The following is a 282,408-nucleotide window of genomic DNA, read 5'->3' as shown; positions in this document are numbered from 1 at the left end:
GAAGTTCTGAGAGAGGGCAGAGTACGGTGAAATGGACAAACTGCTGGACTGTGAGTGAGGTGCAGGGGATATGTTACGGTGGATTGAGAAACATGTGGTATGCTCTGTGAAACAAACACAGCATGCATGTCCGCTTCCGTTACAGCTAACTGGCTCTCGCTCAGCCTGACTGGAGCGGGTAGAGAAGCAGAGGTTCTGCAGTGGTAGACCTGCGTGCCAATATTTGGCATGGTAACAGAGGAGGAGGAAGGAGCAGCGGATGCAGTTGATGGGGCAGCTGATGGTTGTTGATGTCCGCTGGTCCGCATTTTATCACTGTGTGTAGTAGTCAAATTATTGCACTTTTTCCCTCTACTGAGTTTTTTATTGCAAAGTTTGCAGATAACGTGAGCTGGCTCTTTCTTTGCGGTCTCAAAAAAGGCCCAGGCTAGGTAACCCTTGCCGCCCCTGCGAGCTGCAGGCCTTCGACTGCTGCTGGTCACTGCCACAGTTGTGGCTAAGGATGCAGTGCTCCTCGTGCTTGCATCACTTCGTGTCTGCGCCATAGAACGCAACCTAACATCCTTGTCTTCCACCTCCACCTCCTCAGATGAGCTACTCAGCTGCATGCCTCTGGGTTCACACCAAGTTGGATGTGCATCATCATCATCCAACGTGTTATCCCATTCCTCGCCCTCAGAGTCACCCTCTTCTTCTTCTTGCCATGACAGCACAAAACAGTCGAGGGTCAGGAAGCTGCTCGGACGCAACCTTTTTTTTCCCCCTGTGTGGAGAAGAATATCTGACCCAAACAATCTTAAGCTGAGATGCAGTCTGCTTCATACAGTATACCCATTTTGAGTTTATCAGGTCTGTGTACCCCTGTGTGGAGAAGAATATCTGCCCCAAACAATTTTAAGCTGAGATGCAGTCTGCTTTATATACCCATTTTGAGTTTATCAGGTCTGTGAACCCCTGTGTGAAGAGGAATATCTACCCCAAACAATTTTAAGCGGAAATGTAGCCTGCTTTATATACCACGGTAGAAAGAAAACCAATTTCTATTTTATCATGTGTTATCCTGTGAGAACAATATCTGCACCAAACTATTAATTTAAATTGAGTATAAATATTATAATGGGGAAAGATACCTTTTCCACTACAGCCAACCCAGCAGATGGAAACACAATCAGGAGTGTTCACATTTTAAACAAATTAGGGCCTTACAACACCATTTCCGTGGCTAACAGATTGGAGATGATGGAGTTCAACCTCTTAGCTTTGTCATGTGTGGGATGAAACTATCTTTTACATGACCACAAACGCGGGACTGAGGGTTGGTTGCAGTGCTGAGAGAGGGAGGAGTACGGTGAACGGGACAAACAGCTGATCTGTGAGTGAGGTGCAGGGGGACATGTTAGAGTGGATTGAGAAAGAAGTGGTGTGCTCGGTGAAATAAACACAGCATGCATGTCCGCTTCCATTATAGCTGACGGGCTCTCACTCAGCCTGACAGAGCAGGTAGAGAAGCAGAGGTTCTGTAGTGGGAGACCTGCGTGCCAATACTTGGCATGGTAACAGAGGAGGAGGAAGGAGCAGCGGATGTGGTTGATGGGGCAGCTGATGGTTGTTGAGGTCCGCTGGTCCGCATTTTATTGCAGTGAGATTGCCAGAGTAATGCATGTTGATTGCGAATGTGAAGGTTCATGCATGTAGTAGTCAAATTATTGCACTTTTTCCCTCTACTGAGTTTTTTATTGCAAAGTTTGCTGATAACGTGAGTTGGCTCATCCTTTGCGGTCTCAAAAAAGACCCAGGCTAGGCAACCCTTGCCGCCCCTGCGAGCTGCAGTCCTGCGACCGCTGCTGGTCCTTCCACGGTTGTGGCTAAGGATGCAGTGCTCCTCGTGCTTGCATCACTCCATGACTGCGCCATAGGACGCAACCTAACATCCTCGTATTTCACCTCCACCTCCTCAGATGAGCTACTCAGCTGCGTGCCTCTGGGTTCACACTAAGTTGGATGTGCTACCTCATCATCATCCTCGCCCTCAGAGTCATCCTCCTCTTCTTCTTGCCGTGACAGCACAATACAGTCTAGGGTCAGGAAGCTGCTCGGACCCAACCTTTTTTTTCCCCATTGTGTGGAGAAGAATATCTGACCCAAAAAATTATTTTCACTAGAGTATAACTATTGTAAAGGAGACCAAAACCTCTTCCACTGCAGCCAACCCAGCACATGGAGACCCATTCAGGAGTGTTCACATTTCCCTAAATTAGGGCCTAATACCACCGAAGTGGCATCAATTTCAGTGCAGTAGAAATAGTATAATTAGGACCGACCCTTCTCTCTCTACAGCCAACCCAGTAGATGGATACCCAATCAAGAGTGTTCACATTTGAAAATATTTGGGCCTAAAACCATCAAAGTGGCATCAATTTCACTAGAGTATAAGTAGTATAATGGGGACTGACACCTCTTCCACTACAGCCAACCCAATAGAGGGAGACCCAATCAGGATTCCCCCCATTTCCAAAAATTACTGGCAGACACCAACAAAGTGGCATCAATTTCAGTACAGTAGAAATTGTACAATTAGGAACAACACCTCTTCCCATACAGCCAACCCAGTAGATGGAGACCCAATCGGGACTGTTCCCATATGAAAACATTTGGGCCTAAAACCACCAAAGTGGCATCAATTTCACTAGAGTATAAGAAGTATAATGGGGACCGACACCTCTTCCACTACAGCAATCCCAATAGATGGAGACCCAATCAGGATTTCCCACATTTCTGAAAATTACTGGCAGACACCAACAAAGTGGCCTCAATTTCAGTATAGCAGAAATTATACAATTAGGAACGACACCTCTTCCCCTAAACCAGCCCAGTAGATGGAGACCCAATCAGGATTCCCCACATTTCCGAAAATGACTGGCAGACACCACCAAAGTGGTATAAATTTCAGTACAGTAGAAATTGTACAATTAGGAACGACACCTCTTCCCCTACAGCCAACCCAGTATATGGAGACCAAAGCAGGATTGTTCACATTTGAAAACATTTAGGCCTAAAACCACCAAAGTGGCATCAATTTGACTAGAGTATAAGTAGTATAATGGGGACCGACACCTCTTCCACTATAGCCAACCCAATAGATGGAGACCCAATCAGGATTCCCCACATTTCCAAAAATTACTGACAGACACCAACAAAGTGGCATCAATTTCAGTACAGTAGAAATAGTATAATTAGGACCTACACTTCTTCCCCTACAGCCAACCCAGTAGATGGAGACCCAATCAGGAGTGTTCACATTTGAAAACATTTGGGCCTATAACCACCAAAGTGGCATCAATTTCACTAGAGTAAAAGTAGTATAATGGGGACCGAAACCTCTTCCAGTACAGCCAACCCAATAGATGGAGACTCAATCAAAATTCTCCCCATTTCAAAAATTACTGGCAAACACCAACAAAGTGACATCAATTTCAGTACAGTAGAAATAGTATAATTAGGACCGTCACTTCTTCCCCTATAGCCAACCCAGTAGATGGAGATCCAATCAGGAATGTTCACATTTCAAAACATTTGGGCCTAAAACCACCAAAGTGGCATCAATTTCACTAGAGTATAAATAGTATAATGGGGACCGACACCTCTTCCACTATAGCCAACCCAATGGATTGAGAGACCAAATCTGTATTCTCCACATTTCCAAAAATGATGGCCTAAAACCTGCAGCCGCAGCAAGAGCAGGCACACAAGCCATATCACAGACTACAATTTCGCAAGATCAATGCAGCACACTAAAAACTACAACATCGCCTACTCTGTACAATCTGCAGTTGGGGTGCAAAAGTCCTTTGAGATCCATGACTTGTTCATCTTGATGAAAGTTAGGCGGTCAACATTTTCATGGGATAGTTGGGTGCGCTTATCCATCGGGACACCCGCTGGCTGCCGGGCATGATAAAACCTCCAAGGCGTGACAGGCGAGATCAGGCCATTCATCCATTTTTGAAGACCAAAATGCAAAAGGGTCAAAACTCACTGATGGTATTCGTATTGAGCTCTAGATAGTCCTCCACCATCCTCTCCAGTCGTTCTTCACGTGTCAGACTTGTACTCTGTTGTGCTGGTTCACAAGTTGGTCTAAAAAATGTGTGAAAAGACTCACAGACATTGCTTCTGCCATTTACTCTGCTGCTGCTAATTTTTTGGCGTTGACGAACTGACGTCCCGGAGGTTGAAAGACTAAAGCTGCGATGCACACTGTGTGCCTCACTCCTATCTTTGGGAAAAGCTCTATTAAGATTGCTTAAAAGCTTTCTTTGATACTCAAACATTAGCGTGTCCCTTTCCAGGGTGGGAAGCATCTGGCAAAATTGGATCTAACAGAGTGGCAACCCAGTAGTCAGTATTAGTCAGCATTATTTTGAATATTAACTTTACGGGAATCAAAGTGCAGCAAGAAGGCACTCATATATCGGGCTCTTCCATGTGGTCCAAAGCCAGCCTCTATTGTTGGCTGCGTAATACTGATGCATGTTTCCTCCGTCCCCTCCTGCCAACCACGTTCAACAGAGAGGGGATGATTATCCTCTTTATCTTTTGATTGTTGCTCACCCATCACGTCTTCCTCCTCCATTTGTTCCTCGGCTCTTGCACCTTCACTAACAGTATGTCTGGTATCACCAAACTGCCTCGATCGCAGGAAGCCACCGCCACTTGGCATCCGCCTGTGTGACAACAGACTGGACCTTTAAGACATTCTTATCCCTTCCACATCCTCCTCTTCTTCTGGGACAACCACCTCCTGCCACACACTATTCAAAGTCTTCTCCAGCATGTAGATGACCGGAATAGTGATGCTGATGACAGCATTGTCAGCTCTAACTAGTTTAGTAACCATTTCAAAACTGTGCAGAAGGGTGCAGAGGTCCTTAATCTGGTCCCACTCCGTAAACGTGATATGCCCCACGTCCGTACTGCGTTGGCTTATTCTATACGACATGACATCAGGGCTCGTTGCTGCTGCCACAGTGGCTGCAACATGTGCAGAGTGGAATTCCACCGCGTCAGCACATCGCATATAAACCTGTTAACTGGCATGGAGAAAGACCTCTGTATCAATGCAAGTTGATGATATGAGGGATGTGAACGGCGGAAATGAGAACACAGCTTCCGTACTTTCTGAAGCCGCTCATACAGGGATAGTAGTGGAGAAATCAGGTTGAGGATGTGAGCCATGCAAGGCACGTGTGTGAGTTCGCGTCGGCGTAGGGCTGCCAACAGGTTTGCACCGTTATCGCACACGGCCTTCCCTGGCTCCAGGTTCAGAGGAGACAGCCATTGCTGAAACTGAGCCTGGAGAGCTGTCAACAACTCTTCAGCTGTATGACTGCTATCTCCAAGGCATATTAATTTGAAGACTGCCTGATTGCGGTGAGTCCTGGCTGCGCAGTACGGAGGGCTCTGCCCTGTTGGAACATGTGTCTCATTAAGGCAGTCTCATTAAGGCAGAGGTTGATTGTGCAGGTGGAGGTCCTAGAGGAGGAAGTGGAGAAGCAGTGGAGGAAGTGTGAAATACAGAGGTTTGTTCTGCAAACCTTGGGGACTCCAAGATTTGTGGAGCAGCCCCTTCCCCGCCTGTCCCCACAGCCACCAGAGTCATCCAGTGCCAAGTCAGAGAGCTGCAATGTCCTCGTCCAGGGGTCTGTGGTGAAATACACCCTGGCAGATATAGATTTAGTCAAGGAATGGGTGATGTTGTCTGCAACATGCTGGTGTAGTGCAGGCACAGCTTTCTTAGAGAAGTAATGGCGACTGGCAGGGTCGGCTCCAGGTTTTTGTGGGCCCTGGGCGAAAGAGTCTCAGTGGGCCCCTTTGACACATACCACGATTCATGATGCACAGATACCGCAGAGAAATATATATATAGTACAGTGCCAAAGATTTCACTTCATACATTACATGAGCGATATCTATTGTAAATTCCACAATAGCTCAGAAACTGGCGAATCGCTCCATACAGAATACTGGCCCCCATAAAATGCTCCATACAGAATACTGGCCCCCATATAACGCTCCATACAGAATACTGGCCCCCATAAAATGCTCCATACAGAATACTGACCCCCTTATAACGCTCCATACAGGATACTGGCCCCCATATAACGCTCCATACAGAATACTGACCCCCTTATAACGCTCCATACAGAATACTGGCCCCCATAAAATGCTCCATACAGGATACTGGCCCCCATATAACGCTCCATACAGAATACTGACCCCCTTATAACGCTCCATACAGGATACTGGTCCCCATATAACGCTCCATACAGAATACTGGCCCCCTTATAATGTTCCATACAGGATACTGGTCCCCATATAGCGCTACATACAGAATACTGGCCCCCATAAAATGCTCCATACAGGATACTGGCCCCCATATAACGCTCCATACAGAATACTGACCCCCTTATAACGCTCCATACAGAATACTGGCCCCCATATAACGCTCCATGCAGGCTGTTCCCCCCTTATAATGCCCCATGCAGGATGTCACCCCCCCTTATGATGCCCCATGCAGGATGACACTCCCCCTCTTTTAATGCCCTATGCAGGATGTCACCTCTCCCCCTCTTTTAATGCCCCATGCAGGATGTCACCCCCCCTCCCATATAATGCCCCATGCAGTATGTCACACACACCCCTCCTCCCTTATAATGCCCCATGCAGGATGTCACCTCTACCACCCATATAATGCCCCATGCAGGATGTCACTTGTCCCCCCCATATAATGCCCCATGCCTCCATACATTTAAAAAAAAAAATTAAATACACCGCTTTCCTCCGCTCACGGGTCCCATAGCGCGGCAGGGGCCCGACAGTGAGTGGGCCCTTCCGCCTACTCAGGGCCCTGGCACTTGCCTGGGTGTGTCGGGTGCTGACGCCGGCCCTGGTGACTGGGCAACTGGTACTGGGGGACTGCGACGGCCATCAGCTTCCGGAAACCATCTGTATCTAGTAGGTGGAAAGGCAGCATTTCCGTGGCCAACAGATTTGAGATGGTGGAGTTCAACCTCTTAGCTTTGTCATGTGTAGGATGTGTAGGGATTTGCTGTGCTAGGCAGCGGCAGGAACGCAGTAATGAGGCAATACAGAGGCTTAAAGTCCAAACTTCAGTGTTTTATTCACACTTTAAAGAGCAGGTGGCAGAAAGGAAAAAAACAACGTAAATGTACTCCAATTTGGAAAACCACCGGTATCAGACTCACCCTTGCATGGGACGGGCTTAACTAAGCGGCCGTCTGGTCACCACTGGTGATGTGGTTAGTTGTAGGCCACAGGCGAACACCAGGTGCCATTCCCATGGTTGCTTGAATCTTTGTCACAGACCTTTCCAGCATGTATCCAAACAGGAAAACAGATTCAGGTTCACTCCAGCCCAGCTCCTCACACTCTGAGATTTCCCCCCTAACTGGCTTATGCAGGCTTTATTGCTTCAGCTGTGTATGTCAGGTGTTGCGCTGAAAGCCCAGAGAATTAGGAAAAATCCAGGCCACATTTTATGTTGCTGGGAGAAATATACCTTCCATCCAGTACTACACCTTTCACTGCACCACAGATGAAACAATCTTTTACATGACCACAACTGCAGGACCGAGGGCTTGCTGTGGTGCTGAGAGAGGGCGGAGTACGGTGAAATGGACATACTGCTGGATTGTGAGTGAGGTGCAGACGCAGATGGTTTGGTGGATTGAGAAACATGTGGTGTGCTCGGTGAAGCAAACACAGCAGGTATGTCTGCTTCCATTACTGCTGACAGGCTCTCACTCAGCTTGACTGGAGTGGGTAGAGAACCAGAAGTTATGCGGTGGGAGACCTGTGTGCCAATACTTGGCACGGTAACAGAGGAGGAGGAAGAAGCAGTGGATGCGGTTGATGGGACAGCCGATGGTTGTTGAGGTACACTGGTCTGCATTTTAGCGCAGTGAGATTCCCAGCGTAACACTTTTTGTGTGCGCATGTGAAGGTTCATGCATGTAGTAGTCAAATTATTGAACTTTTTCCCTCTACTGAGTTTTTCTTGCAAAGTGTGCAGGTAACGTGAGTTGGCTTATCCTTTGCGGTCTCAAAAAAGGCCCAGGCTAGGCAACCCTTGCCACCCCTGTGTCCAATAAACTCAGCTCACCTCATGCACGTCACTGACAGGGTGGGAGAATTCTCCTGCGCTTGAGCAGGAGAATTCTCCCACGCTGGGATGGCATTGAGATGACAGGCTGGATCGCAGCTGAGCACTGCCATCCAGCTTGTCATCCTTCAGAGACACTGCAGAGCGCAAGCATTTTTAATAAGTCCTTTAACACTAAATGACAAGTACAGTAACCAACACTGTCACTGTACTTCTTATATATGTGACTGACATGTTTCTCTCTATCTAATCTATGTGTGATGCTCTATTCTTTCTGTTCTAAATTGTTGGGTACCGATGTATGCCGCTGCTGAATTGCCGGCTTTTCATGTTTCACTGTGAGCACTGTTCCCATCGATTTGGGCAATCACTGTAATGCCACAACCACCATGGCTGTGGCATTACAGTGAGTGGCAGACAATCCCTCCATGATTGGTGCTCTAAATAGCGCCAAACATGCAGGACGGAGACCCGAGCTCCCGCCTGAGCATCTCGAAAGTACTTGGCGAGCTCCGAGCATCTCGAGTACTGAGATGCTCGGGCGAGTACCGAGCAGTGGCGAGCATGCTCGCTCATCACTAGTTAGGAACCAAAGTATTTTTTTACTGTGGATGAGGCCTGTATAACATAGGAGATATTCTCCAAACTATCTCAAACTGAGATGTCCCTGCTGTATAACGTTAGGAACCAAACAAAGTATTTTTTAACTGTGGATGAGGTCTGTATAACATACGAGATAGTCTCCAAACTATATCAAACTGAGATGTTCCTGCTGTATAGTGTTAGGAACCGAACAAAGTATTTTTTTTACTGGGGATGACGCCTGTATAACATACGAGATATTCTCCAAACAATTTCAAACTGAGATGTCCCTGCTGTATAACGTTAGGAACCAAAGTATTTTTTTTACTGTGGATGAGGCCTGTATAACATAGGAGATATTCTCCAAACTATTTCAAACTCAGATGTCCTTGCTGTATAACGTTAGCAACCGAACAATGTATTTTTTAACTGTGGATGACTCCTGTATAACATAGGAGATACTCTCCAAACTATTTCAAACTCAGATCTAGCCTGCTGTATAATATTAGCAACAGCAAAAAATAGATTTTTTGACTCTGCACAAGCTCAGAATTCAGCTGAATTTCACCACCACTAAAAGGACTAGGTGGCTTATTGCAGAGTGTAACATGTTTGCAACAGAAAAAAATATTTTTTGGACTCTGTCTAGCAACAGAAAAAAAACTTTTTTTTTACTCTGAAAACAGCTGAAGTTCACTGCCACTAAGTAGTAGCTGAGGTATAGCAGAGTGTATGACGTTTGCCACACAAAAAAATCTTTGGTGGACTGTGGCTAGCAACAGAAAAAAAAAACCCAACTTTTTTTTTACTCTGAAAACAGCTGAAGATCACCCACTAAAAAAATGACAAACTGGGCTAACACATCTTGCACTATCACATTAGCAAATGAAAAAAAATGTTTTCTGTGCTCTGCACTGAGAAGCTCTGCACTGACAAGCTCTGCAGATAGCTGAATTTCAACCCCACAAAAACAAAAAGTGACCTACAAGGGCTTGCTTTCTTGCTTGCTTTATCACATTGGCAAGTGCAAAAATAGATTGAAGGTCTGCATGACAGACAGCACAACACTGTTCTATGCCATAGCCCCTTCTCTTTCTGTCAGAATCTCAGTAATTGCACAAAAACAAAAAAAAAGGGATGCAAGGTCGATTGAACAGGTACACAGCACAGTACTTATCTACACTACCTGACTTACACAGAAGCGCCCAGTTATCAAGGTAATATCTCTCATTACACAGGACAGAGCTGACTAAGCAGCGTCTATCTCCTTCAGTGACATGCATGAAATGGCGCTGAGGGAACATGGCCGGTTTTTATATGGAGAGGACATGTGATTTCTGCAACCAATTGCAGAAGCCCTTGTTTCTGGGACATTGTGGATGCTTCTTGCACTCTGATTGGCTAGCCGCGCTTTCCTGACTTAAAGTTACCGCCTACAGGAAAAAAAAAAAGATCTGACCTGTTCTGAGCTATCACCAGCCCCCCCACTCATCTGCCACATCTCCCCGCTCATCATACACAAGCACTATGCTAGCAAAACTGTAAAAAACGCTGTAGTTGGCCTCAATCACATGACGAATGTTACCGATTTTACCGAATTCAACAAATTTTGCTCACCTTTCTGATCACGAATCTGAATGTGCCACATTTATGTCGAACTTAAGTTTGGAGATCGGATCTCGAACATATTCGCTCATCACTACTCATGTCACCTTCACCTCAACAATATCTCTAAAATCCAGTCTTTCCTTACCTTTGACACTGCAACATCTATTAATGCTGCTTTGATTCATTCTCGTCTGGACTACTGCAACTCTTCACTAATCAGTCTCCCTCTTACTAAACTCTCTCCTCTCCAATGTATTCTGAATGTGGCAGCAAGGGTCATATTCCTGTCCAGCTGCTACACTGATGCCTCCACCCTGTGCCAGTCAATGCACTGGTTGCCTATCTGCTGCAGAGCACACTGTAAACTTATTACTCTCACCCGCAAAGTTCTCCACAGTTCTGCACCACCCTACATCTCCTCCCTCACATCTGTCTACCACTTTAAATAATAATTAATTTTCTGACAACATATTCCCATCAAAAGGTTGTTTCATAACGAAAACCTCTATATACAATGAAGACAGTCCAGCAGTTGATCACTACAGATCCTAAAATCATTAGCTAACAGCACAAAAAAGTGAAGACCGCCATACAATTCAATAATATGTAATATGATACATAGACGGACAATAATCCAATAATATTAAAGAATTCTTAAATTTCCAATCTCTCTCTATCTGTACTACTGATGAGCATAATATCCATACACTGCCAGTCTCTCAAAAAGAAATACTATATAAGAGATGAGCGGATCGATCCACGGAGAAACTGCATTTTCCTGAAATTTGCAGTTTCACACAAATCCGAACACTTTAAAATTCCATTTGCGGTTTTCCAAAAAAAAGGCTTGCCTGCCCATTTCCCACCTGGATTCCTCATTGTCACGGCGGTAACTCGCACACATTCTCAATGCCGTGCTACTCACTGTGTTCGCCACTCTGCTCCTCCCCGTGTCAGGCCGCCTCGCTGAGTTACCACTTGCTGCTCTCCCAGCTCTGCTGCATCTTCCTGCTGTCTCCACATGACTATAGGGAGGCAGGCCTGATCCTACAAGAATTTAACCCTGCTGCGTCCTTCAGGTTTTGAATTCCCTAGCCTATTCCCTGCCAGCATATCAGGCAGCTCCTCCCCTTATTTCCTGCCTGAACTTAGGTTCCTGGTTCCTGTCTGCCTCCAGCAATCAGTTTAAGTGCTATTTTGTCTCGTCACTCCTGTTACCAACTCATCTCATTTACCCGTTCTGTCTGATCTCTCCTCTCCTGACCCCGGCTTTGTATTGTTAAACCGTGCTGCCTGCCCTGACCTCAGACCATCTGACTACGCTTCTGTCGCTCCCTCCTGTGTTCTATATTCCTGTTTTGACCCATGGGTCAGCTGCTGCAGGTCCGGGGACTGCCCTAGAGTGGCACCTGCTAACTACATGCGGTCCAAGCTTATCGCCACCAACAGTGGCTCTAGTGTAAACTAGGTGGTCACTTAGTCACACCCGTCCAGGGTAGGCACGGCCTGTGGTACAGTGGGTCCATATCCACTGTCATCACACTCATAATGCCCTGCATCTATGACATTTAGCAAATTATCATACATTGCACGGTGGTGGTCAGTACCTGGGCCATCGTAGATCAGCAGCTCCCAGTGGAATACAGATGTAAAGTCGTTTTCTCAAGAGTCAGTTTGTAAGTCTCTCTCTGTAGAGTGTAGAGTCCTTATGGTCAGCAGGTTCCTCTCTCTCTTTCTTTTTCTTGTAGAATGTAAGCTCTTATCGGGGGGGGGTTAAGAGTAGCCAGTGCCCAGGCAGTTTAGAAGGCGTGGGTCCACCAGCATGTGATGAATCACGTGACATGTCACATGATTTCCTTTGAGAGATAATGTGATACAGCCTTTTTCTTCTTCATCTTGACATAACCTCATGTCGACGTTCTAACGCCATGACTTGGTCAATGCAGAGTTTGCCGCACTGATCACCATGCCCCTGAAAATAAAAAAGTTCATATACAGGTGCATCTCAATAAATTAGAATATCAAAAAGTTAATTTGTTTCAGTTCTTCAATACAAAAAGTGAAACTCATGTATTATATAGAGTCATTACAAACAGAGTGATCTATTACAAGTGTTTATTTATGTTAATGTTGATGATTATGGCTTACAGCCTATAAAAACACAAAAGACATTATCTCAGTAAATTAGAATACTTTAGAAAAACAGCTTGAAATTTTTTTTTAAAATCCAAAATGTTGGCCTACTGAAATGTTTGTACAGTAAATGCACTCAATACTTGGTCGGGGCTCCTTTTGCATCAATTACTGCATCAATGTGGCGTGGCATGGAGGCGATCAGCCTGTGGCACTGCTGAGGTGTTATGGAAGCCCAGGTTGCTTTGATAGCAGCCTTCAGCTGTCTGCATTGTTGGGTCTGGTGTCTATCATCTTCCTCTTGACAATACCCCATAGATTCTCTATGGGGTTAAGGTCAGGCGAGTTTGCTGGCCAATCAAGCACAGTGATACTGTTGTTTGTAAACCAGGTATTGTTACTTTTGGCAGTGTGGACAGGTACCAGGCCCTGCTGGAGAATGAAATTTCCATCTCCAAAAAGCTTGTCGGCAGAGGGAAGCATGAAGTGCTCTAAAATTTCCTGGTAGACGGCTGAGCTGACTTTGGTCTTGATAAAACACAGGGGACCTACACCAGCAGATGACATGGCTCCCCAAACCATCACTGATTGTGGAAACTTCACACTAGACCTCAAGCAGCTTAGATTGTGTGCCTCTCCACTCTTCCTCCAGACTCTGGGACCTTGATTTCCAAATGTAAATTGGAAATCTGGGACCTTGTGGAATGTGTCAATGACTGCCTTCTGGACATCTGTCAAGTCAGCAGTCTTCCCCATGATTGTGGAGCATACTGAAACAGACTAAGGGACCTTTTTAAATGCTTAGGAAGCCTGTGCAGTTGTTTTTTGTTAATTATTTTAATTTACTGAGATAATGACTTTTGTTTTTCCATTGACTGTAAGCCATAATCATCAACATTAACAGAAATAAACACTTGAAATAGATCACTCTGTTTGTACTGACTCTATATATTATATGTGTTTCACTTTTTGTATTGAAGAACTGAAGTAAATTAACTTTTTGATGATGTTCTAATTTTGTGAGATGCACCTGTATATGTACACATTTGTTTCCTGAATAAGAAATCCCCCACCCTGCGCTGCTGAATACAGACATACACCCACCATTAATATATAATTAGCTATTATGCAACCCAGAAATTCAAATATAAATTGTAATCCACCACTGTGTCCCCTGTTAACTATAATTAGCCACTTTCACTGCCCAATAAACATAAAAAATAACCTTTGTCCCCCAATTCATTACCTGTCACTCTCCCGCGTACTCAATGTCTCACCACTGTGAACTTCCCACTCCTCCAATTTATTATATTTACATGCCCCCTCCTCCCAATTCATTGTCATCTCCTCTCTCACCCCCACACCCTTAGTACATTATAATCTCCTCTCTACTAACTGCCACCCTCAATTCATTATAATCTCCTATCTCCCACTCCCCACCCTCAATTCATTAGAATTTCCTACAACCCCCATTTCATTCAATTTATTAAAAAATTTTTTTTAATAATTACCTCGCCATACGATTTATTTCAGTTCCACTTCCTCTTGTGGCTGGCATGTACATACTGTCCTGATGTCGTTATCTGGCTGAGTTACTTCACAGAGAAGGCGACGGGGGCTCACCTGTAGCTTCACTGCCATTCTCTTTTGCCGACAGTGGAGCTTAATGAATGCTCCTTGCCTGGGGATTAGCACCGCTGATGGTGGAGCACAAAATATTTTAATGAGGGCAATCTGGCCATGGGCACTCTCGGAGCCTTGGGATTCAGGCAGTAGCCCAAATTGCCCTCATTATAAACCACCTATCACTATTATCTGGAGTATCCTAAAAGAGAAAAAAAGATGTGGCGCTATCTAAGCATAGTGAGTTAGTCAAGTTGTAAAAGGTGAATTGAATAAGAAAACTTGGTCACCTGATATAGTTGTGCTGCCTAGGACGCAACTCTCATTTTGGTTTGGATTCAAAAGTGATAGACTGCAGCTATTCCTGGAGAGACAGTGGAAACCACTTCCAGGAGTTTCCCACAGTGGAAGAATCAGAAATGGAGACTAGGATCAACGCTGTCTTCTGTTGCCACGATTGAATCAAGGATTGTGTATTTTTTGATTGCTTCTGTGGCACCCTGCTGTTCACAGGTACCACAGGATCCAAAAGGGTGCATGGATGGACTTCTCCACAAGAGTCCCTCGTTACAAACAAACACCTCCATCCTTCCACCTCATACCACCAGAGGGAGCCCGTTAGGGATATATATATGGAGGGTGGAGCCAGGCAGTTGAGTCTCAGTCAGTCAGAGAGTGTGCTGCCACTGAGAGCAGTGAAGATGCAGCACGTCTGCTGCTGTATTGAGGGCCCCGAGTGTGGCCGGAGGCAAAGAGGAGAAGAGAAAGGAGTTGAGGGGGCAGAGGAGCATCATAGGCTCACCCCAAGACATGAACCGGACACCGGGTCCGCGCCTACAGGGTTATTTATACACAGTAGGGATCACCGGCATACCAGGAGGACTACAAGTCCCTGGTCGACCTGAAGCTATACCCTTGACAGGACTAGGAACCACGAAGGCCCCGGCGTCCAGAGATAGTGGTTGCCAGAAAAAGGTCCTACTACCAAGCGACAGGTGAAGGAACAGCATGACACAGAAGCTTAGAGAGAGGGAGACACGGACCAGGAGGCCTTATACCCGCTCACTGGGGAGAAGTCCTGAAGTGCACCCTTGCTACCGATTACTCTGGACCGTACCTGACATCCGCACCAGTAAAGGTACTGAAGTGAATCCCCTGTCTCTGTCAGCTACTCCTGCTGCGCCATCTCTCCTGCACTACAAGCCCCAGCATCACCACCATTTGCACCTACCCTACCCCGCCTGTGGGGAGCAAGAACTCTGCAGCAGCGCCTGTAACCATTACCGGAAAACACAGGTGGCGTCACGAGACAAACTGTATACTAAAACCCCTTTTTAAAGAGAGACCCAGAGTATGGGGCCTGGAGCCGACTGCCGTGATCTCCTAAACAAGGTAAAAGGCCCGGGTACCGAGTCCCCTATATTCCCCCTGGGTGACACACTTCAATGAGCATTTATTTAAAAATAAAAGATTATTAATACACTAGTTTACACAACGCGTTTCGGCTGCTCACAGCCTTCATCAGGTGTATAATAAAAATATGCTTATCCAACTTTATATCCTCCACCACCAGGAAGTGGGACAAATGGATAGGAGAGGGGCACGGGGTGAAGGGGGGTAGGGGAGAGGGCAGGGGAAGGAATGGTTTAATCATGTGCCTATTTAACCCTTGTTCTGTACTTTTGTTTGGAATAGAATATAAAATAACATCAGGGTGTGTCAGAAAAATATTAAGAAAATATTAAAAATTTCTCCCTCCCAGACCCTTCTTCATCATCCCTCCCCTATAGTATTTGTCAAAAGAGAAGAGCTGACAATATGGCCAGTGGCGTCTATGCAAATTAGCCCACACTCCAGAAGTAGCTTGTAAGCAAATGCTAGCACAAAAAGTGCTACTGACCTAATTAACATGCGAGTGCAGTTTCCAGTGACACAGACCTGTGACAATTTACATCTAGCTGAGAAAGATTAATCCCGAGCTTCAAAAGAATTCAACAGAAATCTGCAGCCGGGCCGGCACCAATACGAAATATGGACTATCTAGAGTTCTATACTTCCGATAATAATGGGGCCCATATTTTTAGTGGCAGGGTCAGCTAAGGAACCGGTGAGCTGTGGTGCAAAAGTACCAGAATAACGGACTCCAGGCAGGTCAAGTGTGGTCTCTGGAGAAAGGTAAATTTATAATAAAAAATATGGTACCACTTTCGGGCTTCTGCGATCAATCAGCGATAAGTTATCCCAGAAGTTAGAGATTGTAATAAAAATATGAAGGCACAAGCCTAGCCCACGAGAGGTCATTACAGGGAAGTGGGGGCAGGCCTCTCTTTGGCATAAAAGACACGGCGGAAGAGGGGGTCAGTATACATTGCCGTGGGGTATAGAGACTATAAGCAAAGGATCACATTCGATAACGGTCAAATTGGGGCACCCCCCTTTCAGCTATACTGAGTTGTCTCTGCAAACTTTATAGTAAGTTTCTTCTTTAATCCTGTTTTATTTGTGTAACTGTTTATTCTGTACTGTAAATGTCTATTTGTAAAATCTTTGTATATTTTTCCTAAACACTGCCTCCCTTTTGGATTAAATATAAAATGTAATAGTTCTGTTTCTTTTGTTCTGTAATCATTCCCTTCCCCGAAGCCATATACGCTACCAGAAAGCAGGCGTCCGACCAGGCCTGTATTATATTTCAAACTGGGTCGGTGGTGGCAGCGAATAATATTAATTGGGCTATCGTGAAGCTGGCAGTGACCGTACTGGGTAGTATATACACATATTCCATATATTGGAATCTGGAGGTGTGTACGCCGTATACTTTCTGCTCGCTTGCCGATAGCTACGTAGTGAGTAATCGGGATTGTGTGCACGCGAATCCCTGCTCAATCCTGACAGAGTGATGACAGCAGTGGGATATTGGGTGATCTCCCTGGTGTCGTCCCTGTCGGCCCCTGACAAATTGGCGGCAAGCGGTGGGATATTACAGAACATCAGTGGCTGGATTGCGCAATTATTCCTGTCACTGAAAGCTTGCATGGTTCTTGCGAGAATTCTGTGCAGAGTTTTAATAAATCAGACTCAGTGTTTTAATAATTTTTATTTGGGACATTATTGTATGTGTAGCAGTTGCATCCCCCCTTCTCTTTTTTTTCTGTCCTATCTTTTATTTGGCAATGATGGCTATGCGTGAAGAGCCCTGGTATACCCAGCAGTCGAAGACCACTCTCACTGCCCTCTGTGAGCTGAGACTGATTGACCCCATGGGCAAAAACAAGGCCCAAATGATTTCTGAACTGTTGCAAGGTGCTGCAGAGACCTTCAAACAGCAGAGCCCTGTTAATGGGGCTACCAGCCAAGGCCAAGATAGGGCTGCTGCAGGGGTCCCACCTGTGATTGCCAGCCATACCCGCAGCCAAGGTAGTGTAGACCCCCATCTGCAGATGGCCTTGGAGATACTAGCCGCAGACGATTGTGACAGACGACTGCAGCTGATCCTGAAATTCAAGGAGCGAGCAGAGCAATGGGCTCAAGCTGACCAAGAGGAACAACAGGCCCAGGCTGAGGCTGCTGAGCGACAGGCCCAAGCTGACCGAGATGCTACTGAGCGTCAGGCCTAAGCTGAGAGAGCCGAGCGACAGGCCCAAGCTGACCGAGAGGCTGCTGAGTGAAAGTGGCAAGATGAGCAGTGGTACCAGCTGGAGGTAGCCCAGATTCAGAAGGCGCCATCCTCCACACAGATGCAGGAGTCCACCAGTGCCAACTGCTTTAAACCCTGTCCTGAGCATTTTCCTGTAATGGAGAAAGACGGAGACTTGGACATATTCCTGCGGGGATTTGAAATAGCCTGCAGACAGTACCAGCTGCCTGAAGCCCAGTGGGCCAGGTACTTAACTGCAGGGCTCAGAGGAAAAGCTCTGGAGGTGTTTGTTTCTCTCCCTCGAGACCAAGATGGAGACTATGAGGCCGTCAAGCAGGCCCTGATAAGAAAGTACCAGCTGACTCCAGAGGTTTACTGGAAAAAGTTCCGAGCCCTCCAGCGTGGATCACATAACAGCTACGGCGATGTGAGCTCAGGACCAACTTTGAGCAGTGGATCCAAGGACTGTCAGTTACCACCTTCAAAGACCTGAAGGATCTGATGGTGAAGGACCAGTTTCTTCATCTTTGCCCTGTGGAAGTGAGATAGTTTGTGCTGGACCGGGAGCCAAGGGAGGCCGCCAAAGCAGCCCAGATTGCAAATGCCTATGAGGCCAACCGCACACCAGAGGTGCAGAAGTCGGCTGCCGCCAGCTAGAAAGGGGGTAAGCCTACAACCACCCCCAGTGTTCCAGCCAGCCGGCCCTTGGGGGGTTCTGTCCCATCCTCCAGCACCTGGCCTGCATTTGTCTCCCGTAAGTGTTATATTTGTGACCAAATATGTCACATCAGCATTGTCTGCCCAGAGAGGCAGAAGATGAACACCACACCTGAGGCCCCAGGGCCTACCGCAGACATTATTTTTGTGGGTGGCGCGGTTGACCGATCCCGTGAGAACTTACAACCGTTTACTGTGGCCAACACCATTACTTTTGGCCTTAAGGATACTGGCGACTAACCCTGAGTTTGTGTTACCAAAAGAACTCATCCCTAGGAAGATTGTGACTGTCACCAAGTTTGAGGGTGTTCGCCATCCCATACTGATGGCCCGAGTTTTCCTGGATTAGGGTGAGGGAAGTGGGGGTGTCAGAGAATCATTTTCTGCTCGCTTGCCGATAGCTACGTAGTGAGTAATCGGGATCGTGTGCATGCGAATCCCTGCTTAATCCTGACGGAGTGACGACAGCAGTGGGATATTGGGTGATCTCCCCGGTTGTCGTCCCTGACGGTCCCTGACAGGGTGCCACAGTGTGACTATGGTTCCAAAAGAAAGTACAGACAAGGGTTAAATAGGCACATGATTAAACTATTCCTTCCCCTGCCCTCTCCCCTTCCCCCCTGTACCTCTCCCCTATCCATTCCTCCCACCTCCTGGTGGTGGAGGATATAAAGTTGGATAAGTATATTTTTATTATAGACCTGATGAAGGCTGTAAGCAGCCGAAACACGTTGTGTAAACTAGTTTTTTAATAATCTTTTATTTTTAAATAAATGCTCATTAAAGCAATAAAAAAAGACACCGTCCTTGATTCAATTGTGGAAACCGAAGACAGCGCTGATCCTGGTCTCCATTTCAGATATAAACCACCTATGGCTCTTATGGTTAGCGGGGTGCTCTTTCTCTTTTCTGTAGAGTGTAAGTTGTTATGGCTAGTAGGGTCATCTCTCTGTCTTGTAGAGTGTAATCTTATGGTCAGCAGGGTCTCTCTCTGTTTCTCTTCTTTAGAGTATAAGCTAGTTATTGGGGGTCATCTCTCTCTCCGATAGACTGTAAGGTTTTATGGTTAGCCAGGTTGTCTCTCTTTCTACTCGTCCCCATATGTAATTTCTGAGCAATTAAAAGCTTCCCAGTATGAATTTATTCACTGCGAATTGAATTTCTTGGAAAAATTTGATGAAGCTGGCAAATTTTAATTTCAAAAGATCTGCTCATCTCTATGAGATACCCTAAAATCCATACTCAATGGGAAAATTCATTGTCCAAGTGGCTCACCTGTCATATAATATAAGAAACTTATCACTACTCTGCTTCCCCAACTCATGATTTTTTTAATTCCTTTCTTTGCAGAACTACTCCCCCTAAAACAGACCTTAGAAACTTTCATTCAGTTATTGCAAAAGAGGGAAAAAACACATTACTGTACTTAGTAGCAGTTATCATCCTTCTCAATGCAGACATAAAGTTGTGGGCTAAGCTTCTGGTGACAAGGATGTCATGCAACCCGTATTATTCAATCTAATCAAACCGATTTTGTTAAGCATAGGGAGGGGAAAATCAATTCCTCCAGACTCATTCACACCATCTTTCATGCAATTAAAAAGGGAATTCCCCTGACAGTTTTAACCACTGACGTGATGGGCACCTTAGAGCGATTTGGCTTCCCACCTGCCTTTATAGCTTCAATCTTAACCCTCTACTCCTAATCCTCAGCAAGAGCAAGGGTAAATGGCACATGATCTTGTGGTTTTAATATTCACAATGTGAAGCGTCAAAGGTGTCCTCTTTCCCCTTCCATGGTTATCTTAACGACGGAAACATTAATACAATGAAATAGGCAGGTCCCTGAAATTCAAGGAGTACAAATATATCACTCTGTCAAAATTGCTGCGGCCTTCGCACATGATTTATTTCTCATGCTCTCTAATCCTATCAAAGCCTTTCCTAAACTTATGGAAATCTTTGAACAGATCGGAGTTTTGTCTAATTTTAAAATAAATTATGAAAAATCAGAAATTTTAAATATATCCACTCCCAGAAGAGACATTGCTTTTTATAGACACATAGCCCATTTAAATGTCTTCCATCTTTTATTAAATATCCAGGGTACCTCATTACCAACAATCTAACCTCACTCTGCTGCCATAACTATTCTCCTCTCCTGTTAAAAATTAAATCCCTCTTACAAGCACAAGATATCCCTTTTCTGTCCTGGATGGGTAGGAAGAATATTTTTAAAACTTACCTACTTTCTCCCCAAAATACTTTACATGCTAAATATGGTAGAGATCCCAATTCATTTTTTAACTCCCTTTAAATCCCTTTGAACACTTTTCTCTCAATTTATCTGGAGGTACAAACGCCCTAGACTCCCCTTTAAACTCTTCTCCGTTCCGAAACAATATGTATGTTGTGTGGGGTGGATGCACGCGTCTTCTTCCTCAAAGTGTGTCTTCGTCGCCAAGTGTGGCCATTTACTTCAGAGGCAGTTAGTCAGGGCAGGAGTCAGGTAACTCACACTTTGCTTACTCTCTTTTAGCCATGTTTTTGTTCGTTTTCACTCTCTCCCCTAGAGTCCTTCACTTTCTACTAACCCCTCTAATCCCTAATCCAAGTAAGGATCCTCGGTATTATTCCTAAACATTCAATCCTGTGTCTCTAAGCACAGACAGCCAACTCATGCTGTCTCCTGCTCCCACCTACTAACACTTTCTCTGCTCCTCCTCACTGCTGGCGATATGTGTCCAAATCCTGGTCCTCCTTACTGCATCCCCACAGTCACTTCAGCCTCCTATACCAAATGCCACTACCGTCCTCCATTACTCTCCCCTCTTTTGAGGTGCACTGTGTGCACATCTACTCTCCCTCCAACCTCCAACTGGCTGTCATTTACCATCCCCAGGGCCAGCCACCACTTTCCTCGACCACTTCACCACCTGGCTTCTTCACTTCCTTTCCACTGACATCCCCACTATCATCATGGGTGACTTCAACATCCCCATTGACACTTCCCACTCATCTGTCTCTAAGCTTCTATCCCTCACTTCCTCCTTTAGCATTACTCAGTGGTCTTCCACAGCCACTCACACAGATGGCCACACACTGGACCTCATCTTCACCCGCCTCTGCTCCCTATCTAACCTCTCTAACTCACCTCTCCCTCTACCTGACCACAACCTACTTACATTCTCTTCCCTCTCCTCTCCAGGTCCACACTCCCCACTCCACAAACTTACACATCCTCGCAGAAATCTCAAACACCTTGACCTACACTCAATCTCTGAATCCCTTCTCCCTCTTACAGACATATGTTCCTTACACGATGCAGACATTGCTGCTGCTTTATATAACACCACAACAGCTGCAGCTCTCGATTCGGTCGCCCCTCTCACACACACCAAAGCTCACACAGTCAATAGGCAACCCTGGCACATCAACCTGACTAAAGAACTGCGACGGGCCTCCAGGGTTGCTGAGCGGAGATGGAAAAAGTCCCGCTCCAACGAGCACTTCATCACATTCAAACAATCCTTCACTATCTTCAAGTCCACACTCACAAAAGCAAAACAAACTTACTTCTTATCTCTCATATCCTCCTTGTCTCACAACCCCAAACAGCTATTCAACACTTTCAATTCTCTCCTCTGCCCCCCAGCGCCTCCTCCCTTTCCTCTCATCTCAGCCGAAGACTTTGCTTCATTCTCCAAGTAGAAGATTGACAGAATCACACAAACCTTTTGCCTTAAGTCAAAATAAATAAAGTCCAATTTATCTGGACGATATTCACTTAGGTGGTCATCACCAATTACCTGACTATTAGAAAATAGGAAGGGTACTGGAGGAGGGAAAGAATGTGAATAAAATTTAACTTTTAATAATTAGGCTAAAACTATTAGTAATACAAGAAATCATACATCCGTAGAGGATGTATATTGGGCCACTGCTGTAATGAAGTACAGACAGCTGTGACCCACAAGGTCCTGAATTTAATGTGACAGCACTAAGAACTGGTGTCTTCCCCTCATGTTTCAAATATGCTTCAATCACACCCATCCTCAAAAAGCCCTCCCTTGACCCATACTCTCTGTCTAGCTATTGCCCCATATCACTCCTCCCCTATGCCTCAAAACTACTGGAACAACACGTCCTCCTTGAACTGTCCTCCCACCTCTCCTTTTGGTCCCTCTTTGACTGCTTACAATCAGGCTTCCGACCGCACTACTCCCCTGAAACTGCCCTGACTAAAGTCACCAATGACCTACTAACTGCCAAATCTAAGCGCCACTACTCTGTCCTCCTCCTCCTGGACCTGTCATCTGCCTTCAACACAGTGGACCATTCCCTCTTACTAGAGACTCTCTCTTCTCTTGGCATCACAGACTTGGCCCTATCTTGGATCTCTTCATACCTAACAGACCGGACATTCAGCGTCTCCCACTCACACACCACCTCATCTCACCCCCTATCAGTTGGTGTTCCCCAAGGTTCAGTCCTAGGGCCCCTGCTCTTCTCTATCTACACCTTTGGCCTGGGACAGCTCATAGAGTCTCACGGCTTTCAGTATCACCTCTATGCTGATTACACAAAGATCTACCTCTCTGGACCCGATATCCCCTCCTTACTAACCAGAATCCCACAATGTCTGTCCACTATTTCATCCTTCTCTGCCAGATTTCTAAAGCTTAACATGGATAAAACTGAATTCATCATCTTTCCCCCACCTCACTAACCCCCCCCATCTGACCTATCCATCAAAGTTAATGACTGCTCACTCTCCCCTGTAACACAAGCTCGCTGCCTCGGTGTAACCCTGGACTCTGATCTCTCCTTCAAACCACATATCCATGCCCTCTCCACTTCCTGCCGACTCCCACTCAGAAATATTTCCCAGATCTGCACATTCCTCAGCAAAGACTCTGCAAAAACACTAGTGCATGCCCTCATCATCTCTCGCCTCGACTAGTGCAACCTCCTGGTCTGTGGCCTCTTCTAACACTCTCGCAACCCTCTAATCTATCCTAAACTCTGCTGCCCGACTAATCCACCTGTCCCTCCGCAAACTCCCTGGCCTACCCCCTCTGTCAATTCCTTCTCTGGCTCCCATTACCCAGAGACTCAAGTTCAAGACTAGTGTTGAGCCACCCCCGTAGTGTTCGAGTTCGGTTCGGTTCGTCGAACACCCGTGTGTTCGCCGAACTGTTCGTCGAACTGTTCGTCGAACACCTTCAAACACCGTTAAAACCAATGGCAGGCAAACAAAAACACATAGAAACACATAGAAAACACCTTCAAAGGTGTCCAAAAGCTGACAAACTGCTCAGAAGACACAACTAACACATGGAAAAGTGACAAGTACATATAGTCATGCGAAAAGAAAAGAGGTGGAGGAGTAAAAGGAGGGGGAGACACAGATATAGGCATGTCATGCCCTTCTAAAATCCAAAAAGTGAGAAGCCGAGACGGCCAGTCCGCTCCTGCCCGTGCCACCTCCGTGTCGCCGGGTTTGTGCCAGAGCCGCGGTGAACCCTGACGGCCAGCCCCCCTCTCCCAATACTGGTGCCTGTGCGCTGGTGGGTCGAGAGAGCCCCGCTGTGGTGGAGGCAGCTCTAAGCTTTTTAATTTAAATTGTCCCTCTAATTTGAATGAATACACTTTAAATCCATTTACAAGGATCTATTGGAGGGCAAGTCTCATGCCAGCAGCCGCGTAATTCCAGCTCCAGTAGCGTCCACTAAAGCTGCTGCAGTTAAAAAGCTTTTATAAGGATCGAGCTCGGCTGTCCACCGCAAGGCATCCTAGTGCCAGTCCCAGCCCCTATGCCTTGGGGTGCCTCCTGATGCTCTTCACTAAGTATCCCGTGGTCCCGAAGCATTTCCTTTGAAAAAATTAAGTGTCCAAACTACAGGTGGTGTAGCTTGCTTAACAGCCGGGATAATCCGCTGACTAGCAGACACTGCTACTAGGCACAAAGTATTTCCTGGGCTAGATGCAGTTAAAAATTTGTAAGTAGATACTCTCGTTGGATGCTGAGAAAGCATTCCATAGAGTCTCCTGGCACGCCATATATGATTCTCTTAAAAAGCTTGGGGTAGGGGTCTAGGGGACCCTTTTATAGCCAAAATCACGGCCCTGTATCACAATACGTCACCTAGGCTGAAGATAAATGGAACTGTAGCACCGAGGGCTCGGTTGCTACAGACGTATTGCACCTCACCCAGAGGTGTGATATCTCACTCTCAGATAAGGATGGAGTGTGGATCAGGACCCGACACCTGCATGCATTACACCACATTGCCGTGGGGCAGGGCGACCAATATGCCCCTGAGATGGGCACGACAGTCCCTGTCCCTGGCTGGAGTGGGGGGAGGGAACACTGAGGAAGGGGAACCCTGCAGTGCAGGAGCAGGGAGGAAGCAGTTCCTGGGTGCATTGAGAAGGGAGTATAAAAGGTGGGCACCATCTTAGTTCAGTGCAGAGAAGTCTGAGCAGAAGTGGCAGGGAGCAGGGGCTCTGCATGAGCTCTGCTCCGGAGGCGGGCCTAGTAACAGAGGCCCAGGCCTGCAAGAGGGAGAAGGAAGGAAGAGGAGCGGAGAAGGCTCCAGGAACGAGGAATGAAGGGATCCCAGGGGTGCGGACGGGCGAGTCGCCACCGCACGCCCGAATCCACCTGCGTGAAGGGGTCAGGCCAAAGGGGGAGACCGGTCCCCGAACTAGTGGAGGCAGGAAACGACCCTCAGCTAGAAACCGGAGGCTCTGACATTTTATGTGGCGCAGCCCCTTGCTCCACCCGCTAGGAAGGCACCACATAGGGTCAGGGAAACTGGCGCCAAGTTTACCAAGAGGAGGCCCGAGGCAGCCGGACAGAAGTGTTGGTAAGAAAGGCCAGACAAAGGACACACAAAGGGGGTCCTGTGAAGCGCTCCAAAGTTATCTGGGAGTTGTCTGAGCCCCTCACCTGGTGAGCACAGTACGACGTGGGCAGCCGTTACCTGCAGACGTGGTCTGGATAATAAGAACTGTGAGTAAAGGCCCTGAACTGCATCACTGACTCCGTGTCATTACTGCTGCTGCCCTGCACCATCACCCCCATCCTCCGCATACACTGCCCTGAGGCTATACTCCTCCCGTGGGGAGTTATGCTACGCTCTGCTGCACCCACAACACCAGCCTTAGCGGTCTGCCCTGTAGCGGCGGTTCACTCTGACCGCAATCCACGGGTGGCGTAGTCGGACATTTAAACATCAAAACCACATAAATAGTTCCGCCACTGGTTTGACCGCCCTGAGCCACGGAACCGGATCGCCACCACGAAGACTACAACCACCAGCATCCACCAAAAAGGGTCCGGCTCCGGGTGTCCCAAGGCCCAGGGGGTGCGTCAGAACATTTTCATCACCTTTCACAATCACCAATGGGACAAGGCAGGGATGTCCTCTGTCCCCTCTCTTATACATCCTAGTGACGGAGCACCTGCTCTCATCAATTCGCCATAACCCCAATATTAGGTGGATTGAGGTGGGAGGCACCGAGTACAAGTGCTCTCTATTTGCTGATGATGTCCTAGTATATATCACTCAATCACATATATCCATCCCTGCTGTTATGGCTGAAATAGATCACTTTGTTACATGGTAAAATTTTAAAATCAATGCAGCGAAGTCTGAGGCCCTCGATGTCTCCCTCCCTAAATCCATATAGGATTCCATCCAGTCCAACTTTCCCTTTGCCTGGCCCTCACAGGGTATCAAATACTTAGGAATTCCTATTCATAGAGACCTCTCCCATCTATGTTATCTTAATTTTGGGCCCTTTATTGAACAATTCCATACAGACCACGGTTGGCAAGTTAGAACTGTAAGATTCACTACGTGAACCACTGGTATTTTGTGGAAAAGCACATGTAAGATTCTGCAACAGTCTCTGCTGATACTCCTGCATGCGTGCATCCCTTTCTATGGCAGGAATAATTTCTGCAAATTTACTTTTGTACCGGGGATCTAACAGTGTGGCAACCCAGTAGTCAGGATTATTTCTAATTCTCACAATTCGAGGGTCATGTTGCAGGTAGTGCAGCAAGAAGGCACTCATGTGTGTTGCGCATCCAGGAGCACCAAGTCCCTGTTGTGTTGGTGGCGAGGTAACAATCATGCTTCCTTCCTCTGTCCTCTCCCCCCAACCTCGCACAACAGAAATGTGATCAAGGTCTCCCTCATCTGATGAGTCTTCCATCAGTTCGTCCTCCACTTCTTCCTGGGCTCCTGCACCTTCCTCACTAGTTTGGCTGCTACCATGCGCCCTGGTAAAATCATCTCCCCCACCCTCACATGCCTGCCGCCCTGGTGCTGCCGACCGTCTGGACCTTGCAGATGTTAGCCCTTCCGCATACAACTCCTCCTCCTCTACTCCCTCCACCTCCTCTTGTGCCACCACCTGACTCCGAATTCTGTTTAACATGTGCTCCAGCATGTAAATCACCGGAATAGTCATGCTGATAATGGCATCGTCAGCACTAAACATCTTCGTCGCCATTTCAAAACTGTGCAGAAGGGTGCATAGGTCCCTGATCTGAGACCACTCCTCCAGCGTGATGTGCCCCACCTCTGAATCTCGTTGGCCCAGGCTATACGTCAGAACGTATTGCACCAGGGCTTGTCGGTGCTGCCACAGTCGCTGCAACATGTGCAGAGTTGAATACCACCGGGTAGGCACATCGCATTTTAGCCGGTGAAGTGGCAGGCCCAACGACTTCTGTAGAGATGTAAGTCGCTGAGCTGCGGGATGCGAACGGCGGAAGTCAGCACACAGCGACCGTGCCCTCTGCAGAAGGCCATCTAGTCTGGGATAGTGGGCTAAAAATTGCTGGACAACCAGGTTCAACACGTGAGCCATACAAGGCACGTGTGTGACATTGCCCCGGCGAAGGGCCGCACCCAGGTTTGCAGCATTGTCGCACACGGCCTTCCCTGGTTTCAGGTCCAGTGGAGACAACCATTCATGAAATTGGTTCTCCAGAGCTGACCACAACTCCTCAGCTGTGTGACTCACATTTCCCAGACATTTCAATGTAAAAACCGCCTGATGACGTTGAGCCCTACTGCCAGCATAGTAAGGAGGTGTGCAGGATCCCTTCTGCGCAGTTAGAAAGCTTGTGGCATGACCAGACAGGCTTTGGGTGCAGGTGGAAGACCGAGAGGAGGTTGAGGAGGCAGAAGCAGTGGAGGAAAAATGACATAAAGAGGATTGACGCACAACTCGTGGGGACGGCAAGACTTGGACAGCAGCCCCTTGTCCTGCTGTCACCATAGTTACCCAGTGCCCAGTCAGCGACATGTAACGCCCCTGTCCATGCCTACTCGTCCAAGTGTCTGTGGTGAAATGCACCCTGTCACACACAGAGTTTCTCAAAGAAGCGGTGATGTTGTGTGCGACATGCTGGTGGAGCGCAGGCACACCTTTCTTTGAGAAGTAGTGCCGACTGGGCATCTGGTACTGGGGCACTGCGACGGACATAAGGTCTCGAAAATCCTCTGTGTCCACCAGGCGGAAAGGCAGCATTTCTGTAGCCAAGAGCTTGCAGATGGTGAAATTCAACCTCTTAGCTTTCTCATGGCTAGGAGGAAATGGTCTTTTACTTGTCCACATCTGAGGGACCGAGGGCTGGCTATTGTGCTTAGACGGGGTTGATAAGGGTGTCCCCGGCAAACTGCCGGTCTGTGAGGAAGATGCAGGCGGACATGTTAGGTTGCCTTGATCCAAAGGTGGTGCTATCGATGTCGGACAGCGCTCAAGACCAGCTGGTGTTACCACCTCCAAAGAAAATGATGACCTGCCAATCACGCTGGCTGTTGCGGGTAAAGAGGTGGCAGGTCTGCGCCCCAAAACAGGTGTGACTGCTGTCCCCCCAGTCACAGAGGATGAAGAGGCCGCGGATGCACAAGATATGGCAGACGGTGGTTGGCCCGGCCGGCTAGACCGCATTGTAGCACACTGAGCTTCCCACTGCAACTTATGCTTCATGTCCATGTGCCGGTTCATGCATGAAGTACTCAAACTATGTATTTTTTGGCCTCTACTTAGCTTTTGCTGACAAATGTTACAGATAACACGAGTTGGGTCATCTTTATCGATCTGAAAAAATGCCCAGGCTATGCAAGGCTTAGCACCCATGCGACCTGAAGAGCCACCACGACTTGTGGTGAGAGGCAGAGTTGTGTTTGAGGATGCAGTTGTTGACGTGCTTCCAGTACTACGTCTCTGTCCAGGAAGGCGCAACCTGACCTCGTCGTCACTAGCATCTTCCTCCACCTCCTCTGCTGACCTCATCTCTTGGCTGACTGTGGGTTGACAGTAAGTGGGATCTCCAACCTCATCATCATCACCCTGTGCGTTATCACACCCGTCGTCCTCAGAGCCAACCTGTTCCTGCCCTGACAAAAAACTAAAGTTGTCGCTCCAATCAGGTATTTGAGTCTTATCATCGTCTTCCTCATTGTCTCCACCAACAGGAGTTACAGTTTGGGAATGAGGGTCTACATTATGGTCAGAACCTTCTGCGTCTGGTCCTGGATCCGACTCATAAAGATTCTGGGCATCAGTGCAGATCATTTCCTCGTCTGGATTCACAGAAGCGCTGGAGTCGACCTCTGATTCCCAGGCTATAGTATGAGTAAACAGCTCTGCAGACTCAACCATCTGTTCTACCTCATACTCAGACGGGCAGCTGGAGATTTGGGAGCTGTGAGGAAGCAAGTGCGATTTGGGTGACACCTTTGAGGACTGGAGTATTTGTGATGTTGAAGTTGATGTGGAGGAGAGCCCACTTAAAGGAGCACTTGATATCCGTTGAAGCACCTGTTGTTTTTGTGCCTCATCTGGAATTTGTAGCGATTGGCGTGGCCGTAAGAAAGGGATCTTATCACATTGTCCGCTAAAAGAAGTAGACATTTTAGTTTGGCTGGAAGATGGTCTTTCTTCTGCACCTACCCCACGGACACAACCTTTTTTCCCCTTCCCAACACGCCTATTCCCCTTTCCACCAGCAGCAGGCCTTTTTCCACTCATTTTGGTGGTTAACTAATTCACAACTCTGGAGTTGTTTGCACAAAAAAACAATGGATGGTAACCGAGCAGAGCTGAGTGGCCAAACTGTGGTATTAGGCCAAAACTATTGGCTGGGTTAGATGCAGAAAAAAATTATTTTTAATTTGCAACCTGATGGAGGTCAGTATAGAAGGACTAATAGAACAAGTCCCACACACTGCTAGAAGCCCAAATATTTTTTCAGAGCTAAATGAAGAAAAAAATTATTTTTAATTTGCAACCTGATGGAGGTCAGTATAGATGGACTAATAGACCAAGTCCCACACACTGCTAGAAGCCCAAATATTTTTTCAGAGCTAGATGCAGAAAAAAAATATTTTTAATTTGCAACCTGATGGAGGTCAGTATAGATGGACTAATAGACCAAGTCCCACACACCGCTAGAAGCCCAAATATTTTTTCAGAGCTAGATGCAGAAATTTTTTTTATTCAATTTGCAACCTGATGGAGGTCAGTATAGATGGACTAATAGACCAAGTCCCACACACTGCTAGAAGCCCAAATATTTTTTCAGAGCTAGATGCAGAAAAAAATTATTTTTAATTTGCAACCTGATGGAGGTCAGTATAGATGGACTAATAGACCAAGTCCCACACACCGCTAGAAGCCCAAATATTTTTTCAGAGCTAGATGCAGAAAAAAATTATATTCAATTTGCAACCTGCTGGAGGTCAGTATAGAAGGACTAATAGAACAAGTCCCACACACTGCTAGAAGCCCAAATATTTTTTCAGAGCTAAATGAAGAAAAAAATTATTTTTAATTTGCAACCTGATGGAGGTCAGTATAGATGGACTAATAGACCAAGTCTCACACACTGCTAGAAGCCCAAATATTTTTTCAGAGCTAGATGCAGAAAAAAATTATTTTTAATTTGCAACCTGATGGAGGTCAGTATAGATGGACTAATAGACCAAGTCCCACACACCGCTAGAAGCCCAAATATTTTTTCAGAGCTAGATGCAGAAAAAAATTATTTTTAATTTGCAACCTGATGGAGGTCAGTATAGATGGACTAATAGACCAAGTCCCACACACCGCTAGAAGCCCAAATATTTTTTCAGAGCTAGATGCAGAAATTTTTTTTATTCAATTTGCAACCTGATGGAGGTCAGTATAGATGGACTAATAGACCAAGTCCCACACACTGCTAGAAGCCCAAATATTTTTTCAGAGCTAGATGCAGAAAAAAATTATTTTTAATTTGCAACCTGATGGAGGTCAGTATAGATGGACTAATAGAACAAGTCCCACACGCTGCTAGAAGCCCAAATATTTTTTCAGAGATAAATGAAGAAAAAAATTATTTTTAATTTGCAACCTGATGGAGGTCAGTATAGATGGACTAATAGACCAAGTCCCACACACTGCTAGAAGCCCAAATATTTTTTCAGAGCTAGATGCAGAAAAAAATTATTTTTAATTTGCAACCTGATGGAGGTCAGTATAGATGGACTAATAGACCAAGTCCCACACACCGCTAGAAGCCCAAATATTTTTTCAGAGCTAGATGCAGAAAAAAATTATATTCAATTTGCAACCTGCTGGAGGTCAGTATAGAAGGACTAATAGAACAAGTCCCACACACTGCTAGAAGCCCAAATATTTTTTCAGAGCTAAATGAAGAAAAAAATTATTTTTAATTTGCAACCTGATGGAGGTCAGTATAGATGGACTAATAGACCAAGTCCCACACACTGCTAGAAGCCCAAATATTTTTTCAGAGCTAGATGCAGAAAAAAATTATATTCAGTTTGCAACCTGATGGAGGTCAGTATAGATGGACTAATAGAATGATGCTATGCCCAAAAGATTTTACTTCACTAGGTGAAGTAAAAAAATTGGTATTCTATACACAGGTGGTATATCTTGCAACACAGATAGGCTACTCCACTGACTAACACACTCTGCAATAGGCCAAAAAGGATTAGCTTTGCTAGATTCAGCCAAATGCTGTGAAAAAAACTTGCACAGCACTGGCACAGACCTGCCTGGCAAAAACTGATAGGAACTGATGTAACCTAGTCCTGAAAAGGACTCCAATTACAATTAGTCTTTACTCCCACAATCTATCTATTTAAGAGCACAGACCTGCCTGATAAAAGTCGTAGGAAATGCTGTAACCTAGTCCTTAAAAGGACTGCAATCACAACTATTCCCTACTCCCAAGCTATCTGTATATTTGTGCGAAAATTGGCTTGAAATTAACAAGGTATAGCGCACACAGCAGCAGCGGTGCCGTCTAACACGCAGCTGCAGCAGTGAGAAAATGGTGGCGACGGGGAAAATGGCTTGGTCTTATAGGGCAAGGACATGTGACATACACTGCCAATCACACATGCCCTTGCTTGTGTGAAAAAAAGCACTTCGCTCCGTGTGTGCGCTGCTGATAGGCTGACAGATTGCACCTCCCCACTGCAAATGCGGGAAAGAGAAAAAAAAATGGAGATCTTCATTGTTCCTGCAGAGATCCATCCCCTGCCCCTCCCCCCGCCCCGCTGTACACTCAAACTGCGTATTAACATTAATTTTCATCATTACTGAGAAAAAATCCAGTTATGATTTTGGTGCACGAACAGTTATCGAACATAACCTCGAACAGCCGAATTTTTCTCAAATTGTTCGTGTTCGCCGACCGGCTCGAACACCGCCCAAAACAGCTCGAATTTGAGATTGGCGAACAGTTCGAGTAGAACAACGCTCATCTCTATTCAAGACCCTAACCTTGGCATACAAAGCCATCCACAACCAGTCTCCTCCATACATCTGTGACCTAGTCTCCAGGTACTTACCTGCGCTCAACCTCAGATCCTCACAAGATCTCCTTCTCTACTCCCCCTTATCTCCTCCTCCCACAATCGCATACAAGATTTCTCCCGTGCACCCCCCCCTACTCTGGAATTCTTTACCCCAACATAGCAGACTCTCGCCTACCGTGGAAACCTTCAAAAGGAACCTGAAGACCCACCTCTTCCAACAAGCCTACAACCTGCAGTAACCACCGCTCCACCATACTGCTGCACGACCAGCTCTACCCCCACCGTCTGTACCCTCACCCCTCCTTTGTAGATTGTGAGCCCTCGCGGGCAGGGTCCCCTCTCCTCTTGTACCAGTTACTGACTCATTTTGTTCAAGATTATTGTTAGTGTATTTGCTAGGTATAGCCTAGACCATGGTTGGCACTGAAGGGTCGCATTTAAGGGTCTTATCTAAAATATGCCAAAATAGGCCAGAAGTGGCCAGAAGGTAGGAGTAAGTATTTACTAATTGTGCTTAGTTTCGCTTTCTCATTCACACTTAAACCTTCATTACACTTACATATGCCCTTACAGTCTTTACTCCAATAATCCTTACTCTCCTTCGCTATTCCCAAACCCCAGCACCCTCTAACCAAATCACCATCTCTCCTTCCCTTTTACCTCCCCACCTGACCTCATCTGCAGACCTGCTCCTCAACTCAGATCGATCCTACCAAAACATAAAACAAGCCGGACACTCTCCTTCTCCCACCTGCTCTCCCTCTCTCTGCTTCTCCTCACTGCTGGTGACATATCTCCCAATCCTGGACTCCCACAACTCACACCTCCCACCAATTCCTCCTCCTATTGCTTCCAACCAACTACAAACTACCGCAACCTCTCCTACATAAAACCCATGCCCCTGACACCCACCGCCCTGCTCCCTCTCTCTGGAGCATGTTACGCTCACAACTGGACTGACTGGCAGTGATCCCACTGTACCATGAACCGAGGAGTGCCTGGAGGGGCGTAATTAAGTATCAACCCGATTCGACCAAGGTCGCACGGCGGCTCAGTCGACTCCGTGAACCAAGGAAGAACCGAGCAGAGGGACCAGGTGCTACTCCAGGTCAGACCCCGGTCACAGCTGTTGACCCACACCGGGGAATGCAGAAACAGGCAGGTTAGACTGGCATGTAGACAGGTGGGTACTGGCAAACATGGCTGGTATGCAGACAGGTGGATATTGACAGGCACAGCTGGTATGCAGACAGGTGGGCACTGGCAGGCACGGCTGGTGTGCAGACAGGTGGGCACAGGCAGGCATGGCTGATATGCAGAGAGGTGGGTACTGGCAGGTAGAAACGCAGGCAGGATAGGGACCTGTACAGACTGGGACACAGGAACGGAGCCGCAGGTGCGGTAGACGAGCAGAGCAGAGCAAAACCCGCAGATGTGGTAGACAAGCTGAGCAGATCAAAACCCGCAAATGCGGTAGACAAGCTGAGCAGAGCAAAACCCGCAGATGCGGTAGACAAGCAGAGCAGAGCAAAACCCGCAGATGCGGTAGACAAGCTGAGCAGAGCAAAACCCACAAATGCGGTACACAAGCTGAGCAGAGCAAAACCCGCAGATGCAGTAGACAAGCTGAGCAGAGCAAAACCCGCAGATGCAGTAGACAAGCTGAGCAGAGCAAAACCCACAAGTGCGGTAGACAAGCTGAGCAGAGCAAAACCCGCAGGTGCGGTAGACAAGCTGAGCAGAGCAAAACCCGCAGATGCGGTAGATAAGCTGAGCAGAGCAAAGCCCACAGATGCAGTAGACAAGCTGAGCAGAGCAAAACCCGCAGATGCGGTAGACAAGCTGAGCAGAGCAAAACCCCCAGGTGCGGTAGACAAGCTGAGCAGAGCAAAACCCCCAGGTGCGGTAGACAAGCTGAGCAGAGCAAAACCCGCAGATGCGGTAGACAAGCTGAGCAGAGCAAAACCCGCAGATGCGGTAGACAAGCTGAGCAGAGCAAAACGCGCAGATACGGTAGACAAGCTGAGCAGAGTAAAACCCGCAGATGCGGTAGACAAGCTGAGCAGAGCAAAACCCGCAGATGGGGTAGACAAGCTGAGCAGAGCAAAACCCGCAGATGCGGTAGACAAGCTGAGCAGAGCAAAACCCGCAGATGCGGTAGACAAGCTGAGCAGAGCAAAACCCGCAGATGGGGTAGACAAGCTGAGCAGAGCAAAACCCGCAGGTGCGGTAGACAAGCTGAGCAGAGCAAAACCCGCAGGTGCTGTAGACAAGCTGAGCAGAGCAAAACCCGCAGGTGCGGTAGACAAAGCAGTGCGGAGCAAAACCGCAGGTGCGGCAAACAAGCGAAGCCTCCAACTCAAAAATATTTCCAGAATCTGTCCTTTCCTCAACCCTCAATCTACTTAACTGCTTGTGCATGCCCTCATCATCTCCTGCTTCGACTACTGCAACATCCTCCTTAACTCTGCTGCCCGACTGGTTCATCTCTCGCCTCGCTACTCCTCCACTACCACCCTTTGCAAATCCCTTAACTGGCTCCCAATTGTCCAGCGTATCCAGTTCAAACTACAAATACTGACCTACAAAGCCATCCATAACCTTTCCCCTCCGTACATCTCTGAACTAATCTCCAGATATGTTCCCACACGTAATCTCCGGTCCTCCCAAGACCTTCTTCTCTCCTCCACACTTATTCCTTCCTCACCCAATCGCCTCCAAGACTTCTCCCGAATATCCCCCATCCTATGGAATTCTGTGCCTCAACACGTCCGATTATCCGCCACATTTGGATCCTTCAGACGGAACCTGAAAACCCATCTCTTCAAACAAACCTACAGCCTGCCATGACCTTGCTTGCTGCCACCTCAACACCGAAGCTACTGCAACCCCCCAACCTACTGTCTCCTTCCCTGTTCCTGTAGAGTGTAAGCCCGCAAGGACAGGGTCCTCTTCCCTCTGTATCAGTCTATCATTGTTAGTTTTGTTTACTGTAAGTGATTTCTGTATCTGCTATGTAGCCCCTTCTTAAGTACAGCACCATGGAATCAATGGCGCTATAATAATAAATAATAATAATGTCTTGGTCTTCCTGACATTCATTCCTGCTATAAATCCATTCACTTAGGTGGATGGTTGAGACTTGCACACCTATTGAAACAAAACTGTGATACAGAAGTAGAATGCCTTCTATCGAGCAACAATATCCTTGGATACCTCTAGACCAACTCCCCTCTTATACCCGAAACATTTATTACTGATATAACCTTAACTACTTTAACTATTAAATGTAAAGTAGAAAAGGGATTTTGTCTACTCCCTCTGCCTTATCTCCAATAAGTACTATTCCCTATTTTTTAAGCTTTATGTTGATGTCTATACCCTGTGGTCTTCTTTACCTAGTATAAGTATATCTCAATTCCTGTATAATAATAATCCAAAGGCTTGCTATTGGCCAGCAATCTTCACATCACCCCGCAACTTCTTACAAACACTTCATCATCACTGACTTTTATTCAGAGTTCCCACATCCTAGAATCCTGGTCTTGGATTTACCGTAATTTTCGGACAATAAGGCTGTGTGCCCACTATGCATTTTTTAAACGTTTCCGCAGCAGCAATTCCGCTGCAGAAACGCTTAAAAAATGCTTGGTAGAAGGTCTGCGGAAAAATCCACAGCGCTACCAATTATTTTGCGGAAGTGCAGCGTTTTTGTCGCCATTGACTTGCATTGGAACGCATGGAATCCGCATCACTGCATCAGTACATGCGGATTCCATGCGTTTCAATGTGCGGATGGTACCCGGGTTTGGAAGAGAGGAGACTCTCCTCCGGACCCGGGTACCAAAGTACCTGTAAAAAAAAGAATAAAATAAAAAATAAATATTATACTTACCTTCTGATGGCCCCGGTGTCCTTGTCTCAGCTTGCCGGCAGCTCGCCGTGGACTCAAGGACCTGCGGTGATGTCATTTAGTCATGTGACGGGTCACGTGACCGCTGACGTCGGCAGGTCCTTTAGTCTACCGCGAGCTGCCGGCAAGCCAAGACAAGGACACCGGGGGCCATCAGAAGGTAAGTATAATATTTATTTTTTATTTTTTACCATTCTTTCGGTCACACTATATAAATCCATGCCGTTTGCATGGATTTATATAGTGTGACCAAGTTGTCAAGCACTTTCCAAGTGATGCTAAAATCGCTTGGAAAGCGCTTGAAAACTCGCATGCGGAAATGCAAGTGAAGAACGCTTCACTTCCGCTTGTCCCTGGCAGGAAAAACGCATGTACAATCCGCATGTACAATCCGCATGCGTTTTTTCTGCCAGGGAGATGCAGAAACGCTAAGGAAAAATCCGGAGCATTTCTGCATCGTGGGCACATAGCCTAAGACGCACTTTTTTCCCCCCAAATTTGGGAGGAAAATGGGGGGTGCGTCTTATGGTCCGAACGTAACTTACCGGTGGTGCGGTGGTGGTGGATCGCAGGGCCCGCCGTTCCCTCCCTCTGTAGCAGTGTCCAAATAACACCGCAAGGCAGGTCTCAAATTCGGTACAGTAGACGAGGAGACAGAAACAAAACACTGCTTTATTGAGAGACAGAGGATTATATGCCGGAAAATAAGACTAACAGTTGTAATGATAAATTCAATAGTGGTTACAAGAAGAGATAGCTTGAACGCGTCACACAAGCCGTGCTCCAGCTATGGCAATGCAAATTACAATACAAACAGTAAAAACAATTTCTATAAACTACTCTCTGCTAATTTCCTATCTGGCTTCCGATAATCGGGTCGCGCTGCTACAGCGCCCTAATTAGAGAAACCTGCTCTAAACCCTAAGTCAGTTTGACACCGGCGTCACTCACAGCTTTGTAGTCTTAGAAGAAGGTCTTATAACTGCTATTTGGTCTTGATGCGATGAAGCAGAGTTTGTTGTGTTGAGCTCTTCCTTCAGGTTAATAGATCCGTCCTCTTCCAGATCCGGGCACGTTTCGTTCCTACTTCAATGTTGAAGGATTACTGGTACCACAGAGTTGTTTTCCTCCATCAGATTGCAGGCACTTCGGGAGAATTACCCTGGATATGCAATCGGCCTTTCTCCTTCTGACACGGTCCTGGAGATCGATCCTGTGGTAAACGGGCACTATCTTTTCTCTTATTAGGACAGACTTAATGTCTTGCCTGTCTCTTTGTCAGGGCAGCAGTCGGCTCACCATGGCAAAAGTCTCGCACAGCATCCACGAGTCCCCCTCGTCCATTGTTCAACCGAACTGCCCCATGTCCCAACCAACACACCACAGGCTGCAGGGGGGGAAAGGACTAGTTCACATACACCCAAATCAGAGGGGAGTATTGTCTCTCAAAGTAGCAGTGTAATTCAGTTGGTAGGCCGACTAGGGGCCAACTCCCTACACCTCCATCAGGAAGGCAGCGGTGGGGGCAGCAGAAGAAGAGGTGAGGTGGGCCAGTATCTGGCTGGGAGCTGGGGCCTGGCCGGGTACCGGGGCCTGTGTCTGGCTGTGAGGCAGAGCTGCGTGAGCAGCTTCCGGTGCCCGCAGCCATCTTCCTGAAGCTGTGAGGTAAATGGCCGCATGCGCTCTGCCACGCCGGTGGCCATTTTCCTGTACATCACTGCTTTAGGAAGATGGCCGCAGGGACTGTAAGCCGCTCCAACCGCTCTGCCATGTCGCTCACAGCAAGACACCGACCCCGGTACCAGGCCCCGGCCCCCAGCACGAGGCCTCCAGCGCCAGGCCCCAGCACCAGGCCCCAGGCCTCCAGCACCAGGCCCCCAGCACCAGGCATCAGGCCCCCAGGCACCAGACCCCCAGGCACCAGGCCGCCAGCCCCAGGCACCAGGCTTGCAGGCACCAGGTCCCCAGCCCCTGACCCTCAGGCCCTCAGACCCAGGCACCAGGCCCCCAACCGGGACCCAGCCAACAGCCAGACACCGGCCCCCGGCCAGGCACCGGCCCCACGGCATCTCACCTCTTCTGCTGCAGCCGCCGGGTTCCTGAGGGAGGGAACTGAGGGCCCTGAGATCCAGCTTCACCACCACCGCAACTCCCCATTGCTGGAGCACCGGCTTCTTGCATCCAGGGTCCGCAGCATTCCTCCACTTCCGCTGGCTTCCTGAAGGACCCTGCCTCCTGTGATCCCCCCTCCAATGTCCCACCCCCAGGTAAGACACCTATTCAGACTATAAGATGGACCCCTATCTTATAAAAAATATTTTTTTTCCTATTCTCCACCCCAAAATTTGGGGTGCATCTTATGGTCCGGTGCATCTTATAGTCCAAAAAATATGGTACTTATAAAAATTAAAATACCTCTCTAGGTTGATTTCTAAAACCTATGACCACCTAATTTCCCCTGCCTAGTTTAAACAAACTAGTTTATTTACTTTCCGGGAAAAAAAGGCAAAAGAGTAACCTTTTCTGAAAATGAAAAAAGCTACTTTACTAAACTGTTATGGTTTTTCCAGATGTACACTCCTACAAGAAAACTTATGAAATCACTTCTCATTAGTATAAAACACCTGAATTCTTGCACCATTTAGGGTTAGCGGAATCAACCATTTATTGGAGATGCTCTTCACACCTAGGAACTAGAGATGAGCGAACCCGAACTGTAAAATTTGGGGTTCGTACCAGACACTGCACACGGACTTCTCTTGAAAGTCCATTTTACAGTTCGAGAAGGAAAGAGACAGATTTTCCAGCTGCAAAGTTCGGGTCCCCATTGATTTCTATAGGGTGGGTTCAGGTTCAAGTTTGGGTACAGTTCTGGTATCCGAAGCGAACTTTGGACTAAAGTTCAGTCGAACCTGATGAACCCAAACTTCCACAGGTCTGTTCTTCCCTACTCGGAACACTTTCGCACATTTTTTCAAAGTTGGTCTGGTCAGAAATAGAAACTACCTTACATGACCTAGGTATCCTTTCACACTCTCTATCTCCTGATGATGTGATATTGTCTAAACCTTCCAAGAATCATAAACTGTTCAAACATAACCTACTTGCACTTTTTTTGGCAACTTCTAAACACTTAATTCCTCTATACTGGAAACAATCCACTCCTGTGAATTGCTATCAAAGCTCCACTTAATCTTCCGTCCCAAAGAACTTTCCAGTTGGGAAACACATACTCCCGATTTGTCAACATTTGGCTTCCTCGGTGAAACAATGCTCCCAACCTATTAGCTAAAAATGCTACTTCCTACTCTCATTAATAACTATTATGATCATCTTCCATTCAAAGCCTTCTATTTGTCACCAAGACACGATGATTTTCACACTTCTTGCACTTCCCCTTTACTAACCCCTAAATTAAGTATTATCTTCACTCAATATAATCAAGAATTTTTATGGTACATCCAATGTTTTGTTTTATGGTAATGATTTCTTTTCTGTTTCACTAGTTTCACTTTTTATAAAAAGTGGTACATGTATTAGCTTTCTCCTGATTGCTTTTTCATGTACCCTCCATTATATTACTGTTTTGATTATTCATTATATACATAATTAAAAAAAAAATAGGTTGGGTCCTATCTATATCCTATCTATTCTGTAAATAAATACATTTTGTATTATTCTATTGTATTCTTCCTGGATCATCAGTTTTATCACAGATCACAGGGCAATGGCAGCTAATGTGCCTTCTTTAGGAGCCTGGAAATAGGCGGAGGTCGTACCCCAGAGAGAGTAATATTTAATCTGAGTGGTGCTGATAAGTGTTTGGCTTTGTTAAAAAGACAATGAACTACAGGTTTGGCAGAGATACTTTATTCAAACTCCCCAGAGTGCAATAAACATCTTGCTCCACTGTTTTAACATTCTTAAATCATACAGATATGAGGTTGAGATGCAAATCAGTCATGACAGCTGCAATGGTTAAAAATTCATGTTTTTTTATATATTTTGAGTCGAGAATAAATGCTTGTTTGACGCAGCCAGGTAGATGGGCAAGGTGTCATAGCCCTGCATGTGGATACTCCATTAGACAAAAATTAAAATATCACACTGTTGAATTTTTGACAGAAGGGCCCTCCCAATGTTGGACCGGAGGACACTGGGTTTACCATCATATCATTTTGGGGGCTCACCATGCGGCAATATAGAAATAAGACAGGAAAAAGTCTGAAAAAAAGGACCGCACTCGGTACGTGAAGACAAAGCATGTGATGCTCAGAGATTTCTTTCCTTTTTTTTAGTGTTTTTTGTAGTGTCACTGGTTTCCTTATTTGGAATACATTGGATTTGGTGGACTAAATTGGACCAGCATGGGATCTAATTCCTTAAAAAATGGATAAAGCGGGATGGTGTAGAGTAATGTTTTTTTGTTTTTTTTTTTTAAAAAATTATTTTTTAATACTTTATTATAGCATTAATAACATAAACACGTGTATAGCACTACAGGTAATAATAGGTGAAAAAAATGGATACCACACTGACGTGTGAAAGAGGCATTGGATTGAAAACATAACTAGGGGCTCCAGCAGTAAAAAAAATAACTATTTCTAATTAAAAGAAACAGAAATAAATGTCTCCAGTATAGTGGAATACGTACAACTTTTCTATTTTGCATAAATCAATAGTTAAATATGAAAAATAACAAGGGCTCCTCTCCTTCTACATAACCAACCAAGGTAAAAATGACAACAGCAAGCTGATATTATCAGGATGAGAAGGTCCATGGATATTGGACCATTCACACCCTAAAAACTCCTGCCAGCAGTTACCCCAGAGGTGGTCTGTCACACTGAATGGTCCAATTCTGAGGGTAACCGGCTCTTCCCAATACCCCTAGTGTGTTGGGTAATAAACAGTGAGAGGGATAGGGAACAGCCCTTGGGCAACAAAAACACTTGCTGATGCCAAGTCCCAGCAATAGCAGTATAAAGTTGTCTATCAGATACATCACTAATGCTGTAATAAAATGATAAACAAATAAAAAAACTTTATTTAAAAATAAAAATTCCCTCCGCCATCTCTTTTTTGGCACCTTTTTTAAGGGTAAAAGATGCTGCACTTTATAGTTCCAGCAAAGTGAATAAGATTTCTGAAATCTCGTACACATGCTGCTTATTTTTTTCTTCCGGATTTCTTTCATATCTGCAGCTTGTCAATTCTTTCAGTGTTTTCACAATGTTTTTCACCCGTTCAAATGAATAAGGAAAAACATGGAAGTAAAAACGCATAAAAAACGCACTTAAAAATGCCTCAAAAAGCACATATTTTACAAAGAGTTTTTCTGCCAACACTCTGGTTTATGGTGGAAAAAAATCTGCTCAAAGTACTCAACGTGTGTACATGCCTTAAGCGGAATAAAAGAAATCTCTTCTATTTACTTTTACATGCTTTGTCCTAACACGTAAACTGCAGCACTAAAAAGGTTAAACGTGCATCGTGCCATCATTAATGTAATTGCTAGAAGTGTACTTCACTCCTCAAAACACAACAAACAAGAATTATGAGGGAATCATTATAAAATGCAATCTCCATAATATCTCTCCAAAATGTATTAGTACATATTAGAAAAGGATAAGGCACAATTAAAACCTATGTACAGCACAAAGTTGGCATCTAATAGATGTAAGTAGGCCCACAATCCCCTACTTACCCAATAATGCAACAGAGTGACCAGTATAATAATAAAATACTAGGTCATTATACAGATAAGTGCAAAGGCAATAAATAAACTTGTATGGGTAATTTTGATCCATGACTCCGATCAAAAAAGGACATATATCCCTAAGGCTGAGTTCACACGATGCGTATTTAATGCGTTTCCGCGGCGTTTTTGCAGTTGCGTAAACGCCGCGGAAACGCATTAAAAACGCATGGTAGAAGGGCAGCAATGTTCCCCAATTGAAATCCGCATGTGCTGTGCCCATGATGCGGATTTTTCCGCAGCGTAAATGCTGCGCTCAAAAATCCGCAGCATGTCAATTAATTTTGCGTAAACGCGGCGTTTTTGCCGCTATTGACTTGCATTAGAACGCGCCAATTCCGCAAGACTGCATCTGTACTAGCGTTATTGGCGCGTTCTAATGTGCGGATGGTACCCGAGTGTGGAGAAGAGGAGAGTCTCCTCCACACCCAGGTACCATTAAAAAAGCTGTAAAACAAGAATAAAATAAAAAATATATATATACTTACCATCTGTCGGCCCGCGCAGCGCTCCTGCTTGGTTCCCGGCACTTGCAGTGAGTTGAAGGACCTGCGCTGACGTCAGTCATGTGACGGGTCACGTGACGCTGACGTCGGCAGGTCTTTCAATTCAAAGTTGCCGGCAGCCGGGAGAACGGAGTGTAAAGCAGGACAGAGCGGGCCATCGGAGGTAAGTATATACACTCTCTCGGGTCACACTATATAAATCTATGCTGTTTGCATGGATTTATATAGTGTGACCTAGTTGTCAAGCACTTTCCAGGTGATGCTAAAATCGCCTGGAAAGCGCTTGTCAATCCACATGCGGAAACGCATGTGGAAACGCATGTGAATCCGCATGTAATCCGCAGGAAAAACGTATGCACAATCTGCATGCGTTTTTTCTGCCAGGAAGATGCAGAAATGATGCAGCAATTTTCTGCTTCATTTCTGCATCGTGTGCACATACCCTAATTATTTTGTGGTGCCGATACACAGTTTCCAAAAAAACATAGAGATGTCAACTAGCTCGAAAGACTATAATGAATTCTTGTTCTAGCCATGAAAAACACAGATAGAATATGTATACGAAATTGGACTGTCCCTGTTTCCTCCGGGGTAGTGATGAGCGAACATGCTCACCACTGCTCGGTACTCATCCCTGCCCTGCATGTTTGGCGCTCTTTAGAAAGCCAATGAACATGCAGGGATTGCCTGCCACCAGGGCCGACGTCAGCACCCGGCGCACCCGGGCAAGTGCCGGGGTCCTGAGCAGGTGGGGGGACCCACTCGCCGTCAGGCACCCCGCCGCGCTATGGGACCCATGAGCGGAGGAGAGCGGTGTCAGCGCCCACTCACCCCACTTGCTCAGAGCCCCGGCAGCCGGCAGCACAATACTTACCTCTCCCCGTGACTCCGCAGCAGCTCTGGTGTCTTCCGTGTCCTCTGACTGTGACATCTTAGGTCAGAGGGCACGGTGACGTCTTTCCACCGCGCTCTCTCCTGAGCAGTCACAGCGCAGAGCAGGAAGACGCCGGCGACGGTGAGGAGTCCGGAGCAGCAGCAGCAGGTGAGAAGTGAGGTGAGTATTTGATTTTTTTTTTAATGTATGGAGGCATGGGGCATTATAAGGGGAGGAAGTGACATCCTGCATGGGGCATTATAAGGGAGGGGGGGTGACATCCTGCATGGGGCATTTAAAGGGGGAGGAGTGACATACTGCATGGGGCATTACAAGGGAGGGGGTGTGACATCCTGCATGGGGCATTATATGGGGGGGAAGTGACATCCTGCATAGGGCATTATAAGGGAGGGGGTGTGTGACATCCTGCATGGGGCATTATAAAGGGGGGTGACATAATGCATGGGGCATTATAAGGGGGGTGACATCCTGCATGGGGCATTATAAGGGGGTGACATCCTGCATGGGGCATTATAAGGGGGGAACAGCCTGCATGGGGCATTATGTGGGGGAACTGCCTGCATGAGGCATTATGTGGGGGGAACAGCCTGCATGGGGCATTATATGGGGGCCAGTATTCTGTATGGAGTGTTATATGGGGGACAGTATCCTGTATGGAGCATTATATGGGGGCCAGTATCCTATATGGAGTGTTATATGGGGGTCAGTATCCTGTATGGAGCATTTTATGGGGGCCAGTATTCTGTATGGAGCGATTCACCGGTTTCTGAGCTATTGTGGAATTTACAATAGATATCGCTCATTTAACCGGTTCAAGACCGCCCACTGTACATAAACGTCGGCGCTGCCTAGGCTCTGTGCAGCGCTGACGTTTAAAAACGGTGGGTGGTCCCTGAGCGCTCAGGATCCCCAGGGACCTGCATGCCCTGCGTTTCCGGTGCAGAGCAATAGCTCTGACAGGGGACATCATCGGGACCTGATTGGATCAGGTCCCAATGATGTTAACCCTTTGCTATCTTCTATATGCCGCGATCTATAGTGATCGCGGCATATAGAAGATAGTGAGAGGAGAGGGGGTCATCCACTTACCTCTCCGACGGCCACCTGATATCTTCCAGGACCTGCCGTTGTTATGGCAGCTGGAGGTCACATGACCTCCTCCAGATCTGCCATATATGGCGTCCTGGTGAGCTCAGCCTGCAGCTGAGTCCAACAGGAGACACTGACTGTGAAACAGTCAGCAAAGATGTCATGCAATGTAATACATGTCTTTTACATTGCATGAGATCAGTGATTAGAAAAATAAAAATTAATGTCCCATACAGGACTAAGTAAAAATGTAAAAAAAAAGTCTAAAAAATGTTTTCAAACTGTTAAAAAAAATCACAAAATAAATAAAAATAAATAAATAAAATATTAAACCAATAAATCCGTATATTTATGCAAAAACAAAAAAAGTACACATATTTTGTATCGCCGCGTCCGAAACAACCTGATCTCTAAAACTGTCACACTAATTAACTCCTTCTGTGCACACCGTAATAAAAATAAATAAAAAACGGAGCAAAAAACTATGCTTTTTCATCATATCGCCAAACAAAAAGTGGAAAAAAATGAGATCAAAAAGCAAAATGGAAATAAAAATGGTACCGCTGAAAACGTCATCTTGTTCCGCAAAAAAAAAAGCCACCATACAGCTCCATCAGCGGAAAAATGAAAAAGTTATAGCTCTCAGAATAAAGCGATGCAAAAAAAATATTTTTTCTATAAAATTGTTTTATTATGTAAAAGCGCCAAAACATGAAAAAAATATACAGTAAGTGTAGTATCGCTGTAAACGTACTGACCCGAAGAATATTGCTGCTTTATCACTATTACCACACGCAGAACGGCATAAAAAAAAACCTCAAAAAACAATTCCTGAATTGTTGGTTTTTGTTAATTTTACCTCCCAAAAACGGAATAGAAAGTGATCAAAAGATGTCACGTACCTAAAAATGGTACCAATAAAAATGTCAACTCGTCCCGCAAAAAACAAGCCGTCACATGACTCTGTCGGTCAAAATATGGAAAAATTATAGCTCTCAAAATATGGCGATGCAAAAACTAGATTTTGCAAAAAAAAGCGTCTCTTAGCGTGACAGCTGTCAATCATAAAAACCCGATATAAATCCGGTATCTCTGTAATCGCACCGACCCGAAGAATAAAGTAATCTCATCACTTATACCGCACGAGGAACGGCGTAAAAAATAAATAAAACCAATTCTTCACCTGCTACTGATTTGTTTATTATGTCTCCCAAAGATCGCAGTAAGGCTCTGCTCACATTTATCCTGCGCTCTGCGCTGAGCACTTACACCTGAGTTTCCGTGTAAATCTCTGAAATACGTGATTCAGACGGAACCCATGATGGAAGATTCCCTGTAATGAGGCAGATATAGGCCACTGTGGATGCCATCTGGACTGTGATCCCACGGTGTCAGTTTTTTTAGGCGTGCATAAAAGTGCGGTTGGCCACAGTTTTGTGCACTTCTGAAAAAAAGGACACCGCTAAACAGAGGCCAGACGGAGTCCAGAGTAACTCTGCTGCCTCATTACAGTGAATGGATCCCGCAGGGGTTTCATCGGAATTACATCACTTGGAAATTTAGATGGAAACCCCGATGTAAGTGCTCAGCCTCGAGCGCCGGATAAATGTTACGTAAAATGTTCCCAATAAAAGCTTCAACTCAGTCCTCAAAAAAAGCTAGTCCCCACTCAGGTCCGTCATCTGTTAAAAATATTCCAAGTTACTGGTAGCAGAAAGGCTCTGAAAAAGCGAAATGGCCCTTGCCCCCCAAAAGAAATTCAGAAAATTTTGTGCTCCCATATCCAAATGCCTATTCTACAATAATTTGTTCTCCAATTGTCAAATAGCGCTCCGTTCCTCCCAGATCTCGCTGTATGGCTAAGCGGTACGATACAGTCTCATATGGGGTATTGCCACTTTTAGATGAAATTGTGTGACACATTTCGGCACCAATTTTACCCATTGCCCTGTGTGAAAATGTAAAATCTGAGGGTAAAACATTTTTTTGTGGTAAAAATATAATTAAGTTTTTTTCACTGCCCAATGGTATAAATTAAAAAATTAAAAAATACTCACTACTTCCCTAGATGAATTCCTTGAGAGGTGTAGTTTACAAAATGAGGTCACTTCTGGGGGTCTCTGCTGTTTCGGCATGTCAGCGACTCTTCAAATGTGACATGGTGTCTGCAACCTATCCCAGCCAACATAGCGCTCCTTTCTCTTCCGAACCCTGCCGTACACCAAAGCAGTGGTTTTCCCCCACATGTGGGGTATCGGCGTACTCAGGAGAAATTGCACAACAAATTTCATGGTGCAATTTCTCCTGTTATCCTTATGATAATGCAAAATTAGGGAATGAAAAACATTTTTTGTGGGAAAAATGTGAAAATTTTATTTTTACGGCTCAATATTATAAACTACTGTGAAGCACCTGGGGGTGCAAGGTGCTCACCACACATCTAGATAAGTTCCCTAAGGGGTCTAGTTTCCAAAATGGTGTCACTTGTGGGGGGTTTCCACTGTTTAGGCACATCAGGGGTTCCCCAAATGCAACATGGCGTCCGCTAATTATTCAAGCAAATTTTACATTCAAAAAGTCAAATGGCGCTCCTTTCCTTCCAAACCCTGACGTGCGCCCAAACAGTGGTTTGCCTCCACATATCGGGTATCGGCATGTTCAGGAGAAATTGCACAACAAATTTCATGGTGCAGTTTATCCTATTACCCTTATGATAATGCAAAATTAAGGGATGAAAAACGTTTTTGTGGGAAAAATTTGAAAATTTTATTTTTACAGCTCAATATTATAAACTTCTGTGAAGCACCTTGGGGTTCAAGGTGCTCACCACACATCTAGATAAGTTCCCTAAGGGGTCTAGTTTCCAAAATGGTGTCCCTTGTGGGGTGGTTTCTACTGTTTAGGCACATCAGGCGCTCTCCAAATGCAACATGGCGTCTGCTAATTATTCAAACAAATTTTACATTCAAAAAGTCTAATGGCGCTCCTTCCCTTCCGAACCCTGCAGTGCACCCAAACAGTGGTTTTCCCTCACATATGGGGTATCAGCGTGCTCATGAGAAATTGCACTACAAATTGTATATTCCATTTTTTCCTGTTACCCTTGTGAAAATAAAAAAATTGGGTCTGAAGTAACATTTTTGTGAAAAAAAAGTTAAATGTTCATTGTTTTCTTCCACATTCCAAAAATTCCTGTGAAACACCTGAAGGGTTAATAAACTTCTTGAATGTGGTTTTGAGCACCTTGAGGGGTGCAGTTTTTAGAATGGTGTCACTTTGGGGTATTTTCTGTCATAAAGGCCCCTCAAAGTCACTTCAAATAAGATGTGGTCCCTAAAAAAATGTTTTTGTAAATTTTGTTGGAAAAATGAGAAATCGCTGGTCAACTTTTAACTTTTAAGCTTCCTAACAAAAAAAAATTATGGTTCCAAAATTGTGCTGATGTAAAGTAGACATGTGGGAAATGTTATTTATTAACTATTTTTGTGACATATCTCTCTGATTTAAGGACATGACAATTCAAAGTTTGAAAATTGCAAAATTTTCAAAATTTTCGCCAAATTTCTGATTTTTTCACAAATAAACGCAAGTGATATCGAAGAAATTTTACCACTATCATGAAGTACAATATGTCACGAAAAAACAGTCTCAGAATCAGGGGAATCCGTTGAAGCGTTCCAGAGTAATTACTTCATAAAGTGACAGTGGTCAGAATTGAAAAAATTGGCCCGGTCACGAAGGCAAAAACAGGCTCTGGCGCGAAGTGGTTAATGTAAAAAGTGAAATCTTTGGCATTGTACTATATATATATTTCTCTGTGGTATCTGTGCATCATGAATCGTGGTATGTGCTAAAGGGGCCCACTGAGACTCTTTCGCCCAGGGCCCAGAAAAACCTGGAGCCGGCCCTGCCTGCCACGCACTGTAATGCTGTAGCCATGTTGGTTGTGGCATTACAGTGATTGGCTGGCCACACAGCGTTATCAGGTCTATATAAGACCTGGCGCCGCTATGCTCGTCACAGTCTACCCCGGAAAACAGGCACAGTAGGGAGAGGTGCTGCTGAATCAGGGAGAGATTTGCTTGTTTACAGTTAGTATAGGTATTCCACAACATATACAGTACAGACCTTTTGGACACACCTTCTCATTTAAAGATTTTTCTGTATTATCATGACTATGAAAATTGTACATTCACACTGAAGGCATCAAAACTATGAATTACCACATGTGGAATTATATACTTAACAAAAAAGTGTGAAACAACTGAAAATATGTCTTATATTCTAGGTTCTTCAAAGTAGTCACCTTTTGCTTTGATGACTGCTTTGCACACTCTTCAGTGTGAATGTACAATTTTCATAGTCAAGAAAATACAGAAAAATCTTTAAATGAGAAGGTGTGTCCAAACTTTTGGTCTGTACTGTATATATCCATCTGAACTAACTGTCCTTCTGAGGACTAATCCAGCTGCATATATTCAGTGGTGATGGCAGGAGTTAGGCAGGCAGGCACGGTATGTGGCAGGCTGCAGTGCATATATTGCAAGGGGATCCATTGCATGTCCTGTTAGTATAGGTATTCCACATCACATATATATATATATATATATATATATATATATATATATATATATATATATATATCCATCTGAACTAACAGTCCTTCTGAGGACTAATCCAGCTCCATATAATCAGTGTTTGGCAGGCAGGCAGTGTATGTGGCAGACTGCAGTGCATATAGCGCAAGAGGGTCCATTGAACGTCCTGTCTGCTGCTGCTGTAATAATTATAGATATTTGTAGACATAGCCCAAGATATCAGGGGCCAGGACAATTTTTTTTTTATCTTAATCCTGGCTATTTGCTTAAAAAGCTATCCAGAGTACACATTTTTCTGCTCTATTTGCTTGTTAGCACTGCAAAATACAGGTAGATCTGTTCCATATTTCAGTGATAAAAATCCAGAAATTTGAACTGAACGTGGAAAATATTGGCCTCCTTTTCCATTCTGTTGCAGTGTGTCGGTCAAGCTATTCACATTAGGTCTCTGTGTAGAATAATATTAGTAAATTACAGGCCTGCTATTCAAAACCGTGGTTCTCTGTCAGACGTATCACATATAACTGCGTTCCAAAATCAGCCATTTCTTGTAAACGTGGAAAATATTTAAAATGGGCAAGGTGCATGGCAAGGGATGGGGAAGTGGACGTGATGGAGATGGTGCATGCAGAGGCCAAGGCCAAGGACGTGGCCATGGGCAAGCTGAAATTGTGCCACAACAAACACCCACATCTTGTCACTCGACCTTCTTGTCCCAATAACTAGGGGACCGCAGTACACCACTATTGAACCCAGAGCAGTGTCAAAAGGTTGTTGGTTGGATAACAGATAATGCTTCCAGTCACTTTGCCACCACCACCACCCTGTCTTCCACACGGTCAAGTCTAAGTAGCCGTGAGTCTGGACCACATATTCCTCACCCTGAACCTCCTTTCTCCCACCATACCGAGTGCCCAGAGACAACTGATCCCACACTTGGACACTCAGAAGAGCTGTTCACTTTTCCATTTGTAGATTCAGGCCTCTGGCTCGGCCAGCTTCAAGCGAGTCAAGAGGAGAACGTGTGTAGCGATGCCCAAATATTGGAGCAGCCACGGTCACATGAAGGCAACGGTGGGAAAGTGCAATTAATATCGCAAGAGGTGGATGATGATGATGAGACACAATTACCAGAAAGTCAGGAGTAGGACCAGGGTGCGGAAGTGGAAGACGAGGTGGTGGATGATATAGTAACTGACCCAACCTGGCAGGGGGACATACAGAGCGAGGACAGCAGCACACAGGGGGTGGGAGGCGTAGCACCACAACAGGCAGGAAGAAGCAGTGTGGTGGCTGCAGACACAAGGCGGGAAAGCGTTCCTCGTAACGCCAACAAGACGGAACTTGCCAGTACAACTGTTAGGTCTTCCTGAGTCTTGTTGTTTTTTTAAAGACTCTGCAGATAACCCCAAAAAGGCTATTTGCACCACCTGCCTGGCCAGCATCAGCAGGGGTAGCAAAACTAGCACCCTGACCACCACCAGCATGATCAGGCACATGGCAGCAAAGCACCTGACTAAGTGGGCTGAACCCCAGGGTCCAGAAACAGTGACTGCGAGTGACACCACTGCTTCTTCTGCTGTTGTGCGTGCACGCCAACCCCCTGTCCATGGCGCATGCCAAGATGCCTCTCGCCCTGCACGTGCTTGTCGTTGCACACTCTCAACTAGCACCATCAGCAAGCACGTCCATGTCTTTGTCCCAGCGCAGCGTTCAGTTGTGCCTACCCCAGTCCTTGGAACGCAAGGGCAAATACGCAGCCAATGCCCCACAGGCCACACTACTAAATTCATACATTTTACGAATGCTTGCGCTCAAAATGTTGCCTTTTAGGCTCGTGGAGATAGAAGCTTTCCGCAATCTGATGGCAGCGGCCATCCCTCGGTACTCGGTCCCCAGCTGCCACTATTTCTCCCCACATTACAGGAGCACGTGTCCCACAACATTAGCCGTGCCCTCAACAACACAGTTACTGGGAAAGTCCACCTAACCACGGACACATGGACAAGTGCTTGTGGGCAGGGACGGTACACATCACTGACAGCACACTGGGTTAATATAGTGGAAGCCGGGATCCAGTCGGACCTTGGGACGGAACACGTCCTCCTGGCACTGAGGATTGCGGGCCCTGGGTCAATCAGGGTTGCCCCCACATTCTACAGCTCCTGCACCTCCTCCTCCTCTTCAGCCTCCAACAGCTCTATATATAACAAGAGAGGATGCTACATAATAAGAGATGCATAACAATATAAAATGCTATGTAAAAAGGGACAGCACAATACATAACAGAGAGGACACTATATACTAAGGGAGGGCGCTATACATAAGAGAGGACACTATGTAATAATAAAAATGGACATGATGACACCAAATATGTTTATTTTTTATTTTATTTCTTTATTTTTAATGGATCAAAAGGGGGGTGATTTAAATGTTTAGATTTTTTATTAATTTTTCTTTACATTCACAGGAGGACCAAGATGGTCGATACAGGGGCCATCGGATGTATTGTGGGGGCCAGTGGGAGCTGGTGCGAACTTTGATGTGCGCAAATGTCATGTATATCCGCTGTCACAGATTGACAGCAGCATTTAAGTGTTAAAAGTGCAGCAATTGGTGCTAGCTCCTGCCACTGCAGTTACAGACAAATGCATGGTAACACAGTCGGGATCTGCCTGCTGTGATGGAAGCTCAACTCCTGATCCAGCTTCATACATACCTCATCAACCTATGATGAAAATGTACGTTATAAGTGGCTGAGAAATCGTAAACTATGGACAGCACATGTGTGTATTATCTGGTTTCTTGCGTTTTTTTCAAGGGGCGATTGACTTGCATTTGGCGAGTTTGATCACCAACACGGATCAAAGTAGGAAATGTTTTTGTTTATTTTCTTCTTTTGGACAAAGACACGTGAAAAAGCATATTTACTATATTGGGTCTGTTATCTGTCTGCAAAAATGCTGGATAGCACACACAGCAAAAAAATCTCATGTGTGAAAGAGCCCTGATGGTGGTGGGGATGGGAGGGGGCCAGTGTCAGACTGGGGTGCCAAGGGCCCGCCAGTAACCAACTCCAAGGCCCCACTTTTCAACTACATGCAAATGTGACATTATTCTAAATCATAAATTTATATAGCAGTAACCTGGGTAGATTGTTAAATGAATTAGATTCAGCCTTTGTCTGTACATAGTGATTCAAGTATATTGTGCCTAGTTCAGCTCAAATAAGAAGGTGGTGGCCCGCTCCTGTATAGGGGCCCACCAGAGGGTTCTCCTGTTCTTCTGTGGGCTAATCCAAGCCTGGAGGGGGCCCTTAACCAGTTACAGCTTTATTAATATACAAAGAGAACTTTCTCAAAGTCTCCACACTCACCTATATTATTCTTCTTATTATTATTTATTATTATAGCGCCATTTATTCCATGGCGCTTTACATGTGAAAAAGGGGGTATACATAGCAAAAACACTTACAATAATCTTAACAAAATGAGTCAGTGACTGGTACAGGAGAGAGGACCCTGCCCGCGAGGGCTCACAATCTACGGGGAATGGGTAAAGATACTGTAGGTGAGGGTAGAGCTGGTCATGCAGCAATGTCGTGGAGCGGTGGTTACTGCAGGTTGTAGGCTTGTCGGAAGAGGTGGGTCTTCATGTTTCTTTTGAAGGTTTCCATGGTAGTCTGATATGTTGGGGTAGAGAGTTCCACAGTAGGGGGGATACACGGGAAAAATCTTGTATGCGATTGTGGGAAGAGGAGATAAGAGGGGAGTAGAGCAGGAGATCTTGTGAGGATCGACGGTTGCGTACAGGTTAGTACCTGGAGACTAGGTCACAGATGTATGGAGGAGACAGGTTGTGGATGGCTTTATATGCCATAGTAAGTGTTTTGAACTGGATTCTCTGGGCAATGGGGAGCCATTGAAGGGATTGACAGAGGGGAGAGGCCGGGGAATAGCGGGGGGACAGGTGGATTAGTCGGGCAGCAGAGTTTAGGATAGATTGGAGGGGGACGGGAATGTTGGAAGGGAGGCCACAGAGCAGGAGGTTGCAGTAGTCGAGGCGGGAGATGATGAGGGCGTGCACTAGTGTTTTTGCAGAGTCTATGCTGAGGAATGCGTGGATGTGGGAGTTGTTTTTGAGTTGGAGTCGGCAGGAAGAGGAAAGGGCTTGGATATGTGGTTTGAAGGAGAGTCCAGGGTTACCCCGAGGCAGTGAGCTTGCGGAACTATGGAGAGTGAGCAGCCATTGACGTTGATGGATAGGTCAGATGGGGGGATGAATGAGAAGGTGGAAAGATGATGAATTCTGTTTTATCCATGTTAAGTTTCAGAAATCTGGCAGAGAAGAAGGATGAGATAGCGAACAGATATTGTGGGATTAAACCTATATATACACTTACTATAGAAAGTTCTGTTTCTATATCACCTATAAGTAGAGAGGAACGAATAAATTTGAGTGGAATTCAATTCTACTCAAATTTTATAAACAATTGCATTCGCTAAAATGCAGATTTTTTTGTAATTCAATTCCTCGTCAATTTAGCAAAATGGCGGCCACTGACCGCCTTTTTTCTGAACTGAAATGGGCCATCAGGAGGTTAAAAAATAAAAATTAATACTCATACTCAACTTACTGCTCACCTCTCCATCACCTCACTGTTACCTGTTTGGTCCTCCCCATCACCTCTCTGGTCCTCATCACATCTTATCACCGCCACTGGTGCTGAAATTCCCAGGATGGTTTGGCACATGCACATGTAAGGTCACGGTGCACATCATGACGTTCTGACCTTCTGTGCACTTGCGCAGAGCCCTCCTCATAAAAGCTGGAAGTCTCAGAGTGAAAGGCCAGGGAATTTTGGTGTAAGAGCCTGTGATTAGAAGATGTGTCGAGAACCAGATTGGTGATGGTGAAGAACAGCGAGGTCAGAAAGGTGAGCGGTGAGCATAATGATTTTTTTTCTATTTTCTACATGTGTGTTATGTTCTGGGGTCTGGAGAGACCCAATAACATAATAAGGGACACTACTTTTACAGAGAATAACGTATACACATGCAGTGTACACAATAAACTCATATACCCAATAAATACTGTATATACTCTTTACAGACAAATAATATTACTTTATAGCTGAGTTGCTGAGGGCAGGGAAAAATGTCTGCACCACTGCACCCAGTGTAGTTGCAGCCTGCGGATACCCTCCCACTCCCTGTAGTCACAGCAAGGTAGACAGAAACTTCATATGTGTGTGAGGGGAAAGGAGGGGTGTGTTAATGTGTTACTGGGAGTACTACTATTGAAGATCCTACAAAGACGGCTAGAGCCTTACTTTGACAAAGAGCTGGCAGAGGAACAATCGGGATTCACAAAAAGAAGAGGAACAAGAGATGTAATTGCTAACATTAGATGGATAATGGAAAAGGCCAAATAATACAACAAGGAGATCTATTTTTGCTTCATCGACGACAGCAAAGCCTTCAACTGTGTTGATTACCAGAAGCTTTGGAATACCATGAAAGATATGGATGTGCCGACCATCTGATCAGCCTCATTAGAAACCTTTAAATCGACCAAGAAACAGACAAGGCTGCATCCTGTCACCATTTCTCTTCAATTTATAAGCAGAAGCTATTGTCAGGAAGGCTGGACTTGCCGAAAAGGAAGAAGGAATCAAAATTGCTGGACGAATAATCAACAATTTTAAATACGCAGACAATACAACATTGATAGCAACAAGCATAGAAGTAATAAAGGACTTAGTACGGAGTGTCAAGATGGAAAACTCTGTAACAGGGGGCAGGGTGGTTGTCATGGGCGAGTGTTGCAGTGTTTTCTTCATCACCCCGGCCCGCTTCAGAAATATGGGGACGTGCTTGTCCCTTGGTGTGTGTGGTGTGCTGTACTTTAGGTGTGGCGCCCCTGAGGGTTCGACCGCCACAGGGATGCTGGACTTCTTTAATGGAGTGTAGTGTTCCTCCTCTGAGGTAAGAACGGTGTGATAGTCCTGACCCAGCCTTTGCATCCAACACCACATTTCTCCACCAGAGGGGGCTAGTATGCACTAGGTGCTGCCTTCCTGGTTACAGGGAGACTGGGGAACCAAGAGTTAGGAGAACCAGTTAGTGGGTGACGGTGGAGGACCTACAAGTTAGTTACACTTTAAATTTCATATTTAATAAAAAACCATCTTTGATTTTGGTCTTTTGTCTGTTCTTCTGACTGTCAAGTACTGTGATCTCCCACCCTGATAGTGGATCCTGTGTGGACCTGCAGGCGAGGGAGACACGGCCCTCGTACCCCGGCCTTGGGACGAGGTGCAGGTTGCAGACGGGGAATGTCTCAACCCGGCCAATGACCAGGACCAAGAAAGCCCGGAGCTTAAGAATGTGGCTCCATAGCAAATGGATCCCAGGCAGGATGCAGACGGAGCGGTGTACGCCACCTGTCCTCGCCATGCTGATATATTCATAGGGAGTCCGGCTGCAAGAGGGGTACTGGCCCCCGACACCTGACCTTGCTACTCCATGTCCTGGTCGGGAAAGCCCGGTAGGCCCAGAGGATCCCACCGGGTATAGGAAGGAGCGGAGCTGCCACCCGTGCCCTTGTTCTGAGAGGAGCTCAGAGGGAGACCCGGCCTATTTGCACACACACGGACAGGATAGGATTCGGTCTGTAGTTCAGGAACACTCTGGTGTAGGGTCCCGACTGAACGCTGGACTTACTCGGAGGTTGTCGGACCCCCGTCCCTTTTGACCGCAGGATTCAGCGGGGAGCAGGGAGTCGCCTTCCTTCTGCCATCTCTAAAGTGAGTAAAGCCTTGGAAGTTCACCCCTAAGGCCTCCGGACTGTTTATTCTGCGCCACACCGCACGACGCGATATCCGTTCTCCTCTACTACTACTACCCCCCTCCATCCTGTCCCTCTGCCCTGAGGCCTTGCTCCGCCTGTGGGGAGTAGTAATAACTTTGGCCGCCATAACACCATGCCTCAGCGGACTGCAGCGGCGCTGGTGGCCTTCACCAGGTGCCACAGGTGGCGTAGTCGTAAATCTGCCACTCAACCCGGATAAGCCCACACCATCTCCTTTTTAATGTGACGGCCCTGAGCACGGGTCGGGTCCGGGCCACGGCTGCACCCCATCTCTCCATCACAGGACCCGACTCCGAGTCCCCCATCATCCAGGGTAACCTAAAGGGCTTTTTCGAGTAAGAGGCGTCACAACCTGGCGTAGTCGGCAGGATAGCGTGCCCGCAGCAAAGGAAGAAAGTACCCATTGCTGCCAGGTACTGTGTGCCTTACACCTTGAACTGTTGTTTTACACTTAAAATGGCGCCCGCCCAAGAAGAACAGGCGCCATAATGCTGTGAAAAGACTGTCTTTGAACGCCTCCCATCGTGGGCTAGGCTCCCGTTTGGCGCCAAAAATGTGGACTGCCCCTACCATCAGAGACTGTCTGAACGAAGGCGGGCCTGTCAGCATTCCGCCCAGGAACTGCCCCGAAAGAGGAGGAAGAAGAAAAGCAACAAGGTGCGGCCATGACAGTCGGAGCTTGGCATTCGTCAGAGGCAGACATGGACGCTTCTGGAGAGCAAACCAACGCACCTTCTGAACCCGGTTCAGGCCCTTCACCCGGCAGAGAGCGAGGCAGCAGTATTCTCACATCGGGAGATTTTGAATTTCTCCGGCAGGAAGCTCCGGGTCTCTTGCGAAGACAGAGAGAGGCCCAGGAGGCGGCGACGGCTGCGTGGCGGGAGGAGATGCTGCTGCGCATCCGGGACCGCCGCCAAGGAGTTGAGGACCCAGGACAGGGCGACGCGGAGACAGAGGTCGTGAGCGGCCCAGCGGCGGGTGAGTGTGCTACACCTGCCCCGGCTGCAGAGCCTACCGTGACAATCCTGGACCTCATGACAGAGTATTTAATACCCCATGCGGCCACCTGGGAGCAGGCTTTGGCTCCGGAGCTGCAAGCGGCAGCTATGGGTGGGGACCTGCGATGCCGCCCTAACCCTGGAACGGAGGTGCCTGAAACTGCGGAGGAATCCACCGGCTCCAACCAGGACTGGTCCGCGCCTGTAGAGGACCCGCAGCAACCTGTCTTGACCCCGCTACCCGCACCAGCAGTAACCTGGCCCGAGGCTGAGGAGTGGGCCTGGGACAACCAGGGGGGGACTTAATGGGCTTACCCCGGGAGTCCCGGGCTGAAGCGCGGAGGAGGAGCCAGTGGTGCAGCGACTGGATCTTCCAGCTCGCTCGGGAGCAGTGTCAACGGGAGCTCCGCTGTGAACGCCTCGAGGTACGGGCCAAAGCTGCCAAATCCTGGGCTCGTCAGGAAGAGGACACCCGTCCCAGTCCCCGAGTGGAAGGGCAAGTCGTCCGCTTCCACCATGAGGCGGGGTGGGGGTTCATTAGAAGTTCCCAGTACCAGGACGATGTCTTTGTCAGCCGGCGGGACGTCAAGCCGCGTCTAAAGAAGGGACACCCTGGCCGGAACCTCTTCCCGGGCAATACAGTGACCTTTTCTCGCCACCAGGGGGTGCGAGGGTGGTGCGCCCTGGACGTACACAAAGTGTCCGGGAGCGACGCCACCCTGCGCTCAGCCTCAGGGGACCGGTTAGCCTCCGTCTGGAGGAACGAGCCTTTTCCCAGGAGGGAACCCGAGGTTTAAAGAAGCCCCCCGGCTGTTGCAGTTTTTGTTTACAAGTTGATGTGTGTTGACTTTTCTATTTTTGCTTTATAACCCCCGGTTTCTAGAGACATGTGTCCCTGCGGACTGGCAGCAGACAGACTCTTTCTATTGTATATAGTTTGCATCTTTTTAGGTGCTCCATATTGGTTTTATACAAAAAAAACCGCGGATAATTTCTACCTCATGAAAACCTGTCAGGGTGGCTCTCCAGGAGGTCCAACTCGGGATCTTCATGCCCTGCAGCCACCCCAGGGCCCACGTTGAGGATTTAGGACAGGTCCCTCGCACTTATGAACTGACTCTGCATATTTGCACCTTAACCCGTCTGTTTGAACCAAAATGTCTCTGGAAAAATGCTAGCACTTTTATAATTTTATACTTTTGTACTTTTATACTGTATACCCTGTTATGCAACGTTTAAGAAGATGTGCCTCATATAAAGGGAAGATAGTTCATGTTATATTAAAAAGAAAATCTCCTGGGTGTTACTTCTTTTGCAGCCCGCGGACGTGCTGTGTTTTACCAGGGGGGAATGTGGCGCCCCTGAGGGTTCGACCGCCACAGGGATGCTGCACTTCTTTAATGGAGTGTAGTGTTCCTCCTCTGAGGTAAGAACGGTGTGATAGTCGTGACCCAGCCTTTGCATCCAACACCACATTTCTCCACTAGAGGGGGCTAGTATGCACTAGGTGCTGCCTTCCTGGTTACAGGGAGACTGGGGAACCAAGAGTTAGGGGAACCAGTTAGTGGGTGACGGTGGAGGACCTACAAGTTAGTTACACTTTACATTTCTAAAAAGACATCTTTGGTTTTGGTCTTTTGTCTGTTCTTCTGACTGTCAAGTACTGTGATCTCCCACCCTGATAGTGGATCCTGTGTGGACCTGCAGGGTAGGGAGACACGGCCCTCGTACCCCGGCCTTGGGACGAGGTGCAGGTTGCAGACGGGGAATGTCTCAACCCGGCCAATGACCAGGACCAAGAAGGCCCAGACCTTAAGAGTGTGGCTCCATAGCAAATGGATCCCAGGCAGGATGCAGACGGAGCGGTGTACGCCACCTTTCCTTGCCATGCTGATATATTCAGAGGGAGTCCGGCTGCAAGAGGGGTACCGGCCCCCGACACCCGACCTTGCTACTCCATGTCCTGGTCGGGAAAGCCCGGTAGGTCCTGAGGATCCCACCGGGTATCGGAAGGAGCGGAGCTGCCACCCGTGTCCTTGTTCTGAGAGGAGCTCAGAGGGAGACCCGGCCTACTTGCACACACACGGACAGGAAAGGATTCGGTCTGTAGTTCAGGAACACTCTGGTGTAGGGTCCCGACTGAACGCTGGACTTACTCGGAGGTTGTCGGACCCCCGTCCCTGGTGACCGCAGGACTCCGCGGGGAGTAGGGAGTCGCCTTCCTTCTGCCATCTCTAAAGTGAGTAAAGCCTTGGAAGTTCACCCCTAAGGCCTCCGGACTGTTTATTCTGCGCCACACCGTGCGATGCGATATTCGTTCTCCTCTACTACTACTACCCCCCTCCATCCTGTCTCTCTGCCCTGAGGCCTTGCTCCACCTGTGGGGAGTAGTAATAACTTTGGCCGCCATAACACCATGCCTCAGCGGACTGCAGCGGCGCTGGTGGCCTTCACCAGGTGCCACAGGTGGCGTAGTCGTAAATCTGCCACTCAACCCGGATAAGCCCACACCATCTCCTTTTTAATGTGACGGCCCTGAGCACGGGTCGGGTCCGGGCCACGGCTGCACCCCATCTCTCTATCACAGGACCCGACTCCGAGTCCCCCATCACCCAGAGTAAACTAAAGGGCTTTTTCGAGTAAGAGGCATCACATAGGCTGTTTGCTGTGGGAGTCTTTACTCACTTTCATCCTCGGTTCAGACAGGTGCAGATCTTCTGTGGTTTGAATGAAAGACGTCACAGTTCTTTAAAAACACAACAGTCCAGTTTACTTGTTCAGCACGGCCTTAGAAACAGGGGATTACAGATACAACACTTGTTGCAAAACACGGCATTCACAGATGGTAAAACACAGTCTCAATCCCCACACGGTGCTAATCACGGTGTGACTTGGACCTAGAGGAAACTGCCTCTGGACTTTCTCATGGGTAAGCTCCTGCTTCCACCCACAGCTCCCAATACCTGACTCTAGCAGGGACTACCTCACTTCTGAGGCTCCCTAGTCCAAGCTGGAAGAGGACAGGATCCACAAATTGACCTTTAGAGTATAGATTAGGCTGTGATGTGCCTGTTGCTGTTAATCCTCCTGGTTTCTCCTACACTCACCCATCTCTCTTCTTCCCTGTGATCTCAGCACATCTGTCCTTACTCACTATTATTTCTTAACTAACAAAGATGGCCGAATCTCCTCTACCAGAGATCCCTCAGTCCCTCACTCTCACCAAGGGCGGCCCTCAAACTAGTTAACCCTGTGTCCCACTGACATAAGGGTAATGTAATATCAAACAGTATCTCTGCTGCCATCTAATGGCCGTACCTGAAAACAACAGATTTTCAGATGACTAAAACATACATAGAATTACTAAAACATTACAGTTCTATAGTGGAGTGGAGTAGACATTCTCCACACACCCCTCACAGCTCGAAAATGGGACTACTCAATACGAAGAAGTCAAAAATATTGACTACTACCAGGTACGACCAGGACACATGAGATGGATAGCAACGAACTGGGAGTTGTAAAGGACTTCAACCTACGCGGACCAATGATCACTCCTGATGCAGTGACGACACCGGAAGTCAATAGGAGAACAGCTATGGGCAAATCAACAATCAAGTCACTGGACAAGGTCTTCAAATCGAGTAACATTTCACTGGCAAAGACACTGCTCATACATAGTCTGGTCTTTTCTGTAGTAACATCAAAGTGAATCCTGGACAATAAAGAAACAAGACAGAAGAAGAATCAACGCTTTCAAAATGTGGTGCTGGTGAAAGATGTTATCCATACCATGGATGGAAAGAAGAACAAACAAAGCAATTTTGGAACAAATCAAGCCAGACATGTCACTGGAATCAAGGGTCACCTTGCCTACATTGGACACATCAAACGAAGAGAGCAATCACTGGAGAAGGTGTTCCAGAAAGAAATCAATCCATCTATAGTGCAGTGGGCAACCCCTCATCTGTTCTAGATCATTAGATCTTGGCAGTTATTGTGGGAGTCAGTCTTTTGCTTCCAGCATTGTGTATTATGACAAGGTAAATGTGCTTTACTGCTTCCTCTACCCCTTGATTGTTTTCAATTGTTTTTATTATGCATTTTTTGTGTGTTTTTGGTATCAGTAAAAATCTTGGTTGTTTACATATTTTGTATTGTTGGATATTTGGTGCCTGATATACACCCTATTTTTTAATTTTGGTTCAATTCATATATCGTTTGGGTGTATGGCACATTATCCTGAATCATTATTATTGTGGTGCCAGTTCACTCTTGTTTTAAATCACTAGAGAAGGACATCATGGCTGGAATAGAAGGAACAAGACGAAGAGGAAGACCAGCAACCCGATGGCTTGATACAATCAAGATAATGGCTTAGCAGACCCTGGTGGACCTATCTAGGCTTGCACAAGATCGATCTTCCTACAGAGCGTTCATCCATCAAGTCGCCATGTCTCGAGATCGAGTGGAAGGCCGTTAATAATAATAATAGCGCTGCATAACTCAATGTAGACACCAGTACTACCTTAAATGGCGCTTCAGACTTCAGCTGATGTGTCTCTGCTCCAAATTTACAGAAATAGGGGGGAGGGCCCACTGGAGGTTTGTCCGGGCCTCTGATGGGTCAGTCCTGCACTGGTTCCCCTAATCATCACAGTATGTTACACTGCTCGGACCTGAAAGGCTTAGGTGTAATCAGTGGAGGAATCCAGCAGTAAGTGTTCAATTTCTGTGTAGCGCATCTGCAGGAGAAATGTACTTTAAATGTACTCTTAGACATTTTCCATTACAATCAAAAGGTGTCTGACGCACCCCTGGGCCTGTGTCGCGCAGCGTTGCGCACGCGGGAGCTTACCCGGAGCCGGATCTGTTGAGGGTTGTAGTCTCGTGGCGGTGATCCGGTCCGTGCCCAGGGAGTCAGACTAAGTGGCGCTGTATCAGCGGTAGATGTTGGACGACTACGCCACCCGTTGAGTACAGCTAAGGAGCTGCTGCTGCAGGGCAGACCGCTGAGGCCGGTGGTAGGATTGTGCAGCGTGATAGTATAACCCCCAACGGGAGGGGTATGGCCTCAGGGCAGCCGACGTGGATGATGGGGGTAGCAGGAACCACTCGGAGACGGTACGGTGTAGTTCAGGGTCTTTACTGGTGACAAAGATAGACCCTCCCGGAGTACTGGCTAGCGATTGGGGCCTGGTCAGTCCTTGAGCAGATGGGATCTCCCCTGGCCAGGCGGAGTTGTAGGCCTCCCAAACTAACAATACTCTTCTGGCTACCTTGCTAGAGGCGGGTATAAGTAGCCCACGTCCCTGAGTGTACCGTGTGGTGCTCACCCGTATGGCCGGTGACTCGGGGCCTTCTAGTAGCTTCCGCTCCACGACGGCGGTGCTGGTCCCACGCGTGTGACCGTGCCTTCGGGTTTCTGGGCCAGAGGACCTGCAATCCCCTGCCGGTCGGTTTCTGCTGCTGGATAGGAGTTAGTCCCCACAGCCTCGGACTCCGGGTCCGGTGATAACTTCTCAGTCAGGGCGAGCTCTGCAGCTGCCAGCCCCTGACTCCTTGTAGCACTGCTCCCACAGAGCTCCTGTTGTTTCTTCCTATGCTGCTTCTCTTCTCTACTTCTTCTCTACTCACTAACCCTGCCTCAGCCCTAGGTTTATATAGGGAAAGTTCTTCCCCTCCCAGGACTGGGCAGGAGGTGTGGCATGCATAGGATCCCTGACCAGGAGACCTCCCACCTGCTCTCAGACATAACATTGCTGTTACTGTGGAAACCAGACCCCTGGGGTGCCACATTCCCCCCTAGTGAAATTTAGTACTCCGGGACTAAACATATTTTTAGAAAAACATAACAAGGTATAAACAATAATAATACAATAAGAAAAACACATAAAGATGGTTACGGCGTGTCCGCAACCGGGTGCAGTTTTGAAGAAAAGCAAGGTGTCCATTTCACCAAAACAGGGAGACGTAACCAGGTAGGGGTCTGTCCTGCCCCGAGTCCTTAACAGTCTTTAGTCCATTCCTAGGTTACGCTCCAACCAATTGTACAAGGATTCCCGGTAAATCCACCAAGGACTCCTAAAAATAACTAGAAACACATAATTATTTACAAGTAACAAGAAAAACAGGTAACCATAAATAAAACAACTTATACACTTCAAATCCTCCAACGTGCGGGTAACTGGCCTCTAGTGGCCCTAGTGGACCTACGGAGCTGACTGTCTAGCCCCGAACTACAGGGTGTAGGAACTGTCAAGGGTAAACTGGGCAGCTGTCCACGGGCCCTTTGGCTCACTAGAGGCATGGCAGGTTCACTATAAGCAGAGGGTTGATCCTCCTGGTCTGCTGGTGTGTGGTCTTCTGCCTCCTGGACCGGCTGTTCTTCCAGCTCTACCTGTTGCTCCGTAGGTGCTTGGGATGCTGGTTGGAGGAAGGTGAGTACGGGTACCACAACTGCGCCATTGACTTGAGTCCAAGACCGAGGGAAGTCTCCGAGCACAGTACTAACCATATCTTCCCTTTCCTCTACGGGTCGAGGGTCTTCTTGTTCCTCTTCAGGGTTCCGTAGCTGTTCGGGACACTTCTTCAGGTGATCCCGGGATACAATGGTTGTGGTTTCCCCTCCGTCTTTACTGATGGTACAGACCTTTGGGTTGTCGTGGCTTGAGGGCAGTACGATGTACGGGTCCTTCTCCCACTGGTCGTCCAACTTGTGGAGCCGCCTTTTCCTCTTCAAGACCTGCTCTCCGGGTACCAGGGGAACAGCGGGAGCATACTGGTTGTAAGTTTTCTCTTGTCTTTCCCTAGCTTGACAGAGACTTCGCTCCACGCTCTCCTGTACTTTCCGGTACTGCTGCTGCCTCTCTGTGTCCCAGTCTGCTTCTGGTGAAGTGTCCTCGGGTGTCAGGACTCCCATCTCCAGGTCAACAGGTAGCTTACCAGGTCTTGCCCTCATCAGGTAAGCCGGGGTACAGTTGGTGGAACCTACCGGGATGTGGTTGTATAGGTCCACCAGATCGGGCAGCTTCTCAGGCCACAGACTGCGTTCTTCCAGGAGCAACGTTTTCAGAAGATCCATTACCACCTGGTTCATTTTCTCACAAAGTCCATTAGTTTGCGGATGATAGGGTGTCGTCCTTATCTTCCGGCAGCCATACAGATTGCAGAATTCCTGGAAGACCTCCGCTTCAAAGGCAGGTCCCTGGTCCGTCAGCACTTGGTCCGGGTACCCGTGTGGACGGCAGAAGTGCTGCTGGAAGGCTCTAGCTGCTGTTCGAGCTGTTAAGTCCTTGACGGGGACGACAACCAAGAACCGGGAGTAGTGATCCACGATGGTTAGTGCGTAAACGTAGCCACTTCTGCTTGGGGTCAGTTTTACATGATCCAAGGCTACCAGTTCCAACGGCTGCCGGGTGACGATGGACTGCAGGGGAGTCTTCTGGCTGGCACGGTCCTTCCTTCTTAGGTTGCACAGGCCACAGTCTCTGCACCACCTCTCGATGGTTCCCCTCATGCCTACCCAGTGGAACCGCCCGCGCAGCAGGAACTCCAGCTTCTTCCATCCGAAGTGTCCAGCCCCGTCGTGGTATGCCTCCATCACCATGGCTGCGTCTCTCCGTGGCACCACTACTTGCCAGATTAGTTCATGCGTCCGGGAGTTAACCATTCTGCGGCACAACTTCCCCTTGTAAAGGAACAGTCGACTCTTCTCAGCCCACAGTTGCTTGGCTTCCTCCGGAGCGTCTGGGTCAAGGCGAGCCTCTGGCCGAGTCAGCATCTCCTTCACCAGTCGGACGGCAGGGTCACTGTCTTGCGTTTCCTCCCAAGTTGTAGTGAGGCAAGGGGTTAAACGTAGCGGCTTGCTTACTCCTTACCCGATGGGAATACTGGATAGTCCCATGACGGTGGAACGCGGGGAGTTCAACTTCTTCTAGTCCCTCTGGATCTTCTCCTACGTCCGGTAGGTTTGGCATCCTGGACAGGGCGTCCGCGTTGGTATTGGAGCGTCCTGCCCGGTATTTGATTGTAAACTCGTAGTTGGACAGACGGGCCATCCATCTCTGCTCTAGGGCACCGAGTCTTGCCGTGTCCAGGTGTGTCAACGGGTTGTTATCCGTGTACACGGTGAACCGGGAAGAAGCGAGGTAGTGCTTAAAGCGTTCGGTGACTGCCCACACCACTGCCAGGAACTCTAGCTTAAATGAGCTGTAATTCTCAGGGTTTCTCTCGGCGGGTCGCAGTTTTCGGCTGGCGTAAGCGATTACTCGTTCTTTCCCCTGCTGGATCTGGGACAGCACGGCTCCTAGCCCGATGTTACTTGCGTCGGTGTAGAGGATAAAGGGCTGGCTGTAATCAGGGTACGCCAGGATTTCATCCCCCGTGAGGGCCATCTTCAGCTGGCGGAAGGACTCTTCTTCTAACTTCTCCCATCTGAAGGGTGGCTTCTGGTTCTTGGCCTTCCGGGACTGGCCTATCAGGAGGTCCTGCATAGGAGCTGCCTTTTTGGTGAAACCGGGGATGAATCTGCGGTAATAGCCTACCAACCCGAGGAACTGCCGCACTTCCTTTACACTGGAGGGACTTGGCCATTCCTTAATTGCGGTGATCTTATCAGGGTAGGGAGCCACTCCATCAGCGCTCACCACGTGTCCCAGGTACTGCACCTTTGGTTTCAGGAGGTGACACTTGGAGGGTTTCACCTTTAGGCCGTAGCTTGCCAGAGCTTCGAACACTTCCGTCAGGTGTTTCAGGTGGTCCTCATACGTCTTGGAATATACGATGACATCGTCCAGGTACAACAAGACCGTCTCGAAGTTTCTGTGGCCCAGACAGCACTCCATTAATCGTTGGAAGGTTCCTGGTGCGTTGCAGAGTCCGAACGGCATGCAGGTAAACTCGCTAAGTCCCATCGGGGTGGTGAATGCGGTCTTCTCCCGGTCCGCCTCTGCTACAGGAACCTGCCAGTACCCACTAGTGAGATCCAAGGTAGAGAAGAAGTTAGCAGATCTTAAAGCAGCCAAAGACTCCTCTATCCTTGGTAAGGGGTACGCATCCTTGTGTGTGATACGGTTGATTTTCCGGTAATCTACACACATCCTCATGGTGTTGTCTTTCTTTTTGACTAAGACTAGTGGAGCTGCCCAGGGGCTACAGCTATCCCTGATCACCCCAGCCTCCTTCATGTCTCTAAGCATCCCCTTGGCGTGTTGGTAGTGTGCAGGGGGTACGGGTCGATACCTCTCTTTTATGGGAGGATGGTCTCCCGTGGGGATGTGGTGTTCTACCCCCTTGACTCGCCCGAAGTCTAACGGGTGTTTACTAAACACTCTCTCGTACTCTTGAACCACCCGATAGACTCCCTGTTTCTGGTGTGAGGGAGTGGAGTCAGTACCCAAATGTAGTTGCTGACACCAGTCCTCCATTGTTTTCTTAGAGCCGTTACCTTCCTCCGGGGAAGATGGAGGCAAGTGTTCTACGGACTGTATGGAATCTTGATTGATGGTATACAATTTGGCTAGCGTGGCATACCGGGGCAGGTACACTTCTCTCTTCCCGATATTTATTATGCGAACGGGCACCCTCCCATGGCGTACATTGACCACCCCCCGTGCTGTCAAAATGGTGGGCCTACTGTCTGAGTAAACTGGTTCTACCATTGCCTGGTAATCTCTACTCTCAGACCAATAGCTGCCTGGCACCAAATCATCATTTCACTTTTCGGGGGCATGGCAATAGGGAAAGGGTCACACATTCGCACGCTACCAATCTCACCACCGGAGAGTTCTAGCTGTTGCCGTCGCATCAGTGCCCGGATCTCTTTCTGGAGCACTCGCTGCTGGCCGGAGCTGGCGTTCTTGGCAACCTGCTGTAAAAGGAAAATCACCTCTGCAAGACAATTTTCAATTACATTAGTTCCTAGAGTTATCTTTGGGTGACTCTCGTGTTTGTCAATGTCTACAATGATCAGTCCCTGTGCTGCCAATTCGACTCTACCGATTTTAATGGTCACCTCTTTAAATCCAATCTGTGGCACGGGCTGACCATTGCTGGCGATGATACTCAAGTCGTCGTCAGGGTAGCGGGTGATATCCGAGTCATTCCAGTACTGCTTGAAGAGCACGTACGGGATGGTGGTGACCTGTGACCCGGTGTCCAGTAGGGCACTCATAGGAATGCCATCCAGTACCACGGGTAAGACTGGACGTCCTCCCACATATTTGTCGCGCCAGTTCGATGGGCCTGGTGATCTTTTTCCTGGGGGTTGGCCCTCCACCCCAGGTTGTGCCAGTTTAAAGGACAGTACCTTGCTATATGTCCGGGTTGATTGCAGCGGCGGCAGATGGGTCGTCCGTCCTCGTTGTATCGGTCGCTGGGTCTTCCTCTGGCCGGTGGGGTCCTCCTTGGTCGACGCCACGGGATGTCCTCCGGTCCGGATGCCAGCTGGATCTTCCCTGGAGTGGAAACCTGTAAAGACTGCACAGTTCGGGTTAGCGCAGCAACGCTTTTAGCTAGCTCTTGGACCTGATGGTGCAGGTCTGGAGCCGGGTCATTGTTCAAAGCCTGCGCATCAGCTCCCACAGGCCCTGCCGACAAGGGCGCCGCCTCCTGGTGGTAAGTGGTAGTGGGGCGTCTGTGGGTCACAACGCCACCTGGTGCCGGTTCTCGGAGCACCCGGATGGCTCTGTCCTTGAACTGTGCAAATCCCAGATGAGGGTCCTGTAAGGCCATTGCCCGCAACTGGGTTCGGTGGGCATTGCAATATAAACCCTCTATAAATTGTTCAGTCAACAGCCTGTCCTCGTCTCCCACGCCGTCAGGGTCGGTCTGCTTAATGGCTCTCAGGGCCTCTTGTAGGTTCAGGGCATAGTCCCTTATACTCTCATGTGCCCGCTGTTTGCACCCATAGAATCTAAGCTTGATCTCGGCTGAGGTGCGGGTATCAAAGGTGTCCCTCAGCCGGGTTAGTATCCCTGCGACAGTCCTCCCCCCAGGTGGCCAGGACTTTACCTCCCTTTGGGCTGCCCCGGTTAATTGGGCCACCAGGATGCTCACTTTTTGCTCCTCTGTGAGGGGGTACACCTGGAAGAGGCTATCCAGCTTTTCTCTAAAGTCATGCAGGGTATGTGACTCCCCTGAGTACTGGGGTAGCCAGGCTGCCCCCGGGATATAGGGCATGGTGAAAGGCATGACCGCAACAGCGGTGGCGCTGGCGGGGGTTGAAGCGGTGAAGCTCTCCTCCGTATCCGACATCCTTCTCCCCCCTAGTGGACCGTGGCCTACCTTGCGATGATCCTCTTCCGTAGGCCGCGGCTCCGCAGTGGATCGTCAGGGTTGAGGACCTTCCGTCGCGCTCCTGTGACGTCGGCGTCTGCTGGGCTCCTTCCAGGACCTTACGCAACGTCCGGACGTGAGGCGGGGCTTCAGTTCTCGCGTGCTTTCGGAGTCCACGCCCCTCTTCTTCCCGCGCGGCATCCTCAAGATGGCGTCCAATGGCGGGAAAACTCCACGTGTGGCGGGAAGGAAGCGGAAGATGGCGCCGGATGGCGGGAAAACTCCACCGATGGCGGGAAGGAAGCGGAAGATGGCGCCGGATGGCGGGAATCTTCACCACAGGTAAGTTTGAACAGTCTTTTTCAGGCACGCAGTACCCGGTGGTTGCGGGCACGAAATCCTGCCGACTACGCCAAAGGTTGACGCGCCCCTGGGCCTGTGTCGCGCAGCGTTGCGCACGCGGGAGCTTACCCGGAGCCGGATCTGTTGAGGGTTGTAGTCTCGTGGCGGTGATCCGGTCCGTGCCCAGGGAGTCAGACTAAGTGGCGCTGTATCAGCGGTAGATGTTGGACGACTACGCCACCCGTTGAGTACAGCTAAGGAGCTGCTGCTGCAGGGCAGACCGCTGAGGCCGGTGGTAGGATCGTGCAGCGTGATAGTATAACCCCCAACGGGAGGGGTATGGCCTCAGGGCAGCCGACGTGGATGATGGGGGTAGCAGGAACCACTCGGAGACGGTACGGTGTAGTTCAGGGTCTTTACTGGTGACAAAGATAGACCCTCCCGGAGTACTGGCTAGCGATTGGGGCCTGGTCAGTCCTTGAGCAGATGGGATCTCCCCTGGCCAGGCGGAGTTGTAGGCCTCCCAAACTAACGATACTCTTCTGGCTACCTTGCTAGAGGCGGGTATAAGTAGCCCACGTCCCTGAGTGTACCGTGTGGTGCTCACCCGTATGGCCAGTGACTCGGGGCCTTCTAGTAGCTTCCGCTCCACGACGGCGGTGCTGGTCCCACGCGTGTGACCGTGCCTTCGGGTTTCTGGGCCAGAGGACCTGCAATCCCCTGCCGGTCGGTTTCTGCTGCTGGATAGGAGTTAGTCCCCACAGCCTCGGACTCCGGGTCCGGTGATAACTTCTCAGTCAGGGCGAGCTCTGCAGCTGCCAGCCCCTGACTCCTTGTAGCACTGCTCCCACAGAGCTCCTGTTGTTTCTTCCTATGCTGCTTCTCTTCTCTACTTCTTCTCTACTCACTAACCCTGCCTCAGCCCCGGGTTTATATAGGGGAAGTTCTTCCCCTCCCAGGACTGGGCAGGAGGTGTGGCATGCATAGGATCCCTGACCAGGAGACCTCCCACCTGCTCTCAGACATAACATTGCTGTTACTGTGGAAACCAGACCCCTGGGGTGCCACATGTCCATGTAGTACTCAGAGTAAGAGCTTTTTTTGTAGCTACTGTTATAGATGAGGGCCCTGAACATAAGTTGCTCCGTTACTAACTCCAGCTTTCTAATTTGGTATTTTAAAAATAATAGGGATTTCTCTGTTAAGCTTTAAAATAGCATTGGGTGTTCATTTTGCAATCAAATGCTTCCAGGATATTTCTAGAGTCTCTGCCTGATTTTCTGATCTGCCAAGATCATGCTGTTAATAGTTTCTACATTTTCATGCACTGTGATCACAAATAGACTTTCTGGATGATCTTCAGCTTCAGTGCTGAAATGTACTGTCTTAAATTCAGCAACCCAGTCTGTGACTGTCATGTAGAAATGACCTTTTTACACCTATAGTACTGATATGACAGGACTGCATTGTTTTGTTCTTAAATCTTCATCAGAGGGCCACTGACCTCCGTCTAGATCCAAAAAGAAAAAGCCATAACTAATTTTCATAAAAAAATGTGCACCATAGCAAAAGCTAACCCTCTATCTAAATATCCTCGCTAAGGCAGACTGGCTTATTAGTATCCCTGCATGTCCTGCCAGCCCCCACTAAGTCCGTTAGTGTGAACCTAATATAACTATGTGGTTTGATGCTACCGATCCAAAATATGGTTAACGAGTGCATTCGTGACCATATCATGCCTGAATCACTGCATTTACACTTGATATTACAGGCACATTAAGTACAAAACTTTTTATTTTAGGAAAGTTTTTGTATAGATACAGTATATAAAGTATACTGCTCAAGCAACTAATCACACATCGGGTGAATGAAACACATCTTGATGAATGAAAGATTCAAGTTGATAACTTTTTCTGTTAACTGTGTAATTCCTTCAGAACAAAGTGATATACCAATAGAAAACAAAATCATCAATCAATTGAAGTCTGAAGTACAATCAATCCCCCCAAAATTGAAATGACAGTTGGATCCAATTTTGTGTTAATTTCCTCATGGCAACTCATAATGTAACTCAGTAGTGTGCATGGTCTCTGATAATGTCTAGGCATGCTGCTGATGAGATGGCAGATGGCGTCCTGGGCATTTCCACTCAGACCTGGATCAAGACATCAGAGACTTCCCTGGCTGTCTGTGACACTGTTTGGTGGCATTGAACGTCCCAGAGGTTCTCAAATGGAATCAGGACTGGGAAAGGTGAAAGTGAGTAAATATCATCAATGCATTTGTCATCCTGGAACTGCATACACAATCTGCCAATTCTGGTGTTCTCTGGCAAATACCAATAAGGCTGAATAGTGCTAGGTAGTAGAATTAAGTCCCAATACTGGATGTCAGACTTTTATTCCACTCTCATAAAGTCTGTTTCTGACAGCTTGGTCAGTAACATGCACACCAGTGTCTTACTGGATGTAATTTTGTATGACTCTGGTAGTGCTCAATCTGTTCCTCCTTGTACAGGGGCAGATACTAGTCATGTTGCTGGGTTGCTGGGTTGATTCCCTCTTGTGGCTGGTTCTCTTCAGGTAACGCTGGTATCTGCTCTATGCTTTTGAGACTCAAGATACCAATAGTGAGAAAGATAGTAGCAAAATACAAAACTAGAGAAGAATCAGTCTAGAAGGATAAGAAGGGATAAATTATCTTGCCTGTGTTCAACCGCTGCAAAACCATTCCCTTTTGGGTAGGTCTAATGCTGTTGCCTCTCCACCAGGGGCGTAATGATCCTGGTCACTGAGGATGTGCGACTGCGACCAGGCCCCTGCTGGAGAGGGACCCACTGACACCAGTGCATATTTCAGCTGGATGTGCATCCGAGGACACATATTCAGCTGAAGTGCATTGTGATGTTGGTTTCCTGCACCACTATACACACCGCCGGCCACTGGTGGCGCATGGCAGTGACATCATGTGCTGCCCGTTGCTTGCATGCTGAAATCAGCTGCCAGGTTCTGCGCCGGCTACAGAAGAAGACGTCAGGCACCGTGGGAGGTGGTGAAGGTGAGTAGAATGGTTTATTTTTTTATGTGTTAAAGAACAGCAGCAGAACCTTATATCAGGATGGGCCCAGGATGAGGGACATATATACCAGGATGGGAGTCATATATACCAGGATGGGCCGAGGATGAGGGACATATATACCAGGATGGGGGTCATATATACCAGGATGGGCAGAGGATGGGTGACATATATACCAGGATGGGGGTCATATATACCAGGATGGGCGAGGATGGGTAACATATATACCAGGATGGGGGTCTTATATACCAGGATGGGCCCAGCATGGGGGACATATATACCAGGATGGGCCCAGGATGGGAGACATACAGCAGGTGAAATAACTATTGAACACATCCCAAATTTTCTAAGCAAATACAGTATATTTCTGAAGGTGCTATTGACATGAAATTCTCACCAGATGTCAGGAACAAAACATCCGATCCACACAGGCAAAGAAATCAAACCTTAGATGTCCATGAATTATGTTTTGTGTACTAATGAGAAATGACACAGGGAAAAAGTATTGAACACATTCACTGAAATGTATTTAATACTTTGTACAAAAGCCTTTGTTGGTGATGACAGCTTCAAGACACCTCTTTTATAGGGAACCTAGTCGCATCCATTGCTCAGGTGTGATTTTAGCCCATTCTTCCACACAAACATTCTTCAAATCCTGAAGGTTCCGTGGGTAGTGATGTGCGAGCGTGATCGGTTAACCCTTTCACCGAGAACGCTCGGGTGCTACCTGAGTATTTTTGGCGTGCTCAACAACTATGTTCAAGTCGCAAACAAACAGGCTATCCCTGCAGGCTTGTCTAAATGCTGTTAAACAAATTTTAAATGTGCTCGAATATGCTTTTTGTTCAGCAATGGAGTCTTGCTCGGCGAGTGTGCATACAGGCCATGGAGGTTGAGTGCATTACTTATAGTTTTCTTTGAAACAGTTGTACTTGATGATTCCAGGTCTTTCTGTAGCTCTCCACAGATGGACCTTGGTTCTTTGACAACTCTTCTGAAAATTCTTTTCATTGTTCTATCTGAAATCTTGCGGGCAACATCTGGTCTTGGTCGGTGTATGGTGAAATGATGTTCTTTCCATTTCTGGATCATGGTCCCAACAGTGCTAACTGGAACCTTCAGTATTTTAGAATTTATTCTCTAACCAATGCCATCAGTATAGTTTGCAACAATAAGGTTGTGAAGGTTTGAGACAACTCACTGGTTTTACCCATCATAAGATATTTCTTGTATGTGACCTTGGTAATGAGACACCTTTCTATTGGCCATCACTTGAACCAGCTGATATTATTTTTCACCAAGTGGCAAGATTGTTTTCTAATTAATGATAGATTTCACTTTCCATGACACCTCTCTTTCTTCATGTGTTCAATACTTTTTCCTTGTGTTATTTCTCTTTATTAAACATAACTTAATTTATGGACATCTATTGTTTGATTTCTTTGCCTATGAGGATTGGATGGGTTGCTATCTACATCTGGTGAGAATTTCATGTCAATAACAACATTAAAAATATATTTACTTAGAAAATTGGTGATGTGTTCAATACTTATTTCACCGGCTGTACAGTTATATGAAAAAGTTTGGGCACCCCTATTAATCTTAAGCTTAATGTTTTATAAAAATTGGTGTTTTTGCAACAGCTATTTGATATATGTAATAACTGTTGGACACAGTAATGTTTCTGCCTTGAAATGAGGTTTATTGTACTAACAGAAAATGTGCAATCTGCATTCAAACAAAATTTGACAGGTGCATAAGTATGGGCACCCTTATCATTTTCTTGTTTTAAATACTCCTACCTACTTTTTACTGACTTACTAAAGCACTTTTTTTGGTTTTGTAACCTCACTGAGCTTTGAACTTCATAGCCAGGTGTATGCAATCATGAGAAAAGCTACTTAAAGTGGCCACTTGCAAGTTGTTCTCCTGTTTGAATCTCCTCTGAAGAGTGGCATCATGGGCTCCTCAAAACAACTGTCAAATGATCTGAAAACAAAGATTATTCAACATAGTTGTTCAGGGGAAGGATACAAAAAGCTGTCTCAGCGATTTAACCTGTCAGTTTCCACTGTGAGGAACATAGTAAGGAAATGGAAGAACACAGGGACAGTTCTTGTTAAGGCCAGAAGTGGCAGGCCAAGAAAAACATCAGAAAGGCAGAGAAGAAGAATGGTGAGATCAGTCAAGGACAATCCTCAGACCACCTCCAGAGAGCTGCAGCATCAACTTGCTGCAGATGGTGTCACTGTGCATCGGTCAACTATACAACGCACTTTGCACAAGGAGAAGCTGTATGGGAGAGTGATGCGAAAGAAGCCTTTTCTGCAAGCATGCCACAAACAGAGTCGGCTGAGGTATGCAAAAGCACATTTGGAGAAGCCAATTTCATTTTGGAAGAAGGTCCTGTGGGCTGATGAAACCAAGATTGAGTTGTTTGGTCATACAAAAAGGCGTTCCAAGAAAAACACTTGCTACCCACAGTAAAATTTGGTGGAGTTTCCATCATGCTTTGGGGCTGTGTGGCCAATGCTGGCACCGGGAATCTTGTTAAAGTTGAGGGACGCATGGATTCCACTCAGTATCAGCAGATTCTTGACAATAATGTTCAAGAATCAGTGACAAAGTTGAAGTTACGCAGGGGATGGATCTTTCAGCAAGACAATGATCCAAAACAGCACTCCAAATCTACTCAGGCATTCATGCAGAGGAACAATTACAATGTTCTGGAATGGCCATCCCAGTCCCCAGACCTGAATATCATTGAACATCTGTGGGATCATTTGAAGAGGGCTGTCCATGCTCGGCGACCATCAAACTTAACTGAACTGGAATTGTTTTGTAAAGAGGAATGGTCAAAATACCTTCATCCAGGATCCAGGAAATCATTAAAAGCTACAGGAAGCGACTAGAGGCTGTTATTTTTGCAGAAGGAGGATCTACTAAATATTAATGTCACTTTTCTGGTGAGGTGCCCATACTTATGCACCTGTCAAATTTTGTTTGAATGCAGATTGCACATTTTCTGTTAGTACAATAAACCTCATTTCAAGGCAGAAACATTACTGTGTCCAACAGTTATTACATATATCAAACTGAAATAGCTGTTGCAAAAACACCAATTTTTATAAAACATTAAGCTTAAGATTAATAGGGGTGCCAAAACTTTTTCATATAACTGTATGTGTGTGTGTAAAGTGCTGCAGAGTGGTAGTCATGACCGAGCTGCTGTCCGGTTACGCTCTGGCACTTTACAGACAAACGGTGTCCCCGTGCTGTCAGGTGTAGGGTCCATCACTCTCACTTGTAGGCCGCAGGTCTCCGCTGCCTACAGACTTCCATCCTCAGGACTCATAACAGGGCTGGTCATGGGATCTGGCTTCAGTTTCAGAAAATTATGATATTCCCACCATTCACGAAATCTTCACTCCTAACGATCACAGACGATCCATATCAATGTCATATTTTTTATCGTGATTTTACCTTTTCATAGATAGGAAACATGGTATGGCTGCTGTCAGCTATCTGGTCACTATTGATTTGGGGCTGATTGACACGTCTCAGTTATGAAAAAAATATGCATATTCTTCACCTATTAGTCCATATATTGAAAATGTATGTCCCATCAATATTGGATTTATACAAACCCCAATATTCATAATTTTCCACCAGTGCCCAAATGTCTAGTTGCAGATGTCCAATTTTCTCCAAAGAAAACAATAGTTACCTCTAAAGTTGTTAGATTTTCCACTTTTCTGCCTCTTCCCCACAATAGATATCCTGCTTTGCACTGCAGGGGTCCTCTGCTTCAAAATAAGTTTGAGGCTGGAGCTTCTTAGCTTCCTGCATTTTAATTATGATTCCTCACTACACCATATGTTAACTGTGTAATTCTACTTCAAGGACTCTAAGCTGTTTCTCCTACTGGAGATTCTGTGTGAGAGAGGGGGGTGAATGCCACCCTGACTGGAGAGGCCTTATAGATCTTCATTTTACTATGACAGGGGAAAATATGAAAATGTAGCCATCCCGGACAAAATCTGGAGGTTCCTGGTCAATTCTGGGCCTCCTGCCCTCTGTAACGCAGAACAGCTCCTCGAGTCGCTCTCTTTCCATGCAACAGGCAATACTGAACCTTCAGGGCTGCCTTTTTCACTTACGGCCGTCATTTTGGGTACTGCGGCCGTCCCCAGACCAATGTTTCGCTTGCTCCAGATCGCCCAATGTAGGTGGTTGCGTGGAGGCCCTGTGGCACGATTACCGTTGGAGTCCTTTGCACTGGCAGTGGAGGATGCAGTGCTGGATACCATTTCTCCACTATTTTTCCAAGCCCGTTCCATGAAATTGGAAAGTGCAGGATTGGGAAGTGTTGGGGCCCTGACCGTGTGTACCTCAGGCTGTGGGCGTATGGCGGCATGGGGGATCACCTTTCCCGGTTGTGTGGCTTAGGGTTCTCCCTCTAGAAATAGGGCCACCACCACCGCATACCACCTATGCGGTCAGCCTCTCTTACAAAGTGGACACGGTCCCATTCCTGGAGAGTGGGCCTGTACCGTAGTGACCTGGAAATTCAGGTAAACCTGGTCACCTCCCAGATGAAGCCATTACTCTTCTTGCCATTAAAGTATTTTACGACCCCATTTGTTATCTGATCGCCGACTGCTCCACCCCCAGGAAGACTCAGCTGGGCCCGCACCCACTTTTCCCACGCCTTCTTGCACTGAATCAGTTTTGACATCTATCAGGCCTTTTCAGGGTCTGGGGATTGGTTCTCTTCACCGTGGCAGGTGAATAGGGGCTGTTTCCCGGGCTGAGACCTCTTTAGGTAGTCGAGGTGCACTCGCCACCTTTGTTGCCACCAGGGCTTTCAGCCGCGCTGCCCTGCTGCAGTGTAATTAAATGTAAAGTGCTGCAGAGCGGTAGTCATGACCGACCTGCGGTCCGTTTACGGTCTGGCACTTTACAGACAAACAGTATCCCAGTCCCAGTGTGCTGTCAGGTGTGGGGTGCATCACACTCACTTGTACACCGCAGGTCTCCCCTGCTTCCAGGCTTACATTCTCAGGAGCCGCCGCACACAATTCAGGGGACACCAAGCTCTTTACAACAGGCAAACGTTTACTAGTCAGTTCAAGATCACTATGTGATGACATGAGGGATAGGGCACAGAATTTCACATTTCTTCCTTCCTTAGTACAATACCTGTTCAGCCCTGCTATTCATTCTTTCTGGACTGCCCCTAAGTCCGCTGACCCCATGATCCTAAGGGATCTCCTGTCCACTTCAACCGTGCACCAGGGACCGGCCACCTGTTCCCCACATAATTCCACATCCACCGACCTCAAGATGTCAGAAGACTAGGCCCGTTTCTTGGTACCTGGCCCAGCCCTAGGCTCCAGACGTTACCGGAATTTCCATCAGGGATCTCAGTACGGCCTCCCTCTGCCTCAAACGATTGACCCATGCTGCCTCTAGCAGCCCTCTGCACCTGAACTTGACCTTGACACTGCACTTCTCTAACCACACACTATCAGGAACACTAGTTCCCACCAACCGAGTTAGTTCTATGATTAACTATTTCCTATCCTATAGACTAAACCTATTGTTCTTATCCCATGTCCTATAAACCAGTGGTCCCCAACCTTTTTTGCACCAGGGACCGGCTTGAAGCAAGATCATTTTTCCATGGCCCAGCAAGGAGGGGGTGGGGTGGGCGGGGCTTTGGTCATATGGGGGCGGGGTAATGGAGGGATTTGGAGTTTAGTGCATACTTATCATATAGTGTAGACCAGGTCCCCGCCAGGAGCTATGCCAGGAGCCCCACATAATGTGCTGTGCCAGGAGCCGCATCACTGAGGCCCCATCACGCCCTGCAGCAGGACAGGGCAGCTGTCCTGACAGCTGCTGTTCAGCTGCATTTACTTCATCCCAGGGGCGGACACAGACTGTAGTGGGCCCCTGTGCAAGAAATTTTTGGGGGCCCCCCCCCGCCCTTCATAAGGCAACAAAGTTATGTAAACATAACCCCCCCATGTGCATCTCTCACCCCCCCATGTGCATCTCTCATCCACCCCCGTGCATCTCTCATCCCCTCCGTGCATCTCTCATCCCCTCCGTGCATCTCTCATCCCCCCCGTGCATCTCTCACCCCCCCGTGCATCTCTCACCCCCCGTGCATCTCTCATCCACCCCCGTGCATCTCTCATCCCCCCCGTGCATCTCTCACCCCCCCGTGCATCTCTCATCTCTCCCCTCCCTCCCATGTGCATCTCTCATCTCTCCCCTCCCCCCATGTGCATCTCTCATCTCTCCCCTCCCTCCCATGTGCATCTCTCATCTCTCCCCTCCCCCCCATGTGGATCTCTCATCTCTCCCCTCCCACATGTGCATCTCTCATCTCTCCCCTCCCCCTCATGTGGATCTCTCATCTCTCCCCTCCCCCATGTGCATCTCTCATCTCTCCCCTCCCCCCCATGTGGATCTCTCATCTCTCTCCTCCCCCATGTGCATCTCTCATCTCTCCCCTCCCCCCATGTGCATCTCCCATTCCCCCCACTCCTAGTTAATTGTATTTAAAAAAAAATAAAACTTGTTATACTTACCCCCATGCGATCCCTGCAGAATCCTGGCGCTCGTCCAAATCGCTGACACCAGGTTCTCCTGACTTCCGGCCATGTGACGGCGCCGTCACATGACCGGAAGTCAGGGGAATCATGAAGGTGCTGCCGCAGCAGCGCAGCGCTGAGATGTCCCGGACCCGGCGCTTAGCATGCGGCCGGGGGCCCCATGAGGAGAGAGACGCACAAGAGGGGGGCTCCGAGGGGGCTCCTACCGGCCGGGCCCCATACTGGAGTCAGGGCAGTCATGCCCTGATGGCGGCCCTGCTGGAGGCTGGAGGGGCCCACTCTCCCCGCGGACCTGCTAAAAAACCCCAACGGCCCGGTCCTGGTCCGCGGACCGGCGGTTGGGGACCTCTGCTATAAACCACTTAGTATATAAACCGTACTTATGCTATCTCAAAGCTAATCCTATGCTTAATCTACACTATACACTACTCACATTATACATAAACACTTTATATGACTTTTATGCTGTACATTATCATAACACATAAGACTCACATCACTATTACATGTAAAACCGCATGACACTATTCACACAGTGCGATTGTTTTCTTCAGGAGCAGGAGCAGGGTAAGACAGTCGACATCCCTATATGTCCGATTTTACATATTTCTCTATCATGATGATTATGTCAGCGACTATAATTATGATTAATACTCTAGTTATATACCGCAATCATCCAGCAAATTTCTGCTGTAGTAGTCTTCTGGTGAATATGACTTTTAAATGTTTGGAGCTCAAAGATCACTATCAGAATTTGGCTCTAGCTCCCATATATTTCTAGTTACGCCTTTATTATCAAGCATTTATCTTGTACAAGAATTTTATTCATTTGCTTCAGACAGTTGTTTAAAATTATTTTTGTTGGCAATTGACAGAATCTTAAGAAACAAACCATAAGGATGTTGTTCTTTCATGAAATGTTTATTAGGAAAATATCGAACAGTCTGGGGTCACTTACAAATTGTACAAATTGTAAAAATATGTTAGTTTCTTAAAGAATTATTATGATTGGCTCCAAAGAATGTTGATTGTTCACGTTTGCACCAACTTGGAGGGGAAGGAAAACATTATTGTTTTTACTACTTTAATTACTAATGCCACTGTATAAAACCTTATATAAAAAACAATGAATAGATACCCTGCAGTAAGTAAATATATAGTACTAGTGCATGGAAATAATATAAGATTCTTAGTTGACACTATTTTGATCAAAAGAGCATAAAATCCATCTCATCGCAACAAAGTGCACCCAATCAGGATGGTACCTAATTCTACTGTCTCATCTCATTATGTGCCAACAGGCCTCAAAGTAGACAGGGGACAGAGCTAAATAGCCTGTTGAAAGCTAAATAGACAAGATGCACAGCCCAAAGGGGAGTAGCTCTATGTCACTGCACTGTAAGCAGCTGCACGACTTCCCATAGAGAAGAAGGCATAGATGGTTTATTACGACTCTGCCTTTTCGATCTCTGTATATGTAGCACTGGACAACCACTCTATATACAGAAAACAAAATGATGACCGCTCTTCCACCTCCATACCCAATGATCATATGATGATCTGAGTGTAGGAAGAGAGCAGGAACTGCTGGGTCCTAGGAGAACAAGTCAGCTTTGCTATGCAGCCAGGAGGTTGCTAATATACCGGCCCCAGTTTCAAAGGACACCAGATTTAAAAAAAAGTATTTAAATGTTGAAATCCCCCCCCCCAAGGGTATCTGTGACCTTATGGGGAGCACAGTGTGTGAATAAATGAGAAATAAACAAATTATTAAAAAAAATAAAAAGGAGGAAAGAATAAATAAAATAAAAAGCCAAGGCCAATCCAAATTGCTGGTATAATACTTGCACCAGTCACAAAAAAAGTGTGACCAATATATAAAAATAATTATTACTGAAAAGGTAACAAATTCTAAAATGTATTTTCGTGGTCGTTTGTGATCATAGAAAAAATTAAAACAGATGCAAAAATTATTTGAGTATCGAAACCAATTTTTTTTTTACAACTCTTTAAATCACATGTATTAAATAAACCCCAAAACATCCCTAGTCAGGCATGGTGGTAAATAGCCTGGTCTTGACCTGATTAATGGTGTTGTCTGCTTTAGAAGACAAAATTTTAAATGCTTTATTAGGGAATTCTCAGGTAATAGAAGGGTCTCCGTTAACTAAGCCTGAGCAAGGCCTACTTAATGGTTAAAAATAGACTCTTGCTTTGGAAGACCTGTCTGTCTATGCATTACATGGAGAGTCAATTGACTTCAATAACATTGATGTAATGCTTAATTTAACCACTGCTGGTGCTGCAGTGAAATGTAAGACTTGTTTCCAGCACATCAGTGGTGGTTCCAGCCATGAGCACTCAATGATCAGCTTATCAACAGAGGACTACTCCCTCAAAAATAAATTCCTAAGTTAAATAATACTGTGCAGCGGTTGAACATGACGTGCCATACCATTACATTATTCAGCGGGAGCAGAGCAGGCTCAGGAACTGTGTTATACAGCTGGCATCTGCTTCTAACAGCAGCGACTGGAGCTAATTGTCATTGCAGATGTTTAACCTCTTAAACACCAAATCCACATTGATATTACGCGATGCTGATGGGTTGCGATTAGAGATGAGCGAACCTGAACTTTAAAGTTCAAGGTTCGTACCGGACAGTTAGTGTCCGATGCTGAACGCCAAACATGGACTTCTCCCGGAAGTTAATGTTCGGAGTTCCGGGGAAGTCTGAGAGTAAAGAGTAAGAGATTCCAGCTCCAAAGTTCGGGTCCCCATACATTTCAATAGGGTTCGGGTGAAATTCTGGTACCCGAATTGAACTTTAGACTAAAGTTCGGGTTGGGTACCAGAACCTGAACTTCCACGGGTCCGCTCATCCCTAGTTGCGATGGCAGCCGGGACATGCAAAGTAGAAATTGGTGTACGGCACTCTGGTAGGTGGTGCTCGAGTAAGGGTTCCAACCCATAACTGTAATATTTATCAGGATACTCGGCACTCAATTGAAAGTTCAAAAATATTTTTTTATTTCAGCTCATTCTTTCATATGCAATCCACAAAATAATGTAACGTTTCGACCTGTGTATTGGTCATTTTCAAACACTGCATATATATATATATATATATATATATATATATATATATATATATATATATATATATAATAAAAAAAAAGAAAAAAGTCATTAACATCAAAATTGAAAATTAATTTTAACATAATCCATCTGTTATCTTGCTGACATGATGTGGACAATGTATAACAACCAGGTTTAACACTTCCTATGAGAGTTTAATTCAAACAATCTCAAAATATATACATATAGAGTGGAACTTCATCATATATACGGTAAGTAGAAAAAATAGAAACATTATAATTATAAATTTATTGATGTCCAATGTGGTGTTGAGCCACCCCCGTAGTGTTCGAGTTCGGTTCGGTTCGTCGAACACCCGTGTGTTCGCCGAACTGTTCGTCGAACTGTTCGTCGAACACCTTCGAACACCGTTAAAACCAATGGCAGGCAAACAAAAACACATAGAAACACATAGAAAACACCTTCAAAGGTGTCCAAAAGCTGACAAACTGCTCAGAAGACACAACTAACACATGGAAAAGTGACAAGTACATATAGTCATGAGAAAAGAAAAGAGGTGGAGGAGTAAAAGGAGGGGGAGACACAGATATAGGCATGTCATGCCCTTCTAAAATCCAAAAAGTGAGAAGCCGACACGTTCAGTCCGCTCCTGCCCGTGCCACCTCCGTGTCGCCGGGTTTGTGCCAGAGCCGCGGTGAACCCTGACGGCCAGCCCCCCTCTCCCAATACTGGTGCCTGTCCGCTGGTGGGTCGAGCGAGCCCCCCTGTGGTGGAGGCAGCTCTAAGCTTTTTAATTTAAATTGTCTCTCTAATTTGAATGAATACACTTTAAATCCATTTACAAGGATCTATTGGAGGGCAAGTCTCATGCCAGCAGCCGCGTAATTCCAGCTCCAGTAGCGTCCACTAAAGCTGCTGCAGTTAAAAAGCTTTTATAAGGATCGAGCTCGGCTGTCCACCGCAAGGCATCCTACTGCCAGTCCCAGCCCCTATGCCTTGGGGTGCCTCCTGATGCTCTTCACTGAGTATCCCGTGGTCCCGAAGCATTTCCTTTGAAAAAATTAAGTGTCCAAACTACAGGTGGTGTAGCTTGCTTAACAGCCGGGATAATCCGCTGACTAGCAGACACTGCTACTAGGCACAAAGTATTTCCTGGGCTAGATGCAGTTAAAAATTTGTAATTAGATACTCTCGTTGGATGCTGAGAAAGCATTCCATAGAGTCTCCTGGCACGCCATATATGATTCTCTTAAAAAGCTTGGGGTAGGGGTCTAGGGGACCCTTTTATAGCCAAAATCACGGCCCTGTATCACAATACGTCACCTAGGCTGAAGATAAATGGAACTGTAGCACCCTGAGGGCTCGGTTGCTACAGAGGTATTGCACCTCACCAAGAGGTGTGATATCTCACTCTCAGGTAAGGATGGAGTGTGGATCAGGACCCGACACCTGCATACATTACACCACATTGCCGTGGGGCAGGGCGACCAATATGCCTCTGAGATGGGCACGACAGTCCCTGTCCCTGGCTGGAGTGGGGGGAGGGAACACTGAGGAAGGGGAACCCTGTAGTGCAGGAGCAGGGAGGAAGCAGTTCCTGGGTGCATTGAGAAGGGAGTATAAAAGGTGGGCACCATCTTAGTTCAGTGCAGAGAAGTCTGAGCAGAAGTGGCAGGAAGCATGGGCTCTGCATGAGCTCTAATCCGGAGGCGGGCCTAGTAACAGAGGCCCAGGCCTGCAAGAGGGAGAAGGAAGGAAGAGGAGCGGAGAAGGCTCCAGGAACAAGGAATGAAGGGATCCCAGGGGTGCGGACGGGCGAGTCGCCACCGCACGCCCGAATCCACCTGCGTGGAGGGGTCAGGCCAAAGGGGGAGACCGGTCCCCGAAACTAGTGGAGGCAGGAAACGACCCTCAGCTAGAAACCGGAGGCTGTGACATTTTATGTGGCGCAGCCCCTCGCTACACCCGCTAGGAAGGCACCACATAGGGTCAGGGAAACTGGCGCCAAGTTTACCAAGAGGAGGCCCGAGGCAGCCGGACAGAAGGGTTGCTAAGAAAGGCCAGACAAAGGACACACAAAGGGGGTCCTGTGAAGCGCTCCAAAGTTATCTGGGAGTTGTCTGAGCCCCTCACCTGGTGAGCACAGTACGACGTGGGCAGCCGTTACCTGCAGACGTGGTCTGGATAATAAGAACTGTGAGTAAAGGCCCTGGACTGCATCACTGACTCCGTGTCGTTACTGCTGCTGCCCTGCACCATCACCCCCATCCGCAATCCACGGGTGGCGTAGTCGGACATTTAAACATCAAAACCACATAAATAGTTCCGCCACTGGTTTGACCACCCTGAGCCACAGAACCGGGTCACCGCCACGAAGACTACAACCACCAGCATCCACCAAAAAGGGTTCGGCTCCGGGTGTCCCAAGGCCCAGGGGGTGCATCAGAACATTTTCATCACCTTTCACAATCACCAATGGGACAAGGCAGGGATGTCCTCTGTCCCCTCTCTTATACATCCTAGTGACGGAGCACCTGCTCTCATCAATTCGCCATAACCCCAATATTAGGTGGATTGAGGTGGGAGGCACCGAGTACAAGTGCTCTCTATTTGCTGATGATGTACTAGTATATATCACTCAATCACATATATCCATCCATGCTGTTATGGCTGAAATAGATCACTTTGTTACATGGTCAAATTTTAAAATCAATGCAGCGAAGTCTGAGGCCCTCGATGTCTCCCTCCCCAAATCCATATAGGATTCCATCCAGTCCAACTTTCCCTTTGCCTGGCCCTCACAGGGTATCAAATACTTAGGAATTCCTATTCATAGAGACCTCTCCCATCTATGTTATCTTAATTTTGGGCCCTTTATTGAACAACTCCATACAGACCACGGTTGGCAAGTTAGAACTGTAAGATTAACTACGTGAACCACTGGTGTTTTTTGGAAAAGCACATGTACACTGTGTTCCAAATTATTATGCAAAAAGTGTTTCGGAGTGATAAGGGAAGAATTTGTTTGTTTGTCAGTTAAACTCATTGATGGTGATGTGTGTCAGGGCTCTTTATATCACTGTAAGCAATTGTAGACACCTGTGCTAATTAGTTTGGCAGGTGTGTCCAATGAAAGGCAAGACTACTTAAGAAGGCTATCTCACATTATTAAGCAGCCTACATTTTCTGCCAAAATGGGAAAGAAAAAGGATGTGTCGGCTGCTGAGAAGCAACAAATTGTGGAGTGTTTAGGTCAAGGCATGACTACAATCAACATTGTGCGATGATCAGGATGAAGTGTCTTGGCAATCAAGAAGTATGTAGCTGATTCACAGTACACACGTGTGCGTGCTGATAAGGGCAAATTGAGGACTCTTTCCTACAGGCAATTATGTCAGGTTAAAAGAGCAGTGGCAAAAAAGCCTTGTCATAGCAGCAGACAAGTTTTTGAAGCTGCTGGTGCCTCCAACGTCCCCCGAACAACAAGATGCAGGGTCCTTCAGAGGTTTGCAGCTGTGCATACGCCATCCTGTCGACCTCCTCTATCCACTTCACACAAGCAGAAACGGCTCCAGTGGGCCAAACATTACATGAAGACTGATTTCAAAACTGTTTTGTTCACGGATGAGTGCCGTGCAGCGCTCGATGGTCCAGATGGATGGAGTGGAGGATAGCTGGTTGATGGACACCCCACGCAAACACGGCTACAGCGCCAACAAGGAGGAGGTGGAGTAATGTTTTGGGCTGGAATCATGGGGAGAGAGATTGTCGGCCCCTTTAGGATCCCTGAAGGCGCTAAAGATGAACTCCATAATGTATGTGGATTTTCTCAAACAGCACTTCCTGCCATGGTTCAAGAAGAAGAACCGTGTATTTCACAGCAAGATCATTTTTTTGCATGATAATGCACCATCTCATGCTGCACATAAAACATCTGCATCTCTGGCTGATATGGGCATAAAAGGGGACAAACTTATGGTGTGACCCCCATGCTCCCCTGACTTCTACCCCATTCAGAACCTCTGGAGCATCATCAAAAGGAGTGTCTATGATGGCGGGAGGCAGTTCACATCTAAGCAACAGCTCTGGGAGGGTATTCTGTCCTCATGCAAAACAATTGAAGCAGAAACCATCCAAAACCTGACAAATTCAATGGACGAGAGAGTTCAGAAGCTCCTTTCGAACAAGGGGTCCTATGTGAAAATGTAACATCACCTAGAATAAAGTTTTGAGTTGAAAACTGTTTGATTTCAGTTTTTAATAACCTGCTAATGCTTATAATTTCAAAAATGACCATTTTTTTGGTCTTTATTAAAATGAAAAGGTTGATCGAAAAGTTTGGGGGATCTAAGAGTGTGGCAACCCAGTAGTCATGATTACTTCGAATTCTGACAATATGAGGGTCATGTTGCAGGTAGTGCAGCAAGAAGGCACTTATGTGTCTTGCGCATCTCGGAGCCCCAAAATTATTTTCCGGGCTAGATGCAGCTAAAAATTATTATTAATTTTAAATCTGGTGGAGCTTAGTATAGATGGCCTAATAGGATCAGTGCTGCACACTGCTACAAAGCCCAAATTATTTTCCAGTCAAGATACAGATAAACATGATTAGTAATTTTAAATCTGGTGGAGCTTATTATAGATGGCCTAATAGAATCAGTGCTGCACACTGCTACAAAGCCCAAATTATTTTCCAGCCAAGATACAGTAAACATGATTAGTAATTTGAAAGCTTAAAACGGTTGGTAGGGTGATTTTAACCAATCATCAAGCTTTTACTCTCCCCAGGATGACACAGGGGTAGAAAAGTCGTTTCGGATCCATGATTTGTTCATCTTTATGAACGTGAGTCTGTCTACATTATCAGTGGAGAGCCGCGTGCGCTTATCTGTCAGCACACCACCAGCAGCGCTGAACACACGTTCAGACAGAACGCTGGCTGCGGGGCATGACAAGATCTCCAAGGCGTAAGTGGCTAGCTCCGGCCATTTATCCAGATTGGAAGCCCAAAAAGAGCAAGGGTCCAGTGACACAGTCATGGCTTCAATGTTTACTTGGAGATACTCCTGTACCATCGTCTCTAGGCGTTGACTATGTGTCAGACTTCTTGTCTCCTGTGGCCTTGCAAAGGATGGGCTAAAAAAGTGGTGAAATGATTCCGCAAAATTGATGTTACCAGCAGATACTGTGATTCTGTTACGGTTTGAGTGCTGAACACTTGACGGTCCCACGGTTGGAAAGTTGGAACTGTGAGATTAACTACGTGCACCACTGGTGTTTTGTGGAAAAGCACATGTAAGATTCTGCAACAGTCTCTGCTGATACTCCTGCATGCGTGCATCCCTTTCTATGGCAGGAATAATTTCTGCAAATTTACTTTTGTACCGGGGATCTAACAGTGTGGCAACCCAGTAGTCAGGATTATTTCTAATTCTCACAATTCGAGGGTCATGTTGCAGGTAGTGCAGCAAGAAGGCACTCATGTGTGTTGCGCATCCAGGAGCACCAAGTCCCTGTTGTGTTGGTGGCGAGGTAACAATCATGCTTCCTTCCTCTGTCCTCTTCCCCCAACCTCGCACAACAGAAATGTGATCAAGGTCTCCCTCATCTGATGAGTCTTCCATCAGTTCGTCCTCCACTTCTTCCTGGGCTCCTGCACCTTCCTCACTAGTTTGGCTGCTACCATGCGACCTGGTAAAACCATATCCCCCACCATCACATGCCTGCCGCCTTGGTGCTGCCGACCGTCTGGACCTTGCAGATGTTAGTGACGCACCCCCTGGGCCATGTGCAAGGGATACCCGGAGCCGGATCTGGATAGGGGTAGTAGTCCTTGTGGCGGTGACCCGGTCCGTGCCCAGGGTGTCAAACTAAGTGGCAGTCTATGGCAGTAGATGTTAACTTGATTGTCGACTACGCCACCCGTTGAGTGCGGCTTTGACGCCGCCGCTGCAGAGCAGTCCGCTGAGGCCGGTGGTATATGTGCAGCAGTGATGGTATAACCCCCAACGGGAGGGGTATGGCCTCAGGGCAGCAGGTGTGGATGATGGGGGTTGTGATGATGCAGAAAGAAGACTCAGAGTCAGGAGATGCAGTTCAGGGTTTTTACTTACTGGTGTTCTTTTGGTCACTCTGGCCTTGAGTGACCACCCGAGCCTTGCTGCGTCCACCAGGTCCTGGACTCGGCTAACCCCCAGGCAGTTCTGAAGCGTGGTCCTGAGCTCCTTTCTGACTCTCCCTTCCTCTGGCCGTTCCCACCAGGGATCCACTTTTGGCCGGCTCCCTCGGGTCTCTTGGTGGTCAAGCCTCCTCTGGGCTCCCTGACCCTATACTCGGTGTGCCTTTCTAGTGGATTTGGTGAGGGTCGTGGCAGATCCTGACCACGACCTCCGGTTCCTGGCTAAGGTTCGTTTTGGGCCTCCGCCAGCTTGGGATCCGGTACCCTTGTCCGCCAACCCTTCACCCTTCTGTCCTTATTCTGGGATCTTGGGGTTCCTTCTTGTTTCCTCTCTGGATCCTTCTCACTCCTCTCTCTCTCTTCAATGCAGGCTTGGCCCTGGAGCTGGGCCCAGCCGGAGCCACAGCTCCCTGTCAGCCCTCCTGGCTGAGCTCCTCTGCTCTGCTCCTCAGGCTAAACTCTGACCCTGTTCTAAGATGGTGCCCACCTTATATACTCCCTCTATGTGTGAGCTCAGGTGACCAGCACCCAATGAGCTCCTATCTTTACCCAGACTACTCCCCCTATCTGCCCCTACACTACTGGGATGTTCCACCCCCCTCCCACTCCAGCCAGGGACAGACGCTGTCGTACCTGCACATATACTGGTGGGAGTACCGTTGATCTGTCCCCCGGAAATGGGATGTATGTAGTGCATGCAGCCTACTGAGCTCAGTTCCACACTCCATCCTTACCCGGGAGTGGAATACCACACCTCTGGCTTGAGGTGTAATACCTGTGTAGCAGCCGAATCCTCAGGGTGCTACATTCCCCCCTGGTAAATCACAGCACGTCCTCGGGCTGTAAAAGAATAAAAACATCACAAACATACAAATTTTTTCAAAAACATCATAAACATATAAAACATTATATATATCATCAGCATAAAACTTTTCATAGTAAACATTCTTGTTCCTCCGGCCACGGTGCAACTTGTGACCGGGTAAAGTGCAACAGTCTCTTCAAGAAAAACAGTTTCCTATAAAACCGGTAGGGGGCGCTTTAGAAAGCGCAACTATATACAAGGAGAGGTATGGCCGCTCTCAGTCCTCGACCAGTGGGGGAAAAGGGAAGGAATGACCGCTCTCAGTCCTCGGTCAGTGGGAAGAAGGGACACACTGGAACAGTTCACTGGTCCCAACGGGGAACATATTTAAATTAGCAGCATGGCATATACCCTTACGGGTAACTATATACAGTTTCAGTTCACCTCTTAATGGTGACGATGCCCTCCTGCTCCTTCCTGAGGGTAGGCTTCAGACCCGTCCGGGTCCTCTTGACCTTCCTCACACCGCAACTCCTCTTCCGTCAGGCGATGTACATGAAGTGCATAGGGTCCTTTGGCACACTGGTGCCGGGTAAAGGTGACCTCATCACCCAGGTAAAGGTCACGACCTCTGTGTCCCTCCGGTAGGTGGGACTCGACATCTCTTCTGGTCACAAAGACGTCGCCGGGGGTGTGATGATCTCGAATGAAGCCCCAACCGTGCTGCAACTGGAATTTAATTACAGTCCCGGTGGCACGGGGACCGTGGGCTGCACGGGGGTTCCTCCTGGTCCGGCTCTTCTGTTCTGCACTTTTTATTTGCAGCCGCTGCTCGCGGACCCGCCTCTCTCTTCTTTCTCGGTCAAAGGCTTCCAACTGCTGGCGGCAGCACTCTGCACGCTCCGCTGCAGCCGCCCGGGTTTCTTGAGTGAACCCGATGAGGTCTCCTCCTGCGGGGTCCCACTCAAACTGCGCCTCCTCTAACGAGAGCGGGGTCATCTTGACGGGCGTCGGAGCCGGGATCAGGGGCTCATCCAGAGGTCTTTCTTTCCGGAGTCGGGGATGGTGGAACTCCGGTGGCCACACAAAGGGCTGCCCATCCGGGCATGTGTGCTGGGCAAATAGGTCTTCACCCAGGTGTGGCGCTGTGGACGTTGAGGGCGCTGTTGTGGTGGTGGCGCCCGGGTTCACCAGGCCTTGCGACCAGGCTTGGGGCACCCTGAATGTAAAGGGCACCGTGAAGACGGCGGCGCCCGGGGTTACTTGGCCCAGCGACCAGGCCGGTGGCGTCTCCTGCTTGGTCGCACTCTGATTTGAGGCGCGTGACGTCACGGGGAGCGCGGCCGCGGCTTCTGTTTGAGGCCTAGTCGGGAGCGGTGATGGTGCAACGACGGGCACGGCAGGGGAAATTTCGGGCTCTGCGACGGGGAGCTGGGGCAGGCTCACGGCTTCTCGGCTCGGGGTAGTGACGTCCCCTTTACCTGCCTCCGTTTCTTTAGCTCCTTCCTCGGCGTCGTCTCCGGCCTTGATTCCTCCTGCGCCATCCTCAGAGGCGGTCTGACTCCTCGTCTCGGGTGGCGTGCTTCGCTGGCGGGTTCCAGCCTGCTGGGCCATCTCTCTGCTCCATGCGGCCAGTACGTCCAGCTGCACTCGGGCCATCCTCTGAGCCAAGCCCTCCAGTGCGGTCCGTGCATGCTCCCGATCTCTGGGGAGCTGTGCCAGGATCTCCACCAGGCCTTCTGGGGTTGTCGCTTGCAACAGGCTCCTGACCACTGGGTCGGTGCTGCCTGACTCTCCCTCCATCTCCGGGTACGGCTCCTCCAGACTCCTCCAGGCTGCTCCCATCTTCTCTCTTTTGTTTTGTATACCCCCATACTGAGGGCGGTCCTGGGGTAACTTGATGATTGTCAGTTCCAGGGGCAGTCCCCTCACGCTGATGGACATCTCTAACATCACAGTCTCTGCTGGTGGGGGCGGTTTCCGCTTTTGGCGCCATTCCTTGACCTGGCCCACGATGGGAGGTGGCCTCTTGCCACCCTCCGGCACGCCCATAATGGTGTCCGCTCTGCCAGGGCGGGAAATCTTCTGAAATGGCGGGAATCGTCTCCCAGTGGCGGGAAACTCCGTGGATGGCGGGAAAAGACTGCAGATGGCGCCGGATGGCGGGAAAACTTCACGGATGGTAAGTTTTAAAAGTCTCTTTTTCAGGCACGCAGTACCCGGTGGTTGCGGGCACGTTATCCTGCCGACTACACCAAAAGTTGACGCACCCCCTGGGCCATATGCAAGGGATACCCGGAGCCGGATCTGGATAGGGGTAGTAGTCCTTGTGGCGGTGACCCGGTCCGTGCCCAGGGTGTCAAACTAAGTGGCAGTCTATGGCAGTAGATGTTAACTTGATTGTCGACTACGCCACCCGTTGAGTTCGGCTTTGACACCGCCGCTGCAGAGCAGTCCGCTGAGGCCGGTGGTATATGTGCAGCAGTGATGGTATAACCCCCAACGGGAGGGGTATGGCCTCAGGGCAGCAGGTGTGGATGATGGGGGTTGTGATGATGCAGAAAGAAAACTCAGAGTCAGGAGATGCAGTTCAGGGTTTTTACTTACTGGTGTTCTTTTGGTCACTCTGGCCTTGAGTGACCACCCGAGCCGTGCTGCGTCCACCAGGTCCTGGACTCGGCTAACCCCCAGGCAGTTTTGAAGCGTGGTCCTGAGCTCCTTTCTGACTCTCCCTTCCTCTGGCCGTTCCCACCAGGGATCCACTTTTGGCCGGCTCCCTCGGGTCTCTTGGTGGTCAAGCCTCCTCTGGGCTCCCTGACCCTATACTCGGTGTGCCTTTCTAGTGGATTTGGTGAGGGTCGTGGCAGATCCTGACCACGACCTCCGGTTCCTGGCTAAGGTTCGTTTTGGGCCTCCGCCAGCTTGGGATCCGGTACCCTTGTCCGCCAACCCTTCACCCTTCTGTCCTTATTCTGGGATCTTGGGGTTCCTTCTTGTTTCCTCTCTGGATCCTTCTCACTCCTGTCTCTCTCTTCAATGCAGGCTTGGCCCTGGAGCTGGGCCCAGCCGGAGCCACAGCTCCCTGTCAGCCCTCCTGGCTGAGCTCCTCTGCTCTGCTCCTCAGGCTAAACTCTGACCCTGTTCTAAGATGGTGCCCACCTTATATACTCCCTCTATGTGTGAGCTCAGGTGACCAGCACCCAATGAGCTCCTATCTTTACCCAGACTACTCCCCCTATCTGCCCCTACACTACTGGGATGTTCCACCCCCCTCCCACTCCAGCCAGGGACAGACGCTGTCGTACCTGCACATATACTGGTGGGAGTACCGTTGATCTGTCCCCCAGAAATGGGATGTATGTAGTGCATGCAGCCTACTGAGCTCAGTTCCACACTCCATCCTTACCCGGGAGTGGAATACCACACCTCTGGCTTGAGGTGTAATACCTGTGTAGCAGCCGAATCCTCAGGGTGCTACATTAGCCCTTCCGCATACAACTCCTCCTCCTCTACTTCCTCCACCTCCTCTTGTGCCACCACCTGACTCCGAATTCTGTTTAACATGTGCTCCAGCATGTAAATCACCGGAATAGTCATGCTGATAATGGCATCATCAGCACTAAACATCTTCGTCGCCATTTCAAAACTGTGCAGAAGGGTGCATAGGTCCCTGATCTGAGACCACTCCTCCAGCGTGATTTGCCCCACCTCCGGATCTCATTGGCCCAGGCTATACGTCAGAACGTATTGCACCAGGGCTTGTCGGTGCTGCCACAGTCGCTGCAACATGTGCAGAGTTGAATTCCACCGGGTAGGCACATCGCATTTTAGCCGGTGAAGTGGCAGGCCCAACGACTTCTGTAGAGATGTAAGTCGCTGAGCTGCGGGATGCGAACGGCGGAAGTGAGCACACAGCGACCGTGCCCTCTGCAGAAGGCCATCTAGTCTGGGATAGTGGGCTAAAAATTGCTGGACAACCAGGTTCAACACGTGAGCCATACAAGGCACGTGTGTGACATTGCCCCGGCGAAGGGCCGCACCCAGCTTTGCAGCATTGTCGCACACGGCCTTCCCTGGTTTCAGGTCCAGTGGAGACAACCATTCATGAAATTGGTTCTCCAGAGCTGACCACAACTCCTCAGCTGTGTGACTCACATTTCCCAGACATTTCAAAGTAAAAACCACCTGATGACGTTGAGCCCTACTGCCAGCATAGTAAGGAGGTGTGCAGGATCCCTTCTGCGCAGTTAGAAAGCTTGTGGCATGACCAGACAGGCTTTGGGTGCAGGTGGAAGACCGAGAGGAGGTTGAGGAGGCAGAAGCAGTGGAGGAACTTTGACATAAAGAGGATTGACGTACAACTCGTGGGGATGGCAAGACTTGGACAGCAGCCCCTTGTCCTGCTGTCACCATAGTTACCCAGTGCCCAGTCAGCGACATGTAACGCCCCTGTCCATGCCTACTCGTCCAAGTGTCTGTGGTGAAATGCACCCTGTCACACACAGAGTTTCTCAAAGAAGTGGTGATGTTGTGTGCGACATGCTGGTGGAGCGCAGGCACACCTTTCTTTGAGAAGTAGTGCCGACTGGGCATCTGGTACTGGGGCACTGCGACGGACATAAGGTCTCGAAAATCCTCTGTGTCCACCAGGCGGAAAGGCAGCATTTCTGTAGCCAAGAGCTTGCAGATGGTGAAATTCAACCTTTTAGCTTTCTCATGGCTAGGAGGAAATGGTCTTTTACTTGTCCACATCTGAGGGACCGAGGGCTGGCTATTGTGCTTAGACGGGGTTGATAAGGGTGTCCCCGGCAAACTGCCGGTCTGTGAGGAAGATGCAGGCGGACATGTTAGGTTGCCTTGATCCAAAGGTGGTGCTATCGATGTTGGACAGCGCTCAACACCAGCTGGTGTTACCACCTCCAAAGAAAATGATGACCTGCCAATCACGCTGGCTGTTGCGGGTAAAGAGGTGGCAGGTCTGCGCCCCAAAACAGGTGTGACTGCTGTCCCCCCAGTCACAGAGGATGAAGAGGCCGCGGATGCACAAGATATGGCAGACGGTGGTTGGCCCGGCCGGCTAGGCCGCATTGTAGCACACTGAGCTTCCCACTGCAACTTATGCTTCATGTCCATGTGCCGGTTCATGCATGAAGTACTCAAACTATGCATTTTTTGGCCTCTTCTTAGCTTTTGCTGACAAATGTTACAGATAACACGAGTTGGGTCATCTTTATCGATCTGAAAAAATGCCCAGGCTATGCAAGGCTTAGCACCCATGCGACCTGAAGAGCCACCACGACTTGTGGTGAGAGGCAGAGTTGTGTTTGAGGATGCAGTTGTTGACGTGCTTCCAGTACTACGTCTCTGTCCAGGAAGGCACAACCTGACCTCGTCGTCACTAGCATCTTCCTCCACCTCCTCTGCTGACCTCATCTCTTGGCTGACTGTGGGTTGACAGTAAGTGGGATCTCCAACCTCATCATCATCACCCTGTGCGTTATCACACCCGTCGTCCTCAGAGCCAACCTGTTCCTGCCCTGACAAAAAACTAAAGTTGTCGCTCCAATCAGGTATTTGAGTCTCATCATCGTCTTCCTCATTGTCTCCACCAACAGGAGTTACAGTTTGGGAATGAGGGTCTACATTATGGTCAGAACCTTCTGCGTCTGGTCCTGGATCCGACTCATAAAGATTCTGGGCATCAGTGCAGATCATTTCCTCGTCTGGATTCACAGAAGCGCTGGAGTCGACCTCTGATTCCCAGGCTATAGTATGAGTAAACAGCTCTGCAGACTCAACCATCTGTTCTACCTCATACTCAGACGGGCAGCTGGAGATTTGGGAGCTGTGAGGAAGCAAGTGCGATTGGGGTGACACCTTTGAGGACTGGAGTATTTGTGATGTTGAAGTTGATGTAGAGGAGAGCCCACTTAAAGGAGCACTTGATATCCGTTGAAGCACCTGCTGTTTTTGTGCCTCATCTGGAATTTGTAGCGATTGGCGTGGCCGTAAGAAAGGGATCTTATCACATTGTCCGCTAAAAGAAGTAGACATTTTAGTTTGGCTGGAAGATGGTCTTTCTTCTGCAGATGTTACTGTTGCTTTAACACCTACCCCACGGACACAACCTTTTTTCCCCTTCCCAACACGCCTATTCCCCTTTCCACCAGCAGCAGGCCTTTTTCCACTCATTTTGGTGGTTAACTAATTCACATCTCTGGAGTTGTTTGCACAAAAAAACAATGGATGGGAACCGAGCAGAGCTGAGTGGCCAAACTGTGGTATTAGACCAAAACTATTGGCTGGGTTAGATGCAGAAAAAAATTATATTCAATTTGCAACCTGATGGAGGTCAGTATAGATGGACTAATAGAGAAAGTCCCACACACAGCTAGAAGCCCAAATATTTTTTCAGAGGTAGATGCAGAAAAAAAATATATTCAGTTTGCAACCTGATGGAGGTCAGTATAGATGGACTAATAGAGAAAGTCCCACACACTGCTAGAAGGCCAAATATTTTTTCAGAGGTAGATGCAGAAAAAAATTATATTCAGTTTGCAACCTGATGGAGGTCAGTATAGATGGACTAATAGAGAAAGTCCCACACACTGATAGAAGGCCAAATATTTTTTCAGAGCTAGATGCAGACAAAAAATTATTTTCAGTTTGCAACCTGATGGAGGTCAGTATAGATGGACTAATAGAACAAGTCCCACACACAGCTAGAAGCCCAAATATTTTTTCAGAGGTAGATGCAGAAAAAAATTATATTCAGCTTGCAACCTGATGGAGGTCTGTATAGATGGATTAATAGAACAAGTCCCACACACAGGTAGAAGCCCAATATTTTTTCAGAGGTAGATGCAGAAAAAAAATATATTCAGTTTGCAATCTGATGGAGGTCAGTATAGATGGACTAATAGAGAAAGTCCCACACACAGCCAGAAGGCCAAATTTTTTTTCAGAGCTAGATGCAGAAAAGAATTATATTCAGTTTGCAACCTGATGGAGGTCAGTATAGATGGACTAATAGAACAAGTCCCACACACAGCTAGAAGCCCAAATATTTTTTCAGAGGTAGATGCAGATAAAAATTATTTTTAATTTGCAACCTGATGGAGGTCAGTATAGATGGACTAATAGAGAAAGTCCCACACACTGCTAGAAGGCCAAATATTTTTTCAGAGCTAGATGCAGACAAAAAATTATTTTCAGTTTGCAACCTGATGGAGGTCAGTATAGATGGACTAATAGAACAAGTCCCACACACAGCTAGAAGCCCAAATATTTTTTCAGAGGTAGATGCAGAAAAAAATTATATTCAGTTTGCAACCTGATGGAGGTCTGTATAGATGGATTAATAGAACAAGTCCCACACACAGCTAGAAGCCCAATATTTTTTCAGAGGTAGATGCAGAAAAAAAATATATTCAGTTTGCAACCTGATGGAGGTCAGTATAGATGGACTAATAGAGAAAGTCCCACACACTGCTAGAAGGCCAAATATTTTTTCAGAGCTGGATACAGATAAAAATTATTTTTAATTTGCAACCTGATGGAGGTCAGTATAGATGGACTAATAGAGAAAGTCCCACACACTGCTAGAAGGCCAAATATTTTTTCAGAGCTAGATGCAGAAAAAAATTATATTCAGTTTGCAACCTGATGGAGGTCAGTATAGATGGACTAATAGAACAAGTCCCACACACAGCTAGAAGCCCAAATATTTTTTCAGAGGTAGATGCAGATAAAAATTATTTTTAATTTGCAACCTGATGGAGGTCAGTATAGATGGACTAATAGAGAAAGTCCCACACACTGCTAGAAGGCCAAATATTTTTTCAGAGCTAGATGCAGACAAAAACTTATTTTCAGTTTGCAACCTGATGGAGGTCAGTATAGATGGACTAATAGAACAAGTCCCACACACAGCTAGAAGCCCAAATATTTTTTCAGAGGTAGATGCAGAAAAAAATTATATTCAGTTTGCAACCTGATGGAGGTCTGTATAGATGGATTAATAGAACAAGTCCCACACACAGCTAGAAGCCCAATATTTTTTCAGAGGTAGATGCAGAAAAACATATATTCAGTTTGCAACCTGATGGAGGTCAGTATAGATGGACTAATAGAGAAAGTCCCACACACTGCTAGAAGGCCAAATATTTTTTCAGAGCTAGATGCAGACAAAAAATTATTTTTAATTTGCAACCTGATGGAGGTCAGTATAGATGGACTAATAGAGAAAGTCCCACACACAGCTAGAAGCCCAAATATTTTTTCAGAGCTAGATGCAGAAAAAAATTATATTCAGTTTGCAACCTGATGGAGGTCAGTATAGATGGACTAATAGAACAAGTCCCACACACAGCTAGAAGCCCAAATATTTTTTCAGAGGTAGATGCAGAAAAAAATTATATTCAGTTTGCAACCTGATGGAGGTCTGTATAGATGGATTAATAGAACAAGTCCCACACACAGCTAGAAGCCCAATATTTTTTCAGAGGTAGATGCAGAAAAAAAATATATTCAGTTTGCAACCTGATGGAGGTCAGTATAGATGGACTAATAGAGAAAGTCCCACACACTGCTAGAAGGCCAAATATTTTTTCAGAGCTAGATGCAGACAAAAAATTATTTTTAATTTGCAACCTGATGGAGGTCAGTATAGATGGACTAATAGAGAAAGTCCCACACACTGCTAGAAGGCCAAATATTTTTTCAGAGTTGGATGCAGATAAAAATTATTTTTAATTTGCAACCTGATGGAGGTCAGTATAGATGGACTAATAGAGAAAGTCCCACACACTGCTATAAGGCCAAATATTTTTTCAGAGCTAGATGCAGAAAAAAATTATATTCAGTTTGCAACCTGATGGAGGTCAGTTTAGATGGACTAATAGAACAAGTCCCACACACAGCTAGAAGCCCAAATATTTTTTCAGAGGTAGATGCAGATAAAAATTATTTTTAATTTGCAACCTGATGGAGGTCAGTATAGATGGACTAATAGAACAAGTCCCACACACAGCTAGAAGCCCAAATATTTTTTCAGAGGTAGATGCAGAAAAAAAATATATTCAGTTTGCAACCTGATGGAGGTCAGTATAGATGGACTAATAGAGAAAGTCCCACACACTGCTAGAAGGCCAAATATTTTTTCAGAGGTAGATGCAGATAAAAATTATTTTTAATTTGCAACCTGATGGAGGTCAGTATAGATGGACTAATAGAACAAGTCCCACACACTGCTAGAAGCCCAAATATTTTTTCAGAGCTAGATGCAGAAAAAAATTATATTCAATTTGCAACCTGATGGAGGTCAGTATAGATGGACTAATAGAATGATGCTATGCCCAAAAGATTTTACTTCACTAGGTGCAGTAAAAAAATTGGCATTCTATACACAGGTGGTATATCTTGCAACACAGATAGGCTACTCCACTGACTAACACACTCTGCAATAGGCCAAAAAGGATTAGCTTTGCTAGATTCAGCCAAATGCTGTGAAAAAAACTTGCACAGCACTGGCACAGACCTGCCTGGCAACAACTGATAGGAACTGATGTAACCTAGTCCTGAAAAGGACTGCAATTACAATTAGTCTTTACTCCCACAATCTATCTATTTAAGAGCACAGACCTGCCTGATAAAAGTCATAGGAAATGCTGTAACCTAGTCCTTAAAAGGACTGCAATCACAACTATTCCCTACTCCCAAGCTATCTGTAGATTTGTGCGAAAATTGGCTTGAAATTAACAAGGTATAGCGCACACAGCAACAGCGGTGCCGTCTAACACGCAGCTGCAGCAGTGAGAAAATGGTGGCGACGGGGAAAATGGCTTGGTCTTATAGGGCAAGGACATGTGACATACACTGCCAATGACACATGCCCTTGCTTGTGTGAAAAAAGCACTTCGCTCCGTGTGTGCGCTGCTGATAGGCTGACAGATTGCACCTCCCCACTGTAAATGCGGGAAAGAGAAAAAAAAATGGAGATCTTCATTATTCCTGCAGAGATCCATCCCCTGCCCCTCCCCCCACACCGCTGTACACTCAAACTGCGTATTAACATTAATTTTCATCATTACTGAGAAAAAATCCAGTTATGATTTTGGTGCACGAACAGTTATCGAACATAACCTCAAATAGCCGAATTTTTCTCAAATCGTTCGTGTTCGCCGAACGGCTCGAACACCGCCCAAAACAGCTCGAATTTGAGATTGGCGAACAGTTCGAGTAGAACAACGCTCATCTCTAGTCCAATGTCCATAAATACTGTGATTCACAAATATAAGTTGTAAAAAAAACACTTTGCCATTATCATATCATTTCGTTGAAGCGAAACATACTATAGTGACTCGCCCCCTGGGCCGTGGGGCACCCGGAACCGGGCTTTTGTGCGATGATGGGGGTAGTAGTTGCAACCTGATCCCGTGGCTCAGGGTGGTCAGACCAAATGCTGTGGCAGTCTATTTGTAGAGTTATGAATGTCCGACTACGCCACCCGTGGATTGCGGTCAGGGATGACCGCCGCTGCAAGGCAGACCGCTGAGGCTGGTGTGCAGCACAGGGATAGGATAACTCCCCACGGGAAGAGTGTAGCCTCAGGGCAATGTAGGTGGATGCTGGGGGTGATGGTGCAGGCACAGCATGAATCACACAAAGTCCAATGGTGCAGTTCAGGCCTTTTACTCACAGTTGTTATCCAAGTCACTTCCGTCGGCAAGGACTGCCAGAGCCATGCTGCGTCCACCAGGTGAGGGGCTTGGTCAACCCCCAGGCAATTCAGGAGTATGGCACAGGACCCCCTTCTATCCTTTCTCTGGCCTCTCGTGCCCCACCAGTGACCACGCTTCTGTCCAGCTGCCTCGGGCCTTCTCTGGTAAAACTTGGCGCCAGTTTCCCTGACCCTATGTGGTGCCTTCCTAGCGGGTGTAGCAAGGGGTCGCACCAATAAATGATCACGACCTCCGGTTCTTGGCTGAGGGATGATTTACCTCCACCAACTTGGGAATCCGGTACCCTTCTGCGGCCTGACCCTTCACCCGATATAACACGGGTTTGCAACGGTTGCTGTCCGGTCTGCTCTCTTAGGGTCCTTTCTACCTTCTTGTTTCTGGAGCCTTTCTACTCCTCTGTCTGTCCTCTTTCCTTCCTTCTCCTTCTTCTCTCTTCCCTCAGGCTCCGGCCTCTGTGCTAGGCCTGCCCAGGGAGCAGAGCCCATGCAGCAGCTCTGCTCCCTGCCTTCTCCTCTCACAGAACTCCCTCCTAAGATGGCCCCCACCTTTTTATCTGCTTCTCAGTGTCTGAGCTCAGGTGACCTGCACCCAATGAGCTCCTTCCTATGCTCCAGAAACCGTCCCCTCTGCTCCTACATCACTGGGTTCTCTCCCCCCTCCCCACTCCAGCCAGGGACATGGTCAGTTGTGCCTGCAATTATATGGGAGCACCGTCGAGCTGTCCCCCGGAAATGGGGAGTGTGTATATGCAGCTAACTGAGCTCTGGTCCACACTCCATCCTTACCTGGGAGTGGAATATCACACCTCTGGTTGAGGTGCAATACCCCTGTAGCAACCGAACCCTCGGGGCACTACATTCCCCCCTGGTAAACCACAGCACGTCCTCGGGCTGGAACAGAGCAAAAGACAATGCAAAAACATGCAATTTTATGTATCCATATACAAAACCATAAACCATTATTATTCATCCCTTTATGGGAGGCAACTTTTCTCTTTTCTTAACACTTTTCTTTACTATGACATTATAAGCATTTTTAATATTACCGGAACTTCTTTTACCAACAAAATTTTCACTATTATGTACCTCTTTTAGCAGCATATAAAACTTTTCAGGTAAAACATTTTAGTAAATTCTCTTCTTAACTGGCCACTGTGCAACTTGCGACCAGGTGTCCATTTTTTTTTTTTTTTAATAAGGTGCAAAACTTCAGCAAACTTTCAAACATGAGGGACTCGCTCGTAAACCCTCAACATAGGCCCTGGGCGTGGCTGCAGGACATAGGTGATCCGGTGATTGTACCACACCTTCGGCCACGCCAAACGAGTTTATGTCCAGAGGTAGACGTTGCAGTACGTTTATAAAACCAATAGGGGGCGTGTTAAGAAGCGCAACTAATTACAGGGTGTTGGCCGCTCCCAGTTCTCGGCCGGATGGGAAAGGGGAATGGCCGCTCCCAGTTCTCGGCCGGATGGGAAAGGGGAATGGCTGCTCTCAGTCCTCAGCCAGGTGGGGAAGAGGGATGGCTGCTCTCAGTCCTCAGCCAGGTGACTTGGGGGTTAACTTTGAATGGGCAACAGTCCCAACGGGGGCAACAAAAACAGTTTCTTGTACCCTGTCGGGTAACTACTCACCCTTGCTCGTTGCCGCTCATCAGCAGCGGTATCCTCCTGATGCTCCTTCTTCCTCCTCGCCATATTCCTCAGACCCGTCTGGGTCCTCTGAAGTGTGACTCTCTGCACCCACCCGGTGGATGTTGAGGGCATACCAGCCCCTTGCGCCACGGTGCAGTGGGCCTTGCGGCGGGGCCTGGAGAGGGCCGCTGTTGATGACGCCCGGGATCGGCGGCTCCACCAGGGGGCCCGGGAGCAGGCTGACGCTGGCAGCATCCGGGACAGGGACACTCCTCTTACCTGCTCCCGCGACCGCTCCTGTGTCACGCATCTTCTCCTGGCGCTGGTCGGGGCCCGCGACGGCTGGGGCACTGCCGATGCTGGGCAGCTTAGTCTGCTGCCGGTCTGCCATCTTGCCCTCCATTCCTGATGTCTTCCTCCCCTCTGGTTAACTGTGGCCTACCTTCCGGCAATCCTCTTCTGTAGGCCGCGGCTCCGCTGGCGATGGTCTGCGTTGAGGACCTAGCGTCGCGCGCTGCTGACGCCAGCGCTCACTGGGCTCCTTCCAGGACCTTGTGCGGCGTCAGCGCGTGGGGCGGGGCTTCGGACTTCACGCGTTTTTGATGTCCACGCCACTCTTCTTCCCGGCCGGCGTCCCAAAGATGGCGCCTGATGGCGGGAAAATGGCCGCGGATGGCGGGAAACGGCTGCGGATGGCGGGAAACTCCACAAGGTAAGGATTACAGTCTTTCTTCAGGCACGCAATACCCGCTGGTGGCGGGTTGGTCACGATCCTGCCGACTACGTCAAAGCTGACTCGCCCCCTGGGCTGTGGGGCACCCGGAACCGGGCTTTAGTGCGATGATGAGGGTAGTAGTGGCAACCCGATCTCATGGCTCAGGGTGGTCAGACCAAATGCTGTGGCAGTCTATTTGTAGAGTTATGAATGTCCGACTACGCCACCCGTGGATTGCGGTCAGGGATGACCGCAACTGCAAGGCAGACCGCTGAGGCTGGTGTTGGTGTGCAGCACAGGGATAGGATAACTCCCCACGGGAAGAGTGTAGCCTCAGGGTAGTGTAGGTGGATGCTGGGGGTGATGGTGCAGGCGCAGCTTAAATGACACAGAGTCCAATGGTGCAGTTCAGGCCTTTTACTCACAGTTGTTATCCAAGTCACTTCCGTCGGCAAGGACTGCCTTAGCCGTGCTGCGTCCACCAGGTGAGGGGCTCGGTCAACCCCCAGGCAATTCAGGAGTATGGCACAGGACCCCCTTCTATCCTTTCTCTGGCCTCTCGTGCCCCACCAGTGACCAAGCTTCTGTCCAGCTGCCTCGGACCTTCTCTGGTAAAACTTGGCGCCAGTTTCCCTGACCCTATGTGGTGCCTTCCTAGCGGGTGTAGCAAGGGGTCGCACCAATAAATGATCACGACCTCCGGTTCTTGGCTGAGGGATGATTTACCTCCACCAACTTGGGAATCCGGTACCCTTCTGCGGCCTGACCCTTCACCCGATATAACGCGGGTTTGCAACGGGGGTTTCTGCTCTCTTAGGGTCCTTTCTACCTTCTTGTTTCTGGAGCCTTTCTACTCCTCTGTCTGTCCTCTTTCCTTCCTTCTCCTTCTTCTCTCTTCCCTCAGGCTCCGGCCTCTGTGCTAGGCCTGCCCAGGGAGCAGAGCCCATGCAGCAGCTCTGCTCCCTGCCTTCTCCTCTCACAGAACTCCCTCCTAAGATGGCCCCCACCTTTTTATCTGCTTCTCTGTGTCTGAGCTCAGGTGACCTGCACCCAATGAGCTCCTTCCTATGCTCCAGAAACCGTCCCCTCTGCTCCTACATCACTGGGTTCTCTCCCCCCTCCCCACTCCAGCCAGGGACATGGTCAGTTGTGCCTGCAATTATATGGGAGCACCGTCGAGCTGTCCCCCGGAAATGGGGAGTGTGTATATGCAGCTAACTGAGCTCTGGTCCACACTCCATCCTTACCTGGGAGTGGAATATCACACCTCTGGTTGAGGTACAATACCCCTGTAGCAACCGAACCCTCGGAGCCCTACATTAGCACAGCTTAGATTTCAAGTTCTAGAACAGATTGTAGCCCCTAGACGAGGGGGCAACCGTGTGAAAATACTAATACAGCGAGAAGCTTTTTGGATTTTTCGTCTCCAAACATTACATCCAAAAGGTCTCAACAGGGAATACGATGTTTTCAGCTATCTATGATTCACATTCTAACTAAATTTTCTTTTTTTTCAGAATCGTTAAAAGTTGGTGGTGGTAACCTTCACATGTGGGTATGAATCTATATCCTATTATATTTAATATAAATTTTCCTCCCCCCATTTTCCCCTTCTCTCCCATAAAAACACCCCCCCTTTTCTTCTTTTCTGTCTTTCTCCCTCCTTTTTTTCCTTCCCTCTTGCCTGTTCTTCTCTAGCTAAATCCCTATGCTATAGAATTAGAGCGTCATATGAAACATACACCAGGCATTGGATAGAGAGCGAGGCAGCATGGAGGATGACGCGAATAGCGTCATATGACACACAAGATGGGTGGTATTTGGGGGAAATGATGTCACACGCCATTACTACTGTATTTCCAGCGGTATGATTTAAAATGCCAGTCTGTGGGGTGTCAGCACTGAACCAAACGAGACATACGTTACTTCCTGAGTGCAGAGCAGACAGTATTTCCACAGAAATCCGGTATGTTTTCATTCAGTTATATTTATGCATTTACATTTTAGTTTGTTCTTTGGTGGAGGCTTCCTGGGATCCGAGCAAGAGATTCTCATAGAGTCCACTACCACCCTGAATCTCATGGAGTTTGAATACTATGTTATCCGTATATAGATTTATCATTAATGACGCTCTCTCCAATATTTTACATATATTGAGAAACACAGTATTTATGGACATTGGACATCCAAAAATGTATAATTATTATTTCTCTATTTTTTCTACTTTTATATGATGAAGTTCCACTCTATATGTATATATTTTGAGATTGTATGCATTAAACTCTCATAGGAGGTGTTAAACCTGGTTATTATACATTGTCCACATCATGTCAGCAAGATAACAGATGGATTATGTTAAAATTAATTTTCAATTTTGATGTTAATGACTTTTTTCTTTTTTGTTTATTATATATATACAGTGTTTGAAAAAGACAAACACACAGGTCGAAACGTTACATTATTTTGTGGATTGCATATGAAAGAATGAGCTGAAATAAAAAATTATTTTTCAACTTTCAATAGAGTGCCGAGTATCCTGATAAATATGGCAGCCAGGACCTGCTAAAGGTCTCCATCCATGTCATCTTAGTACCCTTATCAAGTACATGTCAAATTGTTTCAAGTTCATACATAGGTAAAATTGCAAAGTGCTTGTAAAAATAAGCAACTTTGCATTTTACCTCTTATTAAAAATCATCTCTGTTTTCAAGAACAGGGGGATTTTTAATTTTATAGTTTGCTGCTCATTGCCTAGCTCAATGGCCACCTTACAGTCCCTGGCCGGTTACTTAGGTAAAGAAAGTGTAGCATTACGGGCTTTATGCATTGGATCTGACCAGCTTCAGTCCCCCTGTGCTTCTCCCATGCTACAGAGACAAAGCTGCCTCTGTTAGCAGTCAGGGAGAGAGCACAGCTCGAACCAGTAGCTCAACCATAGTGCTAGTGTCAATCATTAGGAGTGTACAAATCTCTGAAAAAACATGAAGCCAGGGGCCGGGAGTTTAGCATTTCTAAAGATTCATCTTGAAAAAAATCCTTTAAATCCTTTATGAGGACTAAAAAATACAGTGTAAAATAATTTAAAATATGTATATATATATATATATATATATATATATATATATATATATATATTATTTATTTATTTATTTATTTAATAAAAAAATATTTTAAACTGCTATATTTCCCCTATATAAAAATAGTTAAATTCAAAATAGGCATATTTGGTACTGACATGCCTATAAAAGTCTGATAATCTAAAATTATTAAATCCATTAGGTAAATGCCCTAAAAAAAATCAGGAGTTATAAAAGCAATTAGGACTTCGTAAGCACTCCACACTGGTTCCATTAAAAACTAGAGTACAGAGTGTAAAAACATTATAGATTATAGCATAATATATTATAGTATCTACAGTATATGCTTGTATATTCCAGAAAATATCTCAGGGACTGGAGCTACCTAGGCACCAATATATTCAAGCTATAAGAAACCAAACCAATACACATACATGTAAACAAGCAAAACAATCCCCAAATATTTGCTGCTTCTACAGAGGATATCTCAATAATCTTCAATTATAAATCACAAAAAAAAGCCTTGTAAATACACACAACATATGACTAATAAGTAAGCTGTTTAAACTGCTGCCTAAAGGATTTTTACTATTGACTTAGCATTTTGACCACAATTTGTATATTGTTTGCTATGGAATTGTACTTGTCTAGTGCACAATGGTGCTATAGTGAGGGGCAGGGGAGTGTGTGTATATGTAAATGTAATAAAAAAAGGAACAAAAGATCGTTCCACTTCCTAAATTTAAACAATGTAAATCTTTTTTAAGTAACAAACACAAAAATCTAGACCGGACGAATACATTTTTTTTAGAAATGTGCACACTGTACAAGAACCTGTTTCCTAGGCCAAAAATTAACCATAGAAATGTGGTTGATATTTGAGATGTCTGAATGGACAGTACCCCTAACGTAATGTCTAGTAGTATTCAGTAAAGAATAAAGGCGCAATGCACATGTACAGACAATTAATAATGCAGTATAAAAAAAATATAAAAGGTAAGTAATAATTGTGCAATAAAGTGCCGTGTACACAGTCACCCAGGTAAATTGGCTCATAGAAAAAGCATCAGAATGGAATGCTGACCCCACGCGTATCGTATTGTGTAAAAGCACACGTCTAAATATTTGTAAGTGCAGAACCTTCATACCTTGGATTTTTTAGAATTGTTCAGATTCCCTTCCAGCAAGGGAGTACATAAGCTATGTGATACTTTTTACGGCTGTTTCTGCATGTAGATGTGTGTGAGTAATTCCTTTGGATGCTTTAACACATGAAACATAGTGGTGGCTTAGTTGACAACTAGTGATAAAAAAATGTTTCTCCACTTCAATTAGAGCATTTTTTCCAAGAACTACATTTCCATTCAAGTCCTGAGTTGTTGAATTGTTGTTGCTGAAACCAGCAAACTGCATCCAAATGCTCATGATCAAGTAGTTTTTGGCAAGAGGTTAAATAAGATTGCCATCTCTACCTTTACTCTCTCAGCAACACATTTGTTTTTGCACTTTATAACATTACATTATAATTATGATTACTAAAAAGTGACAAGGGAGCAGTTTCCTATTGCCTAGAAGCCTTCCTCTGAGCCATTCAGGAAAAGCCACTGAAAAATAATATACCGTTTTTTTCGGACTGTAAGATGCACCGGACCATAAGACGCAACCCAAATTTTGGGGTGGAGTATAGAAAAAAAATATATTTTTATAAGATGAGGGTCCGTCTTATAGTCTTAATAGGTACAGTATCTTACCTGGGGGGCGGTGGAGCGAGGGTCACAGGAGGCAGGCTCCTTCAGGAATCCGGTGCTCCAGCAGTGGGGAGTTGTGGAGGAGCAGGATTGCAGAGCCCTCCGTTCCCTCCCTCAGGAACTTGGCGGCTGCAGCAGAAGAGATGGCTGGGGCCCGATGCCTGGCTGGGGGCCGGTGCCTGGCTGGGGACCGGTGCCTGGCTGGGGGCCGGGGCCTGACTGAGGCCCAGTGCATGACTGGAGGCCTGGCTGGGGCCCGGTGCATGGCTGGGGGCCGGGCCCTGGGCCTGGCTGAGGGCCAGGGCCAGTGTTTGGCGATAGGGGCCTGCCTGAGGACCGGGACCGGGGCCTGGCTACGTGCCGCTGAGGCCTGCCTGGGGACCAGGGCCGGTGGCGGCTGTGGCGGCTGCGGCAGCAGCAAAGGAGGAGGAAGTGAGATGCTGCGGGTGTCTGGCTGGGTGCTGCAGGTGTCTGACTGGGGGCCGCGGGTGTCTGGCTGGGGTTGGACTGGATGCGGGCAGTGTCTGGCTGCGGGCTGGGGCGGTGAGCGGCGCAGGTTTCTGGTGTGCACGGCCATCTTCATGAAGCTGTGGTCTACAGGAAAATGGCCGCCCGACACCCGCAGCATCTCACCTCCTCCGCCTTTGCTGCCGCCGCCACCGCTACCTTGAATAAGGGAGATCCCGCTCCACCACCACCGCAGGTATGCAACGTTCAGACCATACAACGCACCCTCCATTTTCCTCCCACATTTTGAGGAAAAAAAGTGCGTCTTATGGTCCGAAAAATACGGTACTTTCTACAGTTTTCTGCATTTGGAATAGGAATATTTGAGTCAATGCGTGATTGTTGAGGTCCTTATCATTCAGTCAAGGCTCTGTCTTGGCATCTGACTCGCCCTCTCTGAGCTATGGGGGATACTCGGAGCCGGGCCTTTCGGATGATGTGGGGGAAAGCAGTCGTGGCCTTGACCCGTTCCGTGCCCAGGGCTGTCACATAAAAAAGTTGGGCTATTGAGGATGAGTGGTTATTCGACTACGCCACCTGCGGTTCCTGGGGATGGCCACCAGCGCTGCGACAGTCCTCTGAGGCCGGTGTTCTAGCAGCACAGTTGGTACTACTCCCCACAGGCGGAGTAGGCCTCAGGGCAGTGGGTTGCAGGACTATGTGGAAGTATGGTGGGTGCAGTGCTGCGCAGGAATAAACAAGCGGAGGCGGTGTGTGAAGTCATCTGCGTCTTTACTCACTTCAGATGAACTTTCAGCCGCAAAGCTTCTCTCTGCTACTCACGGCGTACTGCGGCCACCGGGTAGGGGGTTCAGCACTTCCCAGGTAGGTCTGGAGCACCTGTCAAGACCCCGCTGGTGTGTTCCTCTCCTTCTTGTCTCCTCCCGCTTGTGTTGCTCCCTGGGATCCACTAAGCCGCCAGGCTTTTCCAACAGTGACGTGAAGTAAACAGTCAGATATCGGGGGCCGGTCACCCCTCTTGCAGCAGGAATCCCTCTGGCTAAGCCAGAGTGAAGAATACAGGTGGCGGCTCCGCTCCGTCCATATCCCCCTGGGATCCTTTTGCCTGTGGAGCCTATCTCCTCTGCTCCCCTCCAAGGCCTTCTTAGAACAGGACCCTGACCGGGCAGAGACACTGGTTAACTCTGACCCGCTCCTCGTCTCAAGGCCAGAGTACGAGGACCGTGTATCTTCAGCCAGCTGCAGACTCTTGCTGGACCCTGACAGAAGACCACAATCAAAAGACCTTGAACTTAAGATGGCCGTGAATTATATAGATTCTATAAGTGCTTCCTGTAAGTGTGTCCTCCACCCTCACCCACTACTTGGTTCCCCCTATCTTTGGTTCCCCCCCCCATGTCCTCTATGCCGAGCCGGGGCAGCACCCTGGTGCATTTAGGCCCCCTTCAGGACAGGAGTGGTGTAGTGTTGAGTGGTGAAGTGGGGTCCTGTGAGATGCTCCATCCCTACCTGGAAGAGGAGATACCACACCTCTATCTGAGGTGCAGTACCCCTGTGGCGACTGAACCCTCAGGGGCGCCACACATCACACCAATCATACATTCATTGATGTGTAGTTTTGGAAAAACTCTTTAAATCTTTTTAAGTAGCCTAATTAGTGGTGATGATAATAATTATTTTTCTTCTCTGCTACCATTATATCAAGCATATAATTTAATGTCCAGTAATGGCTTTATTTTATATATGCTGCATTCTTGCCTTTGATATCACTATATAAATATTTTTTTCATTTATTTTTGCTTAAACTAGTTAAAAAATAGCTTACTTATCAAGAGTCAATGCAAACACCTTTTTTTAAAAAAGAAAAAAAAATGTAAACCTTTCATGGATATAAAGAATTGTAGCAGCCTCCAGGTTCGACATTAGAAATCTCTTCGTTCCAGTTAACACAGCATGGATTGCTCTTGATGTGGAAAATCGCAATGCTTTGAAAGCAGGAATGTATTTGAGGTTTTCATTTTTTAGATTACTGAGGCAGCAATGGTTTACAGAGATACAGTGAAAACTTGTGTACTGACAGATTGCATTTTTTCATCCCTTACCTTAAATTGAATTCCACCCTTTAATAGGATTTTCTTTTTTAATCTCAAAAGGTCCGAAATTAATTTCCTAATGCATCTTTATACCTGTGAGGTCTCACCCTATGTATTGCAAAGGGTGAAACTTACTGTGAAAATCTACATCATAAATTGAAATGCTGCAGATTTAAAAACCTCACTACAAGTGCATTATTGCTGCTGAAATTTGCTGCAGCATTTACATGATATTTGATAAAAACTTTGCAAAACCAAAAAATGCAGTTTTTCAGCTTCTTTAAAAACGTACAGTTGGCATGAGTATACATGAAATCACACCCACTTTAGGCCAAATTGACACATCTGTTTTACGGCCATGCTTTGTCCACATACAGTGGCTTGCAACAGTATTCACTCCTCTTGGGTTTTTACCTATATTGTTACATTACAACCTGTGTTTAAATATTTTGGTAATCTGATTTGTGTGTGATGCATCAGCACTAAAGAGTCTAAGTTGGTGAAGTTAAATGAGAAAAATATAGGCATAAATAAATTTATGGGATCAAAAAATTGCCATGTGCATATGTATTCACCCCTTTTGCTATGAAGCCCCTAAAAATTTCTGGTGCAAGTGTGGCGACCCTGCGGGTTCAGTCGCCACAGAGGTACTGCATCTCACCTAGAGGTGTGGTACCTCACTCTCAGGTAAGGAGGGAGCACCACCCGGGACCCATACACACGCATCCAACACACTCCACTTCAGTAGGGAAGGGCGAGATTGCTCCTAAGGGAGAGCACAGTTCCTGGTCCCTAGCTGGAGGGTGGAACCATGTAGTGGATGTGGGTGGAGGAAGTAGATCAGGGGAGCACCGTCAGGAAGAGTATAAGAAGAAGGGGAACCATCTAGAAGCAGGTCAGTACAGAGGAGAGACAGTTGGGAGTGGATGCTCAGAAGGAGCTCCGCTCAGGAGAGAGAAGATCCGGGCCTGGTAAGAGAGGCCCAGGAGAGAGAGTAAGAGAGGATGAGAGCAGAGGGAAGGCTCCAGAGACAGAGGTGATCCCAGGGGCACGTTGAGTGCAGAAGCTACCTGTGTGCCCGATTCTACATGGACGAGGAGGGATCAGGCCGCAGAGGGGACCGGCCCCTAACTAGTGGAGAACAACCAGGCTCAGCTAGACAACCAGAGGCTGCTGCATTTGCAAGGTGCTGCAGCCAACAGCCACAATTACATTGCCGAAAAGGTGGCTGCATAGGGTCTAGGGGACTGCACGTCGCCCGACAAGACCCGAGGCTACTGGCTTGGGAGACTGATTGTGAGGCGCAGGGCAGGAGGGCGAGAGCCAGCGCAGGGAAGACGACCAGGAAAGGCACATAGAAAAGGGTCCCGTTTAAGTGCTCCTGAGAGACTTGAGAGTTGCTGAACCCCTTCCCTGGAGGACACAGGACGACGTGGGAGGTTACACACTGGCCCTGGTAACCTGGAGTCTTGAACAACTGTGAGTGAAACCTGAAGACTGCACCCCACTGTGTCCTGGAATTATTGCTGCGCCATCACCAGCCCTGCACTACACAGCACCAGCAACATCTACCTCATAACATCACTATATCCTGCCCTGGAGCTAAGCTCTGACTGTGGAGAGCTGAACCAACTCTGCTGCGTCACCATCAGCTCCAGAGGATCTGCACCGCAGCGGCGGCCCCATATAGCCGCATACCACAGGTGGCGTCACGAACATTATATATAAAAACTTTATTCCCCTTTTAATTTCCCTTTAATTGACCGCCCTGGGTTACGGACCGGGTCACTGCCACCGTGACATCCCCCAGGACCGACCGGCCCGGCTACCGAGTACCCCATGGCCCAGGGGCACGTCCTACAAGCAATTACCTTCATAAGTCACATGCTTAGTGACAGGACGCCCACCTGTGTGCAATCTAAGTGTCACATGGTCTGTCAGTATATACACAACTTTTCTAACTCTTTCCATCTAACTTGAAGGAGCTGGAGCAGTTTTGCTTTGAGGAATGGACACAAATCCCAGTGGCAAGACGTGCAAAACTCATAGAGACATATCCAAAGTGACTTTCAGCTCTAATTGCTGCAAAACGAGGCTCTAATTTTATTGAGGTGAATAGTTATGCACACTGAAGTTTTCAGTTGTTTTGTCCTATTTGTTGTCTGCTTCACAATAAAAAGAAAATCAAATGTTATACAGCTATAGGCATATTCTTTATATGAACTGATGCAAACCCTCAAAATAAACTCTCCAGGCTGTGAGGTAGCAGAACACGAAAAATGCCGAGGGGTGAATACTTTCGCAAGCCACTCTATCGGACCACAAAACACGAATGGGTTTCTAGGTGAAACACTGCTGTGTGGATCTGGCTTAACTTGTACTGTTTATACAGCATATTCCCTCTCAAAAATATGCCTCTGAGAAAATGCAACAATATGCATGCTAATCTTAATAATGATAAGTATTACAATATAATTTATACTGCTTTGGGTTGAACTTTGGGACACTTTAGGCAGGACCAGACTTGGACTGAAACTCAGCCATTGCATTTGAAAGAATAAAGGCTCACACCCACTTCCCCAGATGGGGGACTCTATGACAAATATGACCTTGACTGACATTGGAGGAAATCGAGATTTACTGTAAGATTATCAATAATACCGCTATGTAAGATGTGTTGGATGTTAGCGGCATGCTGGAGGTCATTTTGCAGGGCTCTGGCATTGCTCCTCCTGTTCCTCCTTGCACAAAGGAGGATGTAGCGGCCCTGAGGCTGGGCTGTTGCCCTCCTACGGCCCCCACCATGTCTCCTGGTGTACTGGCCTGTCTCCTGGTACAGTATCTGCTCCATGCTCTGGACACTGTGCTGACAGACACAGCTACCCTTCTTGCCACAGCTCGCATTGATGTGCCATCCTGGATGAGCTGCACTACCTGAGCAACTTTTGTGTGTTGTACTGTAGACACCGCCTCATGCTACTGTACCTACAGGGGTGAGAGCAATGACAAAATGCAAAAGTGACCAAAACAATAGCCAAAAAGGATGAGAACAGAGAAATGGTCTGTGGTCACCACATGCAGAACTGCTCCTTTATAGGGGTTGCCTTGCTAATTGCCTATCATTTCTACCAGTTGTCTGTTCTATTTGCACAACAGCAGGAGAAATTGATTCACAATCAGTGTTGCTTCATAACTGGACGGGTAGATTTCACAGAAGTGTGATTAACTTGGAGTTACATTGTGTTGTTTAAGTGTTCCCTTTATTTTTTTGAGCAGTGTGTATTCCTTTACTTACGGCTACATTTCAACATCCTTGAACCTCATATGCTGTTTTAAAGATTTCACTGATAGTAGATGGGTGATGAATTTCTTCCTCCAAGTTTCCACATGGGTATTTCACAATAAGGCCGCGGCCCCACTATCAGTATTTGGTCAGTATTCGGTCAGTATTTTTTCTCAGGAGTGGGAGCCAAAACCAGGCGAGGAACAATCAGAGAAAAGGTATAAAAGAAACAAGTCACCACTTCTGCATTTATCACCCACTCCTGGTTTCGGCTTACAAACACTGAGGAAAAATACTAACCGAATACTGACCAAATACTGATTGTGGGGCCTTAGCCTAAGCTTGGAAATCTGACAACTACTTCTAACACAAAGAATGTGGCTACTTTAGCATTCTGCCCTCAAAAGCATTCTACACATAATGCTGGTAATACTAAGAGCTTTCCCTGCTATCAAGGCCAAATGCAAGAGGAATCGGCTAAAAAGAAAACTCATTAGTAACATTATTATGTGCAGAGTGAAGGAGGCGGACGGTAAGAGCAGGAAGTCGTTGGGTGCATCTTCAGCCATTCGCTACTGAGCAGGAAGTGATGTCACAGAAGCGTGAAATCATGTAAAGACCCTATAATCTAAAAAATACCTTTTATTGATCAATACTAAAAGGTCAAAAGACCATTAGAAAGACACACAAAAAGACTATCACACACGGAATAAATTAAAAATTGTGATTGTTAAATCTATAGCATAAAGAGAACCACTGAATGATAGGTCCAAAGAGACAAAGTAATTTCTATAAACAACCTTTAATGAGAAGTGATAGATAAATGGCATTACATGCACAAGCATGACCGCACTCAATTGCCAAACATAGTATACAAAGAAGTGTACAATTGAAAAAAGTTATATATTTTATATATCATTGTTATATCTAATCACTTTTGTACTGCAATCACATGCTGGTCTAAATGTCAAAAAAATGTACAGCAGAAGGACCACATGTCAGTAACAGATAGATAGCCAAAATAGTTGAACTATTCATGTATAGGTAGCAGGTATATAAACCAAATAATTAGTCAAAAATAGATATTTAAATAGCCAAGGCATACAATACACCTATATTATAATTAATAAAGCGATCAATTGTTCATGTGTCTCGCATACCTGGGCATAAGTACCCATATGGAATCCATAGCAAACTATCCTATAAAAACAACGGTTCTATACCTACATCAATAGTCCAGCTGACTGGTTGACACGGTGCGGCGCACCCTGGACTATCCCTTCCTTGGGGCGGAGGTTGGCACCCTAGGGGGAACCGTTGTGGCACCCCCGCTCATCGGTGGCTTTCCCTGGGGTCCCTCAATATCCCTCATTATGAATTCAATTGATTATGCAAGGTCTCTAAATCTATACAGAGTCAAAACCTCAACGCTAAGGGAAGTGCAGGTACCTATAATAATCAATTCAATCACAAACTGATAACATATCATGTACCAAAAATGTAAATGTGACCATGTTATTAGATAAGAGGTCACACCTCTCTGGATAATATTTTATTCTATTTTACCCTCTTGGCCCAATATTAGTAATATAGAACAAAGTGCAGAGTGCTCTTAAAGTGCAAAGTGCCCTTTTTAATGCATATCATAATAGGACCACCATTCAATGCATTTAGAGTGAATATCAAATGCATAAACAAAGTGCAATGTGCCTATATATGCTCTAGCAAACTGTCACTCTATCTTACAGCACGCATATGCCTTTAAATTGATCTTACATAATTCAATTGATACATATATATAGAAATTGCCCTGTGCTCAATCAAAAGATATAAATCCAAATATGGTGAACCCAATTGTTGCACAATAAACACTTATAATTTAATCATGATCATGATCCAAACAAATTGGTGATAGGGGCATATCCGTGACCAGGGGCACAACCTCTTTGGATATTTTTCCAATATTTTTGGATCATGATCATGATTCATTTATAAGTGCTTATTGTGCAAAAATTGTGTGATAGTCTTTTTGTGTGTCGTTTTTATGGTCTTTTGTCCTTTTAGTATTGATAAATAAAAGTTATTTTTTGGGTTATAGGGTCTTACTCTTTACATGATTACAGTCTGAATTTTGACCTTAATTATACTGTATCTTTTTCCAAAAACGTCACAGAAGAGTGATAAGATTTTGGCAAGTTCTGCTGTAGTTGTTGCTTTTCCATGTGGTGTTAAAGGGAATCTGTCAGCAGGTTTTTGGTATGTAATCTGAAGACAGCATGCTGTAGGGGTTAATACACAGATTTCAGCGATGCCTCTCTTATCAAGCTTCATAGTTTCATCATTGCTGAGACACAGCAACGCATGCCTCCTGGTCCAGCAATGCCCCCTCCTGTGATAGGCATCTCACTGTTTATAGACATTGCATACAGAGCCTGTTGTGGGTGGGGCTAGATTTCTCAGCTCTGCTTCATGCTAAAGCTAAAAACTCTGATTGTGTGAGAACGGCTGCACCCAGTAATCTAAGTAATACATTGTTGGATTCAGCTTCTATTTGCCTACATTAGGCTACTCTCAGATGAGATAGCAAAAACTTGCTAACAGATTTTCTCTAAGAACCTACTTTGTGAGGATCTTGGAAAACTGCATTGGAAGACTATAGTGAAGGGAGAAACAGATGTGATATGTTAACTGACCTCAGTAGGTCTAATTAGCAAATTCTAAAACTGTGCTTAATTTTCTATACATTGGGTGCGATTAGTGTTGAGCGAGTATGTTCTATTAACCCTTTCGCCGAGTATGCTTGGGCCGAGCTCCGAGTATTTACAGCTGCTCGGTGATAAGGTTAAATCACTCCTGTGTGCATGATTTGCAACTGTTTGACAGCTTTATTACATGTGAGGAATGTCTATTTCTTACACATTCCTCACATGTAATAAAGCTGTCAAATAGTTGCAAATCATGCACACGTGAGCGATTTAACCTTATCACCGAGCAGCTGTAAATACTTGGAGCTCGGCCCGAGCATACTCGGACAGAACGTACTCGCTCAACACAAGGTGTGATTTATCAAACTATAATTCTCCAGAATTCTGGCATAAAACTTTTTGAAATATTGCCAAATTTTTTTTCAACATTTGGCATTTTTGTGCCAGCCTTGGCCAGATCCACCAATTTTTTGAAAAGAGTGTGGAGCTTAGCTAGGAGGAGCGAGGGGTATTGCCAAGTGCAACCTACAAATTCATCATAATGTTGTGTAATTTATGACAGAAATGTACTCCAGTCCTCCAGTCACAGATTGGACTTGCGGTGGTGCATGGCAGCTGAAAGTTGCGTCAAATTCATTAGGAGAGCACACTTAATGAATTTGACTGCATCCTACTCTTGTGCACATTTAATTAAGACTGGAGTACAAAACAAAACACCTGTCTTGATGAATTGGTTCAGTAGTTTGATTCCTCTTCCTTCTGCTTTCCTCCAAGCACAGTTTCTCAGACAGATAGCATGTAGATGCCTGGATGAATTTAGATTTTTTTTGTTATCTATCAATAGCTAACAACACAACTAACCAGAAAATGACACAATATATTACACCAGGTAATTCATTACTCTTCAATATAAAACTCTCTCAAAAGCAATGAAAAACCACTCAATTATTTTAAAAATTATTAATTTAATAAATTTATATAAAAATTACACATATAAATCAAAATACATAATTATAGGAAAACAGACTCAGGGATAAATAGTAAATACCCAATCGTTCATTTGTTGTGAGGCATAGATCAATGTAGGGAAAGATATAAATAGCAAATCCAGACTATGTGTTAAAGTGCATAGTGCAAACAAATACAATATAATAGTAGCCCAGAAATAAATAAATCACAGTGGATATATATGTATATTAAGGTGCTAAAAGATGCATTAAAGGTGCTCAATTAAACACATAGAAGGGAGTAACTTTAATATAAATACCATATAGTTAGGCCCCACCACCTCCAACGCCGTTTCGCCGGATGGCTTTCTCAAGGAGTATATACTATGCACTTTAACACATAGTCTGGATTTGCTATTTATATCTTTCCCTACATTGATCTATGCCTCACAAAAAATGAACTATTGGGTATATACTATATATCCCTTATTCTGTTTTCCTGTAATTATGTCTTTTGATTTATATGTGTAATTTTTATATAAATTTATTAAATGAATAATTTTTAAAATAATTGAGTGGTTTTTCATTGTTTTTGAGAGAGTTTTTTATCAATAGCTTTTAAACAGCAGTGTAAAGATCTGAGGTTGTGGGTTGTAAGTAATCACCTAGGCAGGTTAACAATGCAACAATATTTTATTAATCACATCCATGGTAATGCAGGAATTCCAAGTAAATGGCCAAAATACAGTTCTCTCAGTCCTTAAGTTTTCAATCTGGGATCAGTAGTTCCACTGGCTTTGTATCAGGTGATACTCACTGTCTCCCAACTTTTGGTTGGCCCACAGATTCCGTATCTCCAGCCAGTATAGTCTGTAGCCACTGTCCATGATCCTCCAGGCGACAGATAAAACGATGAAAGTACTGATATCCAGTAGCAGCAGTCCTTCAATAAAGTTTAAATCCAAATGACACATCCACAACAGTAGCACGGTTATCCACTTTAGTTGATAACAGATCTTCAACACTCCGTAAGTCATCTGACGCGCCCCTGGGCCTGTGTCGCGCTGCGTTGCGCACGCGGGAGCTTACCCGGAGCTGGATCTCTTGAGGGTTGTAGTCTCGTGGCGGTGACCCGGTCCGTGCCCAGGGAGTCAAACTGAGCGGCGATGTAACAGCGGTAGATGCAGGACGACTACGCCACCCGTTGAATGCAGCTATGGAGCTGCCGCTGCAGGACAGTCCGCTGAGGCCGGTGGATGGATGGTGCAGCGTAGATGGTATAACCCCCAACGGGAGGGGTATGGCCTCAGGGCAGCAGATGTGGATGATGGGGGTAGCAGGAACCACTCAGAGACGGTGCGGTGTAATTCAGGGTCTTTACTGGTAACAACGATAGACCCTCCCGGAGTACTTGCTAGTGAACGGGGCCTGGTCAGTCCTTGAGCAGATGGGATCTCCCCTGGCCAGGCGGAGTTGTAGGCCTCCCAAACTGACTGTACTCTTCTGGCTACCTTGCTAGAAGCGGATATAAGTAGCCCACGTCCCTGAGTGTACCGTGTGGTGCTCACCCGTATGGCCGGTGACTCGGGGCCTTCTAATGGCTTCCGCTCCACGATGGCGGTGCTGGTCCCACGCGTGTGACCGTGCCTTCGGGTTTCTGGGCCTGAGGACCTGAAATCCCCTGCCGGTCGGCTTCTGCTGCTGGGTAAGAGTTAGTCCCCACAGCCTCGGATGCCGGGTCCGGTAAGAAAGCTCCTCAGTCAGGGCGAGCTCTGCAGCTGCCAGCCCCTGACTTGTAGTAATATTGCTCCCACTGAGCTTCTGCTGTTTCTTCCTGTGACTGTTTCTTGTCTCTACTCTCCTTGACTGACTAACCCTGCCTCAGCCCAGGGTTTATACAGGGGAAGTTCTTCCCCTCCCAAGACTGGGCAGGAGGTGTGGCATGCACAGGATCCCTGACCAAAGGACCTCCCACCTGCTCTCAGACATAACATTACATTACTGTGGAAAACCAGACCCCTGGGGTGCCACATTCCCCCCTAGTGAAATTTAGTACTCCGGGACTAAACATATTTTAGAAAAACATAACAAGATATAACAACAATAACAGTACAATAAGAAGAAACACATAAAGGTGGTCACGGCATGTCCGTAACCGGGTGCAGTCTTTGAAGAAAAGCAAGGTGTCCATTTCACCAAAACAGGGAGACGTAACCAGGTAGGGGTCTGTCCTACCCCGAGTCCTTAACAGTCTCTAGTCCATCCTGGGTTACGCTCCAACTATGTACAAGGATTCCCGGTAAATCCACCAAGGATTCCTAAAAATAACTGGAAACACAAAATTATACACAAGCACCAATACACAGATAAACATAAATAAAACAATTTATACACTTCAAATCCTCCAGCGTGCGGGTAACTGGCCTCTAGTGGCCCTAGTGGACCTACGGAGCTGACTGTCTGGCCCTGAACTACAGGGTGTAGGAGCTGTCAAGGGTAAACTGGGCAGCTGTCTACCGGCTCTTTGTCTCACTAGGGGTACAGCAGGCTCACTATAAGCAGAGGGTTGATCCTCCTGTTCTGCTTGTGTGGAGTCTTCTGCCTCCTGGACCGGCTGTTCTTCCAGCTCTACCTGTTGCTCCGTAGGTGCTTGGGATGCTGGTTGGAGGAAGGTGAGTACGGATACCACAACTGCACCATTGACTTGAGTCCAAGACCGAGGGAAGTCCCCGAGCACAGTACTAACCATATCTTCCCTTTCCTCTACGGGTCGATGGTCTTCTTGTTCCTCTTCAGGGTTCCTCAGTTGTTCGGGACACTTCTTCAGGTGGTCCCGGGATACAATGACTGTGGTTTCCCCTCCGTCTTTACTGATGGTACAAACCTTCGGGTTCTCGTGGCTTGAGGGCAGTACGGTGTACGGGTCCTTCTCCCACTGGTCATCCAACTTGTGGAGCCGTCTCTTCCTCTTCAAGACCTGCTCTCCGGGTACCAGGGGAACAGCGGGAGCATACTGGTTGTAAGTTTTCTCTTGTCTTTCCCTAGCCTGACAGAGACTTCGCTCCACGCTCTCCTGTACTCTCCGGTACTGCTGCTGCCTCTCTGTGTCCCAGTCTGTTTCTGGTGAAGTGTCCTCGGGTGTCAGGACTCCCATTTCCAGGTCAACAGGTAACTTACCAGGTCTTGCCCTCATTAGGTAAGCCGGGGTACAGTTGGTGGAACCTACCGGGATGTGGTTGTATAGGTCCACCAGATCGGGCAACTTCTCAGGCCACAGACTGCGTTCTTCCAGGGGCAACGTTTTTAGAAGATCCATTACCACCTGGTTCATTTTCTCACAAAGTCCATTAGTTTGCGGATGGTAGGGTGTCGTCCTTATCTTCCGGCAGCCATACAGATTGCAGAATTCCTGGAAGACCTCCGCTTCAAAGGCAGGTCCCTGGTCCGTCAGCACTTGGTCCGGGTACCCGTGTGGACGGCAAAAGTGCTGCTGGAAGGCTCTAGCTGCTGTTTGAGCCGTTAAGTCCTTGACGGGGATGACAACCAGAAACCGGGAGTAATGATCCACGATGGTTAACGCGTAGACGTAGCCACTTCTGCTTGGGGTCAGTTTTACATGATCCAAGGCTACCAGTTCCAACGGTTGCCGGGTGACGATGGACTGCAGGGGAGTCTTCTGGCTGGCACGGTCCTTCCTTCTCAGGTTGCACGGGCCACAGTCTCTGCACCACTTCTCGATGGTTCCCCTCATGCCTACCCAGTGGAACCGCTTGCGCAGCAGGAACTCCAGCTTCTTCCACCCGAAGTGTCCAGCTCCGTCGTGGTATGCCTCCATCACCATGGCTGCGTCTCTTCGTGGCACCACTACTTGCCAGAGTAATTCATGCGTCCGGGAGTTAACCATTCTGCGGCACAACTTCCCTTTGTAAAGGAACAGTCGACTCTTCTCTGCCCATAGTTGTTTGGCTTCCTCCGGAGCGTCTGGTTCAAGGCGAGCCTCCGGCCGAGTCAGCATCTCCTTCACCAGTCGGACGGCAGGGTCGCTGTCTTGCGTTTCCGCCCAGTTGTAGTGGGGTAAGGGGTTCAACGTAGCAGCCTGCTTACTCCTTACCCGGTGGGAATACTGGATAGTCCCATGACGGTGGAATGCAGGGAGTTCAACTTCTTCCAGTCCCTCCGGATCTTCTCCTCCGTCCGGCAGGTTGGGCATCCTGGACAGGGCGTCCGCGTTGGTATTGGAGCGTCCTGCCCGGTATTTGATTGTGAACTCGTAGTTGGACAGACGGGCCATCCACCTCTGCTCCAGGGCACCGAGTCTTGCCGTGTCCAGGTGTGTCAACGGGTTGTTATCCGTGTACACGGTGAACCGAGAAGAAGCGAGGTAATGCTTAAAGCGCTCGGTGACTGCCCATACTACGGCCAGGAACTCTAACTTAAATGAGCTGTAATTCTCGGGGTTCCTTTCGGTGGGTCGCAGTTTTCGGCTGGCGTAGGCGATTGCTCGTTCCTTCCCCTGCTGGATCTGGGACAGTACGGCTCCTAGCCCGATGTTACTGGCGTCGGTGTAGAGGATAAAGGGCTGGCTATAATCCGGGTACGCCAGGATTTCGTCCCCCGTGAGGGCCATCTTCAGCTGGCGGAAGGACTCTTCTTCCAGCTCCTCCCATTTGAAGGGCGGCTTCTGGTTCTTGGCCTTCCGGGACTGGCCTATCAGGAGGTCCTGCATAGGTGCTGCCTTTTTGGTGAAACCGGGAATAAACCTTCGGTAGTAGCCTACCAACCCGAGGAACTGCCGCACTTCTTTTACGCTGGAGGGGCTTGGCCATTCCTTAATTGCGGTGATCTTATCAGGGTCGGGAGCCACTCCGTCAGCGCTCACCACGTGTCCCAGGTACTGCACCTTTGGTTTCAGGAGGTGACACTTGGAGGGTTTCACCTTTAGGCCGTAACTTGCCAGAGCTTCGAACACTTCCGCCAGGTGTTTCAGGTGGTCCTCATACGTCTTGGAATATACGATGACATCGTCCAGGTACAACAGGACCGTCTCGAAGTTTCTGTGGCCCAGACAACACTCCATTAGTCGTTGGAAGGTGCCCGGTGCGTTGCAGAGTCCGAACGGCATGCAGGTGAACTCGCTAAGTCCCATCGGGGTGGTGAATGCGGTCTTCTCCCGGTCCGCCTCTGCTACAGGAACCTGCCAGTACCCGCTAGTGAGGTCCAAGGTAGAGAAGAAGTTAGCAGATCTTAAAGCAGCCAATGACTCCTCTATCCTTGGTAAGGGGTACGCATCCTTGTGTGTGATACGATTGATTTTCCGGTAATCTACACACATCCTCATGGTGTTGTCTTTCTTTCGGACTAAGACTAGTGGAGCTACCCAGGGGCTACAGCTATCCCTGATCACCCCAGCCTCCTTCATGTCTCTAAGCATCCCCTTGGCGTGTTGGTAGTGTGCAGGGGGTACGGGTCGATACCTCTCTTTTATGGGAGGATGGTCTCCCGTGGGGATGTGGTGTTCTACCCCCTTGACTCGCCCGAAGTCTAACGGGTGTTTACTAAACACTCTCTCGTACTCTTGAACCACCCGATAGACTCCCTGTTTCTGATGTGAGGGAGTGGAGTCAGTACCCAAATGTAGTTGCTGACACCAGTCCTCCTTTGTTTTCTTAGAGCCGTTACCTTCCTCCGGGTGAGATGGAGGCAAGGGTTCCACAGATTGTATAGCATTTTGGTTAATGGTATATAATTTGGCTAGCGTGGCATACCGGGGCAGGTACACTTCCCTCTCCCCGATATTGATTATGCGAACGGGCACCCTCCCATGGCGTACATTGACCACCCCCCGTGCTGTCAAAATGGTGGGCCTACTGTCTGAGTAAACTGGTTCTACCATTGCCTGGTAATCTCTACCTCTCAGACCAATAGCTGCCCGGCACCAAATCATCATTTCACTTTTTGGGGGCATGGCAATAGGAAAAGGGTCACACATTCTTACGCTACCAATCTCACCGCCGGAGAGTTCCACCTGTTGCCGTCGCATCAGTGCCCGGATCTCTTTCTGGAGCACCCGCTGCTCGCCGGAGCTGGCGTTCTTGGCAACCTGCTGTAAAAGGAAAATCACCTCTGCAAGACAATTTTCAATTACATTAGTTCCTAGAGTTATTTTTGGGTGACTCTCATGTTTGTCAATATCTACAATGATCAGTCCCTGTGCTGCCAGTTCGACTCTACCGATTTTGATGGTCACCTCTTTAAATCCGATCTGTGGCACGGGCTGGCCATTGCTGGCGATGATACTCAAGTCGTCGTCAGGGTAGCGGGTAATATCCGAGTCATTCCAGTACTGCTTAAAGAGCACGTACGGGATGGTGGTGACCTGTGACCCGGTGTCCAGTAGGGCACTCATGGGAATGCCATCCAGTACCACAGGCAAGACTGGACGTCCTCCCACATATCTGTCGCGCCAGTTCGATGGGCCTGGTGATCTTTTTCCTGGGGGTTGGCCCTCTACCCCAGGTTGTGCCCGTTTAAAGAACAGTACCTTGCCATATGTCCAGGTTGATTGCAGCGGCGGCAGATGGGTCGTCCGTCCTCGCTGTATCGGTCACTGGGTCTTCCTCTGGCCGGTGGGGTCCTCCTTGGTCGACGCCACGGGATGTCCTCCAGTCCGGATGCCAGCTGGATCTTCCCTGGGGTGGAAGCCTGTAAAGACTGCACAGTTCGGGTTAGCGCAGCAACGCTCTTAGCTAGCTCTTGGACCTGATGGTGTAGGTCTGGAGCCGGGTCATTGTCCAAAGCCTGCGCATCAGCTCCCACAGGCCCTGCCGACAAGGGCGCCGCCTCCTGGTGGTAAGTGATAGCAGGGCGCTTGTGGGTCACAACGCCACCCGGTGCCGGTTCTCGGAGCACCCGGATGGCTCTGTCCTTGAACTGTGCAAAGCCCAGATGGGGATCCTGTAAGGCCATTGCCCGCAACTGGGTTCGGTGGGTATTACAATACAGTCCCTCTATAAACTGTTCGGTCAACAGCCTGTCCTCGTTTCCCACTCCATCAGGGTCGGTCTGCTTAATGGCCCTCAGGGCCTCTTGTAGGTTTAGTGCATAGTCCCTTATACTCTCATGCGCTCGCTGCTTGCACCCGTAGAATCTAAGCTTAATCTCGGCTGAGGTGCGGGTATCAAAGGTGTCCTTCAGCCGGGTTAGTATCCCTGCGACAGTCTTCCTCCCAGGTGGCCAGGATTTTACTTCCCTTTTGGCTGCCCCGGTTAGTTGGGCCACCAGGATGCTCACTTTTTGCTCTTCTGTGAGGGGGTACACCTGGAAGAGGCTATCCAGCTTTTCTCTAAAGTCATGCAGGGTATGTGACTCCCCTGAGTACTGGGGTAGCCAAGCTGCTCCCGGGATATAGGGCATGGTGAAGGGCATAACTGCAGCAGCGGTAGCGCTGGCGGGGGTTGAGGCAGTGAAGCTCTCCTCCGTATCCGACATCTTCCTCCCCCCTAGTGGACCGTGGCCTACCTTGCGATGATCCTGTTCCGTAGGCCGCGGCTCCGCAGTGGATCGTCAGGGTTGAGGACCTTCCGTCGCGCTCCTGTGACGTCGGCGTCTGCTGGGCTCCTTCCAGGACCTTACGCAACGTTCGGACGTGAGGCGGGGCTTCAGTTCTCGCGCGCTTTCGGAGTCCACGCCCCTCTTCTTCCCGCGCGGCGTCCTCAAGATGGCGTCCAATGGCGGGAAAACTCCACGGATGGCGGGAAGAAGGCAGAAGATGGCGCCGGATGGCGGGAAACTTCACCGATGGCGGGAAGAAGGCTGAAGATGGCGCCGGATGGCGGGAATCTTCACCACAGGTAAGTTTGAAAAGTCTCTTTTTCAGGCACGCAGTACCCGGTGGTTGCGGGCACGAAATCCTGCCGACTACGCCAAAGTTGACGCGCCCCTGGGCCTGTGCCGCGCTGCGTTGCGCACGCGGGAGCTTACCCGGAGCCGGATCTCTTGAGGGTTGTAGTCTCGTGGCGGTGACCCGGTCCGTGCCCAGGGAGTCAAACTGGACGGCAGTAGATGTAGTACGACTACGCCACCCGTTGAATGCAGCTTATGGAGCTGCCGCTGCAGGACAGTCCGCTGAGGCCGGTGGATGGATGGTGCAGCGGGGATGGTATAACCCCCAACGGGAGGGGTATGGCCTCAGGGCAGCCGACGTGGATGATGGGGGTAGCAGGAACCACTCAGAGACGGTGCGGTGTAATTCAGGGTCTTTACTGGTAACAACGATAGACCCTCCCGGAGTACTTGCTAGAGAACGGGGCCTGGTCAGTCCTTGAGCAGATGGGATCTCCCCTGGCCAGGCGGAGTTGTAGGCCTCCCAAACTGACTGTACTCTTCTGGCTACCTTGCTAGAAGCGGATATAAGTAGCCCACGTCCCTGAGTGTACCGTGTGGTGCTCACCCGTATGGCCGGTGACTCGGGGCCTTCTAATGGCTTCCGCTCCACGATGGCGGTGCTGGTCCCACGCGTGTGACCGTGCCTTCGGGCTTCTTGGCCAGAGGACCTGAAATCCCCTGCCTGACGGATTCTGCTGCTGGGTAGGAATTAGTCCCCACAGCCTCGGACTCCGGGTCCGGTAAGAAATCTTCTCAGTCAGGGCGAGCTCTGCAGCTGCCAGCCCCTGACTTGTAGTAGTATTGCTCCCACTGAGCTTCTGCTGTTTCTTCCTATGCTGCTTCTTGTCTCTACTCTCCTTGACTGACTAACCCTGCCTCAGCCCAGGGTTTATACAGGGGAAGTTCTTCCCCTCCCAAGACTGGGCAGGAGGTGTGGCATGCACAGGATCCCTGACCAAAGGACCTCCCACCTGCTCTCAGACATAACATTACATTACTGTGGAAAACCAGACCCCTGGGGTGCCACACATCCATCCAACAGCTCCAGGTCCACAGCCACAGACCCTAACCCTCTGGCATTCTTCCACCCACTCCTAGACTAAAACATGTCTCTCCTCTACTTCCCTGGGGTCAGCCCCCTCCCAGCTCAGAAGTGCTGACACCCTTCCCCTTAAGCATTTACTGGTCGCTAAAACAATGAAGAATATTCTAGAAGCCTTCATCTGAGACTGCATGTAAGACCCCCTGTGGTGACGGCTCCACTGTGTCTACAATCTACACACACATAATGAGATTATTGGCTGTTCGAACAATGGACTCCTGAGATACAGATGAGATTAGTGGAATGCTGGACATTTTACAAGTGAATCTTACATACTGACAAGTAAGCAGCACTATATAAAACATAACAAGTAAATCACTAATAACACACAATAATAATATTGACGAAAATGGTGGTCCGTGCTGGAAAAGTATAGTCTTTAGTAAGTGGGCAGCTCCTCACAAGCAGCTTTTCTTTTTCTGATTGGCTGTTGTGTAAAAGCGTAAGCTCACTCACCATAATCTCCACAATTTACCATTGCAGCAAGTATAAACAATTATAAATCACAACAGAATTAAAGCCGACTACATTATATGGTTTGTCTTTGACGCGCCCCCTGGGCCATATTCTTTAGGGGGAATATCCGGAGCCGGATCAGATGGGAGTTGTAGTCTTCCGAGTGGCTGTGACCCGGTCCGTGCCCAGGGTGTCAAACTCAGTTGTATGTGGCAGTCCTACAGATGTTATTAAGTTCTTTATTGTCGACTACGCCACCCGTTGTATTGCGGTCACTATGGCCGCCGCTGCAGCAGGGTCCGCTGAGGCTGATGGTGTAGGTGCAGCTTTTTGATGGTATAACCCCCAACGGGTGGGGTATAGCCTCAGGGGGTCAGGTGCAGAGGATGGGGGTTGTGGTGGTGCAGCGTAGATGTAAAATGAAGACGGAGTCGGGTTGTGCAGTTTAGGGTATTTACTCACTGCTGATGTTCCGGTCACTCCAGCTTCAAGTGACCACCCGAGCCGTGCTGCGTCCACCAGGTCCTGGATCCAGCCAACCCCCAAGCAAGTCCGGAGCGTGACCCTGAGCTCTCCTTCTGTCCTTTCCTCTGGCCGTCCCCACTAGTGATCCACCTAGGTCCAGCTCCCTCGGGCCTTCTGTTGGGAGACCCTTGGCCTTGGGTTCCCTGACCCTCCACGTGGTATGCCTTCGGGGTGGATGTGGTGGGTGGCCGTGGCAGACGCTGCCCACGGCCTCCGGTCTCTGGCTAGGGTGTGCTTTTGCCCCCACCAGCTTGGGATCCGGTACCCTTTTGCCAACTCTTCACCCGCTGATGGACTTTGGGTTCTCAGAGTTCCTTTTCTGTTTCCCCCTCTGGGTCTTTCTTGCTTTCTCCTCTCTCTCTCTCTGGGGCTGCTCTGCTCTTCTTCCTGACTCTGACAGACTGACTCCTCTGCAAAGACTGACTGACCCTGTTCTTTGATGGTGCCCACCTTATATACACCCTCTATGTGTGAGCTCAGGCGACCAGCACCCAATGAGCTCCTATCTTTACCCAGGCTGCTCCCCCTATCTGCCCCTACACTACTTGGGATGTACCACCCCCCTCCCACTCCAGCCAGGAACAGACTCGGTCGTACCTGCACATTTCTAAGTGGGAGTACCGTCGGTCTGTTCCTCGGAAATGGGATGTGTGTAGTGCATGCAGCCTACCGAGCTCAGTTCCACACTCCATCCTTACCCGGGAGTGGAATATCACACCTCTGGGTTGAGGTGCAATACCCCTGTAGCAGCCGAATCCTCAGGGTGCTACATTCCCCCCTGGTAAATCACAGCACGTCCTCGGGCTGTAAGAACAAAACACCAAAAACATACAAATTTTTGCATATCAACAACATATAAAACATCATATATATATATATTAATAAAACTTTTCATATAAAAATTTCTCGTCGCCTCTGGCTCCTCCTCCGGTCACTGTGCAACTTGTGACCGGGTAAAGTGCGACAGTCTCTCTAGAAAAATGGTTTTCCTATAAAACCGGTAGGGGGCGCTTTAGGACGCGCAACTATATACAGGGGTAGTGGCCGCTCTCAGTCCTCGGCCAGGTATTGGGGAGGAATGACCGCTCTCAGTCCTCGGTCAGTGGGATTTAGGGAATTACGGGTAACAGTTCACACATGCTGGTCCCAACGGGGACTACATTAGCAACAGTAACAGTTTCAGTTCACGGTGCCCCTACGGGCAACTATATACAGCTTCTACTCTGCTGTACTTAACGACGGCGTCCTCCTGCTCTTTCTTTGTGGTTACCTTTGGCTTCAGACCCGTCCGGGTCCTCTTGCTCTTCCTCCTCACACCGCAGCTCTTCCTCCGTCAGACGATGCACATGGAGGGCGTAGGGTCCTTTGGCACACTTGTGCCGGGTGAAGGTGACCTCGTCCCCGATGTAAAGGTCACGACCTCTGTGTCCCTCCGGTAGGTGGGACTCAACGTCTCTCCTGGTCACGAAGACGTCGCCTAGGGTGCGGTGGTCTCGGATGAAGCCCCACCCATGCTGCATGTTAAACTTTATCACAGTCCCGGTGGTGCGGGGACTATGCGCTGCACGGGGGTCTCTCCTGGCCCGGCTCTTCTGCTCCGCGCTCCTTACTTGAGCTTGCTGTTCCCGGACCCGCCTCTCTCTCCGCTCCCTCTCAAAGTCCTCGAGCTGTTGGCGGCAGCACTCAGCACGCTCCGCTGCAGCTGCCCGAGTCTCTTGAGTGAACCCCATGAGATCTTCTCTGGTGGGGTCCCACTCAAACTGCGCTTCTGCTAGCGGGGGCGAGATCCTTTTTACGGGCTTTGGAGCCGGGATCAGGGGTTCACACATGGGCCTTGCCCTCTTTTGGAGCTCTTGTTCGTAGTACTCCCTGGGCCAGACAAAGGGCTGCCCGTCCGGGCACGTATGCTGGGCGTACAGGTCCTCTCCCAGATGCGGCACTCTTGGTCTTATGGGCGCGGTGGTGTTAGCGCCCGGGTTGCCCGGGCCTTGCGGCCAGGCCTGGGGTATCTGGAAGGTAAAGGGCACCGTAAGGACGGCGGCGCCCTGGGCTACTTGGCCCTGCGACCAGGCCGGGGGCTCCGCGGAGGTAGGGGGCGCTGTTGGTATTGCGGCGCCCGGGGGTACTAGGCCTTGCGACCAGGCTGGTGGTACTTCCTGCTTGGTCACGCTCGGGGTCGAGGCGTGTGACGTCACAGGGGTCGCGGCTGCGGTTTGAGGCCTAGTCTGCGGCGGTGACGTTGCAGCGACGGGCACGGCAGGATAGACTTCGGGCTCTGCGACGGGGAGCTGGGGCAGGTACGCGGTTTCCCGGTTTGGGGTATAGACGTCCCCTTTACCTGCCTCCACTCGTTCGGCTCCCTTCTCGGCGCCGTCTCCGGCCTTCAGTCCTCCTGCGCCATCCTCAGAGGCGGTCTGTTTCCTCGTCTCGGGTGGCGTGCTCCGCTGACAGGTCTCGGTCTGCTGGGCCATCTCACGGCTCCACTCCGCCAACGTCTCTCGCTGCACCCGGGCCATCCTCCTTGCGAGGCCCTCCAGAGCGGTCTGTGCACACTCCCGGTCTCGGGGGAGCTGTGCTAGGACCTCCACTAGTCCTAGTGGGGTCGTTGTTTCCAGCAGGCTCCTGACCAACGGGTCGGTGCTGCTCTGCTCTCCTACAGTTGTCTCCAGCAGGCTCCTGGCCAGCGGGCCGGTGCTGCTCTGCTCTCCCTCCTTTGTTTCTAGCAGGCTCCTGGCCAACGGGCCGGTGCTGCTCTGCTTTCTCGCCATCTCCGGGTAAGCTCCTCCGATATTCTTCTCTAGGCTTCTTGCCTCCGGGTGCGCTCGCTCTAGACTCCTCCAGGCGACACCCATCTTTGTTCTCTCCTTTCGTCTCCTCCCCCTTCGAGGGCGGTCCCGGGGCCACTTGGTGACTGTCAGCTCCAGGGGCTGTTCTTTCACGCTGACAGACACCTCTAGCATCACAGTCTCTGTTGGTGGGGGCGGTTTCCACTTTTGGCGCCATTTTCGGTCCTGGCCCACGATGGGAGGTGGCTTCCTGCCACCCTCTGGCACGCCCATAATGGCGTCCGCTCTTCCAAGGCGGGAAACCTTTGGAAATGGCGGGAATCGCTTCCCAGTGGCGGGAAACTCTGCAGATGGCGGGAAAACGCTGTTAATGGCGGACAACCGGCGGGAATCGACCTGTGATGGGGTCCGATGGCGGGGACCCTCCGGAACCGGCAGGAGACTTCTTTTTGAGGTAAACTTGTACTTTTCTTCAGGCACGCAGTACCCGGGTGTTGCGGGCACGTAATCCTGCCGACTACGCCAAAGTTGACGCGCCCCCTGGGCCATATTCTTTAGGGGGAATATCCGGAGCCGGATCAGATGGGAGTTGTAGTCTTCCGAGTGGCTGTGACCCGGTCCGTGCCCAGGGTGTCAAACTCAGTTGTATGTGGCAGTCCTACAGATGTTATTAAGTTCTTTATTGTCGACTACGCCACCCGTTGTATTGCGGTCACTATGGCCGCCGCTGCAGCAGGGTCCGCTGAGGCTGATGGTGTAGGTGCAGCTTTTTGATGGTATAACCCCCAACGGGTGGGGTATAGCCTCAGGGGGTCAGGTGCAGAGGATGGGGGTTGTGGTGGTGCAGCGTAGATGTAAAATGAAGACGGAGTCGGGTTGTGCAGTTTAGGGTATTTACTCACTGCTGATGTTCCGGTCACTCCAGCTTCAAGTGACCACCCGAGCCGTGCTGCGTCCACCAGGTCCTGGATCCAGCCAACCCCCAAGCAAGTCCGGAGCGTGACCCTGAGCTCTCCTTCTGTCCTTTCCTCTGGCCGTCCCCACTAGTGATCCACCTAGGTCCAGCTCCCTCGGGCCTTCTGTTGGGAGACCCTTGGCCTTGGGTTCCCTGACCCTCCACGTGGTATGCCTTCGGGGTGGATGTGGTGGGTGGCCGTGGCAGACGCTGCCCACGGCCTCCGGTCTCTGGCTAGGGTGTGCTTTTGCCCCCACCAGCTTGGGATCCGGTACCCTTTTGCCAACTCTTCACCCGCTGATGGACTTTGGGTTCTCAGAGTTCCTTTTCTGTTTCCCCCTCTGGGTCTTTCTTGCTTTCTCCTCTCTCTCTCTCTGGGGCTGCTCTGCTCTTCTTCCTGACTCTGACAGACTGACTCCTCTGCAAAGACTGACTGACCCTGTTCTTTGATGGTGCCCACCTTATATACACCCTCTATGTGTGAGCTCAGGCGACCAGCACCCAATGAGCTCCTATCTTTACCCAGGCTGCTCCCCCTATCTGCCCCTACACTACTTGGGATGTACCACCCCCCTCCCACTCCAGCCAGGAACAGACTCGGTCGTACCTGCACATTTCTAAGTGGGAGTACCGTCGGTCTGTTCCTCGGAAATGGGATGTGTGTAGTGCATGCAGCCTACCGAGCTCAGTTCCACACTCCATCCTTACCCGGGAGTGGAATATCACACCTCTGGGTTGAGGTGCAATACCCCTGTAGCAGCCGAATCCTCAGGGTGCTACATCTTGAGTTCATAAATTAGTAAATTTGGCAAGTGCTTGTAAAAACAAGCAATTTTGCAATTTGCCCCTTGTAACAAATCCACTCCATTCCCAAGAACAGAGGGATTTATCATTTTATAATGTACAGCTCGTTGGGAGATTACCAGCCACCTTGCAATCTCAGAGTGGCCAGTTACCTAGGCAAAAAGCCCACAGCACAAGCTGGATCTATGCTTTAGGCCACAACCCCACTATCAGTATTTGGTCAGTATTCGGTCAGTATTTTTTCCCAGGAGTGGGAGCCAAAACCAGGAGTGGGTGATTAATGCAGAATTGGTGACTTGTTTCTATTATACCTTTTCTCTGATTGTTCCTCACCTGGTTTTGGCTCCTGCTCCTGAGAAAAAATACTGACCGAATACTGACCAAATACTGATAGTGGGGCTGTGGCCTTAGAATGAGCCTGCACACACTGCTCTGAAGCTAGCCAGATAGTTGGAACCAGCAGTATCAGTACCCTTGAGCTTCTCCCATGCTACAGAGGTAAAGCTGCCTGCTAAGAAGTTTCAGAAAGTGCACAGTTTGGACCAGTGGGCCGCTGGCCCAAACTTTCAATTTTCAGGAGAGTTCTGCTCCCAGCAAACAGGAAGTCAGAGGCCAAGGAGCAGCGCACTTCTGAAAATATATCATGAGAACATCCTTTTAATGGGAAGCAGATAAGCATTAGTGTAAGCCTTATTTTACAAAGAGATTCCTATCAAATTGATTCTTCAGCAGTGTATTTAAATAGCTCAATGGAATGGGGAAGTGACTGGTAAAAATAACACCACAGCTCAATTAACATATTACCCTGTGATGATGAATTCTGATTTCAGCAGCTCTATAAATACTCCCTGAGCTTTCAAAGAATGAGAACACTCTGAAATAAAAATCCTTCATCAGCATAACAATATTGTGGTATATGTGAACCATTACTGTTAATACTATTGTACTGTTATCAGGGCACCAAAATGTACCTAACAATTAGCAAACAAAATATGGAAACAATTATATTAGTCGTGGCAGTAAAGGTACATATTAAAGTGATCCATTATCTGATTTCCATAATACATTGAATGGCTACATTATCAGGCACCCACCTAATAGCACTTTCAATTTTTTTTGGCTTTCAGAACTTCAGCAATTTTCACTGTGTAGATTCTCCATGGTGTCAAAACCATTCTGCAGGAATATTTCCCCATGGGGACAAAATAGCTTCTCGCAGCTACCGCAAATTAAATGGAGATACTGATGTGCTGATTAAAGTGGTTGTCCACCCATTTTTATTTTTTTAATTGACACTTGATCATTTTAAATAAAAAATATACAGTGGAAACCCATAATTCCTTTGTACTACTGCCTATATCCCCGCCAGCACCGCCAGTCTCCTCACTTCCTCTTCTATGGAAGACGAACTTTGTAGCCATTCAGTGGCTGCTAACTAATGTAGTGCCAGTCAAGTACCATCCAAGCTGGATGAGACAGTCTCTTTCCATTCTCTTCCAGCTTGGAATGCAGTGATTGGCTGCAGCAGTCACACATTGGCAGCAGTACAGAGGATTTGCAAGGTCTAGTATGTGAGTATATATACTGTATATATATTTTTATTTTCAAGCCACCATGAGCCAATTTTTAAAATGGAAAAGTGGCGGACATGTCTTTTACTAACAGGGGACAGAGCAGGGAAAACAAGAAAAACTTACTGACATGTTTTTGGAATTGATCCTTGACTCTCTGACCATTGTGGTATGGTTCTTTGTCCTATTGAAAGTGTCATCTTGCTGACGCGCCCCCTGGGCCGTGGGATACTCGGTGCCGTGCCAGTCGTTGCTAGGGGAGTTGTCACAGTAGCGGTAACCCGGTCCGTGACCCAGAGCGGTCAATAAAAAGGGATATTTACAGGGGATTTATAGTTTTTATATAATGTTCATGACGCCACCTGTGGTATGCGACTATATGGAGCCGCCGCTGCGGTGCAGAACCTCTGGAGCCGATGATGACACAGCAGAGTTGGTTCAGCTCTCCACAGGTAGAACTTAGCTCCAGGGCAGGAAATGGTGATGTTATAGATGTTGCTGTGCAGTGTAGTGCAGGGGATGATGGCGCAGTAATAATTTGCAGAGACAGTGGGGTGCAGTCTTCAGGGTTTTACTCACGATTTTTAGACTCCAAGTTACCAGGGCCAGGGTAACTTCCCACGCCGTCCTGTGCTTACTCAGGGAGGGGTTCAGCAAACCCACAGGTACCTCCGGAGTACATAACGGGACCCCCTTCTGTGTGTTCCTTCTAGCCGGCTCCCTGCACCTCACACCCAGTGTCCCAAGCCAGTGACCGCGGACCTTGTCGGGCGACGTCTTCTCTGTCCCCTGGGTCCTCTATGGCCACATTTTTGGTGAGCTAGATGTGGCTTTTGGCTGCAGCACCTGAAATGATGCACCCTCCGGTTACCTAGTTGAATGTTGCAATTTTCACTAGTTAGGGGCCGGTCCCCTCTGCGGCCTGATCCCTCCACGTCCTGGTAGATTCGAGCGTACGGGTGGCCTCCCGCACTGCCCGCACCCCTGGGATCCCTTCTTCACTCCTGGAGCCTTCCCTTTGGTCCAGTTCCTTCCTCCTCTCCTTCTCTTGGGCCTCCTCACTCAGGCCCGCGCTTCCCTGAGCAGAGCTCCTGCAGAGCTCCTGCTCCCAACTCTTCCTCTGACTCAATCTCCTCAGACTCAGACTCCCCCTAGAATGTTCCACCCTCTTTTTTATATTGCTTCTTACTGAGCTCCCCTGAACTACTACCTCCACCCACATCCACTACATGGTTCCCCCTACTTTGGCTCCCCCCACTCCAGCCAGGGACAGGGCTCAGCAGGAGAGCGACACATCTTTCACCTCCTGCTGGTCTGGAGTAGTGTAGTGTTGGATGCAGGTGTTAGGGTCCAGGGCAGTACTCCATCCTTACCTTAGAGTGAGATACCACACCTCTGGGTGAGATGCAGTACCTCTGTGGCGACTGAACCTGCAGGGGCGCCACATTGCCATAAGATAAACTGCCTTCAAGGGATGAACTAGGTGGAACACAATGCTTAGATAAGACCCAATGTCTAAATGTCTAAACATTCCCCATTACTCCACCTCTACTGCCTGACTGGAAGGGTTCATGGATTCATGCTTTTTGTGTCAGTCTCAGAATCGGGCACCAGAAACCTGGACTCGTATGACCATGAAATGTTTGCTCATTTAACCACTAAAGTCTTGCTTTTCTGTTTCCCTTAGACAGCAAACATTTTGTTATCTTCAATATAGCCCATCCGTGCTAAGGAATGAGTCGTGTGTTCAGGCACATTAGTTGAAGGGTCAGCGAATTGAATTCCCAAAGCTAGCCATGACAGTAGCCCGACTTCTATAAGGGGCCACTTGACACTTCACTCTCAGAAGCCCTACTGTCTGATGTCGCTAATGGAATACTCTAACCAGGCGATCCACATGAAGATCCTCCAAATCAACCCAGGAGTTATCTTCAGTATAATAACCTTTCCACTTAATGAGATACTGATATGGGAATTTAGATTATGAGCTCCAATGGGGGCAGTGCCCATAATTTCTGTAAAGCATTGTGGAATTAATGGTGCTATATAACTGAGTGAAATAAATAAAAGAAAAAAAAATAAATACTGCAGGCGGTAACTGAAACCAAGAACTCACTCTACCTCATACTCCTGATCCCCTTCCAAATCCACCTCAATTATGTTTTGAGGACCATGTGTTCCCTCAAATTTTTTTTAAAAGGGAAGAATGGAAAGAATTATTGATCTTCCTGGCAATAGGAAGTTGCAACTTAACTGTCACAGGATTTAAAATTTTAATAATTTTATAAAGACCTACAAATTTAGGTGCAGACCACCGCATAAAATCCCACACCCTAAAGACAGGAGCCATCCTACATCGGCAGTTAGCACCTCTTTTGGCCTGGTCACTAGCTACCAAAAGACATTTTTCGATCTCCTTCCAGACTTTAATTAGTCGGGAAGAAAATCTCTCCTCCTCTAGAACGGAGGACAGGTACCTTGAAAAGTTTTCAAACACTGGATGAAACCCCCCAGCAAAAAAATAATGCGGTCCCAGTAGTTGTAGAGGTACAGTTATTTAGACCATACTCGGCAAGGGGCAGAAACTCCACACAGTTTTCCTGATTAGAGGAAAAAAAATCTTAAATACTGCTCTACCTCTTGGTTCATCCTTTCTGCTTGCCCATTAGTCTCAGGATGATAACCTGAGGAAAAAGACAGCTCGATACGCAATCTGGAGCAAATACTATGTCAAAAGCTAGCCAGAAATTTAGCCCCTCTATCAGAAATAATGTTTTTGGGAACACCATACCATTTAACGATATGAGAAATGTGCAAAGTTGCTAAGCTCTTAGCAGTTGCCAACTTTTGAAGTAGGATTAAATGAACCATTTTGCTAATGGTCCATCACCACCCACACGACTGTATCACTACAAGAGTTAGGCATAGAGAAGTCCATAGAGAAGTTGGTTCAGGGCCGCGACGGAACATCGTTAGGCAAGAGATAACCCACTGGAGCTTGATGAGAGGCTTTAGCCTTGGCACAGACTCTGCAACTACGGACATATTCTTCAATAGCATTCTGTCACCAATAGGACCTAGAAAGAGATCACTAAGTGGCAAAAGAACCTGGATGCCCAATTAAAACAGAATCATGCACTTCATTAAGAAGATCTACGCCTAAAAAGTGCATTACCTAAAGTTTGTTTATAGGTAAATCTTCCGGCGCACCGTCCTGAGCATCCTGAATGCACTGCCTGAGATCTACCCCCAGAGCACCAACCCCCACCTCCTCACTAAGAATCTTTACTGGATTTTCGGCCCTCAACTCTGTGACAAAGCTGCGGGATAAAGCGTCAGACTTGACATTCTTAGATCCGGGAACATAAGTAACGACAAAGCCAAACTGGGCAAATAAAAGGGCCCACCAAACATGTCTGGTGTTTAAACACTTAGCAGTGTCAATATATAACAGGTTCTTATGATCGGTAAAGACAGTCACCTTATGTCTTGCCCCCTCCAACCAATGTCTCCATTCCTCAAAGGCTGTTTTAACCGCCAGATGTTCTTGGTCACCTATATCATGATTAGATTCTGATTGAGTAAACTTCTGGGAGTAAAAAGAACAAGGATGTAGATACCCACTCTTTTTGGTGAAAACACAGCTCCCATCCCAACAGAGGAAGCGTTTACCTTGACAAAGAAAGGCAGATCAACCTTGGGTTGACTGAGAACAGGCACCTTAGAGAAAGCTGTCTTGAGAGCCAAAAAAACATTTATCGGCTGACCAATAAGAAAAATCTGTTCCCTTCTTAGTCATGTCAGTTAAAGGCTTCGCTATGACTGAAAGTTCTTAATAAACTTCCGATAAATATTTGCAATGCCAAGAAATCTCTGCAATGCCTTCAGGTTACTTGGTTGAACCCAATCAAAAACTGCTTGCACCTTAACAGGGTCAATCCGAAACATTGATGCAGAAAACAAATGTCCTAAGAACTGGACCTGCTGTACTTCAAATTGACATTTCTCCAGTTTAGCAAATAAATGGTTGTCACGTAGAACCTGGAGAACCTATCTGACATGCTCACGATGCTCCTCCTGAGTACGCGAGTAAATCAATGTTATCCAGTTAAATTACCACACATCTACCCACCATAGAGCAAAAATATAATTTGTGAAATTTTGAAAGACTGCTGGAGCATTGGTTAACTCGAACGGTATCACCAAATTTTCAAAATGACCTAGAGATGTCTTCCATTCGTCACCTTGACGAACGCATATAAGGTTATTGTCACTCAAGGTGTGGGAAAGACTAAGTGCAACACAAAGGGAAGAGGGGGAGGAAGCTCAAACACTAGGGAAAGGGGGAGTGGAGATCCCTAGACAGATCTAATATCACCCTGTCTACCCTACCATCCCTATATAGGTCTCACACCTATTGCCGAGCAGGACCCTAAACCCTGGATGACCCTAGAGCTTGGCCCTAGATAGGGAGGAGGAGAGGTGAGCACTGGTGAGGCCCCACTACAAACTAAAGACAACAAGGAAGGCAAACAATGGGGAATAACTTAGCTTGAGCAGACACCAGAGGAGTAACGCCAACAGTACTCCAAGGGCACCAGAGAAGACGCTAGACGACTGCTAGTACTCCAAGACTGTACATAGAAGTATCACCTGCAATTGACTGGAGAAAACTGATGGTTTTTAACTCCCATGCAAGGGTGTGTCAATCAGCAACAGGAAGGAGGTCGCTCTTGGGTCTTAAAGGAAGAAGGATTAAGAAGGTGTCTGCAATGCCAAGCGCAATGACTGCCAGATCCAGAGCGACTGTCTATTACACCTGACACACCCGTGACAGTTATATGCCCCTCTCAAGTCAAGTTTGAAAAACCATTTAGCTTCAGATAATTGGTTAAACTTCTTAACTTCTTCTTTTAAAGAAATTTCATAACGAGATCTCTAAATACACCTTTCTCCACAGAGGCGTAACTGGAAGCGCTCCGGATACCAGAGGAATTGCTTTTTGAGCAAGTCGAATCAGCAGAAAGTAAGTTCCCTGTTTTTATAAAGAAAAAGTCTATGAAATTTCCTCCCTTAACACTTAATTCCTCCTTGGAGGTTTTTGTGAGGATGGTGGTTCATGAACTGTACTAACTTTCCATTAAAAGACCATATGACAATCTCACTGTCCCACAATGACGAGCATTGAGGGAATTGGCCAACATGAAACAAGTTGTGATAAAACCTGCCGATAAGGGCGGAAACATCGTTACATGGCCTGTTGAGCCCCATGAGAATGAAGCCTTCAAACAACTTAATGATACTGCATGTTATCAAAGGCTAACTTCTGATCCCACTGTTATCTCTCAGGAACAATTGTTTTCCCTCCTAGATGTGGCCCTTGAACAAGGATGTATTACTATAACTGTATGGGAGGGTCTTTGTACTTTACATCCTATCGTACCAACAATCTATTTCTTACCGAAAGTTCATAAGGACATACGCAACCCACGTGGTAGACCTATTGTGTCTGGTTGTGGTGGATTATGTGAGGCAGTCTGTAGGTTTCTTGATTTTTACTTGAAACCCTGTGTCCTTGAACTCCCCTCATATATAAAGGATTCGGGAAATGTCTTACAACGATTACAGGGAATCACCTTTGAACAGGATATGTATTTGATCAGTGGAGATGTCGAATTCTTATATACATGTACTGATCATCATCAAGATTTATTGGTAGCCAAATTCTTTTGACCAGTAAGGGCATTGATGTCAAATTACAGGAGTTGATTTTGGAATTATTGGAATTCGCACTGACCCATAATTATTTCACCTTTAAAGATCGTTATTATTTACAGCGCAGAGGTGTGGCAATGGGGGCGACTTGTTCGCCCTCATTTGCCAACCTCTTTATGAGTTTATGGGAACGGAACCATATGCTGCCGTACTTATTGGATTTATCTGATCCGTCTGTGATTAGCTGGATGCGTTTCATAGTCGATATCCTATTCATTTGGCAGGGCAATAGGACAGAATTGGATAGTTTTTTGACACACCTAAATACCAACGATTGGAATGTTAAGCTCACATTTAACATCACAAGGGATAAGATTGATTTCTTGGACTTACTAATCACCATTGATCAATGGGGTACTATACATAGTAGTATCTATCGAAAGAATACCAGTACTAATTCGATATTGCATGCCAAATCAGCACGTCCAGGGCATACAATTAGGGCAATCCCTAAGGGACAATTTATCAGAGCTCACCGTATTTGCAACTCTGATGATGAATTTGAGGCCCAAGCCAAAAACTTGGCATCGAGGTTTTGACGCCGAGGCTATGATATAACTGACATTAATCGTGGGTACCAACAGGCTAAAAGCATGGAACGGAGGACGCTTCTTAGCAGAAAGCCTCATAAAAAAGATGATTCTTGATTAAGAATCATTACTAACTATCATAGTAGATGGAAGAATATGTCAGCCATATTTAATCACTATTGGCCAATCCTAAAACGGGATCCAGAACTTACCAAATTGATTGAAAATCAACCTGTAATCACTGCTAGAAGGAGTAGAACCATTGGGGAAACTTTAACCCATAGTCACTATATTCCTCCTAAATCTACCTTCATCTTTAACTCTAAGGGACCAAAATGGGGTTCTCAATCCTGTGGAGACTGCAGTATTTGTAGATACATGACAAAGACTGATAACTTTTTGAACTCTGCTGGTTCCCGTACTTTCAAAATTGTCCATACTATTACTTGTAGGACAGCAGTCGTAGTATATCATCTTACCTGCCCTTCTGGGCTCATCTATATTGGGATTTGGATAATACCCAAAAGGATGAAATTGCGAAATTAAAGACATTACCTGCTCATTATCGTGATTACCATCCAACGGGACCTATTGAAATGCAAGTCCGAGGTATTCATGTAGTTCACTTAGGTGTACGTGGCGGTCACTTGATGAATAGGTTGGCACAAAGGGAGAGTCGTTGGATAACAACACTTAGAACCATGAAACCACATGGCCTCAATGATCAGTGGGGCTTCTCCAGTTATTTATAATGGAGGGATTGGAGCTTGTCTCTGAGTTGCTGCTTGTCTGCATGTACGTTTTCATCTCTATTTATATATCTGCATGTACTTATGTGTATATATGAATTTCTAATTATATATTGTAGTTTTGTTTTTATTTATGGGTAACCTTATTTGTTTATGATCAATTGATATTTGTTTATGGGGAATAAGGTGTGGATTAATATGGCTGTGTATATATCTTTTTTGGTACTGACATATATCTTTTTATACATACCTTTGCAGTTCCGTGGTGGCTGTTTTCTTATTATGTACATTTCCATGGATTTTTAGTCATATCCTTACCTTTCTTCTTGTACAAACTTTCTGTGATGACATCACTTCTTGAAGACCATCTACCTTATTTGATGTTTCTCTGGTCTTGTGCTGCCGCATTATATTATTAATTATGCATCTTTTATATCCTTTTGGATAACCGTATTATATGGATTCGGTATTAATGTGATTGTTTTTTGCATATGTTCTCAATACTTGATTGTTATTTTGCACTGGATTGATTGGCTTTATTGTGCAGTTTGATCACTCTATGCACTGGTATATGACCTGATCATGTTCTTCCATAATTTCAAACTTCTTTGCAGGGTATGGGATTGTGCGTGCATTATGTAGAATTACCTTATATTACTTGTCCCTTCGCTTGCCCTATAGCAACATGGCCTCTTGGATGTGTGCGCAGGTCCTCCCTTCCTCTGTGCCCGCACTTTCTGACGCGTGCCCGGCTTGTGATGTCATGGGCGGCGCGACCGCGTCTCCTTGTGACGTCACCGCTGGGTTCTTGGTGGACGCGCGGTCATGGTGGCGGAAGGTAATTATGCGCCCGATAATGAGCCTCTGACAGTCATTACCTTGCCTATCTATAGGATATATATATACATCACACTCTCCCCATTCATTATTACTCCCTGAGGAAGCGAGGTTGTGAAATGCGCGTTGGAGTGTGGTCATCCTGGCGCACGGTGCCCACGGCATGAATTTGGGGATGTTATGAATCGTCTGCTGTATTACTTTATGAACTGATATTCAATTAATTTTTGCACTATGTCACTTTACGTTTTAGCCACTCTATGTGCACTGCACTTTACTTATAAACTTTTGTGTGACAGGGTCTACCTTTGTGGATAATCTTTGTGGATAATGTGCATTATATCAGTTGATAATATTGGCATCATATCATTGTAGATCTGAATTTATCTGGACATTATACGTCATTTATGTACCATAGATAGTACTCCAGTTTTATAGCTTTTGTCACTTTATAAGTTTAATTATAGGAGGTACCTTCTCCTCATGATTTGGATGGATACTAATTTTCTATTTATCGTGCTGTGTGCGCTGTGCTTCTTTATTTTAATTGTTTGTGTTGTATGTTTTTAAATTGTGTTTTTGGTGTTCTGATTCAATAATTAAATTCATATCTTTTCACCTAAGATTCGACTATGGTTCTTGAGCAGTTTTTTGGTTCTAGGATTAAGAAGGTGTCTGCAATGCCAAGCGCAGTGACCTTCTACAACCAGATCTAGAGCAACTGTCTATTACACCTGACACACCCATGACTGTACCCCCCCTTCCACGAATGGCCTCCGTACACTCAGGACCTACCTCCTGAAAACTTGTCTGGGAGGGCAAACTTGGGTTCAAGCTGTACCGGCCTACCCGTGGAGACCCAACATTAGGGACCTGCAGCCACTGTTGCTTCTGCTGAACCTCATAGCAGAGGTCAGTCACCTCCAGAGAAAGCCTTTGCAGCTGCTCTGCCAGCTCTGCAACAGTATCCATGAACAAAAGGAGAAAGGAAAAAAAAGACACACCCGAAAAAAAAACCACACACAAATAAAACCTATCTTTTTCTATTTATGCATGGTCGGTGATAATGTCACGCAAAGTGTGGGAAAGACTAAGTGCAACACGAAGGGAAGAGGGGGAGGAAGCCCAAACACTAGGGGAGAGGAGGGGTGAGCACTGGTGAGGCCCCACTACAAACTAAAGACAACAAGGAAGACAAAGAAAGGGGATTAACTTAGCTTGAGCAGACACCAGAGGAGTAATGCCAACAGTCCTCCAAGGGCACCAGAGAAGACGCTAGCCGATTGCTAGTGCTCCAAGCCTGTACATAGAAGTATCACTGGCGATTGCCTGGAGAAAACTGAGGGTTTTTAATTCCCATGCAAGGGTGTGTCAATCAGCAGCAGGAAGGAGGTCACCGCTGGGACTTAAAGGAAGAAGGATTAAGAAGGTATCTGCAATGCCAAGCGCAATTACCTTCTACAGCCAGATCCAGAGTGACTGTCTATTACACCTGACACACCCGTGACAGTTATATGCCCCTCTCAAGTCAAGTTTGAAAAGCCATTTAGCTCCAGATAATTGGTTAAAAAGGTCAGGTATAAGGGGCAAAGGGTAAGGATTGAAAACTGTAATTTTATTAATCTCTCTAAAACTCAGGCAGGGATGCAACCCTCCATCTTATTTTTTAACAAAAAAAAACAATAACAGTGACTGGAGAGATGGATGGCTGTATACGACACATAGTCAGACTTTTTTGAATATATTCTTTCAAGGCCTCCCTCTTTGGAAGAGAAAGGTTAAACAAACGAGTTTTAGGCATTTTAGCTCTTGGCATGAAGTTGATAGCACAATCATATGACCTATGTGGCGAATGAACATAACACTCAGTCTCAGAAAAAATGTAACAGAAGTCCAGAATGAATTCTGGAAGGTGAGTCCTCACATTAGCCAAAGATCTTGACAGACAACTGTAAAAGCAAAAGTTACCCCATGACCCCATGATTCCCCCCCACCTCTAATCTCTTGAGTTTCCAAATTGATTACCGGATTGTGCTTAATTAACCATGGCATGCCTAACACTAACTTGACAGGTATAGAAAGAAAAACAATGAATGAAATGGATTCACTATGTAACACTCCTACCCAGGGGCGTACATAGAAATCATGGGGCCCCATAGCAGAAGCTCTAATTGGGCCCCCCCAAATAAATAAATATTTGTCTGTGTCACAGAAAAGCAGATCTCACAACTTTCCAGCCTTTACATAGTAATTTTCCTCCTGCTAAAGTCCTAGATCCCTCTTTCATTTCCCCATAAAGTATGATGCCAACAAAAGTGCCCCCCAAACACAGTATGATACCCCCATCGTGCATTTCTCCACATTAGCCTCCACATGCACAGTATAATGACCCTACAGTACCCCACTTCAACTCCCAAGGCAAAGTATGGTGACACCAACACAGTATGATCCCCCAACTGTGACCCCCACAGAGCCCTCCATACACTATAATGGGCTTACATACAGTATAATGGCCTGCACTAGCCCTCCAAACAGTATAATGGCCCCCCACATAGCCCTCAAAATATTATAATGGCCCCACATAGCCTTCCATATAGTATAATACGCCACTGATAATCCTCCATATAGTATAATGCGCCCCCATAATCCTCCATATAGTATAATGCTCCCCCCATAATCCTCCATATAGTATAATGAACTTCCCATGGTCCTCCATAGAATATAATTCACTCCCCACAGTCCTCCATACAGTACATTACACACCCCATAGGGTAAAATGCAGCCCCCATATAGTATAATGCACCCCACAGTCCTGCAGTATTATGGGCACCACGTACTCACTGATTTTTAAAATACCATATATTTTAAATAAGCCGACCCGAGTATAAGCCGAGGCCCCTAATTTTACTACAAAAAAACTGGAAAAACATATTGACTCGAGTGTAAGCCTAAGGTGGGATATGCAGCAGCTAATAGTAAATTTCCCAATCCTGGTACGTATGGCACCCCTCATTCCCCAATCGTGGTATGTGTGGCCTCCTCAATCCCCCAATCCTGGTATGTGTGGCCTTTTCAATCCCCCAATCCTGGTATGTGTGGCCTCCTCAGTCCCCCAATCCTGGTATGTGTGGCCTCCTCAATCCCCCAATCCTGGTATGTGTGGCCTCCTCAATCCCCCAATCCTGGTATGTGTGGCCTCCTCAATCCCCCAATCGTGGTATGTGTGGTCTCCTCAATCCCCCAATCCTGGTATGTGTGACCTCCTCAATCCCCCAATCCTGGTATGTGTGGCTTCCTCAATCCCCCAATCCTGGTATGCGTGGCCTCCTCAATTCCCCAATCCTGGTATGCGTGGCCTCCTCAATCCCCCAATCCTGGTATATATGGCCCCCGCATCCCCCAATCACTGCACACACAAAAAAAACAAAACACTAATACTCACCTTCCTTCCTCACCTCTCCTCCAGCGCTGCGTCCTGTTCTGCTGCAGCTCATGTCGGCATCTGAGCAATGCACATTCTCAGATCCTGAGGTGAGCTGCTGCTGCCGGCATATTCACTCCTCTCCATGCCAGGACTATGGGCGTGGAGAAGCGTGAATATGCATTCTCTTTAGTAGCAGGCACGGTCAGCAGGAGCTGCGACTCAGCGCTCCTCCGTGCCCACTACTAAAGAGAATGAATATTCCCTCTTCTCCACGCCCATGGGAGTGGAGAAGAGGGAATATTCATGTCCCTTTAGCAGCGGGCACACGTGATGTGCTCCGCTCCACCGCAACCCCTCTCCCCCCACCACTATCCACCCATACTCACCTATACAACTCGTCCCCACGCTGCTTGGGTCCCCCCGCTGCTTGGAGCCCCTCGGCTCACGGGCCCCCCACGGTCACGGGCCCCATAGCAGTGGTGTGCTCTGCCGCCATTGGCGGTACGCCACTGCTCCTACCTTCATACATACATTCTCGACCTTCATAGTAACGTGACTTTGTGAAAGAGGAGAGTTATCAATTGCCAAAACTTGATTGAGAAGGACGAGAGAAGATAAATCATAACCACAGTTTACAGTTAAATCATGATCAATTAGATTCAAAGCAAAACCTGAATCCACAAATGCAGGCATAAAAATAAAACCAGAATTTTGTCTCTCGTACAACCATCCAGTTTTTTCTTACAAGTATCTCTGGAGACTATCTCAGATTCTTGGAACCTGCATGTTTACATTTAAGAGTCTCCTTTTTTTTTAGAAATTCATTATTATATTTGAAACATTGAACCATAAACGTAACCAGAGTGAACACAGTATAGACAAAAAAGAGCAGATGCTCCGAGTTCTGTACCCCCTCTGGGATCTGTGCAAGCACCAATTTGCATGAGTTCACAAGTTTCAACTAATAGTGAGGAAGATGCCACTGAAGCGCCTTTACATGTGTCTCTATCTCATGGACGTCTATCTAAACGAACAACAAGTGTCATAGCTTCCTCCAGGGACTGTGGACAAGAACTGTAGACCAGCATATCCTTAATCTGATCCTAAAGTCCTTGACAGAACTGATTACTAGAGATGAGCGTTGTTCTACTTGAACTGTTCGCTAATCTCAAATTCGAGCTGTTTTGGGCGGTGTTCGAGCCGTTCGGCGAACACGAACGATTTGAGAAAAATTCGGCTGTTCGAGGTTATGTTCGATAACTGTTCGTGCACCAAAATCATAACTGGATTTTTTCTCAGTAATGATGAAAATTAATGTTAATACGCAGTTTGAGTGTACAGCGAGGTGGGGGGAGGGGCAGGGGATGGATCTCTGCAGGAACAATGAAGATCTCCATTTTTTTTTCTCTTTCCCGCATTTGCAGTGGGGAGGTGCAATCTGTCAGCCTATCAGCAGCGCACACACGGAGCGAAGTGCTTTTTTTCACACAAGCAAGGGCATGTGTCATTGGCAGTGTATGTCACATGTCCTTGCCCTATAAGACCAAGCCATTTTCCCCGTCGCCACCATTTTCTCACTGCTGCAGCTGCGTGTTAGACGGCACCGCTGTTGCTGTGTGCGCTATACCTTGTTAATTTCAAGCCAATTTTCGCACAAATCTACAGATAGCTTGGGAGTAGGGAATAGTTGTGATTGCAGTCCTTTTAAGGACTAGGTTACAGCATTTCCTACGACTTTTATCAGGCAGGTCTGTGCTCTTAAATAGATAGATTGTGGGAGTAAAGACTAATTGTAATTGCAGTCCTTTTCAGGACTAGGTTACATCAGTTCCTATCAGTTTTTGCCAGGCAGGTCTGTGCCAGTGCTGTGCAAGTTTTTTTCACAGCATTTGGCTGAATCTAGCAAAGCCAATCCTTTTTGGCCTATTGCAGAGTGTGTTAGTCAGTGGAGTAGCCTATCTGTGTTGCAAGATATACCACCTGTGTATAGAATACCAATTTTTTTACTGCACCTAGTGAAGTAAAATCTTTTGGGCATAGCATCATTCTATTAGTCCATCTATACTGACCTCCATCAGGTTGCAAATTGAATATAATTTTTTTCTCCATCTAGCTCTGAAAAAATATTTGGGCTTCTAGCAGTGTGTGGGACTTGTTCTATTAGTCCATCTATACTGACGTCCATCAGGTTGCAAACTGAATATAATTTTTTTCTGCATCTAGCTCTGAAAAAATATTTGGCCTTCTAGCAGTGTGTGGGACTTTCTCTATTAGTCCATCTATACTGACCTCCATCAGGTTGCAAATTAAAAATAATTTTTATCTGCATCTAGCTCTGAAAAAATATTTGGCCTTCTTGCAGTGTGTGGGACTTTCTCTATTAGTCCATCTATACTGACCTCCATCAGGTTGCAAATTAAAAATAATTTTTATCTGCATCTACCTCTGAAAAAATATTTGGGCTTCTAGCTGTGTGTGGGACTTGTTCTATTAGTCCATCTATACTGACCTCCATCAGGTTGCAAACTGAATATAATTTTTTTCTGCATCTAGCTCTGAAAAAATATTTGGCCTTCTAGCAGTGTGTGGGACTTTCTCTATTAGTCCATCTATACTGACCTCCATCAGGTTGCAAACTGAATATATTTTTTTTCTGCATCTACCTCTGAAAAAATATTGGGCTTCTAGCTGTGTGTGGGACTTGTTCTATTAATCCATCTATACAGACCTCCATCCGGTTGCAAACTGAATATATTTTTTTTCTGCATCTACCTCTGAAAAAATAATGGGCTTCTAGCTGTGTGTGGGACTTGTTCTATTAATCCATCTATACAGACCTCCATCAGGTTGCAAACTGAATATAATTTTTTTCTGCATCTAGCTCTGAAAAAATATTTGGCCTTCTAGCAGTGTGTGGGACTTTCTCTATTAGTCCATCTATACTGACCTCCATCAGGTTGCAAATTAAAAATAATTTTTTTCTGCATCTAGCTCTGAAAAAATATTTCGCCTTCTAGCAGTGTGTGGGACTTTCTCTATTAGTCCATCTATACTGACCTCCATCAGGTTGCAAATTAAAAATAATTTTTATCTGCATCTACCTCTGAAAAAAATATTTGGGCTTCTAGCTGTGTGTGGGACTTGTTCTATTAGTCCATCTATACTGACCTCCATCAGGTTGCAAACTGAATATAATTTTTTTCTGCATCTAGCTCTGAAAAAATATTTGGCCTTCTAGTAGTGTGTGGGACTTTCTCTATTAGTCCATCTATACTGACCTCCATCAGGTTGCAAATTAAAAATAATTTTTATCTGCATCTAGCTCTGAAAAAATATTTGGCCTTCTAGCTGTGTGTGGGACTTTCTCTATTAATCCATCTATACTGACCTCCATCAGGTTGCAAATTAAAAATAATTTTTATCTGCATCTACCTCTGAAAAAATATTTGGGCTAATAGCTGTGTGTGGGACTTGTTCTATTAGTCCATCTATACTGACCTCAATCAGGTTGCAAACTGAATATATTTTTTTTCTGCATCTACCTCTGAAAAAATATCGGGCTTCTAGCTGTGTGTGGGACTTGTTCTATTAATCCATCTATACAGACCTCCATCAGGTTGCAAACTGAATATATTTTTTTTCTGCATCTACCTCTGAAAAAATATTGGGCTTCTAGCTGTGTGTGGGACTTGTTCTATTAATCCATCTATACAGACCTCCATCAGGTTGCAAACTGAATATAATTTTTTTCTGCATCTAGCTCTGAAAAAATATTTGGACTTCTAGCAGTGTGTGGGACTTTCTCTATTAGTCCATCTATACTGACCTCCATCAGGTTGCAAATTAAAAATAATTTTTATCTGCATCTAGCTCTGAAAAAATATTTCGCCTTCTAGCAGTGTGTGGGACTTTCTCTATTAGTCCATCTATACTGACCTCCATCAGGTTGCAAATTAAAAATAATTTTTATCTGCATCTAGCTCTGAAAAAATATTTGGCCTTCCAGCAGTGTGTGGGACTTTCTCTATTAGTCCATCTATACTGACCTCCATCAGGTTGCAAATTAAAAATAATTTTTATCTGCATCTACCTCTGAAAAAATATTTGGGCTTCTAGCTGTGTGTGGGACTTGTTCTATTAGTCCATCTATACTGACCTCCATCAGGTTGCAAACTGAATATAATTTTTTTCTGCATCTAGCTCTGAAAAAATATTTGGCCTTCTAGCAGTGTGTGGGACTTTCTCTATTAGTCCACCTATACTGACCTCCATCAGGTTGCAAACTGAATATATTTTTTTTCTGCATCTACCTCTGAAAAAATATTGGGCTTCTAGCTGTGTGTGGGACTTGTTCTATTAATCCATCTATACAAACCTCCATCAGGTTGCAAACTGAATATATTTTTTTTCTGCATCTACCTCTGAAAAAATATTGGGCTTCTAGCTGTGTGTGGGACTTGTTCTATTAATCCATCTATACAGACCTCCATCAGGTTGCAAACTGAATATAATTTTTTTCTGCATCTAGCTCTGAAAAAATATTTGGCCTTCTAGCAGTGTGTGGGACTTTCTCTATTAGTCCATCTATACTGACCTCCATCAGGTTGCAAATTAAAAATAATTTTTATCTGCATCTAGCTCTGAAAAAATATTTGGCCTTCTAGCAGTGTGTGGGACTTTCTCTATTAGTCCATCTATACTGACCTCCATCAGGTTGCAAATTAAAAATAATTTTTATCTGCATCTACCTCTGAAAAAATATTTGGGCTTCTAGCTGTGTATGGGACTTGTTCTATTAGTCCATCTATACTGAACACCATCAGGTTGCAAACTGAATATAATTTTTTTCTGCATCTAGCTCTGAAAAAATATTTGGGCTTCTAGTAGTGTGTGGGACTTTCTCTATTAGTCCATCTATACTGACCTCCATCAGGTTGCAAATTAAAAATAATTTTTATCTGCATCTAGCTCTGAAAAAATATTTGGCCTTCTAGCAGTGTGTGGGACTTTCTCTATTAGTCCATCTATACTGACCTCCATCAGGTTGCAAATTAAAAATAATTTTTATCTGCATTTACCTCTGAAAAAATATTTGGGCTAATAGCTGTGTGTGGGACTTGTTCTATTAGTCCATCTATACTGACCTCAATCAGGTTGCAAACTGAATATAATTTTTTTCTGCATCTAGCTCTGAAAAAATATTTGGCCTTCTAGTAGTGTGTGGGACTTTCTCTATTAGTCCACCTATACTGACCTCCATCAGGTTGCAAACTGAATATATTTTTTTTCTGCATCTACCTCTGAAAAAATATTGGGCTTCTAGCTGTGTGTGGGACTTGTTCTATTAATCCATCTATACAGACCTCCATCAGGTTGCAAACTGAATATATTTTTTTTCTGCATCTACCTCTGAAAAAATTTTGGGCTTCTAACTGTGCGTGGGACTTGTTCTATTAATCCATCTATACAGACCTCCATCAGGTTGCAAACTGAATATAATTTTTTTCTGCATCTAGCTCTGAAAAAATATTTGGCCTTCTAGCAGTGTGTGGGACTTTCTCTATTAGTCCAACTATACTGACCTCCATCAGGTTGCAAATTAAAAATAATTTTTATCTGCATCTAGCTCTGAAAAAATATTTGGCCTTCTAGCAGTGTGTGGGACTTTCTCTATTAGTCCATCTATACTGACCTCCATCAGGTTGCAAATTAAAAATAATTTTTATCTGCATCTACCTCTGAAAAAATATTTGGGCTTCTAGCTGTGTGTGGGACTTGTTCTATTAGTCCATCTATACTGACCTCCATCAGGTTGCAAACTGAATATAATTTTTTTCTGCATCTAGCTCTGAAAAAATATTTGGCCTTCTAGCAGTGTGTGGGACTTTCTCTATTAGTCCACCTATACTGACCTCCATCAGGTTGCAAACTGAATATATTTTTTTTCTGCATCTACCTCTGAAAAAATATTGGGCTTCTAGCTGTGTGTGGGACTTGTTCTATTAATCCATCTATACAGACCTCCATCAGGTTGCAAACTGATTATATTTTTTTTCTGCATCTACCTCTGAAAAAATATTGGGCTTCTAGCTGTGTGTGGGACTTGTTCTATTAATCCATCTATACAGACCTCCATCAGGTTGCAAACTGAATATAATTTTTTTCTGCATCTAGCTCTGAAAAAATATTTGGCCTTCTAGCAGTGTGTGGGACTTTCTCTATTAGTCCATCTATACTGACCTCCATCAGGTTGCAAATTAAAAATAATTTTCATCTGCATCTAGCTCTGAAAAAATATTTGGCCTTCTAGCAGTGTGTGGGACTTTCTCTATTAGTCCATCTATACTGACCTCCATCAGGTTGCAAATTAAAAATAATTTTTATCTGCATCTACCTCTGAAAAAATATTTGGGCTTCTAGCTGTGTGTGGGACTTGTTCTATTAGTCCATCTATACTGACCTCCATCAGGTTGCAAACTGAATATAATTTTTTTCTGCATCTAGCTCTGAAAAAATATTTGGCCTTCTAGCAGTGTGTGGGACTTTCTCTTTTAGTCCATCTATACTGACCTCCATCAGGTTGCAAATTAAAAATAATTTTTTTTCTGCATCTACCTCTGAAAAAATATTGGGCTTCTAGCTGTGTGTGGGACTTGTTCTATTAATCCATCTAAACAGACCTCCATCAGGTTGCAAACTGAATATAATTTTTTTCTGCATCTACCTCTGAAAAAATATTTGGGCTTCTAGCTGTGTGTGGGACTTGTTCTATTAGTCCATCTATACTGACCTCCATCAGGTTGCAAACTGAATATAATTTTTTTCTGCATCTAGCTCTGAAAAAATATTTGGCCTTCTAGCAGTGTGTGGGACTTGTTCTATTAGTCCACCTATACTGACCTCCATCAGGTTGCAAATTCAAAATAATTTTTTGTCTGCATCTACCTCTGAAAAAATATTTGGCCTTCTAGCAGTGTGTGGGACTTTCTCTATTAGTCCATCTATACTGACCTCCATCAGGTTGCAAACTGAATATATTTTTTTTCTGCATCTACCTCTGAAAAAATATTTGGGCTTCTAGCTGTGTATGGGACTTGTTCTATTAGTCCATCTATACTGACCTCCATCAGGTTGCAAATCGAATATAATTTTTTTCTGCATCTAACCCAGCCAATAGTTTTGGCCTAATACCACAGTTTGGCCACTCAGCTCTGCTCGGTTCCCATCCATTGTTTTTTTGTGCAAACAACTCCAGAGTTGTGAATTAGTTAACCACCAAAATGAGTGGAAAAAGGCCTGCTGCTGGTGGAAAGGGGAATAGGCGTGTTGGGAAGGGGAAAAAAGGTTGTGTCCGTGGGGTAGGTGTTAAAGCAACAGTAACATCTGCAGAAGAAAGACCATCTTCCAGCCAAACTAAAATGTCTACTTCTTTTAGCGGACAATGTGATAAGATCCCTTTCTTACGGCCACGCCAATCGCTACAAATTCCAGATGAGGCACAAAAACAGCAGGTGCTTCAACGGATATCAAGTGCTCCTTTAAGTGGGATCTCCTCCACATCAACTTCAACATCACAAATACTCCAGTCCTCAAAGGTGTCACCCCAATCGCACTTGCTTCCTCACAGCTCCCAAATCTCCAGCTGCCCGTCTGAGTATGAGGTAGAACAGATGGTTGAGTCTGCAGAGCTGTTTACTCATACTATAGCCTGGGAATCAGAGGTTGACTCCAGCGCTTCTGTGAATCCAGACGAGGAAATGATCTGCACTGATGCCCAGAATCTTTATGAGTCGGATCCCGGACCAGACGCAGAAGGTTCTGACCATAATGTAGACCCTCATTCCCAAACTGTAACTCCTGTTGGTGGAGACAATGAGGAAGACGATGATGAGACTCAAATACCTGATTGGAGCGACAACTTTAGTTTTTTGTCAGGGCAGGAACAGGTTGGCTCTGAGGACGACGGGTGTGATAACACACAGGGTGATGATGATGAGGTTGGAGATCCTACTTACTGTCAACCCACAGTCAGCCAAGAGATGAGGTCAGCAGAGGAGGTGGAGGAAGATGCTAGTGACGACGAGGTCAGGTTGCGCCTTCCTGGACAGAGACGTAGTACTGGAAGCACGTCAACAACTGCATCCTCAAACACAACTCTGCATCCTCAAACACAACTCTGCCTCTCACCACAAGTCGTGGTGGCTCTTCAGGTCGCATGGGTGCTAAGCCTTGCATAGCCTGGGAATTTTTTCAGATCGATAAAGATGACCCAACTCGTGTTATCTGTAACATTTGTCAGCAAAAGCTAAGTAGAGGCCAAAAAATACATAGTTTGAGTACTTCATGCATGAACCGGCACATGGACATGAAGCATAAGTTGCAGTGGGAAGCTCAGTGTGCTACAATGCGGCCTAGCCGGCTGGGCCAACCACCGTCTGCCATATCTTGTGCATCCGCGGCCTCTTCATCCTCTGTGACTGGGGGGACAGCAGTCACATCTGTTTTGGGGCGCAGACCTGCCACCTCTTTACCCACAACAGCCAGCGTGATTGGCAGGTCATCATTTTCTTTGGAGGTGGTAACACCAGCTGGTGTTGAGCGCTGTCCGACATCGATAGCACCACCTTTGGATCAAGGCAACCTAACATGTCCGCCTGCATCTTCCTCACAGACCGGCAGTTTGCCGGGGACACCCTTATCAACCCCGTCTAAGCACAATAGCCAGCCCTCGGTCCCTCAGATGTGGACAAGTAAAAGACCATTTCCTCCTAGCCATGAGAAAGCTAAGAGGTTGAATTTCACCATCTGCAAGCTCTTGGCTACAGAAATGCTGCCTTTCCGCCTGGTGGACACAGAGGATTTTCGAGACCTTATGTCCGTCGGAGTGCCCCAGTACCAGATGCCCAGTCGGCACTACTTCTCAAAGAAAGGTGTGCCTGCGCTCCACCAGCATGTCGCACACAACATCACCGCTTCTTTGAGAAACTCTGTGTGTGACAGGGGCGTTACATGTCGCTGACTGGGCACTGGGTAACTATGGTGACAGCAGGACAAGGGGCTGCTGTCCAAGTCTTGCCGTCCCCACGAGTTGTGCGTCAATCCTCTTTATGTCAAAGTTCCTCCACTGCTTCTGCCTCCTCAACCTCCTCTCGGTCTTCCACCTGCACCCAAAGCCTGTCTGGTCATGCCACAAGCTTTCTAACTGCGCAGAAGGGATCCTGCACACCTCCTTACTATGCTGGCAGTAGGGCTCAACGTCATCAGGCGGTTTTTACTTTGAAATGTCTGGGAAATGTGAGTCACACAGCTGAGGAGTTGTGGTCAGCTCTGGAGAACCAATTTCATGAATGGTTGTCTCCACTGGACCTGAAACCAGGGAAGGCCGTGTGCGACAATGCTGCAAACCTGGGTGCGGCCCTTCGCCGGGGCAATGTCACACACGTGCCTTGTATGGCTCACGTGTTGAACCTGGTTGTCCAGCAATTTTTAGCCCACTATCCCAGACTAGATGGCCTTCTGCAGAGGGCACGGTCGCTGTGTGCTCACTTCCGCCGTTCGCATCCCGCAGCTCAGCGACTTACATCTCTACAGAAGTCGTTGGGCCTGCCACTTCACCGGCTAAAATGCGATGTGCCTACCTGGTGGAATTCAACTCTGCACATGTTGCAGCGACTGTGGCAGCACCGACAAGCCCTGGTGCAATACGTTCTGACGTATAGCCTGGGCCAACGAGATCCAGAGGTGGGGCAAATCACGCTGGAGGAGTGGTCTCAGATCAGGGACCTATGCACCCTTCTGCACAGTTTTGAAATGGCGACGAAGATGTTTAGTGCTGACGATGCCATTATCAGCATGACTATTCCGGTGATTTACATGCTGGAGCACATGTTAAACAGAATTCGGAGTCAGGTGGTGGCACAAGAGGAGGTGGAGGAAGTAGAGGAGGAGGAGTTGTATGCGGAAGGGCTAACATCTGCAAGGTCCAGACGGTCGGCAGCACCAAGGCGGCAGGCATGTGAGGGTGGGGGAGATGGTTTTACCAGGGCGCATGGTAGCAGCCAAACTAGTGATGAAGGTGCAGGAGCCCAGGAAGAAGTGGAGGACGAACTGATGGAAGACTCATCAGATGAGGGAGACCTTGATCACATTTCTGTTGTGCGAGGTTGGGGGGAGAGGACAGAGGAAGGAAGCATGATTGTTACCTCGCCACCAACACAACAGGGACTTGGTGCTCCTGGATGCGCAACACACATGAGTGCCTTCTTGCTGCACTACCTGCAACATGACCCTCAAATTGTGAGAATTAGAAATAATCCTGACTACTGGGTTGCCACACTGTTAGATCCCCGGTACAAAAGTAAATTTGCAGAAATTATTCCTGCCATAGAAAGGGATGCACGCATGCAGGAGTATCAGCAGAGACTGTTGCAGAATCTTACATGTGCTTTTCCACAAAACACCAGTGGTGCACGTAGTGAATCTCACAGTTCCAACTTGCCAACCGTGGGACCGTCAAGTGTCAGCACTCAAACCGTAACAGAACCACAGTATCTGCTGGTAACATCAATTTTGCGGAATCATTTCACCACTTTTTTAGCCCATCCTTTGCAAGGCCACAGGAGACAAGAAGTCTGACACATAGTCAACCCCTAGAGACGATGGTACAGGAGTATCTCCAAGTAAACATTGAAGCCATGACTGTGTCACTGGACCCTTGCTCTTTTTGGGCTTCCAATCTGGATAAATGGCCGGAGCTAGCCACTTACGCCTTGGAGATCTTGTCATGCCCCGCAGCCAGCGTTCTGTCTGAACGTGTGTTCAGCGCTGCTGGTGGTGTGCTGACAGATAAGCGCACGCGGCTCTCCACTGATAATGTAGACAGACTCACGTTCATAAAGATGAACAAATCATGGATCCGAAACGACTTTTCTACCCCTGTGTCATCCTGGGGAGAGTAAAAGCTTGATGATTGGTTAAAATCACCCTACCAACCGTTTTAAGCTTTCAAATTACTAATCATGTTTATCTGTATCTTGGCTGGAAAATAATTTGGGCTTTGTAGCAGTGTGCAGCACTGATTCTATTAGGCCATCTATAATAAGCTCCACCAGATTTAAAATTACTAATCATGTTTATCTGTATCTTGGCTGGAAAATAATTTGGGCTTTGTAGCAGTGTGCAGCACTGATCCTATTAGGCCATCTATACTAAGCTCCACCAGATTTAAAATTAATAATAATTTTTAGCTGCATCTAGCGCGGAAAATAATTTTGGGGCTCCGAGATGCGCAAGACACATAAGTGCCTTCTTGCTGCACTACCTGCAACATGACCCTCATATTGTCAGAATTCGAAGTAATCATGACTACTGGGTTGCCACACTCTTATATCCCCCAAACTTTTCGATCAACCTTTTCATTTTAATAAAGACCAAAAAAATTGTCATTTTTGAAATTATAAGCATTAGCAGGTTATTAGAAACTGAAATCAAACAGTTTTCAACTCAAAACTTTATTCTAGGTGATGTTACATTTTCACATAGGACCTCTTGTTCGAAAGGAGCTTCTGAACTCTCTCGTCCATTGAATTTGTCATGTTTTGGATGGTTTCTGCTTTAATTGTTTTGCATGAGGACAGAATACCCTCCCAGAGCTGTTGCTTAGATGTGAACTGCCTCCCGCCATCATAGACACTCCTTTTGATGATGCTCCAGAGGTTCTGAATGGGGTAGAGGTCAGGGGAGCATGGGGGTCACACCATAAGTTTGTCCCCTTTTATGCCCATATCAGCCAGAGATGCAGATGTTTTATGTGCAGCATGAGATGGTGCATTATCATGCAAAAAAATGATCTTGCTGTGAAATACACGGTTCTTCTTCTTGAACCATGGCAGGAAGTGCTGTTTGAGAAAATCCACATACATTATGGAGTTCATCTTTAGCGCCTTCAGGGATCCTAAAGGGGCCGACAATCTCTCTCCCCATGATTCCAGCCCAAAACATTACTCCACCTCCTCCTTGTTGGCGCTGTAGCCGTCTTTACGTGGGGTGTCCATCAACCAGCCATCCTCCACTCCATCCATCTGGACCATCGAGCGCTGCACGGCACTCATCCGTGAACAAAACAGTTTTGAAATCAGTCTTCATGTAATGTTTGGCCCACTGGAGCCGTTTCTGCTTGTGTGAAGTGGATAGAGGAGGTCGACAGGATGGCGTATGCACAGCTGCAAACCTCTGAAGGACCCTGCATCTTATTGTTCGGGGGACGTTGGAGGCACCAGCAGCTTCAAAAACTTGTCTGCTGCTATGACAAGGCTTTTTTGCCGCTGCTCTTTCAACCTGACGTAATTGCCTGTAGGAAAGAGTCCTCAATTTGCCCTTATCAGCACGCACACTTGTGTACTGTGAATCAGCTACATACTTCTTGATTGCCAAGACACTTCATCCTGATCATCGCACAATGTTGATTGTAGTCATGCCTTGACCTAAACACTCCACAATTTGTTGCTTCTCAGCAGCCGACACATCCTTTTTCTTTCCCATTTTGGCAGAAAATGTAGGCTGCTTAATAATGTGAGAGAGCCTTCTTAAGTAGTCTTGCCTTTCATTGGACACACCTGCCAAACTAATTAGCACAGGTGTCTGCAATTGCTTACAGTGATATAAAGAGCCCTGACACACATCACCATCAATGAGTTTAACTGACAAACAAACAAATTCTTCCCTTATCACTCCTAAACACTTTTTGCATAATAATTTGGAACACAGTGTACATGTGCTTTTCCACAAAACACCAGTGGTTCACGTAGTGAATCTTACAGTTCTAACTTGCCAACCGTGGTCTGTATGGAGTTGTTCAATAAAGGGCCCAAAATTAAGATAACATAGATGGGAGAGGTCTCTATGAATAGGAATTCCTAAGTATTTGATACCCTGTGAGGGCCAGGCAAAGGGAAAGTTGGACTGGATGGAATCCTATATGGATTTGGGGAGGGAGACATCGAGGGCCTCAGACTTCGCTGCATTGATTTTAAAATTTGACCATGTAACAAAGTGATCTATTTCAGCCATAACAGCATGGATGGATATATGTGATTGAGTGATATATACTAGGACATCATCAGCAAATAGACAGCACTTGTACTCGTTGCCTCCCACCTCAATCCACCTAATATTGGGGTTATGGCGAATTGATGAGAGCAGGTGCTCCGTCACTAGGATGTATAAGAGAGGGGACAGAGGACATCCCTGCCTTGTCCCATTGGTGATTGTGAAAGGTGATGAAAATGTTCTGATGCACCCCCTGGGCCTTGGGACACCCGGAGCCGGACCCTTTTTGGTGGATGCTGGTGGTTGTAGTCTTCGTGGCGGCGACCCGGTTCCGTGGCTCAGGGTGGTCAAACCAGTGGCGGAACTATTTATGTGGTTTTGATGTTTAAATGTCCGACTACGCCACCCGTGGATTGCGGTCAGAGTGAACCGCCGCTGCAGGGCAGACCGCTGAGGCTGGTGTTGTGGGTGCAGCAGAGCGTAGCATAACTCCCCACGGGAGGAGTATAGCCTCAGGGCAGTGTATGCGGAGGATGGGGGTGATGGTGCAGGGCAGCAGCAGTAACGACACGGAGTCAGTGATGCAGTCCAGGGCCTTTACTCACAGTTCTTATTATCCAGACCACGTCTGCAGGTAACGGCTGCCCACGTCGTACTGTGCTCACCAGGTGAGGGGCTCAGACAACTCCCAGATAACTTTGGAGCGCTTCACAGGACCCCCTTTGTGTGTCCTTTGTCTGGCCTTTCTTACCAACCCTTCTGTCCGGCTGCCTCGGGCCTCCTCTTGGTAAACTTGGTGCCAGTTTCCCTGACCCTATGTGGTGCCTTCCTAGCAGGTGTCGCGAGGGGCAGCGCCACATAAAATGTCACAGCCTCTGGTTTCTAGCTGAGGGTCGTTTCCTGCCTCCACTAGTTTCGGGGACCGGTCTCCCCCTTTGGCCTGACCCCTCCACGCAGGTGGATTCGGGCGTGCGGTGGCGACTCGCCCGTCCGCACCCCTGGGATCCCTTCATTCCTCGTTCCTGGAGCCTTCTCCGCTCCTCTTCCTTCCTTCTCCCTCTTCCAGGCCTGGGCCTCTGTTACTAGGCCCGCCTCCGGAGCAGAGCTCATGCAGAGCCCCTGCTCCCTGCCTCTTCTGTTCAGACTTCTCTGCACTGATCTAAGATGGTGCCCACCTTTTATACTCCCTTCTCAATGCACCCAGGAACTGCTTCCTCCCTGCTCCTGCACTACAGGGCTCCCCTTCCTCAGTGTTCCCTCCCCCCACTCCAGCCAGGGACAGGGACTGTCGTGCCCATCTCAGAGGCATATTGGTCGCCCTGCCCCACGGCAATGTGGTGTAATGCATGCAGGTGTCGGGTCCTGATCCACACTCCATCCTTACCTGAGAGTGAGATATCACACCTCTGGGTGAGGTGCAATACCTCTGTAGCAACTGAGCCCTCAGGGTGCTACAGTTCCATTTATCTTCAGCCTAGGTGACGTATTGTGATACAGGGCCGTGATTTTGGCTATAAAAGGGTCCCCTAGACCCCTACCCCAAGCTTTTTAAGAGAATCATATATGGCGTGCCAGGAGACTCTATGGAATGCTTTCTCAGCATCCAACGAGAGTATCTAATTACAAATTTTTAACTGCATCTAGCCCAGGAAATACTTTGTGCCTAGTAGCAGTGTCTGCTAGTCAGCGGATTATCCCGGCTGTTAAGCAAGCTACACCACCTGTAGTTTGGACACTTAATTTTTTCAAAGGAAATGCTTCGGGACCACGGGATACTCAGTGAAGAGCATCAGGAGGCACCCCAAGGCATAGGGGCTGGGACTGGCAGTAGGATGCCTTGCGGTGAACAGCCGAGCTCGATCCTTATAAAAGCTTTTTAACTGCAGCAGCTTTAGTGGACGCTACTGGAGCTGGAATTACACGGCTGCTGGCATGACACTTGCCCTCCAATAGATCCTTGTAAATGGATTTAAAGTGTATTCATTCAAATTAGAGAGACAATTTAAATTAAAAAGCTTAGAGCTGTCTCCACCACAGGGGGGCTTGCTCGACCCACCAGCGGACAGGCACCAGTATTGGGAGAGGGGGGGCTGGCCGTCAGGGTTCACCGCGGCTCTGGCACAAACCCGGCGACACGGAGGTGGCACGGGCAGGAGCGGACTGAACGTGTCGGCTTCTCACTTTTTGGATTTTAGAAGGGCATGACATGCCTATATCTGTGTCTCCCCCTCCTTTTACTCCTCCACCTCTTTTCTTTTCGCATGACTATATGTACTTGTCACTTTTCCATGTGTTAGTTGTGTCTTCTGAGCAGTTTGTCAGCTTTTGGACACCTTTGAAGGTGTTTTCTATGTGTTTCTATGTGTTTTTGTTTGCCTGCCATTGGTTTTAACGGTGTTCGAAGGTGTTCGACGAACAGTTCGACGAACAGTTCGGCGAACACACGGGTGTTCGACGAACCGAACCGAACTCGAACACTACAGGGGTGGCTCAACACTACTGATTACTAAGAGCGGCATCATTCAGGAGGTCTCTGCTGCTCAGCGTCTAAACTCTGAGCAGTAGTCATCAACTCTCTGGACTCCCTGAACCAACTTATGGATCTTGGACTCAGTCACAGTGACTTTTTCAGGGTCATCATAAATGAGGCCAAAAGCCAAGAAAAATGCCTCAACAGAGGACAATACTGGGGAATCGTCGAGCAAAGAAAATGTCCAAGCCTATGGATCTCCACGGAGCAAAGACAAAACAATGCCCACTTGTTGACTCTTGGACCCAGAGGAGACAGGCCGTAGGTGAAAGTAGAGTTTAAATGAGGCAAAAAAATTGAGAACTTACATCTGTTCCCATCGAAGCACTCCAGCAACTTTACCTTGGGTTCAACAGCGGTGCTCTGTTGGCCTGAGTCATTTGGAGCAGATGAACATGTGAGCTGTTGTTGACGCTTGGTATCTGAAACCTCCAAGGATAAAGTTTGTAATTGTATGGCCAAAGCGTTCACTGGATCTATGCTGACACCCCAGAACACACTACGGCCTGGCTAAAATGTTATGAATGTAACATATACTCACTCACGGGTAACGGAAAAAAGGAAGACCTAGTGCACGGAGACGTCGTATCCACTCCCAACTGGTCACTGTACAGACATGAAAGACCCTAGCCGCACAACTCAAAAACACCTCGGACCTGGCTCCCTTAAAGGCCATCAAGGGGTTTCTCATACCTTCTGACGAGCTAGAGGGGAGGCCGCAACACACTGCCAACAAGAAGAGAGGAAAATGTGCAGGAAAATGGAAAAACCCAGGGTGAAAAAATTAAAACATGTTCATATAAGGAGATGTGCCGCGCCCCCCTGGGCCGTGGGGTACCCGGAGCCGGGCCGGTAGACGCTGGGGGTTGTAGTCACAGTGGTGGTGACCCGGTCCGTGACCCAGGGCGGTCAATCCAAGGCATATTTATGTATATGGGTGTAAATGTCCGACTACGCCACCTGTGGAGTGCGGTTAATAGAGACCGCCGCTGCAGAACAGTCCTCTGAAGCCGGTGGTATAGCAGCAAGGGTAGTATAACTCCCCACAGGAAGAGTGTAGCTTCAGGGCAGTGTGCGTGGATGATGGTGGTTGTGCAGGGCGTTCCAGTGCAGTGAGTGCTGGTGACGCGCCCCCTGGGCCATATTCTTTAGGGGGAATATCCGGAGCCGGATCAGATGGGAGTTGTAGTCTTCCGAGTGGCTGTGACCCGGTCCGTGCCCAGGGTGTCAAACTCAGTTGTATGTGGCAGTCCTACAGATGTTATTAAGTTCTTTATTGTCGACTACGCCACCCGTTGTATTGCGGTCACTATGGCCGCCGCTGCAGCAGGGTCCGCTGAGGCTGATGGTGTTGGTGCAGCTTTTGGTGGTATAACCCCCAACGGGTGGGGTATAGCCTCAGGGGGTCAGGTGCAGAGGATGGGGGTTGTGGTGGTGCAGCATAGATGTTAAAGGAAGACAGAGTCGGGTTATGCAGTTAAGGGTATTTACTCACTGCTGATGTTCCGGTCACTCCAGCTTCAAGTGACCTCCCGAGCCGTGCTGCATCCACCAGGTCCTGGATCCAGCCAACCCCCAAGCGAGTCCGGAGCGTGACCCTGAGCTCTCCTTCTGTCCTTTCTCTGGCCGTCCCCACTAGTGATCCACCCAGGTCCAGCTCCCTCGGGCCTTCTGTTGGGAGACCCTTGGCCTTGGGTTCCCTGACCCTCCACGTGGTATGCCTTCGGGGTGGATGTGGTGGGTGGCCGTGGCAGAAGCTGCCCACGGCCTCCGGTCTCTGGCTGGGGTGTGTTTTTGCCCCCACCAGCTTGGGTTCCGGTACCCTGATGCCGACTCTTCACCCGTGGATTGGATTTGGGGTCTCAGAGTCCTCTCTTCTGTTTCCCCCTCTGGGTCTCTCTTTCTTCTCCTCTCTCACTCTGGCTCAGGCTTCTCTGCTCTGCTCTTCTGCTCTCCAACAGACTCTTTGCAAAAGGCTGACTCACTCCTCCTCTACAGCAGACTGACCCTGATCTTAGATGGTGCCCACCTTAAATACTCCCTCTATGTGTGAGCTCAGGTGACCAGCACCCAATGAGCTCCTATCTTTACCCAGGCTGCTCCCCCTATCTGCCCCTACACTACTTGGGATGTACCACCCCCCTCCCACTCCAGCCAGGAACAGACTCGGTCGTACCTGCACATTTCTAAGTGGGAGTACCGTCGGCCTGTTCCTCGGAAATGGGATGTGTGTAGTGCATGCAGCCTACCGAGCTCAGGTCCACACTCCATCCTTACCCGGGAGTGGAATATCACACCTCTGGGTTGAGGTGCAATACCCCTGTAGCAGCCGAATCCTCAGGGTGCTACATTCCCCCCTGGTAAATCACAGCACGTCCTCGGGCTGTAAGACATAAACAACACCAAAACATACAAAATTTTTTTCATATCAACAACATCGTATAAACATATAAAATAACATACATTAGCAGCAAAACATTCTTATAAAACATTCTCGTCGCCTCTGGCTCCTCCTCCGGTCACTGTGCAACGTGTGACCGGGTAAAGTGCGACAGTCTTTGGAACTCGTGGCTTTCCTATAAAACCGGTAGGGGGCGCTTTAGGACGCGCAACTATTTACAAGGGGTATGGCCGCTCTCAGTCCTCGGCCAGGTATTAGGGAGGAATGACCGCTCTCAGTCCTCGGTCAGTGGGATTTAAGGGTTAAACGGGTAAACAGTTCACACTTGCTGGTCCCAACGGGGACTATGATAGCAGCAGTAACAGTTTCAGTTTCAGTTTCAGTTTCACGGTTTCAGTTTACGGTGCCCCGACGGGCAACTATATACAGCTTCTGCTTCGCTGTCCTTAGCGACGGCGTCCTCCTGCTCTTGCTTTATGGTTACCTTTGGCTTCAGACCCGTCCGGGTCCTCTTGCTCTTCCTCCTCACACCGCAGCTCTTCCTCCGTCAGGCGATGCACATGGAGGGCGTAGGGACCTTTGGCACACTTGTGCCGGGTGAAGGTGACCTCGTCCCCGATGTAAAGGTCACGACCTCTGTGTCCCTCCGGTAGGTGGGACTCAACGTCTCTCCTGGTTACGAAGACGTCGCCTAGGGTGTGGTGGTCTCGGATGAAGCCCCACCCATGCTGCAGGTTAAACTTTATCACAGTCCCGGTGGTGCGGGGACTATGCGCTGCACGGGGGTCTCTCCTGGCCCGGCTCTTCTGCTCCGCGCTCTTTACTTGAGCTTGCTGTTCCCGGACCCGCCTCTCTCTCCGCTCCCTCTCGAAGTCCTCGAGCTGTTGGCGGCAGCACTCAGCACGCTCCGCTGCAGCTGCCCGAGTCTCTTGAGTGAATCCCATAAGATCTTCTCCGGTGGGGTCCCACTCAAACTGTGCTTCCGCTAGCGGGGGCGAGATCCTCTTTACGGGCTTTGGAGCCGGGATCAGGGGTTCATCCAGGGGTCTCTCTCTCCGGAGTCGGGGATGGTGGAACTCCGGTGGCCATATAAATGGCTGCCCATCCGGGCACGTATGCTGGGCGTACAGGTCCTCTCCCAGATGCGGCACTCTTGGTCTTATGGGCGCAGTGGTGTTAGCGCCCAGGTTGCCCGGGCCTTGCGGCCAGGCCTGGGGTATCTGGAAGGTGAAGGGCACCGTAAGGACGGCGGCGCCCTGGGCTACTTGGCCCTGCGACCAGGCCGGGGGCTCCGCGGAGGTAGGGGGCGCTGTTGGTATTGCGGCGCCCGGGGGTACTAGGCCTTGCGACCAGGCTGGTGGTACTTCCTGCTTGGTCACGCTCGGGGTCGAGGCGTGTGACGTCACAGGGGTCGCGGCTCCCGTTTGAGGCCTAGTCTGCGGCGGTGACGTTGCAGCGACGGGCACGGCAGGATAGACTTCGGGCTCTGCGACGGGGAGCTGGGGCAGGTACGCGGTTTCCCGGTCTGGGGTATAGACGTCCCCTTTACCTGCCTCCACTCGTTCGGCTCCCTTCTCGGCGCCGTCTCCGGCCTTCAGTCCTCCTGCGCCATCCTCAGAGGCGGTCTGTCTCCTCGTCTCGGGTGGCGTGCTCCGCTCACAGGTCTCGGTCTGCTGGGCCATCTCACGGCTCCACTCCGCCAACGTCTCTCGCTGCACCCGGGCCATCCTCCTTGCGAGGCCCTCCAGAGCGGTCTGTGCACACTCCCGGTCTCGGGGGAGCTGTGCTAGGACCTCCACTAGGCCTAGTGGGGTCGTTGTTTCCAGCAGGCTCCTGACCAACGGGTCGGTGCTGCTCTGCTCTCCTACAGTCGTCTCCAGCAGGCTCCTGGCCAGCGGGCCGGTGCTGCTCTGCTTTCTCGCCATCTCCGGGTAAGCTCCTCCGATACTCTTCTCCAGGCTTCTTGCCTCCGGGTGCGCTCGCTCTAGACTGCTCCAGGCGGCACCCATCTTTGTTCTCTCCTTTCGTCTCCTCCCACCTCGAGGGCGGTCCCGGGGCCACTTGGTGACTGTCAGCTCCAGGGGCAGTTCTTTCACGCTGACAGACACCTCTAGCATCACAGTCTCTGTTGGTGGGGGCGGTTTCCACTTTTGGCGCCATTTTCGGTCCTGGCCCACGATGGGAGGTGGCCTCTTGCCACCCTCTGGCACGCCCATAATGGCGTCCGCTCTTCCAAGGCGGGAAACCTTTGGAAATGGCGGGAACCGCTTCCCAGTGGCGGGAAACTCTGCAGATGGCGGGAAAACGCTGTTAATGGCGGACAACCGGCAGGAATCGACTGGTGATGGGGTCCGATGGCGGGGACCCTCCGGAACCGGCAGGAGACTTCTTTTTGAGGTAAACTCGTTCTTTTCTTCAGGCACGCAGTACCCGGTTGTTGTGGGCACGTAATCCTGCCGACTACGCCAAAGTTGACGCGCCCCCTGGGCCATATTCTTTAGGGGGAATATCCGGAGCCGGATCAGATGGGAGTTGTAGTCTTCCGAGTGGCTGTGACCCGGTCCGTGCCCAGGGTGTCAAACTCAGTTGTATGTGGCAGTCCTACAGATGTTATTAAGTTCTTTATTGTCGACTACGCCACCCGTTGTATTGCGGTCACTATGGCCGCCGCTGCAGCAGGGTCCGCTGAGGCTGATGGTGTTGGTGCAGCTTTTGGTGGTATAACCCCCAACGGGTGGGGTATAGCCTCAGGGGGTCAGGTGCAGAGGATGGGGGTTGTGGTGGTGCAGCATAGATGTTAAAGGAAGACAGAGTCGGGTTATGCAGTTAAGGGTATTTACTCACTGCTGATGTTCCGGTCACTCCAGCTTCAAGTGACCTCCCGAGCCGTGCTGCATCCACCAGGTCCTGGATCCAGCCAACCCCCAAGCGAGTCCGGAGCGTGACCCTGAGCTCTCCTTCTGTCCTTTCTCTGGCCGTCCCCACTAGTGATCCACCCAGGTCCAGCTCCCTCGGGCCTTCTGTTGGGAGACCCTTGGCCTTGGGTTCCCTGACCCTCCACGTGGTATGCCTTCGGGGTGGATGTGGTGGGTGGCCGTGGCAGAAGCTGCCCACGGCCTCCGGTCTCTGGCTGGGGTGTGTTTTTGCCCCCACCAGCTTGGGTTCCGGTACCCTGATGCCGACTCTTCACCCGTGGATTGGATTTGGGGTCTCAGAGTCCTCTCTTCTGTTTCCCCCTCTGGGTCTCTCTTTCTTCTCCTCTCTCACTCTGGCTCAGGCTTCTCTGCTCTGCTCTTCTGCTCTCCAACAGACTCTTTGCAAAAGGCTGACTCACTCCTCCTCTACAGCAGACTGACCCTGATCTTAGATGGTGCCCACCTTAAATACTCCCTCTATGTGTGAGCTCAGGTGACCAGCACCCAATGAGCTCCTATCTTTACCCAGGCTGCTCCCCCTATCTGCCCCTACACTACTTGGGATGTACCACCCCCCTCCCACTCCAGCCAGGAACAGACTCGGTCGTACCTGCACATTTCTAAGTGGGAGTACCGTCGGCCTGTTCCTCGGAAATGGGATGTGTGTAGTGCATGCAGCCTACCGAGCTCAGGTCCACACTCCATCCTTACCCGGGAGTGGAATATCACACCTCTGGGTTGAGGTGCAATACCCCTGTAGCAGCCGAATCCTCAGGGTGCTACACTGGCGCAGCAAGGAACACAGAGACAAGATAGTGCAGTCCCAGGGTCTTTACTCACGGTTGGTGCAATCCAGATTACAGGTACCAAAGCAATCTCCCCCGTCGTGCTGTGCGTACTCAGTGAGGGGCTCAGTCCACCCTCTGGTATTTCCACAGCACTTAACAGGACCCCTTTCTATGTGTCCTTTCTCTGGCCTTCTCCCTGCACCTCACACCTAGCGACACTTCTATCCGGTACCCTCGGGCCTTGGCGGGCGACGTATGTTCCGTCCCCTGGGTTCTATGTGGCTACCTTCTTAGTGAAGCTGGCGTGGACTTCTGACTTACAGTACATAAAGTGCTGCAGCCTCCGGTTTCTAGTTGAGCCTTAGTAGTTTTCTCCACTAGTTGAGGGACCGGTTCCCCTTATCTGGCCTGACCCCTCTACCTCCTGGTAGCAGCGGGCGTACGGGTGGCTTGCTGCAAGGCCCGTACCCCTAGGGTCCCTTCTCTCCTCATTCCTGGAGCCGTCCTGCTCCCTCTCCTCTCAGGCTTGGGGCTCAGTGCTAGGCCCGCCTCCGGAGCAGAGCTCGTGCAGAGCCTCTGCTCCTGTCACTTCTCCTCCTCTGACTGTCTGCCTGTCCTAAGATGGTGTCCCTATTTTATACCTCCTTGTCATGTGCTCCCAGGATGTACGTCCTCCACCCCATCCACTACATGGTTCCCCCTCTCTAGGTGGTTCCCCCCCACTCCAGCCAGGGACCAGGGACTGTGCTCTCCCGTAGGAGCAATCTCGCCCTGTCCCCCAGAAATGTGGTGTAGTGAATGCAGGTGTTAGGGTCCCGAGCTGTACTCCTTCCTTACCTGAGAGTGAGGTACCACACCTCTGGGTGAGATGCAGTACGTCTGTGGCGACTGAAGCCTCAGGGGCGCCACAGAAGGAACACTAAAGAGAGCCAAAAGTGAATGGAGCAAGTATAATCTCCCAGAAACCTAAAGAGGTGAAAGTAAGAGGAACTAGGAAGGAAAATCAACATACCCACTGCAGGAATTCAACTGGTGTTTACCGTGCAAGATAAAACCACTTAGCTGAAGAGCTGGAACTCCTAAACCCAAGTCCACCTAGAGGTATAGCCAGCAAGGAAGTGCAGTGAAGGGTGGACACATATAAAACCCATCCCAGAATGTAATAGGGCAGATCAAAACGGGAAAAAGGAAAACACCTGGAGAGGAGCAGACCAAGAAGGGGGAACAAAGACAATCAAAACCATCAGTATTTGGAAAGGAAAAAAAAGGCAATAGCTCAGCAGACAGAGGAACTGACCACGGAGCAACAGGTCAGCGAATCAAATCCCCAAACAGAGCCATGACACTAATAAATTCCACCTTAAATACCCACCTTTCATGTCGACCCTATTTCCTCATAGATTGTAAACTTGCGAGCAGTGCCCTCCGTCCTCCTGGTATCTGTTGATTTATGTGATTATTGTTATTCTCTTATGTCTTTTATTGTCTGTACAAGTCCCCTCTAAAAAGTAAAGTGCTGCGGAATATGTTGGCGCAATAGAAATAAAAAGTATTATTATTATTAAAGTGAAAGCAGCAAGGTTAACTAAAACATAACTTTTAATCTAATCACTTAATAAATGGACATACCTTGATAAAAACATACAAAGAGAACAAGGACCTGTATGGTCAATATTGCCTTGCAATAACATCCAAAAGACGTGTATGGTGCCACATCAGGATGTAATATTGCACCAATATATACAAGTAATGGCAGGTGTAAAACTCCACACATAAATGTGTAAGTGTAGAGTTGATGTTAGAAGTGGACCTGTCAATAGAAAAAATAACCAATGTAGACAATCAATGAACTTGATAGTGATGTTATTATCAAATAATATACACCACAATTGAAATGTATCACGTGCAATGCATTTGAAAAATAACCAATACACTACAGACGTCCTTAAAGGCAGTATTTTAGACTGTTAGGTCATAAATATACACCAACAATCACCCCAATGGTGAATTAGACATAGTAAAAACATATGTAAATTGGAACATCCTCACCCATCAATGAATTGAGTTGTCAGTAGTAGGTTCTCATGGATTCCCAGTTGATGGAGCAGGAGTACAATAGAAGGGTCCCAGAGGTAGGTTCAGGAAGACATATGGTTCTGCCCCTATTAAACCCTGACGTGGTACTGCACTACCCTGGTTCCCCTTTTGCTCCTGCCTGACAAGGGCAGTCCACAGCTACCACTGCGATAAGAGGCCCTGCACTTGCCCTTTAAAAATGCCTCACATGCGTACCGATGCGTTTCTTCTTTCCTCAAGATTCCTCAGGGGACATATAAACATGATAAGAAGGTTACTAGGCTATAGTGCTATAATAAGAGCCACATTACACTCCACTATCCTCACAACAAGGGATAGCACTATAGCCTAGTAACCTTCTTATCATGTTTATACGTCCCCTGATCTTTTGGATGTTATTGCAAGGCAATATTGACCATACAGGTCCTTGTTCTCTTTGTATGTTTTTATCAAGGTATGTCCATTCATTAAGCGATTAGATTAAAAGTTATGTTTTAGTTACCCTTGCTGCTCTTACCTTTGTTTGATAGGGTCATGAGACTACTGGGTATTTATTACCCTTGCTGCTTTGTTATTATTAAAGTGAACATTCAGAGTATATTGTGGAAAAACTACATATTGTGACACCTATGATCCCTATATATCTACAGTGGATATAAAACATCTACACACTTGTTAAAATCCCAGGTTTTTGACATGTAAAAAAATCATACTGAGAAATATCATTTCAGAACTTTTTCCACCTTTAGTGTCACCTATATTCTGTACAACTCAATTGAAAAATAACCTGAAAGTTTTTTGTGTGGAAAAAGAAAAAGAAAACCAAAAAATATTGTGGTTGTGTGGCACCCCAGGGGTCTGGTTTCCACAGTAACAGCAATGTTATGTCTGAGAGCAGGTGGGAGGACTCTTGGTCAGGAATCCTATGCATGCCACACCTCCTGCCCAGTCCTGGGAGGGGAAGAACTTCCCCTGTATAAACCTGGGGCTGAGGCAGGGTTAGAGAGTTGAGAGGGAGAGTTCAGCCAGGAGGGCTGACAGGGAGCTGTGGCTCCGGCTGGGCCCAGCTCCTGGGCCATGCCAGAAGTAGAGAAGAGAAGCAGCATAGGAAGAAACAACAGGAGCTCTGTGGGAGCAGTGTTACAAAGAGTCAGGGGCTGGCAGCTGCAGAGCTCGCCCTGACTGAGAAGATTTCTTACCGGACCCGGAGTCCGAGGCTGTGGGGACTAACTCCTACCCAGCAGCAGAATCTGTCAGGCAGGGGATTTCAGGTCCTCTGGCCAAGAAACCCGAAGGCACGGTCACACGCATGGGACCAGCACCGCCGTCGTGGAGCGGAAGCTACTAGAAGGCCCCGAGTCACCGGCCATACGGGTGAGCACCACACGGTACACTCAGGGACGTGGGCTACTTATACTCACTTCTAGCAAGGTAGCCAGAAGAGTATCGTTAGTTTGGGAGGCCTACAACTCCGCCTGGCCAGGGGAGATCCCATCTGCTCAAGGACTGACCAGGCCCCAACCGCTAGCCAGTACTCCGGGAGGGTCTATCTTTGTCACCAGTAAAGACCCTGAACTACACCGCATCGTCTCTGAGTGGTTCCTGCTACCCCCATCATCCACGTCGGCTGCCCTGAGGCCATACCCCTCCCGTTGGGGGTTATACCATCCCCGCTGCACCATCCTTCCACCGGCCTCAGCGGTCTGCCCTGCAGCGGCAGCTCCAAAGCTGCATTCAACGGGTGGCGTAGTCATCCAACATCTACTGCTAATAGACTCGCCACTTAGTTTGACTCCCTGGGCACGGACCGGGTCACCGCCACGAGACTACTACCCCCATCTGATCCGGCTCCGGGTAAGCCCCCGTGCACGCGATGCCGCACGACACAGAAGGCCCAGGGGCGCGTCAGTTGCATAAATCTGAACACCCTTAATCTAATACTTTACTGAAGTACCCTTTGAACTTATTACAGTATTCAGTCTTTTTGTGTAGGAGTCTATCAGTATGGCACATCTAAAACTGATAGTCACTGCCTACTTTTCGTTGCAATAGTGCTTCAAATCTGTGAGATTGCAAGGGCATCTCCTGTGTACAGCACCATCTTCAGGTCAACCCACATATTTTAAGCTGGATTCAGGTCTGGGCTCTGGTTGGACCTTTCCAAAAATTTGCCCTTATTCTGGTGAAGCCATTCTTTTGTTGATTTGAAGGTATGCTTAGGGTCGGTGTCATGCTGAAAGGTGACATTCCTCTTTATCTTCACATTTTGCAAAGGCCTGGAGGTTTTGATGTAAAATTGACTGATAATTGAAAATATTCATAATTCACACCTTTACAAAAGCTCCAGTTCCAGCTGCTGAAAAACAGCTGTGGCACCCCAGGGGTCTGGTTTTCCACAGTAACAGCAATGTTATGTCTGAGAGCAGGTGGGAGGTCTCTTGGTCAGGGATCCTATGCATGCCACACCTCCTGCCCAGTCCTGGGAGGGGAAGAACTTCCCCTATATAAACCTAGGGCTGAGGCAGGGTGAGTGAGTAGAGAAGAAGCAGAGAAAAGAAGCAAATATAGGAAGAAACAACAGGAGCTCTGTGGGAGCAGTGTTACAAGGAGTCAGGGGCTGGCAGCTGCAGAGCTCGCCCTGACTGAGAAGTTATCACCGGACCCGGAGTCCGAGGCTGTGGGGACTAACTCCTATCCAGCAGCAGAAACCGACCGGCAGGGGATTGCAGGTCCTCTGGCCCAGAAACCCGAAGGCCCCGAGTCACCGGCCATACGGGTGAGCACCACACGGTACACTCAGGGATGTGGGCTACTTATACCCGCCTCTAGCAAGGTAGCCAGAAGAGTATCGTTAGTTTGGGAGGCCTACAACTCCGCCTGGCCAGGGGAGATCCCATCTGCTCAAGGACTGACCAGGCCCCAATCGCTAGCCAGTACTCCGGGAGGGTCTATCGTTGTCACCAGTAAAAACCCTGAACTACACCGTACCGTCTCTGAGTGGTTCCTGCTACCCCCATCATCCACGTCGGCTGCCCTGAGGCCATACCCCTCCCGTTGGGGGTTATACTATCACGCTGCACAATCCTACCACCGGCCTCAGCGGTCTGCCCTGCAGCAGCAGCTCCTTAGCTGTACTCAACGGGTGGCGTAGTCGTCCAACATCTACCGCTAATACAGCGCCACTTAGTCTGACTCCCTGGGCACGGACCGGATCACCGCCACGAGACTACAACCCTCAAGAGATCCGGCTCCGGGTAAGCTCCCGCATGCGCAACGCAGCGCGACACAGGCCCAGGGGCGCGTCAACTTTTGGCGTAGTCGGCAGGATTTCGTGCCCGCAACCACCGGGTACTGCGTGCCTGAAAAAGACTGTGAAAACTTACCCGTGGTGAAGATTCCCGCCATCCGGCGCCATCTTCCGCTTTCTTCCCGCCATCGGTGGAGTTTTCCCGCCATCCGGCGCCATCTTCGGCCTTCTTCCCGCCATCCGTGGAGTTTTCCCGCCATTGGACGCCATCTTGAGGACGCCGCGCGGGAAGAAGAGGGGCGTGGACTCTGAAAACGCGCGAGAACTGAAGCCCCGCCTCACGTCCGGACGTTGCGTAAGGTCCTGGAAGGAGCCCAGCAGACGCCGACGTCACAGGAGCGCGACGGAAGGTCCTCAACCCTGACGATCCACTGCGGAGCCGCGGCCTACGGAAGAGGATCATCGCAAGGTAGGCCACGGTCCACTAGGGGGGAGGTGTACCCCCTCACAGAAGAGCAAAAAGTAAGCATCCTGGTGGCCCAATTAACTGGGGCAGCCCAAAGGGAGGTAAAGTCCTGGCCACCTGGGGGGAGGACTGTCGCAGGGATACTAACCCGGCTGAGGGACACCTTTGATACCCGCACCTCAGCCGAGATCAAGCTTAGATTCTACGGGTGCAAACAGTGGGCACATGAGAGTATAAGGGACTATGCCCTGAACCTACAAGAGGCCCTGAGAGCCATTAAGCAGACCGACCCTGACGGCGTGGGAGACGAGGACAGGCTGTTAACTGAACAATTTATAGAGGGTTTATATTGCAATGCCCACCGAACCCAGTTGCGGGCAATGGCCTTACAGGACCCTCATCTGGGATTTGCACAGTTCAAGGACAGAGCCATCCGGGTGCTCCGAGAACCGGCACCAGGTGGCGTTGTGACCCACAGACGCCCCACTACCACCTACCACCAGGAGGCGGCGCCCTTGTCGGCAGGGCCTGTGGGGGCTGATGCGCAGGCTTTGAACAATGACTCGGCTCCAGACCTGCACCATCAGGTCCAAGAGCTAGCTAAAAGCGTTGCTGCGCTAACCCGAACTGTGCAGTCTTTACAGGTTTCCACTCCAGGGAAGATCCAGCTGGCATCCGGACCGGAGGACATCCCGTGGCGTCGACCAAGGAGGACCCCACCGGCCAGAGGAAGACCCAGCGACCGATACAACGAGGACGGACGACCCATCTGCCGCCGCTGTAATCAACCCGGACATATGGCAAGGTACTGTCCTTTAAACTGGCACAACCTAGGGTAGAGGGCCAACCCCTAGGAAAAAGATCATCAGGCCCATCGAACTGGCGCGACAAATATGTGGGAGGACGTCCAGTCTTGCCTGTGGTACTGGATGACATTCCTATGAGTGCCCTACTGGACACCGGGTCACAGGTCACCACCATCCCGTACGTGCTCTTCAAGCAGTACTGGAATGACTCGGATATTACCCGCTACCCTGACGACGACTTGAGTATCATCGCCAGCAATGGTCAGCCCGTGCCACAGATCGGATTTAAAGAGGTGACCATTAAAATTGGTAGAGTTGAACTGGCAGCACAGGGACTGATCATTGTAGACATTGACAAACACGAGAGTCACCCAAAGATAACTCTAGGAACTAATGTAATTGAAAATTGTCTTGCAGAGGTGATTTTCCTTTTACAGCAGGTTGCCAAGAACGCCAGCTCCGGCGAGCAGCGAGTGCTCCAAAAAGAGATCCGGGCACTGATGCGACGGCAACAGGTGGAACTCTCCGGCGGTGAGATTGGTAGCGTGAGAATGTGTGACCCTTTCCCTATTGCCATGCCCCCAAAAAGTGAAATAATGATTTGGTGCCGGGCAGCTATTGGTCTGAGAGGTAGAGATTACCAGGCAATGGTAGAACCAGTTTACTCAGACAGTAGGCCCACCATCTTGACAGCACGGGGGGTGGTTAATGTACGCCATGGGAGGGTGCCCGTTCGCATAATCAATATCGGGAAGAGGGAAGTGTACCTGCCCCGGTATGCCACGCTAGCCAAATTATATACCATTAATCAAAATGCTATACAATCTGTGGAACCCTTGCCTCCATCTCACCCGGAGGAAGGTAACGGCTCTAAGAAAACAATGGAGGACTGGTGTCAGCAACTACATTTGGGTACTGACTCCACTCCCTCACATCAGAAACAGGGAGTCTATCGGGTGGTTCAAGAGTACGAGAGAGTGTTTAGTAAACACCCGTTAGACTTCGGGCGAGTCAAGGGGGTAGAACACCACATCCCCACGGGAGACCATCCTCCCATAAAAGAGAGGTATCGACCCGTACCCCCTGCACACTACCAACACGCCAAGGGGATGCTTAGAGACATGAAGGAGGCTGGGGTGATCAGGGATAGCTGTAGCCCCTGGGCAGCTCCACTAGTCTTAGTCAAAAAGAAAGACAACACCATGAGGATGTGTGTAGATTACCGGAAAATCAACCGTATCACACACAAGGATGCGTACCCCTTACCAAGGATAGAGGAGTCTTTGGCTGCTTTAAGATCTGCTAACTTCTTCTCTACCTTGGATCTCACTAGTGGGTACTGGCAGGTTCCTGTAGCAGAGGCGGACCGGGAGAAGACCGCATTCACCACCCCGATGGGACTTAGCGAGTTTACCTGCATGCCGTTCAGACTCTGCAACGCACCAGGAACCTTCCAACGATTAATGGAGTGCTGTCTGGGCCATAGAAACTTCGAGACGGTCCTGTTGTACCTGGACGATGTCATCGTATATTCTAAGACTTATGAGGACCACCTGAAACACCTGGCGGAAGTGTTCGAAGCTCTGGCAAGCTACGGCCTAAAGGTGAAACCCTCCAAGTGTCACCTCCTGAAACCAAAGGTGCAGTACCTGGGACACGTGGTGAGCGCTGACGGAGTGGCTCCCGACCCTGATAAGATCACCGCAATTAAGGAATGGCCAAGTCCCTCCAGTGTAAAGGAAGTGCGGCAGTTCCTCGGGTTGGTAGGCTACTACCGCAGGTTCATCCCCGGTTTCACCAAAAAGGCAGCTCCTATGCAGGACCTCCTGATAGGCCAGTCCCGGAAGGCCAAGAACCAGAAGCCGCCCTTCAGATGGGAGAAGTTGGAAGAGGAGTCCTTCCGCCAGCTGAAGATGGCCCTCACGGGGGATGAAATCCTGGCGTACCCGGTGTAACGGGTCCGGGAGGCGGAACCTCTGAGCTACTATACAAGGGGGCGGCCCTTGTAAGGGAGCGGGTGGCAGTCTCTGGGTGAACGGACAGGGAGTTACGGCAAGTGATCAGGGCAGTCTCTGGGTAAGGGGTAGGTACGACCTGTGATGGCGGAGCCTCCGGGTAGGCTAGCAGGCAGATGGTAGATGTGTGCTCCCAGGTGAGCAAGCGAGAGTCTCTGGAATAGCAGGTGGTCACGGCACGTGACGGCGGAACCTCCGGGCTGGCAGGCAGGTAGGTAACGGAGAAGCGCTCCCAGGTGAGCGGGCAAGAGTCTCTGGAATAGCTGGTGGTCACCGCACGTGACAACGGGACCTCCGGGCTGGCAAGCAGGCAGGTAACGGAGATGCGCTCCCAGGTGAGCGGGCAAGAGTCTCTGAGATAGCTGGTGGTCACAGCACGTGACAACGGAGCCTCCGGGCTGGCAAGCAGGCAGGTAGCGGAGAAGCGCTCCCAGGTGAGCGGGCAAGCTGGTCCATAGACAGACTGACCGGAGTTGTAAGGCAGACCGTCGGACCTCAGGCAAGCAGGCAGGTAGCTGATGTGCGCTCCCAGGTGAGCGGACAAGTTGGTCCTTAGACAGACTGACCGGAGTTGTAAGGCAGACCGTCGGACCTCAGGCAGGCAGGCAGGTAACAAGTATTCAGGCAGGAATCAGGCAGGTAACTAGCAGGAAACTGGCAGGAAACTGGCAGGTAACTGGCAGGTAACTGGCAACGGGACCTGAGGGCTGAAGCACAGGTGAGACACAGGTGCAAACAACATTGCTCGGGCACCTCCATTTTGGAGGAGGTGCCTTATATATGATGAAGTCCTCCGGCCATTGGCCGGGGACTCCTTAGGACGGCGCGCGCGGCCCCTTTAAGAGGAGGGGAGCGCGCGCGCGCGCGCCCTAAGCACAGGGGCCGGGAAGGAGCGCGCGCTGAGAGCAGAGCGGGAGGAGGACGCCGGGAAGGAGCGCGCGCTGACAGCAGAGCGGGGAGAGGACGCCGGGCACGGAGCAGAGCGGTGAGGGGAGCAGCGTCCCTGCCTAGCAGAGGGCAGGGACGCCAGCGCTACAGTACCCCCCCCTTTAGGCCCCCCCTTTTTTAGGCCAGACAGAAATTTAGCTAGGATGAGAGGGGCATGGATGTTCTCCCGGGGCTCCCACGTTCTCTCCTCAGGACCAAACCCCTTCCAATCTACCAGAAAAAAGGTCTTTCCTCTTACCCTTTTGGTGGCAAGAATGTTCTCTACCTCAAACTCGTCCTCAGCAGAAACCGGAGCAGGAGGCGTACCTGTAGACTTGGAAAAAGAGTTAAGCACCACAGGTTTGAGGAGAGACACATGGAAGGAGTTAGGGATCCGTAAGTTGGCCGGGAGTTTCAATTTATAGGCCACCGAGTTGATCTGACTGATGACCTCCAGTGGGCCGATGAACCGAGGCCCTAACTTATAGGAAGGGATCTTGAGCCGGACATATTTGGACGAGAGCCAGACTTTATCCCCAGGGCGGAATTGAGGAGGGTCCAGACGTTTTTTGTCAGCGTGTCTTTTCATATGCTCGGATGACAGAAGGAGTGCGGACCGGGTACTCTCCCATATGGAGGAAAATTTGTTAACAAGAGATTCCGCAGCCGGATTGTCCGCCGAGGTGGAGACGGGAAACGGGATCCGAGGATGCTGACCGTAGACTACAAAAAACGGGGATTTGGAGGAAGACTCGCTCTCGTGATTGTTGTACGAGAATTCGGCCCATGGCAGGAGATCCACCCAGTCAGAATGGTGGGCATTAACGAAGTGCCGAAGGTAACTGGTCAGGTTCTGATTGATCCGCTCCACTTGACCATTAGACTGTGGGTGGTAAGCGGAGGAGAAGTCCAGGGTGACGTCCAGCAATTTACAAGTGGCTCTCCAGAAACGGGAAGTGAACTGTACCCCACGATCCGACACGATGTGACGGGGCAGGCCATGAAGACGGAAGATGTGGCGGATAAAGTCTTTAGCCAGCTCGGGTGCAGACGGAAGACCTGGCAGTGGAATGAAGTGAGCCATCTTGGAGAAGCGGTCAGCGACCACCCAAATGACCGTACAACCGGCAGAGACGGGTAGATCAGTAATGAAGTCCATCGCTATATGCTGCCAGGGGGCAGCAGGTACTGGCAGAGGTAGGAGGCGACCGGCTGGCAGGTGTCTCGGGACTTTGTTGCGGGCGCAGGACACACAGGCAGAAACAAAGTCTATTACATCCTTGTGCAGGTTAGGCCACCAGTAGTGCCGGGTAATAAGCTGGAGGGTCTTTTTCTGACCGGCGTGGCCAGCTAGTTTAGACGAATGACCCCAGTGTAGGATCTTCTCCCGATCAGGTACTGGTACGAACGTCTTACCAGGAGGAAGACGATTTAGACTCACGGGAGCCACCTGCATTACTCTGGCGGGATCGATGATATGTTTCGGATCCTCCTCGAGATCAGACACCAGAAAGGACCGAGACAAGGCGTCCGCCTTGACGTTTTTGTCAGCCGGGCGAAAATGAAGGACAAAATCAAAACGAGCAAAAAACAAGGACCACCGGGCTTGGCGCGGGTTAAGTCTCTGGGCATGCTGGAGGTAAGCCAAGTTCTTGTGGTCAGTGTAAATTATTACTGGGTGAAGAGCCCCCTCGAGCAGGTAACGCCACTCCTCCAATGCCAGTTTGATGGCCAATAACTCTCGGTCTCCTATGGAATAGTTGCGCTCAGAGGAGGAGAAGAGTTTAGAGAAGAAGCCACAAGTTACCATCCTCCCGGAAGATGATTTTTGAGTAAGTACCGCTCCGGCTCCAGAGGAGGAGGCGTCAACTTCCAGGAAGAACTGTTTGTTGCCATCTGGGCGATGCAGCACCGGGGCGGAAGAGAAGGCCTGTTTAAGGGAAAGAAAGGCCTCCTCTCCTTCGGGTGGCCACTCTTTGGGATTTGTACCTTTACGGGTGAGCGCAGAAATTGGGGCCGTCCGGGAAGAGAAGTGTGGTATGAAGAGGCGGTAGTAGTTGGCGAAGCCCAGGAATCGCTGAATGGCCTTCAACCCCTCCGGTCGGGGCCATTTCTCGATGGCAGACAGTTTCTCAGGATCCATTTGTAGGCCGGTCTGAGAGATAATGTAGCCCAGAAACGGAAGCGAGGTCTGCTCAAAGAGGCACTTCTCAAATTTAGCGTAGAGATGGTTCTGCCTTAGCCTGAGCAGGACCTGACGAACGTCCCTCCGGTGAGTCTGGAGATCCGGAGAGAAGACCAAGATGTCGTCCAGGTACACCACTACGCAGGAGTAGAGAAGGTCCCGGAAGATGTCATTGACCAACTCTTGAAAGACGGCAGGAGCGTTACAGAGACCAAAGGGCATTACCAGGTATTCATAGTGGCCGTCCCGGGTGTTGAATGCCGTCTTCCATTCATCCCCCTGACGAATACGAACCAGGTTGTACGCCCCACGAAGGTCCAGTTTGGTGAAGATCCTAGCCCCCCTCAGGCGATCAAATAATTCTGGAATGAGCGGAAGGGGGTACTTATTCTTCACCGTGATCAGGTTTAGGCCTCTATAGTCTATACAGGGACGGAGAGAGCCGTCCTTCTTTTTGACGAAAAAGAAGCCTGCTCCCGCCGGGGAGGTAGATTTCCGGATGAATCCTCTGGCCAGATTCTCCTCAATATATTCGGACATTGACCGGGTCTCAGCAGCGGATAAAGGATAGATACGCCCACGGGGAGGAGTAGTACCGGGTAGCAGATCGATGGGACAGTCGTATGGTCTATGTGGTGGTAATGTCTCTGCCTCCTTTTTATTAAAGACATCTGCATAAGACCAATAAGGAATCGGAAGTCCAGGTAGATTAGCTGGGGTAGGAGAGGGACGGACGGGATGGACGGGAACCAGGCAGGTTTTATGACAGTCTTGTCCCCAGCGAAGGACCTCTCCGGTTTGCCAGTCTAGCACGGGTGCATGTCTCTGGAGCCAGGGCAGACCTAGCAAGAGGGCGTGAGAGAGTCCAGGCAGAACATGAAAGGAGATACTTTCAGAATGCAGCATTCCCACCTGCAGGGTAATGGATTCGGTGATGAGTTGAATGGGGCGAGGTAAGAGGCCCCCATCCACGGCAGCGACAGACAAGGGTACAGCCAGAGGTTTGGTGGGGATGCGGTATTTCTCAACCAGGGACTGTGAAATAAGGTTCCCGGCTGCTCCAGAGTCAAGTTGGGCTAGTTCGAAATAACGGTTCTCCCCGTAGATGATCGAAACTGACAACAGCAGGGATGGAGAGGATTTATTCTTGTCTAGGTGGACCTCTCTGAGCGAACCTAGACACAGGCGTTTCCCGACCTCTCCGGGCAGGCACGGATCCGGTGCTCCTTACTGCCACAGTAGAAGCAGCTCCCCTCGGCACGGCGTGAGTCCTGACGGGTTTTGACCATCTTGGTCTGGTCGACCTGCATAGGCTCAGGAGAGTGTACCTGGGGAGAGATGGAGGGAATGACGGGTTTCTGGAAAGTAGGAGCTAAACGTGGAATCCTTCTCTCACGGGTGACCTCTTTGGCACGCTCCTGGAACCGTAGGTCAATCCGGGTGGCAAGGGTTATTAGATCATCGAGAGAGGTAGGAATGTCCCGACCAGCAAGTTCATCTTTAATACGACCGGACAGACCCTCCCAGAAGACGGATACCAGAGCGTCGTTATCCCAGGCCAGCTCCGAGGCAAGGGTGCGGAACCGTATGGCATATTGGCCCACGGTGAGACCCTCCTGACGGAGGCGTAGCAGAGAGGATGCGGATGAGGTCTTCCGTCCGGGTTCGTCGAAGACTTTCCGGAAAGCCGAGAGAAAAGCAGGCAAGTTGGACACCAGGGGGTCTCCTCTCTCCCATAGAGGATTTAGCCAGGCCAGGGCCTCCCCGGTGAGATGGGACATGATAAAGGCAATTTTGGCCCGGTCGGAATTAAACTGATGGGACAAAAGTTCAAAGTGCAGGGTGCACTGATTTATGAAGCCCCGAGCCTGGACGGGGTCGCCTCCGAAGCGAGGAGGTGCAGAGAGCCGGGGTCCGGGGTAGGATACCATAGTATTAGTGGGCAGCGGAGCTGCCGGATTGCAAGATATGGCACTGGCGGAGGTTGTTGGTGGATCAGACAGAGTGTTCAGGCGAGTATTAACATTCCGCAGGTGACCCAGGATGGCCTCCTGTTGGGACCTCTGACGGGATAGTTCAAGACAGAGGTCCGAGAGCGAGGGAGCTTGGGTGCCACCGGGTTCCATGGCCCGAGCAAACTGTAACGGGTCCGGGAGGCGGAACCTCTGAGCTACTATACAAGGGGGCGGCCCTTGTAAGGGAGCGGGTGGCAGTCTCTGGGTGAACGGACAGGGAGTTACGGCAAGTGATCAGGGCAGTCTCTGGGTAAGGGGTAGGTACGACCTGTGATGGCGGAGCCTCCGGGTAGGCTAGCAGGCAGATGGTAGATGTGTGCTCCCAGGTGAGCAAGCGAGAGTCTCTGGAATAGCAGGTGGTCATGGCACGTGACGGCGGAACCTCCGGGCTGGCAGGCAGGTAGGTAACGGAGAAGCGCTCCCAGGTGAGCGGGCAAGAGTCTCTGGAATAGCTGGTGGTCACCGCACGTGACAACGGGACCTCCGGGCTGGCAAGCAGGCAGGTAACGGAGATGCGCTCCCAGGTGAGCGGGCAAGAGTCTCTGAGATAGCTGGTGGTCACAGCACGTGACAACGGAGCCTCCGGGCTGGCAAGCAGGCAGGTAGCGGAGAAGCGCTCCCAGGTGTGCGGGCAAGCTGGTCCATAGACAGACTGACCGGAGTTGTAAGGCAGACCGTCGGACCTCAGGCAAGCAGGCAGGTAGCTGATGTGCGCTCCCAGGTGAGCGGACAAGTTGGTCCTTAGACAGACTGACCGGAGTTGTAAGGCAGACCGTCGGACCTCAGGCAGGCAGGCAGGTAACAAGTATTCAGGCAGGAATCAGGCAGGTAACTAGCAGGAAACTGGCAGGAAACTGGCAGGTAACTGGCAGGTAACTGGCAACGGGACCTGAGGGCTGAAGCACAGGTGAGACACAGGTGCAAACAACATTGCTCGGGCACCTCCATTTTGGAGGAGGTGCCTTATATATGATGAAGTCCTCCGGCCATTGGCCGGGGACTCCTTAGGACGGCGCGCGCGGCCCCTTTAAGAGGAGGGGAGCGCGCGCGCCCTAAGCACAGGGGCCGGGAAGGAGCGCGCGCTGAGAGCAGAGCGGGAGGAGGACGCCGGGAAGGAGCGCGCGCTGACAGCAGAGCGGGGAGAGGACGCCGGGCACGGAGCAGAGCGGTGAGGGGAGCAGCGTCCCTGCCTAGCAGAGGGCAGGGACGCCAGCGCTACACCCGGATTACAGCCAGCCCTTTATCCTCTACACCGACGCAAGTAACATCGGACTAGGAGCCGTGCTGTCCCAGATCCAGCAGGGGAAAGAACGAGTAATCGCTTACTCCAGCCGAAAACTGCGACCCACCGAGAGAAACCCTGAGAACTACAGTTCATTTAAGCTAGAGTTCCTGGCAGTGGTGTGGGCAGTCACCGAACGCTTTAAGCACTACCTCGCTTCTTCCCGGTTCGTCGTGTACACGGATAGCAACCCGTTGACACACCTGGACACGGCAAGACTCGGTGCCCTAGAGCAGAGATGGATGGCCCGCCTGTCCAACTACGAGTTCACCATCAAATACCGGGCAGGACGCTCCAATATCAACGCGGACGCCCTGTCCAAGATGCCAAACCTACCGGACGTAGGAGAAGATCCAGAGGGACTGGAAGAAGTCGAACTCCCCGCGTTTCACCGGCATGGGACTATCCAGTATTCCCACCGGGTAAGGAGTAAGCAAGCCGCTACGTTTAACCCCTTGCCTCACTACAACTGGGAGGAAACGCAAGACAGTGACCCTGCCGTCCGACTGGTGAAGGAGATGCTGACTCGGCCAGAGGCTCGCCTTGACCCAGACGCTCCGGAGGAAGCCAAGCAACTGTGGGCTGAGAAGAGTCGACTGTTCCTTTACAAGGGGAAGTTGTGCCGCAGAATGGTTAACTCCCGGACGCATGAACTAATCTGGCAAGTAGTGGTGCCACGAAGAGACGCAGCCATGGTGATGGAGGCATACCACGACGGGGCTGGACACTTCGGATGGAAGAAGCTGGAGTTCCTGCTGCGCGAGCGGTTCCACTGGGTAGGCATGAGGGGAATCATCGAGAGGTGGTGCAGAGACTGTGGCCCGTGCAACCTAAGAAGGAAGGACCGTGCCAGCCAGAAGACTCCCCTGCAGTCCATCGTCACCCGGCAGCCGTTGGAACTGGTAGCCTTGGATCATGTAAAACTGACCCCAAGCAGAAGTGGCTACGTCTACGCACTAACCATCGTGGATCACTACTCCCGGTTCTTGGTTGTCGTCCCCGTCAAGGACTTAACAGCTCGAACAGCAGCTAGAGCCTTCCAGCAGCATTTCTGCCGTCCACACGGGTACCCGGACCAAGTGTTGACAGACCAGGGACCTGCCTTTGAAGCGGAGGTCTTCCAAGAATTCTGCACTCTGTATGGCTGCCGGAAGATAAGGACGACACCCTATCATCCACAAACTAATGGACTTTGTGAGAAAATGAACCAGGTGGTAATGGATCTTCTGAAAACGTTGCCCCTGGAAGAACGCAGTCTGTGGCCTGAGAAGCTGCCCGATCTGGTGGACCTATACAACCACATCCCGGTAGGTTCCACCAACTGTACCCCGGCTTACCTAATGAGGGCGAGACCTGGTAAGTTACCTGTTGACCTGGAAATGGGAGTCCTGACACCCGAGGACACTTCACCAGAAGCAGACTGGGACACAGAGAGGCAGCAGCAGTACCGGAGAGTACAGGAGAGCGTGGGGCGAAGTCTCTGTCAGGCTAGGGAAAGACAAGAGAAAACTTACAACCAGTATGCTGGTACCCGGAGAGCAGGTCTTGAAGAGAAAAAGACGGCTCCACAAGTTGGACGACCAGTGGGAGAAGGACCCGTACACCGTACTGCCCTCAAGCCACGACAACCCGAAGGTCTGTACCATCAGTAAAGGGGAGACCACAGCCATTGTATCCCGGGATCACCTGAAGAAGTGTCCTGAACAGCTACGGAACCCTGAAGAGGAACAAGAAGACCATCGACCCGTAGAGGAAAGGGAAGATATGGTTAGTACTGTGCTCGGAGACTTCCCTCAGTCTTGGACTCAAGTCAATGGTGCAGTTGTGGTACCCGTACTCACCTTCCTCCAACCAGCATCCCAAGCACCTACGGAGCAACAGGTAGAGCTGGAAGAACAGCCGGTCCAGGAGGCAGAAGACCCCACACCAGCAGACCAGGAGGATCAACCCTCTGCTTGCAGTGAGCCTGCCATATCCCTAGTGTGCCAAAGGGCCCGTAGACCGCTGCCCAGTTTACCCTTAACAGCTCCTACACCCTGTAGTTCAGGGCCAGACAGTCAGCTCTGTAGGTCCACTAGGGCCACTAGGGGCCAGTTACCCGCACGTTGGAGGATTTGAAGTGTATAAATTGTTTTATTTGTGGTTACCTGTTTATTGTTGCTTGTGTATAATTATGTGTTTCTAGTTATTTTTAGGAGTCCTTGGTGGATTTACCGGGAATCCTTTGTACATAGTTGGAGCGTAACCCAGGACGGACTAAAGACTGTTAAGGACTCGGGGCAGGACAGACCCCTACCTGGTTACGTCTCCCTGTTTTGGTGAAATGGACACCTTGCTTTCTTCAAAGACTGCACCCGGTTGCGGACATGCCGTGACCACCTTTATGTGTTTTTCTTATTGTATTATTATTGTTATACCCTGTTATGTCTTTCTAAAAAAAATATATTTAGTCCCGGAGTACTAAATTTCACTAGGGGGGAATGTGGCACCCCAGGGGTCTGGTTTTCCACAGTAACAGCAATGTTATGTCTGAGAGCAGGTGGGAGGTCTCTTGGTCAGGGATCCTATGCATGCCACACCTCCTGCCCAGTCCTGGGAGGGGAAGAACTTCCCCTATATAAACCTAGGGCTGAGGCAGGGTGAGTGAGTAGAGAAGAAGCAGAGAAAAGAAGCAAATATAGGAAGAAACAACAGGAGCTCTGTGGGAGCAGTGTTACAAGGAGTCAGGGGCTGGCAGCTGCAGAGCTCGCCCTGACTGAGAAGTTATCACCGGACCCGGAGTCCGAGGCTGTGGGGACTAACTCCTATCCAGCAGCAGAAACCGACCGGCAGGGGATTGCAGGTCCTCTGGCCCAGAAACCCGAAGGCCCCGAGTCACCGGCCATACGGGTGAGCACCACACGGTACACTCAGGGACGTGGGCTACTTATACCCGCCTCTAGCAAGGTAGCCAGAAGAGTATCGTTAGTTTGGGAGGCCTACAACTCCGCCTGGCCAGGGGAGATCCCATCTTCTCAAGGACTGACCAGGCCCCAATCGCTAGCCAGTACTCCGGGAGGGTCTATCGTTGTCACCAGTAAAGACCCTGAACTACACCGTACCGTCTCTGAGTGGTTCCTGCTACCCCCATCATCCACGTCGGCTGCCCTGAGGCCATACCCCTCCCGTTGGGGGTTATACTATCACGCTGCACAATCCTACCACCGGCCTCAGCGGTCTGCCCTGCAGCAGCAGCTCCTTAGCTGTACTCAACGGGTGGCGTAGTCGTCCAACATCTACCGCTAATACAGCGCCACTTAGTCTGACTCCCTGGGCACGGACCGGATCACCGCCACGAGACTACAACCCTCAAGAGATCCGGCTCCGGGTAAGCTCCCGCATGCGCAACGCTTACCCGGAGCCGGATCTCCGGGTAATGACAAAAAACTGACATTTTAACAGAGGTATGTAGACTTTTTACATTCCCTGTATTACCCTATTTACTATTACCTGTAAAGCAGAGGCAGCAGGCACATCCTTGGTGACCAGGAAGATCAAAAGGTCTGTTTGGTAAGAAGTAATTTAGTCTTAAAATATATGATAGGAGATGCTGTCTTTCCCTGGTGACACTAGAATAGGAGCTTAATCTATTGTCCAAATAGCTTCCATTTTTGAGAAAGTGACTTGGGCAACATTGTGTTACGGTATTGCTTTTAATGAAACTCTTGGATATATTAGATGCTGTAGGTTCCAGTGTGATATCTCTTTAACATGAATGGAAAGTCCTTCAAATAAAACAAGGAAAAATCATGTAGGAAGTGATATGGTTTTCAATTAAAAAAAACTTAAGCTGACTTTCAAAAAACATTTGTTTTCTCTTTGCACACCCGGAGGTTGAATAACTCATATTAATAAGGCTATATCATCATCCATGAATTTTCACTAATGAAAGCCTCTTTATTCATCTGAGAACATTTTATTCAACCTTGAAATGTAATGGCTTAAAGTATCACATACAGCGAAAAGGTCAAGATGGATTAAAAAAGAACCACGACCCTTGTACATAGCTGCCATGAGAAGTAAAAGGGTTTGTGCTCATGTTATTTTCTGCAGAAATTTCTGCACCAAAAACACTTGGCAGTAAAAATGCTGCATAAAATAAGTACTTTTTTTTGCGTGCGTTTTTGATGCACTTTTCAATATTCATTTGAATGGGTGAAAACGCTGCCAAAAAGGAAGTAAGAATTGACAGGCTGCAGATTTGAAACTGCTTCAACCGTGCAAGGAAAATGAAGCTGCATGTGCATGAAATCTCAGAAGTATCTTTAATTTTACTAGTACTGTGAAATGCAGTTTTGGAGTTTTGGAGCAGAAATTTCTGCTGCTGAATATTTAACGTATGCACATATCTGGAAAGGGGTAAAGTTATCCTGAGTGGCCTTTTCAAAGCCATTTTTTTGGGCTGCATTGCCATTTATGCGGCAAATTTATCAAAGTTATGCATAACATTTGTTAAATTTGACCCATCTTTAAATATAAAATTTTTCCATTTTTTATCTCCTTGGAGTATAATTGTGACTTTAAGATTAGAGATGAGCGTTGTTCTACTCGAACTGTTCGCCAATCTCAAATTCGAGCTGTTTTGGGCGGTGCTCGAGCCGGTCGGCGAACACGAACAATTTGAGAAAAATTTGGCTGTTCGAGGTTATGTTCGATAACTGTTCGTGCACCAAAATCATAACTGGATTTTTTCTCAGTAATGATGAAAATTAATGTTAATACGCAGTTTGAGTGTACAGCGGGGCGGGGGGAGGGGCAGGGGATGGATCTCTGCAGGAACAATGAAGATCTCCATTTTTTTTTCTCTTTCCCGCATTTGCAGTGGGGAGGTGCAATCTGTCAGCCTATCAGCAGCGCACACACGGAGCGAAGTGCTTTTTTTCACACAAGCAAGGGCATGTGTGATTGGCAGTGTATGTCACATGTCCTTGCCCTATAAGACCAAGCCATTTTCCCCGTCGCCACCATTTTCTCACTGCTGCAGCTGCGTGTTAGACGGCACCGCTGTTGCTGTGTGCGCTATACCTTGTTAATTTCAAGCCAATTTTCGCACAAATATACAGATAGCTTGGGAGTAGGGAATAGTTGTGATTGCAGTCCTTTTAAGGACTAGGTTACAGCATTTCCTACGACTTTTATCAGGCAGGTCTGTGCTCTTAAATAGATAGATTGTGGGAGTAAAGACTAATTGTAATTGGAGTCCTTTTCAGGACTAGGTTACATCAGTTCCTATCAGTTTTTGCCAGGCAGGTCTGTGCCAGTGCTGTGCAAGTTTTTTTCACAGCATTTGGCTGAATCTAGCAAAGCTAATCCTTTTTGGCCTATTGCAGAGTGTGTTAGTCAGTGGAGTAGCCTATCTGTGTTGCAAGATATACCACCTGTGTATAGAATACCAATTTTTTTACTGCACCTAGTGAAGTAAAATCTTTTGGGCATAGCATCATTCTATTAGTCCATCTATACTGACCTCCATCAGGTTGCAAACTGAATATAATTTTTTTCTGCATCTAGCTCTGAAAAAATATTTGGGCTTCTAGCGGTGTGTGGGACTTGGTCTATTAGTCCATCTATACTGACCTCCATCAGGTTGCAAATTAAAAATAATTTTTTTCTGCATCTAGCTCTGAAAAAATATTTGGGCTTCTAGCAGTGTGTGGGACTTGGTCTATTAGTCCATCTATACTGACCTCCATCAGGTTGCAAATTAAAAATAATTTTTTTCTTCATTTATCTCTGAAAAAATATTTGGGCTTCTAGCAGCGTGTGGGACTTGTTCTATTAGTCCATCTATACTGACCTCCATCAGGTTGCAAATTAAAAATAATTTTTTTCTGCATCTAGCTCTGAAAAAATATTTGGGCTTCTAGCAGTGTGTGGGACTTGGTCTATTAGTCCATCTATACTGACCTCCATCAGGTTGCAAATTAAAAATAATTTTTTTCTGCATCTAGCTCTGAAAAAATATTTGGGCTTCTAGCAGTGTGTGGGACTTGGTCTATTAGTCCATCTATACTGACCTCCATCAGGTTGCAAATTAAAAATAATTTTTTTCTTCATTTATCTCTGAAAAAATATTTGGGCTTCTAGCAGCGTGTGGGACTTGTTCTATTAGTCCATCTATACTGACCTCCATCAGGTTGCAAATTAAAAATAATTTTTTTCTGCATCTAGCTCTGAAAAAATATTTGGGCTTCTAGCAGTGTGTGGGACTTGGTCTATTAGTCCATCTATACCGACCTCCATCAGGTTGCAAATTAAAAATAATTTTTTTCTGCATCTAGCTCTGAAAAAATATTTGGGCTTCTAGCAGTGTGTGGGACTTGGTCTATTAGTCCATCTATACTGACCTCCATCAGGTTGCAAATTGAATAAAAAAATTTTCTGCATCTAGCTCTGAAAAAATATTTGGGCTTCTAGCGGTGTGTGGGACTTGGTCTATTAGTCCATCTATACTGACCTCCATCAGGTTGCAAATTAAAAATATTTTTTTTCTGCATCTAGCTCTGAAAAAATATTTGGGCTTCTAGCAGTGTGTGGGACTTGGTCTATTAGTCCATCTATACTGACCTCCATCAGGTTGCAAATTAAAAATAATTTTTTTCTTCATTTAGCTCTGAAAAAATATTTGGGCTTCTAGCAATGTGTGGGACTTGTTCTATTAGTCCTTCTATACTGACGTCCAGCAGGTTGCAAATTGAATATAATTTTTTTCTGCATCTAGCTCTGAAAAAATATTTGGGCTTCTAGCGGTGTGTGGGACTTGGTCTATTAGTCCATCTATACTGACCTCCATCAGGTTGCAAATTAAAAATAATTTTTTTCTGCATCTAGCTCTGAAAAAATATTTGGGCTTCTAGCAGTGTGTGTGACTTGGTCTATTAGTCCATCTATACTGACCTCCATCAGGTTGCAAATTAAAAATAATTTTTTTCTGCATCTAGCTCTGAAAAAATATTTGGGCTTCTAGCAGTGTGTGGGAGTTGGTCTATTAGTCCATCTATACTGACCTCCATCAGGTTGCAAATTAAAAATAATTTTTTTCTGCATCTAGCTCTGAAAAAATATTTGGGCTTCTAGCAGTGTGTGGGACTTGGTCTATTAGTCCATCTATACTGACCTCCATCAGGTTGCAAATTGAATAAAAAAAATTTCTGCATCTAGCTCTGAAAAAATATTTGGGCTTCTAGCGGTGTGTGGGACTTGGTCTATTAGTCCATCTATACTGACCTCCATCAGGTTGCAAATTAAAAATAATTTTTTTCTGCATCTAACCCAGCCAATAGTTTTGGCCTAATACCACAGTTTGGCCACTCAGCTCTGCTCGGTTACCATCCATTGTTTTTTTGTGCAAACAACTCCAGAGTTGTGAATTAGTTAACCATCAAAATGAGTGGAAAAAGGCCTGCTGCTGGTGGAAAGGGGAATAGGCGTGTTGGGAAGGGGAAAAAAGGTTGTGTCCGTGGGGTAGGTGCAGAAGAAAGACCATCTTCCAGCCAAACTAAAATGTCTACTTCTTTTAGCGGACAATGTGATAAGATCCCTTTCTTACGGCCACGCCAATCGCTACAAATTCCAGATGAGGCACAAAAACAGCAGGTGCTTCAACGGATATCAAGTGCTCCTTTAAGTGGGCTCTCCTCCACATCAACTTCAACATCACAAATACTCCAGTCCTCAAAGGTGTCACCCAAATCGCACTTGCTTCCTCACAGCTCCCAAATCTCCAGCTGCCCGTCTGAGTATGAGGTAGAACAGATGGTTGAGTCTGCAGAGCTGTTTACTCATACTATAGCCTGGGAATCAGAGGTCGACTCCAGCGCTTCTGTGAATCCAGACGAGGAAATGATCTGCACTGATGCCCAGAATCTTTATGAGTCGGATCCAGGACCAGACGCAGAAGGTTCTGACCATAATGTAGACCCTCATTCCCAAACTGTAACTCCTGTTGGTGGAGACAATGAGGAAGACGATGATAAGACTCAAATACCTGATTGGAGCGACAACTTTAGTTTTTTGTCAGGGCAGGAACAGGTTGGCTCTGAGGACGACGGGTGTGATAACGCACAGGGTGATGATGATGAGGTCGGAGATCCCACTTACTGTCAACCCACAGTCAGCCAAGAGATGAGGTCAGCAGAGGAGGTGGAGGAAGATGCTAGTGACGACGAGGTCAGGTTGCGCCTTCCTGGACAGAGACGTAGTACTGGAAGCACGTCAACAACTGCATCCTCAAACACAACTCTGCCTCTCACCACAAGTCGTGGTGGCTCTTCAGGTCGCATGGGTGCTAAGCCTTGCATAGCCTGGGCATTTTTTCAGATCGATAAAGATGACCCAACTCGTGTTATCTGTAACATTTGTCAGCAAAAGCTAAGTAGAGGCCAAAAAATACATAGTTTGAGTACTTCATGCATGAACCGGCACATGGACATGAAGCATAAGTTGCAGTGGGAAGCTCAGTGTGCTACAATGCGGTCTAGCCGGCCGGGCCAACCACCGTCTGCCATATCTTGTGCATCCGCGGCCTCTTCATCCTCTGTGACTGGGGGGACAGCAGTCACACCTGTTTTGGGGCGCAGACCTGGCACCTCTTTACCCGCAACAGCCAGCGTGATTGGCAGGTCATCATTTTCTTTGGAGGTGGTAACACCAGCTGGTCTTGAGCGCTGTCCGACATCGATAGCACCACCTTTGGATCAAGGCAACCTAACATGTCCGCCTGCATCTTCCTCACAGACCGGCAGTTTGCCGGGGACACCCTTATCAACCCCGTCTAAGCACAATAGCCAGCCCTCGGTCCCTCAGATGTGGACAAGTAAAAGACCATTTCCTCCTAGCCATGAGAAAGCTAAGAGGTTGAATTTCACCATCTGCAAGCTCTTGGCTACAGAAATGCTGCCTTTCCGCCTGGTGGACACAGAGGATTTTCGAGACCTTATGTCCGTCGCAGTGCCCCAGTACCAGATGCCCAGTCGGCACTACTTCTCAAAGAAAGGTGTGCCTGCGCTCCACCAGCATGTCGCACACAACATCACCGCTTCTTTGAGAAACTCTGTGTGTGACAGGGTGCATTTTACCACAGACACTTGGACGAGTAGGCATGGACAGGGGCGTTACATGTCGCTGACTGGGCACTGGGTAACTATGGTGACAGCAGGACAAGGGGCTGCTGTCCAAGTCTTGCCGTCCCCACGAGTTGTGCGTCAATCCTCTTTATGTCATTTTTCCTCCACTGCTTCTGCCTCCTCAACCTCCTCTCGGTCTTCCACCTGCACCCAAAGCCTGTCTGGTCATGCCACAAGCTTTCTAACTGCGCAGAAGGGATCCTGCACACCTCCTTACTATGCTGGCAGTAGGGCTCAACGTCATCAGGCGGTTTTTACATTGAAATGTCTGGGAAATGTGAGTCACACAGCTGAGGAGTTGTGGTCAGCTCTGGAGAACCAATTTCATGAATGGTTGTCTCCACTGGACCTGAAACCAGGGAAGGCCGTGTGCGACAATGCTGCAAACCTGGGTGCGGCCCTTCGCCGGGGCAATGTCACACACGTGCCTTGTATGGCTCACGTGTTGAACCTGGTTGTCCAGCAATTTTTAGCCCACTATCCCAGACTAGATGGCCTTCTGCAGAGGGCACGGTCGCTGTGTGCTCACTTCCGCCGTTCGCATCCCGCAGCTCAGCGACTTACATCTCTACAGAAGTCGTTGGGCCTGCCACTTCACCGGCTAAAATGCGATGTGCCTACCCGGTGGAATTCAACTCTGCACCTGTTGCAGCGACTGTGGCAGCACCGACAAGCCCTGGTGCAATACGTTCTGACGTATAGCCTGGGCCAACGAGATTCAGAGGTGGGGCAAATCACGCTGGAGGAGTGGTCTCAGATCAGGGACCTATGCACCCTTCTGCACAGTTTTGAAATGGCGACGAAGATGTTTAGTGCTGACGATGCCATTATCAGCATGACTATTCCGGTGATTTACATGCTGGAGCACATGTTAAACAGAATTCGGAGTCAGGTGGTGGCACAAGAGGAGGTGGATGAAGTAGAGGAGGAGGAGTTGTATGCGGAAGGGCTAACATCTGCAAGGTCCAGACGGTCGGCAGCACCAAGGCGGCAGGCATGTGAGGGTGGGGGAGATGATTTTACCAGGGCGCATGGTAGCAGCCAAACTAGTGAGGAAGGTGCAGGAGCCCAGGAAGAAGTGGAGGACGAACTGATGGAAGACTCATCAGATGAGGGAGACCTTGATCACATTTCTGTTGTGCGAGGTTGGGGGGAGAGGACAGAGGAAGGAAGCATGATTGCTACCTCGCCACCAACACAACAGGGACTTGGTGCTCCTGGATGCGCAACACACATGAGTGCCTTCTTGCTGCACTACCTGCAACATGACCCTCGAATTGTGAGAATTAGAAATAATCCTGACTACTGGGTTGCCACACTGTTAGATCCCCGGTACAAAAGTAAATTTGCAGAAATTATTCCTGCCATAGAAAGGGATGCACGCATGCAGGAGTATCAGCAGAGACTGTTGCAGAATCTTACATGTGCTTTTCCACAAAATACCAGTGGTGCACGTAGTGAATCTCACAGTTCCAACTTGCCAACCGTGGGACCGTCAAGTGTTCAGCACTCAAACCGTAACAGAACCACAGTATCTGCTGGTAACATCAATTTTGCGGAATCATTTCACCACTTTTTTAGCCCATCCTTTGCAAGGCCACAGGAGACAAGAAGTCTGACACATAGTCAACGCCTAGAGACGATGGTACAGGAGTATCTCCAAGTAAACATTGAAGCCACGACTGTGTCACTGGACCCTTGCTCTTTTTGGGCTTCCAATCTGGATAAATGGCCGGAGCTAGCCACTTACGCCTTGGAGATCTTGTCATGCCCCGCAGCCAGCGTTCTGTCTGAACGTGTGTTCAGCGCTGCTGGTGGTGTGCTGACAGATAAGCGCACGCGGCTCTCCACTGATAATGTAGACAGACTCACGTTCATAAAGATGAACAAATCATGGATCCGAAACGACTTTTCTACCCCTGTGTCATCCTGGGGAGAGTAAAAGCTTGATGATTGGTTAAAATCACCCTACCAACCGTTTTAAGCTTTCAAATTACTAATCATGTTTATCTGTATCTTGACTGGAAAATAATTTGGGCTTTGTAGCAGTGTGCAGCACTGATCCTATTAGGCCATCTATAATAAGCTTCACCAGATTTAAAATTAAAAATAATTTTTAGCTGCATCTAGCCCGGAAAATAATTTTGGGGCTCCGAGATGCACAAGACACATAAGTGCCTTCTTGCTGCACTACCTGCAGCATGACCCTCATATTGTCAGAATTCGAAGTAATCATGACTACTGGGTTGCCACACTCTTAGATCCCCCAAACTTTTCGATCAACCTTTTCATTTTAATAAAGACCAAAAAAATGGTCATTTTTGAAATTATAAGCATTAGCAGGTTGTTAGAAACTGAAATCAAACAGTTTTCAACTCAAAACTTTATTCTAGGTGATGTTACATTTTCACATAGGACCCCTTGTTCGAAAGGAGCTTCTGAACTCTCTCGTCCATTGAATTTGTCAGGTTTTGGATGGTTTCTGCTTCAATTGTTTTGCATGAGGACAGAATACCCTCCCAGAGCTGTTGCTTAGATGTGAACTGCCTCCCGCCATCATAGACACTCCTTTTAATGATGCTCCAAAGGTTCTGAATGGGGTAGAGGTCAGGGGAGCATGGGGGTCACACCATAAGTTTGTCCCCTTTTATGCCCATATCAGCCAGAGATGTAGATGTTTTATGTGCAGCATGAGATGGTGCATTATCATGCAGAAAAATGATCTTGCTGTGAAATACACGGTTCTTCTTCTTGAACCATGGCAGGAAGTGCTGTTTGAGAAAATCCACATACATTATGGAGTTCATCTTTAGCGCCTTCAGGGATCCTAAAGGGGCCGACAATCTCTCTCCCCATGATTCCAGCTCAAAACATTACTCCACCTCCTCCTTGTTGGCGCTGTAGCCGTGTTTGCGTGGGGTGTCCATCAACCAGCCATCCTCCACTCCATTCATCTGGACCATCGAGCGCTGCACGGCACTCATCCGTGAACAAAACAGTTTTGAAATCAGTCTTCATGTAATGTTTGGCCCACTGGAGCCGTTTCTGCTTGTGTGAAGTGGATAGAGGAGGTCGACAGGATGGCATATGCACAGCTGCAAACCTCTGAAGGACCCTGCATCTTGTTGTTCGGGGGACGTTGGAGGCACAAGCAGCTTCAAAAACTTGTCTGCTGCTATGACAAGGCTTTTTTGCCGCTGCTGTTTCAACCTGACGTAATTGCCTGTAGGAAAGAGTCCTCAATTTGCCATTATCAGCACGCACACGTGTGTACTGTGAATCAGCTACATACTTCTTGATTGCCAAGACACTTCATCCTGATCATCGCACAATGTTGATTGTAGTCATGCCTTGACCTAAACACTCCACAATTTGTTGCTTCTCAGCAGCCGACACATCCTTTTTCTTTCCCATTTTGGTAGAAAATGTAGGCTGCTTAATAATGTGAGAGAGCCTTCTTAAGTAGTCTTGCCTTTCATTGGACACACCTGCCAAACTAATTAGCACAGGTGTCTGCAATTGCTTACAGTGATATAAAGAGCCCTGACACACATCACCATCAATGAGTTTAACTGACAAACAAACAAATTCTTCCCTTATCACTCCTAAACACTTTTTGCATAATAATTTGGAACGCGGTGTACATGTGCTTTTCCACAAAACACCAGTGGTTCACGTAGTGAATCTTACAGTTCTAACTTGCCAACCGTGGTCTGTATGGAATTGTTCAATAAAGGGCCCAAAATTAAGATAACATAGATGGGAGAGGTCTCTATGAATAGGAATTCCTAAGTATTTGATACCCTGTGAGGGCCAGGCAAAGGGAAAGTTGGACTGGATGGAATCCTATATGGATTTAGGGAGGGAGACATCGAGGGCCTCAGACTTCGCTGCATTGATTTTAAAATTTTACCATGTAACAAAGTGATCTATTTCAGCCATAACAGCAGGGATGGATATATGTGATTGAGTGATATATACTAGGACATCATCAGCAAATAGAGAGCACTTGTACTCGGTGCCTCCCACCTCAATCCACCTAATATTGGGGTTATGGCGAATTGATGAGAGCAGGTGCTCCGTCACTAGGATGTATAAGAGAGGGGACAGAGGACATCCCTGCCTTGTCCCATTGGTGATTGTGAAAGGTGATGAAAATGTTCTGACGCACCCCCTGGGCCTTGGGACACCCGGAGCCGGACCCTTTTTGGTGGATGCTGGTGGTTGTAGTCTTCGTGGCGGCGATCCGGTTCCATGGCTCAGGGCGGTCAAACCAGTGGCGGAACTATTTATGTGGTTTTGATGTTTAAATGTCCGACTACGCCACCCGTGGATTGCGGTCAGAGTGAACCGCCGCTACAGGGCAGACCGCTAAGGCTGGTGTTGTGGGTGCAGCAGAGCGTAGCATAACTCCCCACGGGAGGAGTATAGCCTCCGGGCAGTGTATGCGGAGGATGGGGGTGATGGTGCAGGGCAGCAGCAGTAACGACACGGAGTCAGTGATGCAGTTCAGGGCCTTTACTCACAGTTCTTATTATCCAGACCACGTCTGCAGGTAACGGCTGCCCACGTCGTACTGTGCTCACCAGGTGAGGGGCTCAGACAACTCCCAGATAACTTTGGAGCACTTCACAGGACCCCCTTTGTGTGTCCTTTGTCTGGCCTTTCTTACCAACACTTCTGTCCGGCTGCCTCGGGCCTCCTCTTGGTAAACTTGGCGCCAGTTTCCCTGACCCTATGTGGTGCCTTCCTAGCGGGTGTAGCGAGGGGCTGCGCCACATAAAATGTCAGAGCCTCCGGTTTCTAGCTGAGGGTCGTTTCCTGCCTCCACTAGTTCGGGGACCGGTCTCCCCCTTTGGCCTGACCCCTCCACGCAGGTGGATTCGGGCGTGCGGTGGCGACTCGCCCGTCCGCACCCCTGGGATCCCTTCATTCCTCGTTCCTGGAGCCTTCTCCGCTCCTCTTCCTTCCTTCTCCCTCTTCCAGGCCTGGGCCTCTGTTACTAGGCCCGCCTCCGGAGCAGAGCTCATGCAGAGCCCCTGCTCCCTGCCACTTCTGCTCAGACTTCTCTGCACTGAACTAAGATGGTGCCCACCTTTTATACTCCCTTCTCAATGCACCCAGGAACTGCTTCCTCCCTGCTCCTGCACTACAGGGTTCCCCTTCCTCAGTGTTCCCTCCCCCCACTCCAGCCAGGGACAGGGACTGTCGTGCCCATCTCAGGGGCATATTGGTCGCCCTGCCCCACGGCAATGTGGTGTAATGCATGCAGGTGTCGGGTCCTGATCCACACTCCATCCTTATCTGAGAGTGAGATATCACACCTCTGGGTGAGGTGCAATACGTCTGTAGCAACCGAGCCCTCGGTGCTACAGTTCCATTTATCTTCAGCCTAGGTGACGTATTGTGATACAGGGCCGTGATTTTGGCTATAAAAGGGTCCCCTAGACCCCTACCCCAAGCTTTTTAAGAGAATCATATATGGCGTGCCAGGAGACTCTATGGAATGCTTTCTCAGCATCCAACGAGAGTATCTACTTACAAATTTTTAACTGCATCTAGCCCAGGAAATACTTTGTGCCTAGTAGCAGTGTCTGCTAGTCAGCGGATTATCCCGGCTGTTAAGCAAGCTACACCACCTGTAGTTTGGACACTTAATTTTTTCAAAGGAAATGCTTCGGGACCACGGGATACTTAGTGAAGAGCATCAGGAGGCACCCCAAGGCATAGGGGCTGGGACTGGCACTAGGATGCCTTGCGGTGGACAGCCGAGCTCGATCCTTATAAAAGCTTTTTAACTGCAGCAGCTTTAGTGGACGCTACTGGAGCTGGAATTACGCGGCTGCTGGCATGAGACTTGCCCTCCAATAGATCCTTGTAAATGGATTTAAAGTGTATTCATTCAAATTAGAGGGACAATTTAAATTAAAAAGCTTAGAGCTGCCTCCACCACAGGGGGGCTCTCTCGACCCACCAGCGGACAGGCACCAGTATTGGGAGAGGGGGGCTGGCCGTCAGGGTTCACCGCGGCTCTGGCACAAACCCGGCGACACGGAGGTGGCACGGGCAGGAGCGGACTGGCCGTCTCGGCTTCTCACTTTTTGGATTTTAGAAGGGCATGACATGCCTATATCTGTGTCTCCCCCTCCTTTTACTCCTCCACCTCTTTTCTTTTCGCATGACTATATGTACTTGTCACTTTTCCATGTGTTAGTTGTGTCTTCTGAGCAGTTTGTCAGCTTTTGGACACCTTTGAAGGTGTTTTCTATGTGTTTCTATGTGTTTTTGTTTGCCTGCCATTGGTTTTAACGGTGTTCGAAGGTGTTCGACGAACAGTTCGACGAACTGTTCGGCGAACACACGGGTGTTCGACGAACCGAACCGAACTCGAACACTACGGGGGTGGCTCAACACTATTTAAGATTTTTTCATATGTCTGCTTTACAGCTGATTTACATGGCTTACATAGGTAATCATGCGCAGGGTGACAATCACCTTTCTAAAGTGGTGAGACAAGAAAAAATGTCAAAAAGTGGCAAAATTTTGCTCAAAACATCATACAGCAACATTTTGCATGTAGTGTACAACTAAGGAAATACTGTTCAGTTTACAGTAGCTTTTATATATTACATTATAATACTGTCAGGGCATATGTTAATTAAAAGCAGAAAATAGGTTACATATTTATTAAAAGTTTATACACTTTCTTTTAATGAGAAGGTAATGTTTATTAGTTTAAGTTGAGGACTTAGGTTGCCTTCAGTTTGGGGAGGAGGCAGGTTGCATAAACCTCCGCCTTGGCACTCCCTTTTATTCATTCCTGATTTTTTATACCAGATTTCAACAAGAGTTTGTCACTTGTGTGCTGTTAATTGTAGACTGTATTTTCAATTATTTTACGGTCATCTTTCCTCACATGTCTGTTTTAGTAAATCAATGTATTTGTCATAACTCAATCTTATAAATAGCTTAAATAACTATAAGTCGTGCTAATCCTTTGTTATTTTTCTAAGGAATTTGTGAATAAATTGACAACTAGGAGTTACCTAACGGGGGAGTGGCCTTACACAGTCTGACACCCTCCAATTAAGGCTACTGGTGCTAGCCTGTGTAGGGACACTCCCCTTTCATAAGGGGACTGGTAACACCCACTTGTCAATTTATTTATAAATACTCAAGAGGGATAACAGAGGAATAGCACAATGTAGAGCTCTACAAATGTAATTGTGACACCCCAGGGGTCTGGTTGCCACAGTGATAGAGATATTACGTCTGAGAGCAGGTGGGAGGTCTCTTGGTCAGGGATCCTATGCATGCCACACCTCCTGCCCAGTCCTGGGAGGGGAAGAACTTCCCCTATATAAACCTAGGGCTGAGACAGGGTTAGTGTGTAGAGAAGAAGTAGAGACAGAGAAGAGCAGCAGATATAGGAAAAGAACATCAGGAGCTCTGTGGGAGCAGTGCTATAAGGAGTCAGGGGCTGGCAGCTGCAGAGCTCGCCCTGACTGAGAAGCTATCACCGGACCCGGAGTCCGAGGCTGTGGGGACTAATCTTTACCCACCAGCAGAAACCGCCCGGCAGGGGATTTCAGGTCCTCTGGCCCAGAAACTCGAAGGCACGGTCACACGCGTGGGACCAGCACCGCCGTCGTGAAGCGGAAGCTACTAGAAGGCCCCGAGTCACCGGCCATACGGGTGAGCACCACACGGTACACTCAGGGACGTGGGCTACTTATACCCGCCTCTAACAAGGTAGCCGGAAGAGTATCGTTAGTTTGGGAGGCCTACAACTCCGCCTGGCCAGGGGAGTCCCATCTGCTTAAGGACTGACCAGGCCCCAATCGCTAGCCAGTACTCCGGGAGGGTCTATCTTTGTCACCAGTAAAGACCCTGAACTACACCGTACCGTCTCCGAGTGGTTCCTGCTACCCCCATCATCCACGTCGGCTGCCCTGAGGCCATACCCCTCCCGTTGGGGGTTATACTATCACGCTGCACAATCCTACCACCGGCCTCAGCGGTCTGCCCTGCAGCAGCAGCTCCTTAGCTGTACTCAACGGGTGGCGTAGTCGTCCAACATCTACCGCTAATACAGCGCCACTTAGTCTGACTCCCTGGGCACGGACCGGATCACCGCCACGAGACTACAACCCTCAAGAGATCCGGCTCCGGGTAAGCTCCCGCGTGCGCAACGCAGCGCGACACAGGCCCAGGGGCGCGTCATAATAATTTTGTGAAATACAATATTTTCTAAAATAGACACGTCAGGAGTGGTGACAGGTGTTATTCTAGGAAGTATATTAACTAGTGATAAGCGAGCACTAAAATGCTTGGGTGTTCATTGCTCAGGTCGAGCTAATCGTAATGCTCGGGTGCTCGACCCGAGCAGCGAGCCCAATGTAAGTCAATGGGAAGCTAGAGCATTTTTCCGGCACCCCCCCATCCACCAGAGGTCTGGAGGAGACCTATAAATTGGTCAATACAATACATGGAAACATTGCTCAAATGATATGAGAACAACATGGGGAAGACCTCTGGAAGCATCTCTGACTCCCAGGTCACTGCTGTGAACAATGTTGTCAGAGTATTACACCACTTTTACGGACTCACAATAAAACATACAAAAACGAAGCCAAAATGGATTTTCCTTGAAAATATGTTAAGGAACATTCTTTCCAGGATAATGACTTGTATATGAGGCAAAATAAATAACCAAATCCAAAAATTCTCCTCCACACCTTGACCTATGTTCACACGTAGCGTTTTTGATGCGTTTTTGCACTTTTGCAATGCTTTCAGTGGTTAAAAATACATTCACCGGTAAATGTAATTTTAACATTTTACTACCTTATCTGGCCATGTGGTGTATCAGACACATCCTGTTTCATTTATGAAGGAGGGACTGTGAAAGTCACAAAGCCTATTTTTACAAGGTCATCAGATGGCTCTTACTATTGTTAGAGGGCCAGCAGTCGTGCCTCACTATTGTTAGAGAGCCATCAGTCGGCTATGCTTTCTTGTTCCCATTATTAAGGAGTGGGTCTCCTATACTGTTATTGCATATGCAGTAACTGCAAGGGCTCCAAAAATTTGGACGCACTCCAATACCCCTTTGAAGAGACTTGGAGGAGGTCCTCATTACAAAAATTGTTCCCATTATTAAGGAGTGGGTCTCCTATAGTGGTAATGCCCATGCAGTGACTGCAAGGGCTGCCAAAAAATTGGACGCACTTCAATAGTATACCCCTTTGAAGAGACGTAGAGGATTTCCTCATTAAACAAATTGTTACCATTGTTAAGGAGTGGGTCTCCTATACTAGTAATGCCCATGAACTAAGTGCATGAGCTGAAAAACATTTACCCCTGGGGGGTATACTTGAAAATACTGTATAACATACAGAATGTTAGAGGTAGGCCTCTAAAAAAATTTCCTACAGGCGTCATAAACACCCTTAAAAAAAATCATGTGGGTATTGCATGATGGTCGCCCTGGTGATATGGTGGTGGAGGGTGAGGGGAAGGAGGAGAACAACAGAAAATAGACAAAATCAGGAAGCGTATGCCCATGTCTGGGTGTGAAGAGGTGCATGGGAATAGACCTCCCAAAAAAAACCACAGGATTTCACTTTATGTTACGCTGCTATCATTCAGTGGTGTTGAGCAGTCTGGCCCAATCCAGCCCTTGTTCATTTTTATAAGAGTCAGCCTGTCAGCATTTTCAGTTGACAGGCGGATGCATCTATCAGTTATAATTCCCCTGCGGCACTAAAAACCCGCTCTGATAAAACGCTAGCGGCAGGGCAGGTCAGGACCTCCAAGGTTTAGAGAGCCAGTTCTTGCCACGTGTCTAGCTTGGGTACCCAATAATTATAAGGCACAGAGGACTCACGGAGGATGTTGGTACGGTCGGCATGGCACTCCCTCACCATCTTCCAAAACATTTCCCTCCTTGTCAGAGTACCCAGAGCATGACGCTCGCTCATCACTAATATTAGCCCATTAGCTACATGGAGACCAGCATGCTTAGGTTTTCAGTTTGATTCTTACCACAGGTAATGTCTGCATGCAGTTTGTATGCTCTCCCAATGTTTGGTTGGGTTTCCTCCAGATACTTCATTTTCCTTCCACACTACAAAACCATCTTGATAGGTTGTTGGGCTCCTTATAAAATTGGCAACAATGTTTGTGTTACGGGTCAGGGAGGTGGAACCTCTGTGCTACGGTGCAAGGAGGGACCCAGAGGGGCGTAACTAAGTATCAACCCGGACCGACCCTGGTAGTACGGCGGCTAACGACTCCGTGACCAGGGAGGGACCGAGCCGAGGGACCAGGTGCTACTCTGGGGACGACCTTGTAAGGGAGCAGGTGACTCCCACGGTACAGATGGCAGGGACTGACCGGAATAGCAGGTAGGCACAGCAGGCAGCCTGGCGAGCAGAAGCCTCCAGGTAGGCTATCAGGTAGACACGGCAAGTGACGGCAGGAGTCTCTAGGTGGGCTGGCAGGTGGTCACGGCAAGTGATGGCAGTTGTCTCTAGGTGGTCACGGCAAGTGACGGCAGGAGTCTCTAGGTGGGCTGGCAGGTGGTCACGGCAAGTGATGGCAGGAGTCTAAAGGTGGTCACGGCAAGTGACGGCAGGAGCCTCCGGGAAGGCACAGCAGGTAACAAGCAGGTAACAGGCAGGTCACAGGCAAGTGCTCCCAGGGGAGCGGGCTGGCAGACACGGCAGGTAACAGGCAGGCAACAGGCAAGTGCTCCCAGGTGAGCGGACTGGCAGGCACAGCAGGTAACAGGCAGGCAACAGGCAAGTGCTCCCAGGTGAGCGGGCTGGCAGGCACGGTAGGTAACAGGCAGGAAACAGGCAGGTAACAGGCTGGTGGGCAAGACTGGGAGTCAGGCTAGCAGCGGGACCTGAGGGCTGAAGCAGAGGTCAGATACACTGTGCAACAACTTTTGCTCGGGCACCTCCATTTTGGAGGAGGTGCCTTATATATGGGAGGACCCTCGGCTATTGGCCGGGTACTCCTTAGGACGGCGCGCGCGGCCCCTTTAAGAGGGAGGGAGCGCACGCGCGCCCTAAGCACAGTGCCCGGGGAGCTGCACACGCCGGCAGCAGGAAGAGGAGAGCTGGTGAACGCAGAGCGGGGAGCGAGGAGGTGAGTGGGATGGTGTCTCTGCCTGGCAGGGGGCAGAGACGCCGATGCTACAGTACCCCCCCCTTTACGCCCCCTCTTTTTTAGGCCAGAAAGGAATTTTTCAAGGAGAAGCGGGGCATGAATGTTCTCCCTGGGTTCCCAAGTTCTCTCCTCTGGGCCAAACCCCTTCCCATCCACTAGAAAAAGGGTCTTTCCTCTTACCCTCTTAGTGGCCAGAATGTTCTCTACCTCAAAAACGTCCTCAGCGGAAACTGGAGCAGGGGGAGTTCCTAGATTGGAAAAAGAGTTAAACACAACTGGTTTGAGGAGAGATACATGGAAGGAGTTGGGAATCCGTAAGGTGGCCGGGAGTTTTAACTTGTAGGCCACTGGCTTGATTTGTTTGAGAACTTCTAATGGACCGATAAACCGAGGACCCAACTTATAGGAGGGTATTTTGAGTCGGACATGTTTGGAAGAGAGCCAGACTTTATCTCCCGGGCGGAATTGAGGCGGATCCAGACGTCTCTTGTCAGCATGTTTCTTCATTCGCTCGGAGGACTGAAGAAGTGCGGACCTAGTATTTTCCCAAATGGTGGAGAATTCGCTGACAAGAGCCTCCGCATCAGGGTTGTCCACCGAGGCAGAGATGGGAAATGGAATCCGGGGATGTTGACCGTGGACCACGAAGAACGGGGATTTAGAAGTAGATTCGCTCTCATGGTTGTTGTAGGAGAATTCGGCCCATGGTAGGAGCTCCACCCAATCGGTATGGTGAGCGTTAACAAAGTGCCGGAGGTAGCTGGTAAGGATTTGGTTGATACGCTCCACTTGGCCATTGGACTGTGGATGGTAGGCGGAGAAATCCAGGGCGACATCCAGTAGCTTACAGGTAGCTCTCCAGAAACGTGAGGTGAACTGAACCCCTCGATCCGATACAATGTGGAGGGGTAGGCCATGGAGACGGAAAATATGACGGAAAAAATCCTTGGCCAGCTCCGATGCAGATGGGAGACCAGGCAGAGGAATGAAGTGGGCCATCTTAGAGAAGCGGTCGGCGACCACCTAAATGACTATACAACCGGCAGAAAAAGGGAGATCAGTAATAAAGTCCATGGCAATGTGCTGCCACGGGGCAGCAGGTACGGGAAGAGGCAGAAGGCGACCGGCTGGAAGATGTCTGGGAACTTTGTTGCGGGCACAAGACGAACAGGCCGAGACGAAGTCTACCACATCCTTGCGCAGGGTAGTCCACAAGTAATGCCGGGTAATGAGCAGGAAGGTCTTCTTTTGGCCAGCATGGCCGGCTAGTTTACATGAATGACCCCAGTGAAGAACCTTCTCATGATCTGGTACCGCTACAAACGTCTTACTGGGTGGAAGACGAGTCAGATCCAAGGGGGCCACATTCATCACTTTGGAGGGGTCGATGATGTGCATAGGCTCCTCCTCTTGATCGGAGGACAGGAAGGATCGGGACAAGGCGTCGACTTTGACATTCTTGTCCCCCGGGCGGAAATGTAGGACGAAGTCGAAGCGGGCGAAGAACAAAGACCACCGGGCATGACGCGGATTGAGTCTTTGGGCATTCTGGAGATATGCCAGGTTTTTGTGATCCATATAGATGATCACCGGGTATAGAGCCCCTTCAAGCAGGTAACGCCACTCCTCCAGTGCCAATTTAACGGCTAAGAGTTCTCGGTCTCCTATGGAGTAGTTGCGCTCAGACGAGGAGAAGAGTTTGGAGAAGAAGCCGCAGGTTACCATTCTCCCTGATGAAGACTTTTGGGTGAGCACCGCTCCGGCTCCGGAGGAGGAAGCATCAACCTCCAGGTAGAACTGTTTGTTGCTATCCGGAAGGTGCAGCACTGGGGCAGAGGAGAAGGCTTGCTTTAAGGAAAGGAAGGCCTCCTCAGCTTCGGGCGACCATTCCTTGGGATTTGCTCCCTTACGGGTGAGCGCAGATATGGGAGCAGTCCGGGAAGAGAAGTGCGGTATGAAGAAACGGTAGTAGTTGGCGAAGCCCAGGAATCGTTGAATCGCCTTCAACCCCTCCGGACGGGGCCACTTTATGACAGCAGAGAGCTTCTCTGGATCCATTCGTAGGCCTGTCTGGGAGATAACATAGCCCAGGAAAGGAAGAGAGGTCTGCTCGAAGAGGCACTTCTCGAACTTTACATAGAGGTGATTCTGCCTGAGCCTAAGCAGGACCTGACGAACATCCCTCCGGTGTGTGGGAAGATCCGGAGAGAAGACCAAGATATCGTCCAGGTACACCACCATGCAAGAGTAAAGAAGATCACGGAAGATGTCGTTGACCAATTCTTGGAAGACGGCAGGAGCATTGCAGAGACCGAAGGGCATCACACGGTATTCATAGTGACCGTCCCGGGTATTGAACTCCATCTTCCACTCGTCTCCTTGACGGATTAGGACCAGGTTATACGCCCCACGTAGATCTAGCTTGGTAAAGATCCTAGCTCCCTTAAGACGGTCAAACAACTCGGAGATGAGTGGCAGGGGGTATTTGTTCTTTACCATGATTTGGTTGAGTCCTCTATAGTCAATACAGGGGCGTAATGAACCATCTTTCTTCTTAACGAAGAAGAATCCGGCTCCAGCCGGGGAGGTAGATTTCCGGATGAATCCCCTGGCCAGATTCTCCTCGATGTACTCCGACATGGCCCGGGTTTCGGCCGACGACAACGGGTAAATACGCCCACGGGGTGGAGTGGCGCCGGGTACCAGGTCGATCGGGCAATCATATGGCCTATGAGGTGGCAGTGTCTCTGCTTCCTTTTTACCGTAGACATCTGCATAGGGCCAGTAAGGTGCCGGTAGACCGGTTAAATTAGCCGGGGTAGGTGAAGGACGAGTCGGGCGAACCGGAACCAGGCAGGTCCTATGGCAGTCCTGCCCCCACCGGAGTACTTCACCGGATTGCCAGTTCAGCACGGGTTCATGTGTCTGGAGCCAAGGTAGACCTAGCAATAGGGAGTAAGAGAGTCTGGACAGCACATGGAAGGAGATCTTCTCAGAGTGTAGCATTCCCACCTGCAGGGTTATGGGTTCAGTGAGGAACAGGATGTTCACCGGAAGGAGTCTTCCATCCACGGAGGCAACTGACAATGGTTCAGCCAGAGGTTTGGTGGGAATCCGGTATCTCTCTACCAGGGACTGGGAAATGAGGTTTCCAGCAGCTTCAGAATCCAGGTGAGCAATTTCAAAGTGATGGTTCTCTCCCCAGGAGATAGAGACAGACAAAGTCAGGGACGGAGAGGGCTTACTTTTGCCTAGGACGACCTCTCCGAGCGGTCCTAGACACTGGAGTTTCCCGGCTTCTCCGGGCAGGAACGGATGAAGTGCTCCTTACAGCCACAATAGAAACAGCTCCCCTCGGCTCGGCGTGACTCTTGGCGAGATTTGACCATCTTGGTCTGGTCGATCTGCATAGGTTCGGGCGAGTGCACCCGGGGAGTGACTGGTTGAGAGGCAGGTCTCTGGAAAGTAGGAGCAAGGCGAGGAAACTTTCTCTCCCGGGTAGTCTCTTTGGTACGTTCTTGGAAATGGATGTCAATCCGAGTAGCTAGAGACACTAGGTCATCCAGGGTGGTAGGAATGTCCCGACCGGCTAACTGGTCCTTAATCCGGCCGGAAAGACCTTCCCAGAAGACGGACACCAGGGCCTCATTGTCCCAGGCAAGCTCAGAAGTGAGGGTACGGAACCGTATGGCATATTGGCCCACGGTGAGACTCTCTATGCGGAGACATAGCAGAAAGGAGGCTGAAGAGGATTTTCGTCCTGGTTCATCGAAGACTTTCCGGAAAGCAGCGAGGAAAGACGAGATGGGACATGATGAATGCCACCTTGGCCCGGTCGGAGATGAACTGATGTGCCAAGAGTTCAAAGTGCAGGGTGCACTGGTTTATGAAACCTCGAGCTAAGGCGGGGTTGCCAGCAAAACGTGGAGGTGCCGAGAGCCGGGGTCCATAGCCAGACGCCATAATAGGACTAGGTTGTGGTGCCGCGGAAGCAGGCACTGCCTGACCAGAGATGGACACAGACTGATCGGACAATGCGCCTAGGCGAGAGTTAACAGACCGCAGGAAGGACAGGACTGACTCCTTTTGAGCCCTCTGACGTAAGACATCCTGGTGCAGGTCGGAGATTGCGGGGGTCTGGGGGCCACTGGGTTCCATGGCCCGAGCAAACTGTTACGGGTCAGGGAGGTGGAACCTCTGTGCTACGGTGCAAGGAGGGACCCAGAGGGGGGTAACTAAGTATCAACCCGGACCGACCCTGGTCGTACGGCGGCTAACGACTCCGTGACCAGGGAGGGACCGAGCCGAGGGACCAGGTGCTACTCTGGGGACGACCTTGAAAGGGAGCAGGTGACTCCCACGGTACAGATGGCAGGGACTGACCGGAATAGCAGGTAGGCACAGCAGGCCGCCTGGCGAGCAGAAGCCTCCAGGTAGGCTATCAGGTAGACACGGCAAGTGACGGCAGGAGTCTCTAGGTGGGCTGGCAGGTGGTCACGGCAAGTGACGGCAGGAGTCTCTAAGTGGTCACGGCAAGTGACGGCAGGAGTCTCTAGGTGGGCTGGCAGGTGGTCACGGCAAGTGACGGCAGGAGTCTCTAGGTGGTCACGGCAAGTGACGGCAGGAGCCTCCGGGAAGGCACGGCAGGTAACAAGCAGGTAACAGGCAGGTCACAGGCAAGTGCTCCCAGGTGAGCGGGCTGCCAGACATGGCAGGTAACAGGCAGGCAACAGGCAAGTGCTCCCAGGTGAGCAGGCTGGCAGACACGGCAGGTAACAGGCAGGCAACAGGCAAGTGTTCCCAGGTGAGCAGACTGGCAGGCACGGCAGGTAACAGGCAGGCAACAGGCAAGTGCTCCCAGGTGAGCGGGCTAGCAGGCACGGCAGGTAACAGGCAGGTAACAGGCAGGTAACAGGCTGGCGGGCAAGACTGGTAGTCAGGCTAGCAGCGGGACCTGAGGGCTGAAGCAGAGGTCAGAAACACTGTGCAACAACTTTTGCTCGGGCACCTCCATTTTGGAGGAGGTGCCTTATATATGGGAGGACCCTCGGCTATTGGCCGGGGACTCCTTAAGACGGCGCGCGCGGCCCATTTAAGAGAGAGGTTGCGTGCGCCCTAAGCACAGTGCCCGGGGAGCTGCGCGCGCCGGCAGCAGGAAGAGGAGCGCTGGTGAGCGCAGAGTGGGGAGCGCGGGGAGTGAGGAGGTGAGTGGGACGCCGTCTCTGCCTGGCAGGGGGCAGAGACGCCGATGCTACAGTTTGTAGATCTGAGATAGATAAGTCAGCTTGTCCTCATTGAGGACAGAGACTGATGTAAATGGTAGCATGCTCTGTGCAGCGCCGTAGAATATGTTGTCACTATATAAAGCAATCATTGCTTTTCTTTGATCACTGCTCTTTTTCTATAGAAAGACAAACACACACAGGGGAGACCAAGGTACAGCAGGACCTGCCTTTCCACAGAAGAACTATTTGTTGCTGCCTGGGACTGGGAGGTGAGCAGAGAAAAGAGGTGAGTTGTCATTACACAGGTAAATCACTGAAAAATGTGCTTTAGACTTATGTGTACTTATCAAAAAGTCAATAAAGATAAGGGGAATCATATATGGTGGTATCACAGGTGTGGTGCTATTAATTTACTTCAAACCAGCATCTGTCAAAACTGGAATGTAGCTCCCTCCATAAAGCTAACTTACAATCATTTCTAGCTGACAGATATATGTGGGAACGGTAAAAAACCTGGGTAGGATCCGACCAACAAAACACTAAACTTGCTGATTTTTCCAAAGAGCCATTATTGTTCGTGTGACCCTTATACAGTGTTCTCATCGCTTGTTTGGATTTAGCACCGTTCTTTGTAGGCTTTGTTACAAGTCTTGTGCAATGCTAGACAGGACAGGCAATCTATTCTTGGCTTGATGCAAGCTGACCAATATTTCACTCCTTGATATTAGTGACTTATAAATCAACCGTCTTACATAGGGCCTAAAGGCCAATTAAGACGATCCAATAATTTGGAAACAAACTATCAGAGGAATAGTCCTAAGATAGTTTGACTGGCCCATAAATTTTACCTACAATTCTATCCGTAGTTTTACCGGATATAGAACTCTTAGCTATTATAATCTATGGGGCTATTCACTTGTCCGTGTATTTTTGCAGACTTAATGGTCCGTACAATCTCTTGGATCCTAACTTTTCAATGCAAGTCTATGGGATCATGAAAAATTGGACAGCATCTAGACAGCACTTGGATGCCATCTGCGTGCTGTATGTTTCTCACGGACTGTTTAATAGAAAAAACTTCAGAAACCTCCACTTCAGCCTCATTTGCATGAGGAATAAAACACTTTTTTTTTCAGTAATGGAGCAACAGAATGCATAAGTAAAGGTATAGGCAGCCTCTTACAAAGACCTACATGTCCGTGTGAGCAGTATGTGAGAGTGGAATGTGCTAACAGATTCCCTTTAAAATGCATGATTATTGGTAGCATATCGCCTCATGTAAATAGGAGATGTTCTGTTCATTACATGATATTCTATGCACATCAACTAATCGTATTAACAGTTGTTCTGTGCACATAGAAATCTGGTCAGCCTGACTAAACAGACCAGTTAATTGACCACTGATGGGCTTTCATTTAGCTGATTAGCGGTCGTTTAATGGCCTGGATCAGCACGTGTAATCGTACCATTGTTCTTAGGGATGTATTACAGCTCTATAAAAGCTATAAACTATTCAGCGCCACAATAAGGCATGCATAGAAGTTTAATTGCTTCCAGAAGAGTAGACCATAATACGTTGTCACATGGAGTGGCACACTGAGTGTACTTCTGCTATCTACATGATACATTACATTATTTTCTTTTGTGTTTTGATCCATGTAGGTTCAGGGGAGAAGAATGACAGAAGTGATGAGAGCAGCTCAGTAAGTTTGTACTCAATGTATGTTAAATTGCAAAAAAAAAAAGCTCTTACTCTACAAAATGACTGTTACCTGGAATTTTTCAGTTAGTGAAGAATAGCTCTGGAGCACAACTTGCTGTTATACCAAGTAAAATACTATCCAGATATTTTACTATTTGGGAAGATCATATTTTCTGAGCTGTGAATGTTTGTCCTTACTGTAGAAATATTGGCAGAGTTACCAGTGGATCAAGCAAGGGACAAAATGTATTATAGCAGTGGTGTACCGCCAATGGCGGCAGACCACGTGGCCGCTCTCCCATCATTGCCCCTCCAATTCTGAGCTCTGTGACGTCTCAGAGCAGAGGGCGCGATCATGTTACTACAGCGCGCCCTCTGTGCTGAGCAGTGCAGAGGGTCAGAAGACACACTGCAGAAACCGGAGGAGCAGGGAACGGGGAGAGGTGAGTATTTGTTTATTTATTAATACTGTATGGAAGACTATATGGGATCCATAATAATGTATGGAGGACTATATGGGGCTCATAATACTGTATGGAGGACTATATAGGGCCCATAATAATGTATGGAGGACTATATGGGGCCCATAATACTGTATGGAGGACTATATGGGATCCATAATAATGTATGGAGGACTATATGGGTCTCATAATACTGTATGGAGGACTATATGGGGCCCATAATAATGTATGGAGGACTATTTGGGGCCCATAATACTGTATGGAATACTATATGGGATCCATAATAATGTATGGAGCTCATAATACTGTATGGAGGACTATATGGGGCCCATAATAATGTATGGAGGACTATATGGGGCCCATAATACTGTATGGAGGACTATGTGGGGCCCATAATACTGTATAGAGGACTATCTGGGGGCCATAATATTGTATGGTGGGCTATCTTTGACCCATAATACCGTATGGAGGACTATCTGGGGCCCATAATACTGTATGGAGGACTACGTGGGGCCCATTATAATGTCTGGAGGACTATGTGGGGCCCATTATGCTAATTGGAGGGCTATGTGGGGGCCATTATACTATTTTGAAGGCTATGTGGGGGCTATAATACTATATGGAGGACTATGTGGGGACCACTATACTATTTGTAGGACTATGTGGAGACCAATATACTGTTTGTAGGACTATATGGGAGTCGTCATACTGTTTGCAGGTTTATGTGAAGGGGTTGTTATACTGTTTGCAGGTCTATGTAGGGGGTATTAAACTGTTTGCAGGCCTATGTAGGGGGGCATTATACTGTTTGCATGTCTATGTAGGTGGGCATAATACCGTTTGCAGGTGTATGTAGGGGGGCATTATACTATTTGCAGCTATATGTGGGGGTATTATATTGTTTGCAGGACTATATGGGGGCCGTTATACTGTTTGCATGTCTATGTTAAGGGGCCGTTATGTTATACTGTTTGCAGGTCTATGTAGGGGGGCATTATACTGTTTGCATGTCTATGTAGGGGGCAGTATACTGTTTGCAGGAGTGTGTGGCGGGCCATTATACTGTTTGCAGGACTATCTGGGGGACCGTTATACTGTTTGCAGGGCTATGTGAGGGCATTATACTGTTTGGGGGGCTGTGTGGGGACCATTATACTGTATGCAAGCTATTATACAGTGTAAAGTTTTTTGTGGGGTGCACTATGCTGTGTAGAGGGCTGTGCCGGGGCCAGTATGCTGTTTGGAGGGCTGGGTAGGGCCATCATACCGAGTTGAGGGGTGTGGAGATCATTATATATATGGAGGACCATTATACTGTATGGAAGGCTGTGTGGTGATCACAGTTGGGGCATCATACTGTGTTGGGATCACTTTTACTTTGCCGTGGAGGGTTGAGGGAGGTACAGTAGGGTCATCATACCATGTGTGTGGAGGGTACTGTGCAAGAATTTACTGTGGGGGTATGAGACTGTTATTTCGGGGGACACTATTGTTAGCATTATACTTTATGGGGACAATGAAAGGGCAATCTAAGGGCTTCAATAACAGGAAAATTAATTTGTAAGGGCTGCAAAGTTGTGAGCTATGCTCTTCTGTGACCCCACCGAATATTAAGTTTTTTTTTTTTTTTGGGGTGGAGCCCAATTAGAACTTTTGCTATGGGGCCTCATGATTTCTATGTACGGACCCTGTATGATAGATTACAATGTGACAGTGTTTGCGTGACACTGAGTGAAAGAAGAGAGCCAAGAAGAGCTGAAGAGAAAAGTATGAGCAGGACAGAACATAAGAATGATGAGAATTGCTAGTAATTGTGGATGACAGCGGCAGAAGAGACAAGTCTGTTTACTATCTTCTGGGAAGAGAATCTGAGACAAAATCAGACTATGATGAATACAACAGAAAGGATGTCTCAATTAAATGGACTTTGTTTTCACTCTGGACAACTATGACTAGTAATTAAATTGACATGCCTCTAGACTAGGCCTCCTAAAACTCTGGAATATATTTGGCTGCATAAAATTGTGAGTTTTGTCCTCCACTCACATACTTAGAAATATCTTAGGTAAATTCAGGACTGTTGGCAACTGAGCACTCACATAATCAGAAGTCCCTAATAAAAGAAACATTAGTTCCATGTCAAGAAGCAAAGGTACATCATTATCTTAAAAAAATATATCTTTATTGGAGTCCGACCATATCATACATCATGTATTGGCCTGAACAGTTCCATACTGAAACCTGGACAGTTCAACCACTGCAGCAGTGGCAGGAGATGTGTCAGTTTTGTTAGTGCTGTGTTATCTTATGCTATCACCTTATAGTATTCCACGTACTGTCAATGTCCAGGCTGATTTTAGAACGTGGCCCCAAGCAAAATGAAAAGTTAAGCCCCAAATATTGAAATACTATACAGTTACTTTGGGGGTAGGAGGAGTAAGGGGTGTGCAAAGAGCCGGAGAATTGAGTTCTAGCCCTTCAACGGCCAATGGCCATTGCTAGGGATTTTGGTGAACATATCACAATGGTACAAGTGTTTTTATTATTATTTAATTATGTTTTGCTTAAATACCGCCATTATATTCTGCAGCGCTTTACATACATTATCGTCGCTGTTCCCTTTGGGGCTCAGTATTTCTTTGGAGTGTGGGAGGAAACCCACACAAACACGGGGAGAACATACAAACTCTTTGCAGATATTGTCCTTGGTGGGATTTGAACCCAGGACCCCAGCACTGCAAAGCAACAGTGTTAACCAGTGTGAATGTTTCCTATAGTGATAAAACTGTTAGGTAATCACCTAAAGAATAGGAAGGAGTGCTTTTGGACAGATAACCTAAGTGTAGTCAAAGTCATTAATTCTTTTTCTTTTATTTCTCTGTCTCTCTTTTGGATCTTCTTTGTCATGTTGCATTGTTTACAATTGAACATTTAGTTCTTTGGAGAAGAAAATTGGATAGCTGATGTATTATCTCACTTTCAGTGGCAGGTTTCTCGGCAAGCTATCGCTCTCAGAGCAGTAGAGGTTTTGGATGTTTGGTTGAAGTTGGTGGGACCGGTTTAAGTCCAAGCTGATCGTGCTTCATATTTTCAGGTTCTAATTCGCTACCTTGCCGAGCTGCTTTCCATCAGCAAGTTATGGTACTTTTTTCCAATGACTTTGTATTTGGAATGTCATAGTTGTCTTTTCCTTGGCAGGCCACTTACACATTCAGAAGCTGGAAATAGACATCTTTGTCTATCTTTTTTGGGTAACATTTTTTTGATGGGGGGCCTGCAGCACCTACCCTGTCACAGTTGCATATTCTTTTGCAGCTTTTGAACCCTCCAGTTAATGTTTACTTTTGTGTTAGATTAAAAAGCATTTTCATTCTTTCCTGTATTTCTCTGAGTTTCTTGTTATTCAGCCTTAATACTGCAGAATTTCCCAATAATTCTTTTTTATCTGTGCTGTAATGGTAGCAAATGAGTTTGGCTTATTCAAGGTGGAATTCATGAGGGTGGATCACTGGTGCTCAGCTATGTCTATCCAATTTACCTTACCATTTAACTCTTCTTGAAGTTCGCTTAGACCTTCAGTTTTTGTCTGTTGACCACTCCTATCCTTGGACAGCACAGAGGGATAAATTTAGTCCTGCTAGTAGTCAACTGGTCTTAGTTGAGGTTCATTGGCATGGTATTTGGTGCCTATACATGCAAAAAAAATAAAGTGGTTTACCAGTATCTATTTGGATTCTTTTATTGTCACTTGATAAAGACTGAGTCAACACGAGTCATAGTAACATAGTAACATAGTTTGTAAAGCCGAATAAAGACTTGCGTCCATCAAGTTCGACCTGTTAGTTCTGTAATTGCTAAAGTTGATCCAGAGGAGGGCAAAAACCCCAAATGATTTAGCCAATCTTCACCTGAGGAAAAATTCCCTCCCGACTCTGAAACCAGCAGTCAGAATAAATCCCTGTATCAACCTACTATTTTATTTTATTTTTAAGTATACGCTGAAATCTGCCTGGTATCTAGAAATGCATCCAGTCCCCGCTTGAACTGGTTTAGTGAATCCGACATTACCGTCTCCTCACTCAGTGAATTCCATATTCTCACTGCTCTTACCGTAAAGAACCCCTTCCTATGCTGGTGCTGAAACCTTTTCTCTTCCAGTCTTAGTGAATGCCCTCTTGTTACCGTAATATCCCTCCTTTTGAACAAATCCCGGGCAAGATCTCTATACTGTCCCCTAACATATTTGTACACATTTATTATGTCCCCCCTCAACCTTCTCTTTTCCAGGCTGAATAGTCCTAGTTTTGCCAACCTCTCTGGGTATTGCAGTCCCTCCATTTCCTTTATTAATTTTGTTGCCCTCCTTTGTACCTTTTCAAGCTCATTTATATCCTTTCTATATATTGGGGCCCATAACTGAGCACAGTATTCCAAGTGTGGTCTGACCAGTGCTTTGTACAGTGGAAGAACAATGTTCTCATCCTTTGCAGCTATACCTCTTCTGATACATCCCATTACCCTGTTTGCCCTTACAGCAGCGGCCTGACTTTGGGCACTCCAATTTAGTTTGATATCAATCAAGATGCCCAAGTCCTTCTCCATCTCTAAATTCCCCAATGATTTCCCATTTAGTGAGTACTGGTGACTTCCATTTTTCCTTCCCATATGTATGACCTTACATTTCTCCTCGTTAAACCTCATTTGCCATTTAATGCTCCACCTACCCAGCTTATCCAAATCCCTCTGTAGGTCTGCACTGTCCTCTTTTGTATTAATTGTTTTACATAACTTTGTGTCATCTGCAAATATTGATATTTTACTATTTATCCCGTTGACTATGTCGTTAATAAAGATATTAAATAACATTGGGCCTAGTACAGACCCCTGTGGTACCCCACTAGTGATGCTTACCCAATCTGAGAATATTCCATTTATAACCACCCTCTGCCTTCTATCCTTTAGCCAGTTAGCTACCCACTTGCAGACATTTTCCCCCAGCCCCATCATTCTCATTTTGTATACCAACCTATTATGTGGCACGCTATCGAACGCTTTTGAGAAGTCGAGATACACGACATCCACTGGTTCCCCCTGATCTAATCGAGAGCTAACCTCCTCGTAGAAATCAATCAGGTTTGTTTGGCAGGAGCGATTCCTCATGAATCCATGTTGGTTCGGGATTAAAAGATTATTAGCATCAAGATGCTCCGTAATTGCCTCTTTAATGAAGCTTTCAAAAATTTTGCCCACAACGGACGTCAGACTCACCGGCCGATAGTTTCCGGCGTCACTTTTCGCTCCCTTTTTGAATATTGGCACTACATTCGCCTGTCGCCAATCAAGTGGTACAGACCCAGTCTCAACAGAGTCCTTAAATATAAGATATAACGGTCTGTCTATCACATTACTTAGTTCCCTTAGTACCCGTGGGTGTATGCCATCAGGTCCTGGTGATTTGTTTATTTTAATGTTACTGAGGCGTTTCTGTACCCCAGCTTGGGTTAGATTAGTCATACTTAGTGGAGGATTAAGCTTGTCACTTCTCATTTCTCCTGTTAGTTCTATTTCCTTTGTGAAAGTTGTCGAAAAAAAAATATTTAATAGATTAGCTTTATCCTCATCTTTCTCTATGATTTTGCCTTCCTCACTTTTTATCGGTCCAATATTATCCGATTTAATCCTTTTACTATTTATATACGTAAAGAACAGTTTGGGATTTGATCTACTTTCCCTAGCAATACGTCTCTCTGTTTCCTCCTTCGCTATTTTTATTTGTTTTTTACAGGTTCTCGTTTTTTCCTTGTAACACATTAGTGCCTCCTTACTGTTTTCCTGCTTTAATCTCTTGAATGCCTCTTTTTTGCTATTTAACGCCCCTTTTACGTTCTTGTTCAACCATATTGGTTTCCTCTTATTTCTGGCCCTTTTATTCCCATACGGTATATACCTCTCACACTGAGTATTCAGAATTCTTTTGAAGGTTTCCCATTTACTATTCGTATTCCTTTGATTAAGAACTTTGTCCCAGTCAATAAGTTGAAGGCTTTCTTTCAGCTGATCAAACTTCGCCCTCCTAAAGTTTAATGTTTTTGTTGTTCCCTTATTGATAACCCTACTGAAGGGCATTTTGAAGTCGATAATATTATGATCGCTATTACCTAGGTGCCCCCCTATCTGTACCTCAGTTATTCTATCAGGCCTATGTACTATTGCCAGTATGAAAGAAAAAGTCACATGGATGCTGTTTAACCACTTTATTTTTCTGGATGATTCGGGTTTGGAAAGAGGCCCGGGCTGCTGCCTGGAGTTTCCTTTTTCGTACATGCAGAAAGGAAATGAACTCTGCCATATGCATCTGTTGGAATTAATCTTGCTAATGAATTCAGACATTTAGCTTTTTGCTTCTTTATTTCTGTGATTCTGTTTTGTTTGGTCTGAGATTATTTTTCATGCTGTATGGCATGGCGTACAAGACGCTAATTGAGTGGAACAGGCCAACTTTGATTATCGATCACTAAGGTGTCCCATTTGTGAATGCTTGCGAGAAGATTGTGGTGAGACATCAGCAGCTGGAAAGGGATAACAGGAATATTTCATAGCCCTATGGTTTGTATTTAACAGACTTTTCTGGTTTTCAGGATGGTGTAGAGAGGTCCTTAATTATTATAATAATTATGCCAGCAAGGGAATTTTTATTTAATTTTATAAATGCTGTGGCTGATCCCATATTCCACAAGTCATTGTATTGCATGTAATACTAATAGATTTTCTTCCTAAACCCAGCCCTTTAATATCAGAGAGGGAAGAAGCACAGTATGCAAGTACCAATACCAGTTCTAAGGTCATAAGCAGTTGGGTAATGGGTTTATCCCATACCTTTGTTTAGGTCCTACAGTAATGTGTGACTTGTTTACCATTGCACATGCTAATGTGGTGTCCTAGGGGGTATGATGAAGTGTACCTTTTTCTCATAGGTTGCGGAAGACAGAATGTGTACAAAGTTCAGTGTTGTTGGTTGGGGACATTATAATTTTATCATTATTCTTCCTACAAAAGTCCATGCCATTGTTGGGTACTATATACAGTGGATATAAAAAAAAGTCTGCACACTCCTTTTAAAATGCCATGTTTTTGCAATGTAAAAAAAATATATACCAATAAGAATCATTTCTGAACTTTCTCCACTTTTAATATCACCTATAATCTGTACAATTCAATTGAAAAATAAACTGAAATGTTTTCGAATGGAAAAAGAAAATAAAGAACTAAAAAATGTGGTTGCATAAATAAGCAAAAATACTCTGAAATACTCTTTGAATTTATGACAGCATTCAGCCTTTTTGGGTAGGAGTCTATCAGCATGGCACATCTAGAATAGGCAATCTTTTCCCACTCTTCCTCGTAGTAGCACTCCAAATCTATCAGATTGTGAAGACATCTCCTGTGTATAGCACCTTTTTCAGGTCAACCCACAGATTTTCAGTTGGATTCAGGTCTTGACTCTGGCTGGCCTTTCCAAAACTTTAATCTTACTATGAGAAATCCATTCTTTTATTTCATCTTCAGCTTTTTAGCAGAGGCCTGAAGGTATTGACTGATATTTGGGACTCTTAATAATTCCCCCACTTTGGCTAAAGACCCAGTTCCAGCTGCCAAAAATCCTTCCTCACCATGCTTCACTGTGGGTATGGTGTTCCTTTGGTGATGCGCAGTGTAGGCCTTGCACCAACATACCATTTTGAATTATGGCTAAAAATTCCATCAGTCTATAATATGGTTTCCCACATGCTTTTGACAGACTTGATGTAGCTTTTGGCAAAAATAATGGGGATTGAATGTTTTTCTTTGTAAGCAGAAGCTTCCTTCTTGCCACCCTACACCAGACATATGAAGAATATGCGAGATTGTTTTCATATGCTGTAAAGAATCAGTACTTGCCAATTCTAGATGTCCATGCTGATAGACCCAAAAAAGACTGAATGCTGCCATAAATTCAAATGGTGCTTCAGAGTATTTGTGCATATTTATGCAACCACCTTGTTTCAGTTTTGTTATTTTTAGTTTCCCTCTTAACCCCTTCAACGAGAAGCCTGTTTTCACCTTTCTGACCAGACTATTTTTTTCAATTCTGACCACTGTCACTTTATGAAGTAATAACTCAACACTTCAATGGATCCTAGTGATTCTGAGATTGTTTTCTCGAGATTTATTATACTTCATGATAGTGGTAAAATGTCTTCAATATGACGTGTTTATTTGTGAAAAAAACAGAAATTTGTTGAAAATTTGGAAAATTTTGCAATTTTCAAATTTTTAATTTTTATGCCCTAAAATAAGAGAGCAATGTGGCACACAATAGTCCATAAATAACATTTACCAAATGTCTACTTTGCATAACACAATTTTGGAAACATAATTTTTTTTCGTTAGGAAGTTAGAAGGGTTAAAAGTTGACCAGCAATTTCTCACGTTAACAAAATTTACAAAATCTTTTTTTTTGGCACAACATCACATTTGAAGTGACTTTGAGGGGTCTATATGCCAGAAAACACCCAAAAGTGACACCATTCTAAAAACTGCACCCCTCAAGGTGCTAAAAACCACATTCAAGAAGTTATTAACCCTTCAGGTGCTTCACATGAATTAATGCAATGTGGGAGGAAAACATGAACATTTTACTTTTTAATCACAAAAATTATCTTTTAGCCCCAAATTTTTATTTTCACAAGGTTAACAAGAGAAAATGGACCCCTAAAGTTGTTGTGCAATTTTTCCTTAGTCCGCTGATACCCCATATGTGGGGAAAAAACACAGTTTGGGTGCATGGAAGGGCTTGAAAGTGAAGGAGCTTCGTTTGACTTTTTGAACAAAAAATTGGCTGGAATTCAGAGCAGACGCCATGTAGCGTTTGGAGAGCCTCTGATGTGCCTAAACAGTGGAAACCCCCACAATAGACCACATTTTGGAAACTAGACCCCTCAAGGAACTTATGTAGATGTGTGGTGAGCACTTTGAGCCCCCATGTGCTTCACAGAAGTTTATAAAGTAGAGCCGTGAAAAAAAAAACATCACATTTTTTTCAACAAAAAGATTTTTAGTCCCAAATTTTTTAATTTCACAAGGATGACTTTTTGAACGAAAAATTGGCGGGAATTGAGAGCGGACGTCATGTCGTGTTTGGAGAGCCCCTGATGTGCCTAAATAGTGTAAACCCTCACAATTTACCCAATTTTGGAAACTACACCCCCAAGGAATTTATCTAGATGTGTGGTGAGCACCTTGAACCCCCAGGTGCATCACAGAAAATTAAATGATGAGTTGTGAAAATAAAAAAATCTAATTTTTTCCACAAAAATGATCTTTGAGCCCCAATTTTTTTTATTTTCACAAGGGTAACAGGAAAAATGGGCCCTAAAATTTGTTGTGCAATTTCTCCTGAGTATGCAGATACTACATATGTGGGGGAAAACCACTGTTTGGTGCACAGCAGTGCCCGAAAAGGAAGGGGCACCGTTTGACTTTTTGTATGCAAAATTAGCTGTAATTGAGAGCGGACGCCATGTCGCATTTGGAGAGCCCCTAATGTGCCTAAACAGTGGAAACTCCCCACAAGTGACCCCATTTTGGAAACTAGACCCCTCAAGGAACTTATCTTCACAGAAGTTTATAACGTAGAGTCGTGAAAATAAAAAATTCAATTTTTTTCCACAAAAATGAACTTTTAGCCCCAATTTGTTTTATTTTCACAAGGGTAACAGGATAAAATGGACCCCAAAAGTTGTTGATCAATCTCTCCTGAGTATGCTAATACTCCAAATATGGAGGAAAACTACTGTTTTGGCACACAGCAGTGCTATGAATGGAAGGAGTGACTGGAGATGGGCAAACCGGACAGTAAAGTTTGGCGTCCAAACAGACCCAAAACACTTACTTCCTCAGGAAGTCTGTGTTACTGTTCGGGTTCAGGTGTTTCCCATGCTGTCATCTGCGTGACAGCTTGGGAAACAAGGGCTCTGATTGGTGGTAACATTGTTACCACCAGTCAGAGCACTACAGGATCATGCTGTCAGATGTCAGTGTGATCCTGCAGCTGTGACTGTGACCTGCAGGTCACAGGTGTCGGCTGATGAGAGACTCCTACTTTCATCAGCCTACGCCTGCTGTCACTGATAACAGTGAGCGCAGGCGCCGCTGATGGGAGTATTCATCAGTCAGCGCCTGTGCTCAAATTAAAATAAATAAATAAATACAGAATGAAATTTAAAAAAATGCAGTTATACTCACTTAACACCTAATCCCTGAAGCCCTTGTCCACTGTAAGAAAACAGAAAATAAAAAAATCATAATACTCACCTAATACCTAATACCCAAAGCCCATGTCACCAGTAAAAAAGAAAAAATAATAAACCACCATAATACTCACCTATGCACCATAATCCACACTCTCCCACAACAATCGCATCACTTGTAGGACAGTCACATCAGCAGATGTGACTGTTCTACCCAGCAACCGGCTACACACTGACAGGAGTGTGATTCCTCCCGCAGTGTATATCCCTGAATTGCTGTGAGAGTTCACAGGAGTTCATCGGCTAATGAGCTCCGGTGATCTCACTTACTGCACCGCTGCATGAGAAAGTTCTCACGCAGCACCTGTGCAGTAAGTGAGGTCACAGAAGTTCAACAGCTGATGAACTCCTGTGAACTCTGTCACAGCAGCTCAGCGCTACACACTATCTGTGTCGGTGTGCAGCCTGTTGTTGTGTTGAGTAGTCACATCTGCTGATGTGACTGTTCTACAAGTGAGATCATCGTGGGAAAGTGTGGATTATTTAATCACTTCAGAGAGGTGAGAGATATTGTTTTTTTATTTTTATTTTTTTCTGGTGACAATGGCTTCAAATAGATTGGGCGTTAGGTGAGTATAAGGTTGCTTTTTTATTTTCTGTTTTTTTAAAGGGAAAATGGCTTCAGAAAATTGGGCGTTACGTGAGTATAACTCTTTTTTATTTTTAAATAAATGTGTAAAAATGCTATGGACTTTTATTTAAAATAAAGGATTTTATTCTTGCTGTGTCTTTATTTAAAAACTTTTACTATGGGGTTAGTAGTGGGGGCGTCTTATAGACACCTCTCCATTACTAACCCATGGGCTTCATGTCTACTGCCAATACAAGGCTGACTTTAACCTTAGTGTGACGCCCTGCTGTGCATGGAGCCACAGATCCAGGAGGGGTGCATTTCGGGATTTCTCCACAAGAGGCCCTCAGAGCATACACACACCTCCACCCTACCTGAGACCACCAGAGGGAGCCCGGATAGGGATATAAATACGGAGGGTGGAGCTAGGCGGAGACAGTCTGCTCCAGAGTTAAGAACAGAGCAGAAGAGTCTGTTAGTAGTTCTCCTCAGGAAGCGAGTGGAGACAGAACAGTCTGGAGTCCACAACCAGTTCCTGCAGAGTGAGACACAGAGAAACAGGTCAGTCTGCAGTGGAGCTCAGTCAGACTCAAGCAGCTCGAGTTAAGTGAGCTAGGAGCGTTGCTGACGCTCAGAGAGCAGCAGAAGAGGCAGCCAACTAACTGCCAGTGTGTATAGCCTAGTGAGGGCCCGAGAAGGCCGAAGGCTAGAGGAGCGAGTAGCATTGGGGGCAGAGGAGCTTTACCAGCTCACCCGAGAAACCATATACCGGATACAGGGTCCGAGTCTGCAGGGATTCTTTACACCTAGCAGAAGACAACCAGAACCCCTGGCAAACTACATGTCCCAGGAATACCAAATGCTGACTGTTATACCAGGGTCAGGAGTTAACGAGGCCCCATATACCAGGGAGCGTGTACTCCAACAGAAGGCCCTACCACAGGATCAGCCGGTGCAGAACAGAGACTAAGTTAGGCCTAGCTCCAGGCAGGCCAGAGACTAACACTAAGCAGTGAGGAAACAGCAGGCCCTACACCTGCTCACTGGGGAGAGTCCTGCAGTGCACCCCTCACCCTACAGTGCTCCGGACGGTACCTGCATTTCCACAAGTAAAAGGTACAGAAGCAAACCGTGTGTGTGTGTGTCCCCTGTTCTTCCTTGGACCCGGCTGGGTCACCGCCATATTGTGCACCTCGTCAAACATCACTGCCCTGAGGCCTAGCTCCACCTGTGGGGAGCTACACCATCAAAGCTGCCGTAACACCGGCCTCAGTGGACTGCCGCAGCGCTGGTGATCCTCACCAGACACCACAGGTGGCGTCACGAGCTTTGACATTTCATTTTCCCCTTTTTTAAGAGAGACCCCAGGGTACGGGCCCGGGAGCCGACCACCGCGACTTCCCCCAAGACCAGGCATTAAGGCCCGGGCGCCGAGTAGTCCCCATCCCCTGGGCGCCACATTAGCCCTATTACCCCACTTACCACCCCACCTGGGCAAGTGAGATGAGCAGAAGCTAAGCTCCAGATTTGGCGTATCTTATTGATGTGCCATTTCTGAGGCGGCTGAGGACTGATGTTATTAGCCTTGGAGGGGGCCAATATCCATGGCCCCTTCCCTGGCTATTAATTTGAACCCACAGCTGTCTGTTTAGCCTTTTGCTGGTTAGAATTTATAGGGGGACCCTACGTCATTTTTTTTTCTGGGGTCCACCTGTAATCTAGCCTGTAAACTTTAATCAAACAGCTGTGGGCTGTTATTAATAGTCAAGGAACATTTGAGCCTAATGGTCCCTTCCTAGGCTATTAATATCAGCCAGCAACGGCCTGGTTAGCCTTTGCTGGTTAGTGAATATAGGGGGGACCCCTTGTAATTTTTTTGGTGGGTCTCCCCTATAATAACCAGTAAAGGCTATACAAACAGCTGTCAGCTGATAATAATAGGAACCTTTAGGGCTTTTCCCAGATTATTACAGGGGACCCCACGCCTTTTTTTCCTGTTTTTTTTATTAACAAGTAAAGTAAAATACACACCCAAGGTAACTTTAGTTCACAGCCTTCAGGTGTTCCAGCAGCTGGAAACGCTAGTAACCTTAAAAGTTTTGTCCGGTAAAAACCGATAAGTCTGCAGTCACTCAGTGTGACTGCAATCTTATGAATCCCCCCAGTGCACCCACTCTGCACTGCAGGGATTCATCGGTTTCAGATTCGGGACCGAAGGGTATGTATGAGTTAGGGCTCATACCCATCACCGTAAAAAATAACAGTATGATATCGAGACCGAAAAGTTGGACGAGTGTCATGCAAGTGTTATGCGAATTTCATGCAAGTACAATCTGATTTTTCCCACGGAGCATCCAAATGACATCCAAGTGTCATGCGAATGTGAGCTGATTGCAATGCGAATTTAACATGAGATTTTACATAGAGTAATTCTCTATGTCATTTACACATAGTTTTCCAAGGAAATATTCTTCAATACATCTATCTATCTATATATGTACAGTAAATGAGAAGGTGTGTCCAAACTTTCGGTCTGTACTGTATATATAGATATATATTAGATAAATAGATATACAGACAGATAAATAGAAATATGTGAGAGAGAGATATAATCAGTGCTTTGTGTTTGTAGCTTAATGTACATGTAATTTATTAATAAATGATTACATTTCAGAACAAAATCGCGTGGGATCCTCCTAAATTTTATTAACCAGCAGAGGGAAAGCAGATAACTTGGGCTGATGTTTATAGCCTGGGAAGGGGGTTATACTGTCACGGGTGTGTCAGAAGTGACAGATAGTCGCCCTGCAGTTGGTTGCAGGAGATCTCTTGGTTTGGCATTACAGACACCTTCTTAGAAGCGGTCTCTCTAGGACCCAGCGGCTACCTTCCTCTTGCTAATTCACACCCTGGCCTGGGTGTATAAATACTTGCTGTTTGCTAGAGGGAGGTCCAGGCTATACTCACATGACCCCTTGTGAAGGCTTGGAGCTAGTGCAGTACTTCTTCCTTCTGGTGCTAAGAGGAGTTGTGTTCATCCCTCTGAAGTTGACTAAAGCTAAGCTATCTTCCCTTGTTTGGTCCCCCTTGTTGTCTTTAGCTGTCAGTGGGATCGACTAGCGTCATCCCCTCCCTTTCCTAGCCAGGGCCAAATGCAGGGAAAGACAGGGCGAGGTTCCTGTGCGGCGATGGGTGAAGAGTCAATATAGGAAGATGGTGGAGACAGTGTGATACTAGATCAGCCTAGGAGGTCTCCACTTCCCCCTTTCCCTAGAGTCTTAGCTCCCTTTCCCTCTTCCCTTTGTGTTGCGCTAAGTCTTTCCCACAACTTGCGTGACACAGGGCCAGCATTTACATCTTCGAATTTAAGTTCAAATTAAAACGAGGTGGGTGAGGGACAAGTGTAGGCCTGATGTGCTGGAAGCCCTGATACCACATGCAACAGCTCAAACTGTTTTTCTGCTCGACCACAATCAGGTGGCACAAATATCAGTTTTGTAGACTACTATTGATAGGAAAATGTAAGGATAGTAACATAGGTAGATGACTGACAGTAAGTGCAGGCCTGTCGGTATGGGAACCCTACTGCTACAAGCAACACACATGAAGGAAACCCAACTTGGAGTCTCCACATTTCCAAAAATTATTGCCACACACCACTAAAGTGGCATCAATTTCCCTAGACTAGAAATAGTATAATGGGGCTCTGAAACCCCTTCCACTACAGGTTACCCACCAGATGGAGACCCAACTTTGAGTCTCCACATTTCAAAATATTATTGCCACACACCACTAAAGTGGCATTGATTTTACCAGAGTAGAAATAGTATAATGGGGCACTGAGACCCAACAGCAGGCACAGAAGCCACAACAAAGATGTCACAGACTGCAATAACGCGAGATCAATACAGCACACTAAAAACTACAGCATTGCCTAGCCTGCACAGTCTGCAATTGGGAAGCAAAAGTCCTTGGAGAACCATGACTTGTTCATCTTGATGATAGTTAGGCGGTCTACACTTTCAGGGGACAGCCAGATGTGCTTATCTGTCAGGACACCACCAGCAGCGCTGAAGACACGTTCTGAGAGATCGCTGGCTTCCGGGCATTAAAAAACCTCCAATACATGACAGGTGAACTCAGGCCACTCTCACTCTTCTATTTTTGAAGACCAAAGTGCAAAAGGGTCCAAATCCTCCCTGATGGCATTGATATTGAGCTTGAGGTACTCCTGCACCATTCTCTCCAGTCATTCACTACATGTCAGAATTTTACTCTGTTCTGCTGGTGAACAGGCTGGTCTAAAAAATGTGTGAAACAACTCACAGAAATTGCTTCTGCCACTTACACTGCTGCTGCTAATGTTTTTGTTGTTAATGACTCGAAGGTTACCGGGATTGGAAGTCTACAACTGCGATGCACACTGTGTGCCTCACTGTTGTCTTGAGGAAAAACACTCTTAAGGTTGTCTACAAGCATGTTTCGATACTCCAGCATGCACACATCCCTTTCCAGGGCGTGAAGAATCTGGCAAAATTTACTCTTGTACCGTGGATCTACCAGAGTGGCAATCCTGTAGTAAGCACTATTTCTAATCCTAACAATATGGCCATCATGTTGCAGCAAGAAGGCGCTCATGTGTCGGGCTCATCCATGAGGTCCAAGTCCATGGTGTGTTGGGGGTTGGGTAACGCTGAAGCTTGCTTCCTCCATCCCCCTCCCAGCAACCACGGACAACAGAGAGAGGATCATTATCCTCTTTATCTACTGACTGTTGCGCGCCCATCACCTCTTTTTTCTCATCCTCCTCCATTTGTTCCTCGGCTCCTGCACCATCACTAACAATTTGTCTGGTCCCATGAGCCCCCCTCGATCACTGTAATCCACCCTCCCTTGGCACCCGCCTGAGCGATGGCAGTCTCGAACTTAGAAATATTGTTACCCCTTTTGCATACTCTGCTTCCTCCTATTCCTCTGGGAACACCACCTCCTCCCGCAGACTATTCAAAGTGTGCTCCACCATGCAGATGACCGGAATAGTGGTGCTGATGATGGCATCGTCAGTGCTAATGTAGCACCCCGAGGGCTCGGCTGCTACAAGGGTATTGCACCTCAAACCAGAGGTGTGGTATTCCACTCCCGGGTAAGGATGGAGTGTGGACCAGGACTCAGTAAGCTGCATGCACCACACACACCCCATTTCCGAGGGACAGCTCAACGGTGCTCCCACTAGACAGAAGTGCAGGCACGACAGCATCTGTCCCTGGCTGGAGTGGGGCGGGGGGAGGAATACCCAGTGGTGTAGGAGCAGATAGGGGTGGGTCTCTGGGCATAGGTAGGAGCCCATTGGTTGCTAGTCACCTGGGCTCGGGTGTTAGAAGGAGGTATATAAGGTGGGCACCATCTTAGGAGTGAGTTCAGTCCAGCCAGTTCAGAGAGGAGGAGAAGAAGACAGGAGTTCAGCCAGAGAGGGCTGACAGGGAGCTGTGGCTCAGTCTGGGCCCAGCTCCAGAGGCAGGCCTGGAGTGGAGGCCAGAAACAGCAGAAAGAGAGAGGAGAAGGAGCGGAAAGGAAAGTAAGAAAGGAACTGGAACAGAGGAGAAAGGAAGCAAGGAACACAGAGAAAGGCCCAGAGACACGAGGACCGAAGGAACCCCATATGCCCAGAGGAGATACAGGGTGAAGGGTTGGCAGAACAGGGTACCGGAACCCAAATTGGTGGAGGCAACAGATTCCTCAGCCAAAGACCGGAGGTTGTTACCACATCTTGGTGCGACCCCTCACTACATCCACCAGAAAGGCATACCGTATAGGGTCAGGGAAACCGGGAGAGGTTTCGCCATCAGAAGGCCCGAGGAAGCTGGACAAAGGTGGGTCACTGGTGGGGACGGCCAGAGAAAGGTAGAGAAGGGAGCTCTGAACCACACTCTGGAATTACCTGGGAGTTGACCGAGTCCCTTGCCTGGTGGACGCAGCGCGGCTCGGGCAGTCATCGCCTGCAGCATTGACATGAACAACAACTGTGAGTAAAGCATTGAAAACTGCAACCGCACGTCTCTGTGGTTCCTCGCCGCACCAGCACCCTTAGCACTGGGACGCTCACACCATCACTCCCATCATCTCTCACATTAGCTGCCCTGAGGCAATACTTCTCCCGTGGGGAGTTATCCCATACTCGGCTGCGCAAACAACATCAGCCTCAGCGGTCGGCAGCGCAGCGGCGGTCCCCACTGACCGCAATCCACAGGTGGCGTAGTCGGACATTTGCTATACATTAAGACTGCCACTGGTTTGACCACCCTGGGCACGGACCGGGTCACCGCCACACGGAGACTACAACCCTCAGCATTCTACAACAGGTCCGGTTCCGGGTTCCCCTGCACAAAACACAGGCCCAGGGGGCGCGTCACTAACCATTTTAGTAGCCATTTTGAAACAGTGCAGAAGGGTGCAGAGGTCCTTAATCTGTGCCCACTTCACAAATGTGATTTGCACCATGTCTGTACTGCATTGGGTAGGCAATGCAAAATGAGATACTGCACCAGGGCTCGTCGCTGCTGCCACAGTCACTGCAACATGTACAGAGTGGAATTCCACCATGTCAGCACATCGCATATCAACCAGTTAACCGGTAGGGCCAAAGACCTCTGTATCAATGCAAGTTGATGACCCGAGGGGTGCAAACGGCGGAAGTGAGCACACAGTGACCATGCTTTCTGCAGCGGTACATCTAGGTCAGGAAAGTGGCGGAGAAATTGCTGTACCACCAGGTTGAGGACGTGAGCCATGCAAGGCACGTGTGTAAGGTTGCCCCGGCGTAGGGTTGCCACCAGCTTCATACACCGTTATCGTACACGGCCTTCACTGGTTCCAGGACCAGTGGATACAGCCATTGCTCAAACTCAGCCTGGATAGCTGTTTATCACTCTTGAGCTGTGTGACTACAATCTCCAAGGCATATTAATTTTAACACTGCCTGATTGCTGTGAGCCCTGGCTGTGCAGTACAGAGGTAGGGGGGATTCCCTCTGCACTGTTAGAATGCATGTCTCATTAAGGCATAGGTTGAGAGTACAGGTGGAGACCCTAGAGGAGGTGGAGGAGGCAGAAGCAGTTGAGAAAGTGTTCAATACAAAGGTTTGTCCCGCAAGCCTTGGGGATTCCAAGACTTGTGGAGCAGCCCCTTTCCAGCCTGCCTTCACAGCCCCCAGAGTCACCCAGTGCCCAGTCAGCGAGATTTAATGACTCTGGCCATGCTTGCTCATCCAGGTGTCTGAGGTGAAGTGCATCCTGGCACATATAGATTTTTTTCAAGGAATGGGTGATGTTGTCTGCGACATGAGGGACTGCGACGGCCATGAGCTTTCGGAAACCGTCTGTATCCACCAGGCGAAAAGGCAGCATTTCTGTGGCCAACAGATTAGAGATGATGAAGTTCAAGCTCTCAGCTTTGCCATGTGTAGGATGAAACAATCTTTTACATGACCACAACTGTGGGACCAAGGGCTGGCTGCTGTGCTGAGAGAGGGTGGAGTAGGTTGAACACGACAAACTGCTGGACTGTGAGTGACGTGCAGGCGGAGATGTTATGGTGGAATGAGAAAGATGTGGTGTGATTGGTGAAACAAAAACAGCAGGCATGTCCACTTCCGTAACAGCTGACTGTAGCTGGTAAACAAGTGGAGGTTATGTGGCTGGAATGAGAACACTTGCCATGGTGACAGAGGAGGAAGAAGCAGCAGATGCGATTGACTAACGCATGTCGATGGCGTATGTGCCGGTTCATGCATGTAGTAGTCATATTATTGCATTTTTTGCCTCTCCTGAGTCGTTTTTTACAAATTTGGCACATAATGTGAGTTGGATCATCCTCTGCGATCTCAAAAAAGCCCAGGCTAGGTAACCCTTGCCGCCCCTGCGAACTGCAGACCTGCGACCACTGCTGGCCACAGCCAGAGTTGTGGCTGAGGATGCAGTGCTTGTCATGGTTGTGTAGCGCCCCGAGGGCTCGGTTGCTACAGGAGTATTGTACCTCACCCAGAGGTGTGATATTCCACTCCCAGGTAAGGATGGAGTGTGGACCAGGGCTCAGTTACTGCACACACACACTCACCCCATTTTCGGGGGACAGCTCGACGGTGCTCCCAGCTGCGGGCACAACTGACCATGTCCCTGGCTGGAGTGGGGAGGGGGGAGAGAACCCAGTGATGTAGGAGCAGAGAGGGGTGGTTTCTGGAGCACAGGAAGGAGCTCATTGGGTGCAGGTCACCTGAGCTCTGGCACAGAGAAGCAGATAAAAGGTGGGAGCCATCTTAGTCAGAGAGTTCAGTTCAGAGGAGAGTAGTTCAGTCAGAGCAGAAGGGAGAGAGAGCTGAGAGGGAGCCGGGACTCAGCCTGAGCTCAGCTCCACGAGGCAGGTCTAGAGAGAAGGCCGGGGCCAGAGAGGAGAAGAGGAGAAGGAGAAGGAAGGAAGGAGAAGAGACAGAGGAGTGGAAGGGCTCCAGAAACAAGAAGGCAGAAGGGACCCTAAGAGTGCAGAACGGCCAGCAACCGTTGCATACCCCATTATACCGGGTGGAAGGGTCAGGCTGTGGAAAGGTACCGGATCCCTAAGTTGGTGGAGGCGAATCTACCCTCAGCCAAGAACCGGAGGTTGTGACCATTTATTGGTGCGACCCCCTGCTAAACCTGCTAGGAAGGCACCATATAGGATAGCGGGAAGTGAAGGCCAACGCTTACCCGACACGGTCCGCGGTAGCCGGACAGAAGTCAGGACACTGGTGGGGCACGAGAGGCCAGAGAAAGGACAGAAGGGGGTCCTGTGCCATACTCCTGAATTGCCTGGGGGTTGACCGAGCTCCTCACCTGGTGGACGCAGCATGGCTCGGGCAGTCCCTGATGACAGAAGTGACTTGGATAACAACTGTGAGTAAAAGACCCTGGACTGTATCATTGGACTCTGGGTGATTTCTGCTGCGCCTCCACCATCACCCCCAGCATCCGCTTACATTGCCCTGAGGCTGCACTCTTCCCGTGGGGAGTTATCCTACCCCTGTGCTGCACACCAAAAGAATGCCAAAAGTGTGCAAAGCAGTCATCAAAGCAAAAGGTGGCTACTTTGAAGAACCTAGAATAGAAGACATATTTTCAGTTGTTTCACACTTTTTTGTTAAGTATATAATTCCACACGTGTTAATTCATAGTTTTGATGCCTTCAGTGTGAATGTACAATTTTCATAGTCATGAAAATACAGAAAAATCTTTAAATGAGAAGGTGTGTCCAGACTTTTGGTCTGTACTGTACTCGCTCATCACTAATTAACAGTACAAAATATTTATATACAGAAATGTGGCCTTGTTTTAGGACCACGCTATTAGCACAACGAATTTATAGTTTCAAATATGGACTTCTGCCAGGAGCAGAATATTAGCAGCACAAAGAGTTATATGCTAAAATGTGACCTGGTGTCTCTGGACCACACAATTGGCAGAAAGGATTGATCTGCTGGAAGGTCAATTTCACAGCCACACAGGATCCTATCTATCTGAACTAGCTGACTGACAATCAAACGCCTACCTAACTATCTCACTATACAGAAGCACCAGCAGGAGCTGCCTCTCTGCACTGTTATACTGATAAAATGGCGCCGAAACAACAATGTCCGTTCTTTATATAAAGAGGGACATGTGAATTCAGCAGCCAATGACACAAGCCCTTGTGTCTGGACGTTGTGGATGGTTTCTGCACCCTGATTGGCTAGCGGTATCTCCACACATTAAGTTAAGAAAAAAAAAATTAAAGTGAATCTGTCACCCCCTGGGACGTATATAACTTATTAATATGGGCATACAGGTGATAGAAATGTTAAATTAGTCCTACCTGTATGCCTCATATTAATGGCTTTGTTGTTGTGAAATCGTATTTTATATGTTTATGTTAATGATTCCTTCCAGGCCCCAGGGCATAGGAGGCCTGCAAGAAATCCCCGCCTCCTTTCTTCATTATAATTCCACACCCCTACCTTGTACATCACAGTGCCCTGTGATGTGCCGTTACGGCACCATAATCCCACGCCTGCACCCTGTACTGCCTCCATGATTGACACCTCTTCCTCTCTTCTATGGGAGGAAGTCACAGAGACTCACCGGCGCCTGCGCAGAAGATCAAGGAATACACTATTCAGTGATCTTCTGCGCAGGCACTGGCGAGTAACTGCAACTTCCTCCCATAGAAGAGAGGAAGAGGTACAGATCAAGGAGGGAGTGCAGGGTGCAGGCGCGGGATTACAGCACCGCAACTGCACATCACAGGTCACTGTGACGTGCAGGGGTGGGGGAGGCATTATAATGAAGAGAGGATGCGGTGACTTCTTCCAGGCCCCCTACGTTCTGTGGCCTGGAAGGAATCATTAACATAAAGATATAAAATACGATTTCACAACAAGACCATTAATATGAGGCATACAGGTAGGACTAGTTTAATATTTCTATCACCTGCATGCCCATATTAATAGGTTATATACATCCCGCAGGTGACAGGTTCCCTTTAAGAATAACAATCTGCCACTCCTCTTACCTCTTCCCACCCCCTCCCCTCATCAAACACATCCCCCCCCTTCGCCGCTCATCATACAGCACCACTATCCTAGCCCAAGTCCTAACAAAAACATTAGTGGAAGCTCGATCATTTACCGGACTTTGGACGAATTCTGCTGATTTTGAGTAAAACGCTCGGGGGGTCCGAACACAAATCCGAATGTGCAATGTTCGTGCCAACATTAAGATTAGCAAACATTTTCCGAATAAGTTTGTTTATTTTTAGTAGGGTCCCCCCTATAAATTCTAACCAGCAAAAGCTAATCAGACAGCTGCAGGCTGATATTAACAGCTTAGGAGGGGGCCATTAGACCCAAATGTCCTTTGGCTATTAATAACAGCTCACATCTGTTTGATTAGCGTTTACTGGCTAAAATTGATGTAGGGTTCCCCTATGAAATCTAACCAGCAAAGGCTAAACAGACAGCTGCGGGCTGATATTAATAGCAGGGAAGGGGCTGTGGATTTTGGCCTATCTAATAATATCAGCCCTCAGTGGTCCCAGAAATGGCTCATCAATAAGATGCGCCAAATCTGACACTTAGCCTCAGCTCATCCCACTTGTCCTGGTGCGGTGGCAAGTGGGGTAATACGGTTGGGGTTCATGTCAGCCTTGCATTTGCAGCTGACATGAAGCCCAGGGGTTACTAATGAAGAGGCATCTATAAGATGCCCCCATTACTAACCCCATAGTAAAAGTTTTGAAATAAAGACACAGCAAGAATAAAATCCGTTATTTTAAATAAAAGTCCACACTATTTTTTAAACATTTATTTAAAAATAAAAAACACACTTATACTCACCTAATGCCCAATCCTCTAAAACCATTGTCCTCTGTAAAAAAAACAGAAAATAAAAAAGCAACCTTATACTCACCTAACGCCCAATCCATTTGAAGCCATTGTCACCTGTAAAAAAAAACAAAACAAAAAAAAAAACAATATCCCTCACCTGTCCGAAGTGATGAAATAATACACACTATCCAATGATGATCTCACTTGTAGAACAGTCACATCAGCAGATGTGACTGCTCTACACGATAGCCGGCTACACACTGACACTTGCAGTGTGTAGCGCTGAGCTGCCGTGACAGAGTTCACAGGAGTTCATCAGCTGATGAACTCTTGTGAAACCACTTACGCCACTTCTGCTACATGAGAACTTCCTCACGTGGCGGTGCAGTAAGTGAGATCACTGGAGCTCATCAGCTGATGAATTTCTGTGACCTCTCTCATGGCAGCTCAGTGCAATACACTGCAGGAGTGATCACGCTCCTGTCAGTGTGTAGCCGGCAGCTGGGTAGAACAGTTTGTTCTACAAGTGATGCGATTGTCATGGGACAGTGTGGATTACGGTGGATAGGTGAGTATTATGGTGGTTTATTATTTTTTCTCTGTTACAGGTGATATGGGCATCAGGGATTAGGCGTTAATGTGAGTATTATGATTTTTTTTATTTTCTGTTTTTTTTTTACAGGTGACAAGAACTTCAGGGATTAGGTGAGTATAACTGCGTTTTTTTATTTTTTATTTCAATATTTATTTATTTTATGTATTATTATTATTTTATTTTTACCTTGAGCACAGGCGCCGGCTGATAAATGCTCCCATCAGCCTGTGCTCACTGTTGACAGTAACCCCCTTTAATGCAAAAGCCAGGTTTCTCAGGGCAGGTTTCACAATGGTAAATTGTGTCTTTTCAGATTCCCCTCTTGGAGCATACTCTGCACCGTTTTTGTGATCCTCCCTTCGCTGCTGTTTGGGGATCTTCTCCTGTTGACCTGGGACGATACGGACCCTATCAGTATCATGTACTTATTATAATCCAAGATACAATGTGGCTTTGGGACTTGTGTTGTGGTACCTCTGACAGTGACAAGGGAGCTGTTGTCAGGGTGTATGGTAGTCAAGATAAGGACACCCCTCTAGTCCTTATACTTGACCTACAGCATGTTGTTGCTGGATTGGGAGCTGCTTTCACGCTCTCTCAGCAGTTGCCCTATTAGTGGCTTAGGGAGGCCTCTCTGATTTTTTTGCACGCATGCAACTGTACCTCTGACAGAGAGGGTCTTGAAGAGTGGGATGCTGGTGTAAAAGTTATCAATGTAGAGGTGATAAATAGTGATGAGCGAGCATGTTCGCTACTGCTCGGTGCTCGCCCGAGCATCTCACTGCTCGACATGCTCGGCGCTCGCCAAGTATTTCCAGGTTTGCTCAGCGGGAGTTCGGGTTTCCTCCCTGCAGGTTTGGCGCTCTTTAGAGTGCCAATGAACATGCAGGAATCGCCTGCCACTCACTGTAATGCCGTAGCCATGTTGGTTGTGGCATTGCAATGATTGGCTGGCCGCACAGCGTCATCAGATCTATATCAGACCTGGCGCCGCCATGCTCGTCACAGTCACTCCGGAATTAGACAGTGTAGGGAGAGATGCTGCTGAGCTAGGGAGAGATTTGCTTGTTTCTATTTAGTGTAGGTGTACCAAACTATATTAGAGACACATATCCATCTCAACAATCAGTCCTTCTGAGGACTAAACCATCTGCAGAGATATCAGGCAGGCAGTGTATATAGGCAGGCAGGCAGTGTATATAGCAGAGTGCAGTGCATATAGCACAAGAGGCTCCATTCCAGTTCTGTCTGCTGCTGCTGTTATATTTCTAGAAATAGGCCCAGGTCTCAAGGGCAAGGAATAATTTTATTTGGCTCTTAATCCTCATTATTTGCTTAAAAAGCAATCCAGAGAACACAGTTTTTCTGCGCCATTTGCTTGTTGGCACTGCAGAACACAGCCAGGTCCTTTCCAAATTACAGCGCTAAAAATCCAGCTATTTAAAACTGTTTTTTCTCCGTCACACGGATCACATATACGTTTTCAGAAAATACTGCCATTTCTGGCCTCCATTAAATTTATTTTTCAGTGTGTCAACAAAGTTTTTGACACCGGTTTGCTGTTCAAAATAGTTACCTACAGGCCAGGTATTTAAAACTGTGTTTTCTCCGTCACACGGATCACATATACGTTTTCAGAAAATACTGCCATTTCTGGCCTCCATTAATTTTTTTTTTCAGTGTGTCAGTGAAACAATTAAAACAAAAAAAGGGGTGGGGGGGAGAAGTGCTGTGCCTGTGTGAACCTGATAGATAATGAACTGGCTGTGCAAATAATGGTAGGCTGCTCACCTTAGGGGGGTTGTGCACACCGCACAACCCAGGTGTGAAAGCCTCTAGTATACAAGGTGGTAGCTGCCGCTTATGGTGCGTGGCCTCTGATGACCGCTGTCTGCTGCCAGTCACGTGGTACCGGCTATGAATCACATGATGGTGACGTCATCAAGGTCCTGGTTCCAGCGAGCACATACAGTTCCCTGCAGCTCCGAGCCACAAATCCCCTCGGGTGAAACAATTGACACCAGATTGCTGTTCAAAATAGTTACCTACAGGACAGGTATTTAAAACTGTGTTTTCTCTGTCACACGGATCACATATACGTTTTCAGAAAATAATGCCATTTCTGGCCTCCATTAAAAATTTGTTTCAGTGTGTCAATCAAGCAATTGACACCAGATTGCTGTTCAAAATAGTTACCTACAGGCCAGGTATTTAAAACTGTGTTTTCTCCATCACACGGATCACATATACGTTTTCAGAAAATAATGCCATTTCTGGCCTCCATTAAAAATTTGTTTCAGTGTGTCAGTGAAGCAATTGACACCAGATTGCTGTTCAAAATAGTTACCTACAGACCAGGTATTTAAAACTGTGTTTTCTCCGTCACACGGATCACATATACGTTTTCAGAAAATACTGCCATTTCTGGCCTCCATTAAAAATTTGTTTCAGTGTGTCAGTGAAGCAATTGACACCAGTTTGCTGTTCAAAATAGTTACCTACAGGTCAGGTATTTAAAACTGTGTTTTCTCCGTCACACGGATCACATATACGTTTTCAGAAAATACTGCCATTTCTGGCCTCCATTAAAAATTTGTTTCAGTGTGTCAGTGAAGCAATTGACACCAGTTTGCTGTTCAAAATAGTTACCTACAGGTCAGGTATTTAAAACTGTGGTTTGTCTGTCACACGGATCACATATAAGTTCGCTCCAAATTCAGTCATTTGTTGTGAGCGTGGAAGATATTGTCCTCCATTTAAAATGGGCAAGGCACGTGGCAAGGGACAGGGAACTGGACGTGATGGTGATGATGGTGCATGCAGAGGCCGAGGCCGTGGGCAAGCTGAAATTGTGCCATAACAAACACCCACATCTTCTCGCTCGACCTTCCTGTCCCAATTAATAGGGGACCGCAGAACACCACTATTGAACACAGAGCAGAGTGAAAAGGTTATTGGTTGGATAGCAGATAATGCTTCCAGTCACTTAGCAACCACCACCTTGTCTTCCACACGGTCAAGTCTCAGTAGCTGTGAGTCTGGACCGCATATTCCTCACCCTGAACCTTCTTCCTCCCACCATGCTGAATGCCCAGAGGAAACTGATCTCACACTTGGACACTCCGAAGAGTTGTTCACTTTCCCATTTATAGATGCGGGCCTCTCGCCCGGTCCACTTGAAGTGGGGCAAGAGGAGATCGCATGTAGCGATGCCCAAATATTTGAGCAGCCACGGTCACACGAAGGCAACGGTGGGAAAGTGTCACAAGAGGTGGACGATGATGAGACACAATTGCCAGAAAGTCAGGAGGAGGACCAGAGTGTGGAAGTGGAAGACGAGGTGGTGGATGATATAGTAACTGACCCAACTTGGCAGGAGGACATGCAGAGCGAGGACAGCAGGACAGGGGGAGGGAGGCAGAGCACCCCAACAGACCGGAAAAAGCAGTGTGGTGGCTGGAGAAAGAAGGCGGGCAACCGTTCCCCGTAACACCAACACAAAGGAAGTTGCCAGTACAACTGTTAGGTCTTCCCGAGTCTGGTTGTTTTTTAAAGACTCTGCCGATAACACCAAAAAGGCCATTTGCACCACCTGCAAGGCCAGAATCAGCAGGGGTGGCAAAACGACCAGCCTGACCACCACCAGCACAATCAGGCACATGGCAGCAAAGCACCCGACTTTGTGGGCCGAACCCCAGGGTCCAGGAACAGTGTCTGCAGGTGGCACCATTGCCACTTCCGCTGTTGTGCATGCAACCAATCCCCTGTCCATGGTGCATGCGAAGATGCCTCCTGCCCTGCACCTGTCGTTGCACACACTCAAGTAGCAGCATCAGGAAGCACGTCTATGTTCTTGTCCCAGCGCAGCGTTCAGTTGTCTATACCCCAGTCCTTGGAACTCAAGCGCAAATATGCAGCCAACGCCCCACAGGCCACAGTACTAAATTCCCACATTTCATGACTGCTTGCGCTTGAAATGTTGCATTTTAGAATCGTGGAGATGGAAGCTTTCCGCAACCTGATGGCGGGAGCCGTACCTCGGTACTCGGTCCCCAGCCGCCACTATTTCTCCCGGTGTGCCGTCCCCGCATTACACAAGCACATGTTCCAAAACATTAGCCGTGCCCTCAACAACGCAGTTTCCGGGAAAGTCCACCTAACCATGGACACGTGGACAAGTGCTTGTGGGCAGGGATGGTACATCTCACTGATGGCACACTGGGTTAACATAGTGGAAGCCGGGACCCAGTCGGATCTTGGTCAATCAGGGTTGCCCCCATAGTCTACAGCTCCTGCACCTCATCCTCCTCAGCCTACTCTTCCTCTTCAGCCTCCATCTCCGAAATGACCACATCAGTCACAAGCTGGAAGCACTGCAGCACTGCCTGAGCAGAAGATGGCAGTTGTTGAGTACCATTATCAACAAGGCCGTCGGTATTCAGTTCAGACTCCACACATAAGACCTCAGGAGTGGACATGGATGTCAGACATATGTACTATCCTCCAAAACTTTGAGGACTCCACCAAGATGGTGAGCGGCGATGACACCTTAATTAGCGTCAACATCCCGCTTATCTGTCTTCTGAAACACTCTCTGCTCACAATCAAAGAGGAAGCATTGCAGGTGGAGCACAATGAGATGGAGCAAGGTACCATACAGGGTTTATTACACACAGCCCAGCCTCATCTCATCCCAACGTGGATTGGGTGACAATGAGGAAGAGGAGGAAGAACAGGAGCTAGTTTCATGCGCTATAGACGGTACTACCTGCACAACTGTCATACCGTCTGTTCAGTGTGGATGGCCAGAGGACGGAGAGGAGGAGGAGAGCATGGTCAGTCATCCTCTTGGTGAGGACACGGAAGTCTTGCCTGTTAGCAGTCTGGCACGCATGGCTGAGTTTATGTTATGCTGCCTTTCCCATGACCCTCGTGTTCTCAAAATTTTGGGTGACAGTCATTACTGGTTGGTGACACTTCTAGACCCACGCTACAAGGAGAACTTTATATCTCTTATTCTTGAGGCGGACAAGTCTACAAAAATGGGGTAGTACCAGAAGGCCCTTGTTGCGGAACTATTAAAAATAATTCCCATCTGAAAACGCTGGCGGCAGAGGTCACAGTTCGTTGGACAAGGAGTACAGGCGAGAGAGACACAAATGCAATCCAGCAGAAGCAGGGGAATACTGTCAAAGTTCTGGGACAGTTTTCTCTGACCCTCCCATCGCACAGGACCTGAGGTGCGGGGTACTCTCACAAGGAGTGCAAAGTTTGGGAAGATGCTGAGAGAGTACCTTGCTGACCATACCAACGTCCTTCGTGATTACTCTGTGCCTTTTAATTATTGGGTATCCAAGCTGGATACGAGGAATGAACTGGCTCTCTACGCCTTGGAGGTCCTGGGCTGCCCTGCCGCTAGCGTTTTATCAGAGTGGGTTTTTAGTGCCGCTGGTGGAATTATAACTGATAAACGCATCCGCCGGTCAACTGAAAATGCTGACAGGCTGACTCTTATAAAAATGAACAAGGGCTGGATTGGACCAGACTTCTCAACACCCCGAATGATAGCAGCGTAACATAAACTCAAATCCAGTTTCTTTTGTTGGGAGGTGTATTCACATGCACCTCTTCACACCCACACATTGGTATACGCTTCCTGATTTTGGCTATTTGCTCTTGACCTCCTCCTTCTCCTCATCCTCCACCACCATATCACCAGAGTGACCGTGGTCAGTGATGCAACACCCACATAATTTTTTTAAAGGGTGTTTATGATGCCCGTAAAAAAAAAAAAAATTATACAGTATGTTCATGGATACCCCACAGGGGTAAATGTTTGTCAGCCCATACACTTAGTGTATGGGCATCACAAGTATAGGAGACCCGCTCCTTTCTAATGGGAACATTTTTTTATGAGGCCCTCTAAGTCTCTTCCAAGGGGCATGGGAGTGCCTCCCAATTTTAGGCAGCCCTTGCATTCACTGCATAGGCCAACACTATGGGAGACCCTCTCCTTTCTAATAAGAATTTGTCGTTACTGTTTCCCTGCTCCATGTGTCTTTAAATCCTTAGTGGGGTTTTTCCTAAAATTGGTCAGCCGTTGGACTCACTGCATACCCTATAACTGTATAGCAGACTCTCTCCTTTCTAATGGGAATTTGTCATTACTGTGGCCCTGCTCTATGTGTCTTTAAATTCTTAGTGGGGTTTTTCCTAAAATTGGTCAGCCGTTGGACTCACTGCATACCCTATAACTGTATAGCAGACCCTCTCCTTTCTAATAGGATCATGTCGTACTTGTTGCTGTGGCCCTGCTCTATGTGTCTTTAATTTCTTAGTGGGGTTTTTCCTAAAATTTGGTCAGCCGTTGGACTCACTGCATACCCTATAACTGTATAGCAGACTCTCTCCTTTCTAATGGGAATTTGTCGTTACTGTGGCCCTGCTCTATGTGTCTTTAAATTCTTAGTGGGGTTTTTCCCAAATTTTGGCAGCCCTTGCAGTCACAGCATGGGCATTACCACTATAGGAGACCCGCTCCTTTATAATGGGAGCATTTTTTTTACTGAGACCCTACTCTATGTCTCTTCAAAGGGGCATTGGGTTGCGTCCAAATTTTTGGCAGCCCTTGCAGTCACTGCATACGCAATAACAGTATAGGAGACCCACTTGTTAATAATGGGAACAACAAAGCATAGCCGGCTGATGGCTCTCTAACAATAGTGAGGGCCGACTGCTGGCCTTTTAAGAATAGTAAGGGTCGTCTGATGGCCCTATGAAAATAGGCTTTATGACTTTCAGAGTCCCTCCATCATAAATAAAACAGGATGTGTCTGATGATGTGTCACACAGCACATTGCCAGGTAAGGCTATAAAATGTTAAAATGACATTTCCCGGTAAATGCATTTGTCTTAAAAAATAACGTAAAAAAAAAAAAAAGAAAACAATAGGATCTTTCTTTAGTATAAAAAACAGCTCACCAATTTAACCTCAATGTAATCACATTGTTCAGCTCCTCCTCCATCTCCGAAATGACCACATCAGTCACAAGCTGACAGCACTGCAGCACTGCCTTGGCCAAGCGGCAACAGACTGTGCTGAAGATAACATGCTTAATGCTTAGATGACAAACCGCCCAGCGCTGCAGAGTTGTTGAAAGCTGTAACACAGCAGCCTGATCCGTGGCTCTCACCGCTGAACATACAGCAAGGCATGATCGTGTGTGACAATGGGCGGAACCCGGTGATGGAGAAATGACAGCCAGATTAGATACAGTTTCCCTCTATGCCAGTCCTTTCACCGAGCTAAAGAATATGGCTGTGGTGAAATACAACTCCCACTGAGAAGCTGTTTCAGATTGAAAAACATTGTGCCCACCAGAGGATTTGATTCTAAGGGCTCACCTTTCTCCCCCGCTCAAGAGCCCCACAGCAGCTGCAAAGTTAGCGCTATCATGAACTCTCCTGAGGTAGAAGCCAGGGCACACCAGAGGATTCTCTGGTGGGACCGTCCAACCCTGCCGAGAAACAGTCGTGGCTAAGAAAAGTGTGGGGGAAGGTTCCTGGACACTCTATGGCTGCTTTTTTAATGTGTATCGGACGTGCTTATGCATGTTATTTCTCAAACAGCATTGCAGATCAGGCCATTTCCCAACTCTGTAGTCATGAAATTAAATGCGCAAAGAAAGATGTTTGTGTGTCAAAGCACCACCGACAAGTGCGAGTTGATGTTGGACGGGCTCCATTGCTTCTGCAACAAGCTGCATTAGAGGACTTCCTGGGAGAAATGACACCCAGAGTAGATATGGTTTCCCTCTATGCCAGTCCTTTCGCCGAGCTAAATACAGCTCAGCAAAAAAAGCTGTAGGCTGGCTCCGTACCGTCCCTGACCACATTCACCTGTCCATGTGTTTGTGGTTAGGCGGTCCTTCCCAGTAAGTGCACTGGGGAGGGCACAGGTAATGTTGTGGGACCCGTGCTTGTGGAAGGCAGAGACAATACCGGGAGAAATAGTGGCGGCTGGGGACTGAGTATGGATACCCGGCCGCCGCCGGCATAAGGTTACGAAAAGCTTCCGCCTCCACGAGCCTAAAAGGCCACATTTCAAGTGAAAGCAGCTTTAGAGGACTTTCTGGGAGAAATGTGTGGCACCCCAGGGGTCCGGTTGCCACAGTGGCATTGCCTCCCTCACAAGGGGTGATGCCATGCCTGGAAGCAAGGAGGGGTCCCCCAATCAGATTTACCAGCATACAACACTTTCCTGGCTCCAGACCAGAAAGGGGAGCTCCTCCCCTTTCAACTGGAATCTGGAGGTGGGGTTAGCAAGAGTGAGTTGAGAGGAGTTGAAGACAGGACAGCGACGAGGAAGGACCTGGGGAAGGGAGCTGTAGACAAGCTCACCCCAGAGAGAAGCGCAAAGGAACCGGACACCGGATTCCGTGGTTTTGGGGCACTGAAGGCCCAGCAGCTAAATCCAGAGGGCAGGAGACTGCAGGTCTCCTGGCCCCACCAGACTCCCGGTGGCTCAACAGAATCATAGGGCCCAGCACCGCCACGTGAGGAAGGCCTGAGCTGCTTGCCATACGGGTGAGGAAAAAGACATTTTACTCAGGGACGAGGGCCGCAACATAGCTTCAAGCAGCAGGGCCAAAGAGAATAGCGCAGAGGGAAGGCCTACAACTCCACCTGGCGAGGTGGATCCCCAACTTTCTTCCAGGCCACCCGGACCTCCACTACCAGCTAGTACCCGTACCCCGGTCTGCTCTGCCAAACAGCAAGTAAAGCTAAGAGGAAACCGCCATTAATGTGTTGTCTGTTCATTACCTGCGCCCTCAACTCTGCACAACACTGTCCCTGCCGACAACATCTACTCTTCAAATCATCTACACTGCCCTGGAGCTTAGCTCTGCCTGTGGCGAGCTGAACCAACTCTGCTGCGTCACCAACCATCAGCTTCAGTAGATCTGCACCGCAGCGGCGGCCCCATTTAGCCGCGTAACACAGGTGGCGTCACAAACATTAGCTCTAAAAACTCTATTCCCTTTTGCTTTTCCTTTTATTGACCGCCTTGGGTCACGGTCACTGCCACCGTGACATCCCCAGCACCGACCGGCCCGGCTACCGAGTACCCCACGGCCCAGGGGGCGCTTCACATGACAGCTGGGTAGATATGGTTTCCCAAGTCCTTTCACCAAGCTAAAGAATATTGTTGTGGTGAAATACAACTCAGCAAAAATAGCTGTGGACTGGCTCCGTACCGTCCCTGGCCACATTCACCTGTCCACGTGTTTGTGGTTAGGCAGTCCTTCCCAGTAAGTGCACAGGGGAGGGTACGGGTAATGTTGTGGGACCCGTGCTTGTGGAAGGCGGAGACGATACTGGGAAAAATAGTGGCGGCTGGGGACTGAGTATGGATACCCGGTCGCCACCGCCATAAGATTGTGGACAGCTTCCGCCTCCACGAGCCTAAAAGGCCACATTTCAAGTGCAAGCAGCTGCCCAGAAATCTGGCAGTTTAGTATTGCGACCTGTGGGTGGGCACGTGGGTGGCTGCATACTTGTGCTTGCATTCCAAGTAACAGAAAACTAAACAGATGGTAGCCTCTATCATCATCATGATCTCACCTTGGCACTATGAACTCTCCTGAAGGAGAAGGCAGGGCCCACTGGAGGAGTCTCCGGTTTTCTGGTGGGTCCATCCATCCCTGCCAAGAAGCAGCCCTGGCTAAGAAACGTGTGGGGGAAGGTTCCCGGACACTCTGGCTGCTTTTTTATTGTGGATCGGACGTGCTTATGCATGTTTTTTCTCAAACTGCATTGCTGATCAGGCCATTGCCCAACTGTGTAGTCATGAAATTAAATGCACAAAGAAAGATGTTTGCGTGTCAAAGCACCACCGACAAGTGCGAGTTGATGTTGGACGGGCTGCCATTGCTTCTGCAACAAGCTGCATTAGAGGACTTCCTGGGAGAAATGACACCCAGAGTAGATACGGTTTCCCTCTATGTCAGTCCTTTCACCAAGCTAAATACAACTCAGCAAAAAAAGCTGTGGACTGGCTCCGTACCGTCCCTGGCCACATTCAACTGTCCACGTGTTTGTGGTTAGGTGGTCCTTCCCAGTAAGTGCTCTGGGGAGGGCACGGGTAATGTTGTGGGACCCGTGGTTGTGGAAGGCGGAGACGATACCGGGAGAAATAGTGGCGGCTGGGAAACGAGTATGGACACCCGGCCGCCACCGGCATGAGGTTATGAAAAGCTCTGCCTCCACGAGCCTAAAAGGCCACATTTCAAGTGAAAGCCGCTTTAGAGGACTTCCTGGGAGAAATGACAGCTGGGTAGATATGGTTTCCCAAGTCCTTTCACCAAGCTAAAGAATATGGCTGTGGTGAAATACAACTTAGCAAAAAAAGCTGTGGACTGGCTCCTTACCGCCCCTGGCCACATTCACCTGTCCACGTGTCTGTGGTTAGGCGGTCCTTCCCAGTAAGTGCACTGGGGAGGGCACGGGTAATGCTGTGGGACCCGTGCATGTGGAAGGCGGAGACGATAACGGGAAAAATAGTGGCAGCTGTGGACCGAGTATGGATACCCGGTCGCCGTCGCCATAAGATTGTGGACAGCTTCCGCCTCCACAAGCCTAAAAGGCCACATTTCAAGTGCAAGCAGCTGTCAAAAATTTGGCATTATGGTATTGCAGCCTGTGGGAGGGTGGCTGGCTGCATACTTGCGCTTGCATTCCAAGGAATGGGGTAAGGACAACTGAACGCTACACTGGGACAAGGACGTGGACGGTGATTGTTGCAAGTCTGCAACGACAGGTGCATGGCGGGAGGCATCTTCGCATGCGCCAAGGATCACTTATGATGGGCACACTTTTAGGAAGTGACCTGGCAGTCAGAGATGCTTCCAGAGGTCTTCCCCATGCTGTTCCCATGTTTTTTCAGCACTGTATGCATGTGTCTGATGATGTGTCACACACCACATGGCCAGATAAAGTTGTAAAATGTTAAAATGACATTTCCCAGTGAATGCATTTCTCTTGGTTGAAAGCAATGCAAAAGTACAAAAACGCATCAAAAACGCTATGTGTGAACATAGCCCAAGGTGTGGAGGAGTATTTTTGGTTTTGGTTATTTATTTTGCCTTATATACAAGTCATTACCCTGGAAAGGATGTTCCTTAATATATTTCCCAGGAAAATCCATTTTGGTTTTGTTTTTGTATGTTTTATTGTGAGTCCGTAAAAGTGGCGTAATACTCTGACAACGTTGTTGACAGCAGTGACCTGGGAGTCAGAAATGCTTCCAGGGGTCTTCCCCATGCTGTTCTCATGTCATTTGAGCACTGTTCCCGTCAATTTGGGCAATTTTTTAGGCCCTCTGCAGACCGCCGGGGGGAGCTGCCTGAAAAATACTTGAGTTTCCCATAGACTTACATTGGGCTCGTTGCTCAGGTCGAGCACCCGAGTATCCAATTTGCTTGACCCGAGCAATGAGTACCCGAGCATTTTAGTGCTCGCTCATCACTAGTGATAACCCTTATCCAGCAGTGGGTGCAATTCCCACTCAATTTTCCCACTCACCTCCAGGACAGGGGGTCATTCAGGGGGGTCAATCTGGGTGTCTCACTGTCCTTCCCTTCATAAACCCTAAATCTGTGGGTGTACCCTGATTTTAGAGCTTGTAGAGTTTAATTCTGTACCTGGCCCTCTTACTGAGCAGGTATTGTCAGAATTTTAGCCTCCCTTTGAAATGAACCAGAGATTCATCTATAGTGATGACCCTTTGGGGGTTGTACTCCTGAGTAGAGATGAGCGTTGTTCTACTCGAACTGTTCGCCAATCTCAAATTCGAGCTGTTTTGGGCGGTGTTCGAGCCGGTCGGCGAACACGAACAATTTGAGAAAAATTCGGCTGTTCGAGGTTATGTTCGATAACTGTTCGTGCACCAAAATCATAACTGGATTTTTTCTCAGTAATGATGAAAATTAATGTTAATACGCAGTTTGAGTGTACAGCGGGGCGGGGGGAGGGGCAGGGGATGGATCTCTGCAGGAACAATGAAGATCTCCATTTTTTTTTCTCTTTCCCGCATTTGCAGTGGGGAGGTGCAATCTGTCAGCCTATCAGCAGCGCACACACGGAGCGAAGTGCTTTTTTTCACACAAGCAAGGGCATGTGTGATTGGCAGTGTATGTCACATGTCCTTGCCCTATAAGACCAAGCCATTTTCCCCGTCGCCACCATTTTCTCACTGCTGCAGCTGCGTGTTAGACGGCACCGCTGTTGCTGTGTGCGCTATACCTTGTTAATTTCAAGCCAATTTTCGCACAAATATACAGATAGCTTGGGAGTAGGGAATAGTTGTGATTGCAGTCCTTTTAAGGACTAGGTTACAGCATTTCCTACGACTTTTATCAAGCAGGTCTGTGCTCTTAAATAGATAGATTGTGGGAGTAAAGACTAATTGTAATTGGAGTCCTTTTCAGGACTAGGTTACATCAGTTCCTATCAGTTTTTGCCAGGCAGGTCTGTGCCAGTGCTGTGCAAGTTTTTTTCACAGCATTTGGCTGAATCTAGCAAAGCTAATCCTTTTTGGCCTATTGCAGAGTGTGTTAGTCAGTGGAGTAGCCTATCTGTGTTGCAAGATATACCACCTGTGTATAGAATACCAATTTTTTTACTGCACCTAGTGAAGTAAAATCTTTTGGGCATAGCATCATTCTATTAGTCCATCTATACTGACCTCCATCAGGTTGCAAACTGAATATAATTTTTTTCTGCATCTAGCTCTGAAAAAATATTTGGGCTTCTAGCAGTGTGTGGGACTTGGTCTATTAGTCCATCTATACTGACCTCCATCAGGTTGCAAATTAAAAATAATTTTTTTCTTCATTTATCTCTGAAAAAATATTTGGGCTTCTAGCAGCGTGTGGGACTTGTTCTATTAGTCCATCTATACTGACCTCCATCAGGTTGCAAATTAAAAATAATTTTTTTCTGCATCTAGCTCTGAAAAAATATTTGGGCTTCTAGCAGTGTGTGGGACTTGGTCTATTAGTCCATCTATACTGACCTCCATCAGGTTGCAAATTAAAAATAATTTTTTTCTGCATCTAGCTCTGAAAAAATATTTGGGCTTCTAGCAGTGTGTGGGACTTGGTCTATTAGTCCATCTATACTGACCTCCATCAGGTTGCAAATTGAATAAAAAAATTTTCTGCATCTAGCTCTGAAAAAATATTTGGGCTTCTAGCGGTGTGTGGGACTTGGTCTATTAGTCCATCTATACTGACCTCCATCAGGTTGCAAATTAAAAATAATTTTTTTCTGCATCTAGCTCTGAAAAAATATTTGGGCTTCTAGCAGTGTGTGGGACTTGGTCTATTAGTCCATCTATACTGACCTCCATCAGGTTGCAAATTAAAAATAATTTTTTTCTTCATTTAGCTCTGAAAAAATATTTGGGCTTCTAGCAGTGTGTGGGACTTGTTCTATTAGTCCTTCTATACTGACCTCCAGCAGGTTGCAAATTGAATATAATTTTTTTCTGCATCTAGCTCTGAAAAAATATTTGGGCTTCTAGCGGTGTGTGGGACTTGGTCTATTAGTCCATCTATACTGACCTCCATCAGGTTGCAAATTAAAAATAATTTTTTTCTGCATCTAGCTCTGAAAAAATATTTGGGCTTCTAGCAGTGTGTGGGACTTGGTCTATTAGTCCATCTATACTGACCTCCATCAGGTTGCAAATTAAAAATAATTTTTTTCTTCATTTAGCTCTGAAAAAATATTTGGGCTTCTAGCAGTGTGTGGGACTTGTTCTATTAGTCCTTCTATACTGACCTCCAGCAGGTTGCAAATTGAATATAATTTTTTTCTGCATCTAGCTCTGAAAAAATATTTGGGCTTCTAGCGGTGTGTGGGACTTGGTCTATTAGTCCATCTATACTGACCTCCATCAGGTTGCAAATTAAAAATAATTTTTTTCTGCATCTAGCTCTGAAAAAATATTTGGGCTTCTAGCGGTGTGTGGGACTTGGTCTATTAGTCCATCTATACTGACCTCCATCAGGTTGCAAATTAAAAATAATTTTTTTCTGCATCTAGCTCTGAAAAAATATTTGGGCTTCTAGCAGTGTGTGGGACTTGGTCTATTAGTCCATCTATACTGACCTCCATCAGGTTGCAAATTAAAAATAATTTTTTTCTGCATCTAGCTCTGAAAAAATATTTGGGCTTCTAGCAGTGTGTGGGACTTGGTCTATTAGTCCATCTATACTGACCTCCATCAGGTTGCAAATTGAATAAAAAAAATTTCTGCATCTAGCTCTGAAAAAATATTTGGGCTTCTAGCGGTGTGTGGGACTTGGTCTATTAGTCCATCTATACTGACCTCCATCAGGTTGCAAATTAAAAATAATTTTTTTCTGCATCTAGCTCTGAAAAAATATTTGGGCTTCTAGCAGTGTGTGGGACTTGGTCTATTAGTCCATCTATACTGACCTCCATCAGGTTGCAAATTAAAAATAATTTTTTTCTTCATTTAGCTCTGAAAAAATATTTGGGCTTCTAGCAGTGTGTGGGACTTGTTCTATTAGTCCTTCTATACTGACCTCCAGCAGGTTGCAAATTGAATATAATTTTTTTCTGCATCTAGCTCTGAAAAAATATTTGGGCTTCTAGCGGTGTGTGGGACTTGGTCTATTAGTCCATCTATACTGACCTCCATCAGGTTGCAAATTAAAAATAATTTTTTTCTGCATCTAGCTCTGAAAAAATATTTGGGCTTCTAGCAGTGTGTGGGACTTGGTCTATTAGTCCATCTATACTGACCTCCATCAGGTTGCAAATTAAAAATAATTTTTTTCTTCATTTATCTCTGAAAAAATATTTGGGCTTCTAGCAGCGTGTGGGACTTGTTCTATTAGTCCATCTATACTGACCTCCATCAGGTTGCAAATTAAAAATAATTTTTTTTCTGCATCTAGCTCTGAAGAAATATTTGGGCTTCTAGCAGTGTGTGGGACTTGGTCTATTAGTCCATCTATACTGACCTCCATCAGGTTGCAAATTAAAAATAATTTTTTTCTTCATTTAGCTCTGAAAAAATATTTGGGCTTCTAGCAGTGTGTGGGACTTGTTCTATTAGTCCTTCTATACTGACCTCCAGCAGGTTGCAAATTGAATATAATTTTTTTCTGCATCTAGCTCTGAAAAAATATTTGGGCTTCTAGCGGTGTGTGGGACTTGGTCTATTAGTCCATCTATACTGACCTCCATCAGGTTGCAAATTAAAAATAATTTTTTTCTGCATCTAACCCAGCCAATAGTTTTGGCCTAATACCACCGTTTGGCCACTCAGCTCTGCTCGGTTACCATCCATTGTTTTTTTGTGCAAACAACTCCAGAGTTGTGAATTAGTTAACCACCAAAATGAGTGGAAAAAGGCCTGCTGCTGGTGGAAAGGGGAATAGGCGTGTTGGGAAGGGGAAAAAAGGTTGTGTCCGTGGGGTAGGTGCAGAAGAAAGACCATCTTCCAGCCAAACTAAAATGTCTACTTCTTTTAGCGGACAATGTGATAAGATCCCTTTCTTACGGCCACGCCAATCGCTACAAATTCCAGATGAGGCACAAAAACAGCAGGTGCTTCAACGGATATCAAGTGCTCCTTTAAGTGGGCTCTCCTCCACATCAACTTCAACATCACAAATACTCCAGTCCTCAAAGGTGTCACCCAAATCGCACTTGCTTCCTCACAGCTCCCAAATCTCCAGCTGCCCGTCTGAGTATGAGGTAGAACAGATGGTTGAGTCTGCAGAGCTGTTTACTCATACTATAGCCTGGGAATCAGAGGTCGACTCCAGCGCTTCTGTGAATCCAGACGAGGAAATGATCTGCACTGATGCCCAGAATCTTTATGAGTCGGATCCAGGACCAGACGCAGAAGGTTCTGACCATAATGTAGACCCTCATTCCCAAACTGTAACTCCTGTTGGTGGAGACAATGAGGAAGACGATGATAAGACTCAAATACCTGATTGGAGCGACAACTTTAGTTTTTTGTCAGGGCAGGAACAGGTTGGCTCTGAGGACGACGGGTGTGATAACGCACAGGGTGATGATGATGAGGTCGGAGATCCCACTTACTGTCAACCCACAGTCAGCCAAGAGATGAGGTCAGCAGAGGAGGTGGAGGAAGATGCTAGTGACGACGAGGTCAGGTTGTGCCTTCCTGGACAGAGACGTAGTACTGGAAGCACGTCAACAACTGCATCCTCAAACACAACTCTGCCTCTCACCACAAGTCGTGGTGGCTCTTCAGGTCGCATGGGTGCTAAGCCTTGCATAGCCTGGGCATTTTTTCAGATCGATAAAGATGACCCAACTCGTGTTATCTGTAACATTTGTCAGCAAAAGCTAAGTAGAGGCCAAAAAATACATAGTTTGAGTACTTCATGCATGAACCGGCACATGGACATGAAGCATAAGTTGCAGTGGGAAGCTCAGTGTGCTACAATGCGGCCTAGCCGGCCGGGCCAACCACCGTCTGCCATATCTTGTGCATCCGCGCCCTCTTCATCCTCTGTGACTGGGGGGACAGCAGTCACACCTGTTTTGGGGCGCAGACCTGCCACCTCTTTACCCGCAACAGCCAGCGTGATTGGCAGGTCATCATTTTCTTTGGAGGTGGAAACACCAGCTGGTCTTGAGCGCTGTCCGACATCGATAGCACCACCTTTGGATCAAGGCAACCTAACATGTCCGCCTGCATCTTCCTCACAGACTGGCAGTTTGCCGGGGACACCCTTATCAACCCCGTCTAAGCACAATAGCCAGCCCTCGGTCCCTCAGATGTGGACAAGTAAAAGACCATTTCCTCCTAGCCATGAGAAAGCTAAGAGGTTGAATTTCACCATCTGCAAGCTCTTGGCTACAGAAATGCTGCCTTTCCGCCTGGTGGACACAGAGGATTTTCGAGACCTTATGTCCGTCGCAGTGCCCCAGTACCAGATGCCCAGTCGGCACTATTTCTCAAAGAAAGGTGTGCCTGCGCTCCACCAGCATGTCGCACACAACATCACCGCTTCTTTGAGAAACTCTGTGTGTGACAGGGTGCATTTCACCACAGACACTTGGACGAGTAGGCATGGACAGGGGCGTTACATGTCGCTGACTGGGCACTGGGTAACTATGGTGACAGCAGGACAAGGGGCTGCTGTCCAAGTCTTGCCGTCCCCACGAGTTGTGCGTCAATCCTCTTTATGTCAAAGTTCCTCCACTGCTTCTGCCTCCTCAACCTCCTCTCGGTCTTCCACCTGCACCCAAAGCCTGTCTGGTCATGCCACAAGCTTTCTAACTGCGCAGAAGGGATCCTGCACACCTCCTTACTATGCTGGCAGTAGGGCTCAACGTCATCAGGCGGTTTTTACATTGAAATGTCTGGGAAATGTGAGTCACACAGCTGAGGAGTTGTGGTCAGCTCTGGAGAACCAATTTCATGAATGGTTGTCTCCACTGGACCTGAAACCAGGGAAGGCCGTGTGCGACAATGCTGCAAACCTGGGTGCGGCCCTTCGCCGGGGCAATGTCACACACGTGCCTTGTATGGCTCACGTGTTGAACCTGGTTGTCCAGCAATTTTTAGCCCACTATCCCAGACTAGATGGCCTTCTGCAGAGGGCACGGTCGCTGTGTGCTCACTTCCGCCGTTCGCATCCCGCAGCTCAGCGACTTACATCTCTACAGAAGTCGTTGGGCCTGCCACTTCACCGGTTAAAATGCGATGTGCCTACCCGGTGGAATTCAACTCTGCACATGTTGCAGCGACTGTGGCAGCACCGACAAGCCCTGGTGCAATACGTTCTGACGTATAGCCTGGGCCAACGAGATTCAGAGGTGGGGCAAATCACGCTGGAGTAGTGGTCTCAGATCAGGGACCTATGCACCCTTCTGCACAGTTTTGAAATGGCGACGAAGATGTTTAGTGCTGACGATGCCATTATCAGCATGACTATTCCGGTGATTTACATGCTGGAGCACATGTTAAACAGAATTCGGAGTCAGGTGGTGGCACAAGAGGAGGTGGAGGAAGTAGAGGAGGAGGAGTTGTATGCGGAAGGGCTAACATCTGCAAGGTCCAGACGGTCGGCAGCACCAAGGCGGCAGGCATGTGAGGGTGGGGGAGATGATTTTACCAGGGCGCATGGTAGCAGCCAAACTAGTGAGGAAGGTGCAGGAGCCCAGGAAGAAGTGGAGGACGAACTGATGGAAGACTCATCAGATGAGGGAGACCTTGATCACATTTCTGTTGTGCGAGGTTGTGGGGAGAGGACAGAGGAAGGAAGCATGATTGTTACCTCGCCACCAACACAACAGGGACTTGGTGCTCCTGGATGCGCAACACACATGAGTGCCTTCTTGCTGCACTACCTGCAACATGACCCTCGAATTGTGAGAATTAGAAATAATCCTGACTACTGGGTTGCCACACAGTTAGATCCCCGGTACAAAAGTAAATTTGCAGAAATTATTCCTGCCATAGAAAGGGATGCACGCATGCAGGAGTATCAGCAGAGACTGTTGCAGAATCTTACATGTGCTTTTCCACAAAATACCAGTGGTGCACGTAGTGAATCTCACAGTTCCAACTTGCCAACCGTGGGACCGTCAAGTGTTCAGCACTCAAACCGTAACAGAACCACAGTATCTGCTGGTAACATCAATTTTGCGGAATCATTTCACCACTTTTTTAGCCCATCCTTTGCAAGGCCACAGGAGACAAGAAGTCTGACACATAGTCAACGCCTAGAGACGATGGTACAGGAGTATCTCCAAGTAAACATTGAAGCCACGACTGTGTCACTGGACCCTTGCTCTTTTTGGGCTTCCAATCTGGATAAATGGCCGGAGCTAGCCACTTACGCCTTGGAGATCTTGTCATGCCCCGCAGCCAGCGTTCTGTCTGAACGTGTGTTCAGCGCTGCTGGTGGTGTGCTGACAGATAAGCGCACGCGGCTCTCCACTGATAATGTAGACAGACTCACGTTCATAAAGATGAACAAATCATGGATCCGAAACGACTTTTCTACCCCTGTGTCATCCTGGGGAGAGTAAAAGCTTGATGATTGGTTAAAATCACCCTACCAACCGTTTTAAGCTTTCAAATTACTAATCATGTTTATCTGTATCTTGACTGGAAAATAATTTGGGCTTTGTAGCAGTGTGCAGCACTGATCCTATTAGGCCATCTATAATAAGCTTCACCAGATTTAAAATTAAAAATAATTTTTAGCTGCATCTAGCCCGGAAAATAATTTTGGGGCTCCGAGATGCGCAAGACACATAAGTGCCTTCTTGCTGCACTACCTGCAGCATGACCCTCATATTGTCAGAATTCGAAGTAATCATGACTACTGGGTTGCCACACTCTTAGATCCCCCAAACTTTTCGATCAACCTTTTCATTTTAATAAAGACCAAAAAAATGGTCATTTTTGAAATTATAAGCATTAGCAGGTTGTTAGAAACTGAAATCAAACAGTTTTCAACTCAAAACTTTATTCTAGGTGATGTTACATTTTCACATAGGACCCCTTGTTCGAAAGGAGCTTCTGAACTCTCTCGTCCATTGAATTTGTCAGGTTTTGGATGGTTTCTGCTTCAATTGTTTTGCATGAGGACAGAATACCCTCCCAGAGCTGTTGCTTAGATGTGAACTGCCTCCCGCCATCATAGACACTCCTTTTAATGATGCTCCAAGGGTTCTGAATGGGGTAGAGGTCAGGGGAGCATGGGGGTCACACCATAAGTTTGTCCCCTTTTATGCCCATATCAGCCAGAGATGCAGATGTTTTATGTGCAGCATGAGATGGTGCATTATCATGCAGAAAAATGATCTTGCTGTGAAATACACGGTTCTTCTTCTTGAACCATGGCAGGAAGTGCTGTTTGAGAAAATCCACATACATTATGGAGTTCATCTTTAGCGCCTTCAGGGATCCTAAAGGGGCCGACAATCTCTCTCCCCATGATTCCAGCCCAAAACATTACTCCACCTCCTCCTTGTTGGCGCTGTAGCCGTGTTTGCGTGGGGTGTCCATCAACCAGCCATCCTCCACTCCATTCATCTGGACCATCGAGCGCTGCACGGCACTCATCCGTGAACAAAACAGTTTTGAAATCAGTCTTCATGTAATGTTTGGCCCACTGGAGCCGTTTCTGCTTGTGTGAAGTGGATAGAGGAGGTCGACAGGATGGCGTATGGACAGCTGCAAACCTCTGAAGGACCCTGCATCTTGTTGTTCGGGGGACGTTGGAGGCACAAGCAGCTTCAAAAACTTGTCTGCTGCTATGACAAGGCTTTTTTGCCGCTGCTCTTTCAACCTGACATAATTGCCTGTAGGAAAGAGTCCTCAATTTGCCCTTATCAGCACGCACACGTGTGTACTGTGAATCAGCTACATACTTCTTGATTGCCAAGACACTTCATCCTGATCATCGCACAATGTTGATTGTAGTCATGCCTTGACCTAAACACTCCACAATTTGTTGCTTCTCAGCAGCCGACACATCCTTTTTCTTTCCCATTTTGGCAGAAAATGTAGGCTGCTTAATAATGTGAGAGAGCCTTCTTAAGTAGTCTTGCCTTTCATTGGACACACCTGCCAAACTAATTAGCACAGGTGTCTGCAATTGCTTACAGTGTTATAAAGAGCCCTGACACACATCACCATCAATGAGTTTAACTGACAAACAAACAAATTCTTCCCTTATCACTGCTAAACACTTTTTGCATAATAATTTGGAACGCGGTGTACATGTGCTTTTCCACAAAACACCAGTGGTTCACGTAGTGAATCTTACAGTTCTAACTTGCCAACCGTGGTCTGTATGGAATTGTTCAATAAAGGGCCCAAAATTAAGATAACATAGATGGGAGAGGTCTCTATGAATAGGAATTCCTAAGTATTTGATACCCTGTGAGGGCCAGGCAAAGGGAAAGTTGGACTGGATGGAATCCTATATGGATTTAGGGAGGGAGACATCGAGGGCCTCAGACTTCGCTGCATTGATTTTAAAATTTTACCATGTAACAAAGTGATCTATTTCAGCCATAACAGCAGGGATGGATATATGTGATTGAGTGATATATACTAGGACATCATCAGCAAATAGAGAGCACTTGTACTCGGTGCCTCCCACCTCAATCCACCTAATATTGGGGTTATGGCGAATTGATGAGAGCAGGTGCTCCGTCACTAGGATGTATAAGAGAGGGGACAGAGGACATCCCTGCCTTGTCCCATTGGTGATTGTGAAAGGTGATGAAAATGTTCTGACGCACCCCCTGGGCCTTGGGACACCCGGAGCCGGACCCTTTTTGGTGGATGCTGGTGGTTGTAGTCTTCGTGGCGGCGATCCGGTTCCGTGGCTCAGGGCGGTCAAACCAGTGGCGGAACTATTTATGTGGTTTTGATGTTTAAATGTCCGACTACGCCACCCATGGATTGCGGTCAGAGTGAACCGCCGCTACAGGGCAGACCGCTAAGGCTGGTGTTGTGGGTGCAGCAGAGCGTAGCATAACTCCCCACGGGAGGAGTATAGCCTCAGGGCAGTGTATGCGGAGGATGGGGGTGATGGTGCAGGGCAGCAGCAGTAACGACACGGAGTCAGTGATGCAGTTCAGGGCCTTTACTCACAGTTCTTATTATCCAGACCACGTCTGCAGGTAACGGCTGCCCACGTCGTACTGTGCTCAGCAGGTGAGGGGCTCAGACAACTCCCAGATAACTTTGGAGCGCTTCACAGGACCCCCTTTGTGTGTCCTTTGTCTGGCCTTTCTTACCAACACTTCTGTCCGGCTGCCTCGGGCCTCCTCTTGGTAAACTTGGCGCCAGTTTCCCTGACCCTATGTGGTGCCTTCCTAGCGGGTGGAGCAAGGGGCTGCGCCACATAAAATGTCAGAGCCTCCGGTTTCTAGCTGAGGGTCGTTTCCTGCCTCCACTAGTTCGGGGACCGGTCTCCCCCTTTGGCCTGACCCCTCCACGCAGGTGGATTCGGGCGTGCGGTGGCGACTCGCCCGTCCGCACCCCTGGGATCCCTTCATTCCTCGTTCCTGGAGCCTTCTCCGCTCCTCTTCCTTCCTTCTCCCTCTTGCAGGCCTGGGCCTCTGTTACTAGGCCCGCCTCCGGAGCAGAGCTCATGCAGAGCCCCTGCTCCCTGCCACTTCTGCTCAGACTTCTCTGCACTGAACTAAGATGGTGCCCACCTTTTATACTCCCTTCTCAATGCACCCAGGAACTGCTTCCTCCCTGCTCCTGCACTGCAGGGTTCCCCTTCCTCAGTGTTCCCTCCCCCCACTCCAGCCAGGGACAGGGACTGTCGTGCCCATCTCAGGGGCATATTGGTCGCCCTGCCCCACGGCAATGTGGTGTAATGCATGCAGGTGTCGGGTCCTGATCCACACTCCATCCTTATCTGAGAGTGAGATATCACACCTCTGGGTGAGGTGCAATACGTCTGTAGCAACCGAGCCCTCGGTGCTACAGTTCCATTTATCTTCAGCCTAGGTGACGTATTGTGATACAGGGCCGTGATTTTGGCTATAAAAGGGTCCCCTAGACCCCTACCCCAAGCTTTTTAAGAGAATCATATATGGCGTGCCAGGAGACTCTATGGAATGCTTTCTCAGCATCCAACGAGAGTATCTACTTACAAATTTTTAACTGCATCTAGCCCAGGAAATACTTTGTGCCTAGTAGCAGTGTCTGCTAGTCAGCGGATTATCCCGGCTGTTAAGCAAGCTACACCACCTGTAGTTTGGACACTTAATTTTTTCAAAGGAAATGCTTCGGGACCACGGGATACTCAGTGAAGAGCATCAGGAGGCACCCCAAGGCATAGGGGCTGGGACTGGCACTAGGATGCCTTGCGGTGGACAGCCGAGCTCGATCCTTATAAAAGCTTTTTAACTGCAGCAGCTTTAGTGGACGCTACTGGAGCTGGAATTACGCGGCTGCTGGCATGAGACTTGCCCTCCAATAGATCCTTGTAAATGGATTTAAAGTGTATTCATTCAAATTAGAGGGACAATTTAAATTAAAAAGCTTAGAGCTGCCTCCACCACAGGGGGGCTCTCTCGACCCACCAGCGGACAGGCACCAGTATTGGGAGAGGGGGGCTGGCCGTCAGGGTTCACCGCGGCTCTGGCACAAACCCGGCGACACGGAGGTGGCACGGGCAGGAGCGGACTGGCCGTCTCGGCTTCTCACTTTTTGGATTTTAGAAGGGCATGACATGCCTATATCTGTGTCTCCCCCTCCTTTTACTCCTCCACCTCTTTTCTTTTCGCATGACTATATGTACTTGTCACTTTTCCATGTGTTAGTTGTGTCTTCTGAGCAGTTTGTCAGCTTTTGGACACCTTTGAAGGTGTTTTCTATGTGTTTCTATGTGTTTTTGTTTGCCTGCCATTGGTTTTAACGGTGTTCGAAGGTGTTCGACGAACAGTTCGACGAACAGTTCGGCGAACACACGGGTGTTCGACGAACCGAACCGAACTCGAACACTACGGGGGTGGCTCAACACTACTCCTGAGCAATTCTTTTTTTTGCCGAAGAAAAAACGAACGTCACCAACACTGCGATGTACACTCCCCTAATGCACTAGTTAATAAATTACCCGGCGATAACAATTTTCTTTTTACATCGTTTATCTACCTTGTTACCTATAAAACCACTCTGTACAATTATTATTTTTTCTCTAAAACAAAATTGGCCATCACTAACAATGTGACGTTCGCTACTCTATTACGCTACCTCGCTACTTGTAAAACTTCTCCGTGCGATTACTTTTTTTCTCTAAAACAAAATCGGACATCATTAACACTGTGACATCTGCAACTCTAATACACTTACGCTACCTAGCTACAGAAAAAACTTCTCTGTACGATTATTTTTTTTCCTCTAAAACAAAATCGGACGTCACTAACTCTGTGACGGCCGCTACTCTTAATACGCTACCTCGCTACCTATAAAACTACTCTATATCAATTACTATTATTTTTTTTTGTAAAAAAAAAATCAGATGTCACTTACACTGCGACTTCTGCTACTCTAACAAACTAACAAAAAAAAAAAAGCCCACTGGCGCAGACTCTGATCAGCAGCGATACTGATAAGAGCGCTGCAGCCAGGGGAAGAGCATGAATGCTGAGCGCAGGACGCTGCACTCACGAACAAAGCGCAAAAAAAGTGCACCAAAAATTCAATTGGGAATGGGAAACTACTGCTGCTCACACAGCAGCCTGCACACAGCACACAGGATAGGAGACAGATCGTAGCAGGCGCAGATCGCTGGAGACACAGCACAGGAGGACACAGATCACAGGAGAATCGCACTGTCTACCAATGATTTTCTCTATCCCAGGTACACAGAGGGGGTATACAACCGCTCTGCACGCCAACTCTGAGGTAAAGATGGTGTGCAGAGTGGTGATCGCTATTTTAGATAAACTTCTTTGGCGATGATTGGTCAGAAACTATGGTTCAGCCAATCAGTGCCACAGGGGTTAATCAAGAGAGTTGACGTAGCGATCACCCCACCCATTGTGATGGCTATGATTGGTGCTGGGTCAAACAGCGCCGATCACAGCATGTCACGTGGTTTTTTTTTTTTTTTTGTTTCAAACTTTATTGTCACATTGCTGTGATTGGCTGGTCAGAATTGACTAGCCAATCACAGCAATCGCCAACACAGGGAGACGATACAGACCCCTGGGGTGACGTGCAGGGATGGCCTGCTGTCACAGACAGCAGCCATCTTAACCCGGTCACCTCACAATGAAGCGCGGTGACTGGAAATAGTGGTGCCATATATATACTTCTTTTTGCGGGATCGCAGCTCCCACAGACCAGTATATCTATGGCGCATGTCGGGAAGGGGTTAAAATTATTTTAGTTTGTTTCTCAATAGATTTGTACAGATTATAGGTGACATCAAACGTGGAAAAAGCTCTAAAATGATTCTTTTTGGTAAGATTTTTTACATGACAAAAACCTGGCATTTTAACAGGGGTGTTTCAAATAAATCCTCTGACGTTAAAAACGCTGTTTTCCACTCATCACCCTTCCAGATGCGTATCAAATTGTAAGCCCCTCTAAGATCGAATTTAAAAACACATTTAGCCCCTGTAAGCTGATTATATAGATTGGGGATGATTGGAAGTGAGTATGTATTTTTAACTGTGGTTTTGTTTTGTTTTCAGAAATCGAAGCAAGTACGGAGGCCACCATCTTTCTTTTTTACAAAGAAAAATCCAGCAGCTATAGTGGAGGAGGAAGGACGGATATGACCCTTCCGTAAACTTTCGTTAACATATTTCATGGTGGTCCGTTTAGGCCCAGACAAATTGTAAAGGCGAGCTTTAGGTAATTTGGCATTAGGGACAAGATTAATAGCACAATCTTAAGGACGATGGGGAGGTAGTATTTCTGCCTCTTTTTCCAGGAACACATCTCCAAAGTCCTTTAGGTACCCCAATAGACTCTTCAGACCAGCGGAGCATATTAGTGCCGACTTTAGACATTTCTTGTAACAATTGAGGCTCCATTTAAAAATTGCCTTCTGACACCAATCAATAACAGGATTGTGAAGAAGCAGCCATGGAAGCCCCAGGACCAACCAAGCAGGCAAATTATCCAGTACAAAACAGGAGATGGATTCAAAGTGAAGTGCTCCCACTTGGAGCGTGAAATCCACTGTTAGGCTGTGTGCCCACGATGCGTTTTTCAAGCGTTTACGCTGCGGAATTTCCGCAGCGTAAACGCTTGGGAAACGCTTGGTAAGCCTTCCCCCATGGTCTCCAATGCAATTACGCACTTTCAATGCCCATGCTGCGTATTTTTCCGCAGCGTTTATGCTGCGCTCAAAAATACGCAGCATGTCCATTAATTTTGCGGACACGCAGCGTAATCGCCGCCATTGACTTGCATTAGACTGCATCTGTACTTGCGTAATTGGCGCGTTCTAATGTGCGGATGGTACCCAAGTCTGGAGGAGAGGACACTCTCATTCAGACCTGGGTACCATAGAATCTGTAAAAAAAAGAATTTAAAATAAAAAATAAAGTTTATACTTACCTTCCGATGTCCTCCCGGTGTTTTGTCCACGCTGTCCGGTCTTTTGCAATGCTCTCGCTGTTGTGAAGGACCTGCCATGACGTCATTGAGTCATGTGACCCATCACATGACTCAATGACGTCACCTCAGGTCCTTCACACCACCGCGAGCATTGCAAGAGACCGGACGCAGCAGAGATGACACCGGGAAGACACCGGAAGGTAAGTATAATCTTTTTTTTTATTTTTTACCATTCTTATTCTTTTTTTTAACTATTACTTGGTCACACTATATAAATCCATGCCGGTTGCATGGATTTATATAGTGTGACCATCTTGTCAAGCACTTTTCCAAGTGATGCTCAAAATCGCTTGGAAAACTGCTTGAAAAAACGCATGCGAAAACGCATGTAAAAATGCTGAAAAAACTCTTCTCTCTGGCAGAAAAAACGCATGTAAATCTGCATGTGTTTTTTTCTGCCAGAGAGAGGCAAAAACGCTCTGCATCAAATCTGCTACGTGGGCACATAGCCTTACCCTCTTGACCAAATTCCGGGCTAACAGTGTTTTGTCAATTGCAAAAATTTTAATGGGTCTTCCCAAACTAACTTTCCCTAATCCTAACTTTAGAACTAGACCTGAATCAATAAAGTTAGCAGCAGACCAATCAATGAACGCAGTCAATGAACGCCAATGCTGATAACACCTGGTTCTTGAAAGATAACACTGTATTCCTCAGTACTTTATCAGAGGAAGAAAAAGGTACCTAGGAGTCTGGGTGATCTCCTGAGAAATCACCCAGACCCAGACATTCTCTCAACTGTTTGCTTGCCTGAGGACGAGTTGAGCGATTCTTGACAAAATGTCCAATGTAACCAAAGTATCGACAGATTCCGAGATCTTGTCTACGTTTTCTCTCCACCACATGAAAATAGCAACTCTAACTTCCAATAGCTCCATCTCAGGTAAATGGACTTGATCTAGGGAAGTAAAACGGGCCGCCTGCTGTTCGCCCCATGTCTCATGGATTCTGCGGTCCATTTGTATGGCCAGGGTCATGGCCTCTGCCGGAGAACAAGGGGTGTCATGAAGAACCAGAGGGACCTTAAGAGTCTCAGAAAGACCTTTGAGGAACTGGCACCTGAGAGCGGCATCATTCCACCTAACTTCGGTGGTCACTGCCGGAACTCAGTGCAGTAGTCCTCAGCAGTGCGGCCCCCCTGTGCCAGGTTAAAGATCTTTGCCTCAGCGATCTGGATCCTGTCGGGTTCGTCATAGATCAAACCTAAGGTATCAAAAAAGGCATCCATAGAAGACTGTTTTAGGACTTGTGGGGACAAGGAAAATGCCAAGGTTTGAGGACCCCCTCACAGTAGGGAAATGATTATTCTCACCTGTTGGAACTCATCCACTGACGACCAGGGACACAGGGTAAAAAATGACCTACAGCTCTCCCTGAACACCCTAAACTGTTTTTTCTCTCCTGAAAATTTATCAGGGAGGAATATTACAAATTTGGGAGAGACCATCTGTACGTCAGAGGGTACTGATGTCACAGCCACTGCTGGCCACGGAGAGCTGTAGGAAGTTTCCAAACTATCTATCTGATCCTGCAACTGAAATTGGGTCAGATTTGCCACCTGTTCACAATGTGTGTGAACAAGATCCATACTGGCAAAAAAGAAAAATGTATGGGTCAGCCATAATGTGATGCTGAGTCACTTCTCAAGGGCAAGCCGTGAGTCGGGGATTGTCAAGGAGTCTGAGGTCATGAGGCAGAAGGATACGACATTAACAAAGGGAAGAGACAAAGGCATAATCAAATAGCAATCCGAGGTCAAAATAACAGGTAGATAGCAGATCAGAGAAAAGGGACTAGAAAAACGGATGGTCAGAATGAGGTCCAAGGTCAGGCAGCAATAAATCAAAAAGCAAAGCACAAGGTACAGTGAAAACAAGCCGCGCTGAGCTGAAGCTACTGCTGGCAGCTAATTGGGACTACCAGCCGAGTTAAATAGCTGAGTAGCTGAGTAATTATGGGAATAGGAAGCACCTGAGGAGACCTCAGCTCTTCTCAGTCCCAGATTGGACAGCCGAGCTGTCAAACAAAACACAGACAGCTCAGAATGCCCCTGAACTAGACTGGACGACTGAGCTGTCAATCACTGTGTCCCAGACACACTGAGGGGTGGAATCGTGACACATTGTATGTATCACAAAGTCCTTGTCTCTTTTAGGTATAATCTATCTATCTATCTATCTATCTATCTATCTATCTATCTATCTATCTATCTATCTATCTACATCCATATGATGATAAATAGATACATAGATAGATAGATAGATAGATAGATAGATAGATAGATAGATAGATAGATAGATAGATAGATAGATAGATAGATAGATAGAGTGGCATGTAAAAGTTTAGACACTCCTGGTCAAAATTACTGTTAAAGTTAAAGATGACACATTTCCTTTGTATTTTAGGAATGTACAGTGGTGGCCAAAAGTATTGGCACCCCTGCCATTCTGTCAGATAATACTCAGTTTCTTCCTGAAAATGATTGCAATCACAAATTCTTTGGTATTATTATCTTCATTTAATTTGTCTTCAATGAAAAAACACGAAAAGAATTGTCCTAAAGCCAAATTAGGTACAATTCCACACCAAACTTAAAAAAGGGGGTGGACAAAAGTATTGGCACTGTTTGAAAAATCATGTGATGCTTCTCTAATTCGTGTAATTAACAGCACCTGTAATTTACCTGTGGCACCTAACAGGTGTTGGCAATAACTAAATCACACTTGCAGCCAGTTAACATGGATTAAAGTTGACTCAACCTCTGTCCTGTGTCCTTGTGTGTACCACATTGAGCATGGAGAAAAGAAAGAAGACCAAAGAACTGTCTGAGGACTTGAGAAACCAAATTGTGAGGAAGCATGAGCAATCTCAAGGCTACAAGTCCATCTCCAAAGACCTGAATGTTCCTGTGTCTTCCGTGCGCAGTGTCATCAAGAAGTTTAAAGCCCATGGCACTGTGGCTAACCTCCCTAGATGTGGACGGAAAAGAAAAATTGACGAGAGATTTCAACGCAAGATTGTGCAGATGGTGGATACAAAAAACCTCGACTAACATCCAAACAAGTTCAAGCTGCCCTGCAGTCCGAGGGTACAACAGTGTCAACCCGTACTATCCGTTGTCGTCTGAATGAAAAGGGACTGTATGGTAGGATACCCAGGAAGACCCCACTTCTTACCCCGAGACATAGAAAAGCCAGGCTGGAGTTTGCCAAAACTTTCCTGAGAAAGCCTAAAACGTTTTGGAAGAATGTTCTCTGGTCAGATGAGACAAAAGTAGAGCTTTTTGGAAAAAAGCATCAACATAGAGTGTACAGGAAAAAAAAAGAGGCATTCAAAGAAAAGAACACGGTCCCTACAGTCAAACATGACGGAGGTTCCCTGATGTTTTGGGGTTGCTTTGCTGCCTCTGGCACTGGACTGCTTGACCGTGTGCATGGCATTATGAAGTCTGAAGACTACCAACAAATTTTGCAGCATAATGTAGGGCCCAGTGTGAGAAAGCTGGGTCTCCCTCAGAGGTCATGGGTCTTCCAGCAGGACAATGACCCAAAACACACTTCCAAAAGCACTATAAAATGGTTTGAGAGAAAGCACTGGAGACTTCTAAGGTGGCCAGCAATGAGTTCAGACCTGAATCCCATAGAACACCTGTGGAGAGATCTCAAAATGGCAGCTTGGAGAAGGCACCCTTCAAATATCAGGGACCTGGAGCAGTTTGCCAAAGAAGAATGGTCTACAATTCCAGCAGAGCATTGTAAGAAACTCATTGATGGTTACCGGAAGCAGTTGTTCGCAGTTATTTTGGCTAAAGGTTGTGCAACCAAGTATTAGGCTGAGGGTGCCAATACTTTTGTCTGGCCCATTTTTGGAGTTTTGTGTGAAATGATCAATGATTTGATTTTTGCTTCATTCTCTTTTGTGTTTTTTCCTTGCAAGCAAATTAAATGAAGATAATAATACCAAAGAATTTGTGATTGCAATCATTTTCAGGAAGAAACTGAGTATTATCTGACAGAATTGCAGCGGTGCCAATACTTTTGGCCACCACTGTATATATATTTATATATATATATATATATATATAAATATATATATATATATATATATATATATATATATATTTCAGAACTTAGACGGAATTGCTACATCTAAGAAGTTTAGCCTCAAGCTTAAGTGGGCTATCTGTCAATGAAATCATGAGAAAGGTTACTTTATATTATCTTGAAGACCCCAAACATTCCACATTTACATCTCTGCTGTATATCACAGTATATTTACAGAACACAATGTTTATATAACATATAATGTGATGTTTTCAAAACTGCAATGTGTCCCTAGGGCTCGATTTCCTTGTGGAGTCCACACTACTCCAAACCACATCTGAACATTTCTGCCTTCTCTTGTCTTCTGTTTTTCACTTTTACAAAAAAATACTACTTGTATATATGTAAGTAATTATTATATTTTATATTAGATATATATAAGAAAACTCACTGATCATCTGTCTCTGTTATATTCCGCTATATGAATATTGTGATCTCCATTACATTCTGGCAATTTAAAGGTAAACAGGATGGGCTCCCCAAAATCTACCTCTCTCTGGGAGTTAAGAAAATCACTTCACACCTCTCCAGAGACAGCATGAACTTATTTTTGGCAAAATTCTTGTGACCACAGTGAAAATTATTGTTTTACATAAACGGCTTTAGCAAATTAAACTCCAAAGATACCATAAAGCTCTGAGAACTAACAAAGAACAGCTGGATGGTGGGAATACGGGTGGGCAGAACATTTATTCATGCTTAAGAAGAAAGATATTGACAATAAAGAAAGGTTACCAAGAGAGCTAATATCGTCCACTATAAGATACGGATTTTTCCTATTCTATAACTCAAAGATGTAAAAAAACATATCCTGACTGGCTTTACTGCATGAGCTTCCCAATTGGCAATAAGAGATAGTAGTCTGAACATTGTCGAGCCACCTTGCCCTTTCTCTGCCTTTAAGTCAGTGCCAAGTTTTAAGTTACATAATGAAATGTAAGAACATTCGGGTGGCACGCCCAGATAACCTCATGCAATAAAATGCGATAAAGGTGTCAGTTTGGCACTAGAACACATAGCAATAATGAAGGAATTTTCAATCATTATCACTCTGAAGCTTCCACTGTTGGCAACTCAAAATCTTTGGTTTCTCATGTATTGTAAAATATTGTAAAATAAAAAAAAATGCTGCTGATACTACAGATGGTGTGAATTGAATTGCACATTTCATTCCATCAGCAATGATAGCAGTCTGAGTACCACCTCTTTCCTGGTGGCATCCATAACTCTTCTTTTGATTAGACAGCCTGACGAGATGTCATTAATGTGGGGTAGCACACATGTAATGTTGCGCCACGCCTGCTAATCAAGAGAAGAGCCATGGACACCATCAGGTAAGAGGATGTACTCTTTCCCCATCCAGCGACCAGAGACCACTATCATGGCCGTTGGAATGGGATGTGAGAATAAATTCACACCAACTCTATCTGATGCCCTTTTCATACCATGATGTCTGCACACTTACTTTTTAACATTGTGAAAGCTACTAAGAAAGACCATGCACAATAATGTAAAAGTACATGCACAGATTTAAAAGGGGCTGTGGTTCAGAAAACTTATTGTCAGTTACACAGTTGGTTACTCACCTGTCCCAGCTCAAGCACCGACCTTGTTTCCTTCCCCTATGACTGGCTTCATTTGTATATGTCCATGCCAAATTATAGTGGTAATTTGGCAAACGCCTCTGACATCATCACACAAGTCTTTTTAAGGTCAGCTCAGGCAGCCATGTGCTGACTGAGTATTGAGATAGAATTGCTCTCAGGAACTATTGTGCTTGTTAGTAGTTGCTTCATTTTTCACTTGCCTGAAGCTCCAGCCAGGTGCATGATTATCTCATAGGCTGCGTGCCCACTATGCGTTTTTCAAGCGTTTCTGCCGCGGAATTTCCGCAGCGAAAATGCTTAAAAACGCTTGGTAATACGTGCCCCATGGTCCCCAATGATAATCCGCATGTGCTGTGCACATGCTGCGGAAATTTCCGCTGCGGATTATCATTGCGGAACATTCCGCAGCTTGTCCATTAATTTTGCGGGCACGCAGCGTAATCGTCGCCATTGACTTGCATTGGACCGCGTGACATCCGCATCACTGCATCTGCACAAGCGGATATCACATGGTTCAATGTGCGGATGGTACCCAGGTCTGGAGGAGAGGAGACTCTCCTCCAGACCTGGGTACCATAGAAACTGTAAATAAAAGAATTTAAACTAAAAAATAAAGATTATACTTACCTTTCGATGTCCCCCAGCCTCCTCAGCGATGCGTGTGATGTGTTGGGCAGCTCGCGGTGGTGTGAGGACCTGACATGACGTCATTGAGTCATGCGACAGGTCACACGACCGCTGACGTTGGCGGTCGCGTGATCTGTCACATGCCTCAATGACGTCATCGCAGGTCCTTCACACCACAGCGAGACACCGGGGAGCAAGTTGTCAAGCACTTTTCCAAGTGATGCTAAAATCGCTTGGAAAAGCGCTTGATAACCCGCATGCAGAAATGCATGCAAAAACGCTTGACAAACGCTTCTACCTGGCGGGAAAAACGCATGTAAAATCCGCATGCGTTTTTCCTGCCAGGGAGAACCGTAAAAATATGCAGCTTTTCTGCATCGTGGGCACATAACCATTCAGTTATCAGCATTTATTTCCAAACTTAGTCCAGGTTACCTATGTGGAGTTCATTTCTATGTTTGCACTCTAGTTTTATGATTACTAACTACTTGTAATTGTTTCTGGTGCTGTTTACAACTCAGTCTTTGTACTAAGGAAATTCATCACTGCAAGCAAGTAACCAATTTGCCTTTTCGTCACTGTTGTCTTGTAGTTAACCATTTATCTGCTGCAATCATATGACTCAGCCATTAAAGGGCATCTGTCACCTCCTGGGACTTTTCAGACCACTAATATGGGCATACAGGTGATAGAAATGTGAATCTATACTTACCTGTATGGGCCATATTAGCTGCCTGGTTGCTGTGTAATAGCTTTTTTATTAAAATTATTTCTGATAAGCTTCGCGTCCCCAGGACGCCAATAAATGCCCGCCTACTAGCCCTATTTCCATACTCACCCCACCTCCCCTACACATCACAGGGCCCTGTGATGTGCAGTTCCCGGCGGGATCCTGTGCCTGCGCTGTCTCCTCTGTACGGACGGTGCTCTTCTCCCTGCTGTCAATGTAGTGTTGTGCAGCAGGGAACTTGTGCGCAGGCGCCGGTGAGTCACTCTGACTTCCCAGCACCTGCGCTACAGCTCTGTCAGCAGAAAAATAAAAAAGTTACAGCTCTCAGAATAAAGCGATGCAAAAATAATTATTTTTTCAGCTGGTAATCATAAAAACCCGATATAAATCTGGTATCGCTGTAATCGCACCGATCCGAAGAATAAAGTTGCCTAATCACTTATACCGCACGAGGAATGGTGTAAAAAATAAAACGAATTCTTCAACTTCTGTTGATTTGTTCATTCTGTCTCCCAAGGATCGCAGTAAGGCTCAGCTCACATTTAACCTACTCTCTGCTCTGAGCGCTTATACCGGGGTTTCCGTTTAAATCCCTTTTCATAAGCCATTCATAAAAGTGCCGTCAGCCACAGTTATGTGCACTTCTGAAAAGAAGGACGACCCTGAACAGAGGCCACACAGAGTCCAGAGTGAATGGATCCCTCGGAGGTTTCAGCTGAATCATGTCACTCGGAGATTTAGATGGAAACACCGTGTGGTAGATCAGCTCACTTGGTTGCATATAGGTACACAGGAACACTGTCTCTTTAAATCTTCTGCTGGGTTTATTAAGAGTGCTGTATAAACCACAGCAATATTAGCATCAACAAACACGGCCTTCCCGGGATAACAGGAAAAACAAAACATAAGATATGGCACAGTCCTTGTTGCTACAGGTATTTAATCACACTAGCACTAGAGAATGCTGATTAACCCCTTCGTGTGCAGGAACCTTTTTCCTATGTTTAATTACTGGAGCTAACAATCTCAGTGCTACACATCTTCCCTCCAGTACTTTGCCAGTGACTTTGTCACATATCCCCCCCTCTGCCCAAAGCCGTTGGTTTTGGAACCGTCGGTCACCAAATGTAGCATACCTGGTGACGTTCTTGCGTGGTGCACCATCCCCCACTATGCAAGATCGCAAACTTGATCATCGGTCCAGTCTGCTAGCCTGGCTTCCCTCCATGCTGTCTGTTTGCCTCTGTTCTGGCTGCTTAGGGCGGTGGCCCGATTACTTCCTGCTTCTTGTAGCTGCTGCGGGCACACCCCTAATGCGTCCTCAGCCTATTGCTGTCCGTCACTGGATATTTAAACCAGCTCCACTCTGGAGCTGATGCCTGAGCATCTCGTTCCTTCAGAGGGCTTCTTGCCTCTGTTGTGCCAGGTCCTGTCTGAAGTATCTCCTAGTCTGTTGTCTGTCCGCCTTCCTGTAGGCTGTATTTCCAGGCCAGTCTGAACACGCTCCTGCCTGTTCGTCCCGCCTTCTAGGGGCCGCATACCTAGATCTGTTATCTGTGTTTTCTTGCCTGTCTGTCTGCCTTCCTGGAGGCTGTATTTCCAGGCCAGTCTGAACACGCTCCTAGCCTGTTCGTCCCGCCTTCTAGGGGCCGCATACCTAGACCCGCTCCTGTATCTCGCTGCAGTGTCAGTTCTTGTCTGAATTCTCTCCTAGCCTTTTACCTGTTTTATCTCTATGTCCGTCCCTTCCCTTTTCCTGCATTGTCTGAACCTGCACCTAACTCCTACTCGCTGTCTCTGTACTTCTGTTTGTGAGTTTTGTGTCCACTCGCTACTTCATAGCAAGTACCTTGTGTGTATCTGGTTCTGCTTGTCCCTTTTCACTTCCTCCATATCTTCCTGTATTTTCCAGTCTGTTCCATGTGAACAGAGCCCTGTCCTCTCTGCCTTGTCCACCGCACTTGCGGTTTCTCTCTGCTCTGACTTGCCCACCGATCCGGTTGTTTCTCTCTGCTGACTTGTCCACCGCTCCAGACGGTCTCGCTCTACTCTGCCTTTGCTCACCGTTCCAGGCGGTCTCACTCTACTCTGCCTTTGCTTACCGCTCCAGGCGGTCTCGCTCTGCTCTGCCTTTGCTCACCGCTCCAGGCGGTCTTACTCTGCTCTGCCTTTGCTCACCGCTCCAGGCGGTCTCGCTCTGCTCTGCCTTTTCTCACCGCTCCAGGCGGTCTCGCTCTGCTCTGCCTTTGCTCACCGCTCCAGGCGGTCTCGCTCTGCTCTGCCTTTGCTCACCGCTCCAGGCGGTCTCGCTCTGCTCTGCCTTTGCTCTCCGCTCCAGGCGATCTCGCTCTACTCTGCCTTTGCTCACCGCTCCAGGCGGTCTCGCCCTGCTCTGCTCTTGCTCACTTCTCCAGGCGGTCTCACCTTGCTTTGCTCTTGCTCACCGCTCCGACGGCCTCGTTCTGCTCTGCTTGTCTACCGCATCTGCGGTTCTGTTCCTGAGTCCCAGTCTGTATTGGACCTTATCCCGTCTGTGCTCCAACCTGCTAGTGTCTCCCTGTCTGCACTCCTGCCGTGCTTGCCAGTACCCCCTGCCTGCATACCAGTCGTGCTTACCAGTACCCGCCTGCCTGCATACCAGTCGTGCCTGCCTATACCCACCAGTCAGTGTGCCAGCCGAACCTGCCTGTTCCTGTGTTCCCCGGTGTGGGTCAACAGCCGTGTCCGGGGTCTGACCTGGAGTAGCACCTGGTCCCTCTGCTCGGTTCCTCCCTGGTTCACAGGCGTCGTTAGCCGTCGTGCGACCTTGGTCGGATCGGGCAGATACTTAGTTACGCCCCTCCAGGCACTCTCTGGTTCATGGTCCAGTGGGATCACTAAACACGCACACGCCAGTCAGTCCGGGCGTGTGCATAACACCAAACATGGAAGTCTAAGCTGGGCTTCCCAGGCCTGTGTTCCAGATGAAATATGAAGACCTGTAGCCCTGAGTTTCAACTCTTGGAATGCCAAATCTGCTTCAAGAGGCCATTTGGCCATTGACGTCTTTGTGCCTTTAAGAAGGTCGGTCAGGGGTGCGGCTATCATGGCGAAATTCGGGATTCCCGGCTGATAGTGTCTCACCATTCCCAGAAATGCCCGAAGCTGTTCCTTGGAAATTGGTTTCATCCAATTTTGGACTGCTTCCACCTTTTTAACTTGCGGCTTTACTTTGCTTCTTCCAATGATGTAGCCCAGGTATTTCCCCTTCTTTTCCCCAATTCCACACTTCTTTGGGTTTATGGTAAACCCTCCTTTCTTCAGTGCATCCAGTACGTCCTGGACCTTCTGCAGATGACTTCCCCAAGACTGAATATCACAATACTATCGAGGTAAGCTGCAGCATACTTCCTGTGAGGGGCTAAGATCAGGGCTATGGCCCTCCAGAAGGTAGCTGGGTCTCTTTGCAGGTCAAATGGGATTCTGGTAGACTGGAAGCCACCGTCAGGTACAAAAGAGGTAGTCTTCTTCTTGGCACTTTGAGAGAGAAGGATTTGCCAGTGACCTTTCATTAGAACCAGAGAGGTAATGTATCTGGCTGACCCTAGCTTCGATGTGAGTTCATCGTCGCAGGGTATCGGATACACGTCAAATTTAGCCCCTTCCTTTGAAAACACCTTGCGATGAGCTTCGGGGATTCTATATGGCTTTTGGTTCACCTATAAATATGGTTCCGTCAGGATTCCTTGTTCACCAACTTGCGTATGTCTTGGCAATTCTGAAAACAGGTCCTGGTTCCGCTGCAGCAGTTCTCTGCACTGATGTTTCTGGGCCTAGGACAGTGTCTTTGCCACGGTGACACCCTTAATGTCACCTTCTGTGTGTCTAGCCCAAATGGAGTTTGAACTTGGTTTCTCTGATGCCCTGCTTTGACTGATAGTGGCACAAGAGAATTTTGGAAAGGAGAGGTGGTAGTGGTTAACTGGCATGTGGGACAGGATTTGCAATATTTTTGGATTTCACAGTGACATCTGAGCCAATAGTACCTCCACATGACCCATTGTTGAGTTTTGTCCAGCCCCAGATGGCCACCCAAGACATGTGAATCGGCCCTGTTCAACACCCTTTGTCTATAGGATTCTGGTGCCAATAATTGCTCCACTATCTCCTCCCTTATCTTAGTAGCGTGGTATAACACGCCCCCACTCAATATGAAATAGGGAAACCTGGTGACAGCCCCTGACTCCTGTGCTATGCCATTTATAACTGTTACCTTTTTGAATGCCTCTTTTAGAGTTAGGTCCCTATGTTGGGTAAACACAAAATTTTCTCTGGTCATCCCTATCTCTGGAATGTTTGCCTCAGAGGATACTATCTTCTCCTCTTCACCCAATACACAGAAGGGAAACTCGTCAGAATCAGGGTTGGTGGGACTCTTTTTAGGGACAACCCGTTTCTTACCTGAGCAATTGAGGTCTCTGCCCCTCCCCCACAAATCCCAAAACAGCACAAAGTCCTGGCCTATGATAATTGGATGCAACAAATCCTGGACCACCCTTACCTCATGGGACTCAGTACCTCGGTCTGTCTCAATGACCACTCTGGCCACCGGATAGTCTTTAGCATCCCCATGAATGCAGCGGACACCCACCTTCTTCCCAGGGATCAATTGGAGAGGGAGTGTATCCCTCACAAGGGTCAGCAAACTCCCTGAGTCTAGTAGTCCAGTCATTTGCAGGCCATTCACTTTAACATGACAAGCTTGGGGCTCCTTGTCGGGTGGACAGTCCACACTGCAAACTGGATGTGCATAGAATGAACACCGGCGTCCCATGCTACAGTCCATTTGCTCGGTGGTCAGGGGACAATGAGTTGCTATATGACCTGGGTCGTGGCATCTCCATCAAATTACATCCCCCAATGAGGGCCTTGGAATGACCTCTGCCGCCCTCTTAGACTTTGGACGCTGCACCCTCTTTTTAACCTCTGCCCTTCAATATGGAATGGGTTGCCTCCCCACGGACCCGTCGACAGCCTGATACCTTTCTACCAGTCCGACCAAGTCATCGGCGTTATGGGGATCTCCCTTGGCAACCCAAGTCTGAATCAGGCTCGGAAGGGAGTGCACGAACCGGTCCATTACAACTCGCTCCACCATCTGCGCATGGGTAGAGGACTCCAGCTCCACTTTTGGACGAGGTGCAGCAGATCAAACATTTGGGAGCGAGGGGGTTTGTCACGGTGATATGCCCAGCGGTGGATCCGTTGTGCCCTGACAGACATTGTCACTCCCAAGTGCGCCAAAATTTCTGTTCAATTTTTCATATTCTTTGGTGTCCTGTAAGGCCAAAACATAGTAGGCGGGAGTTTCTCTCTGTTGGCGATCCTTTCAAAAACGGTTAAAAAGGCCTCTATGTCATCACCCGGCGTCATTTTCTGCAAGGCTCTCCTCACGACCTTCCGGACAGAGAAATCATCAGCTGACATTGGAGTCGGAGCTGCCACTGTGCCATGAACCGCCTCTGTGAGTACATCAATCTGCTGCTGCTGTTGTCAGCTCTGCTGCTGGTACTGTTGTTGCTGCTGTTGAAGTTGCTGCTGGTGCTGTTGCTGCTGCAGCTGTTGCATAAGCAGCTTACTTGTCTCCTGTTCGCCAGCTGCTGCTTCTGCTCCCTTTGCTGCTGCTGCTGTTCTCTGTGCTGCTATAGCTGCAGCAGGTGCTGCTGCTGTTGGCTTTGGATCAGGTGCTCGATCAGCTCCTCCATTTTGTCTGACAGCTGTTCCATGCTCACAGCCACCTTCACCCAGGACATACAGTCTGTCCACAGCCATCACACTTGCTTCCTGGGGATCTTGCCCTCATTTGTAACACCAACTGTGGCAGATGGGCTCACATGGTTGCACATAGAGGTACACAGGAACACTGTCTCTTTAAATCTTCTGCATAAACCACAGCAATGTTAGCAAAAACAAAGACAGCCTTCCCGGCCTAACAGGAAGGACAAAACATAACGTATAGCACAGTCTGTTACCAGAGTGGCGTAACTAAGTGCCTACTCGGACCGACCCAGGTCACACGGCGGCTTAGTCGACTCCGTGAACCAGGGAGGGACCAGGCAGGTGAACCAGGTGCCACTCTGGGACCGACCTTGTGTGAGAGCAGGTGACTCCCACGGGTCAGATGACAGGAGCTGGTACGGCAGATAGCCAGGCAGGTGCTCCAGGTAGGCAAGCAGGCGGGTACGGCGGATAGCCAGACAGGTGCTTCGGGTAGGCAGGCTGGCGGGCACGGCAGATAACTGGCAGGTGCTCCAGATAGGCAGGCTGGCGGGCACGAAAAAAAACAAAGACAAAAGCTAAATACACTAATACCTAAAAGTAAATGAATAAATCGCACAGTGCATAGAAATAATGATAAATAATAAAGGGTATTTAGTTAACATAAATTTTGATCAAAATAATGTAAAAGCCATCCCGCAACGTCACGGCAACCCTTATGGGACAGTCCTAACTCTAATATTAAAACCTTACCATTTGTCAAGTGACATACATATGGATAAGGGCAGAGAGACTGAACCCTTAGTAGAAGCATGGACCTGAGAAGCAGAATGAACCTTTCAGCTCAGACAAAGGGCGGCCACACCCTTATATGCACTACTGCACATTGGACTACAAAGAGAAAACCTGGGAGTCTGAGCTGAAACGTAAATTGATGTGCATGCAAAATGTAAATGCATGTTCACATAAGGCCATTAGACAGAAAAAAAACAAAGACAAAAGCTAAATACACTAATACCTAAAAGTAAATGAATAAATCGCACAGTGCATAGAAATAATGATAAATAATAAAGGGTATTTAGTTAACATAAATTTTGATCAAAATGTGCGTGCCACAGCAGCGGCAGGAGGGGAGCAGGAAGACGCCGGATCGGGACCGCGGCGGTGAGGGGAACGGCTTCTCTGCCCGGCAGGAGGCAGAGACGCCGATGCTACAGTACCCCCCCTTTACGCCCCCTCTTCTTTAGGCCCGTGAGAAATTTTTTAAGAAGATGAGGGGCATGAATGTTCTCCCTGGGTTCCCAAGACCTCTCCTCCGGTCCAAACCCCTTCCAATCCACAAGAAAGAAAGTCTTTCCTCTTACCCTCTTGGTGGTCAAAATGGTCTCTACCTCAAAGACATCCTCAGCGGAGACAGGAGCTGGGGTGTTACTTGGATTGTCAGAGAAAGAATTAAGAACAACTGGTTTGAGGAGAGATACATGAACGGAGTTCGGAATCCGTAAGGTGACCGGGAGTTTCAGCTTGTAAGCCATGGGATTAATTCGGCTCAGAACCTCGAACGGACTGATGAACCGCGGACCCAACTTATAAGAAGGTATCTTGAGATGGACATATTTGGAGGAAAGGCAGACCTTTTCTCCCGGACGGAATTGAGGCGGATCTAGACCTCTCTTATCAGCATGTTTCTTCATCCGCTCGGAGGACAAAAGAAGCGCAGATCTAGTGTCTTCCCAAATAGCCGAAAATTCACTGATGAGAGACTTTGCGGCAGGATTGTCCACTGAAGAGGAGAAGGGAAATGGAATCCAGGGGTGTCGACCGTAGACCACAAAAAACGGGGATTTAGTAGAAGACTCGCTCTCATGGTTGTTATAGGAGAACTTGGCCCAGGGCAGGAGCTCAACCTGACGGAAGATGTGATGGATGAAGTCCTTAGACAGCACAGATGCAGACGGAAGACCAGGCAGAGGGATGAAGTGGGCCATCTTAGAAAAGCAGTCGGCGGCCACCCAAATGACAGTACAACCAGCAGAAACAGGGAGATCCGTGATGAAGTCCATTGCAATGTGTTGCCATGGAACGGAAGGCAAAGGAAGAGGAAGGAGGCGGCCGGCTGGAAGGTGCCTGGGAACCTTGATATGGGCACAAGAGGAACAAGTCGCGACAAAGTCCGCAACATCCTTGCGCAGGGATGGCCACCAGTAATGTCGGGCAACTAGCAGAAAGGTCTTCCTCTGGCCAGAATGACCGGCTAGTTTGGATGAATGGCCCCAGAGTAGAACCTTCTTTCGATCCAGAACCGCTACAAAGGTCTTACCGGGTGGAAGATGAGACAGGTCAAATGGAGCAACAGTCATTACTTTGGAGGGGTCAATGATATGTAGAGGCTCCTCCTCTTGGTCGGAAGACAGAAATGAGCGGGATAGAGCGTCAGCTTTAATGTTCTTGTCCGCCGGGCGGTAGTGCAGAGTGAAGCAGAATCGGGCAAAGAATAGAGACCACCTGGCCTGATGCGAATTTAGCCTTTGGGCGTTCTGCAAATAAGCGAGGTTCTTATGGTCATTTTAGATGACCACCGGGTGCAGAGCCCCCTCAAGCAAATAGCGCCACTCCTCCAGCGCTAACTTGATGGCCAGCAGTTCTCGATCTCCTATAGAGTAGTTGCATTCAGACGAGGAGAAGAGCTTGGAGAAGAATCCGCAGGTCACCATTCGCCCGGACGAGGATTTCTGGGTGAGCACTGCTCCGGCCCCTGGAGGAGGATGCATCTACCTCCAGGAAGAACTGCTTGTTGCAATCCGGACGGTGTAGCACAGGAGCGGAGGAGAAGGCTTGTTTAAGGGAGACGAAGGCCTTCTCCGCTTCGGAAATCCATTCCCTGGGATTTGCTCCTTTACGGGTGAGCGCAGAGATGGGAGCAGTCCGGGAGGAGAAATGAGGAATGAAGAGGCAGTAATAGTTTGCGAAACCCAGGAATCGCTGAATCGCCTTCAACCCCTCCGGTCGGGGCCACTTTAAGACGGCAGACACCTTCTTGGGATCCATCCGCAGACTAGTCTCGGAGATAATATAGCCCAGGAACGGCAGAGAGGTCTGCTCAAAGAGGAATTTCTCATATTTAGCGTATAGGCGATTCTTCCGGAGCCTCAGCAGAACCTGACGAACATCCCTCCAGTGTGAGGGCAGATCCGGAGAGAAAACCAAGATATCGTCCAGGTACACCACCACGCTCCTGGAAGATGGCTGGAGCATTACAGAGACCAAAGGGCATCACTCGGTATTCGTAGTGACTGTCCCGGGTGTTGAATGCCGTCTTCCACTCGTCTCCCTGGCGAATCCGGACCAAATTGTACGCCCCACGAAGATCGAGCTCGGTGAAGATCTTCGCGCCTTTAAGGCGGTCAAACAGCTCAGAGATGACAGGCAGGGAGTACTTATTTTTGATGGTGATCTGGTTAAGGCCCCTGTAATCGATACAGGGACGTAGAGAGCCGTCTTTCTTCTTGACGAAGAAGAATCCTGCTCCAGCCGGAGAGGAGGATTTCTGGATAAATCCCCTAGCAAGATTTTCCTCTATGTATTCAGGCATGGCACGGGTCTCGGCCAGCGACAAAGGGTAGATTCGCCCACGGGGAGGAGAAGCACCAGGTACCTGGTCGATGGGGCAATCATACGGCCTATGAGGTGGTAGTGTCTCAGCCTCCTTTTTGTCAAAGACATCCGCATAGGACCAGTAGGGCGCCGGCAGACCAGGTAGATTAGCCGGAGTAGACGGGGTTCGAGCAGTACGAACCGGAACCAGACAGGACTCATGGCATTCCTGACCCCAAAGGAGCTCTTCATCAGATCTCTAATTCAGGACGGGCTCATGTCTTTGTAACCAGGGTAGACCAAGCAAGAGGGAGTGAGAGAGACCGGACAGCACATGAAAGGAGATCCTCTCCGAGTGCAGCATTCGCACCTGAAGGGTTACAGGCTCAGTGACAAGCAAGATGGTCTCCGGGAGAAGCTTCCCATCCACAGAGGCAACCGCCAATGGCTCAGCCAGACGTACGTTAGGAATCCGGTAACGCTCCACGACGGCCTGTTGAATGAGATTCCCAGTGGCTCCGGAATCCAGGTGGGCTGTCTCGAAGAAGCGGGTCTCACCATTGGAAATAGAAACAGACAGAGTCAAAAGATGGAGAGGGTTTGCTCTTGCCTAGGGCGACCTCTCCGAGCGGTCCTAGACACTGGAGTTTCCCGGCCTCACCGGGCAGGAACGAATCAGATGCTCTATAATGCCACAGTAGAAGCAACTCCCCTCGGCTCGGCGTGTCTCCAGGCGAGACTTGACCATCTTGGTTTGGTCAATTTGCATAGGCTCAAGCGAACATGCCCGGGGAATTGCTGGTTGCGAGGCTGACCTTTGGAATGTTGGAGCGAGACGCGGAAATCTTCTCTCCCGGGTAGTCTCCTTAGCACGTTCCAGAAAACGGATGTCAATCCGGGTAGCTAATGACACCAGGTCGTCCAGGGTGGAAGGGATGTCACGACCGGCTAGCTCATCCTTGATCCGTCCGGAAAGACCCTCCCAAAAGGTGGACACCAGGGCCTCATTGTTCAAGGCAAGTTCAGATGCGAGGGTTCGGAAACGTATGGCATACTGGCCCACAGTGAGACTCCCTTGGCAGAGAGAGAGAAGTGAGGAGGCAGTAGAAGATTTTCGTCCGGGCTCATCAAAGACCTTCCGGAAGGCAGCGAGGAAAGCCAGAAGATCGGACACCAGGGGATCCCCTCTTTCCCACAGAGGGTTTAGCCATGCCAGTGCTTCCCCGGTGAGGTGAGACATGATGAACGCCACCTTGGCCCGGTCGGAGGTGAACTGGTGTGCCAGGAGTTCAGTGCAGCGTGCACTGAGGCGCAGAGAGAGCCGGGGTCCAAAGCCGGGTGCCACAGCGCCACTGGGCCGAGATGCCGCCAGAGCGGGTGCCACTCGGTTGGAGACAGAAACAGTCGGTGTGGACAGCGTGTCCAGGCAGGAGTTGACTGTCCGCAGATAGGACAGGATAGTATCCTGTTGGGATCTCTGGCGAGAGACCCCCTGATACAGGTCTGAGAGTGAAGGAGCCCGGGGGCCACCGGGTCCCATGGCCTGTGCAAACTGTTACAGGTCCGGGTGGTGGAACCTCAGTGCTTTGGTGCAAGGAGAGACCAGTGGGGCGTAACTAAGTGCCTACTCGGACCGACCCAGGTCACACGGTGGTTTAGTCGACTCTGTGAACCAGGGAGGGACCAGGCAAGTGAACCAGGTGCCACTCTGGGACCGACCTTGTGTGAGAGCAGGTGACTCCCACGGGTCAGATGACAGGAGCTGACCGGTACAGCGGATGAGCACAGCAGGAAGGCTGACGGGTGGTCCGGGTAGATAAGCAGGCTGGTACGGCAGATAGCCAGACAGGTGCTCCGGGTAGGCAAGGAGGCGGGTACAGCGGATAGCCAGACAGGTGCTCCGGGTAGGCAGGCTGGCGGGCACGGCAGATAACTGGCAGGTGCTCCAGATAGGCAGGCTGGCGGGCACGGCAGGTAATATAATAATAATAATCATTTTTATTTTTATAGCGCCAATATATTCCGCAGCACTTTACAAATTTTAGGGGGGACTTATACAGACAATACGGAATAAGCATATCTCATATCGAAAGGAGTGAGGGCCCTGCTCGCAAGCTTACAGTCTATGAGGAAATGGGGGAGACACAAAAGGTAGAATTTACATATATTACTAAATAGGATAGATAATAATTAGTGTTGATCGAGCACTAAAATGCTCGGGTGCTTGAAGCTCGGGCCGAGCTCGCCGTGATACTCGGGTGCTCGACCCGAGCAACGAGCCCAATGTTAGTCTATGGGAGACCCGAGCATTTTTGCGGTGGAACCCCCGGCAGTCTTTTAAAAGACTAACAAGTGCCCAAAACGATAGTGACAGTGCTCAAATGACATGGGGACAGCATAGGGATCGCCCCAGGAAGCATTTCTGACCCCCAGGTCACTGCTGTCAACAACGTGGTCAGAGGTATTAAGCTTTTACGGGCTCACAATAAAACGTTCAAAAACGAAACTGAAACTTTTTTCCTGTGAAATATGTTAAGGAATTTCTTTTCCAGGGTAAAGACTTGTGTATAAGGTAAAATAAATAACCAAAAATAAAAATACTCCTCCACACCTTGGGCTATGTTCACAAGTAGCATTTTTTATGCGTTTTTGCACTTTTGTATTTTGTATTGCTTTCAACTGTGACAAATGCATTCACCGGGAAATGTCATTTTAACATTTTACAACCTTATCTGGCCATGTGCTGTGTGACACATGCATAAAGTGCTGAAAAGACATGGGAACAGCATGGGGAAGACCCCTGGAAGCATCTCTGACACCCAGGTCACTGTCTAAAAGTGTGCCCATCATAAGTGATCCTTGCCGCATCAGAAGATGCAGACTTGCAACTATCCCCATGCAAGTTCTAGTCCCAGGGCAGTGTTCAATTGTACCTCCCCCATTCCTTGCAATACTAGAGCAAGTATGCAGCCTGCCACCCACCCACCCCCAGGCTGCAATACTATACTGCTTGCTTGCTTGCACTTGAAATTGGGCCTTTTAGGCATGTGGAGGCGGAATCTGGCCACCACGTCATGGCTGCGTTGGCGGCCTGGAATCCATACTCAGTCCCCAGCCGCCCGACGGCCGGGTGTCCATACACGGTGCCCAGCCGTCTGGGGGCAGCCGGGAGTCCATAAACGGTCCCCAGCCGCCCCTATTTCTCCTTGGAACATCCCTCCACACACTTTTCTTAGCCCGGCCTGCTTTAGGGCAGCATTGGACGAGCCCACCAGAGAACCAGACTCCTCCGGTGGGCCCTGGCTTCTCCATCAGGGGAGTTGAGAGTGCCAAGGTGAGGAGCATGATGATGATGACAGAAGTTAGCATCTGCTTTGTTTTCTTTTAATGCAAGTGTAAGTGTGCAGCCTGCCACTCACCCACCCCCAGACTGCAATGCCATACTGCTAGCTTGCACTTGAAATGGGGCCTTTTAGTTTAGAGGAGGCCGAAGCTGGCCACTACCTCATGGCTGCTTCGGCAGCGAGGTATCCATACTCAGTCCCCAGCCGCCCCTATTTGTCCTGGTGTGCCTTATACATAAGATTAAGCGCGTATACCAAAACATTACCTGTGCCCTCCCCAGTGCATTTAGTGGGAAGGAGAGCCTATTCCGCTGTAGTGTGTGCATGCCAAACCCCTGTTCATGGTACATGTGAAGATGCCTCCCACCCTGCACCTGTCGTTGCAGACTTGCAACTATCCCTGTTCAAGTCCTTGTCCCAGGGCAGTGTTCAATGGTACCTCTCCCATTCCTTGCAATGCAAGCGCAAGTATACAGCCTGCCACCCACCCACCCCCAGGCTGCAATACCATACTGCTTGCTTGCACTTTAAATTGGGCCTTTTAGGCATGTGGAGGCGGAATCTGGCCACCACGCCATGGCTGCGTCGGCGGCCTGGTATCCATACTCGGTCCCCAGCCACCCCTATTTGTCCCGGTAACCTTTCCCACACTTTTCTTAGCCTGGCCTGCTTTAGGGCAGCATTGGCCGAGCCCACCAGACAACCAGACTCCTCCAGTGGGCCCTGGCTTCTCCATCAGGGGAGTTGAGAGTGCCAAGGTGAGGAGCATGATGAGGATGATAGAAGTTAGCATCTGCTTTGTTTTGTTGGAATGCAAGCGCATGTATGTAGTAGCAGCTAGGCCTGAGGTGGTCAGCGTTTTGGCGCATATCCTACCTCCTCCGAGGATTGCTGGATGTTTTCCTGCTACTATCCAAGTTCTATGACTCCCGTTAAAACAAAGTTTCAGGTGATAAATGATGGATGAGGTAGTGGCAAAGGAGAAAGAGCAGGAGGAACAGGGACCATTCACATCGATATCAGGCCAGTCAACCAGATATGTCTTGTAGGATATGTTTCTGTAACAAAAGGAGCGGTTCGGCTACACAGTTATAGGGCATACAGTGAGTGCAATGCCTACCAAAAATTTCGAGGCACTCCAATGCCCCTTGGAAATGACATGGAGGTCAGAGGGCCTTAACAAAATCTTTTTTTCCATTTATAGCAACTGGGTCTCCTGTGCACTGTTGGCCTAAGCAGGGAATGGAAGGCTTTCCAAAAATTATGAGGAACTGCAATGCCCCTTACAAGAACCATGCAGTACAGCATATTACAAACATAAGTCCCATTATTGGGGAGTGGGTCTCCCATAGGATTTGCTTATGCCTTCCAAGCAAAAGCTTCCAAAAATTAGGACGGAGCAACTTGCAATGCCCCTTACAAGAACCATGCAGTACAGCATATTACAAACATAAGTCCCATTATTGGGGAGTGGGTCTCCCATAGGATTTGCTTATGCCTTCCAAGCAAAAGCTTCCAAAAATTAGGACGGAGCAACTTGCAATGCCCCTTACAAGAGCCATGCAGTACAGCATATTACAAACATAAGTCCCATTATTGGGGAGTGGGTCTCCCATAGTATTTGCTTATGCCTTCCAAGCAAAAGCTTCCAAAAATTAGGACGGAGCAACTTGCAATGACCCTTACAAGAGCCATGCAGTACAGCATATTACAAACATAAGTCCCATTATTGGGGAGTGGGTCTCCCATAGTATTTGCTTATGCCTTCCAAGCAAAAGCTTCCAAAAATTAGGGCGGAGCAACTAGCAATGCCCCTTACAAGAACCATGCAGTACAGCATATTACAAACATAAGTCCCATTATTGGGGAGTGGGTCTCCCATAGGATTTGCTTATGCCTTCCAAGCAAAAGCTTCTGAAAATTAGGACGGAGCAACTTGCAATGCCCCTTACAAGAGCCATGCAGTACAGCATATTACAAACATAAGTCCCATTATTGGGGAGTGGGTCTCCCATAGGATTTGCTTATGCCTTCCAAGCAAAAGCTTCCAAAAATTAAGACGGAGCAATTTGCAATGCCCCTTACAAGAGCCATGCAGTGCAGCATATTACAAACATAAGTCCCATTATTGGGGAGTGGGTCTCCCACAGTCTTTGCTTATGCCTTCCAAGCAAAAGCTGACAAAAATAAGGACGGAGGAACTTGCAATGCTGGCACCCTGGTGGTATAGTGGTGGTGGAGGCTGAGGATAAGGAGAACAACATAAAACAGCCGAAATGAGAAAGCGCATACCCATGTGTGGGTGTGAAGCGGTGCATGTGAATACACCTCCCGAAATAACATAGTGGATTTGACTTTATGTTACTCTGCTGTCATTTGGTGGTGATGAGAAGTCTGGCCCAATCCAGCCCTTGTTCATTTTGATAAGGGTCAGCTTGTCAGCATTGTCAGTTGACAGGCGAGTGCGCTTATCAGTTATAATTCCCCCAGCGGCACTAAAAACACCCTCCGATAACACGATAGCGGCAGGGCAGGCCAGGACCTCCAAGGCGTACAGAGCGAGTTCATTCCAAGTGTCCAGCTTGGATACCCAATAATTAAAAGGCACAGAGGAATCACGGAGGACGCTGGTACAGTCGACAAGGTACTCCCTCACCATCTTTTGAAACTTTCCACTCCTTGTGAGAGTACCCCGCGCCTCAGGGCCTGTAAGCTGGGCGGGTGTCAGAAATCTGTCCCAGAACGTTGACAGTGTTCCCCTGCCTCTGCTGGATTGGAGTTGCATCTCTCTCGCCTGTACGCCTTGGTTGGGCAACGAACGGTGACCTCTGCCACTAGCGTGTTCAGATGGGAATTTTTTTAAGAGTTCTGCAGCAAGGGCCTTCTGGTACTGCCCCATTTTTGTAGACCTCTCCACCTCAGGAATAAGAGACTGAAAGTTCTCCTTGTAGCGGGGGTCTAAAAGTGTCACCAACCAGTAATGACTGTCACCCAACATTTTGACAACGCAAGGGTCACGGTTAAGGCAGCGTAACATAAAGTCAGCCATGCGTGCCAGACTGGTAACGGGCAAGATTTCCGTGTCCTCACCAAGATGACGACTGACCATGCTCTCCTCCTCCTCCTCCTCCTCCTCCCCCCTGTCCTCAGGCCACCCACGCTGAACCGACGGTATGACACTTGTACAGGTACTACCGTCTACAGCGCATGATAGCAGCTCCTGTTCTTCCTCCTCCTCCTCCTCCTCCTCCTCTCCCTCATTGTCCCCCAATGCACGTTGGGATGAGATGAGGCTGGGCTGTGTGTAATCGCCCACTACGGCTTCTTGATCCATCTCATCATACTCTGCCTGCAATGCCTCCTCTTTAATTCTCTGCAGAGAGCGTTGCAAAAGACAGACAAGTGGGATGCTGACACTAATGATGGCGTCATCGCCACTCACCATCTTGGTGGCCTCCTCAAAGTTTGTCAGGATGGTACATATGTCAGACATCCAGGTCCACTCCTGAGGTCTTATGTGTGGAGTCTGACCTGAATATCGACGGCCTTGTTGCATCTGGTACTCCACAACTGCTCTCTTCTGCTCACAAATCCTTTGCAACATGTGGAGGGTAGAGTTCCAATGTGTGGGGACAACACACACAAGTCGGTGTGTGGAAGCTGCAAACGCTGCTGCAACACAGCAAGGGCAGCGGAAGCTGTAGCCGACTTGCAAAAATGAGCTGACAGGCGGCGTACTTTCACGAGCAGATCTGGCAACTCGGGGTACGATTTAAGAAACCGCTGTACCACGAGGTTAAGCACATGAGCCAGGCATGGTACGTGTGTGATCTCACCTCGCCTCAGAGCCGCCACCAGGTTACGGCCATTGTCACACACGACCATGCCAGGATGTAGGTTCAGCGGTCTCAGCCACAGATCTGCCTGCTCTTTCACAGCTGTCCACAACTCACAAGCAGTGTGAGGTTTATCACCTAAGCTTATGAGTTTCAGCACAGCCTGTTGCAGCTTGGCGGAGGCAGTACTGCAGTGCTTCCAGCTTGTAACTGATGTGGTGATATCTGAGATGGAGGCTGAACATGAGGAGGAGGAGGAGGAGGATGATGCGCAGGAGTTATACACTGTGGGGGCAACTATGACTGACATAGGGCCCGCAATCCTCGGTGTGGGGAGGACGTGTTCCGTCCCAAGGTCCGACTGGGTCCCGGCTTCCACTATGTTTACCCAGTGTGCCGTCAGAGAGATGTACCGTCCCTGGCCACAAGCACTTGTCCACGTGTCCGTTGTCAGGTGGACTCTCCCAGTAACTGCGTTGTTGAGGGCACGGCAGATGCTTTGGGACACGTGCTTGTGTAGTGCGGGGATGGCACACCGGGCAAAATAGTGTCGGCTGGGGACTGAGTACCAAGGGACGGCCACCACCATGGCCACCACCATAAGATTGCGGAAGGATTCCGTCTCCACCAGCCTAAAAGGCAGCATTTCCAACGCAAGCAGTCGTGAAATGTGCGAATTTAGGACTGTGGCCTGTGGGGCGTTAGCTGTGAATTTCCGCTTTCGTTCAAAGGTCTGGGATATGGACAATTGAACGCTGCGGTGGGACGTGGACGTGGACGTTGATGCTGTTTCTTGAGAAACTGCCATAACAAGTGAAGACTGAGAGGAGGGGGCATCTTTACATGCAGTATGGACAGGGGATTGCTTTGCACACACAACAGGGGGTTCTATTGCACGCACAACAGTGGAAGAAGCAGTGGTGACACCCGCTGACACTGGTCGTGGACCCTGGGTTTCGCCCCACAAAGTCGGGTGCTTTGCTGCCATGTGCCTGATCATGCTGGTGGTGGTCAGGCTGGTAGTTTTGTTACCCCTGCTGATGCTGGCATGGCAGGTCGAACATATGGCCTTTTTGGGGTTATCAGCAGAGTCTTTAAAAAAATTCCAGACTCTGGAAGACCTACCGCTTGTACTGGCAACGTCCCTTGTGTTGGTGTTACGGGGAACGGTTGCCCGCCTTCTGTCTGCGGCCACCACACTGCTTCTTCCTGCCTGTTGGGGTACTCTGCCTCCCTCCCCCTGTATGCTGCTGGCCTCACTCTGCATGTCCTCTTGCCACGTTGGGTCAGTTACTAGATCATCCACCACCTCCTCCTCTTCCACTTGCGCACCACGATGCTCCTCCTCACTTCGTGGCAATTGTGTCTCGTCATTGTCCACCTCTTGTGACAAATTGCCAGCGTCGACTTCCTGTGACCGTGGCTGTTCAAATATTTGGGCATCGCTACATGGGATTTCCTCTTCCACCACTTCAAGAGTATCAGGCGAGGGGCACAAATATGGAAATGGACCAGTGAACAGCTCTTCAGAGTGTCCAAGTGTGAGATCAATTGCTGTCTGACGACACTCGGCATGGTGGGAGGAAGGAGCATCAGGGTGAGGAGGAGTATGCGGTCGAGACTCACGGCTACTAAGAGTTGACCGTGTGGAAGACAGACCGGAGGTGGTGGTGCCCAGGTAACTGGAAGTATTATCTGCTATCCAATTAATAACCTGTTCACACTGATCAGTTCTCAATACTGTTGTTGTTCTGTGCTTCCCTAGTAATTCGGTCAAGAAGTGGGAGCGAGAAGATGTGGCTGTTGGTTGTAGCACATTTTCACCTTGGCCACGGCCCGGTCCTCTGCACGAACCATCACCAGAACGTCCACTTCCACGTCCCTTGCCACGCGCCTTGCCCATTGTAAAGGAAGTAAAATAGCTTACACTTGTACTATCAATGGAAAAAGGGTAATAAAAAGTAGATTAGAACCGTGTAAGAGGAAAACCACAGTACTGTTTCTCTGACCTACACCAGACTCTTTTAAACAATCTGAACAATCAGGGAGAAACTATTACTGTTTTTCTTTACGTAAAAAATACCAAAACCT

General features: G+C 47.7%; 1 long non-coding RNA gene across 1 annotated transcript; it reads left to right on the top strand.

The window, feature by feature from the left end:
- Positions 1-136,829: 136,829 nt before the first annotated feature.
- LOC141271090 (uncharacterized) lies at positions 136,830-256,227 on the top strand. Its single transcript, XR_012321824.1, has 4 exons — positions 136,830-136,896; positions 205,635-205,738; positions 207,115-207,155; positions 255,786-256,227. It is a non-coding gene; the product is annotated as an uncharacterized lncRNA (long non-coding RNA).
- Positions 256,228-282,408: the final 26,181 nt, after the last annotated feature.

This window comes from Phyllobates terribilis, unplaced genomic scaffold (assembly GCF_046119375.1).
Source record: "Phyllobates terribilis strain yellow unplaced genomic scaffold, ASM4611937v1 Scaffold_5__5_contigs__length_657084704, whole genome shotgun sequence".
NCBI classification, from domain to species: domain Eukaryota; kingdom Metazoa; phylum Chordata; class Amphibia; order Anura; family Dendrobatidae; genus Phyllobates; species Phyllobates terribilis.
The sequence above is the reverse complement of the archived record's forward strand: the minus strand, read 5'-3'. Positions and strand labels throughout refer to the sequence as shown.